This window comes from Salmo trutta, chromosome 28 (genome assembly GCF_901001165.1).
Source record: "Salmo trutta chromosome 28, fSalTru1.1, whole genome shotgun sequence".
Taxonomy (NCBI): Eukaryota; Metazoa; Chordata; class Actinopteri; order Salmoniformes; family Salmonidae; genus Salmo; species Salmo trutta.
In genome coordinates, this window is record NC_042984.1 from 33259108 (window position 1) to 33547465 (window position 288358).

Here is a 288358-nt window from a genome sequence, read left to right on the forward strand (position 1 = left end):
GACATTCGTCGCTAGTTCATCCCATGATGATTGTGTTTTCAGCCACCGGTAGCTTGTGGGTGCTTTATATGTGCTACAGTCAATTATGATTGCATGTCTACTTACGTTAAATATATAATTATTAATATATGCCTACTGTTTGATAGCTAGCAAATTAATTAGCCAAATAACGTTAGCCTGCCTAGCTGGAACTTCTGAAGAAGGTTCATGTTTTATTTCTACAATTTCCAAAAGATAACACAACAAAAACATATTTACTTTTTACGAGACGTGTTTGTGCTGTCATGTGTATTAGTAGCACATTTTCTAACTTAATTGCATTCGTTTTTACTTACACTTCAATGTTGACTTCTCCATTAATGTTGTTTTTAAGTTTTCGCAGACTTTTCTTTGCGGATATACTATCGTCGCAAATTGAATTATGGGGAGTTTCAGGCCCCGGAGTGAACATAATTGTACACTCTCAAACTCGACTAAAAACGATGACTGAGGGGCTTACGTTGCAAAATTCCCTTGCTTGGCTAATCATTTGGACTGCCCTCCAAGATGGCGACGGGGATTCCCCCAAGGGAAAACTCTCCAGAATTCAATTCGCTACTAAGAAAAGTCAGCCAAAAATTAAAACCCCAACATAAATATATGGAGTCAACATACAAGTGTAAGTAAAAACCAATGTAGATAAGTTAGAAATTGTGCTACTAATGCACATGACGGTGCTAACACGAATCATAAAGGTCATGGTGTTTTTGTTTGGTTAGCTTTTGGAAATTGTTGAAAAAAAAACATTTTCCTTCTTCAGAAGTTCCAGCTGGGCAGGCTAAAGTTATTTAGCTAATTCATTTGCTAGCTATCATACAGTAGGCATATACTAATAATTATATATTTAATGTAAGTAGACATGCAATCATAATTGACTGTAGCACATATAAAGCACCCACAAGCTACCGGTGGCTGAAAACACAATCATCGCGGGATGAGCGAGTGACGAATTTCCAGGCAAGGGTGGTCCATTTAAAAATCATTCCTTCCTCCCTCGCCCCTTTTTTTACATTATTTACATTTTTTTTAACAACAAATCAATACAGGAAGTACATGTGGGAACACAAGTATATATGAATAATATACAATTGGGCTAGGGGGTACAATATCACATTACATAAGGACCTTTTAGGGACATACATACACTTATAATTCTAACAGCTTTTTTGTTAGTAGAGTATTTACTTGTCTTAAAATACAGTTCAATTTATTTTTGTAAGGTAAGAAAATGTGTTTTTTTGTTTGTAAATTTACATTTGTGAATATGAAATTTGGCCAAAAGAATAATGAAAATAATTACATAATGTTTCATCTTATTTCTATCCTAGGTAAAGAATCCAAGCAGTACATCTCTCCACAATAGTGTAAGATCTTCATAAATGTGTTCAATTATAAATCTACTGATATCTTGGCACAGTTTTCTTACATGAATACATTGCCAAAAAAGATGCAACACTGTTTCTGGGTCGTCATTACAAAAGGAGCAATTTGAGTTGATGTTTTCCTTAAACTTCTTCATATAGTGGTTGGCAGGATAATATTTATGAATAATTTTAAAGGAAACGTCCTTAATTTTGTTAACAAGTAGGTATGTGTTTGGCAACATTCAAACTTTTTTCCAACAGATATTATCAAGAAATCTATTCCAATAAGGCATGACATAAGGTATAGATACAACATCCTGCTGAAACAAGGTTCATATCGCTCTGTTGTTGAATGGACCAAAAGAGAAACACATTTTTCCTACTGATGAGTCAACTGGGTCAATGGAAAGTAGGCTCTGAGGGTCAGGTCTTGACATGTTCCTGAATAATAAAGCAACACCTGAGGGAATGGCATCTAAAACAATTGCAAAAACTTTAGGTGTTACAGGAACCTTGTCCTCCCTCCTCCCTCCCTCGCCCCTTGCCCTACAAGTGTATACTCGTCAGACGTAATAATGCGTCATCAGAAGTGTCCACTTAATTTGAGGGCTGAGGGGATAGGGTGTGTCTTTTAAGTGTTTGGACTGCAGTCATTCTTCTCTGTGGTTTCTTGGTAGCTGTCATCTGCTTTTGAGAGCTAATAACGCCCAACTAGGAGAGGTAGGTTACTGTAGTTGAAGCAGCGAATTGTGTGTGAATAATGCAAAAATATGTGTTTTTAATACAATAGGTAGGCTAACGCATACAAAGCAGAAAAAGGACCGTTTCCAAATAGTCTGTGGGACAACAAAAATATTTTCAACCCAAAGTCATCTGTCTGACTGCCCGCTCCCACACCCATCATGAAAAATTATCTGTCGGGACCCGCAGGTCCAGCAGGCATCCCACGGGAATGCAGCTCTCTAGTGCAGTCAGTACACAACACTATACTCATCATGTTTTAGAAGAATCAGATGGTGACAGGAGTCCCAGCAGGGTCAGACAGCCAGGGAAGACCAGTCTATGGAGCTCAGGAGAATTTTGCAGTACATTAGCAATATCAGTGAATGATACAACGCTCCATCTTGAATAGATTGATACACCTACAGTAGCTACGGGACAGCAGCTTAAGCTTAACGCTACAGTCTGGGATCTGGGAATAACGGTCATTTCAATTATTGAACCATTGATTGTATTCTTGGATAATATAATGTATAAATGTACACCAAGGTAATTATTTGTCATGCCTCATTTAACCTCTCTGGGGTATGTGGGACGGTAGCGTCCCACCTCGCCAACAGCCAGTGAAATAGCAGAGCGCCAAATTCAAAACAACAAAAATCTCATAATTCAAATTTCTCACACATACAAGTATTATACACTATTTTAAAGATAATCTTCTTGTTAATCCAACCACAGTGTCTGATTTCAAAAAGGCTTTACGGCGAAAGCATAGCATTAGATTATGTTAGGACAGCACCTAGACAAGAAAAACCACACAGCCATTTTTCAAGCAAGGAGAGGCGTCACAAAAACTACAGCTAAAATTAATCACTAACCTTTGATTATCTTCATCAGATGGCACTCATAGGACTTCATGTTACACAATACATGTATGTTTTGCTCGATAAAGTTCATATTTATATCCAAAAAAACCATTTTACATTGGCGTGTAATGTTCAGAAATGTTTTGCCTCCAAAACGTCCGGTGAATGAGCACATCAATTTACAGAAATACTCATCATAAATTTTGATAAAAGATACAAGTGTTATGCACAGAATTATAGATAAACATCTCCTTAATGCAACCGCTGTGTCAGATTTCAAAAAAGCTTTACGGTGAAAGCAAACTTTTCAATAATCTGAGTACAGCGCTCAGACATCAAAACAAGCCATACAGATACCCACCATTTTGGAGTCAACAGAAGTCAAAAATAACATTATAAATATTCACTTACCTTTGATGATCTTCATCGGAATGCACTCCCAGGAATCCCAGTTCCACAATAAATGTTTGTTTTGTTTCGATGAAGTCCATATTTATGTCCAAATACCTCCTTTTTGTTCGCGTGTTCAGTTCACTATTCCAAATGCAGTAAGCGCATGCACTGGGTACAGACGAAAAGTCAAAAAAGTTGCATTACAGTTTGTAGAAACATGTCAAACGATGTATAGAATCAATCTTTAGGATGTTTTTATTATAAATCTGCAATAATATTCCAACCGGACAATTCCATTGTCTTCATAAATGAAAAGGAACTCAGCTCGCTCTCTCGGCCACGCGCGTAACTGAGCTCATGCCTTATTTTGGGACACCTGACTCCTAGAGCTCTTATTCTCACCCCATTCACAGTAGAAGCATGAAACAAGGTTCTAAAGACTGCTGACATCTAGTGGAAGCATTAGGAAGTGCAATATGACCCCACAGACACTGTATACTGGATAGGCAATCACTTGAAAAACTAAAAACCTCAAATTTCCCACTTCCTGGTTGGATTTTTCTAAGGTTTTTGGCTGCCATATGAGTTCTGTTATACTCACAGACATCAAACAGTTTTAGAAACTTCAGAGTGTTTTCTATCCAGATCTACTGATAATATGCATATCCTAGCTTCTGGGCCTGAGTAGCAGGCAGTTTACTCTGGGCACGCTTTTCATCCTGACGTGAAAATACTGCCCCCTACCTAAGAGAGGTAAGGAGGACCAGATGGTGACAGGGGTCTCAGCAGGGTCAGGCAGCCAGGGAAGACCAGTCTATGATGGAGGTGAAGGGAATTTTTGCAGATACAACAATTTATTATCTCTGCACAGAAAATACTGGACAAGCCACATGCTCTTTTAAGGCAGTCTGACAAAAACCTCCAAAGTTAACTTCCAAACTGTATCAAGGGTTGAAAGAGGCTATTCCCGATGACACAAAACATGTCAAACAAAAATGTGAGGAAGACCTGGTAGAAGCTATTGATGATGATGATGAGTGGATACAGATATGTTTGAATGCCCAGTCATGTTCATATCAATATCATCTCAGACACAAATTACTGGAGTTATAGACAATCTATAGAACGTACTATATGCCAGTGAAATTGGTCTGCCGTCCTGTTGGTTATCACTCTAGCCTTGGCCTAATACACCCGAAACCAATAATGAATGTTACACTAAGATCCTAAAGCTGAGTGAGGTGTGTTGGGTTGGGGCACTGCAGGGTGGTGGACCCCTAGGGACAGGATGGGGCGACCCAGCTATATTATGTGCAAGTAAAAAGAGCTCTACAATACTATTAGTCCTATGAGATTAATTATATGGAGGATTTGCTGTTTCTGTGTGTTAATGTATATTTGAGGTCATTTTTTTCTAGCCTTTAAAACAATTTAAGGTGTAAACTGGGAAGGAAATTGTTTTGGGAGAGTTGAGTAGACTGGTGGGGGTCGGGCATGCAGACGGCTCAGGCTTGCTGGTCGGTCTGGCTGAAATTTGATATAGAGGATCACTTAATAAAGACAATCAAAAGTCTGCATTATTTCGAGAGTTGTTCATTTGTTAGGCTATTGGTGCAACACAATATGTATTATTGAATTACCTTTGATATAGTTCAGTCTTATGAATCACATAAAATAAATCTTCTTAGGGATAGACATACCCAAATCTAACTGCCTGTAGCTCAGGCCCTGAAGGAAGGATATGCATATTCTTGGTACCATTTGAAAGGAAACACTTTGAAGTTTGTGGAAATGTGAATTGAATGTATGAGAATATAACACAATAGATCTGGTAGAAGAAAATACAAAGAAAAAACCAACCATTCTTTTCTACCACCATCTTTGAAATGCAACAGAAAGGTTCCAAATCTAGCCATCACTCTGGTTGTAATTCACAAGTGTCCACAAGAGGGCAGCAGTGTATGTGCAAAGTTTCAGACTGATAACTTGAAGTATGACCAAGCTACATGACATTTAGTGTGAAGTCACCCAGGTACATTTGGGAAAATCGTGAAGGAGACATTTACATTTACATTGCATTTTTCTGCAAGAATATCGTCAAATCTGTATACTTGGACTTTGATTTAGCTTTTCCAGTATTAGTAGCCATATTGTAAGTTCAACATTTGCAAAACACCCAGTTTTCATAACTTCATAACTCTCCACGTTCTTGCAATTTTTGTTCAGAAGGAAAAGGCTTGCTGTCGCAAAATTGTGCGACAGATACGGGGTTCCGCATACACCCGTAAAGCCCAGCTCATTGGCTATCTAGCTAGCTTTGTTTGACCCCGATTGGTGCTTATTTTACAAAGTTACAGTCAATCAAGTGAAGACCGCCCGTGTCATCGGCGCGCCATGAAGGCATCGCTCTCTGCCCACATTTGGTGTCCTATAGGATATACTACACTCCTAATGATATAGTGAAGTCTGGTTACGTTCTAGGATCTCTGAGGAATAAATACGAATGTAATTTGACTGGTTGAAACAACGTTTAGAGTTAGATTTTCACAGATTCCTTTCTTGCAAATTGAACGAGTGGAAATACAAAATCGATCGTGCATGCTATATGGAGCTTTTTAGGATATGAAAAAGGATGTTATCTAACTAAACGACACTTCATGTTATCTCTGGGACCCTTGGGATGATAAATCAGAGCAAGATTTCAGAATGTAAGTACACATTTCACCTTCAGAGGTGAATTTATCAAACCTATCGCGGTGAAAACGGTGTTTTGTTGTTAGGAGCTCTCCTCAAACAATAGCATGGCATTTTTTCTCAGTAATAGCTACTGTAAATTGGACAGTGCAGTTATATTAACAAGAATTTAAGCTTTCAGCTTATAAGACACTTATATGTCCCGGCATTTGTTGTTTCTCTAAAATATGCGATCCTGACACACGACGCTGCAGCTACCCTGTTGACAGGACACCTATCCCTAAGTTAGCATATTTAATATTGATCTCTTGATCTCTTGATGACTGTGGCCATTTTTGCTTACTTTTTGTTTTAAATAGAGATGGCATATTGGATTGTGTAAAAATGCAGGAAATGAGCTTTAGATACCCCGAAAACTTCTGGGGGAGGACCCTGACCTGATTATGCCCCCCCACTTTGAAAATCAAGGTGGCGCCCCTGACTTAATTTAAACTGCAGTACCAAAAGTGCCTTCTAAGCACAGTGGAAAGCATGCTTCCAGACCGGAACCCTGGCCCCATGACTAGGACAAGGCTAAAACATTTTGGCTCATTTCAACAAAATGTTTGGTTTATAAAAGGGCTAGTGTTTCAATATATTTGAGGAATATTGTTCTGCTGCATGTCACATAAATTGAAGAAAAATAGGCCACCTCTTTAAAATTGGGGAATTTGCCCTGGAAGATTCAAAGATCCCACAGATTGAATGCCCCCAAAATACAGAAAATATGTTGATCGATTCACCCTATCAGACATCCTATAGCCTAATAAAATAACTATATATGTCCTAACACACTGCTAGTGCTACCCTGTAGGCTATTTGCTTCCTGCAAACAATGAAAACCCAGCCCTGCAAGCTTATAGGGGAGGGGGAGGGGTACAATTAAATAACTGAACATAACATGAGCAGTTGCTTCTGCAACGCTTCATCAAACGGCCCGAAGATGTCTCCAAATCACACCGGAAATTGTATATTGTCCCCGGAAGTTATGTTTTATTATTGTAGCCGTCTCAAGTGGGGATTCAAGATCGTCGATGTTTTATGAACGTTGTTTTGGTCTGTTCGCCCTCTGGGTTGAATGGAGATGAGAGAAATATACTGATGTATTGATTTCTACAGTTTGATTCAAATACTGGTCTCAATTGAGTCTTGAAAACAGCCTTTTATACGCGGATTCTGATGCTGTTGATGAACTTGAATTATTCAATTTCTTGAACGTGCACCCTGGTAACGTTTCACGGAAGTGTAACGCAAAAAAAAGGATATCTACGGAAATTGATTGACGACAGCTATATGTTATTTAGTCAGCTGGATAACGTTAGTTTTGGAAAGTGACATTATTTTCCAGGAGAAAGTAGTGCCTACCAGTCATTTAATGTAAATTAGACGAGTTAGCTATTTAGACAGTCCTTTATACAAAAGCAACGTAACGAGCGTTACCCTGGCCTGAGCTGTTTTAATCACTGAGACCGACAGCTCTAGGCTAGCTAGCTAACGTTAGATGGCGCAGCCGTCAACAAACGACGTTACCAGACATTAGATAACCTACGACGTTACCAGATTTTTCTGTTAGGCATGCATGTATCTTGATATAAACTACAAGGGGTTCGCGCTGCTTTTTGGCGCTTCACACTGACGACTTTGTCTGGTTCGATAGACAAGTTAGCTAGCTACCTAGCTAGCTACCTTGGATAGCATGAGTAATTTGAATATCTCATACAGTAATCAAGGCAAAACGATGGCATCTCAAGGCGCGTGTCGCAGGTAAGATTAAACAGTTAATCCGTGTATCAAAACATGTAATTTCAGGATTGGGGTCTCAATCTTTTTTGAAATGGGTGAATTCAATTGAATTTAAGAAAGGATTACATTGGAATTTAAGGAAGTAGCCTAGCCCTGCCTAAACTATTCAAATGCAATACATTTAATTTAAGGGACAATTTGACACCTACATCTATTTTTGGATTTATAAATTAATATGTACCCAATGATTATTGACTATAACTTGTATAATTTAAATACCTCATGAGTTTAGTTCAACTATCCCATCAGAACCCATAATATAACCTTGTTTTACTCCAAAGTAAATGTAACAAACACGAATAAAGCCTCAAAACATGGTTAAAACTAGAATGTTAATATCATGGGCAGTCTTTGTATTCATAACTCTATGAATTTGAGTGGTTTGTTATTGTTTCAACTGCTGATTCCTGCTTTAAAATTTGATAGATTTAAGACAATGAGATTAGACCTAGCTATTGTTAAGGATCCGCCCCTTTTTTCCTAACTGCCTGTAGCTCAGGCCCTGAACCAAGGATATGCATATTCTTGGTACCATTTGAAAAGAAACACTTTGAAGTTTGGAAATGTGAAAGGAATGTAGGAGAAAAACACAATACATCTGGTAAAAGATAATACAAGGGCAAAAAACAACTGTTCTTTTGTAGTTTTTTGTACCATCTTTGAAATGCAAGAGAAAGGCCATAATGTATTATTCCAGCCCAGGTGCAATATACATGTTGGCCACTAGATGGCAGCAATGTATGTGCAGTTTGACTGATCCAATGAACCATTGCATTTATTTTCAAAATGTATCAAGACTAAACAAATTAGGCATATTTGGGCATATATAACTTTTTATGTTTAAAATTGTGCACTCTCCTCAAATAATAGCATGGCATTCTTTCACTGCAATAGCTACTGTAAATTGGACAGTGCGGTTAGATTAACAAGAATTTAAGCTTTCTGCCAATATCAGATATGTCAATGTCCTGGAAAATTGTCTTGTTACTTACAACTTCATGCTAATCGCATTAGCCTACGTTAGCTCAACTGTTTCGTGCAGGGGCCACCGAAGACGTTTTAAAGACCCAGTCCTGTGCAATCAAAATAAACAAATGTACAGTCTGGAATTTGGGGAGCTGTTTGATGTTCATTTAAGTTCTTGATATTAAGCCATTGATTCTGGAAGACTAACCTCAATCCCTCTTTTTTTTTTAATCATAACCCAAAATATACAAGGTTTTATTACTCCATTGTTTACAAACAGCAAGAATGAAAACAATGTACAGTTTCAACATATGGTTAAAATGTGGCCTATCTCTTGGATGTAATGGACTGTCAGTCCTTGGCATTTAGAACACTTTCTATGAGAGAGGGATTCCCCAACCTCATCCCTCAGCTGTAGCCTATACCAAAAACAGTTGGTGGGGATGCGGTAGCTTTATTCCACAGTGCCCAGTTTACATTTGGCTTTACTGGACAACTTAATGATTTGAAATGAAATAATACATTGGCAATTTATTATTTATTGGCTACCAATATTTATTCTACAGGATTAGGGCAACATACTGTAATCAATGTCCCACAAGGGTTTGCCTACATCAGGAGTTTAAACTACACTGAAAGTAGACTGAACTGAAACTACTCCCCAACAATGAAAGGAAATATTAGGCTATACAAGGCTAGCCATCATATTGTACACATCTATTGAACTATAACAGAGACTATAACAATGGACTACTGCTCTATAACAATATTGCTCTTCTACTACTGATTGAAGCAATGAGTTTATAAAATCAATCATCATGCTACAAATTCAAGTTGTAAATATAGCTGCAAGTAGCAACGAAGGCTCCTAGACACAACTGTTTTATTTTATTTGAATACCACACACACACTTGATTCAGGGAACATTTTACTGGCAGTGTTCAAATTTTAGCACAATGGCAAAGATGTTTGCAACAGCGCCACCATGTGAATTTATTCATGTCATTAACACTAGCTACAATCCTTCCTTAGTGCACGCATAACAATTCAAATTAATCTGTTCAGTAAATTTACTGGTAAAGGTTTTATAGCGCCATCAACTGGTTTGGAGTAGCTATGTTTGACGTTGCCACTATTCCTTCACAAACGTGGTCGGGAATAATAGCAGGGCATAAAATGCCAAATGCGGGTGGATTTAGATATTGGTGGGTAAGATTGTCAATTTTCAGGGCTTTACGGTGTGAGCATTACATTTGCAAATAAATAGTCAAAAGTCAAGTATGAGTACGTGTGAGTTAGGGTTAGAAAAATGCTGCAGTAGCTGTTTTCAAGGTATTTCTACTATTTCGTTTCATAGCTGCTAATCGCACAAAGAAATAGGAAACCTATATCCCACCTCGCAAAGTAACACTGCCTGGCAAGGGATAACTTTTTGACAATCTGGGCTTGAGATATTGAGAGAGTGTTTCTCAAAAGAACATTGTACAAGTGGCAGCAACATGCTGAATTGTGAGTACAACAAACATTTGAATATTAAAACGATATACAACGGCTGCAGACAATAGAACATGGAAATTGAAAAAATTGTTTCATTGTCAACAATTGAGGCGAACCATGGCTGGGATGGCACTAAAACGGAAACGCTCAGTGCTGCAATGATTCAGTTCCAGTTTAGTTGAGGAGTGGGTCTCAACTAAACTGTGGTGGCAGGGATCAGATTTTAGATAAGCTCTTGCGAAGGATCTTTAGAGACTTTCCCTGTGTTTGTGGAGTGATGGTAGGTCCAGATTGGTGCATGCATCTGAGTAGGAGGTGTAGTCTGTGCCCATGAAGATGCATACTGCTCTTCTCTGGACCCTCTTGATGGTGTCAGACTCTTGGTTAGCCCTGCATGCCACACTGGGGCAGCATATTCCACCGCTTGTCGGACGTAGGTGGAGAATACCATTACCAGGTCCTTCTTAGGGATGTGGAAGTGTTTAAGGCGTCGGAAGAGGAACAGACGTCGGCTGGCCTTTTCACAGATGTGCTCTACCTGTGTTGTCCATCTTAGATTGCCTTGAATGAAAATTCCTAGGATCTTGATAACCTCTACCTTCTGGAGTTCTGTGTTGTTGATTGACAGGTGGTATTGTGGGTGGTGACTTAGTGAAGTGCGCATGGAGCATGTGTCTCCCCACTGACCACTTCTCCAGGTCAGCCAGGTCTTCTTGGATGGTGGAAGTGGATTTTGGTGTTCTTTGTTTCTAATAAATTAAGGTAATCCACAAATGTCCATTTCTTGACTGCTGATTGCCTTGCTGCACTGATGTATGCAATAACATTCAACGGACCAAGCAGAGTTCCTTGAGGTAGGCCACTAGATTACTGACACTCAGACCGCATACAATGATACCTCACCACATTTTTCAACTTCCGGCGCCGACAGAGATGGCCGCCTCGCTTCGCGTTCCTAGGAAACTATGCAGTATTTAGTTTTTTATGTGTTATTTCTTACATTGTTACCCCAGGTAACCTTAGGTTTTATTACATACAGTCGGAAGGAACTATTGGATATAAGAGCAACGTCAACTCACCAACATTACGACCAGAAATACGACTTTCCCGAAGCGGATCCTCTGTTTGGCCCACCACCCAGGACAATGGATCGGATCCCAGCCGGCGACCCAAAACAACGACGTCGTAGAAGAAGGGGCAGATGGAGCGGTCTTCTGGTCAGGCTCCGAAGACGGGCACATCGCGCACCGTTCCCGAGCATACTACTCGCCAATGTCCAGTCTCTTGACAACAAGGTAGACGAAATCCGAGCAAGGGTTGCATTCCAGAGAGACATCCGAGACTGTAACGTTCTTTGTTTCACGGAAATATGGCTCACTCGAGACACGCTATCTGAGTCGGTACAGCCACCTGGTTTCTTCACGCATCGCGCCGACAGAAACAAGCATCTCTCTGGTAAGAAGAAGGGCGGGGGTGTATGCCTTATGATTAACGAGACGTGGTGTGATCATAACAACATACAGGAACTCAAGTCCTTTTGTTCACCTGACTTAGAATTCCTCACAATGAAATGCCGACCGCATTATCTACCAAGAGAATTCTCTTCGATCATAATCACAGTCATGTACAACCCCCCCCCCACCCCCCACCCCAGGCAGATACATCGACGGCCCTGAAAGAACTTCATTGGACTCTATGTAAACTGGAAACCACATATCCTGAGGCTGCATTTATTGTAGCCGGGGATTTTAACAAGGCTAATCTGAAAACAAGGCTCCCCAAATTCTATCAGCATATCGATTGTGCTACCAGGGCTGGCAAAACACAAGACCACTGTTATTCTAACTTCCGCGAAGCATATAAGGCCCTCCCCCGCCCTCCCTTCGGAAAAGCTGACCACGACTCTATTTTCAAGATTGCTTCGTTCACGTGGACTGGGATATGTTCCGCATTGCGGCGAACAACAACATTGATGAATACGCTGACTCGGTGTGCAAGTTCATTAACAAGTGCATCGGTGATGTTGTACCCACAGCGTCTATTAAAACATTCCCCAACCAGAAACCGTGGATTAATGGCAGCATTCGCGCAAAACTGAATGTGCAAACCACTGCTTTTAATCAGGGCAAAGTGACCGGAAACATGATCGAATACAAACAGTGTAGCTATTCCCTCCGCAAGGCAATCAAACAAGCTAAGCTTCAGTACAGAGACAAAGTGGAGTTGCAATTCAACGGCTCAGACACGAGAGGTATGTGGCAGGGTCTACAGTCAATCACGGACTACAAAAGAAAAACCAGCCCCGTCGCGGATCACGATGCCTTGCTCCCAGACAGACTAAACAACTTTTTTGCTCGCTTTGAGGACAATACAGTGCCACTGACACGGCCCGCTACCAAAACCTGCGGGCTCTCCTTCACTGCAGCCAACGTGAGTAAAACATTTAAATGTGTTAACCCTCGCAAGGCTGCAGGCCCAGACGGCATCCGCGTCCTCAGAGCATGCGCAGACCAGCTGGCTGGTGTGTTTACAGACATATTCAATTAATCCCAGTCTGCTGTCCCCACATGCTTCAAGAGGGCCACCATTGTTCCTGTTCCCAAGAAAGCTAAGGTAACTGAGCTAAATGACTACCGCCCTGTAACACTCACTTCCGTCATCATGAAGTGTTTTGAGAGACTAGTCAAGGACCATATCACCTCCACCCTACCTGACACCCTAGACCCACTCCAATTTACTTACCGACCCAATAGGTCCACAGACGACGCAATCGCCATCACACTGCACACTGCCCTAACCCATCTGGACAAGAGGAATACCTATGTAAGAATGCTGTTCATCGATTACAGCTCAGCATTTGACACCCTCCAAACTCGTCATTAAGCTTGAGACCCTGGGTCTCGACCCCGCCCTGTGCAACTGGGTCCTGGACTTCCTGACGGGCCACCCAGGGGGTGAGGGTAGGTAACAACATCTCCACCCCGCTGATTCTCAACACTGGGTCCCCACAAGGGTGCGTTCTCAGCCCTCTCCTGTACTCCCTGTTCACCCACGACTGCGTGGCCATGCACGCCTCCAACTCAATCATCAAGTTTGCAGACGACACTACAGTGGTAGGCTTGATTACCAACAACGACGAGACGGCCTACAGGGAGGAGGTGAGGGCCCTCGGAGTGTGGTGTCAGGAAAATAACCTCACACTCAATGTCAACAAAAGAGATGATCGTGGACTTCAGGAAACAGCAGAGGGAGCAGCCCCCTATCTACATTGACGGGACAGTAGTGGAGAGGGTGGAGAGTTTTAAATTCCTCGGCGTACACATCACGGACAACTGAAATGGTCCACCCACACAGACAGCGTGCTGAAGAAATTCGGCTTGGCACCAAAAACACTCACAAACCTTTACAGATGCACAATCGAGAGCATCCTGTCGGGCTGTATCATCGCCTGGTACGGCAGCTGCTCCGTCCATAACCGGAAGGCTCTCCAGAGGGTAGTGAGGTCTGCACAACGCATCACCGGGTGCAAACTGCCTGCCCTCCAGGACACCTACACCACCCTATGTCACAGGAAGGCCAAAAATATCATCAGGGACAGCAACCACCCGAGCCACTGCCTGTTCACCCCGCTAGCATCCAGAAGGCAAGGTCAGTACAGATGCATCAGAGCTGGAAACGAGAGACTGAAAAACAGCTTCTATCTCAAGGCCATCAGACTGTTAAACAGCCATCACTAACATTGAGTGGCTGCTGCCAACATACTGACTCAACTCAAGCCACTTTAATAATGGGAAAATTGATGTAATCAATTTATCACTAGCCACTTTATATTATATAATGTTTACATAACCTACATTATTAATCTCATATGTATATACTGTACGCTATACCATCTACTGCATCTTGCCATCTTGATGTAATTAGATGTATCACTAGCCACTTTAAACAATGCCACTTTATATAATGTTTACATACCCTACATTACTCATCTCATATGTATATACTGTACTCCATACCATCTACTGTATCTTGCCTATGCCGTTCGGCCATCACTCATTTATATATTTTTATGTACATATTCGTATTCATTCCTTTACATTTGTGTGTACAAGGTAGTTGTTGTGGAATTGTTAGGTTATATTACTTGTTAGATATTACTGCATGGTCGGAACTAGAAGCACAAGCATTTCGCTACACTTGCATTAACACCTGCTAACCATGTGTATGTGACAAATACATTTGATTTGACCTGGTGTCTATTAGAGAGGAAGTTGCATATCTGTCTGGCGAGCGATTGTTGGAGCCCGAGCTCTAACATCTTGGTGATGGCGAGGTTGTGGCAGACACGGCTAAAGGCTTTGCCAAAGTAAGTGGTCACCAGGGAGCAGGTGGAACTATGCTTATCCTGGGACTTGAAGAGCTTGTTGGTTAGACCCACCAGACAGTGTGCTGTTGATCAGCCTTGTAGACATCTGTACTGCTGGGTGTCTATCTGGGGTAGGATGTTGGTCAGAGCCCATTCTGTGATAAAGCTCTCAGCTACTTTGCTTAGTGAGATAGTGAGCCGTATTTCACTGATGGGGGGTGGTTTGGTTTTAGGAATGGGGACCGCTATAGCTTCTTTCCATTAGTCAGGTATGATGCCTTCTTGTAGAGAGAGGTTAAGAATGTCAGCCAATGTTCTGCTCAGTTCGTATGCAAACTCCTTTATTAGTCTGCCTTGGATTTCATCTGGGTCCGCTGCCTTTTTAGGTTTTCACCTGTAGCTTTCTGTAGACTTCCCAGGGTTGGACTGTTGGAGCAGGGCTTGCTGGTAAAATGGAGGGCAGCAGTGCTGGGTTGATGGGTGGTAGGGACTGTTACTTTTGATCAGGGGTTGGAACCAGAATTATTTTCCATTTATTTCGTTCTGAACAGAACCCCTTTTTTTCGTTTCGTCCCACTGTTCCGACCAGCAAGAGTTTTTAACCAGTTTGAACCCCAAAAAAGTACCAGTTTATATTGTTCCTTTTTTAACCTGTGAAATCAACTGGTTTTTACATTTAGCTCATTCAATTACTTCACCAATCAGTGCGGATAGAGCAGGCAAGCTAGTTGTTTACATGCATGATGGACAGACAAATGTAGCCTGTGGCGCAAGATGCGACTGAAATTTTGCAGGTGGGGAGAGAGCAAGAAAGGGTTGAGGAGGAGGCTTGACGTGCTGGGCTAGCTCGCTAACAAGCTTGTGTGTGCAGAGTGGCACCAGAATTAAAAACATATCTTACCTTGTTTGCAGTTAATAAATCCAATGTGAAACATAATAACTAGGCCTATAGAATCCTTAGCTAGCATTGAGGGGCAGGTAGACGAAACACAGGTAGCCTAAAGTTTTTCAGCATGCAGGTAGACATGCGTTTCTGAGTGACCGAGTAAGGGCTTTGCATAGGTTGCATTTTGTTGTGGGACAAGAAAAAAATGCCTGGCCTGTAAAATAATGTTATTAACTGGTTCCCATGCTTTTAAAATAAGTTTTTTTCCGAAAAAGTATGGAGCACTTTCATTCCAGGTTCCGTTCCTTGAAGAAAAAAACGTATTTTTCCGGTTTTTGGTTCTGTTCCCTGAACCGGTTACAATCCCTGCTTTTGATAGTGCTTTATTAATTTAATTTGCTGTACCATGTCTATTGTCAGGTTGCCTCAGTTTGGGAGAGGTTGGCTAAGTCTTTGATGTTCTTATGCCACTGGGCGGGATCTTGCTGTTTCAGTTAAAAATGTTCCCTTGCACCTTATTCCTTAATTCCTTCCATAGGGTTGTGATTTGGTTATGGAATGCTCTCTGGTGGTCTCTGACCATTGCCTTTATCTCTGGGGTTATCCATGGCTTATCATGGAAATGTAGCCAAGCAGATTTTGCTGTCCGCTTCCATGTATGCTTCCCTTCTCTTTTGGCATCTGACTTCGAGGTGGTGGGAGGTGATCCACTGCCCAAATGAACGCGTGCTTGAGTCTCGCAGTGGCCTGAATACCTTTCTGGCAGTATGACTTTTGGACCTCTTCAGTTTAAGTTGTATTGTAACAGCAATGGTCATTTGTGGGTCAGAAATAGCAGGTTCAGAGTAGACAGATGATAGGTGGATGATCATCAGTTCAAGAATATTTTGCCGCCTTATGGTTTTATGGATCTGCTCAAGATTGTGGCCTTAACACAGCTTGTCCATGCTCACTTGATTAACTTCTCTGGGCTAGGTGGGAGGCGACCGTCCCACACTATTCAACAGCCAGTGAAATAGCATGGCGCAAAAATCTCAAATTTATTTTCTCAAACAATCAACTATTTTACACCATTTTAAAGATAAGACTCTCATTAATCTAACCACATTGTCCGATTTCAAAAAGGCTTTACAGCGAAAGCATAAAATTAGATTGTTAGGACATAAACTTCACAAGAAAATCCACACAGCCATTTTCCAAGCATGGACCTGCATCATAAAAACCAAAAGTACAGCTAAAATATTCACTAACCTTTGATCTTCATCAGATGGCACTCATAGGACTTCATGTTATACAATACATGTATGTTTTGCTCGATAAAGTTCATAATTATATCCAAAAACAGCATTTTACATTGGCGCGTGATGTTCAGAAAATGTATTCCCACCAAAACTTTCAGTGAATGTGCACATCAATTTACAAAAATAAACGTTGATAAAATTTACAACAGTTATTGAAAGAATTATAGATACACTACTCCTTGACGCAACCGCTTTGTCAGATTTCAAAATAACTACGGAGAAAGCACATTGTTCAATATTTTGAGTACATAGCTCAGCCGTCGAAGCAAGCAATACAGCTACCCGCCAAGTTCTGGCATCAACAAAACTCTGAATTAGTATTATAAATATTCTCTTACCTTTGCTGATCTTCGTCAGAATGCACTCCGAGGACTCCTACTTCCACAAGAAATGTTCTTTTTGTTTGAAATACTCCATATTTATATCCAAATACCTCCGTTTTGTTCGTGCGTTCAGATCACTATCCAAAGGCATAACGCACGAGCGCAGTACCAGAGACGAAAAGTCAAATAGTTCCATTACCGTTCGTAGAAACATGTCAAACGTTGTTTACAATCAATCTTTAGGGTATTTTTAACATAAATGCGATAATATTCCAACCGGACAATAGCGTATTCATTCCAGGAGAAAAAGGAGGGGCGCGCCAAACGTGCCCGCGCAGTAAACAACTCACTGGTCCCAGGCAGTCCACTCATTGACTGAGCTACTATTTTCTGCCCAGTAACAGGAGAAGGATGAAAAAACTTTCTGAAGGCTGTTGACAGCCAATGGAAGCCTTAGGAAGTGCAACGTGACCCCACAGACACTGTAGTTTCAATAGGGATTCAAAAGAACTACAATTCTCAATCTCCCACTTCCTGGTTGGATTTTTCTCAGGTTTTTGCCTGCCATATGAGTTTTGTTATACTCACAGACATCATTCAATCAGTTTTAGAAACTTCAGAGTGTTTTCTATCCAAATCTACTAATAATATGCAAATATTTCACTCTGAACCCGAGTATTAGGCAGTTTACTCTGGGCACGCTTTTCATCTGAAATCGAAAATACTGCCCCCTATACCTTGACAGGTTAAAGTCACCACCAATGATAACTTCAATAGCAGGGTGTTTTACCCGCAGGGAGTCAACAGGCTACCAGCTGGGCAATGAGTTGTTCAGCATAGGGTGAGTCAGGTGGAGAGTACACTGCACATACTGCAACACTTGTGAACATCTGGGCAGTCTGTATGGTCTTGTATGAATTAGGCTTTAGCGATATACCGTATACCGGGGTATTCTTAAATATAGACTGTATGATTTTCAATACCGTCCCTGGGCCCCCTAAAGCTCTAAGCCCCCCGTGTCGCAGGGGCTTTTGTGTTGCATGCAATCTCACTGCTTATAACTTAAGTTAACCATCTAAGATGCGGCAAATAAATTATATCTGTCTCAGGGCTCCAGTATTTGAGAGAGCAGTCTATTCTTGCAATTAGTTTGTTGACTTGCGCTTGTTAGCATTTAGCTAGCGACCGCTATGGGAATTTGATAGTAATTTGTTGGGACCCTAACGCCCCAAAAATAATAAATATTTATTTATCATTTTTACGTTTGAAAAGAAATAGCGTTGGTATGGTACAGGAACATTATGAACATCTGGATACTGCCCACCCCCAGTATGAATCCTTATGCACTGAAGATGCAGGGATGCTGTTGTTTACATAATGGCCACTCCCCCTCATTCCTTTCCTCAGGAGCGCGGGAGAAAGTTGTAAAGCCCTAAATGTCAAACATTTCAGTGGGTGAGTTGCCACTAAACCACATCTCAGGAATAATTTCCATGTCAGATTTTGATTCACTCATTCTCCACTCAAACGTTTCCAACTTGTTTAATAGAGACTGTGCATTTGATAAAAACACTGAGTGTAGGCAATATTTACTTTCCTTGGGCATGTGCTTTTGCAAAACTGGTTGAATGGTCCGAAGGTTTGATTTAGTGGTATTTAGGATCAGATCAGAGGAGGGTCTATATCCAACAGTTTGAATATAGCCGGAGTTATGACCTGCTCTCTGGCCTCCTCTCTGGCGAAGTATATCCAGAGCCTTGAGGAAATCCTTGAAGTCCAAAGTAATGGGTGTCTGCTTCTTTTGAAAACTTCTTAAGAATGTCAATGAGTAGCTCTGGGATGCTGAGCAGGTTTATGAAGTCTGATTAATCATCCAGTTTAGCATTTTGGGATAGAATTTCTATATATTTACCATCTATACTTGATAAGCTACCATAAAATAGAAGTTGACGTAAAATGTGTACATAGAAAACAATTAACTATTCATTATAGATTAAATTAGCAGGAGTAAACCGTCAACGCTGCCATACGAAGCCATGGCAGCCACAGAACCGTATGGACATTCCATACGGTGCCATGGCAACCATGGAACCATATGGATATTGGCCCCATGCAAAGAGAATCCCACCCTGGCTACCCATCCACATCGCCCCGGCCAACTGACGTTTCTTCTCCACGATTATTCTGGATTTGCCTCCCTCCCCTTAAGATTTCTAGAATGAGAACACATTCTGATTGGTCCCAGAAACCGATGGGTTTGGCCAGAGCTGGCGTACATGATGATTCTTTGATACTCTGGTTCGATTTGTTAGAGACGATCCAATCGCTAATGAACACCCCTCACACAAATTACTTCAAACATGGCAGTTTCAGACTAAATGTATGTAAGAAACTATAGAGCAGGGGAATTAAATTCAGGATGTCATCAGGCAAGCTTCCAGCCACCACTATAAATAATAATAATACGCTTTTCAAAGATCCAAAGATGCTTTAGAGGGTATTAAAGAAACACAAGAAACAAAAACCTATACAATAACGTCAGACTAAAGACAAAGGAAAAATATAAAACAAATAAGTAGGAAGTGAGATTTAACAAAAGGAAAGTGTGTGATGTGTCAGTGCATGATTAAGCGAGCAGCTGTTCTATACAAGCAAATCTAACTGCGTTGATTTGATCTCAATTAAGAGGTGGCCTGTATTGTTTGTGTATTGTATCGAACAAAGGCCTATTTCTTTTTCTTTTTTTATAGGGACAGATGATCAAAACGCTCAAGAAATTGATTTTAATTGCCCGAACTGTCTTGCTGTGAAATGCTTATGTATTACATTTTTCCTTTTCAGTGGGACAGGTGTCTTTTACCAAGCGATGCCAGCTGTGGGAACTGATGGGAGAAATGTTATGAAACTGATCCCTGTTCAAAAAGTAAACGGACAGTTTGTTCGATCACCAACAAGCACTATGAAGGACATGGCTGAATCTCAACGAGATCTTACCTTGGACGTGCCATCAATTTCGAAGATTAACATGTCTACTTTGGGACCCACAACTAAAGGACAATCGGTGAATAAAAGGCCATTTTACATGAGTACCTCTCAAAATCCAACCAATCTGACAGGAATATATAAATCAGTGAGCATCCAGACTCCTATAGTAACAACAAAAGTAGCCCAAAGTGCGTTATCCTTGACATCACCCGAGCTAACACTTTTGAATAAGGATCAGCTGCCAGTCACTGTGAAATCTCCAGCGCTTCCAAATGGACAATACCTTCAAATTCCTCCTAATGCTCAAGTGAAAACCCTTCCAGCATCCGCACTCCCCCCAGCCATAAAGAGACAGATATTTACTTCATCAACGAGCTGTGCCTCAAATTCGAATTTGCCAATGGTTCTTTATGTGTCCCCTGTCCAAACCATGAAACCGGGTGGTACTCCATTATGTCCAACATCTCAGAAGGCACCCCTCTCCCTCAGCCGATTTTCAAGGTCATCTGGCCAGACACATTCTACATGCTCTTCATCAGGCTCAACACCGTCTTCTACTACTGCTAAGGATGGCAAAAGACCAGTCACTCCTATTAAGTGGGTGATTGAGGAGGCAGATGGCTCACCTGCTCCATGCCTTGTTCCTGTGAATTCCTCTTCTATGACCTCAGATATTTTGAAAACTCTGGCAGAGATGGAAAAAGCCACCAAACCCTGTGAAAACACAGCAAAAAAGTATTCACCTTCCCAAGAGAGTCAGACAAAAATTGGCCAAGAGAAGGACAATGCCTTAGTGATGTACAATGGGAAGGTGTATTTTGTGGCCAAGAAAACCCCTGAGCTTTGTAACCGACCATCAAAGCCCTTGGAGGCCAGTAGGAACACTGGTGACTCCACCACACAGGCAGCAGAAAGTGTTGGATTCAATCAGAGAATCAGCTTACCGCCCTCCCTACCCTTAAGCTCCTCACTTGGATCACAATTGTCAAATAAAACCAGACCAAATCCTAAACACATTGTTATACCAGATGACATCATTGACCTCTGTGACGATGATCCCCAAGATGACCTTACATACCAGGCAATATCAACAAGGGACGTAACAAGGCAACCTTTCAGACAGTCTGAAGTCGATGAGGACGAAGACTCCAATGTAATATTTGTCTCATACCTTCCACCCAAAACAGTGTCTAAAGTAGCTGAAGAAGACAAAGAAATGGCTCATATGTTGAATGACTTGGAAGCTGAACAAGAAGTGTTATGCGGTCAAGATCATTTGAATGGCCAGATAGTGGATAGTCAGAACAAAGTATCTGGCCTGTCAATAGAAAAGTGTCAGAGCGTTGCCACTGCCCAAGACATGGCAGGTTGTCAAGGTAGTGCAACAGGCCAAGAGTTGAACTCCCGCCAGCATAACATTACTGGTCAGTATAGGAAAATTCTGCAAAGATTTCATGGCCGTGCAACTGGAATCCGAATAGAGAACATTCAGGGTAATGCCACTAGCAAGGAAATGGGAAGCAGTCATCCCAGTGCCTCAACCCAAGAAATGGGGAATGTCCAGGATGATGCCACTGACCAGGGAATTGGAAACAGCCAGCACCATCCTGCCATGCAAGAAATGGACAACATTACTGGAAGTACCTCTCTCCAAACAGAAATGGAGACTTACAAAGAAAAGGTAAGACAACCCACTACTCAGATTACTACATGATCGGTAGGATAGCTACACTGAACAAAAATATAAACGCAACATGTAAAGTGTTAGTCCCATGTTTCCCAGAAATGTTCCATGTGCCCAAAAGGGGCACAAATTTGTTTACATCCCTGTTAGTGAACATTTCTCATTTGCCAGAATTATCCATCCACCTGACAGGTGTGGCATATCAAGAAGCTGATTAAACAGCATGATCATTAAACAGGTGCACCTTGTGCTGGGGACAATAAAAGGCCACTCTAAAATATGAAGTTTTGTCACACAACACAATGCCACAGATGTCTCGAGTTTCCAGGGAGCAAAGAGTATTTCTGTTTGCAATAAAGCCCTTTTGTGGGCAAAAACGCATTCTGATTTGCTGGGCCTGGCTCCCCAGTGGATGGACCTCTACCCAGTCATGTGAAATCCATAGATTAGGGCCTAATACATTTATTTCAATAGACTGATTTCCTTATATAAACTGTAACTCAGTACTATCTCTGAAATTGTTGCACGTTGTGTTTATATTTTTGTTCAGTATAATAAAGTAAACTCACCAAGGCTTTTAATCTTGATCATTCCCCAATTTTAGAGCTCATCAGATCCCATCCCTGAGCAGCGGACTTCTGTGTTGGACATGGAATCTTTGGAAACTTGTGATCGCCTGCTGAAACAGATGTTTGGGATCACATCTGATGTGAAAATATGTTTGGAGAGGATTGACGCTAAACCCAAGGCTGTCCCTAAGGTGTTTCCTCGGATTGGGACCACAAACAAACGTACCATAGAGGCTATTCGCAAATTGTTACAGGGATCAAACATTTTGATAAAAAAGAGGGAACACAAGGAAACAGAGGTAACTGATGATTTTCTACTTTTCTAAAGCTTACTAATGCATGAGGTACTGTTGGTCTACCTTAGCCTATTAGATTGTCATGGTTGAATTTCGAGACAAAATGTATATTGTTTTACCATTAATTTCCCCACTCTAATTAAGCACCTTGTTGTTTCACAGGTCTCTGCAACTAGGAAGGATGGTAGTTACCCAATAGATGCTAAAAGACTGAAAATAGAAAAGGTTAAAAATGCATCTGAAAGTTCAGAAAACACAGAGCCCCTCACCAGTCCAAGTCCTCAGTTGAAAATGCAGCCCCTCACCAGTCCAACTCCTCAGCTGGAAATGCAGCCCCTCACCAGTCCAAGTCCTCAGTTGAAAATGCAGCCCCTCACCAGTCCAACTCCTCAGCTGGAAATGCAGCCCCTCACCAGTCCAAGTCCTCAGTTGAAAATGCAGCCCCTCACCAGTCCAAGTCCTCAGCTGGAAATGCAGCCCCTCACCAGTCCAAATCCTCAACTAGAAATGCAGCCCCTCACCAGTCCAAGTCCTCAGCTGGAAATGCAGCCCCTCACCGGTCCAAGTCCTCAGCTGGAAATGCAGCCCCTCACCGGTCCAAGTCCTCAGTTGGAAATGCAGCCCCTCACCGGTCCAAGTCCTCAGTTGAAAATGCAGCCCCTCACCGGTCCAAGTCCTCAGTTGAAAATGCAGCCCCTCACCGGTCCAAGTCCTCAGTTGAAAATGCAGCCCCTCACCGGTCCAAGTCCTCAGTTGAAAATGCAGCCCCTCACCGGTCCAAGTCCTCAGTTGAAAATGCAGCCCCTCACCAGTCCAAGTCCTCAGTTGAAAATGCAGCCCCTCACCGGTCCAAGTCCTCAGTTGAAAATGCAGCCCCTCACCGGTCCAAGTCCTCAGTTGAAAATGCAGCCCCTCACCGGTCCAAGTCCTCAGTTGAAAATGCAGCCCTTCACCAGTCCAAGTCCTCAGTTGGAAATGCAGCCTCTCACCAGTCCAAGTCCTCAGTTGGAAATGCAGCCCCTCACCAGTCCAAGTCCTCAGCTAGACATCTTATCTGATGCTGAACATATATTTGGCTATGAGGATCCGACTGTCAATCTAATTTCCACCGCAGTTGAAACAGGAGTCCCTTCCAAACCTCTGCCAGAAATCAATCCAGTATATATTTCAAAAAGAAGCTCAAACTTACCCGTTCCATCTGTCCACCCACAAACAAACGCTGAAGGTATGGATTGCGCTCCTGGGCCCTTCTGTGGCACAGCAAGCAACATAAAGCCGAACTCTAGAAGAAGGGGAAAAGGGAAAAGATGCACAGCATGTCCATGTGGGGTGACTGGAACACCAGTGCAAGAGAAAGCAATGAGCTCATCATCCACTTCACAAGAGGAGCCTAGTTCATCTAAACCACCAAACACCAGGTTCTCAGGGAGCAGTACCAGTGCAATTGCAAAATCAGCTAAACGAAAGGGTAGAAAGTCCACAAAGGCTCAAATGGAAGATAAAGAGCTAACATCTGTGGAGATCCAATGTCCTTCAACTGTGAGTGAGCAGGGAAGTAGTACAGCTGGAGAGATCCCAACCAGTTATCTCTGCTCTACAGCGCTCATGGACCCTGAAGAAATCAAGCGTCATGAGAGAATCAAACGACTGAAAGAACTCTTGAAGGAGAAGGAGGCTGCTCTTGCAATGATTAGAAAGAACATGGGCTGAGTTGGACTAAATCGCTTTCCAAATTCCAATGAATTGCATTGCATAACTTCAGCCTTGTAGAACTCTTATTTGAATTGTCATATTTACAGTTCATTCAGAAAGTATTCAGACCCGTTTACTTTTTCCACATTTTGTTATGTTTCAGCCTTATTCTAAAATCGATTAAATAAATAAAAATCCTCATCAATCTACACACAGTACCCAATAATGACAAAGCGAAAAATGTTTTGTAGAAATGTTTGGAAATATAAAATGAAAAGTATTCAGACTCTTTGCTATGAGACTCGAAATAGAGTTCAGATGCATCCTGGTTCCATTGATCATCCTTGAGATGTTTCTACAACTTGATTGGAGTCCACCTGTGGTAAATTCAATTGATTGGACATGATTTGGAAAGGCACACACCTGTCTATATAAGGTCACACAGTTGTCAGATCTGTGGAAGGGTACCAAAAATGTCTGCAGCATTGAAGGTCCCCAAGAACATAGTGGCCTCCAAGAACATAGTGCCCTCCATCATTCTTAAGTGGAAGGAGTTTGGAACCAACAAGACTGTTCTTAGAGCTGGCCAAACTGGGTAGAAGAGCCTTGGTCAGGGAGGTTTACATTAATGTTACTACAAATGTATTATTTAGTTGAATATATCCAACGATTTTGTGCAATAGGACTTGTCATTATACAACTTAGTATAAAATTAGTGTGTTTGGCTTTTTGTGATGACTACATTTGTAAGCACTTGTACGCTATCAAAATAATGAAGTCAAGTACTAGTAACATTACGCGTTAACACATTAACTTTGGCAGCCCTAGTCTGAATACTTATGTAAATGTAATTACGTTTTTTTAAGTTTAATACATTGGCTAACATTTCTAAGTCTGTTTTTGCTTTGTCATTATGGGGTATTGTGTGTAGATTGATGAGGGTAAAAAATCTATTTAATCAATTTTAGAATAAGGCTGTAATGTATCAAAATGTGGAAAAAGTCAAGGGGTCTGAATAGTTTCCAAATGTAATGTTTTATTACCTGCAGGAAATGCATTTATTTTCTGTATTGAATGTTTAATTCCAAAATACAATAATTCCAGTGATAACATGTAATTTACATTTTTATGACAATGTTCCTAGGTTTTCCTGTTTTGTCCTAGAGGGGTAGGTATTGAGTATGTTGATGCATTGACTAAGCATCTTAAGATATGTTTTCTGAAAATATTTCAGTTTTACTGATTAGCATTTTTACAATGTTTGTATTTCTGCCTTATCAGCTTTTGCACCTAGGTTTTCTATTTGTTCTGCAAAGATTGATCACAATTCTATCCACAAAATGCATGCAGATACTTGTTGGCTCCCTTTAGAGTAATTTATTTTATAATGGACTAATGTGATGTTAACATTTGGTTAGGTAGGCATAAGTGTTTTTCTGTCTACGAATAAAAATATTGTTAACTAAAAAATATGTAATAAATAATATTGTCAGTAGATGGCAGTGTTGTTGGATTCTATGGAGCTGCAAGAGGAACTGCCCCTCTTTACCTTCAGGCTCTGCTCTCCTCTACACCCCAACCCAAGTACTTTGATCTGCCACTTCTGGTCTCTTGGCCATCCCACCCCTACAGGATGGCAGCTCCCGCTCAGCTCAGTCCAAGCTCTTCTCTGTCCTGGCACCCCAATGGTGGAACCAGCTTCCCCCTGAAGCTAGGTTAGCAGAGTCCCTGCCCATTTTTTTGAAAATTAACTTTTAAAATAATATTTTAAATAATCCCACCGCAGCCCCCTGTCCCCTCCATCCAAGAAAAGCCTTTCCTGACCTAAGACTCGCACTTCACTCTTCCCTCTTACTAATCAAATTTATTTATATAGCCCATCTTACATCAGCTGATATCTCAAAGTGCTGTATAGAAACTAGCTCTGACTTTGCTGATAGCTTTGAGTAAAAATGGACTTACAGTGATATGTGGTTGTCCCAACTAGCTATCTTAAGATGAATGCACTAACTGTAAGTCGTTCTGGATAAGGGCGTCTGCTAAATGACTAAAATGTGTAGTTCTGGACTCACTCAAAGGAACATGGAACAGAAGGGTGGTTGGAGAATGACTATTTTATTGAAGTTTTCTACATTTAGACTCAAGGACTGTTTTTAAAGGCTTGAGTATATTGTACAGAACCTGGCGCACATAGATATTCTGAAAATCCTCAGTTTAACATAAAGTACTTTTTTGCTTTATTTGTTTTGTATTAAATAACATGTTTACATGTTACTACAAATGCATTATTTAGTTGAATATATCCAACGATTTTGTGCAATAGGACTTGTATAATGACAACTTAGTATAAAATGTGTGTATTTGGCTTTTTGTAATGACTGCATTTGTAAGAACTTGTGCACTATCAAAATAATGTACAGAGCTTGCTAAAACGAAGTGATACACCCAAGTGTAGGGCTAGAGTAGACTATACCAAATATGTTTTTTTAAACTAACCCAAGATAGACAACAGCCTGTCACAATGGACAAAACAAGCAAGGAGGTGGGCAGAGCCAAGCACGAGCTAGCGAGAGCCTAACTACAAGTATTTGCATATTTCCGTTAGGGAACACCTACCCTGCAGTAACTCAATACGCCCTTGTACTCATTCTAAACAATGCTTTTTTGAAACATTGGCAAAGGGTAAAGTCTACAAAACTAAGTCCACTCTGTTCATAACAGATTCTAGTTTTGGAAACAGAAAACTTTATTGAGATCAAATGTTTCATCAAAAGGAAAAGTAGAATCTCGGCCAGAATCCATCTCGCTCCATCAAGCCGGCCACTGGGCTTCTTCTCACCACCATATTTGATAGTGTATGGAAACTCCAACCGGATACTTCACATTTATTCATCCGGTGAAATATCTGTCTCATGACTGTGACTATACTGTACATTTTCACTGGCTCTGAAAACAGCCCTCCTAGTGGACACAGGAAGTGACTGCAGTGAAAAGTCAGTGATACTCCCACACCCTTTAACAATAACCCTTAACCTTTTACATTTCAACCAATTGGAGGGGGAGGGGGGGGTGGATGTGGTAATGTTGGAAGGTTAGTGTACATAAAATTATAATAGGGAGAATAGTGTACAATAGTAGGCTATACCCTCGTCTATTGCCTGCAGTAACCATGGAACTGTGTGATGACAGCCAAGTATTGCGCCATGCGTCTTTTTAAAACTGTTATGGCTTGGTCTGCGCTGCGCTCCATAACGATTCAATTAGCCTACATTTTTATATTAACTGTTACTAATGATCCTCAGCAACAACCACATGGCCGTGACAGCATTTACAGAGGAAGCAAATGAATGTAAATTAAACAATGTAATTTAATGGAATGATAATGTAGGCTATACCAACCGAAGGGAATTGACGCTAAATTGGCGGTTGAATATGTGTGGTTATTAGGCCTACTGAAGGTCGATACTGATAGTGGCTAATATTTAACATGATAGAAATAGGAAACAGAGAAAGCCGGGGTAGCCTATAATTAAGTCATTCGAGAGTATCATGTAGTAGCCTAAACCTATCGCAGTTACATTGAGCTGGGTGAATGGAATATGAATGACAGTCACCCAATATGCTAAAATCCAAATTAGGCCATGCTCATAAAAAAAAATTGGCCTCCTTCATCTTAAACGTCACTGATCACTGAGTTTTAAGCTTTTCTTTTAGGCTATTTACAGAAAAGGAAGTCCTGGATGCTTAGCTAGCAATAGACAACAAGAAATCCACAGGGGCCGACCAATTGCATCCTGGTCTGCTTAAGTGTGTAGCACCCATCATTGTTGGCTCAATAATTCACATGTTTTATTTAACATTGTTATCAGGAAATATTCCAACATTAGGGAAATAGGCTTTTGTGCTGCCACTCCATACAGGTGGGGATAGTAGTGATCTTAAACATGATCACCCCATTTCAAGACTTCCTTGTCTAGCTAAGATTCTTGAATCCTTGGTAAATGTACAGCTTTGCTCTTTTTTAATCTGAGAAATGTATTTTGAATATAAATCAATCAGGGTTTAAGCCTGGGTATAGTACTATTACAACAACCACTTTAGTTGTTCATGATCTTGTCAATACTTTAGACACTAAAATAAAATGTGATGCTTTGTTTGTGTACATGTCAAAAGCTTTTGATAATGTTGATCATACTATTTTATTGAATAAGTTGTCCTAGATAGACCTGAGCTCTGAGCCTGTTCTTGGTTTCATGATTATCTTAGTAACAGAACTCAGGCTATCGTGATGGATGGGGTTAAATCAGAATTTCTTGAAGTGCATAAAGGTGTACCAAAGGGGTTGATTTTGGGACCTGTTCTCGTCACTATTTATATAAACACCATTGGTCAATCAGTAAAAAATGGTAAACCTCATCTATATGTGGATGATCCTATTATGTATGCTATTTCCCCGACTGTTGATCTCGCTGTGTCCAAACTACAGTCAGATTTTATAGCTACACTACTGGTCAAAAGTTTTTGTCTTTATTTTCACTATTTTCTACATTGTAGAAAAATAGTGAAGACATCAAAACTATTAAATAACACATATGGAATCCTGTAGTAACCAAAAAAGCGTTAGACAAATGAAAATATATTTTATATTTGAGATTCTTCAAAGTAGCCACCCTTTGCCTTGATGCCAGCTTTGCACACTCTTGGCATTCTCTCAACCAGCTTCATGAGTAATGCTTTTCCAACAGTCTTGAAGAAGTTCCCACATATGCTGAGCACTTTTATTAAAAATAAAAAACTGAAATATTACATTTACATAAGTATTCAGACCCTTTACTCAGTACTTTGAAGCACCTTTGACAGTGATCACAGCCTCGAGTCTTCTTGTGTATGATGCTGCAAGCTTGGCACACCTGTATTAGGGGAGTTTATCCCATTCTTCTCTGCAGATCCTCTCAAGCTCTGGCAGGTTGGATGGGGAGCGTTGCTGCACGGCTATTTTCAGGCCTCTCGAGATGTTCGATCAGGTTCAAGTCCGGGCTCTGATGGGCCACTCAAGGACATTCAGAGAATTGTCCCGAAGCCACTCCTGCGCTGTCTTGACTGTGTGCACCAGTCTGAGGTCCTGAGCGCTCTAGAGCAGGTTTTCATCAAGGATCTCTCTGTAGTTCGCTCTGTTCATCTTTCCCTCGACCCTGACTAGTCTCCCAGTCCCTGCCACTGAAAAACCTCCCCACAGCATGATGCTGCCACCACCATGCTTCACCATAGGGATGGTACCATGGTTCCTTCAGATGTGTCGCTTGGCATTCAGGCCAAAGAGTTACATTTTTCATCAGACCAGAGAATCTTGTTACTCATGGTCTGAGAGTCTTTAGGTGCCCATTTGGCTAACTCCAAGCGGGCTGTTCTGTGCCTTTTACTGAGGAGTGGCTTCCGCCCACATGCAGGAATTGTGGGCCACAATTGCACCTTCTCTGCTGGCTTCCCTTGTATTTAATGCTACGGGCAGCAACATTGTCATACTCTTTTTGACCAGACAGCATCAGATAGATACACCACACATACTGAGACAGGGCACTGTTTCGCTCGCTTGGATGCTTTCTCCAGTGAGATACATTCAGCCTCTTGCAAATTGAAGAAACATTCTGAAACACAGAGAGACTAAAGCAAAAAAATGTGGGGAAGCCTGGCTTCCCTTGGCATCCATGAATACACGCCACTGATAATTAATATACTGTAGGCCTACAGTTTGCCATACAATGTGTGACTATTTTTTGAAGACCATTAAAAAACGTTACCCGGAAGTGGTTCGTAACTAGTTTCACACAGGTTTGTTTGTAACAATTTTGATTTATACAGTTCGATATATACAATATATCATTCACTGTGCACATTTTCCATACTTTTCGCCGTAATTGTTCATTTACAAAATACACAGGACGGGACTCTGAAGGAGTGCAAAAATCCGTGACCCGGAAGTACATCGTTAGCTGCTGGAAACATGTTAGGTACTTGTTCGTTTTTTCAAGTTTAGTCAAGCTTCTGCTTATCTAACCATTTGTATCGGGTCCACGCTAAGCTCAGGTAATATGCAAAACAACTATAAACTACTGGCTATTCTATTGTCACCTAGCTAACTACTGTAGTTAGCAGGTGCGTCGCATTATAAATAGTTTGCATAGCTAACAGTTAGCTACGTAATGAGTCAACTAGCTACAGCTGGGCTGGCTGCAGTGCATCAACTATCAAGTAGTTTTTATTCGTGTACATTTATGCCGCTTTCACAAGCTAGTTGGAACTATGAAACTCGGAAATGTCCGACTTGCTTATTAGTGTGAACGCGGCATATATTAATTGGCGCACTTTCTCTAAACATTAACACGCATCGCTTATTGTACGGTTTTGGAAACATACGGAACGTGTGTTCCATATCAGCGAGAAATCGTTTAAAAAACAAAAGGTTACATTTACTACACCTTTTTATAGGGTTAGTGTTCACACATGGCCATATCTCAGTGTTACTTCGCTTGTTTACAGAAGAAATAAGCAGCCAACCTGTGCTAATTAGTTATCTGACGTGCTCCGATCCCTTTCTGCCTTCTCCCTACAGTTTTCAGTCATTAACTTCGCCAACGATTACTGTGTGAACTACAATCCCGACTCTCTGTTAACGCTTTATAAAAAGTCAATAATCATCGCAGTGATTCGTCTTTCGAAACATATGACCCTTTCATCAGCGAGAAAGAATCCTTCAAATAAAGTGATTTACTCTAGCAGTTTTACATAGTCGAGGTACAGCTTCATCAATCTAAGTGGTGCCCCCTGCATATAGCCTCGCTATTGTTATTTTACTGCTGCTCTTTAATTATTTGTTACTTTTATTTATTTTTATTTTGGTATTTTTCTTAACAGCGTTGTTGGTTAAGGGCTTGTAAGTAAGCATTTCACTGTAGGGTCTACACCTATTGTATTCGGCGCATCAGACAAATTACATTTGATTTGTAGGTGCCTCCATCTGACTAAACTACACTTTCTCTACACTTCCCGAGTTACACTTACATTCAGGTGTTTGGAACATGCTAGATAGCTAATTAGCACAGGTGGACCCCTTGTCTTCCGTAAACAAGTTCCGGAACATGGAGATATGGCCATGTAGGAACACTAACCCTATCAAGGCATGTATCAGTTTAAACTTTTGTTACATTTATAATTATTTTTTTGCTGATACTAAAGAAAAGGTCCTTATGCTTCCCGAAACTGTAGTTTTTGTGTCTTTTACATTTGGTTTTGTACACCAACTTCAAACAGTTGAAAATACTGTTAATGAAAATATATTTCACAGTGGTTTAATAGTCCAATGATTGCTTGTTTTGTCACATATACTGAAATTAGACAGACTTAGAATTTTAGCAACCATGAAATGGAGGAGCGGTTTCTGTATGTTGCACCTTTTAATGGTAAAGTCAATCTCAGGAACTAGCCAGGAATATTACATTTACATTTTAGTCATTTAGCAGACGCTCTTATCCAGAGCGACTTACAGTAGTGAATGCATACATTTCATACATGGCCCCCCGTGGGAATCGAACCCACAACCCTGGCATTGCAAACACTTCGCGTTGCAAACACCATGCTCTACCAACTGAGCTACAGGGAAGCATGCATACCATCAAATAGTGGATCATAAAACATAAACAATGGAGCAAATCCCTTCATTACATTTTCACATGGCTACTATGGGTTATAATATTTGCACCTATTTCAGTCCAAGTTGAGCACTGCCAATAACTGTATGCAATGTTCTACTATATGCAGCATAAGTGTAAACCATCTTTGCTATAGCTTTCAGCCAGCTGTAGACGTGGAAAGATGCGGGGCATGGACATCCTGGAGAACTTTGAGATCTACATCCCCAAAGAGGCAGAGGTGAAAATCACCTCTATTCAGACTCTGCCAACCTCCATCTTGAGAAGGATGGGGGTGCCCTGCTCTCGGGGTGGCAGTGCAAAGAGAGGGTCCTCGCCTTCGGCCACGTGGATCTCGCCAGTGGTCATCCGAGAGAGAGGCTGTTCACCGGCCAGCCCCACAGTGGACACAGCCAAGATTAACCTGACCTCACTGGTGACCACAGAACCCAAGGCAGTCCAGGGTCCCTTCTTGATGCCATTCGTCTCCTCCAGCAGCATGGCCTTCAATGTCCTCAGGGAGTTCTTGCCCTCCAGACAGAACTTCCAGCAGGGTACTGCCCCCCTCCCCCATGGCCTGCCCCCTGTCCCCCACCAGGATGCCATCATCATCCACAAGGGGAGGATCTTCCTGTCACTCAAGAAAGCAAAGACTGGCAGAGGAAAGAGGCAGCACAGCCCTGACCTGAATAACTCGCTGTCTTCCGAGGCCCCTCAGACCACACAGCGAAAACTGATCTTCCTCTCACCTGCCAGGAAGAGCCAGAAGAAGGTAAGCCCCTGCCATCTCCTGCTATCCTTACTGTTGCTCCCTCCTGACTGTATCCCATGCTCTTGAGAAATGTCTGCTTATGTATGTTAATGAGACTTGAAACTGTTTGTGATATCAACATGATCAACTTGCTTGAAACTAGACGTCCTTGTGAGGTGTATATTTTTACAGAAAGCTGAATTCCTGTATTTTGACCTCTTCCCCACCCCCTTGTCTTACCACCACCTTGTCTTACCACCTCAGTCCTGCCCCGCATCTCCAAAGCCGTCTCCTAAAAAGCCCCAGGGGAAGTGGGCATTGCTGCAGGGGTTCGGCCTGACCCACCAAGTCCAGGTGAAGTTGTCCAGAATCCCCCAGGGGGACATTGAGCCACAGCAGACTGCTGAACAGGGTCACTCAGCGGAAGAGGATCATAACACAGAGCAAGTGGGTACTATTGTCTCAGCTGTGCCATAGCATGTCAATACCAGATGTGTATGTGATATGAATCTCCTTGGCAATGCATTATTTATTTTGCTGATCAATTAATATCTTATAACTTGGCAAATAAATAATTAGAAAATGGACAACCTTTTTCCACATTGTGGTATGTGTGCTGTAGTTTATAAAGGCTAGGTTGAGATTAATATATGCTGATGATAAACCCCACAAAGGTAGTCACTTATCAGACTTCAAATATAGCTATTGTTGTTTGCTTTTTTAGTCTGTTAGTGGAGTTTCCAGGGAGCTGTCCTTTAACACACATGTACAATTATACAATTCTCACATCTCCTCTCATAGAGAACAAGAAAACTGGTCTGTCAATTTTAAATCCTGTCTACCTATTTTCTTATTTTTTCTTTTCCACCATAGGATCAAGTCATACGGAAGTTATTGAACGCCAACAGGTTGTTGAAGGAGACACCTGGCAGATGTCCTGAACAGGAGATGGAGTTGGTGACTCAAGAGGAAGACAAGCCTTTGAATGAGGAGACCCAAGAATCATTACCAAAGACAGCAAATCGTCACCCTTGCTCAAGCGAAGGCTTTCAGGGCAGAGATAGGATTACCAGTAAGACAGATGATGATGCTCAGGAGGAGGAGGAGGAGCCTGAGGAAGAGGGATGTCACAATTTGGGTAGTGTCAAACAACGACGAGTTGAGGACAAAGGTAAGAGTGGGGCAGAGGGCCAAGCCACCAATGGGGATGAGTCTGAGGTGGAAGATCTCTCTGTTACGGCTGTTGCTTTGAGTGACAGCTCACCTCCACCAGAGGCCCTGAATGCAGACCAAAGCAGTGATACGGTTATGCAAGTTGACTTCATGGGGGACAGTGTTCAGAGTTGGACGGCGGAGTGCCCAATCATACCCGCTCTAGCTCCCACCCCCAAACAGCACCATGGTTTTGACTTTGAGCATTCGGCCCGTGAGGAGAGGATCAACCGTATCAGGGCCAAACTGAGAGAGAGAGAGGCTGCCCTCAACAACCTGCGCTCTCCAAGTTGACTGTCTCCAAAGTGGGAAACAATTATTTCTAAGGGCCCTCACAGATGTTGAATGCCATGAACGATTATTCCACACACTTTCATTTCTAAGCGCTGCTAGAACATCCATTCTGTAACTGGTAAAGTATTATTATTAGACATTTTTTTCAAACCCATAAACTTCTCCACTCCTTATCTTCCAAGACCTGTGATCCATCATCTTATGATGGGCAAAAATATTTTACGTTAGAAATAACTCAAATCTAAATTATATAATTTATTCGAAAATTCAGAAGGACTTTTTACTTTTCGTTTGATTATATCTGATGTGAAAGCAGCGTTTGTTTGATCAAGCTTGCCCAGCTATCAAATTTGAAGATTAGTTATTAGAGTTGCAGTTATTCTTTTAGGGCCCGATTCAGACTTTTTTTTTTTATACACGTTTTGATTTACGTACTTCTCAGTTGTTGGTATTCAGAATTGAAGGGCTTTGCAGAAAACCCTCCCACTTGCTGGCCAACAGATTTTCTTGTTGAGGATTCATTTAAATACGGTGTACCTTTTTAAAGCTACAATATGTACATTTTTGGGGCGACCAGACCAAATTCACATAGAAATTTGTTTTATAGATCTGTCATTCTCATTGAAAGTAGGTCTAAGAAGTAGTTCTATGTGTGCCATTTCTATGCTTCCTGTTCGTAAGTTTAGATTTTGCGTCTTTCGGTTTTGTACACCAGATTCAAACAGCTGACAGCTGGTTTAGATGGTACAATGATTCTCTACACCAAACATTGCTTGTTTTGTCACAATCATAAATAAGGCAAACTTCGAATTTTAGTAACCAGAAGATGGCAGAGCGGTTTCTAAATATTGCACCTTTAATTCAAATTTTCTCAACATACTCATTAGAATATATTGAGAGGACGAGTTCAGAATATGGATCAATGAAATACACAAATACTGCGTTGTCTTGGCTGTGTGCTTAGGGTTGTTGTGCTGTTGGAAGGGGTCTGAACATTCCGAATACAATGTATGTAAGCCTATTGCTAGTGACCCTCTGGATCAACCACACTTATGTGACAGAGGAAAGACAGGTAAACTAACCATGTAATGGAATGATGCAAAATGTAGGCTACAAATTTAAAGAGAACTAACTAAAGTGATAGTTATTTATGTGGGTATTACTGACGGTGGCTAATATTTAATCCAATAGAAATGGTCAAAACAAACTGAAAAGTCAGGGCATATAATTGAAACATTCTAGAGTGCATAAATCATCTCGGTAGGTTCGGAATTACTGTCAGTGTGCACAGGTTACCATAGGCTACAGCCTCGGCTTGGATCTCCAAATTTCAGCCCCTCAAATGATGAAGCCATAGGCCTACAATTACAATTCTGAATAACATCACTGCTGTTTATACTTCATTGTGGAAATACCTGACAAGTTGACATGCTTTTCAGTTTGCTGAAATATGACTGGTTTCACATTTTGTATCCAGTGATCATAAGGTAAAATGTATCTAAAGCAATTAAATAATATTTACAATCCCCTTATCCAAATGGATTACTCATTTACCTAGCTCTTATCAATGTATAAATGACCGCGCATGGAGATTAGTGTTATTTTTATCGGGGGGGGGGGGGGGGGGGATTATTAGCTTTTCCACTTGGAACTGACAGGTTGCTCGACCATCACAGTTTCCTCGTGAGTAACGGTGGTGGATTTATGAGAGAATTCAGTCAAGTTCAGAACACAGCATACCTGTAAGACACACCTCCACCACACCTTCATTTCTTTGATCGCCACATTAAATGCTTACCTTAGCTGGCACTGGCATTTCCCCTAGCACAAGTTCAAGGTCAGAATACGCATAGAGAGAAGTGCCTAAAAACAGAATAAAGTTCCATTCATGCGTGTGTAACTCTGGTCTGAATTCTCCCTTTAGAGAAACAATTAGTCACATTTTTTTTCTTCAAATTTTGAACATTGTCACTCACTTGTGTTAAAAGTTCAAGTTGTATCCTATTCTCCCTCCAATTGGAACAGTATTTATACTGAGGGTTGAATATTGTTTTGTTTTCAAGATGTTTGTTAGATGATACTACATAAGTTATTACTAGATGTTGAAAATGAGTTTCTCTCAAGTTGTTACATTTATAAGTGGAGGAATCCTTCAGGAAGCACAACACCCATGTCGCCACCTGTGGCAGCAAAGTCTTACAATGATAGACTAGTCAATGGGAAGTCTGAGTTCTGCCAAATAACTTTGTTTTGTGTTCTCATAACATCGTTCTTGTGCAATAAAGCAACCAATGTTTGTACGAAGGCATCATTTTGTTATCTTTTTGGTTGTGTATCACACACGATCTGCATTTCCTCACCAGTAACATCTCTCCTGAACGCCACATGCTATGTGTTCACTCTTACTCCCAGACAGTGTGCTGTAATGACGAACGTACAGTGTTGTCAGTTTACTATTTGGACGGTTGCCTATAAGGGCCATGGGTCGACGGTCATGACAGCAGTCAATGGGGTCGTAATTTTTTGGGCTGTTGTGTGACGGAGAATTTCCCTGGAAGTGTCTAACTTCTGAGGAACCACATTTATATGTTACAATCCTCTGAGTTGCACAGTTTGACAGTAAAAAAGAAGACCTGGCTCGACCAAAATGATAGCAGTGGTAAACATGTAATGTAAATCCATTTCTTTCTCTTGTAACACCAAATTTGGCCCTTGAGGCCAGCCGCTTCTATTGGGCTTTTAATCAGCAAATTTAGACTTGGGATACCAGGGTCATGTTCGGTATGGCCCACTGAATCAAACTATTCTGTTTGGCAATGGGAAAATAGAACTTCAGGTAGTACCTTGTTTTCAAAGAATTTTCTCCTACTGAACATGGCCAGATGTGTGGACTCTGGCCAATTAACTAATAGAGGAAAATAAGACACGGGCTGGATTCAATCCATATCACCGAAAATCTGCATTAAAATGTGAAGGTAATTAACGATGTGGCGTGAATGCAGTCTCCGCGACCATGAGAACATTGCCTTTTAAAAGTGGATAGTGGATCTTCAGCGCTGCAAATTGAATAGAGCCAGCCCTTAGTGTCTAATACTTTTCTCTAATCAATCATAGTGTGCAAAGTAAAGGCTTACCTTGGCCTATACAGTGTAACAGGCATTGTAAGCACTGGAGGTCATCCTGGGTTACAGTATTTTACAACCTGCAAAACCTTTTCAATTATCCTGGTCCCAGATTTGATCTGATCTTGTTTGGCATGACAATGAGAGGCAGGAAGTTGGCATGATAGTACTTTTGATTTGGACACGATCCAATAGATTACACCCTTTCTCTTTCGGCCAGGGAGGATGCCTAGAATGGAGGGAGGGAGCTACTGAGCTACTGGTCCTTCCCCCTCTGGTTGTGAGTATAAGACTGCAGTTCCAAGGCCTACGACTGGACAGAAAGACAGACCGACCGACAAGATGCACTCCTCTGAGCCCTCACTTCACTGGTCGTCTGCCAGAGGATGCACACTGAAGGTATGTACGGTCACCCAGGAGAACATTGAACTAATTCTGGAACAGTGGTTATTGACATTTATTTGTACTGTGAAGTTTTACCAGGAGGTTGGATTTGGAGATGGTCTATTGAGCATGCTTTAGTCCAGGAATAGATTTATGCTAATCTGTCCAAGAAACCGGCCCAAAGTAGAAGTTGCATCAAGCTATTGGTCCCTAGTGACAATGTATTTTCTTTACAGATATTAAAAACAGTTTTTAGTTTACAAACAGTATAATATGCATGCTCTTATGTGGAGTTATGTGGCTTTGCGGAAATTGAAATGTGATATTTTCACTACATAGCATTTAAATATCCACCTACATGGTGGCAAATTTAGGGATGCACAGTTTAGCAAGTTCACATGATGCATCTTTGGCTGTGTGGGATGCAGTGGAATATCTACCCAGTGCTTTTGAGGCTGCAAAGTGTTGTATTTGTCTGAATGTCATGAGCTGGAGGCCCTTCACCTCCAGCTCATGACATTCCTATCAGCAGACTGCACCATAAAAATATAATATTTATGTTCTGCACTGCAACTCTCATTTGCCCAGTGGGTTCATTGTTGTTGTATTGCAATAATTACCTGCATGGACAATTTTGACATCAGTGCAGCTCAAAATTAGTAGGTGATTCTTGTCACCCTTAATAATGTACTTTCTATGAGCAATGTATACACTTCATTATGATGCCATATCTAATCTACATGCATATTTGCTGCTTTTTCTGCAAGGAAGAACTTGGTATTGAAGGAGCAATTATGTCCTCAGTTGTAAAGCATCAGAGGATTGGATGCAAAGTTGTCTACTTTTGGGTCCCTGAGATGTACATGGGAATGGAAGTGTACAGGTGAAATGTAGGCCTCAGTAGAAATGGAGCATCCTCCTTTCTACGGTATCTTTCTAGAGGGGAGGGCAGAGTAGCCTTGCCAGAGTGAAGGAGGAGGTGGTTGTATTTTAAGGCTGCTATCATCCATAATTCTATCCTAGCTGAATTATGAATCTTTATTTTGTAACTCGCTGTACTAAAACAAGCATCAAGGTTAATACGGGGTAACCGCTATGTGCTCTTTGCTTGATAAGGATAATATTTGGGGGGTAGTGTTTGTTGCCATGCGTTGGTTTGAAATAGCTGTTTTGATAGTGTGCATGGAGACTCTCCTCCTACTTTGTTGGTTGGATGTCTTTGTCTTGAATATTTATGAGTTTCCTTGCTTATCAACTGAATAGTAATCTATAATTACTAACTGCCAAGTGTTAAGCTTTATTACAGTGAAAGTTATAACCAGCAAATAAATTATTATTTGTAGGTTTTATGCCACCTGTGGAAATGTATGATTAAGCCTACGCAAACATTTTTTTTATCTTCAACTCATGTTTTTGCATGTGTTAATCTGCTGGTGTTAATAATGTAGTGGCAGCTTGGACAAGACCGTTGTGCTCAGTCAGATGAGTGGTGCTAAATATTGATTATTACAGTGTATTCTTTCTTAGGTGCTATGTTGGCGGAGCGTTGGTGTGCTGTACTCCATCTTGTGCCTTGCAGCTCTACCAGACCATGCAGAGTCAAGAGCACGCTGTGGATCTGAACTTGTTGCCCACCTAGAGTTTGTGTGCGGAGACCGTGGATTTTACAGAGGTAAGGTTCCCTGTTGTCACCTTTTGTGCTGCTACTTGCCATTTAATGTCCCGCTGTTTAGATGGTATGCTCCCTCTTTCTGTCAGAGAAACACCACATGGTCACTGAATTCCACTGCTGACACCAGTGTTACAACTCAATGCTCAGAAGAAAATGTATACTGGGACATTTCTTACAGGCAAATAGCCATTAATTTGAAGGGGGAAAAAAGTATCCCATGCTGAGACTTTAGCAGTATGACCAGACATACTACCCGTAAGCCCTCTCACCTAATCACCTTTACCCTTATTCCACCAAGGCCACTTTCACAGCCTGATATCATGCTTCTTTCTCATCCAACAAGATGACAGAGTGCTAACAAGAACATTTTGCCTACATTAGAGCGATAGCCGTAGCTATAACAATAAATAATACAACTGACTATGTGCAATTTTATGTAAAGGCAAGTGTATTAAACAGGGAAGAAAAGCATAGAGAACTGCAGTAGGGGAGAGTGGGGTAAGTTGAGCCACGCTGGTTTCTAGGAAACCATACACAAAATGTATCATTTGACCAAATATTTAGGAAGGGGTCATCATTTTATGTAGTCTGTGAAGAAAGAAACCACATGGTCCAAAAAACATATTTTTACCAAGTCAAATGAATTTGTGTTAGGAGTTTCATGCTTGCATCTACACCAAAGTAGATACTTTTAAGATTGTTCTATACTTCAATATGAGGTCCTACACCTAGCAAGAAAGTGCATCCTACTGTATACTGAACAAAAATATAAATGCAACATGCAACAATTTCAAAGAGTTTGCTGAGTTAGTTCATAAGGAAATCAGTCAATTTAAATTCATATGGACTTCACATCACTGGGCAGGGCGCAGCCATGGGTGGGCCTGGGAGGGCATTAGCCCACCACTTGGGAGCCAGGCTCACCCACTGGGGAGCCGGGCCCTGCCAATCAGAAATGTTTTCTTTATTGCAGACAGAAATAGTCTTCAGCTGGATGTGGATGTCCTGGGCTGGTGTGGTTACACGTGGTTGTGAGGCCGGTTGGATTTACAGCCAAATTTTCAAAACGATGTAGGCGGCTTATAGTTGATGATAAATTAACACTCAATTCTCTGGCAACAGCTCTGGTGGATATTCCTGCAGTCAGCATGCCAATTGTATGCTCCCTCAACTTGAGACATCTGTGGCGTTGTGACAAAACTGCACATTTTAGAGTGGCCTATTGTCCCCAGCATAAGGTGCATCTGTGTAATGATCATGCTGTGATATGCCACACCTGTCAGATGGATAGATTTATCTTGAAAAATTATAAAATGCTCACTAACAGGGATGTAAACAAATTTGTGCTCAACATTTTAGAGAAATAAGCTTTTGGTGCGTACAGAAAATGTCTGTCTTATATTTCAGCTCATGAAACATGGGACCAACACTTTACATGTTGCATTTTATATTTTTGTTCAGTATAGCTGTGTGGGCTAATATAGTCAAAATGTTTGCTTGGGGTAAGTTGAGCTAATGGTTGAGTGAATTTAAGTGTTTTCTTCCCAGGCGTAATGCAAGCAAGGCATTAACACTTGGGTATGAGGTAAGAACCGGGCCTGGCCTATGTTGTGTTAAAAACAAAAAGCAGAGATAAAGATATAGATTGTTTTAAAAGGGCAGTGGTAATATTTAATTCAACACAGAAATGTATATCCTGCTTAAGTTACCCTGGGTATGGGGTAAGTTGAGCCACGGGACAGGTTATGTTGTGCCAAAAGACCACTTTTGGACAAGCTATGTTTTCAAAACTGTGATGTTTTGGGCAGCAGGTAGCCTAGTGGTTAGAGTGTTGGACTAGTGAAAGGAAGGTTGCAAGATCGAATCCCAGAGCTGACAAGGTAAACATCTGTCGTTCTGCCCCTGAACAAGGCAGTTAACCGACTCTTCCTAGGCCGTCATTGAAAATAAGAATTTGTTCTTAACTGACTTGCCTAGTTAAATAAAGGTAAATAAAATTAATCTGATTATTTCCAGGTATACACAACATCCTGAAATATTCACTACTGTTCAAAAAGTTTGGGGTCACTTAGAAATCTCCTTGTTTTTGAAAGGAAAGCACATTTTCTGTCCATTAAAATAACATCAAATGTATCAGAAATACAGTGTAGACATTGTTAATGTTGTAAATGACTATTGTAGCTGGAAACCGCAGATCTTTTAATGGAATATCTTCATAGGTGTACAGAGGCCCATTATTGGCAACATCACTCCTGTGTTCCAATGGCACGTTGTTAGCTAATCCAAGTTTATCATTTTCAAAGGCTAATTGATCATTAGAAAACCCTTTTGCTGAAAATTGTTGTCCTGATTTAAAGAAGGAATAAAAGTTGAGTATCTGGAGCATCAGCATTTGTGGGTTCGATTACAGGCTCAAAATGGCCAAAAACAATTAACTTTCTTCTGAAATTCATCAGTCTATTCTTGTTCTGAGAAATGAAGGCAATTCCATGCGAGAAAATGCCAAGAAACTGAAGATCTCGTACAACGCTGTGTACTACTCCCTTCATAGAACAGCGCAAACTGGCTCTAACCAGAATAGAAAGAGGAGTGGGAGGCCCCGGTGCACAAGTGAGCATAAGGAAAAGTACATTAGATGTCAACAGTGAAGTGGCAACTCCGGGATGCTGGCCTTGCAAAGAAGAAAAAGCCAAATTAGCTTTTATTTCAAAAACAAGGACATTCTAAGTGACCTAAAACTTTTTAACAGTAGTGTATGTATATACTGAACTAAAATATAAACGCAACAATTAAAACAATTTTACTGAGTTCATAAAAGGAAATCAGTCAATTTAAATAAATTCATTAAGCCCTAACCTACGGATTTCACATGACTGGGCAGGGGTGCAGCCATGGGTGGGCCTTGGAGGGCAAGTAGGAGTTGCCACTACTCTGACATCTCAACCTGTTATATAAAACAGGTTGAGAATTATAGCCTGTGGATGGAGGAAATTCTGTTTTTCAATATTTATTTGTTTATTTGGATCCCCACTTTTTTTAGCTTTTGCAGAAGCAGCAGCTACTCTTCCTGAGGTCCACAAAAAACACAAAACATGAGAAGTAACAAAACACTGATAGACAAAGACATGCACACAAATGTGAAATACTACTATGCAAACATCCATCTCTGTTGAAGGAGGAGCTGGTTTTTACATATTGTGTATATTTACTATTTCTGAACACATTTCCGTTTGTTGGCAATGTCAATTATTGAACATTTTCAAAATAACGTACTTTTATCAAGATAAACTCTGCTTTTATCTTCACTAGCTGGACAGGCAAACGCAGCCCAGTACTAAACTGTAAACCAATCAAAATTCATGTACTATCTCTGCAAGCACACGTTTGCCATTCACGTGATCCATATTTTTAGTAGTAGAAAGCGGGTTACAGCTAGAGATCTGTTTGACTCCTGTATGGTAAGTATTTTTTTATTTGTTTGTAATTTAGCTAACTAGTTATAGAAACGTGATGGCATCGCATCAGTGCAAGCTGTAAAATGACTCCCGACTTAGAACGCCGCAACCTTAGTAATGTAGCTAGCAAGTTACTATAAGTAGATCATTTCTAACTAGCAGGAGCAGATAACTTTATCACTAGCAAGCATGTCATTCTGGGACAAGGAGCGGTTTAGCTATGTTTATTCCAAGTAATAATTTAAAGCTGCAAAAATCTATAGGACAAGTCGTGTAAAGCTAATATCATGGCAGGACCCACTAATTTTATTCAAACTGACAAATAAGAAATGCTACATATCCCTTTCAATACTTGGAGTCGGTGATTGCAGAGCACCCTGCCTCAGACTGTCACACGGAACCCAAACCGGCTGCGCGTGTGCGCTATCGTGCATACATTTATTTTGTCCCCCTACACCAAACGCGATCACGACACGCAGGTTAAAATATCAAAACAAACTCTAAACCAATTACATTCATTTAGGGACAGATCGAAAAGCATTAAACATGTATTGCAATTTAGCTAGTAAGCTTGCACTTGCTAGCTAATTTGTCCTATTTAGCTCTCCTCTTTCCAGGCTTTTTTATCGTTTAACTTATATGGCGATTGGCATCTAAACGTTCATAGTTTTACCACGACAACCGTCAACAGTTCGTCTTTCAAACCAATGAGGAGATGGGAGAGGCAGGACTTTCAGCGAGATCTGGGTCAGAAATAGAAAGGAGTTCTATTTTAGCCTATCAATGGGTGGTTCGAAAACTGGGTGGTTCGAGTCTTAAATGCTGATTGGCTGACAGCCGTGGTATATCAGTATACCACGGGTATGACAAACATTTCTTTTTACTTCTCTAATTACATTGGTAACCAGTTTATACGTTGCGTCGTGCCTAAGAACAGCCCTTAGCCGTTGTATATTGTCCATATACCAAAACCTTCTCAGGTATTATTTCTTAAGTAAACCCTGTTTGTGAATGTGCATAACTACAGATATATCCGACAGGAGCGTTTGAGTGATGAAAAAAAACACTTAGACGAACTTCAAAAAACAAATGATGTGCCAGATTTTAAGAATAGGAACTGTTAAAAATTGCCTATTTGCGAGATTGACTTATTTCAATAGGCATAGGCTACTGACTAAATTCTGAGTTTAGAATTGCAATTCAATTTTGCCATGGTTTGCTGAGCTAGCCTATAGTCCCTGATAGGCCAATATGCCAACATCTCATTTCAGGGAAAAGTCCACAATGAAACTGGCATTAAAGGTGGCAAATGATACATTTGCATTAGAGCAGTGACCATGATCACAATTGATAACTTCCAATTTAATTAGGCCACACAAGCTCACAGAACGGGACCACTGATGCGAATTAAAATGCTGTCCTCGGTTGCAGCACTCACTACTGAGTTCCAAACTGCCTTTGGAAGCAATGTCAGCACAAGAACTGTTTGTTGGGAGCTTCATGAAATGGGTTTCCATGGCCGAGCAGTCGCACACAAGCCTAAGATCACCATGCGCATTGCCAAGTGTCGGCTGGAGTGGTGTAAAGCTCGCCGCCTTTGGACTCTGGAGAAATGGAAATGCGTTCTCTGGAGTGATGAATCACACTTCACCATCTGACAGTCCAACGGACAAATCTGGGTTTGGCAGATGCCAGGAGAACGCTATCTGTCCAAATGCGTAGTGCCAACTGTAAAGTTTGGTGGAGGAGGAATAATGGTCTGGGGCTGTTTTTCATGATTTGGGCTAGGCCCCTTAGATCCAGTGAAGGGAAATCTTAATTCTACAGCATACTATGACATTCAGACGATTCCGTGCATCGAGCTTTGTGGCAACAGTTTGGGGAAGGCCCTTTCCTGTTTCAGCATGACAGTTCCCCCATGCACAAAGCGAGGTCCATACAGAAATGGTTTGTCGAGATCTGTGTGGAAGAACTTGACTGGCCTGCACAGAGCCCTGACCTCAACCCAATCAAACAACTTTGGGATGATTTGGAACGCCGACTGCGAGCCAGGCCTAATTGCCTAACATCAGTGCCCAACCTCACTAATGCTCTTGTAGCTGAATGGAAGCAAGTCCCTGCAGCAATATTCCAACATCTAGTGGAAAGCCTTCCCAGAATAGTGGAGGCAGTTATAGCAGCAAAGGGGGGACCAACTCCATATTAATGCCCATGATTTTGGAATGAGATGTTGACGAGTAGGTGTCCACATACTTTTGGTCATGTTGTGTAGGTTGTAATATGGCTTTTTTTTACTGGCTTGGCTTGGCTTCCGCAGTGATTTTTATCTATGCACCGCTACTGGACGTTTACAGCTGGCTAGGCTAGTTTACTGTAACATTGGCTAGCTTTCAATAAGTTAGCTAAATGGCAGTGGGGGGGAAAGTACACAATTTATCTTGAGTAAAAGTGAAGATATCTTTTTTTATAGAAAATGACACCTGTAAAAGTGAGTCACCCAGTAATTTTTTTTTTTTTTTTTTCATATACTTCGAATCAAAAGTAAAAGTATAAATCATTTCACCTTCCTTATATTAAGCCAACCAGATGGCACAAATATTTTTTTTTTGTTTTTTTTATTTTTATTTTTTTAACTTTACACAGATAGCCGGGGGCACACTCCCACACTCAGACATAATTTACAAACTAAGTATTTGTGTTTAGTGAGTCAGATCAGAGGCCGTAGGGATGACCAGGGAAGTTCTCTTGATAAGTGTGTGAATTGGACCGTTTTCCTGTCCTGCTAGTATTCGAAATGTAACGAGTACCTTTGGGTGTCATGGAAAATGTATGCCTGGACACAGCCCTTAGCCTTATTGCTATTATAAACTGGTTACCAATGTAATTAGAACAGTAAAAATAAATGTTTGTCATACCCTTGGTATACGGTCTGATATACCACAGCTGTCAGCCAATCAGCATTTAGGGCTCGAACCACTCAATTTATAATTACAATTACATACAAAAACATACTTTTTACTGTTCTAATTACATTGGTAACCAGTACATTTTCTTTATGATTTTGTCAAAGATATAAAGTATAGATGGCCAAAAAAACTTACAATTGAAGTCGGAAGTTTACATACAGCTTAGCCAAATACATTTAAACTATTTTTCACAATTCCTGACATTTAATCCTAGTAAAAATGCCCTGTATTAGGTCAGTTAGGATCACCACTTTATTTTAAGAATGTGAAATGTCAGAATAATAGTGGCGAGAATGATTTCTTTCAGCTTTTATTTCTTTCATCTCATTCCCAGTGGGTCAGAAGTTTACATACACTCAATTACTATTTGGTAACATTGTCTTTAAATTGTTTAACTTGAGTCAAACGTTTCGGGTAGCCTTCCACAAGCTTCCCAAAATAAGTTGGGTGAATTTTGGCCCATTCCTCCTGACAGAGCTGGTGTAACTGAGTCAGGTTTGTAGGCCTCCTTGCTCCACACACTTTTTCAGTTCTGCCCACAGGATTGAGGTCAGGGCTTTGTGATGGCCACTCCAATACCTTGACTTTGTTGTCCTTAAGCCATTTTGCCACAACTTTGGAAGTATGCTTGGGGTCATTGTCCATTTTGAAGACCCATTTGCGACCAAGCTTTAACTTCCTGACTGATGTCTTGAGATGTTGCTTCAATATATCCACATCATTTTCCTGCCTCATGATGCCATCTTATTTTGTGAAGTGCACCAGTCCCTCCTGCAGCAAAGCACCCCCACGACATGATGCTGCCACCCCCGTGCTTCACGGTTGGGATGGAGTTCTTCGGCTTGCAAGCCTCCCCCTTTTTCCTCCAAACATAGTGATGGTTATTATGGACAAACAGTTCTTTTTTTGTTTCATTTCTCCAAAAAGTATGATATTTGTCCCCATGTGCAGTTACAAACTGTAGTCTGGCTTTTTTTATGGCGGTTTTGGAGCAGTGGTTTCTGCCTTGCTGAGCGGCCTTTCGGGTTATGTCGATATAGGAATCGTTTTACTGTGGATATAGATACTTTTGTACGTGTTTCATCCAGCATCTTCACAAGGTCCTTTGCTGTTGTTCTGGGATTGATTTGCACTTTTCGCACCAAAGAACGTTCATCTCTAGGAGACAGAATGCATCTCCTTCCTGAGTGGTATGATGGCTGTGCGGTCCCTTGATGTTTATACCTGTGTAGTATTGTTTGTACAGATCAACGTGGTACCTTCAGGCGTTTGGAAATTGCTCCCAAGGATGAACCAGACTTGTGGAGGTCTACCATTTTTTTCTGAGGTATTGGCTGATTTCTTTTGATTTTCCCATGATGTCAAGCAAAGAGGCACTGAGTTTGAAGGTAGGCCTTGAAATACATCCATAGGTACACCTCCAATTGACTCAAATGATGTCAATTAGCCTATCAGAAGTTTCTAAAGCCATGACATCATTTTCTGGAATTTTCTAAGCTGTTTAAAGGCACAGTCAACTTAGTGTATGTAAACTTCTGACCCACTGGAATTGTGATACAGTGAATTACACGTTAAATAATCTGTCAAACAATTGTTCGATTACTTGTCATGCACAAAGTAGATGTCCTAACTGACTTGCTAAAACTATAAATTGTTAACAAGAAATTTGTGGAGTGGTTAAAAAACAAGTTTTGATGACTCCAACCTAAGTGTATGTAAACTTTTGACTTCAACTGTAAGTACTTTTTAAATATTTGTAATTAAAAGTACTTCATGCTACTGCTAATTGGTCAATGGAGTTAGTATTTCATATGATCAAGACCATTCGTATTGTATGCTACATATTTCAGGTGCACTCAAACAGATATTTATCTTATTTGTCTTTGGGAGCTAATGTTAGTTCCTCTTAACACACTGACAGCAGATCACAATTTCATGGTAGGCTGTGTTTAAATTTTAGATAGAAGCTGGCCATTGGCTGCCTTTATCACGAGGGGTATATACGGGAGTTCTGATTGGTTCCAAGTTTAGCAGTTTGCACATTTGCCTGAGCAGACAGTTGAAATATACGTTTTCTGGGGGAATTTGCAAGACTTGAAGGTGCCAACAAACTTAAAGTAATTATAATAATATTTAATTGTCATATACAAAAAAACAGCTGCTCCCTCGACGTATATCGATCAACTTCCTGATTTTTCAGTTTCAGCCCCCCACCTGCTAGATGTGTATGCAACTCTTCAAGACAGCGCAGTGTTTCATGATCTGATCCAAATACTTTTTTTCTTGTTACAGCACCGAACGGACTTCGATCCACCCGAGGGAATGGTCCTCGCCTCAGAGGGAATGGGACTCGGATGAGAGGGAAGGGAATTGTGGAGCAGTGTTGCTTAAAGGCCTGCGACCTGCAGCATTTGGAGAGCTACTGCGCAAAGCCAAAGCGGACCCGACGTCACGCTCCCCTCACGTCTCAGCAGGTTATGGTAAGAGACCTCACTTGGGTATCAACTAGTGGTGGATTTAGGTATAGGCGGCATCTTGCCCGGGGCGGCACGGGGCGCCCGCACAACAAAAGTAGTAATGGTGTCATTTGGGCGGTCGGTTTTCTATCGCTCATTTGCGCATCACGTCAATGATATCATGTCACCGTGTGGGACTGTGGGTCAATTAACCTTGTCGGAGTGGGCGCCCTGATTGTAGTTTGTGAGCTAGGCAGGCTACTGCCTGAAAGGTCTCCCACTCAGAAGTACGAGATGGGGAGGGGGACAGGGGTAGGTTGACCTCAGGTCTCCCCACTGGAAGCCCGAGGTAGAGGGAGCGGGGGAATCTATCAAATAGCGCACCTCTAACTTTGTACAGTACTAATGCAATTAGTAAAATCAGTCACACTACCAAATGCTACCAAATAAACCCCAATTCATTCATAATACTGTGAATATATAGTTTCACAGACACATTGTTGACTTTTTTGTTGTTGTGCGAAATTGTTATAAAAGAATAATATAAAACCAGTCTGCACACCACCAAGGTGAATTGGTTTAGTCTTGACTCTTGGTTGACAGTGTTGGGGGATGGGTAATGTATTGATGCTCCAGTGGCAAATCATCACAAATTTGTTTCTATTTGTCTTTGTTACTACTTTTTGATATTTCTGAGTCTTATTTATGTATAGATTTTTATTTGTGGTGTTCCAAATGTCTGAATAAAAATTAGTTAGTGCAGAATGGTGCTCTTTTTTTGGGGTGGGGTTTGCTGAAGGGGATGGGGGTTCGCCCAGGGTGCCATACAAGCTAGAACCGCCACTGGTATCAGTCCCATAGAAATGTTAAAAGTCAACCTCATTCTAAAGCTCTTACTTGGAAGGCCTTGGAATTGGTGTTTGAAAAGTTGAACACATCCAACCATCCGTCTAACACATCCATAAAGTTTAACACATGCACACACATACTAGAGGGGACAGCACATCCACAGGGTGTGACTACTATTTGAAACTAGTAGCTCCCTCAATCTTGAATTTAAAACAACCTGTATTTACTTTGTCATTTCTAGGAGGAGCAATTTCAGACTGTTTTTCGGAGGAGAATAATGAACCACTGGAAACTTGAGTCAAGTCATGATGAAGAGAGGCAGACCCACAGTGTGCATCATCAAAATAAAGTGCATTATGTACACCAGAGACCTCAAAGGGTTAGTGCTGAGGGGAACACAGCAAAAACACCAGACAAGGATTCCCTCAGACTCAAGAAATCCCTTCAAAGCAGCAGCAACAACAACACGGCCATTGTGATCTTTGACCTTTTTTGAGTCCAGCATTTCAAGAAACTGAGATGAACAGTCTGAACTGGGCACAAAATATCTCTGATCTTTTTATTCTTGGCTGTGAGACTGACAAGTCAATCCAGTACACCCAATGCACTTTAAAACACTAGGCAGAGGAACTATGAAAAAAATACAATGATCTAGTTCTGCTTTGTCATGTTATAAATTTAACATTGATATTTTGGGTATATAATAAATTATGCCTAAGTTGCAGGACTTGTCCTGGAATCGTTCTGTACCCCTGATGTTCTTTAGCAGCATGCCAAATAGTGTACATTTGTTTCAATTCTTCTTGCGTTCTAACAATAGCACAATTATGTGAATGCATTATAAATAAAGGGGAAGAAGTTATCAAAAAGAATTTGCATTCCAGAAGTAAAAGGTATTTACAATAAAATTGTGGTATCATACCTAGAATAATTAAACCCAATCGGTAATTACAATATATAGTTCCTTATGAAAGAAGCAAGTAATTTACAGGTTATTATGACAATTTCACCATGTAAGCCAAATAGCCCCATAACATCAAAGATCCACCACCATATTTGACAGTAGGTATGGGGTTATTTTCTGCTCCTGCGTTCTCATTTCGACGATAAACCCACCATTATTTATGTCATCTGACCAAAGCACTGGTTCCAATCCAAGTGCCATTTAGCATGCTCCAGGCGTTTCCATTTGTTGTATGATGTGAAAATAGAACTCTTTGGCCACTCACACCAGTGGTGGGTTTGACATGTATGAGAATCAATGAGCATAAAATAACCCCATACCTACTGTCAAATATGTTGTTGGATCTTTGATGTTTTGGGGCCATTTTGCTTCCACTGGTCCCGGGGCTCAACGGCATCATGAACTTTACCCAGGACATTTTTGCCAAAAACCTGGTTGCCTCTGCCAGGAGGCTGAAACTTGGCTGCAAATGGATCTTCCAGCAAGACCATGACCCCAAGCACACATCAAAATCCACAGAGAAATGGTTAATTGGCTGCAAAATCAACATTTTACAATGGCCATCTCATTCTCTGGACTTGAAACCAGTTGAAAATGTGTGGTTTGGATTGAAGAGGGCAGTCTATAAGCACAGATGAATATCAAGGATCTGGAAGGATTTTGTATGGAGGAATGGTCCAAGATCCCTCCCAATGTGTTCTCCAATCTCAAACATTTTAGATAAGGCTCAGTGTCGTTATCCTCGCAAGGTGCAGTATTGAAAACGGGTGTCAAGTTTTACCCCTAACTTTGAGAAAAATAAGTATTACTTGTTAAACAAAGTCTTTCTCTGGACAATTGTATTATAAAATAATGTAAATGTACAATATACAGTAAGTAGCTCAGTATTTAAATTATTTATTTTATACAATCATTTTTGCTCATCTTTTAAGGGTGTCAATCATTTCAGACCCCACTATATATCAAATTAAAGCACTACCATTATATTTCATATGCATATAACTTATTTTGTATTGATAACCTCACTTTATACTATTATCACCACAAGCACTGCAAATAGCAGCACTGGGTTCCAATTTAAACAGCATCAGTACACTTGATTTGCATTTTACCTGTATTTTGTCTCACCATGTCTTTATCTTTGAATATGAATCGTATGTGCCTTATGTACAGGCCTCTTCTGTGACTTGATGACTTACTATAATTATTTACTGTTGCCATGCCTCAGGCCAGGGCTAATGTTTATGAATGGAGACAATCTTTTTTTAAACTATTTATTACAATGTATCTGCTTTAAAGCCAAAGTGTTTATTGGATGAATGAAGAGAACCATTATGCTGCCATTTATTTGAATGCTTTTTTTGTTATTTTTTACACCCCTTTTTCTCCCCAATTCTGTGGTTTCCAATTGGTAGTTTTGTCTCATCGCTGCAACTCCCGTACAGACTCGGGAGAGGCGAAGGTCGAGAGCCGTACGTCCTCCGAAACAACCCATCCAAGCCGCATTTGAGTGCTTGACGTATACAAAAAGTGTAGATTGCAATTTGTTCAACGCTTCTTGTTTTGTACTTTGACTACGTTGGAAGTGTTCACAATATTTGATGTAATACAATGTATGCCACCACCTGACTTCTGGCTATTTGTGTCTTGACATTTAAGTCCTATTTGATATAATTTGCCATAGGCTAGTACAATTCACAAGTTGCCACAATAACTACATTCATTATTAATCTTTCCATTACCTTCCTCTTGTCTGAAGGCTGCGCATGGCAGCAAACTGTAATTTGCTACAGTCAAGAGCCCGAACTCCATTGTACCATAACTCCAAATGTTACTTTGAGTCAATTAGAATATAATCTTTCCAAGAAGCATCAATAAGTGTCGAGTGGAATGTAGAGTAAATGTCCAAAACAGGTTTCTAAGGATCACAGGCCACCACACAGACAAGGTTTAAATGTTTAGAGTTTTTTACTTAATCTCAGAAGTACACAATCACAAACCAAAATCAAAGGTCTGTGCTGCTGGAGGGGTGTCCAGGATGGCCACAGCCAACTCTCGTCGGTTGCTCGTCTGCCGTTGGTTAGTTTCATTGTTGGTAGTTTGGCAGTCGCTCCCTGTCGTCTGTTGTCATCAAGCGTCTATGGGACCCAGCCCATGGCCTGGTCCATTGCAGGAGGGAGAGGAAAACATGCATGACATTTAACATTTACATTTAAGTCATTTAGCAGACGCTCTTATCCAGAGCGACTTACAAATTGGTGCATTCACCTATAGTATCCAGTAGAACAAACACTTTACAATAGTGCATCTAAATCCTTTAAAGGGGGGGGGGGGGGGGTTAGAAGGATGACTTTATCCTATCCCAGGTATTCCTTAAAGAGGTGGGGTTTCAGGTGTCTCCGGAAGGTGGTGATTGACTCCGCTGTCCTGGCATCGTGAGGGAGATTGTTCCACCATTGGGGTGCCAGAGCGGCGAACAGTTTTGACTGGGCTGAGCGGGAACTGTGCTTCCTCAGAGGTAGGGAGGCGAGCAGGCCAGAGGTGGATGAACGCAGTGCCCTTGTTTGGGTGTAGGGCCTGATCAGAGCCTGAAGGTACGGAGGTGCCGTTCCCCTCACAGCTCCGTAGGCAAGCACCATGGTCTTGTAGCGGATGCGAGCTTCAACTGGAAGCCAGTGGAGAGAGCGGAGGAGCGGGGTGACGTGAGAGAACTTGGGAAGGTTGAACACCAGACGGGCTGCGGCGTTCTGGATGAGTTGTAGGGGTTTGATGGCACAGGCAGGGAGCCCAGCCAACAGCGAGTTGCAGTAATCCAGACGGGAGATGACAAGTGCCTGGATTAGGACCTGCGCCGCTTCCTGTGTGAGGCAGGGTCGTACTCTGCGAATGTTGTAGAGCATGAACCTACAGGATCGGGTCACCGCCTTGATGTTAGTGGAGAACGACAGGGTGTTGTCCAGGATCACGCCAAGGTTCTTAGCACTCTGGGAGGAGGACACAAGGGAGTTGTCAACCGTGATGGCGAGATCATGGAACGGGCAGTCCTTCCCCGGGAGGAAGAGCAGCTCCGTCTTGCCGAGGTTCAGCTTGAGGTGGTGACAAGGGAGCCATTCTGAACAGATGTATTCGACCACACTCACACGTTTGGTCCCCCTCTGGCTGCAAGGTCATTGGTAGCTGGGTATGAGCCTGCTTTCAGCCTGGAAACTTCAACCGGTCTCACTCGCACAGGACATTTCTGGTCCCCAGCAACATGGTCAATTGAAACACTTTCCCCACTGAAACTACACATTCCTTTGTTCCATGCCCTCCTACACACGTCTCACACCTCAGAATCTCCCTCTAACATACTGCTGCAACAAAACTGTAAACTTGGCACCTGAAACACCATAGTGGGTTTGGTTACCACAGGATAACTTTTATTTATTTAACCATTATTTAACTAGGCAAGTCAGTTAAGAACAAATTCTTATTCACAATGATGGCCTACACAACTTATATACCCTAGCATGACTTTATCCGGCAAACACTCTGCATCAAAACTCAGACAGACCAGGTCAGTCTCATCGAACCAAACGACATGCATCAGACACAGAATCCTCAACTTCAGTCAATCCACCTCAGCGCCACCCCAGTTATCACTCCTTTCAGTGGCGCTCTGCTCTGGAGAGCGGAACACAGCTCTCATCCCGAGTCACGTAGCGCCTTCTCCCTCTGGGCAGCATACACACAAAAAATGTAATTAACACAAGTCCACTTCCGGATACTTTGCCCAAATTGACAGAACCAAAATCCTTCTTCACCCAGCCCGATACCACAAATGGATCCACTTTCTCCACAAATCATACTCCCACTGGGCCAAAGTCATCTCGGGCATTTTCCTGATAATTGGGGTGAGGCTCGGAAGCCTTCACCTCACCTGTTGGCGGAGGTTCTTCCTCTTCATTTCTGTCATGTTCAATTTCTGAGAGTTCACTGTCTGTCAACTGCTCAGGGTTTTCAGGAGCGGAACATGTAATTATCTGTCCTGTACTTGACTCAAAGGAGAAAGTACTCAGCTTGTATTTCACAGATTAACCTTTGAACCTTGCACCCTTCTTTCTGCCTTGTGTCATCTCACCATCTGCCATCTTGCCCACTGGTACCTCCTCCAGCAGCAGCCCCAGAACTGGAAGTTAGTTGATCAGGCCCAGGTGTGACAGGCCTGAGCCAACTCCGGTCTCCAAGGAGACAAGCCAAGGGGGAGGAGTCTACAATAAATCAATTAGAAAGTTCATAAGGAGGGACGGACACAGCAAACCGTAGACATTCATGCAAATTAGAATAAGGCACGCAAACTATGTTAAATAAAAGGTCACTGCAAACTCAAAATACTGACTGTCCAAACAGTAAGTTACAACTGACCAAATCGGATGTGTGTGTTCAGACAGCAGTTATTTGCCGACATGTCTACGCTAATTGTCATAGTAACGACGGGTGTGCACAGTGGTGCATGCTGATTGGTGGTGGTGCTCATGCTTCCTATCACTCAGCAGTTATGAGGCAAGCTAAGGTTCATACATTTTTGTAGAGCTCGTCCCCTAATTCTTATTAACAGCTGTTGTCAAACACGTGAGTGTGACAAGACAATTCTCTTCCTCAATAGTGTGCAGCGAATCCTACTAGATGAAAAGTCTAAATCAGAGGATGCATGTCAGCAAAGGATGCATGTCAGCACCAGATATAAACGGGGCTTATAAGACCTCTGCACCATGCTGGGTAGCATTGCGCCCTTTCTCCTCAGGAGGTTGTTGGTAATCTCAGTTGTTTCTGAGTTTCGGTTAGGAGTGCAAAGGCAGTGAAACATTTCTCTAAGAATTTATGGTGCTTCTACAAGATGCGCCTAGTGTGGAGAGTGGATTTTCTGCAGGATATTAGTAGGATTTTATGGGAATATTGTATGGGCTGGAGGGCAACATGTTGCACCTTAAAAGGCTGAAAGCAACAACAGCAGCCTGCAAAATATTTGGTTTATTTCAGAACTGCAGGTGCAGAGCAAGTTGAAATTATATGTTAAACACGTTCAATTCAACAGTGTTAACTTTATTGTTGAGCACCCAAGTATAGCTTCCTTCTTTTACATAACTGTGACTACTGCATTTCACATGCTGTTGCAAACGTAAACTGTCTGTAGTCTCACATAATATTCACTGAATCCCCCTCTCCTCACACCGACAAGACACATCAACAAGACTGGTACAAACCAGACTTCACCCTTTCATTCAGTTTGAAACATCCATTTTCCAGCACAAGGAGATGGAACTGGCCTTTTTAATTTAGCGACTGAGTAACAGCTGCTCAGGCACTTGATAACCGCCTAAGTAAAGAGCCTGTTTCCCTGCGCCTGCCTGCGTCATTAGGCTACTCCAGATAGGGCCGTTCACTCCCCTATTTCACTTCGGTCCTCTTCTCTGATAATGCCCACAGTCATATTTGATCTCCATAGCCAGGAATGAACCCAGGTTCCCAGGGCAAAAACAAGAAGGGAAAGTGTGCACTGTCACTGACGGCTACATAGTAATAACTCTCGCTCAGTAACCTGTTGCACAACAGACAGTTGTGTTTTGCCAAGCTCAGCAAATCTAAGATCTGACATTTAGCAGTGAGGCAGAGTTTGTGAGACAGTGGGCTTGTGCAATGGAATAAGTCAGTGCATGACTTTGATGGTGACATACCGTGCCTTGCAAAAGTATTTATCCTCCTTGGTGTTTTTCCTATTTTGTTGCTTTACAACCTGTAATTTAAATGGGTTTTTTATTTGGATTTTATGTAATGGACATACACAAAATATTCAAAATTGGTGAAGTGAAATTAAAAAAAGAACTTGTTTAAAAAAATTAAAAACTGAAAAGTGGTGCGTGCATGTGAATTCACCCCCTTTGCTATGAAGCCCCTAAACAAGATCTAGTGCAACCAATTACCTTCAGAAGTCACATAATTAGTTAAATAAAGTCCACCTGTGTGCAATCTAAGTGTCACATGATCTCAGTATATATACACCTGTTCTGAAAGGCCCCAGAGTCTGCAACACCACTAAGCAAGGGGCATCACCAAGTAAGCGGCACCATGAAGACCAAGGAGCTCTCCAAACAGGTCAGGGACAAAGTTGTGGAGAAGTACAGAAGAAGTACAAAAAATACCAAAACTTTGAACATCCCACGGAGCACCATTAAATCCATTATTATGGAAAATATGGAAAGAATATGGCACCACAATCAAAACTCACGGACCAGGCAAGGAGGGCATTAATCAGAGAGGCAACAAAGAGACCAAAGATAACCCTGAAGGAGCTGCAAAGCTCCTCAGTGGAGATTGGAGTATCTGTCCATTGGACCACTTTAAGCTGTACACTCCACAGAGCTGGGCTTTACGGAAGAGTGTCCAGAAAAAAGCCATTGCTTAAAGAAAAAAATAAGCAAACACGTTTGGTGTTCAACAAAGGCATGTGGGAGACTCCCCAAACATATGGAAGAAGGCACTCTGGTCAGAAGAGACAAAAATTGAGCTTTTTGCCATTAAGGAAAACGCTATGTCTGACGCAAAGACAACACCTCTCATCACCCCGAGAACACCATCCCCACAGTGAAGGATGGTAGTGGCAGCATCATGCTAAGGGGATGTTTTTAGTCGGCAGGGACTGGGAAACTGGTCAGAATTGAAGGAATGATGGATGCCGCAAAATACAGGGAAATTCTTGAAGGAAACCTGTTTCAGTCTTCCAGAGATTTGACACTGGGACAGAGGTTCACCTTCCAGCAGGACAATGACCCTAAGCATACTGCTAAAGCAACACTCGAGTGGTTGAAGGGGAAACATTTAAATGTCTTGGAATGGCCTAGTCAAAGCCCAGACCTCAATCCAATTGAGAATCTGTGGTATGACTTAAAGACTGCTGTACACCAGCGGAACCCATCCAACTTGAAGGAGCTGGAGCAGTTTTGCCTTGAATGGGCAAAAATCTCAGTGGCTAGATGTGCAAAGCTTATAGAGACATAGCCCAAGAGACATGCAGCTGTAATTACTGCAAAAGGTTACTACAAAGTATTGACTTTACGAGGGTGAATAGTTATGCACGCTCAAGTTCTGTTTTTTTGTCTTATTTCTTGTATGTTTCACAAAAAATATTTTACATTTTCAAAGTGGTAGGCATGTTGTGTAAATCAAATGATACAAACCCCCCCAAAAATCTATTTTAATTCCAGGTTGTAAGGTAACAAAATAGGAAAAATGCCTAGGGGGGTGAATACTTTCGCATGCCACTGTAGCTCCGTTGGGCTGCAAAGAGTCTTTCAATGTGGTTGGAAAGAATCCTTTGGAAAAATTAAAAACAGAGGCACTGAGGACATGCCGCTCTCCCCTTCCTGCTACAATCTCAGCCTCACCTCAGTTATCAACCTGCAGACCAGCTGCACAATGCACACACAGTCCGAATGGCCATGGGCCCTGCCTGCCAGTGCTGCCTTCAACAGATCATTTGTTCCTTACCCCTCTCCCTTAGTCCTAACCATTTGATGTTTACATACTTTGTGTGTGTGTGTGTATATATATATATTAGTCTATGTGGACGCCCCTTCAAATGAGTGGATTCGGCTATTTCAGCCACAGCCGTTTCTGACAGGTGTATAAAATAGAGCACACAGCCATGCAATATCCATAGACAAACATTGGCAGTAGAAAGACCTTACTGAAGAGCTCAGAGACTTTCAACGTGGCACCGTCATGGCACCTTTCCAACAAGTCAGTTTGTCAAATTTCTGCTCTGCTAGAGCTGCCCCGGTCAACTGTAAGTGCTGTTATTGTGAAGTGGAAACGTCTAGGAGCAACAATGGCTTAGCCGCGAAGTGGTAGGCCACAACCTCACATGACCGCCGACTGCTGAAGCGCGTACCGCGTAAAAATCGTCTATTCTTCGGTAGCAACACTCACTATCGAGTTCCAAACTGCCTCTGGAAGCAACGTCAGCACAAGAACTGTTCGTCTGGAGCTTCAGGAAGTGGGTTTCCATGGCCGAGCAGTCGTACACAGCCTAAGATCACCATGCACAATGCCAAGGTTCGGCTTTAGTGGTGAATCACCCTTCACCATCTGGCACTCTGAGCAACGAATCTGGGTTTGGCGGCTGCCAGGAGAACACTACCTGCCCAATGCATAGTGCCAACTGTAAAGTTTGGTGGAGGAGGAATAATGGTCTGGGGCTGTTTTTCATGGTTTGGGCTAGGCCCCTTACTTCCAATAAAAGGAAATCTCAATGCTACAGCATACAATGACATTCTAGACGATTCTGTGCTTCCAACTTAGTGGCTACAGTTTGGGGAAGGCCCTTTCCTGTTTCAGCATGACACTGCCCCCATTCTTCCACACTGAAATGGTGTGGAAGAACTTGACTGGCCTGCACAGAGCCCTGACCTCAACTCCATCAAACACCTTTGGGAGGAATTGGAATGCCGACTGTGAACCAGGACTAATCGCCCAACATGAGTGCCCGTCCTCACTATGCTCTTGTGGCTGAATGGAAGCAAGTCCCTGCTGTAATGTTCTAACATCTAGTGGACAGCCTTCCCAGAAGAGTGGAGGCTGTTATATCAGCAAAGAGGGGACCAACTCCATATTAATACCCATGATTTTGGAAGGAGATGTTTGATGAGTGGGTGTCCAAATACACTACATTACCAAAAGTATCTTTAAGGTGGAAGAAAGATGGTGTAAGCTCCACCACTACACTGATTTTACCTGACTGCTTCGATCTGCCAACATCTAAGGGTTTGAGCCAATGGAAAGGGCTAAAGAGCGATTTGGGACCAGCTGACAGAATCCTCAAAGTTAATGGGCACGTTTAAGTACAACAAGTCCTGTGTCTGGTGTCAGTGCTGCTCCTGTACCACACATCATTTATCTCGAAGACTTTTGTTTTTAACATGTTTTTTTTTCTTCAATATAATGAAGTATTGTTTTAACATATCACTGTATTTCACCTATTCTAAGATGCGCACATAAAATGAATGTCCAATGTATTTGTCAATATGCAAGTTCTGAGATATCAGGATGTAAAGGTAAAAAACATTTTCTTTATCTGGAAATTCCTGCGGAGGACAAGTTCAAAAACCCCATTCACTCGCACATCAAACGCATTCCCAGAGAATACTGCCCATGCTGCTGGTGGGTCATCAAGATGGCCACTGCCACCACTTGACGATCGCTCCATTGGTTGGTTGGTTGGTTGGTTCGTTCATTCGTTCGTCAGTAGTCGGTTGCCAGTCGTTCCGCATCGTCTGTTGTCATCAAGTGTATATGGCACTCAGACCATGAGCCGGTCCCATGCAGGTGAAAGAGATGGGAGAGAAAAAAATGCATGAGCAGGGAGTTACTCTGAATACAAGTATTCAGCCACACGTTTGGTCCCCCTCTGGCTGCAGGTCATCGGCAGCTGTGGTTCTGCATTGGTGTTATCCCTCCAGCAGCAACCCGAGAATAAACTGTAAGCTCCATTTTAAGGAGCACAGGTAGCTCGTTAGTTGATCAATTCCCATCAGGAGTCAACAATAAATCAATTAAGAAAACAATGAAGACAAACACAGCAAACCAAGGTAAATCATGGAAAGTAACAAGGTACTCAATTTCTAAAAGAAAAGTCACTGCAAATTCTCAATACATATGAAATTCACACAAAAAAGGTCTGGCCTCCAATTGGGGATAACACTAGGGAGGGATGGGACATATCATTCTACTGACTTCAAGGAAATAGGCCTACATGCTACAAACCATTATTTTTGCTAAAGGATGGTACTATTTCACAGAGGAATTCAATTCTACCCATATGAATAATGCTTACTTGAGTCCACACAGGCACAATATAACATGAGTCTGAAATCGGATTTGAACAACATGAGTGTGAACACAGCCATGGTCAACTGAAACACACCTGGTCCTGATAAACGCACCTGCTGTGTCACACAGCTGTGCTTGTTGCAATGGGAGTTTTTGTCAACAACTTTCTAATTGAGCCAGGACAGTGGGAAAAGCTGGCCATTCAAAACGACAGACCAAGGGCTCTATTCAATCTGTAAAGTGTTACAGATTCCGCTATATACATTTTAAGGTAATTTCCGATTGAGCCGACATATGCAGCATTTACTGTGAACGCAGTCTCTGCTAAAGCTGAAACATTGCCTTTAAATTCCAATCATGCTGTAAAGCTGAACTTCCACTTTGTCGATTGAGTAGAACCCCTAATCATCTTTGTATAGTGTGACAGGGCAAAACCACTAAATGTCCTGAATAGGAACATACTGTATGAATTCTTCAGGGGCATCTGATTTAAACATATTTGTTTGTTTTTCTGTCAGTCTGACTGTTGATATGTTTGTTTAGCATCAAGTCCAAAACAAAACGTCTTGGTTGGTTTACCGGAGAAACATGACGAAACGCTTAAAAGAAGGACAAGGACCATTCGCTGTTGATTAGATGGCGGTGAAATTCCAAGTCTAGACATTGACCTTTTCTGGGGGGAGTGACCAGACTTAGTGGCATTTGCAGAACTCACAGTGACTGACGTGGTAAATAAATATCTCTGTTATCTCAAACAGGGCCTGAAGGGTAAGAATGATATGAGTGACAGGATGAGCAAGACCATTGAGATGAATTAAAGGAGAGTGAATGACATGAAGATCCTAAGGACAGGACAGACATGACTGGTCCTAAATGTGTTTTCACCAGTCAATCTTGTGCATGTGTCAGCCATTGTGCGTTTTATGCAATTTTGGTGCCACTAGTTTTTGCGGGATGTATGATTAAAGCTTGTTTATGAAGAGCAATCTCGATCTCCTTGAACAAGTAGAAAAGACAAACATGTCTGAGGTATTATCAGACATGGACTAGGGGTGTGTGTGTGTGCGTGTGTGTGTGTGTGTGTAAGGATGTTGATGTCATTATATATCTACATTTCTGATTATTTCAAAACATTCATGCTGCAAAAGATTTACCCTGGGCATCCGAGTGATGCACTTTGAAATTGTTGCATGTTGCGTTTATATTTTTGTTCAGTATATTTTATTTTTATCAGAGTGGTGGCTGTTTCCCTTTACATTGGTCTAAGATTTTACTGAGTTACAGTTCATAGAAGCAAATCAGTCAATTGAAATTAATTCATTAGGTCCTAATCTATGGATTTCACATGACTGGGCAGGGGCACAGCCATGGGTGGACCTGGGAGGGCATAAGCCCACCCACTTGGGAGCCAGGTCCACCCACTTCACATGTTGCGTTTATATTTTTGTTCAGGATATATGGAACAGGTTAAGGGTTTATGGATGCTTTTTTCCTCTGTATGGATTTTATGGATTTATGCTGCAGTTGAGAAGAAAATGTAATGTTTTAATGTTTCTTTACTTCTAACAGGATGTAAGTTATATTCTATTCTGTTCTAATCTACTGATGAACTAGAATGAAATTAATGGCCTGGTTGCTTAATGGCCTGTTTGCGTCAGTTATCAGATGATACCATGAAAGACACATTGATAGGCTAGACTGAGACCATGCATCATGTACTGCAGCTTTTCCCGTTAGAGAACGTGCCACACATGTCCACTAGATGGGGGTCCTTGGCCATTAACTCCTGTTCATACTCCAGAGTCGTTCATGAACTGTGGTGGCATTTGCATCTCTTGCCTTTGCAATCATGAAAAACACTTTAAAATAACAAAAATGTCCATATTTTTGTTTATATTGAACTGTTTATCAATGATAAAACATAATGCAAGTCCTTTATACTGCAAAACTTTGTACTAAAGTTGTAGAGACATTTAGAGATCTATTATTTTGAATGCTAGAAAGTGAACAAAAGTATTTGATATATTGCATAGTTCAATAAAAACAAAGACTATTAAAATAAATAAAAAGTACTGGTATGTCGCTCATTGAAAACCACTCACTACAAACATATACAACGACCTTGAGCATTTCCTCCAGTGGCAAATCTGGGAAGAGGTCTATATTAAAGAAAATTGTATTATTAGCTCATCACACCTGTCATAAATTTGAGGATGCCATTGATAATTTGCTGTTACTCAATTTAAGTGAAGGGAAATTATATTGTGAGCAAAATTCTAATCATTGTCACGCCTGCTCCCACTCTTCCTCCTCCGGCGCTCGGGGGCGCTAGGATCCCCAGCATTATGCACTCAAGCCATCATCAGTACGCACACCTGCCTTCCCCCCGTCACACGCATCAGCGATCATTGGACTCACGTGGACTCAATTACTTGTGTCATTACCTTCCCTATATCTGTCTGTTCCCAAGCTCTGTTCCCTCCTTCAGGATTAATTGTCTCATGTCCGTGTTACCCGTGTTCCGACGCTGTTCCGGTCTTGTTTCCTTGTCTGTTCCCGAATAAATGTCTGACTCCCCGTACCTGCTTCTCCTATCCGTCGTCAGTCCTTACAATCATATCACTTTAGTAAATTATTTTAAAAGGGTTAATGACCTTAGATTTGAGCATCTGTGACCTCCGTTTAAGAAAATCATCACCAACTAAAAAGTCTCATTAGTGTTACCATCACTGGTGTTACTATTCCTGCTGGTGGCACAATATTTTCATAATGGTAAGAAAGGCGTAATCAATAGTTTCTACAGCCATTTTTGGACTTATAAATTAATGATATGTACCTATTGGTTCTTGAAAAATATAACTTAGAAATGCCTCATGACCTTAGTTGAACTGTCGTACCCCATCAGAACCCAAAATATGTGACCGGTTTCAGGAAACTAGGCCTATGTCACACGTCACTACCTCACAGGAGAGATATTTGAAGATAAAAAAATTTTTAAATCAAAATGCGTCTTTTGGCGAAAATTCCTTCTGGAACATGTGAACTTTCATGTGCCTTAATAACAAACTTGTATACTATCTGTAAATATGAATAAAATAAAAAAGGTCTAAGAAGAGTCTTGGTGGTTCCAAACTTCTTCCATTTAAGAATGATTGAGGCCACTGTGTTCTTGGGGACCTTCAATGCTGCAGACATTTTTTGGTACCCTTCCCCAGATCTGTGCCTCGACACAATCCTGTCTCAGATTTCTACGGACAATTCCTTCGTCCTCATGGCTTGGTTTTTGCTCTGACATGCACTGTCAGCAGTGGGACCTTATATAGATAGGTGTGTGCCATTCCAAATCATGTCCAATTAATATAATTTACCACACGTGGACTCCAATCAAGTTGTAGAAACATCTCAAGGATGATCAATGGAAACAGGATGCACCTGAGCTAAATTTCGAGTCTCATAGGAAAGGGTCCGAATACTTATGTAAATAAGGTATTTCTGTTTTTTATTTTTTATAAATGTACAGAAATTTCTAAAAAACGGTTTTCGCTTTGTCATTATGGGCTATTGTGTGTAGATTGATGAGTGGAAAAAATTATTTAGAATAAAGCTGTAACGTAGCAAAATGTGGGAAAAGTCAAGGGGTCTGAATACTTTACTAAGGCACTGTAATCCTTTCTACCGCAGCGTTTTTTGAAAGATATCACGAAGAACTGAAAAATGGTTGCTACTGCTCTCAACATTGCGGCTCTGAATTTAACAGGCACTATCGACAAAGATCAGTGAGAAAAAGTTGTGATGGACTACTTTCTGGAGGACGATCTTGCATGAAAATAAATCAGACGATGAGGAAATCCCTGGTTTAGGTCAAAACATAATTGAACCAGACATTGTAGAGTCTTCTGTTGACAATGATGGGGAAGAAATGGCAATCAACAGTGTTGTTGTCACAGAAGAAATTGACTGAGTTTTGAAATCAGTGGAATACCCGGTGGAAGCAGAGATATGATTGCCAAATGTGTAGAGAGTCGAAAAGAGAACAGAAGGCATTTTCATTGGTATTTATATTTAAATGGGTCCCCATTAGCTGCTGCTAAGGCAGCACATACTCTTCCTGGGGTCCAGCAAAAACGAAGGCAGTAATATACATTATAATTTAAAAAAATAACATTAAAATACATTTTACAACAGATTTCCCAATACATTGTTTGCCTTCCAGCCACTACTCTACTACAACACACAATCCATGTGTGTATAGTGTGTAGGTTGTGTGTTTTTGTACCTGTGTGTGTGAGACTCTCCACAGTCCTCGCTGTTACATACAGTGGTTCTTCCTTTAAAAGTTTTGAGCTTATGCCGAGACCGTTTGTGGTAGATGGTGGTAGATTGTGGCAAATTGAGCAATTCTGGCAACAATGGCTGACACATGAGTCTCACTAGTGTTGAGTAATGTGCTGTTATTTATTTAAAGAGCATATTGAAGTTAAAAGCAATAGGATTTGAAGCAATAGCCTAGAACTCTTTCAGCACCATTTTGCGCTACTCTGAGACAAGCATGGGGACTGGTCTTGATAAATCAATAAGATTGTTATTTTCACTGAATCTCCGTTTGGATATTGATTAGACTACAATTATACAATTATGGTGTAGAAATGTTATGCTCTTAGTGTAATCTTTATTTAACTGGGCAAGTCAGTTAAGAACAAATTCTTATTTACATGGACAGCCTACTCCTTCCTCCCCGTCGGGGAGCGGGCACCCCGGTCTCCCGCGTGCCCGCATGACACGGGGATTCTTTAGCTAAATAGCCAATTCCCGACCGTCACGTTGTACAGCGCCATATTTTCCGTTCCATCCTAATGGAAACCCAGAGGGTTTTTTGTTTTTATTGGAATAGAAACACCATAATATGAATCAAATTTATTAAGCAAAATTTCTTAAAATCAGTCCCATATACTATGTTCGTACAAAAAAAGGTTTTAAATTCTCTAGTACAGCCACTATCGAAGGCTATCAAATGCTTCTCAAAGATGCCCACCTCTGCAAGGTGCATGGTGGTATGAGTTGGAATTATGGTTAATTGTTTAGCCAGCTAGCTACATGTCTAAACAAAAGACTCCACTATGCAAGTAACCATTTCGCTGTACTGTTTACACTTTCTGTATCCTGTGCATGTGACAAATAAACTTAGATTTTACTTGATATAGTGTGTGTTTACCAGAGACGGTAATGTGAAGAACAACATGACCTGCACCAAAGTCAGATTAGGATATAGGCCAAATCCTAGATAAAGTGTATTTTTACGACTACTTTTTGCTACTACTTTCACCACTTTTAGTTTTGAAATCTTTGGTGGTTTATTACACTACCTCAGTGGTGACCCGTCATTCAGTCTTGAGCGCTACCTGTTTTGCATCTTATTTTGGCATTAATACGTGTCAGTTTGCAAACAATGTAATACATTTTTTATTTTTTATTTAGTTAATAAAGCCGCATACAAACATGATCTGTCTTTTGCTTTCTTGAGTAAGGCAGCTCCAAAATGCAGGTGTTTCAGCCTAGCTCAGTGCTTTCTATGGTCGTGTGGCAGCCACTGGAAAATACGGAGCAGAGGGGTTGGTAATGTTCTTTAGTTGCACCGTGATTGGTTCAGTGTTCTGTCACTCATGGGGACACTACATCACTGCAAAATCTATGGGTAGAGCTAAAAAATTCAAGCCCCTTGTGTGCTGCCATAGAGTTACATTACAAGTGCCCATCCAAGAAGGCTCAAGGTCATTGGCCACAGATAAAATTACATCAAATCATGTTATAGCTACAGTAGCTTTGATTGGATTGATCATGTCAACATCATACTTTCAAAATCTTAGCTAGCAAGCTAGCAGTCATCATCATGAATCAAGTCAACAATCTACTGACAAATAATTTTCAATCCTTGTCATATAAAGAGAAATTGTAGATTAAACAAATTGGTGCTCATCGGCCATTGGACATATACAATACACAACAAGTTGTAAATCACAAATTCAACAATGAGTGGTTTGGAAGGAATCATATTATATATATCGTAAGAGCTTTCATTGTCTGCTTATATGCCCCCTTTATTTATCCTACGGTTCTGACTTGGTGTACAGGGAGAATACTGTAAGAACGGCCCATGTTCTGAATTCTGTCACTGTACATTTAAAAAATGCTGAACAAATAGTTAAATTGACTACGTCCTTCCTAGCCCGCTCAATAATGTCTTCATCGAAATTACGGATTGCCTCTTATCCGCTTGTCATCCCCTTATGCCATAGTTTGTACATCTCAATTGTCAATAGAAACCACATTTATTTAAGCAAGTCAGCCATATCAGCTATGCTTTTTTTTAAAGTAGTAAATTAAACTGAATTAACTTTTTCGCTGAGAGCCAGGTGTCGCAGTGGTAAGGTGTTAGGACTCTGCTGTTGGGACAGCTTTATGTAGGCCCTAACAGTTTGTGGGCACAGTTTGTCACCGTTATAGTGCAATTAATGTATTGTTTAGTGTTGTGTTGTGGCTTTGCTGGCAAGCATCTAAAATATTTAATTTTTCAGCTAGCTTCCGCCCTCTGGGTACATTGACTTCAATACAAATCCTAGGAGGCTCATCGTTCTCACCCCCTTCCATAGACTTACACAGTAATTATAACTTCCGGAGGACGTCCTCCAACCTATCAGTCCTCTTGACATGTTGTCCACCCAATCAAAGGATCTAAATATATTCACGTCACCAAATAATTGATTAAAACACACTGCATCAGATAATTAATATTGTACTGAAAGCATAAGCTACAGCTAGATAGCACTGCAGTGCATAACATTTTGTGAGTAGTTGACTCAAAGAGAGAGAAAGACAATAGTTTAACAGTTTTGAACAAATTAATTTAAAATTAAGGAGAAGCAAGAGACAGTGAGATATTTTGTCATTTATTTTCACTTTCACTTACTTAGCTAGCAAACGCAGCTAGCTAGTTTAGCCTGCTCAAACACCCGGCTCAAACAGAGGGATGCTATGTTAGCTAGCTGGCTATGACTATCCAACACAACACTGGAACTCTTCCAAGGTAAGCTTTTGGTTTTACTCATTTATTGCCACCAGGGCCCATTGGTGTAACTGCTAAACTGCTTACTGACTGTACACTGTACTGCATGATTGTAGCGGGTTTACTAATGCGTTTGTTCTATTAGCTATATTGACTATGACGTTACCTTAGCTAATATTGTGACAACGATGTAGGCTGTGTGTAGCGGTTATGATATGTTTTGGCTTGGAAAGGTTTTTTCATCTGGTCATATACAGCTGGTGTGTTACGCATTGAAGTCCACAAGTGAAGGGAAAAGGTGAGGGGAGAGTGTACAGATGCGAGAAGGAATACAACGTGGCTGCTATGACAGTGAACAGTGTTTACATATAATCAGGGGTGTATTCATTCCGCCGATTCTGTTGAAAAACGTTTCTTAAACAGAAGCAAACGGAACAATACAGGGATAAACATATCTGATTTTGTCCAATAGAAACTCATGTTTGCAACTGTTGAACTTATGATTACACCCTAGAGCAGCTAGATGCAGGCAAGAGTGTGCAAAGTGGTATTGAATGTGCCACTGTCTGTCACCTCAACATTTTCTCTCGACCTGTGTGCGCCTACGTTGTAAACTTTCATTCATAGGCTAGGTTCTAGCAACCTCATGATGGGTATAGGGCATATTCGAGTATCATGTAGTAGCCTAAACCTATCGATGTTACATTGAAGTGGGTGAATGGAATATGAATGACAGTCATCCAATATGCTCTATTAGAAATAAGGCCATGCTCATGAAAAAAAAGTATCGTCCTCCATCTTAAAACATCAGCGACCATCACTGGTGTAGACAAATAAGAGCTCTCCAGTAGGTGCAATCTTCGCTCTCTCTCCCACTACTCTCTCCAATCCTATCATCTCTCCGTTCTGCTAAATCCTTTCCCTCCTGTCTCTTCGATCCCACTCTCCTCCCTATCTGCATCCTTTGACTCTCACTGTCCCCTTTCCTCTCAGCCAGCTCAACCCTCCCTTCCCGCTCCGTGGCTGAGTGACTCACTGCGAGCTCACAGAATAAGGCTGTGGGCAGCTAAGCAAAAATGGAGGAAAACTAAACTTCCGGGGACCCATCATCCTTCCACTCCCTCTTCTCTACCTTCTCTTCGTCTGTATCCGCTGTTAAACCCACTTTCTATCACTCTAAATGTCAAGCTTTTGCCTCTAACCCTAGCAAATTCTTTTCCACCTTCTCCTCCCTTCTTAATCCTCTACCCCTCCCCCCCCCCCGCGGACGACTTTGTCAACCACTGAAAAAAAGGTTGACGACAACCCCTCTGACATCAAAAACTACAGACCGCTATCCATTCTTTCTTTTCTTTCCAAAACACCTGAGCGTGCTGTCTATGAGCAACTCTCGTTATCTCTCCCAGAATGATCTTCTTGACCTTAACCAGTCAGGCTTCAAGACGGCTCACTCAACTAAAACTCTTCTGTGTCACGGAGGCTCTCCGATCTGCCAAAGCTGCCTCTCTCTTCTGTTCTCATCCTCCTAGATCTATTCGCTGCCTTCGACACCGTGAACCATCAGATCCTCCTCTCCACCCTCTCAGGGGCTGGGCATCTAAGAGCTCTGCACAGGTCGCTCCTATTAGGTGATGTGGAAAGGCTCTGTGTCTGCACCACGTGCTCTCACTACTGGTGTCCCCCAGGGCTCGGTTCTAGGCCATCTCCTCTTTTCTCTATACACCCAGTCGCTCAGCTCCCTCATATCCTCACATGGTCTCTCTTATCATTGCTATGACACTGAACTACTTTTCTCCTTCCCCCCTTCTGACACCCAGGTGGCGACATGTATCTCTGCGTATCTGGTGGACATCTCAGCATGTATGTTGGCCCACAACCTCAACTTTGACAAGATGGAGCTGCTCTTCCTCCAGGGGAAGACTTGCCCACGCCAAGACCTCTCCATCACGGTTGACAACTCCACAGTGTCCCCCTCCCAAAGTGTAAAGAACCTTGGCATGGCCCTGGACAACACCCTGTTGTTCTCTGCAAACATAAAAGCAGTGACTTGCTCCCACAGGTTCATGCTCTACAACATCCGTAGAGTATGACCTTTCTTCACACAGGGAGTGGTGCATGTCCCGTGTGGCTCAGTTGGTAGAGCATGGTGTTTGCAACGCCAGGGTTGTGGGTTCGATTCCCACGGGGGACCAGTACGGAGAAAAAAATGTATGAAATGTATGCATTCACTACTGTAAGTCGCTCTGGATAAGAGCGTCTGCTAAATGACTAAAAATGTAAAATGTAAATGTCGTAATCCAGGCACTTGTCATCTCCTGTCTGGACTACTGCAACTATCTGTTGGCTGGGCTCCCAGCTTGTGCCATCAAACCCCTGCAACTTATCCAGAATGCCGCAGCCCACTTGGTGTTCAACCTCCCCAGGTTCTCCCATGTCACCCTGCACCTCCAGACTTTCCACTGGCTTCCAGCTCGCATCCACTTCAAGTCCCTGGTGATTGTCTACGGAGCAGCAAGGGGAACTGCCCCTCCCAACATCCAGGCTATGCTCAATCCCTACACCCCAACCTGAGTACTCTGTTCTGCCACCTCTGGTCTCTTTGCCCTCTCGCCCCTATGGGGGTCAGCTTCCGCTCAGCCCAGTCAAAACTCTTCTCTGTCCTGGCACCCCAATGGTGGAACGAGCTTCCCCCCCAATGCCAAAAAAACCTGAAACCCTACCTCTTCAAAGAGTATCTTAAGTAAAGACATCTTAATCTTAAAAATGTACTTACTATGACTTTGATGTGGTTGTGTCACTTAGCTACAGTGGGGGAAAAAAGTATTTGATCCCCTGCTGATTTTGTATGTTTGCCCACTGACAAAGAAATGATCAGTCTATAATTTTAATGGTAGGTTTATTTGAACAGTGAGAGACAGAATAACAACAAAAATATTGAGAAAAATGCACGTCAAAAATGTTATGAATTGATTTGCATTTTAATGAGGGAAATAAGTATTTGACCCCCTCTCAATCAGAAAGATTTCTGGCTCCCAGGTGTCTTTTATACAGGTAACGAGCTGAGATTAGGAGCACACTCTTAAAGGGAGTGCTCCTAATCTCAGTTTGTTACCTGTATAAAAGACACCTGTCCACAGAAGCAATCAATCAATCAGATTCCAAACTCTCCACCATGGCCAAGACCAAAGAGCTCTCCAAGGATGTCAGGGATAAAATCGTAGACCTACACAAGACTGGAATTGGCTACAAGACCATCGCCAAGCAGCTTGGTGAGAAGGTGACAACATTTGGTGCGATTATTCGCAAATGGAAGAAACACAAAAGAACTGTCAATATCCCTCGGCCTGGGGCTCCATGCAAGATCTCACCTCGTGGAGTTGCAATGATCATGAGAACGGTGAGGAATCAGCCCAGAACTACACGGGAGGATCTTGTCAATGATCTCAAGGCAGCTGGGACCATAGTCACCAAGAAAACAATTGGTAAACCACTACGCCGTGAAGGACTGAAATCCTGCAGCGCCCGCAAGGTCCCCCTGCTGAAGAATACATATACATGCCCGTCTGAAGTTTGCCAATGAACATCTGAATGATTCAGAGGACAACTGGTGAAAGTGTGGTGGTCAGATGAGACCAAAATGGAGCTCTTTTGCATCAACTCAACTCGCCGTGTTTGGAGGAGGAGGAATGCTGCCTATGACCCCAAGAACACCATCTCCACCGTCAAACATGGAGGTGGAAACATGCTTTGGGGGTGTTTTTCTGCTAAGGGGACAGGACAACTTCACCGCATCATTTGACGGGGTCATGTACTTTCAAATCTTGGGTGAGAACCTCCTTCCCTCAGCCAAGGCACTGAAAATGGGTCGTGGATGGGTATTCCAGCATGACAATGACCCAAAACACACGGCCAAGGCAACAAAGGAGTGGCTCAAGAAGAAGCACATTAACCTGTTATGGCTAGGGGGCAGTATTTTCACGGCCGAATAAAAAACATACCCCATTTAATCTGATTATTATTCCTGCCCAGAAACTAGAATATGCATATAATTATTGGCTTTGGATAGAAAACACCCTAAAGTTTCTAAAACTGTTTGAATGGTGTCTGTGAGTATAACAGAACTCATATGGCAGGCAAAAACCTGAGAAGATTCCAAACAGGAAGTACCCTCTCTGACCATTCCTTGAGCTTCTTGGCTCTGTTTAAAGAAAATGTAGGATCTTTGCTGTAACGTGACACTTCCTACGGCTCCCATAGGCTCTCAGAACCCGGGAAAAAAGCTGAATGATGTAATTCCAGCCGCTGGCTAAAAAACTTTAGCGCGTTTGGATGGTGGTCGATCAGAGGGCCATCAGACTGAGGCTCGTGCACGAGGGGATCCCATGCTTTTACTTTCTCTCTCTTGGAATATTATCGCTTTTTTACGAGAAAAATGGCATAAAAATTGATTTTAAACAGCGGTTGACATGCTTCGAAGTACGGTAATGGAATATTTAGAAATTTTTTGTCACGAAACGCGGCGGGCGTGTAACCCTTATTTACCCTTTCGGATAGTGTCTTGAACGCACGAACAAAACGCCGCTGTTTGGATATAACTATGGATTATTTGGGACCAAACCAACATTTGTTATTGAAGTAGAAGTCCTGGGAGTGCATTCTGACGAAGAACAGCAAAGGTAATAAAAATGTTCTTATAGTAAATCTGACTTTGGTGAGTGCTAAACTTGGTGGGTGTCTAAATAGCTAGCCGTGATGGCTGGGCTATCTACTGAGAATATTGCAAAATGTGTTTTCACCAAAAAGTTATTTTAAAATCGGACATAGCGAGTGCATAGAGGAGTTCTGTATCTATAATTCTTAAAATAATTGTTATGTTTTTTGTGAACGTTTATCGTGAGTAATTTAGTAAATTCACCGGAAGTTTGCGGGGGGTATGCTAGTTCTGAACATCACATGCTAATGTAAAAAGCTGGTTTTTGATATAAATATGAACTTGATTGAACAAAACATGCATGTATTGTATAACATAATGTCCTAGGGGTGTCATCTGATGAAGATCATCAAAGGTTAGTGCTGCATTTAGCTGTGGTTTGGATTTATGTGACATTATATGCTAGCTTGAAAAATGGGTGTCTGATTATTTCTGGCTGGGTACTCTGCTGACATAATCTAATGTTTTGCTTTCGTTGTAAAGCCTTTTTGAAATCGGACAGTGTGGTTAGATAAAGGAGAGTCTTGTCTTTAAAATTGTGTAAAATAGTCATATGTTTGAAAAATTGACGTTTTTGTATTTTTGAGGAATTTGTAATTCACGCCACGCCCATCATTGGCTATTGGAGCAGGTGTTCCGCTAGCGGAACATCTAGATGTAAGAGGTTTTAAGGTCCTGGAGTGGCCTAGCCAGTCTCCAGACCTTAATCCCATAGAAAGTCTGTGGAGGGAGCTGAAGGTTCGAGTTGCCAAACGTCAGCCTCGAAACCTTAATGACTTGGAGAAGATCTGCAAAGATGAGTGGGACAAAATCCCTCCTGAGATGTGTGCAAACCTGGTGGCCAACTACAAGAAACGTCTGACCTCTGTGATTGCCAACAAGGGTTTTGCCACCAAGTACTAAGTCATGTTTTGCAGAGGGGTCAAATACTTATTTACCTCATTAAAATGCTAATCAATTTATAACATTTTTGACATGCGTTTTTCTGGATTTATTTGTTGTTATTCTGTCTCTCCCTGTTCATATAAACCTACCATTAAAATTATATACCGATCATTTCTTTGTAAGTGGGCAAACGTACAAAATCAAATACTTTTTTCCCCCACTGTATATTAAAAAGGGACTTTTCACCCTGGCTCTGCCATGACATACAGTCATTAATATATTAAAACACTATGCTTTTTTCATAAACATCAAAATTATCAAAACCACAAGCTAGAATGAGCCCATTTTCATTTCACTGGTAGAATCGGGAAGTTTCGACCTGTGTATTCGGCTGCTCATAGTGAACCACAAAGTCCAGCATTCATAGCGAATGCAGATGCCACCCGCTAGGTGGATGGTGCGTGCCCACAAACACAGTAATCTCAGAACTTCTCTAGGCAAGATTTTATTTTTGAATGTTTGTTTTTTACTTATGTTTGTCATCATGCCCATGTGATGTTCTGTGTCTGGTTGTGTTAATTACAAACAAGAGCAAAAAATCTTTCACCGTTCTACCTACCAGAGATTTATCCCGATGCTGCCAGTGGCTTGCGGCTATCAAGAATGATGCTTACGGTGACCAAAGATTACAGAGTGATTTTCAGGCTGAACATTTAGACACCACCTGAGAAGTGATGGGATACCATTGTTTTTTTCCTTCACAACAAAACATAAGATTAGCTAGCATGCTAACCTAGCTGGACTAGGTAAATTAGCTAGCTAGCTAACGTTTAAGTCTTGTATTAAGCTCTGAAAGCCATCAGCTAAATCATATAGCTAGCTAGCTATCTTTTCGATACACACTGTCAATCAATGTCCACTATGCCATGGTAGTCACTGCTAGACTGGTACCTTCAGCAGAGTGAACATTTTTGTTTGTTCATTCTATCTTTGACTAATGTTAGCTAACGTAAGCTAGCTAACATTAGAGTAGCTCAATCTGGTAGCAATCTATTCCACCCTTATATGCAAAACACCCTGTTCCTAAAAATGGAATTGTCACTAGCTAACTCACTCTCTGTTTATGTGTTGGTAGCAATGATGCATTTGTATAAATTGTCTATGGTTGGTTAGTTGGTTCTCAGCTGGCTAGCAATCTTGCTGTCAATTTAGTGATGCTAGCTAACAGCAAGCTGAAAATATTGAAATGTCCATGTTAGGTGTGCTAAGCTAGCCAGTCTAATAAAGATCGATACAATTAGTGGGATGGTTAAATTGTGTATTGTTGTGAGTTTTGTTGTAGGTGGTACAGCATCTGATTACACCAGCATGTGCTTCTAACTCTTGGCTCTGAAGGTGAAGTTGGCAAAAATATTTACAAGCTGATGGCTAAGATAGCAACATTTACAGTAAGCATGGCATAAACATGAATTGGGTAGTGTTTGTATGGGTTTGTGTTATGGAGTTACAGGTGGCTAGATGTAGCCTGAGGAAACACAGAGTACTTTCCAGACCATGTAATAGATTTAGTTTGCCTTTTCTCTTTGTAAAACTCAGGTTATCTGGAGTCCTTCCACAGTGCCCTGCTGAAAAATACCCCAACGCGGCAAAATTTTGGGTACACGAGCATGAGGGAGGGGATACGCACCTTGTGGTTATGGGACAAAAATCAAGATTGTGGGACAAAAATCAGCAAGGGACACTGAAAAGTATAAAATCAAGACTACAACAGTAATGACACAACCACCTCATTCTTCTCTGCAGATTCTCAAAATGTAATATAAAGATACGTCTACAAAAATCCCCTGCTAAGGGCTACTATTGACAGGAATGACCTGTCAAAGTCAATGGGCTAGGAAGGATTTCAGATAGGCATTTGAAATGAGGAGTGGGGTTTTGATTGTGCAGGGTTGTGCTTAGAGACAGTAAATGTATTGTTGTGTCTGAGAATGATTGAAATGTGCCATTTCTCCTCAATCTCCCATACACAACAACATATGATGAAGATAGCATCGCCAAGCTGTTGGTCGAAAATTCTCTGCGCTACATCAAACAGTACCTATCCTATAACTCTCAGTAATGGTTACCAAAAATATTTGGTTAAATCACATTATCTGGTGTAATAATCTGTAGCTATGAGAACTGGTGATCAGCAGATGATGGGAGAGGTGGTCATGATGAAATTGCCATCCACAAAGAAAACAGAGTAAGAAAATGCAGTATGATCAGTGTAGTAAAGTTCAGGGAATGCTTGTACAGCTGTGGCAGGAGTGTTGTCATGATCAAACTGTCATTCAGCTCCTCGAGTCATCTTCTGCCTGAAATCTAGAATAATGTCCAATCCATCGAGAGGGATACAGTTCATGGAATACAGCTACAATGACACACGCAGGCAAAGGAATTCTGTTTCTCTCCATCTAGAACCCACTCCAGGAAAAAATCCAGGCACCAAACAGTATTGTCTGCAAGACCAAAAAATATAATAAATTATACTCTATTGTACAGTTTGAACGACAGTTGAACTGTGCCAGCATAACATCAACATTAGGGTAGAACAATATCTAGCCTAATAAAAATAAATATGGCGTAACCCTCAACCTTTGCACAGTGACCAGACCGTACAAATGTACCTAGGTACACTACATGCTTGTTGAACATCTCATTCCAAAATCATGGGCATTAATATGGAATTGGTCCCCCCTTTGCTGCTATAACAGCCTCCACTCTTCTGGGAAGGCTTTCCACAAGATGTTGGAACATTGATGAGTGTAGTTGCTTCCATTCAGCCACAAGAGCATTAGTGAGGTTGGGCACTGATGTTAGACGATTAGGCCTGGCTTGAAGTCAGCGTTTCAATACAACCAAAGGTGTTCGATGGGGTTGAGGTCAAATGTATTCATTTATTTACAAAGCCCTACAGTCAAGCTCAAGGCTCTGTGCAGGCCAGTCAAATTCCTCCGCACCGATCTCGACAAACCTTTCTGTATGGACCTCGCTTTGTGCATGGGGCATTGTCATGCTGAAACAGGAAAAGGCCTTCCCCAAACTGTTGCCACAGATGGAAGCACAGAATCTTCTAGAATGTCATTGTAGCATTAAGATTTCCCTTCACTGGAACTAAGGGGCCTTGCCCGAACCATGAATGATCCTCCTATTCCTCCTCCACCAAACCTTACAGTTGCACTATGCATTGGAGCAGGTAGTGTTCTCTTGGCATCTGCCAAACTCAGATTTGTCCGTCGGACTGCCAGATGGTGAAGCGTGATTCATCACTACAGAGAGTCCAATTGCGGCGAGCTTTACACCACTCCAGCCGACGCTTGGCATTGCGCATGGTGATCTTAGGCTTGTGTGCGGCTGCTCAGCCATGGAAACCCATTTCATGAAGCTCCCGACGAACAGTCTTGTGCTGACGTTGCTTCCAGAGGCAGTTTGGAACTCGGTAATGAGTGTTGCAATCTAAGACAGACTATTTTTATGCGCTTCAGCAGTCCCGTTTTGTGAGCTTGTGTGGCCTACCACTTTGTGGCTGAGCCGTTGTTGCTCCTATATGTTTCCACTTCACAATAACAGCACTTACAGTTGACCGGTGCAGAAATTTGACGAATTGACTTGTTGGAAAGGTGGCATAGGATGCCATGTTGAAAGTAACTGAGCTCTTCAGTAAGGCCATTCTACTGCCAATGTGTGTCTATGGAGATTGCATGACTGTGTGATTTTATACACCTGTCAGCAACGTGTGTGGCTGAAATAGCTGAATCCACTCATTTGAAGGCGTGTCCACATACTTTTGTATATATACTTTAGGTCCATAGAGGTGTGCTCAGGTTTTCCGCAAAGTTCTATTTTGGGCCCACTTTTGTTCAATTTGTATATCAACAACATTGGGGATCAGCGGATGTTAATTTTTATGCAGATGATACTGTTCTTTATTCAAGTGGTAGTAGTTTATCTTCAGCTTTTGAAAATGCCCAAAGAGCATTTAACATCATACAACAGAATCTGTATGATTTAAAGCTGGTTCTAAATTCAGGTAAAATAAAATGCATGGTATTTTCAAATGCCAGACATGTTACTAATCATGTCATTGCTACATTGGCTGGACATACTATAGAGCAAGTTAATGTGTACAAATATTTGGGTGTGTGGGTTGATGATAAGCTGAGCTTCACTGTGCATGTAGAGAACTTGATAAGGAAGCTCAAGCTGATAATAGGTTTTTATTACCGGCATAAGACTTTTTTATTTTGAGGTCAGGAAGGAGCTGATACGATGTACATTACTGGTGGTTTTAGATTTTAGTGATGTTATATATATGTAGGCCTCAGCCACTACCCTGAGAGCACTTGATTCAGTGTATCATGCAGCCCTCAGAAACGTCTAAGACATCATTGGGATCTCTACAGAGCTGTTGGCTGGTTGTCATTGAATCTCTGTTCTTTTTTAGTCAGGTCGGTAAATTATATTCAATTACGGTCCCATTCTCATTTGCTTCTAACAGTACCAAAAATTAGAACAGGTCATGGTAGAAGTAGTTTTAGTTACTTAGCTCCGTGGTCCTGGAATTCTCTCCTGAACATTTTAAAATTTGATGATCTAGTTTCGTTGGTGGAGTTTAAACACTTGATCGATGTACATATCATAGAAGAGTATAATTGTCTTTAGGCCAGCTGTATTTAGTCAAGACTTTTGTGTTTTTAACGTAAAATGTTTTTGTTGTACTGTAGGTGTGTTTATAGTTGTGTTTAATGTTGTGTTAGTGTATGTAAGTTGTTTTGTCTGAAACGTTGTTCCCCCTGCTGCTATTGGACCAGGTCTTCATTGGAAAAGAGATGTTATCTCAATGAGAAAAACCTGTATAAATAAAGGTTAAAAAACATAATAATAAAAAAGGTAGCCAGACTATCTAGCTACTGTCTATCAGGCATGCTTAGGCAAATATTTTTTTAGTTAAACTTGCTTATCAGTTTCAGATTTACAACAGTAAATTGTTGTATTATTGTTTCTCATCACTGTTACCTAGTAAGCCAATAATTGTTATTTACATCTGTTTGGAATCCTAGCTAGCGTAATGCCTATAATTATGTGAGATTGAAATGCATTCACGGTCATAATCATAACCAATGTCAACCCTCGTCAATTATGTTACACATTTTCTAACAAGTTACAAACACGAGGCGTGGCGCATACGTTACCCTGGCGCCTGCTAACTAGCTAGCCAACTCCAGTCACGTGCTAATGTTTGCTGGTAAACCTAGCTTTAGGTGGCTGGTTGTAATGTTGTAGCTTGCTGTTTAGTAGTCATATCTAAAAAGAGAGTTTTTTTTAATCAACATTCAATAGATCTCAGATTGTAAAACCTCTTCTATTTTAGTCATAGATATGGCTACCTGTAGTTGTTTCGCTAACTTAGCTAGCAAGTTAGCTACCTAAGTTGCAAACAGAAAAAAAGAATTGGATTCCCCCCCCCCACTGTAACACAGTAGTATGTTAGCCAGCAATACACAATGTGGGGTTCAGTAAATAAACTAAAGTCAGCTAGCTAGGTGGCTTGCAGGAAAAACAACAAAAACAACATATTTTTCATACAGCAAAGGATTGTTATTAGTGTCCGCCTTGCTTTCAAAAAAGCCTGCCTTTGGGTAGAGACGGGGGCCAGAGCACGAAGCACCGCCCCACGCCAGTTGTAGCCTTTCAGAGACTGGAAAAAATTTGTCAGCTTGTATATTTAGAAATTAATCCGCTGATAGGAACATCACTGAAAGACATTCAATGGCTCTATCGAACAACAACAACCATATCGACACGCACCAAAAAATGTATAGTGCGATCAGTATCATCACATAGAGCCTTTTCTAAATGCCAGAAAGAAGGACTACATTTCTTTTCAGATCCCACCCCGTCAATACACTAGAAGCAGTCATAGGGTGTATCATTCAGTGCATGAAGCCCAGACCTGCCTACAGTATAGTTATTGCACACACACCTGTTTGATACTCTATCAGAATTGTCATGTGTCATTCCAACATACAACAGCTGAATGTTAAGAGATGTGCTTAGCTGAGATGCTTAGTTGATGTTGGCACGGGTTATGTAATATGAAGACACTTGGGCGAAAAGGATGCATTGTTTATGCATAGTGAAGCATACTTTGCTTGGAGTACTTCGGGCCAGTTTGCACCAGGTCACAGACCAATATTGTAGAGCCGCTCTCCTCCTCCCCACCACACCTTTGGGTTAGATTGGTGCCAGGAAACTGCTTCTTGGGAGTTGGTGGACATTGATCTTGTCATATACAGTAGAAGGAACACAACAACATGCAGATGACTGAGATAACAAATCGTAACACACTCTCATATAGAAGAGAACCAGTACGCGGTGCAGTTTAGTTTGTCTACAGCTACTTCCTGTAGCTTACCATTGACCTAAATGTTCATGAAGGACATTCTGCATTCATGTTGTAATCCATTTCACATTCATGTTGTAGCCCATTTTGCAAAAATAAAGTAACCCTATTTAGCTGGCCGACATAACGTCCCATAAAGTAGAGTGCTATGTGTAAAATGGATAGGGAAAGGTGTGTCAGAAATTATTAGGTTAGAGAAAGGGATAGCAACTTTCAGCACCATTACTTGGTTGTCGACGATATCCTGCGAAGGGAGGATAAGGGGTGAAATTGAAAGATTGGTGATACATCATACACATCTATGTATTATGCATACAGATGCATGTGCAATAGTCACAACTCATATTGAAAGAGGAAATTCCCCTGGGCCTGGGTTAAAGTGTAAAGTCTGTTTCTGCTAACTGACGCGTGCATTGTACACACTGTCAACATGCACACTTCCTCATAGTGTAGGGCACCAGCAACCTTTGGAACGGCTAAACATACAGAGACAAGGAGAGTACGAACAAAAGACTTAAGTGAAATAAAAATAAAGGAAATAAAAAATATAGGTTGAAAGTAAAGAGGTAAGGAAGGACAGAATTGAGAGAGAGTGAGAGAAAGTTATGGGGACTTCAACTTGACATTTCCTCTAGCAGTGGTGTCTGCCTGGGTAGAGGTGAATGGAGTAGTTGACCTACAAACCGAACCAAGCAGTGGATTGTTCTATCAACCACAATTTGAAGACACGATCAGTGGATATACCTACAGATTGATTCTGATTGGGCAAGAGATTGCACCTTGGTGAGTACCGGTATGTTAGTCGGTCTGACCCATTTCAACTGTGTTCTACATGTGTTGAGTTCAAGGTTGCACTACGCAGCATTACCTGTGGGATTCTGGTCTAGGCCTATGATTAGAGGCACAGAAATTTGTTGCACCAGCCAAAGTAAAGCTAAATGGATATTGGTAAATACACTGTAAATGTAAGATAAATACCTGATAGAGAAAGAGAACAAAAACCTGAAAATAATCACTAAGTGTATAAACTATTGCACAGTTTGTGGGGTGTTACTAGATCAAGAGAAAGTGTATAGTGCATTCTGTTTTTAACAAATCTTGATCATTTTTGCCATAGCAGATTTCTTTAGAAACATCTCAATAGTTGTGTAAGAGGCACATTTAAAATATTTTGATATCTCACAATTTCCCGTCAATAAACATCACATGATGGGAAGGGAGAAGAAATGTGTGATCTACTTGACAGGATGCTGGTGCTATCAAACAAACCCAATTTTACTTTTACTTCCTGTGGTTAGTGGTAACAGCACAACCACCATGTTTGGTGACTTCCTCTTGTTATAACGAAATCAAGACATCAGACTTGCCATAAATACAGTCTTATTTGAGTACATTTTATCCATATGCTTTATTCAAAAATAACTATTTGTGCCACAGGTGGTTGTGACTGAAACACAAGGCTGTGCCTCCATAGGTTTGGGTTACACTCTGCAATGCTGATGGGAAAGGGAAAGGGGGATACCTAGTCAGTTGTACAACTGAATGTATTCAACTGAAAAGTGCCTTCCGCATTTAACCCAATCCCTCTGAATCAGAAAGGTGCGGAGGGCTGCCTTAATCAACTTCCACGTCTTCGGCGCAGGGAACAACTCACTATATACAGCAAAGAGCAATACTTTACTACATTGCAGCCACTGTAAAAGCCCAATATATAGCCTTAATTAATTGTTAGCTCAACTGAGTTAGCTTGTTGCATGTAAGCTTTTTATGAACACATATGATCAAATAATACAATAAAAAGGTAGGTAATAATAAAATAATACATGACAGAACTGTAAAGGTCATCGTATGTAATGGACCAAGGCACAGCAGGTTGAGTGCTCATTTTAACGTTTATTAGAACACTGAAAACTAAAACAAGAAAACGAACGAACAGTAATGCAGGCTACACAACTTCCCACCAATCCCATGACAAAAACACCCCTCTTAAATAAGACCTTCAATTAGAAGCAATGAAGAGCAGCTGCTTCCAATTGAAAGTCAACCCCATCAACTAAACATAGAAATAGAAAGACTAGAACATAGAAATATACTAACAAAACATTAACCAAAACCCTGGAACACTCTAAACAAACTCCCCTCTACATAAACACATATCCCAACAAACTCCGAACCACATAAAACAAACACCCCCTGCCACGTCCTGACCAAACTACAATAACAAATAACCCCTTTACTGGTCAGAATGTGACACAGAACAATATCGTGTTAGATGTGTGTCTTCTTTCCTAGTGTCCTAACATTACACAACCACGAGTTGCAGCATACAGCAAGCGCACAATATGTCAGGTTTGTTTAGATAAGCTTTGAACCTAATCTTCAGTCAGATTACCAGCAACTACCATTATTTAGGAGATGAGGTAAAAGAGAGAGAGCGAGAGAGTTAACACCAAGTCAGATATTTTATTTGCCCTAATACACTTCAGTGGGTGAAAAAGCAGGTGTTCATGATACTTAGAAACCTGTTATTGGGATAGTGAATGACATCGACACTGGGACTAGTAGGGGCTTGTCAGTTGGTGAACTCTGGTTAACTCTGCTTTTAGAAGGAGGGTAGTGTGTATGAGAACAGGACACAGAATCTGACCTAAGTTAATTTCACACAATCTGGAATCGACCCAAATGTTGAGTCTGGGAATAGGTGCAGTACCTACAGTAGGCTACTGGTTAGATTCAAAGTGAGCAGTGGACAGAGAGCCCCAGGGTGGGCGAATGTGTACAGGCCAATCCAGTCACTGAGAGTTCAGACACACAATGTCCAGCCCCCGAGTTCCCAGAGGCTTAAAATACCCCCTCAGTGTTTGCTCTTGCGAAGAGGGGTGGTCCTTGTCTTACACACAGTTACATTTCACTGGACAGGGGATCCCAAGAGGACAGCATGACCCAAATGTAGAATGTACGGTTAGGAGCAATTCCCTCTATACTCAGAAAAACACAGATGCAGATTCTATACTGAACAAAAATGTAAACGCAACATGTAAAGTGTTGGTCCCATGTTTTATGAACTGAAATATGCACAAAAAGCTTAAATGTGTGCACAAATTTGTTTACATCCTTGTTAGTGAGCATTTATCCTTTGCCAAGCTAATCCATCCACTTGACAGGTGTGACATATCAAGAAGCTGATTAAACAGCATGATCATTACACATGTGCACCTTGTGCTGGGGGCAATAAAGGCCACTCTAAAATGTGTAGTTTTGTCACACAACACAATGCCAGAGATGTCTCAAGTTGTGAGGGAGCATTCAATTGGCATGCTGACTGCAGGAATGTCCACCAGAGCTGTTGCCAGAAAATGTAATTTAATTTCTCTACCGTAAGCCACCTCCAACATACTTTTTGTGAATTTGGCAGTACGTCCTACCGGCCTCACAACCACAGGCCACGTGTTACCACGCCAGCCCAGAAACTCCACATTTGGCTTCTTCACCTACGGGATCGTCTGAAACTGACCACCCAGACAGCCGATGAAACTGAGGAGTATTTCTGTCTGTAATAAAGCCAGTTTGTGGGGAAAAACTATATAAACTGTAACTCAGTAAAAAATTTGACATTTTTTATTTATATTTTTGTTCAGTATAGTTATTGTTTTGACTTAGGTGTCAGTAGAAATAGACCTGGATCTATCATTGAAGTGAAGGGTTTGTGTGTTGGCATTCACACTCTATTAGCGTCCGATTTAGCACACAATTCAGAACCATCATATTATCACATTATGACAAAGATTAGGAAAAGACACTGAAGACTCTGTCCACTTGTTTATGATGTTATATAGGCCTACTGGGCCACTAAATATTCCATTACCATCACAGGGCATGCTACACCCTGTTCGATTAAAAAAGTGGTAGTGGAACCCAAACTGTCATTCTTAAGCTACAGCACACAACATTCCTACAATGTTTCCACAACCACGCTAGTTTTGGAAATCCCAGACCTTGGACCAATGTAAGCTAGACAATGGCACAAGGTCTTGGGACGATGTCAGATTCTCATTTCAAAAGGAGAAAACATTTTGCAGGGAGGGTCCTCTTCAGACAACTCTCAACAGATCACGAGTTTGGTTGAAACGGGTTTAAAATGCGGTGCTCATGTTTAGCTAGGGCAACAAGCGGATACGGCAGTGACGTCACCGGTGACGCACATCCCATTTCCGACTCGTCCTCTCTCTCCCAATTGACCCCGGAACTTAAACAGACATGTAAGTCGGAACATTGGGGGAGGCAACCCGTCTGTCTAGAGAATAGAACCAGGCCATAACGTTAGCGTCCCCTCCCAACGCTGTGGGGTTGTATCACCAGGGAGATTTCCCATGGGGCATTCCGTGTCCTGTCATTTTGGTCAGCTATAAATAGTATAGCTAGATGCATTCCCATCCAGACCCATGATGTGCACATACAGTCTGTGTCTCTTGTACAGTACGGAAACTGACAGGCAGACTGATGGGAGAGCATGAATACTGGATAGTAGTGACACAGGGATGACCTTCACGAGACAGGGAATCAGGTGCTTGAGGTCCAGGAGTGATGCTGCTATGACATTCAGGGACGGTATCCCGGACTAAAATCAACAACCAAAAAAGTATCAATGCAAACAATCTTAAGTAGTTGAAGTTGGATGTTGACATTTGAGTCATTCCTTTCAATTAATTGTATTTCTTTTAAAAAAAAATCGAAACTATTTCTCCCCCTCTCTTCCAGACAAAGAGAGCTAGGATGGAGGGAGAGAGGCCTCATAGAAGAAGCTGGAGCTTTTCCTCTTTTTATCCCAAACGTGAGCATCCATGTCATCCTTCTATTCACTGGGCCAGGTGTTCAAAACAGGCAGATGGCACTTCCCTTGACAAAAATCATTTTTAACTGTCTTGACGGTGTGTCATTGTAATCATTTATTAAATAATATTTATTAATTTATTATAATATTATTTTAGCCAAGTTTATACATACAGTACTTCATCATTACTGTCCATTTTTCGAAACTGTGATTAAACATTCCTTCATATACATGTACATCACAGAAGTTTGGTGTAATTCCAAAAGAGGTTGAAGTAAAACTTCTTGATGCTTAATGTCAATCCAAGGTAAACAGCTAACAGATGGCCAAGACACTGGATTTAGACGGAGAGGGCTGCAGTTCTACTCCTCGGTGCGCGAGGCCTCAAGAAACGGTGAGTGGCCATCACCTAAACATCTACCATCGCTCTCTCTTTCTCCTTCTCTCTCTGAACATGAACAGTGTTATACCGAACATGCAAGTAAAGGATGAATTGTTGTTGTTCTTCTTCTAGAGAGGGTTCTAGAGGAGAGGGAGGAGGTTGATGCTCCTGTGACGGGCGCCTCAGGAGGACCCACCCATCTGGTCCAGCTGAGGCCGATGGCTGACCGGTTAAAGAGTAAACATACCTTACTATTCACCTAACTATTCTCAACATCATGGATGCTATGATCAAATCAAAGCAAATGTTATCTGTCACATGCTTCATAAACAACAGGTATAGACTAACAGTGAAATGCTTACTTCCTGGCCCTTCCCAACAATGCAGAGAGAGAAAAAAATAAATAATAGAAAAACATAATAACACTATATACACAGGGTACCACTACCGAGTTGATCTGTAGGGATACGAGGTAATTGATGTAGATATGGACATATTGGTAGGGATAAAGTGATAGGCAACCGGATAGATAACAAACAGTAACAGCAGCGTATGTGATGAGTCAAAAGAGTTAGTGCTTAAAGGGTCAATGCAAATAGTTAAATAGTTAACCAATAGCTACGCGGGCAAACTATTTAGCAGTCTTATGGCTTGGGTGTAGAAGCTGGTCAGGGTCCTGTTGGTTCCAGACTGCATCGGTACCGCTTGCCGTGCAGTAGCAGAGGGAACAGTCTATGACTTGGGTGGCTGGAGACTTTGACCATTTTTAAGGCCTTCGTCTGACACCGCCTGGTATAGCAGTTGTGGATTGCAGGGAGTACAGCCCTAGTGATGTACTGGGCCGTACGTACTACCCTCTGTAGCGCTTTGCGGTCGGATGCTAAGCAGTTGCCATACCAAGCGGTGATGCAGCCAGTCAAGATGCTCTCAATGGTGCAGCTGTAGAACGTTTTGAGGATTTGAAAGCCCATGCCAAATCTTTGCAGCCTCCTGATGGGGAAGATCTTGTGTTAAAAATAGGAGATAGAGAGAGGGCAATTCATGGTGAGAACCATCATTATGGAACTATTAGTGGCATTTGATCATGTAGGCTACTACCAAAATACAAGCTACTACCAAAATAATAGTTCAAAATACAAGTTGGTAACATCTAGGAATGAGTTTGGAGACCTCATGTTGGTGTGTTCTTCAACTTCCTCTCACTTGCAATTCAGTCATATATCATTGTTTTTATGTGCACTAGTAGGCCTACATAACTGTACTGAAAACAAGAAGTGTCACTTTATTTATGGCTGTGAACCAGTAATATTAGGCTATTCAAGGAAGAAAACTTAAAGAATAGGGGTGAAATATGTTTTGTCTACTTTTCTTTAAAAGAAAACAACAGTGTAATTACTTGAATTATGAATAATTTGCACCTAAGGTCATGTGCTTGATGATTAGTCATTGTTTACCTGAGTAGGAGAAGCACACCTGTAAAAGTATAGAGTGGATTCGATTAAACTGGCCCGGGTTGCACTGGGTTATGGCCCATCACGTGACTGGGGCGAAACCGGTGAGGGAGGAGCGCCCTGCTCAAATCGAACAGTAATCTCTTTTCCATAAAATATATGTTAGAATTTCAAAATAGTGAATCCCCTCATAAAAAGGCATGTGCAAGACAAACAGCTAACATGATGAGGGTCACATTCCCCTACTCAGACGTTGCATGCATCAACCAATGCCACGTCATCGACTGTGCCATCGAGCACCAGATTGCTATAACATATGGGTCGTGCTCCCCTGCTGACACATACCATATCTTACAACGTCTGAATAAGTATTTTATGTAACAGCTAACCACATATGTTATAGCAATCTGGTGCCCAACGGCACAGTCAATGACGTGGCACGCAACCATTGGTTGATGCATTCCACATCAAAGCAGGGGAACGGGACCAAGACGTGGTTAGCTGAAACGTAAAATACCTATCCAGGCGTTGTAAGATTTGGCATGTTTCAGCAACGCCTGGAAAGAGAAACGCGCCCGAAATCTTGAGGCTCCGTATATACCCATTTTATTAGGGCTTCACATGAAACCTATTTTTATTCTTAGAATATTTTTTTCTTGACAATGTCAACTACCTCATTACGCTACCCAAGAATAGTAAAGCCCCTTTTACTGGCTCAAATAGCCGACCAGCCAGCCTGTTACCAACCCTTAGTAAACTTCTGGAAAGAATTGTGTTTGACCAGATACAATGCTATTTTACAGTAAACAAATTGACAACAGAATTTCAGCATGCTTATAGGGAAGGACACTCAACAAGCACAGCACTTACACAAATGACTGATGATTGGCTGAGAGAAATTGATGATAAAATGATTGTGGGGGCTGTCTTTTTAGACTTCAGTGCACCTTTTGACATTATTGATCATAGTCTACTGCTGGAAAAATGTATGCGTTATGGCTTTACACCCCCTGCTATAATGTGGATAAAGAGTTACTTGTCTAACAGAACACAGAGGGTTTTCTTTAATGGAACCCTGTCAAATATAATCCAGTTAGTCAGGAATTCCCCAGGTTAGCTGTTTAGGCCCCTTGCTTTTTTCAATTTTTACTAACGACATGCCACTGACTGAGTAAAGCCAGAGTTTCTATGTATGCGAATGACTCAACACTATATACGTCAACTACTACAGCGACTGAAATGACTGCAACACTCAACAAAGAGCTGCAGTTAGTTTCAGAGTGGGTGGCAAGGAATAAGTTAGCCCTAACTATTTCTAAAACTACAAGCATTGTATTTGGAACAAAACCCTAAACCTCAACTAAATTTTGTAATAAATAATGTGGAAATTGAGCAAGTTGAGGTGACTAAACTGCTTGGAGTAACACTAGATTTCAAACTGTCATGGTCAAAACATATTGATGCAGTAGTATCTAAGATGGGGAGAAGTCTGTCTCTAATAAAGCGGGTCTCTGCCTTCTTAACAACACTATCAACAAGGCAGGTCCTACAGGCCCTAGTTTTGTCGCACCTTGACTACTGTTCAGTCGTGTGGTCAGGTGCAACAAAAAAGGACTTAGGACAATTGCAATTGGCTCAGAAAAGGGCAGCACGGCTGGCCCTTGGATGTACACAAAGAGCTAATATTAATAATATGCATGTCAATCTCTCCTGGCTGAAAGTGGAGGAGAGATTGACTTCATCACTACTTGTATTTATGAGAGGTATTGACATGTTGAATGCAGCGAGCTGTCTGTCTGAACTACTGGCACACAGCTCGGACACCTATGCATACCCCAAAATACATGCCACAAGAGGTCTCTTCACAGTCCCCAAGTCCAGAACAGACTATGGGAGACACACAGTACTACATAGAGCAATGACTACATGGAACTCTATTTCCACATCAAGTAACTGACGCAAGCAGTAAAATTTGATTTAAAAAACAGATAAAAAACACCTTATCGAACAGCGGGGACTGTGAAGCAACACAAACATTGGCACAGACACATGCACACACACACACACACACGATAACATACGCACTATACATACACATGGATAGATATGTGGTAGTAGTGGAGTAGGAGCCTGAGAACACACAGTGTGTTGTGAAATCTGTGAATGTATTGTAATGTTTTAAAATGGTATAAACTGCCTTAATTTTGCTGGACCCCAGGGAGAGTAGCTGCTGCTTTGGCAGCAGCTAATGGGGATCCATAATAAATACAAATACAAACTCAAGCATAGATTGGTAACTTTTGTTCTAATTTGGCACACAAAAACTAGAGGCCATGCGTAACTTGGTCAAAAATAATGTCACTGGTCGTCCTATAGGTGGCGCTGTTATAAGCAGTCTCACTTAAACCCTCATATCCACGCCCCGTTTGACCTAGAGACTTCAAACTTTGTTTGTAGGTATCTTTCCTCATGCTGGCCAAATTTGCCTTAATGGGACTTAATGAGGTCTGTCAGGATAGATTTTCGTCTTTATTGAAAAAATATATATATTTTTGAAAAATGTATTTTCATGGACCATATGTCCAAATATCTCCAAGTGGATTGGTTAAAAGATGGCTGAGTTATTTATAAATCAGGAAATCAGATTTTACGTGTCCATTTAATTCCTTTGTAATTCCACTGCATAATGGCCTATCAATTTGAAACTGTTTAGGGTCATCAAAGACATTACCATGATGAACCATGTTAAGTTTGGCATTGATGTCTTATAAAATAAGGAAACTATTAACAATTCACTTTTTTGATTATGCAATACTAATGCTTAAAATAATCATAAAAAATCTTCTCATGAACTAAAAGTCAGATTCACTCCAAATGTTGTATCATCACAATAGTCCCTAAAGAGTTTGAGAAAATAGTGTTACTGCATTCAAAGATGGCCACACTATATCAGTAGATTCATATTAGCACATACACTAATATGAAGAAAAAAAATACTTTAAAAAATCTTCTTCTCATGAACCATAGGACCAAATTACAGCATGGTACATGTCTTAACTTAGTTTGAGAAAATCTAAGTGTTGGCTGAGTTATTGACAAATCCAAAATCTGATTTTATGTGTCCATTTAAACCACTGTAAATCCACTCCACAGTGGCCTATCAACTTGAAACTTGTCATTGCTATCATGGATGTCCTTAAGATACATTTGGTATTGTGTCAAAAAACAAGGAAACTATTAACAACTCATTCTTCATCTGCAATCATCTTCTCCTCGTGAACCATAAGTCAGATTCACTTCAGATTTTGGATTTAGACTTATTACATCGTCTTTAATGGTTTTGAGAAAAAATTGTTGCAGCATTCAAATATGGCCACACTGTACCTATAGATGCACGTTAGCACATATGCTAATGCTAAAAAATACTTTAATCTTCTTATAATGCCATCACTGATTGCACATAATGTAGGATAGTTCTTACAAGAGAGTGCTTGCTGTTATCCAACTGATCTTGTGTCCTTTCTGTCATCCTGTGAACCCCGCTCATTGCTGCTCGCAGCTATATTTTTACTATTGTCTTCTTGACTCACGAGATGCAATAACCTGCAATTCTACAGTTACTATCAAATTAATAGTTATACAAATTTTAGCGCGTAATTGTATCCGATGAAGCACATCCACGTGAAGGGAAAAGGGTGACAATTGCTAAAACATAGGCGCGCGCATGCGCACAGTTACAGTGCAGATCGACTTCCAGCGACGCCAACACGTGAACGTGTACTCTCCTTACGCTACAAACGGAATGAGGTCGATAAAACAAATAGTCTGAGGAAACGATCCAGGGAAATAAGATAACATTGAGTGTTAAGCCTGTGAGAGCTATGAGTGGAGATGAGGTGAAGAGGAGGATTCGAAAAACACATGGACAAAAACATATGAAGCAGAGATGGAGTGAGTAGACTGTCATTACATCAGCCTAATTTATAGTCTTAAAAATGTAAGTAGTTTTCATCAACTGTAAAAGCTGTTTCAATGAAGTCACAACTCGCGGTCCGACTCCACCAGTGCTATCACAACATTGTAGCTGTGTCATTTTCGGCTTAAAAGTTTATTTGCCGTGGGAAAATGCTTTTCAATGACAAAACTCTTGTTGAGCGAAGTAAATAACCTGAACAGTTTTTCAATGACAAGACTCTTGAGCGAAGCAAATAACCTGAACAGCTTTTCTATTGATTTAACATGGTGTGGCCACTACGCATGAAGCTGGACTGAGTAGTCTATGATGCCGCGTTCAAAACAACTGGGACCTCGGAAATCTTTGACTTGAGTACGTTCAAGACAACTGAGAACTTGGGAAAAATCACTTTGAACGGTCATCCAACTATGAATTTCAAGTCGGGAACTCGGGCATCTTTCTAGGGCTCCGACTTTCAAACCTGAACATCACTGACGTCATGATTTGACATCGTTTTTTCCCCGAGCCGAGTTCCCAATTGGATTGAAAGCACCATTATTGCACCTTTCCACATGATCAGGACACTGCAAGAGCTGGCATGAAAAGGCCTTGGGAAATGTACCTCTATCCATTGATGTGTGAGGGCCCTGTACTCCTCTAATTATACCATTATCCAAAATTATACATGGAGAAGATTGAAATACTGCTAGTTTTTAATTCAACTGCTGTTTTTGTCATTAGGCTAGCTAATGTTAAAACAACCCATTGGATTCAACAACACTTCCTGTAGCTACTCACCCCAACATTAGGCCGTCGCTTTGAATCCAATGGGCTGTTATAGCATTAGCTAGCCTAGCATGCTGATGGAAACGTCCAGTTTTAATACAAAAAAACGAGCATTATTCCAATCATCTCGATTTACCATTCATCATTTCGGGATAATTAGGAGAGGAGTGACATATTCCATTCCTGGATTAAGGCATGTTTCCCAGCCAGTGGAATTATATGTATATGTATCTAACAGCACTATATTTGTTGGGGGGTTTTCTTCTTTCTAACATTGTAAATCACTTCCTTGTTGAAACATACATTCCATATGTTTCCACCTCACTTGTGATATGTCTTTACTATATTGTTCTATTTGTAGCCCAACTGTCTGCTAGTTTATTTCCTTGATTTAGTAACCCATGTTCAGTGGTGTAAAGTACTGAAGTAAAAATACTTGAAAGTACTAATTAAGTAGATTTTTGGGGTATCCGTACTTTTATATTTTTTACAACTTTTACTTTTACTCCACTACATTCCTGAAGAAAATAAGGAACTTTTTACTCCATACATTTTCCCTGATACCAAAAAGTACTCTTTACATTTCGAATGCTTAGCAGGACAGGAAAATGGTCCAATTCACACACTTATCAAGAGAACATCCCTGCTCATCCCTACTGCCTGATCTGACTGACTCACCAAACACAAATGCTTTGTTTGTAAATTATGTTGGAGTGTGCCCCTGGCTATCCATAAATTAAAAAATCAAGAAAATGGTGCCGTCTGGTTTGCTTAATATAAGGAATGTGAAAGGATATATACTTTTTATTTTGATACTTAAGTATATTTTAGCAATTACATTTACTTTTGATATTTAAAACCAAATACTATTAGACTTTTACTCAAGTAGTATGTTACTGGGTGACAATTGGGTACTTTTTCCACCACTGCCCGTGCTACAGATGATCCCTCCCTTTGAAGGCCATTGCACCTTTCAAATAAGTTGCAGTTGGTCGACTAGTATGGCATTACGGGGACCTTTCACAGCTGACTGCACATATTAGGGACTGGAATGTGGCTGTTGACACAAAAATGAATTAGGGACGAGTGAGACTGGTTTGGTGTACATTTTTGAAGCCGCAGGACCAAAACCATGAAGCATGGACTTTAGCGAACTATTATGGTCATATCTCAAGTGTAATAATACTTTAATAGATTACATTCAGGTAAAGGTTTAGGGAAGCAGAGAGGGAGTTTGAGAGCGAGAGAAAGAGGGAGTGAGTCATGCCAGAATAAAGTTACCTATCCCTCTTTGGATGGAGTTGCGGCTTGCTGGCTGCCAGAGATGTTGTTGTAACATGTTATATAGCCTGAGGGGCAGGGAGCACGCCCTGTGATGGAGAATGGCTGTTACACCTACGCAGTATGGAAGCCTTGCTGTTCTTATATTCTTCTAATGCAATTTTCCCAAGCCTCTTTTCGAGTAACCCAGCCAGTTCCACTTATTTTATGAGTTCCAGAACTAGCCCATCTGATTCAAATACTGAAGGGCTTGGTGATTAGTTGACTAATTGAGTTAGGTGTGCAATTTTAGTAAAAAAAAAAAAACTAAAGTCAGTATTTGTTCAGTGTTTTAGGTCTGAACGAAAAACCTCATTGGCGGTTCAAGTGTGTTTCCTGTATTGCACTTTGAAATTGGTGGTAAATAAATGTGTAGAAAAAGGTGGTTGGACCACATCCAATTGCTGGACAGAAAAAAAGCTAAAGTAATTTCCCAACTGTCGTGTTTCCCAGCAATTTATTTAGACCCACACAGAGCTTATCATACTGTGTCAGGTCCAAATGATGTGCCTAGTAAATGTGTCTGCAGTGCAGCTAACAAGAGAGCCATTTGAATAACTGTGAGAGGAGGCGTAAATTTGGCGAGAAACGGTCGGTGTTCTGGTAAAAATCTGTTGAGTAGGTATGTGATAATGATTAGGTAATGTTTCATCTCTTTCTGCGTGTTCAAACAATTGTGATCATACTGACACTGTTGAACTTAGATCAGTATGGATTAAACGTAGGAGCTGTGGTAGGTTTAGGAATTAGAGGACTAGTCTCTAAAAGACAGCGTTTGTTTACATCTTTCTTTTGGCAGCTCAGGAACTAGTGGTTGGAAAAGCAGTGGCATGTATTCGTGGATGCCAAGGGAAGCCAGGCTTCCCTAAAATAATGACCAAGGAAAAAAACATGAAAAAAACATACAAAATAACTTATCTTTCATCTCTGTGTTTCATAAATGTCCTTCAATAGGCTGAATGTATCTCACCGGAGAAAGCATCCAAGCAAACAAAACAACTGTCACGAATCCCACCGAAGGTGGCTCCCCTGCCTGCTCGAGCGGTGCTCGGCGGTCGTCGTCGCCGGCCTACTAGCCACCGCTGATCCCTTTTTCCTTTTCTGTTTGTATGGTCTTATTGGTTGCACCTGTTCCCTATTGTGTTTCTTGATTTGTGTTTATTTAAGCCTGCTTAGCCCGCCCAGGTTTGTGCGGGATTACTTTTGCTGTCGTTGTATTTTTTGGATGTGCTGGCTTACGCCGTGTATTCTCTCTCCGGACTGTGTGCCCGTTGTTCTGGGTTGGTCGTTTGTTTACGCGTCCGTTTGTTTTGGCGTTGACCGTTTTGTGCCGGAAAGAATAAAGGACATATTACCTTACCTCTGCTCTCTGCGCCTGACTCCTACCACCACTCCTAGTATCCCGTGACAACAACACCCCTCTGTCTTTGTGTTGCCCATCTATGCTGTCTGGTCAAAAAGTGTATGACATTGTTGTCACCCATAGCATTGAATGCAAAGGAAGCCAGCGAGCATTTGGCCTCGCTTGATAAAAAAAATCTAAAATAATAGCTCAACTGAGTGAGCTCACCTGTGAATGGTCCTTGCGCACCAAAAAAAAAGTGTCACGGGAAGGCAGTTTGGATTTGGCATCACACCAATCACATCACATTTGAATCCAAACGTAATTTACAGAATTTGAATTGTTACATCTCGTGTCATTGTCCTCCTGTGGCTAGCTAGCTAAATTGTCCCTTTCCTAAATTTGCCATGGATAGGGATTTGGACTTGTGTTATTACTTCTCCGTACTGGCCAATAATTATAATAGCGATACTGATCCAACCACCCTGAGGAAGGCACAGTGATGCCGAAATGTTGGTGTTTTACCCAATAAATTACTGGAAGTTTATTCATATGGCCTGAGAGGATGGAAATTCAACATGTAGCTAGATGTAGTAACCTTAGGCTAATGTTAACTAGCTGGCCTGGCGCATTGTTGCCCATGAAAGGAAGTTAGGCTAGCAAGCAAGCATTTTAGCCAGGTAGCCTAGGACAACACAAATTTAAAGCGTATATAACAGAGTCATAGACTGTTTAGGCAACATGAAATAGGCTGACATTGGCGTTTCTCTACAAATAGGGTGAGTCAACATGTTTTTTCTACTTGCACGCATGCACACACACACACACACAGTTAAATCAGTACCATGGACAGCCACATAATATTTAGCTTACGCTAAATGGACTAAATCGTTTTTGGTATCTTTTAGTTGTCACTGTATTAGACTAAGAATAGGTGATTAGATGATGAAATGGTGCTGGAATAGTGGAGGCAGCGGCTATTTTCTTTGACTTGTGGTAACTCGTGGTTCTAAATCAATAGTCCGAAAAATGTTTTGCTTGACCAAATTAACTTGCTTGACTGTTTGTTACATGCAGTATGTTTTATGGACTTCACCGGACAGATGTTGCTCTCCGGTTTTGTGATGAAACAAAGATGTGGTTGAATTTATTCTTCCACTGTGTCTTATTATATTGGCCTAAGGCTGAGACATCAGTCTCAAGTCATATGAACAGGTTATAGAGAAAACGACGTAATTATCACAACACATAGGTTGTGATACAGTGCATTTGGAAAGTATTCAGACCCCTTGACTTTTTCCACATTTTGTTATCCTTATTCTACAATTGATTTTTAAAAATCGTCATCAATCTACACACAATACCCCATAATGACAAAGCGAAAACAGGTTTTTAGAAAATGTTGCTAATTTATATAAACCAGAAATATCACATTTGACATAATTCAGACCCCTTACTCAGTACTTTGTTGAAGCACCTTGGGCAGCAATTACAGCCTCGAGTCTTCTTCGGTATGACACGACAAGCTTGTCACACTTGTGTTTGGGGAGTTTCTCCCATTCTTCTCTGAAGATCCTCTCATGCTTTGTCAGGTTGGATGGGGAGCGTTTTTCAGGTCTCTCTAGAGATGTTCGATCGGGTTCAAGTCCAGGCTCTGGCTAGGCCACTCATGGACATTCAGAGACTTGTGCCGAAGCCACTCCTGCGTTGTCTTGGCTGTGTGCTTAGGGTCGTTGTCATGTTGGAAGGTGAACCTTCAACCCAGTCTGAGGTCCTAACCTGCTCCAGAGCGCTTTTCATGAAGGATCTCTCTGTACTTTGCTCTGTTCATCTTTACCTCGATCCTGACTAGTCTCCCAGTCCCAGCCGCTGAAAAACATCACCACAGCATGATGCTGCCACCATGCTTCACCGTAGGGATTGTACAGGTTTCCTCCACACGTGACCCTTGGCATTCAGGCCAAAGAGTTCAATCTTGGTTTCATCAAACCAAATAATATTTTTTCTCATGGTCAGTCCTTTTGGTGCCCTTTGGCAAACTCCAAGCTGGCTGTCATATGCCTTTTACTGAGGAGTGGCTTCCGTCTACCATAAAGGCCTGATTGGGGGAGTGCTGCAGAGATGGTTGTCTTTCTAGAAGGTTCTCCCATCTCCACAGAGGAACTCTGGTGCTCTGTCAGTGACCTATCAGTTTCTTGATCACCTTCCTGACCAAGGCCCTTCTCCCCCGATTTCTCAGTTTGACCAGGCGGTCAGCACTAGGAAGAGTCTTGGTGGTTCCAAGACTTTTGCTCTGACATGTACTGTCAACTGTAGGACCTTTATATAGACAGGTGTGTGCCTTTCCAAATCATGTCCAATCAATTGAATTTACCACAGGTGGACTCCAATCAAGTTGTAGAAACATCTCAATGATGATCAATGGAAACAGGATGCACGTGAGCTCAACTTTGAGTCTCATGGCAAAGGGTCTGAATACTTATGTAAATAAGGTATTTCTGTTATATTTGTAGTAAAATTGCAAAAAACCTGTTCAGTTTTTCATTATGGGGTATTGTGTATAGATTACTGAGGAATTATTATTTTTTAAATCCATTTTAGAATAAGGCTGTAAAGTGGAAAAAGTCAAAGGCACTGTATGGCTTTTCTTTCCTGGCTTGGCTTCCCCAGTGATTTTACCCAAGCACCACTACTGTGGAAAAGTAGGCCAAGTCGCTGACGAGAGCAAACGCATAACTGAAAGCTACTTAGCTACTTATTATATAGCTGAGGTGTGCGTGTATTTGACCTTGTGCTTCCACAGTGCATAACGATGAGCAAGCATGGAAGTGAAATTTGGCACTTGTTCAGTCAGTTGGCTGGCTATGGCACTAGTGTCCATTACTGGTTTAGCTGTTACACACACATAGACACTAGTTAATGCCTATTGTGTGACTCGACACATGAAATGGCAAACCATATGGTAATTTTGGCAGTAAGCCAACATCCATTACTTCCTAAGGTAGTGGTGTTGGATCAGTATGTATGATCCGTATTGAAATAACGTAGAACCTCTGCTGTTGTGGAAACGTTATGACAACCCAGTTTCACAGCATTCACAGAACTACCTGCGTGAGTTGTGTTTTGACCTGCGTGTCTTTTCTCCTGTCCAGGTGAGCAACCTCAAAGCGCCGCCAATGGGAAAGAGAAAGACGCCCTGTCATTTGACCTCAGTGAGTAGCCCCATTGGGCACAGTACACCTTTTTAATTGTGAATTTACCTTTAGCTCTAGCAGTGTGTTCAAAAGTGGGACGTCAGGGGAAAATACACACATTAGAGATGACATAATAATAACTCTGGAGGAACCCGTGGAGAGAAGCATCTAGCTGCAGATTATGCGGATCTATACCGCCTGGTCTGCGAATCTCAAAGTGGATGTTTGTGTGTCTCAGATGGTATCTTTGTATTTCATATGGTATGTGGGTGCTTAGCCTGAACTCGACATACCAGTCTGTGCCCTAGCTCTGGTCCAGGGCATTATGTTAGTGCGTTAGTATTGTAGTGATTAAAGTTGGGAGAGTTAGTGTTCAGGATGAATTTAGTTTTGCTAATTTGGATGCAATGTTAATGCCAAATCACTGGGCTCAGACCCTATTGTCCATGAGGAGTTTGGCTATTTGAGCCTAGATTAGTTAGCTGATGACTAAGCTATTAGGTCAGAGGAGCACAGTCCATATCGTTCCATTTGGTGCCTAATGAACACGATCCTTGTGTAGGAGGTACTAATGATCTGTTGGTCCTGTGGTCCCTTCTAGGCACCGTTCAACCCAGCGAGCATGAGAAGGGTGAGAGAGGTGCCATCAAGAGGCTAAGCACCATGTGGTCCTCATTCCGGGGCAAACACGACAAAGACCGTGAGTATAAGGCTAGGGATGAAAAAATGCATTACATTTTGCTGCCGACTAACCGACCTTTATTAAATGGTCAACAAAAAGCAAAACAAATTCTAAACAGTCAAATGACCTGCCCAACAGAAAATACTATACAAGGAATTTACATTTTTCATTGGGAGCTTCATGGAAACGTGCAACAATAGCAAGCCCATAGAACAACATTTTAAATTTAGGGAAGCTATCTTTTCACTGAAAACATCACCTTTAGCCAATGAGCATTGGATGCATCTATCATCACATTTGCAGACTAATGTAAAAAAAAAAAAAAAAAAACTAATATTCCTAACGTGATAAACAGATTGGATAGTCATAAATTAGGATTAGCCTATAATATAACTCAATCACTGTTTGCAAAACAAATGTGTTCTGAACAATGCGTTTTTTTCCCTTTGCACAGCCCCAGCTAGAGGAACATATTTTAGCAAGATCTGCCTTTTTAAAAACACGTTTCATGCAATTCTACGACACCTTGCATGACAGGGTAGCCTACTCTGCTGACAATGACGAAGTGACATCAATAAAAACGACCTTGTCTTGAATGCAACCATCTAATCTAGGCACACGAAAAGGTGAGATACACATTGTTCAATATGACGTCCAAATTATATTGTCCTAAAATAACTTTCCAGTGGCATTGACTCACCGGGAATGGGGATGTATATGCGCAATGCTCTCCGATAGTGCCAATAACATAGGCCGCTATTGTTCACTTTGGGAGTTGAGAATTTAAATAACTAAATACCTCTTAGACTTGTTTCTTTGTCTTTTCTCGTATGTGTTTTTCCAGCGATTGTATTTAGAAATATTTCGATAGGCCTAGCACTATTTTAGATGCGTTTCACTGCCTGCTGCAACGCAACACTCAGCTCTGGTATTTTCTGCTTCCAATATTGCGCACTTACATTTTACATTTTAGTCATTTAGCAGACGCTCTTATCCAGAGCGAGTGCATACATTTCATTAAAAAAAAATTTCTTCCCCCCCAGTACTGGTCCCCCGTGGGAATCGAACCCACAACCCTGGCGTTGCAAACACCATGCTCTACCGACACGGGACACTTCCCAACTAAAGTCTATGGGCTTGTGATTTAAAACAAACCACAGCTATTTCTTAAAATAAGTGAATGATCCTCTATGCCTAAATCATGTTCTCTGGTGTAATAATTTCAATGATTTCATTTATTTCTGTATAGACTAATAGAGTAGCTTAATTATATCATTCTGGCAAATTCAATTTACTTTTGGGGAAGCTAATCTTCCCCTAGACAATTGGATGTGCCACATATTAACAATCTTATTATTGAAAATAAAACTCCAGTAAAGAAGAAGCTAATAAAACGTAATTTTTGCCAAAATGCAATTCGCGGGAAAACACTGTTCTAAACAGCGCACCTAATACGAGCAGATTCCTATGTGACAGAGAAGAAAAATCTCTGAAATGTAGAAAGAGGGGGGATCATATAGCAACAACTAGGACGGGTTGCTAATATGACTAGGACTGTGCCTTTGGCTTCTAGACAACGAAAAAGTTGATATGAAAACCAATATAACAATAGAGAAATGCTGCTTAATGGCATGAGGAAGTTAATTGAAAATAATTGCCACCACGTTTCTATGGTTGGATTTTGGCTAGACTACTTTGAAGCAAGGTAAGACATGCTTCATTATTTGAAGGAAGGTAAAAGGTTCAGGTTTCAGACAATTATACTGCCTCAAACTCACATTGCAAAGTGGTGGGTGGCGCGCTGATCGCCTGCCTACGGTTGACTATGCACTCGAATGGCGAATGGGAGGCGCGCTTTAATTACGAGTTGAGATTGAGAAATAAAAATAGTAGCACTTTTTAATCATGGCCATGAAAACAGTTTAACACACGATTGCATTTAGGTTATTTGTTGTGCAATGTCTAGGTTTACAAAAGCACGTTTCACTCCAGTACCGGCTTTTTGAGGAACTGCTCTCACGCTGTCTAACAGGTGATAGCATATTCCGCTCCTCAAACTAGGCTCTGTATGCTGTGCGAGTGTGATAAATAAAATCCATGAGGACTAATGACTAATACACACGCGGCAATTTTAATTTGACCAAATTATGCAAATGAACCTATAGACTGATAAGCATGACTGGTCAAATGTATTTTCAGTGGCTAACCGATTCATGGTTAATCATTAACATCCCTATATAAGGCTCCACAGAAACACTTTGTTACTTAGAAACACTTCTTGTTTTCTATTAAGTACTTCCTATTTCACACACAATACTTCCTAATTTACCAAAATCAAGGCCCCGTCCAGAAATAACCCCTACCCACCTAGGGCATAGGCATTTGTGTACAGTAGATCTGAAATGATTGGATGGATGTGGGCTAAGCAGAGGTAATGGCCTCACCTTACACTCTGTGTAGCTAGGTGTTATTTTTTTGTTAGACAGGACCAACAGGTTTGCCTAACTCCAAAGTAAATTAGATCTTGACAAGTGTGACACTGAATGAGAATGGATAGGTGCAAGTCTGGTGTTGACCGCAGTCAAATTCCGTTTGACCGCAGTCAAATTCCGTTTGACCGTTTAGTTACGGTAACTAAACTTGCTTAATTGCCTTGTACTCTATTGTCCCTCTGATCACTCTGACATCAATGCAAATGTTTTGGAAAATCAAATCAAACACTTCATGAGAGTTGTGTGAGAATATCTCTATTAAAAAGGAGGATCCCATCAGCTTTCTATAGGCTAGGACTACTTTATTTATCAACTTTCCTAATAATAAGCACATTGCTGCGCTTTACAACAGGTGTATAGCCTACCTGGCTGGCATGAAAATGAACCACGGGAAAAGTGTCCTCGATTCGCTATTTAAGTGCGCAGATTTTTTTTCCAATGCCCCTGTTCCTAGACAGGTGCATGATAATGGTCCATTCTTAATCAAAACTAATTTCACACATATATTATTTAGTATATGTGAAGACATTCAATTTAAGAGTAGTCTGATGGGTGACAATATTAGCCTATCACTTGTGAATACAAACACGCTGGGCATCATTCAGAACTAAAGTGTCCAAATAACTTCTTAAAATAAGCACATGAATCCGCTTTACAACCAGTGTAGAGCCTAACTGGCATACATAGGCAGCACGTGAGTTTCAAGTTTGGGGAAGATAAAAAAAAAAAAAAGGCACCTTTTTATAATAATCGCATTTGCGGTCACTTTTGAGAACAGTGTATTCCCTCTAATTGATTCCATTTTGGAACATTTGCGCTTATAGCTTACAGCCGTGTGCGCATTGCTGCACTTATAATGTGAAGAAATAGGCTAATAGTTTATCAACATTTTAAGCTAAACGTTCTGATCTAGTACATCAGCCTCATTGCTTTAAAAAACAAAATTGATGTGAGTGGTTGTATTAATTTGGGATCTATCGCATCCCACAACTGTCCCAGAGTACGTTTGGAATATATATTTATTGCACAGAAGGACAAGTTGTCCAATAGAATAGGTAAACCTTTTAACTATGGGGGGTAGTCATTGACACAGACTAGTGCTTTTGCTGTTCATTAGGCCTACTCATCTTGTTGGCTGACAAAAAGTAGGCTAAATGTGGACAGTCCATCTAACATCTTCAATATGCACCTCGGAATTTGATAAGAGGGATGCACGCAGTTGCGTCCCAGATGTCTTTGTCTTCACTTGTAGCCTATTTCTTAGCTGAGATGCCTGTGAGAAGGACCTGGTCACGTGACAGACATTGGCTAATAAGAATTGAGATATCTGAGAGAGCCATGAGAGTGTTAGGTTCTTCGGTGCATGGCAGCCAGGAGAAGGGAATTATAATTATTATATTCAGCCCAAGGGCACAACGTCCACTTTGGCCGCAAAAGGCATGGATTCTTTTGGGGGCATTACGGCCACACAAGGGGGATGCCACCGGGAAATTCGAGGGCTGGTGAGAATATTATCAAGTGCTTGTCAAATTGGGAATGAGAGACTGAAGTGTGTGCAGCCTGCACAAGAAACAAATCAGAGCTCATGCCTTTCATGCACATTTTTTCAAATCATCATTAGTCGCATCATGCAGACTGTATTAATGTATTAAAAATCAACTAAAGTTGCATAAATAACTCTAAATGAAGCATATAGGAGAACCTGTTTCTTTGTTAACCGCTCAACACAGAGTAGCCACGTGCACTACCTTGGAAATCGTTTGGAGAAAATATCCTTTCGATTTTATTCAGCTATGTTCAATTGTATTCTTTATACTCTAAAATAATAAAAAATAATGCCACAGAATTTTAAGCATATCTTGTCTGCTAAATGAACTAATGTAGCCCACAGCCATATGGCATGGCCAGATCAGGGCCTAACGTAAGGACAACTCAGAGTATGCTATTCTGTTCTTCTGAAATAGACTACATTTTCTTCACATCATGTTTCTTTAGACCTGTCTAAAATAATGGGTTCATTGTGATGATGTAGGCTACAGTATATTCAATGAATTTGTTAAACTTTTTAAGGTCTGCGTCAGTGGCGAGTAGACTATGCGTGGAAGCCAAAAGATGCTAAATGTGTTTGTTAATTAACGGTCAATTACCATGAGACTGGCAGTTATTTGCTTGTTAATCACCGGCTGACAATTTCATAACCGCCACAGCCCTAGTTATGATTGATTCGGTTTTCCAGTTGTGCCAATTACCTGTAAGTTATTGCAGACCCAGTAATGCATTTGTTTAGCTTAGCTTTATTACTGGACTGCAGAGTGAAGGAAAAGCAGCCAACAAGTGCTCAGCATATGTGGGAACTTTTTCAAGACTGTTGGAAAAGCATTCCTCATGAAGCTGATTGAGAGAATGCCAAGAATGCGCAAAGCTGTCATCAAGGCAAAGGGTGCCTACTTTGAAAAATGTAAAATATATTTGATTTGTTTAATACTTTTTTGGTTACTACATGATTCCATATGTGTATTTTATAGTTTGGATGTCTTCACTATTATTCTACAATGTATAATTGTAAAAATAAAGAAAAACCCTTGAATGAGTAGGTGTCTAAACTTTTGACTGGTACTGTATATTAAATGTGGAGTGTAATGGGTTAGTCATGCCTTACACAGGGACTGTTGCCATGGTAAAAGCAGTTGGAGGTTAAACCTGTCACAGTAGGCTGAGTCACAGAACGGTTCTTTTGTGTGTGTGTCCGTGCGAGAGACAGACTGAGTTTGTGAGTGTGTGTGCGGCAGTGCAGCACAAAGAACTTGTCTGGGCAGCCCGGCTCTACTATTATTTCTAAGGAGCAATGGAGAAAAAAAAAGCAAGAGACCCGTAACATTTTCACAAAACCCTGAGGAGAGAAAAGATTAGCCAATATTTATCTTTGGTGTTGTTTGCTGTTCAGCAGGTCCTCTGTCAAACTGCTGCAGGGTTTACCCAACTGTAAACACACCATGTGGCAGAGGTTGGTGGAGGATGGGCTTGTTCTTTAGTTTCTAGACAATAAGTAGATTAAGAACTAAATGCGTCATCATTTCACATCTCAAAAACCCCTTGATAAGAATCTTTTAAAACAGGCTGGTGCTCATATACTTAGAAACCTCGCAAAACATGTTTTATTTTTTATTTTAGCATGGTGTCTGTTGCGCCTGTTTTCACTTTGCTGGTATGTGGTTGTTCTCATTAATAATGCATAAATAACATGCATGTATTATAAGTATCTCAGAATAATAAGTGTCTTCTGGCTAGTGATGAGTATTTTCAATTCATAGTGGTAATAAATGTAATATACATTTTTAATATACTTGTATAAGTTGTTGGAAAAACATTCACCTATCATAGCTGTTATATTCACACAAATCCTTATGGCTGGAATCACATTGTATGGTGCAGATTGTATGGTGCAACGGCAGCACAGGTATTTGTCAGTCGACCTGTATTGAGTTTTGCAAATCTCAGCCATTGTGTTTTTTGATTTGAGGTTGTCAGCACCAGCACATGAGTTGAGTTCAATTCAATATTCCGTGTTGGAAAAGTAACAAACAAACCGGATACCATTTTTATTGGCCACATTCCTGGGATTCTCCCTCAGGCAATGAGCAGCAATACTTTTTCTATTGTAACTGATACTGTATATCTGTTGCTGCCTAGGAAGCACAGTGGAAGAGATAGAAAGCAAGATGGGAACGGGAGAGAAATTCAAAAGGGTTGTTTTGTTTCCACCCTCAAGTGGATATTGTATTTTCAAATATTTCTTACAACAGAAATGTATTGAAAAGTACTGAAATGTTATGATCAGTAAGATGTAATGTGTCCGGTACGGGGATAGAACCTGCTGCCTTGTTGCTGCTGGCACCATGGTCTAATCAGCTGAGCTACCCAGACCATAAGCCTTTGATTTTACTATATGTTATTAGTAAGCCTCTGGCTCAACACACTGTTGTCCCAACAGGGGTGATGAAGGAGCCACCCCTTCAGGAGTCTTTGGAGCCAGCTCCGGTGGACACCCCAGCCAAGGAGCAGCGCTACATGAGTGGGCAGTACTTCTTTGAGTACTTGGTTGTGGTCAGCCTCAAGAAATCCAAAGAGGGGGCCTACGAGCCACAGATCACCTACCAGTTCCCCAAAGTGAGTCCGCTAATTAGTATAAACGCTGCATGCCTCCCAAAAGGGATAAGGAAGAAAAATGTGGGTAAGAAATGAAAAGCGCAAGGGAAGTCATTGAATAGTCAGAGGGAGGTAGGAGAGAAGAATTCAGGTAGGCCTTCAACACGGAAGATTATTACGATTTTTTTTAATTCCAGGCTTTATTCCATTAGATATACTGGCGTTTCAACGTCACATGATGTCTTCCTGTAAAGGGGGAGATCTTTGTCAGAGGGATGTAATTGGGCTCTATTTAAATGTGTCTTTACGCGATTCCTCGCTTCCCATCTCCTCGCCTCCTCCTCAACTGTATTGGAGGAGAAGGTCTAAGGTCTCTCCCCTAGGACCTTCTTGCGTTTTGAGGCAAGGAGAGAGGAATTGAATAAAGATTAATTGAGAAAGAGCCCAAGTTATATCCCTCTGACAAATATATTGGTCTTTCTCTCCATTTCTCTGTTGCCCTCTTTCCCTCTCTCCCTCTGTTAATCTCTCTCTCTCTCACACTCTCTTTCTCAGAGGGATGGGATGGTGAGATTCCAAAGAGAGGAGGAGGAAAAGACCCTGAAGGCCATCACACTCTTCTGTTTCCCTGAGGGCATCAACTGGGCCCCCCTAACAGAGTACCACAGGTAACACTGCACCCAATATGAAGGATCACCATCAATTTGGAAAGATGGGTGTATTGTTGAGTCATTCCAATGTTGATGTCTTAAAGCTACCAATAGACTTACTTTCTCTCTCACTTGTTCCCTCTAGTGAGACATTCTCATTTGTCTTGACTGAGATCGACGGCAGCAGAAGGAACGGATACTGTAGGAGGCTACTGGTATGTTTCACTTTGGGTTTTCACTTGAGATTATTTATAGTGCAGTGAATGCCATGCCCATTATCTGTCTCTCTCTCTCTCTCTGTTTCTCCATTGTTCTCGTCTAGCCCCATGGCAACGGCGCTCGCCCACCTGAGGCCTACTGCATCATTAGCAGGTTGGCTTGTTTCGGACTGTTCTCCAAGGTAACACGCCTCAAAGGTCATTGGCTTTCGGCTGTCAGAAATGAGTGTTTTACCCAGACGTAAGCCTGGATGAGTTGAACTGGGAGGATCCCTGGCTGTAACGATGCTTCATACTTCTGAGTAAATCTCTCCCTGGACCTTCAGTTAGGAATCATGCTGACAACATTGTGCACGTGGTAAAAAAGGAATTAAGCCAACATTGGATAACACCACACGTGCTCAGATTTTAAAGAGATACTAGCCATTTCCACTAGCATTGCTACATGCTTCAAAATTGTTAGCCAGGATTTTCTGGACATTCTTAATTAACCAGCTAATAAACTTAACATTCTAGATTAAATGGCAACTCTTATCTTTCATGAAGTGTACTTTCTCTTTAAAGAGAAAAGGTAGTCCTCACTTCTCCCAGTTCTCCCTTGAAAATGTCAACAGCACATAACTTCTCTACAATCTCCCCTATCGGGGGAAAAAAACGAAAAGAAGAAGACACTCCTCCACTGATGTGGAACTGAAAGTGATGGGGACCTCTTGTAAATCGGACAGCCGTTCATAACGCTAATCGGTGTGAAATTGGATTGAATTTCTCATAACTACTGTGTTTATGTAAGAGTGTGTTATGGTACTAGCAAATTACTCTGCATCGAGTATGAGCCTCTTAGACTGGTCTTTGGGTTTTGAAATGCCCTATTTGCAGCACAGTTCATACCTTCTCTCCCTTAGTGGCCCTTTATCATTAGCCCCTGTCTGTGATCCAAGTCGCTGTATTTGTTTTGTTCATAATTTGCTGCCTTTCAGTGGTGCCCCAAGTCTTGTGAAGTGAATATTGACACGCATCACCACCACCAAACTGTCCCTTAGGCTACTGGAAATACTAAGCCCCACAGTTCATCATATACTTATTACTGCTACACCATTTATTGGGGTTTGTCAGTCTCTGTCTTGAAAAAGGTCACCCAGGAAATTGTGTAGGCTAATTATTTTATTCCAGTGGTGCAAAATCACATGATGATATCAGAGTTGGATTATTCCTGTCTTTTCTAACGCAGATCTTTGACGAGGTGGAGAAGCGGCGCCAGATCTCCATGGCGATGATCTACCCGTTCATGCAAAGCCTGAGGGAGGCGGCGTTCCCCGCCCCAGGCAACACAGTCAAGATCAAGAGCTTCATCCCCGACAAAGGCACTGAGGTTAGCACCCTGATGTGTCCGATGTAGCCACATGGCTAAGTTGGCATAGCACAATGACATGCTGTTCCTTGAGACCTGGGTCATATTCATTTGGGAACACTGTAGCAAAATGCTAGGATTGGAATAATTGGTTATAATTAGATGTCATGAAAACCAGCACACAGTTCCAAGAGTTGAGAAACATCCACGTTGATAGCAGTAGCGGTCGGTTTCATTTAAGATGAGGGAGGACGATAATTTTTTTATTATGAGCATGGCCTTATTTCTGTTACAGCATGTTGGATGACTGTTATTCATATTCCATTCACCCAGTTCAATGTAACATCGATAGGTTTAAGCAAGTACATGATGCTCTAATTTTCCCTATATCCATCATGAGGTTGCTACAACCTAGCCTATGAATGAAAGTTTAGAACGTACAGTAGGTGCACACAAGTCCAGAGAGAGATTTGAGGTGACCGACAGTGACACATGGACAGTGACACATTCAATACCGCCTTTCACACTCTTGCCTGCATCTAGCTGATCTAGGGTGTAATCATTAGTCCAACAGTTGCAAACGAGAGTTTCTATTGGACAAATTTGGGTATGTTTATCCCAGTTTCATTTTATTTGCTTACGTTTAAGAAACGTTATAACAAAATCAACAGAATGAATACACCCCTGATTACACGTAAACACAGTTCACTTTCATAGCAGCCACGTTGTATTACTTCTCGCATCTACACGCTCTCCTCCTCACCTTATTCCTTCGCTTGTCGACTTCAATGCACAGCATGTTAGTAAACCCGGTACAATCATTCATTACAGTGAGTCAGTAAGCAGTTTAGCAGTTAGACCGGTGGGCCCCAGTGGCAATAAATTAGTAAAACCAAAAGCTAACCTTGACCGGTGTTGGATAGTTATAGCCAGCTAGCTAACATGGCAACCCTCTGTTTGAGACGGTTGTTTTGAGTAGGCTAAACTAGCTAGCATTCACAGAGACAAACTGATATCTTTCTGACAGGTAAGACCTAAACCAGGCCAGAACTTGTCCATGTAGACCGATTTGGGTTTCCAATCTCTCCAAAAGAATGTGGTGATCGATGGTATCAAAAGCAGCACTAAGATCTAGGAGCATGAGGACAGACGCAGAACCTCGGTCTGACGTCATTAAAAGGTCATTTACCACCTTCATAAGTGCAGTCTCAGTGCTATGATGGGGTCTAAAACCAGACTGAAGCGTTTTGTGTACATTGTTTGTCTTCAGGAAGGCAGTGAGTTGCTGCGCAACAGCTTTTTCTAAAATGTTTGAGAGGAATGGAAGTATCGATATAGGCCGATAGTTTTTTATAATTTCTGGGTCAAGATTTGGCTTTTTCAAGAGGCTTTATTACTGCCACTTTTAGTGAGTTTGGTACACATCCGGTGGATAGAGAGCCGTTTATTATGTTCAACATAGGAGGGCCAAGCACAGAAAGCAGCTCTTTCAGTAGTTTAGTTGGAATAGGGTCCAGTATGCAGCTTGAAGGTTTAGAGGCCATGATTATTTTCATCATTGTGTCAAGAGATATAGTACTAAAACACTTTAGTGTCTCCCTTGATCCTAGGTCCTGGCAGAGTTGTGCAGACTCAGGACAACGGAGCTTTGGAGGAATACGCAGATTTAAAGAGGAGTCCGTAATTTGCTTTCTAATGATCATGATCTTTTCCTCAAAGAAGTTCATGAATTCATCACTGCTGAAGTGAGAGCCATCCTCTCTTGGGGAATGCTGCTTTTTAGTTAACTTTGCGACAGTATCAAAAATAAATTTCGGATTGTTCTTATTTTCCTCAATTAAGTTGGAAAAATAGGATGATCGAGCAGCAGTGAGGGCTCTTCGATACTGCACGGTACTGTCTTTCCAAGCTAGTCGGAAGACTTCCAGTTTGGTGTGGCGCCATTTCCATTCCAATTTTCTGGAAGCTTGCTTCAGAGCTCGTGTATTTTCTGTATACCAGGGAGCTAGTTTCTTATGACAAATGTTTTTAGTTTTTAGGGGTGCAACTGCATCTAGGGTATTGCGCAAGGTTAAATTGAGTTCCTCGGTTAGGTGGTTAACTGATTTTTGTCCTCTGACGTCCTTGGGTAGGCAGAGGGAGTCTGGAAGGGCATCAAGGAATCTTTGGGTTGTCTGAGAATTTATAGCACGACTTTTAATACTTCTTGGTCGGGGTCTAAGCAGATTATTTGTTGCGATTGCGAACGTAATAAAATGGTGGTCCGATAGTCCAGGATTATGAGGAAAAACAGTAAGATCCACAACATTTATTCCATGGGACAAAACTAGGTCCAGAGTATGACTGTGGCAGTGAGTAGGTCCAGAGACATGTTGGACAAAACCCACTGAGTCGATGATGGCTCCGAAAGCCTTTTGGAATGGGTCTGTGGACTTTTCCATGTGAATATTAAAGTCACCAAAAATGTGAGTATTATCTGCGATGACTACAAGGTCCGATAGGAATTCAGGGAACTCAGTGAGGAACGCTGCATATGGCCCAGGAGGCCTGTAAACAGTAGCTATAAAAAGTGATTGAGTAGGCTGCATAGATTTCATGACTAGAAGCTCAAAAGACGAAAACGTTGTTTGTTTTTTTTATTGGTAAATTTAAATTTGCTATCATAAATGTTAGCAACACCTCCGCCTTTGCGGGATGCGCGGGGGATATGGTCACTAGTATAACCAGGGGGTGAGGCCTCATTTAACACAGTAAATTCATCAGGCTTAAGCCATGTTTCAGTCAGGCCAATGACATCAAAATTATGATCAGTGATTAGTTCATTGACAATAACTGCCTTTGAAGTGAGGGATCTAACATTAAGTAGTCCTATTTTGAGATGTGAGGTATCACAATCTCTCAATAATGGCAGGGATGGAGGAGGTCTTTATACTAGTGAGATTGCTAAAGCGAACACCGCCATCTTTAATTTTGCCCAACCTAGATCGAGGCACAGACACGTTCTCAATGGGGATAGCTGAGCTGACTACACTGACTGTGCTAGTGGCAGACTCCACTAAGCTGGCAGGCTGGCTAACAGCCTGCTGCCTGGCCTGCACCCTATTTCATTATGGAGCTAAGGGAGTTAGAGCCCTGTCTATGTTCGTAGATAAGATGAGAGCACCCCTCCAGCTAGGATGGAGTCCGTCACTCCTCAACAGGCCAGGCTTGGTCCTGTTTGTGGGTGAGTCCCAGAAAGAGGGCCAATTATCTACAAATTCTATCTTTTGGGAGGGGCAGAAAACAGTTTTCAACCAGCGATTGAGTTGTGAGACTCTGCTGTAGAGCTCATCACTCCCCCTAACTGGGAGGGGGCCAGAGACAATTAATCGATGCCGACACATCTTTCGAGCTGATTTACACGCTGAAGCTATGTTGACTGTTTCATCCTAACATCGTTGCAAGAGCTCTGATAGGTTGGAGGATGTCCTCCGGAAGTTGTCATAATTACTGTGTAAGTCTATGGAAGGGGGTGAGAACTATGAGCCTCCTAGGTTTTGTATTGAAGTCAATGTGCCCAGAAGAGGACAGAAGCTAGTTGTCCTCCTGCTACACCTTGATGCTACCCTACAGAGTGCTGTTGAGGCTACTGTAGACCTTCATTGCAAAACAGTTTGTTTTTGAAATAAATTATTTGGTGACATGAATAGAATTATCTCAAAAGGATAACTTTTTAAATGATTCACTATTTTTATGAAATTCACTGAGGATGGTCCCCGACCATGACATGTGGGGGGGGGGGGGGGAGCAACTTGCCAGGTGAAAAGCACTATGGTGGAAACCTACCCAGACCCTGTCACTAATGTGATCATCCAGGCCAGGAGAAGAGAAGAGCTGGGTGTATTCAGTAGGAACCGAACGGGAAGGATCCTACCAAAAATGGTTTCTGTTGCAAAAAGTAAAAGGTTTTGCTATGGTGTGTGACTAATGAATACACCCCTGGGTGAAGGGTACTCACCTTCCAAGCTACAGAAAAGTAACGATAAGCACACCGCTAGAGAGGGAGGGAGACATTAAAGGGAGGAGACAACACTAACAAGATGCACAAAGCTAGTCGGACACAGAGCAAGACAAGGAACACACACAGCTAGTGAAAAAGAAGACACAATGCCATCAGTTGAAGATGCATTTACTGAAATGAAAAGGAAACATCCTATTTTCCTGGAATAAAGCTGGTGACACACAGAGCCAACATGAAAAGAGGAACATCAATGCTAAGCTGGGAAGACAAGGGTCTTCATAGAGCAGGGTTCCCCAACTTTGGGTTTTCACTTGAAATTATTTATAGTGTGGTGAATGCCATGCCCATTTTGTCTCCATCCTCTCGCTCTCTGTTCATGCTGCAAGAGCTCTGATAGGTTGAAGGACGTCCTCCGGAAGTTGTCATAATTACACACACACACACACTGCATTGAAATAGGAGGTATTACTGAGGTGAGATGTTCCAATCCTATCCTGCAACATTCCATTTTTCAGGCCCCTTTTTTCCCCAGTTAACCCCCACGCACACTATTTGTTTAGTGGTTGCTGTATATTATCTGTATGTTTAGGTCTGATTACTTTAGTTTAACTGCTATATATTTTAGCAAGCACACACATTCTGAAAAATATAGGCTGAACTATGCCTCTGAAAAATAAACTGTCTCAAATACTTTCAATGGCGCTATCCCACTTCTGATGCTGTTGTAGTTAATTAGGGTGCAATGCCGACCGGGACTCATACCCTGGTCCCTGTGTCTGCCATTCCAAAACCTTAGCCATTATACCAAGAGTTAAGCCAACCTTATTAAGAGGCTAAAATATCCATGGGGTCAATTATTTTCCCTGCTCGCTTGCCTCAATTTTCAGGAAATTAAATCCGTTAGTAAATCAACTTTGTATTGCTTTAGTGTATATAACAAGTTGGTGACGGTGGTATCATTTACTGTACATAACATGTTCTTGACATGTTGGGGACATGTACATAACATCTTGGTAACAATGGTGACGTGTAGATAAGAATTGACTCTCTCCCATCCAGATCATCAGTCTGACGCGGCCGTTGGACTCATGGCTAGAGCATGTGGACTTCCGCACACTCTTTCGCTGCTTGACGGACGAGGAGGTTCTGCTCGTGTTCGCTGCCGCTGTTATGGAGCGACGCATCGTCTTCATAGCGGAGGAGCTCAGGTACTGCACGCACAGACACGCAGGCTATTACTTACTAGTCAAATCAACATAGTCGTCTGAGACGAAAGCATCAACTCTGTCAATGGGAGCCTATTATAAAAACGTCATTGCATATGAATATGAAACGAGATGCTGATTACACGTTGAGGACCACTCAGAAATAAAAACCTAAAATCACAATGAGAAGCTTCAAGGGGGTATCAGAAGTTCATTGTTCACACAGTGACACACATACCAGGGGTTTGAAAAATAATTTTGGTTTCATTTTAAACAGAACCTCAATTTTTGTCGTTCCGTTGCACTGTTCCGACCAGCGAAATAAAGTAGTGAACCGGTTCAAACCCTCAAAGTACTGGTTTATATCGTTCATTTTTTAAACCTGTGATAAAGCTTTTTGTTTTACATTTAGCTCATTAAATTACTTCACCAATCAGTGAATTCTACATAGGAGGAGAGGCTTTTATGGAGGAACTTTGAATGTCCTTTGAGCTAGCTAGCTAACAAGCGTGCTTGTCTTACATTTTTTTTGTTTCCAACGTGAAACGCGATATCTAGGCCTATGGTATCCTTAACTTATCTAGGCCTATGGTATCCTTAACTAGCTTTGAAAAAGTTAATCCATTCATCTCAAGCTAATCAAAAAATCTATCTTCTGAATCATGCTCTTAACGTCAGTATAGTAGCCTATGCTTTGGATGGGGAGGGGCAGGTAGCCTAAGAGCACACAGGCAGACACTGGAATACATTTCTGAGTGACAGAGGGCTCTGCATAAGTGCTTTGTTGTGTTTTTTTTTTGTGGGACTAGAAAAAAATGCTTGGAACTTTAAAATAACGTTAACCGGTTCTCATGCTTTTTAAATGACAGTTTGGTTCTGGAACAGTATGGGTGACTTTTGTTTTCGGTTCTGGTCCTTGAACTGGTTCCCCTGACACATAGACGCACTGAATACGTCTAACTTCTGTCTCTCCTCAGCACCCTGTCCCAGGTGATCCACGCCGTGGTCGCCCTGCTCTACCCCTTCACCTGGCAGCACACCTTCATCTCCATCGTCCCCGAGATCCTCATTGACGTGGTCATGGCCCCCACCCCCTACCTGCTGGGAGTACAGAAGCGGCTCCTGGAACAGGTCACAGACCAGAGCGACGTGAGTCACCCCCACCTGTGATAATGTTACAGAAAGGTTGGCTTCGACACACAGGCTTCGCTCACGTTTGTTACGAAAGCCTTGGGAAGTTGTCGGCAGGAAAACTCTAAAAAAATAAATAAAAAATAAATAAAAAAGGGGTGGAATCGAGATGAACTCTAATGATGATTTCCCACTTTTCAAACCAATCACATATTTTTGCATGGGTCAAACTCCAAACAGAGGTGGTTTCTGAACATTTGACTGACTTGCAACAAGATGCCTAACATAAGATACAAAAAACCCAAAGCAACAGTAAACATGTCGTCCCCCACGAATGATGCAGCCCCCCCCTTAGGCCAGTTGAGTTATGTGACTAGCACATTTCAGTTCATTACTATAGCCCCTGCCTTAGGCCAATCCGTGTCATTTTGTTAATGCCGGATTTCTATGGCATCATTCACCCAAGTTTCGCCAAAATCGTGCAAGTGCTGTCTAGAGATATCGCGTGGGACTAAGATATGAATGGACGGAGACAGATCCACAGTCCCCTCCCCGATTTCATCGTGGGGGACAATAACACTGCATAGGCTACTAAAACATTTGTCCTAGATGGTAGGAAAAGAGGCACGGACAAAACAATAAAAGTTAAATGCCTCTACTGAGGGGATATGGCATGTCTTCTCGGACCCAATCAAATGTGAGTGTTAACAGCCAGACATTAAAACACAAAAATCCAATAGTGACTTCTAATAGTTGCGTCGACGAGATTTGGAAGGATGGCCTTTTGATTTATTTTTGATTTGATTTATTTAATTTCCTTACAGTTAAATGCATACTTAAATCATAACAAAATACGGTTTTCACCTTGTCACACTACACAAACAATACACTTCTTCTCCCCTAGGCTTTGAAAATAAATAGTGAGACTACAACAAAGTTAGCACATTACCAGTTAAATGTCAAACATAGAACTAATGACATGGGGCCCTGTCCAGAAACAACACCTAAACCCCATGTATATATCTGAAAAGACTGGATAGAAGTCTGCTATCCTATTTGACTGAAAGCACAGGAAGAGTCGGGGGGGTAGGGCAAAGGGGTTGTTCCTGGATCAGACCTTGGCTTTATCTCAATTTATTTCCTTGATTCCTCGCCTCCTTCACAATGTATTGGAGGAGATGGTCCAAGGTCCCTAGCCTCAGACCTCCAATGCATTTTGAGGAAGATGTGAGGAATCAAGGAAAGATTGAGAAAGCCCCTGAATGACTGGATGGGAAGTTTGAGAGTCTTGGTAGTGATGGATTGGTGTTGGAATAATGACTGTAGGCTCTGTTTTTCCCAACACAGCTGCTTGTTGTGGACTTGTCAGAGGATAAGGGGGACACTTTCCTAGTTCAAGTAAGTGTGTAGTCTCGAGAGTGGAGCAATGGCCTAAATGTGCATTAAAAAAATGCTCTTTTTAATTAATTCAGTTTATTATTTGTACTGTTTTGCACTTAATACTATGAGGGAAACGGGAGTTTTGCTTTGTCATACCATTGACTACTGTAACTGTTTTATAGAGCGGAGATGAGAAGTATATTCTGCCCCCTAAGCTCCAAGATGAAATACTGCAGGCACTAAGAAATAGGAAAGAAAAAGCCAGTGAGTATATTTTGATATCAGCCTTTGAAACCAATGCCTGAACAAACGGAAAACAGCTTTATAAGATGTGCATTTTAGCTTTGTTGATTTCACAATTGGAAAATAGGTTTATCAGATGTTTTTGCAAGAGGAAAAAGAGCTGTTGCATGGGATATTTTCTTTCTTTATTCTAGAGATTGCATTGCTCAGGTGTGCAGATGGCCATACTGATGAATTAACTGTAACCTTTGAATATAGATTGTTTTATGCTCTCTTTGATCCTTTCAAAGTAATGTGAGGTTTAGGAAAATTAGCATGTCATTATAAGAGACTGGTTGTTCGCACACAAGGTGAAAGGTCAACGTTATGGCTCACGAGCACAGCCAAATAACACACCTTGGTTGAAACCACCTGGACTGTGGCTAAACGTGTGTGTACCATTTCCCACGCAGCTGTGGAGGAGCTGAACACGGTGGTCTCGGAAGCCTTCCTGCCCTTCTTCGTGAAGACTGTCGGCCATTTTGCATCATACGTGACGCGGAAAGGAAGCGGGCAACCGGGGGTGTTTCAGAGCAGGGCCTTCTACAAGGCTATCGAGTCCAAGACCACGCGGCACTTTGTCAAGAAGTTCCTCCAGACCCAGATGTTTGACCTGTTTATCCAAGAGTTGGAGCAGCAGCAGCCAGCGAGCCTCCAGCAAGGTGAGAAGGCCCACTCGCCTCGAGGCGTGAGAGCTTTAATACATACTTGCATAACATGAGAATTTGAACGCTATATAACATGTTAGAAAACATATCTAAAGTTTAATAATGAAGCCGGGTTGTTCTTGGGGGATAACATGCCTCTTTTTCGCTTATCATTCATTTACTCATTTATCGTCACCCCCTCGTCTTTTCAGGAATTTTCCACAAAAAGATTGTTGAATACCAGGAAAAGAAGAAAAGAGAGAAGGCAAAGAAGAGATAGTATCTTGTGAATACACTGTAAACGAGGCTATGGTTGTGTATATAAGGGATTTACTGTAGATGTGATAAAATAGATTTGAGATGTAAATATTGGAAGTGAATAATTTGTATTTATAGTTTTTTTAATGTGTTGGGGTAACAGTGGGTATTTTATGTGTTGCTACTGTGTATGATAGACGGTTGACAAGACCACTGGTTAGAATGAGTGTTGGATTCAAAAATGTCACCATCTGAACTTGCTATGATTAAGCAGAAAAAAATTCTAATAAAGACTAAAGATCTTTTTATGTGAACCTTTACGCCTACTTTCCTGTGTTTTTTCAGTCAGGTTCAAGAATGATGTTGCCAAATAAGCACGTGTGTGCATACATGCACAAGAGGTCAGACAGGGAAAGATTGCTATTTTGACAAGTCATTAAAAACAGATTTATTTGTAGAAAAGTAAAATGCCAGAAATGTTTTCAGCAAGCTGTACAATACAGATATAGAAAAAGCTAACTCATGGACCGTAAGTCAAAGCTGATGCATCACACTTTCAATTAACATTTTGACCCACTAAATATCTTTACTCGTGTTCATTAGGACTGCCTGGACTGGTCCAATAAGGAAACAAATTTTCCATTGTGTGACCTAATGAACACAACACAGTTGTTCGGTCGATGAAGTGCTGAGTCTCCAATGGCATCCTCTTACCTCCTTTCCTTAAATTACAGACTCCAAATCACGTGGGCAAATGCATTATTGTTCCGAACCTATTCAATCCTTCCATTTAGCAAGAGATGAAGGGAAGTAATTTCCGGGCAAAGAGATGCTTTTCCTGGGGTGGGACTGCAGTGTGGCCACAGAAGGGGGCAGTGTAGTCAGATGCTCCCAGCCAGCAGTGGCGAGTGCTCTCCATGGTGGGCATGCTCTCTCACGTCGTAATGGGCGTAGTCGTACAAGTGATTACTCTGCATGACAACTTGTACCCGCAACTGGATTTTCTGGGGAGCAAAGAACATGAATACACCTGAGACGCCATTCAACCCATCTTCCTTAGTTGATGAAACAACTGAGAATGAGCTGTAACATATTAAATGTATCACATTCAGCTCTACTCATACAAATGTATTTTGTAATTTGTTATACAAAACAGATCTGAGAATGAAATATTGCAATGGTAGTGTTTATTTTGCTTTGCCATTGGTTGTGAGCAGAGAGAAGGGATAGCAGGAAGACCGTACCTGGAAATCACGGATGTAAGTGAGGAAGAAGCAGATAAAGGAGAAGGCCAGACACCACTCAGCCACAGCACTAACCAGATGGGCTGTGTAACCCTGCAAGGTATGGCATCATTGACCCCAGAGGAAACCATTAGAAACAAACTCAAACATTTGACATAAAGGTAATAGAGACTATGATTTAAGTTCAATTTGTAAAATACCAACCAACATAGTAGCATTGTTATGGAAATTATATGGGACAAAGGGATATTATGGTCTCTTGCTGAGCCATATTAGACAATATATTAACAAGGAAAGGATCTCCATGTTCTAGTATTTTAGTAGGAAGTAGCATTCCTATGTGCTTCATATGTATTTGTACGTACTTCACATTGTACTTGGGTGCTGCTGGACAACAATCTCTACATAGAAGAAACTAGTAGCCACTATTTCCAATCTTAGTATTTAGTAGGATCACAGTGTAGAGGACCCTGATGTTTGCCCACCATTTCTTCTGGTCTCCAGCGTATTTTTCTGTCCACGCCTGGTAGGTCATCAAACAGAATGGTTGACGACACAAACACTGAGAGAGGGGAAAGGGTCAAGGGCTAGAACTGCAGCAGTGGAAGATGTAGTCATATTATTGAGGGACAGACGTAACACTTCAATACAGTATCAGATTTTAAACTAGGACTGAGTCGGTTTCCCCAAACCAATGAGCATGCTTTTTAGTCCAGGTGTAACTGGTCCTACAGGTGGTCCAAGTGTCCCCAAAATGCAATGCTTTCCCACAGCTGTTTTCAACAGAAATCCATTCAGTTCCCCACTGTTGTATCCCCTTCTAATGTGTCAATGTCTGCAACTTTCCTTTGTACACGGCTCTGTGTGTGCTCCAGAGTCAGGCTAGTATGGTGAAAGATACAGATGATGACGCTGGCCATTGTCCACAGCCCCATGGCGGTGCGCGCCCACAGGATGTCTCGGCCATGGAAGCGAGGCTGCATGTGGTATGACACCCCCGTCTGAACCAGGATGTAGAGCGCCCCGCAGCCAAAGGTCAGCCCCGCCCCCAGCAGGTGCACTGACATGATGGTGGTTTTCTGCAAAAGGGCAAAGGTGGCAATGGATTTCATACCTGACCCAAGCTTTCACACTTTCCAGAAGGAAGAAAATCCAGGGACTTTGACTCAAGAGGTGAGAAAGAGAGGGGAGGGGGGTGATATGCCCATCATCATTCGGAGAACAGTGAAGAGTTGAGGACACTGAAATGTGTGTTCCTTCTCAACACTGACAGCTGTATCTTTCGTCAAATTCCAAATCGACCAGTCCTTACCCCCATGCTAGATCTGAGAGGGTTTGATAAGTGTAAGCAATATTGCCAAATTATTGCTTATAGGTGGTAGGGGTTGATTTGGAATTGGGTATTTATATAAGAGGATAGTTATAATGGAAAAGTGGGGTAGGCAATGCTGTATGTACCTGGAAGTTGGCGACGACGCACATGCCCACTGAGCTCATGATACCCAGGACCATGCCAGCACAGTTAAGTCGATGCAGTTTAAGCTCGCCCCCTAGTGCCAGAGCCTGGACATGCTTGTATCGCACATAGACAGTGGCTACACCTACAGGGTCAACCAAATATAGAGGGATGGACACAAGATTAATGGGAAGTGTGTGTTTTAAAGTAACTGTCCAGTGTTTCCAGATTGTAATTGGTAATATTTTATCAATGAAAGGTTTCCTTCCCAAAAATGGCAATTAAAGCTGAAATAAGTAACTTTTTGGGTGACCTGACCTATAACATGTGAATTTGATCTCATTAATTGAAAGCAAGTCTAAGAAGCAATATATCTGTTCTGTGTGCTATTTCTATGCTTCCTGTTCTTAAGTTTCGTTTTTGCGTAATTTACTTTCGGCTTTGTACACCAGCTCAGACAGCTGGTTATGGAAAATATATTTCACAGCGTGTTAATGGTAAAATGATTTCTACACTCTACTTGCTTGCTTTGTCACAAAGTAAAATTTTTGCAACCAGGAAATGGCGGAGCGATTTCAACATCGTCATCTTTAAGTATGTTCAAAAGCAGATTGTGTTGGAATGGTGTGGGCGTATGAGTCATGAATAAAATGTATGCGAGTAGTCCACTGATTGGCCAGCTCATGAGGAAATGGCAAGCATTTTTTAAACTGTCTGAGGTGGAGTTTATTTTTTTACAATTTAATTTTTACCACAAATACGACCAGAGGATGATTCAACAACATTATTTGGGTAGGAGTTAACAGAATATGAACTTAAGTGATTCTTACTTGGTCTTTAATGTGTGAACCACTGACAAACCCCCCCCCCCCCTTAACTGATTTAACAACGAAGCCACATCGATCACACTAATTCCTCCACAATCCCCTGCTAGGTCTGACAGGGCCAACACATACTTTTTGCTTCACAAATAACATCCATGAAACTAGATTTGTATGCAGCAGTCATTTCATTGGCTGACATTCAAAGGCACTCTTTCTCCATGACAATTCCCTGGAATACAATCAAGTCTGTGTTTGAGCGGTCACAGAGGAGACATATCCCTCCTGCAAACTGTCACCCACTTTAGAATTTAGTGGCTGAAAATATTAGTGAAAGGAGTTTGCATTCCCCTTTTATTTTGGGACCACTTAACTGTTATACCTGATATGGTGTGTCCATTTTGTTTTACCTAAAAAGGAAGAGATGCTCAGCATGAACCCAAAGACACAGCGTTCGGGAACCACGGCGCTGGCATCACTGTAAGGAAACACACCACAATCATCTCTGTTATACACAGGGCCAAAAGGGCAACATTTTTTACATTTTAGTCATTTAGCAGAGACTCTTATCCAGAGTGATTTACTGGAGCAATTAGGGTCAAGTGCCTTGTTCAAGAGCACCTTGTCAGAATTATCACCTAGGTCGGCTCGGGGATTCGAACCAGCAACTTTTCATTACTGGGCAAACGTTTTTTTTGCGTTGTTCAAACCTTTTGGTATTGAAAGCTATTGGAATCATCCTGTAATTATTTATAGCACAAACCAGAAGTTGTCTCGACTGTGGTGCACTGTCCAAAAGCATCATCTTCCTCTCATAGGAGCGAATCCCAACTTCAATTGACATCAATGCATGACTAAGTGGAAGTTAAGATTTGCCCTACACACACACACACACACAGGTTGGCAGGCCCTGGTCCAGTACCTGATGTAGGGCACTAGTAGGTCGACGTGGCCCAGCAGCACAGCGGTGACATAACTGACAACGAAGGTGGCTAAGGACCAGGTGACCAGGGCTGCAGGGAGGGCACATACCCCCCTCTGGAACCACCACATACTCCCTGGGACAGGGGAGGAAGGGGTCCTGTCAGAGCAGTCCCTAACACATGCACAAGTGAATACACAGATCACATAATCATGTGCAAACTCCAAATTCCACTATTAATCACTAAGTCAACCTCCTGTTCAAAAGGCCACACACACAATCACAACCGCTATACAAATCACATCGTCTTAAAAACCCACGCTTTCTCAACCGAACCGATTTCTACATCCTACTACATGCACTAACCCAATACTGACACCATACAACCATTCAGTCCCACTGTTTTCATACAATCACAGCACATAATCTCAATGGTGGTATCACTCACAGTAGTAGGCAGAGCGAGACTCAGGACGCCATTCAACGCAGCAAGAGCAGTATAGCTCTAGATAGACACGGGGTTTCAAGCGTGAGAAAAGTTGGTCGGTCTCTGTGAAACCCTGCTTTTATTAGTCAGTTGGGAAACTGCTTTGATGGGAGATGAAGAGAACAGAACTGTGTGTGTGAGAGAGCGAGAAAATGTGTTTGTCTGTTCCATACAGACAGTCTAAGAACTCAGACACACCCCTCCCCTCAAACAGGACTTGTGACTAGTCTGCTGTTCTTTGCGCAGCCTAAAACCAGCTGACTCCCAGACGGTATGACTTTCATTTAACTTAATGCTGGCTGACCCCACACGCACACGTGCCAAAGAGGCATACACATTATGACAAAAAAATACTCAATAACAATTATCCCTAAGAGTTAAAATATTGGGGCAGTTTCCCAGATCCAGATTAAGCGTAGCATCTCATTAGTGCTTTTTAGTCCAGGACTTGGCTTAATCTGTGTCAGGGAAACCGCCCCATTATGGCACTTATACATATGTTAAAACACAAGCTGAATATCACAAAGCTACACATCAAACCCCAAGTCTGTTTCCAATTTTGCAGAGTCTGCCAAAAGGTCAAAGGACCGCATAGGATCATTAGTCACTTTGTCCATCTTCATCCCACTAATACATTTGTACTGGAGAACAATATTGCAGAATACTAAAGAAAAGGTCATGATAGACACAAAAGGCTGCTAGCAATAGCCTAGATCCCCTGTTATAAATATAGCAATCTTTATTTTACATAAGCTTATTTATTCAAAAATTAATGATTTTCTTTAACAGAAAAGTAACAATTTTGACCAAACAACAAATTAAAAACCATTGAACACTAAAAAGCTTTTTTTTTTTTTTTTTTTACACCGACCAATGATGCACCCTTTGCAAGTCATCTTAAATCTCTGCATTGCACAGAAAATAAACAATCCAAAGGAAAATGAGTTACGCTTGAGGCGGTGTTTCAATTGGTTGAACACTATCAGTTACATATATCCATGTGGCTATTGACTGACCATTACAGTGGGTTGTAATGCCCATCCCATGCATCGGATACAAACATTGACAAGCTCTTCTCTTGTTATGAAGAGACATTAAAACGGTAGACATTTTAATACTCTGTGCATCACTGTTTGATATTAGCTAAATTGGTAGGGTAGACATTCCTTAATTTTTGCTTTAAAAAAAACCCATTCCTTATGTTTGACCATGGACGGTACTGCGTCCCTACGGATATAGTTAAATACTTGGTTAATGATAAGACCCCATACAAAATGGGTGGATTGAACTGTTCCACACAGAGAGATAACTGATGGGCTATTGTTTAACAGACCAAAGTACACTAAATATGAACAGAGAGAGATGCAGCTGCCATGACACCAGTGTTGCTGTGGGGGAGTTGGAGTGGAAGAGTAGGGGTAACATCAGGGAGTGGAAGAGAACATCTAAACATACCCTTCATTGTATTCATCAGTTACTAATGAAGCATTCATAGCACAACACTTAGGTCTAACACTAGCCTTTTCAGGCAGTAATTTTGAAACCTTCCCATCTAATGCAAATACTTAGCATTTAAGGCAACTGCTGCATACCGACTGTATTGCATTTTTCACATACAATCAGTTCCTCCAAGTGGTGATGTAACACTGGTGCCAGCCTGACCGACTCCTATTTCATCAATGCTACAGTATAACTAAAGCTCAACTAAAAAGCAACACAGTTGAATGAATCTTTTTTTAAATATATATATATATATATATATAAAAAAAAATTAAAGAGAAAAAAAACAGATGAATATTGTAAAAGAAGTGTGAGGAGGTTGGAGTAACACCTATCACTAAAACATTCCAAACATATTTTTTTGTCATCCATGGTGACAAAAATGACTTGCGGTGGACAGAACACATACTCATAACTGTTGCTTGAATATCATAAATGATGAGCTAGATTCCTAACAGTTAAGAGTCTGAACGCATGTAACAGATAACGAGAAGTGCTCCATTGACTTGCATCACATATGGCACAAGTTAACTGGAAGCATACAGCAGGAACTGTGATCCATCTCTCAGAAACAGTAGTATAATGCAGGTCCATTTGTACTGCAATCACATGGGACAAAATGAAGTACGTAGCCATATCATGTAAACATGATGAGACAATGGTCCCCTTGTTTGGGGCTTATTGAACATAATACAATTCATAGATCATGCATGACCCTCAAACTCAATCCTGGACCTTGTAGCCACTGCCTTTTTTCCATTGTTCCCCTCTAATCAGGGACTGATTTAAACCTGGAACACCAGATGTGTACAATTCATTATCAGGTAGAACAGAAAACCAGCAGGCTCTAGACCTCATAGGGTAAGAGTTGAATACCCCTGATGTAGGCTATACAGGACAAGGATGGCATAGGATCAATAACAGAAATGCAAGGCAGTCTTCGCTCATGACCATGTGTTCTTCCACTGAATGCAATCCGCAATCTATGATGACAGCTTTTCAGATGGTTCATACGGAATGCAGAAATACTATGAAGAAATACTCTGCGCTACACCTTAAAACAGAGAACTAGCATTTTTCTCTGGAGTGGAATACAGGTGGGAATTGTACGTAGATGTGCTGAACAAGTACCAATACTGAAAGAACAGACAGGCATTTAAGTCATTCATATTGCTCAGACAGAAACACGTGAATACACAGTACGCGTTTTTCCTCATAGCTAAGTATATCATTTGGTTAGGTATAACCTGCTCCTTCCTATGGATAACATTTTATTTTTTGTGCATTTGGATAGTGGTAGCATGGTTATAGTAAGCAACATTAACCCCTATCCATAACCTTTGGTTAGATAACTTCTACATCTCAAATAGTTTGTTACCAAATAACCAAATTCTTCTTTAATGACAAACTAAACCTCAACAGAAAACGTATTCCTCATTCTCCTCTTCGGCTAGGAACCTTTTACACCACACATCTGCAAAAACGGATCACTATTGCACACCAGACAAATAAATGATCTTCATTAAAAAAAATCTAATATTTTCCCCGCCCTCAATGTATTCATAATTTAATTGGCTAATACTGCGTTCATAACCAATTGGGAAAGTAGTAATTATCAGTTGAAAAGTCACAAATATGAGTTGGGTGTATTCACGTTTTGAACTGGGAAATATTATCAAACATGGAGGTCATTAGAAGGCTTGTGATTGTTTCGCTATTTTTTGCCCATAAAAAGTATATCCAGAGCTCCTTTCACTTTCTAAATCTAAAGGAAGATTAACAGAATCAATCTTGTATTAACAATTTGTATTTTGTTCTTACCATAAACAACAACTGCTGAAAATACCGCCAAGCTTGCTGTCTTGTTTGTTGACAAATGATGTCAGAGAGGTGCAAGTGGGAAACTGAGAACAGGGATGATAGTTTCCCACTAGTAATTACCAGTTGGAGGGGTGTTCAAGTGGATTTTTCCCAGTTGTATGCTGGTATTTACGAAATGACGAGATGTTGTGAACGCAGCATTATACATTCGTAGAAAGACTGCCTCCAATTCATCTCATCCAATGGGAACCCTGTAGAGACAAGGGGGAGGCGGTTGAGGTAATTCCACCAGCTCCAGCCGGACGGTGTCACCACCTGTCAGTAGTGTCACCAGACCAGTTACACCAGACGTCTTTGCCTGACCGGGAGGCAGAGGCGGACCGCAGATTGGGGGGTTTGATCTTGAACACGAAGATGTGCAGGTGAGAGGCGATCTGGTTGCAGACGCTAACGCAGTAGCGCACTAGATCAAAGATGGACAGGAACTGGAGATAAAACAAGACAGACAGGATGGATGTCAAATAAAGTACATTTAAAGGCTCTTTATTTACAGAATTGGTTGCGTTATTTGTTGTATGTCAATCATCTTTTGCCCCTGAAAAGAATTGCGTGAATATACGCTAGGCAATCTACATTGCACTGCAAAATACACAACAGTGATGGACTTTGGTATACTACTTTACCACTCAACTAAGGGGTTTTGACATCTTACTTTGGCTAGAATCAGTCTGTGAAGTCAAATGTTTATCTGCAATATGACAATTTCCTTGTCACGGTCATAAAATTCCACATGAAATTCTATTGTGTGGTATGACCGATAGGGGGCAATGAAGTTCTCTCGCAGTCCTACAGTAGGCTTAGGCTTCTGGAATCTGCCAGGCAACAGTGTGATTGCGAGGCGTCCCTGATTGTCTATGCAATTTAAAATGTGGGTCAAAAGGGAAATAAAAGCATTATCAGAGTTTTTCAGGGGCGAAGGACACCGGTGTCCTAGCTAGCTAGCTAGCTACCGGTGTCACTCCCACCTCCCCTGCTATGTACCGGAGTCTTCCTAGCTACTGAACAAAAATATAAACACACCATGTAGTGTTATTGGTCCCATGTTTCATGAGCTGAAATAAAAGATCCCAGAAATGTTCCATACACACAAAAAGCTTTCTCTTGTTTATCTCTGTTAGTGAGCATTTCTCCTTTGCCAAGATAATCCATCCACCTGACAGGTGTGGCATATCAAGAAGCTGATTAAACAGCATGATCATTACACAGGTGCACCTTGTGTTGGGGACAGAAAGTCACTAAAATGTGCAGTTGTGTCACAACACAATGCCACAGATGTCTCTAGTTGATGGAGCGTGCAATTGAAATACTGACTACAGGAATGTCCATCAAAGTTGTTTCCAGAGAAGTGAAAGTCTAAAGAAATTAGCCCTGGAACATTTAATAGTGCTATAGAACAAGACAAAACAAAAATAAGTTTGGAGATTTGCATAACATATTTGAATAATCGAATATTATACTAAGCTAAGATATGGAATTGTTTTATGATGTTCATACCATGGATCATTTGGCTATTTGATTTTGAATTTTAGGACCCCTGTAGGTATTCCCCCCAAGCATGTTTTATATTATTTGATTTAATTTGGCCTTTACTACTATAGCCCATAGAAACACATTGAATAAAACATTCATAAATGGTGAAACAGGCAGTCAAAATAAATAATAAGGAATAAGGTTGATGTGTCTGTACCTATATCTACACTAAACAAAAATATGAACACAACATGCAACAATTTAAATGATTTTGCTGAGTTAAAGTTCCTATAAGAAAATCAGTCAATTGACAGAAATTCATTAGGCCCTAATCTATGGATTTCACATGACTGGGAATACAGATTTGTATCTTTAAATACCTTTAAAAAAAAAAAAGTAGGGGCGTGGATCAGAAAACCTATCTGGTGTGACAACTATTTGCCTCATGCAGTGCGACATGTCCTTCGCATAGAGTTGATCAGGCTGTTGATATGGCCTGCCTCTTCAATGGCTGTGCAAAGTCGCTGGATATTGGCGGGAACTGGAACGCGCTGTCGTACACATCGATCCAGAGCATCCCAAATACACTCAATGGGTGACATGTCTGGTGAGTATGCAGGCTATGGAAGAACTGGGAAATGTTCAGCTTCCAGGAATTGTGTACAGATCTTTGCGACATGTGGCTATGACAACCGTTCATCGTGTTGAAACATGAGGTGATGGCGTCGGATGAATGGCATGACAATCGGTATCTCTGTGCATTCAAATTTCCATCGATAAAAGGCAATTGTGTTCGTTCTCCATAGCTTATGTTTGCCCATGCCATTACCCCACCATTGGGCACTCTGTTCACAACTTTGACATCAGCAAACCACTCGCACACACAACGCCATACACGATGTCTGCCATCTGCCCGGTAAAGTTGAAACCAGAATTAATCCGTGAAGAGCACACTTCTTCAAGATGCCAGTGGCCATCGAAGAGCATTTGCCCACTGAAGTCCGTTATGACGCCAAACTGCAGTCAGGTCAAGACCCTGGTGAGGACGACGAGCACACAGATGAGCTCCTCAGACGGTTTCTGACAGTTTGTGCAGAAATTCTTTGGTTGTGCAAACGCATAGTTTCATCGGCTGTCAGGGTGGCTGGTCTCAGACCCACAGGTGAAAAAGCCGGATCTGGAGGTCCTGGGCTTATGGTAGAGAAAATAACATTCAATTCTCTGGCAACAGCTCTGGTGGACAATCCTGCAGTCAGACTGTCAATTACACTGTCTCTCAAAACCTGAGACATCTGTGGCATTGTGTTGTGTGAAAAAGAGAAATGCTTACTAACAGGGATGTAAAGAAATTTGTGCACAAAACCTGAGAAAAAAGCATTTTGTGCGTATGGAACGTTTCTGTGATCTTTAATTTTAGCTCATGAAACATAGGACCAACACTTTACATGTTGCGAGTCATCTTTCCATAGAGTGGTCATACTAGTTAGTAAGACAAATATTTGTGGGAAAAAAGTTGATTGTCCCGTCTTTTAAGAATCTCTGAGCTCTAAAAACAGCAACATTTTGTCTCAGCCTCATGGCAAAATGTGTAAAATAGCTAGCTACCTATCCCACTGTGTACTGGAGTCCTAGCTTGCTAACTAGCTAGCACCCAGTGTATTAAACGCCTGCCTTACAACTGCCCTTGTTAACAGAACTGTGGGAAAACAGTACCCGACCGTTGTCCTAGCAAGCTAGCTACCGTTGTCACCCCTCCCTCTTCTTCTGTCGGTTGACCTCCAACGTTATGGTGCATTACCGCCACCTACTGTACAGGAGCACCACTGCCTCCCGCCTGTGTACTGGCTTAAAAATGTACCAATGAAAGTATGAAGAGGGGCTCCTGCAGATGCAGGAATGCCAACATGCAGGAACGCGCTGAATTGTGGGCCACAATTGCACCCGTCCTCCAGGCAGGTGGAATTTTGTCTCAAATTCACTTTGACTCTAGTGTTCTTTCCATCTGTTATGTACATTAGCGACTCACAACACAAAATAAACCGAGCCAAGTTATCACTGTTCTTCTCCGTTATGCGTTTCTTACCTCAATTCCAATCCGACCGCTCCCTCTACACACACACACACGGGTGCTGCGAACCCAAGCTCCCATTAGGCCTATAGAAATTAGGGCCTATAAAAACGTACCCAACTGATGGGCTACACAAACACTGTAGACAAGCTACATTCCTTGCTAAATCATGACAGCCTCATCACAAATAAAAAACGGACTGGTTGATTAAAGTAGGGAAACGTGTTCCAACTATGAGCTACAGTTTAGGAATAATATATTTGTCTCGTTTATTTTCAGTTTTTTTTGCGAACTGCTATAGTGTCACATTTAGAAAATGGAGTAAATGGTGAACAGTGATATTGACGAGAACGACGCAACATTTTCAGTAGCGCGAGTCGCGGCTCAAATGGCGCTTGCAGTCTTTCATTTAGGAAATTACCTCACAACTCAAGTAGGCCATTGACAATGACTGCATATCAACTGCAGCAATTTCTGTATTTAGTGTTTTTTATACCCTAACTGTTAACAACGATGACGTGCGGAGTACTTCATATCCGTGGCAAATAACTTGAAAGATGCATATCCCCCCTTAATAACGTTACAGCATTGATGCGTTAGGTAGGCCTATTTGTTACCTTTTTCCCTTGATGATGATCGGGACCTGTTAGTGGTAAGTTTTGTGATGACTGCGCTGTGATTTAAATTCTGTGGAGAAAATAGTTTTTTGGTTCGAGTTTTTTTCTTAACCTTAACAATAAAATGTTGTTTAAAAACATTCACACCCCTACTTGGAACGTACAGTACCAGTCAAAAGTTTGGACACGCCTACTCATTCAAGGGTTTTTCTTTATTTTGACTATTTTCTACATTGTAGAATAATAGTGAAGACATCAAAACTATGAAATTACACATATGGAATCGTGTAGTAACCAAAAAAAGTTAAACAAATCTAAATATATTTTATATATTTGAGATTCTTCAAAGCAGCCACCCTTTGCCTTGATGACAGCTTTGCACACTCTTGGCATTCTCTCAACCAGCTTCACGAGGTAGTCTTCACTATTATTCTACAATGTAGAAAATAGTAAAAAAAAAATTGAATGAGTAGGTGTCCAAACTTTTGACTGGTACTATACGTGCACATGGATAAAGCTATTAAGGGCTATGGTGACTTACCAGTGCCACCCAGAGGACCAAGTACTCGTCTATGAAGCTGTTAAAATACTGGTCCAAGAAGAGCAGCCCTGGCCCCAGGTAAGCCAAGTCATGGAGATACATCTCACTTTTTGTCATATGAGCTACCTGTAAAACAAACAAAAAACGAGAGAGATGCGGCAACGTATAATAGAGTAAAGACCAAATAACTATATTGAGTCCAATTAAAAACATTGGACTAGAGCTGAAAATCAATGCAAGGTACGTTATAGAGCAGCGCACTATAACAGACTTAAAAGTAATTTATCCTTGAGCCGACAGCTATACCAAAACAAGTGGCGGGTGTGGATATTGGAATGTAGACTGGCTTTTTCAGCATTTCATGTTTCACAGTCATGTTCAGTAGGCACAGAACGGAAGAAATCTATGCGAAACAGAGGTACTATCTGAACTTGTCCAATCAAAAAACGCTTGTGTTCCGTTACACAACACTTCGCTACAGTGTGCCCTAACGGACACGATCCAGGTCACCTCACCACTAGCTTGTTGGTGATCTTGGCCGACACAAACCCAAAGGCCAGGACATAGAGACAGGGGTGCTTCTCAAACAGCTGGGACGCAGACTTCTTGTAGATCATGACGGCCAGAACGATGACTGACCCTATGTGGAAAAACGGCGACAGGACACTCGTTCCCTGAGGAAGAAGAAGGGACATGGCTGTCACAATCACTGTACTTAGCTGAAAATTCCACTATCCTTATCCATCTCTAAAGTGATAAATAAACCGCAAGGTAAAGTTCTGACTAGTAGCTTGGCTGATATCAATGAAAAGGGCATGATAGGCATCCATGTCACTATTTGATGGAGGCCTAGAAATGAAGCATGCCAAGTGCTGTGGTATTTAAGCATTAGAAAAGACTGGCTACTTCACCCAAAACATTTTCTGTTGACGTTTTTAAATTAAGCTTGATACACTGTATCATAGCTATATATAGTAATTGTAATATGGATCATATTACTACCAAAGTTGAAATAACCAATGCAACGAGCCGCAGTAAATCGAACGGTTTGCGACAAATTCCCCACACACTGTATACTTCCACACACCAAGTCATCTTTTAAAATCAGCCATACAATTCAATTGGATCCTCGTTAGCCAGGACGGATCACGTCATGCTTACCGCAATGGTGGATCCGTTCTTTCCTACTCCTCCCGTGAATATGACCCGGAAGTAGTTGGTGCAGGAGAAAATGGCTCCCGCCACAGTGAGGATGGCTGGAATGATCTTAATCTGGATGTTCACCACAGGGATCTGTGTGTTTGGGGGATTAGTAATAGCATAGCCCTGTTTCAATATTTTAGAAACACATCCATCTTTCCTACCTTCCTTAAAGTAAACACAGATCTGAATTGGTTGGATTGGTGGAAGTAATAGGGCGGCAACTGAGCTTTCACCTATCCAATACCTTATAGATCTGTGCTTACCTCCAGGAAACAAGGAAAGGATGCATTCAGCAAAATCGCCAACAAGGATGCGAGTCTTAACACGTCAACCAACATGCCATAACTTCCCTACATTACTTTCATAAGTCTTGACATTCTTGAGGCTATAAATGTTTAATTGCATGTACAACAGTGTATTACACTAGATTCAATACAAGGACAAAAAAAGGATAAAAAAATGCATCAAACTACAACTACAATGCATGTAACAATTAGCATTAAGGTAATTTCTTTCATTTCCAAGCAGTAGAAACAGGCCTTAATTTGCTGAATCAAATGGGTTAAATGCATTACCAAGAACTGCCAAAAAGCTGGTCCTCCGATGGCAGCCAGCAAATACATGATTATAATGAAGAATTGCACTTCAGTCACATCAATGCTGCACAGGCAGAGAGACAGAGGAATCATATGCAAACGGTTAAGTGATTTCACATTTCACACAGTATTATCAAAATCAACATGCACATAGCACCCCCTAGCAGGTCCTGCACAAACGCCATCCATTCCTCTGGGTTGTGGGTTAGTTGTGAGTGTATGTGGGGATGTAGAGAACATTTCCATCGAAAGGCTGAGAAGAACCTGATCTGATAATGTCGATTTTTTTCTGGCCGACAACCTATTTAACTCGTAAAAGGGCTTACATCATTTCAAATTATATTGATAAATCAAATCAACCATACTCCCAGGACATTCGTCCCTTGTCCTTGTTGTGGCTGTTCCCGAAAGCCAAACATATAAGCCAATGTTGATACACTATTGGTCAAAGGTTTTAGAACACCTACTCATTCAAGGGATTTTCTTAATTTTTACTATTTTCTACATTGTAGAATAATAGTGAAGACATAAAAACTATGAAATAACACATATGGAATCATGTAGTAACCCCCCAAAAAATATATATTTCATATTTGAGATTCTTCAAAGTAGCCATCCTTTGCCTTGATGACATCTTTGCACACTCATGGAATTCTCTCAACCAGCTTCATGAGGTAGTCACCTGGAATGCATTTCAATTAACAGGTGTACCTTGTTAAAAGTTCCTTTGTGGAATTTCTTTCCTTCTTAATGCATTTGAGCCAATCAGTTGTTCTGACAGGGTAGGGGTGGTATACAGAAGATAGCCCTATTTGGTAAAAGACCAAGTCTATATTATAACAAGAATAGCTCAAATAAGCAAAGAGAAACGACAGTCCATCATTACTTTAAGACATGAAGGTCAGTCTATCGAGAAAACGTCAATAACTTTGAAAGTTTCTTCAAGTCCAGTCGCAAAAACCATCAAGCGCTATGATGAAAAAGGCTCTTATGAGGACTGCCACAGGAAAGGAAGACCCAGAGTTACCTCTGCTGCAGAGGATACAGTGAGGGAAAAAAGTATTTGATCCCCTGCTGATTTTGTATGTTTGCCCACTGACAAAGAAATGATCAGTCTATAATTTTAATGGTAGGTTTATTTGAACAGTGAGAGACAGAATAACAAAAAAAATCCAGAAAAAAAACGCATGTCAAAAATGTTAGAAATTGATTTGCATTTTAATGAGGGAAATAAGTATTTGACCCCCTCTCAATCAGAAAGATTTCTGGCTCCCAGGTGTCTTTTATACAGGTAACGAGCTAAGATTAGGAGCACACTCTAAAAGGGAGTGCTCCTAATCTCAGTTTGTTACCTGTATAAAAGACACCTGTCCACAGAAGCAATCAATCAATCAGATTCCAAACTCTCCACCATGGCCAAGACCAAAGAGCTCTCCAAGAATGTCAGGGACAAGATTGTAGACCTACACAAGGCTGGAATGGGCTACAAGACCATCGCCAAGCAGCTTGGTGAGAAGGTGACAACAGTTGGTGCGATTATTCGCAAATGGAAGAAACACAAAAGAACTGTCAATATCCCTCGGCCTGGGGCTCCATGCAAGATCTCACCTCATGGAGTTGCAATGATCATGAAAACGGTGAGGAATCAGCCCAGAACTACACGGGAGGATCTTGTCAATGATCTCAAGGCAGCTGGGACCATAGTCACCAAGAAAACAATTGGTAACACACTACGCCGTGAAGGACTGAAATCCTGCAGCTCCCACAAGGTCCCCCTGTTCAAGAAAGCACATATACATCCTCGTCTGAAGTTTGCCAATGAACATCTGAATGATTCAGAGGACAACTGGGTGAAAGTGTTGTGGTCAGATAAGATCAAAATGGAGCTCTTTGGCATCAACTCAACTCGCCGTGTTTGGAGGAGGAGGAATGCTGCCTATGACCCCAAGAACACCATGCCCACCGTCAAACATGGAGGTGGAAACATTATGCTTTGGGGGTGTTTTTGTGCTAAGGGGACAGGACAACTTCACCGCATCAAAGGGACGATGGACGGGGCCATGTACCGTCAAATCTTGGGTGAGAACCTCCTTCCCTCAGCTAGGGCATTGAAATTGGGTCGTGGATGGGTATTCCAGCATGACAATGACCCAAAACACACAGCCAAGGCAACAAAGGAGTGTCTCTAGAAGAAGCACATTAAGGTCCTGGAGTGGCCTAGCCAGTCTCCAGACCTTAATCCCATAGAAAATCTGTGGAGGGAGCTGAAGGTTCGAGTTGCCAAACGTCAGCCTCCAAACCTTAATGACTTGGAGAAGATCTGCAAAGAGGAGTGGGACAAAATCCCTCCTGAGATGTGTGCAAACCTGGTGGCCAACTACAAGAAATGTCTGACCTCTGTGATTGCCAATAAGGGTTTTGCCACCAAGTACTAAGTTATGTTTTGCAGAGGGGTCAAATACTTATTTCCCTCATTAAAATGCAAATCATTTTATAACATTTTTGACATGTGGTTTTCTGGATTTTTTTGTTGTTACTCTGTCTCTCTGTTCAAATAAACCTACCATTAAAATTATAGACTGATCATTTCTTTGTCAGTGGGCAAACGTACAAAATCAGCAGGGGATCAAATACTTTTTTCCTTCACTCTACGTTCATTAGAGTTACCAGCCTCCCAAATAAATGCTTCACAGAGTTCAAGCAACAAACATCAACTGTTCAGAGGAGACTGCATGAATCAGGCCATCATGGTTGAATTGCTGCAAAGAAACACTTACTAAAAGGACACCAATAATAAGAAGATACTTGCTTGGGCCAAGAAACACAAGCAATGGACATTAGACCGGTGGAAATCTGTCCTTTGGTCTGATGAGTCAAAATGTTAGATTTCTGGTTCCAACCGGCATGTCTATGTGAGATGCAGAGCAGGTGAACGGATGGATGATCTTCGCATGTGTGGTTCCCACCGTGAAGCATGGAGGAGTGATAGTGTGCGGGTGCTTTACTGGTGACACTGTCTGTGATTTATTTATAATTCAAGGCGCACTTAACCAGCATTCTGCAGCGACATGCCCTCCTATCTGGTCCGCGCTTAGTCCCACTATCATTTGTTTTTCAACAGGACAATGACCCAACACACCTCTAGGCTGTGTAAGGGCTATTTGACCAAGGAGAGTGATGGAGTGCTGCATCAGATGACCTGGTCTCCACAATCACCCGACCTCAACCCAATTGAGATGGTTTGGGATGAGTTGAGCCACAGAGTGAAGGAAAAGCAGCCAACAAGTGCTCAGCATATGTGGGAAGTCCTTCAAGACTGTTGGAAAAGCATTCCAGGTGAAGCAGGTTGAGAGAATATCAAGAGTGTGCAAAGCTGTCATCAAGGCAAAGGGTGCCTACTTTGAAGAATCTAAAATATATTTGGATTTGTTTAACATTTTTTGGGGTTACTACATGATTCCATGTGTTATTTCATAGTTTTGATGTCTTCACTATTATTCTACAATGTAGAAAATAGTATAAAAAAATAAACAAAATAAAAAAATAAACCCTTGAATGAGTAGGTGTGTCCAAACTCTTGACTAGACTGTAGTTTAAAGGAAACCTCAGACGGGGTGCCCACCCACTCACATGCCAAAGCGCAGGGTTCCTGACACGTAGGTCTGCCAGTGAGCACAGTAGAACATGAACATGCCGGCGAAGCAGCAGAAGAACATCCAGTCGGGGTTAGTTCCAAGTTGGACGGCGATACAGGTGCCCAAGACCACAAACACTAAGAAAGGGGAGAGAAAGTAGTCAGAGAGAGAATGAGTGAGTGAGTGAGTGAGTGAGTGAGTGAGTGAGTGAGTGAGTGAGTGAGTGAGTGAGTGAGTGAGTGAGTGAGAAAGAGAGCAAGGGTGGGTGATAGAAAGTAAGAGTCAAAGAGGCAGGTATATTCTGATTCCTCACTTTGTCTTAATTGTGTGTGGAAATGAAAAAAATATTAGTACCAGTGACATCAATGCATGCAGAGAGGGAGAGAGAGGGTGACAGAGTGATAGAGAGAAAGTTCAATTACACAACATGATGTTTCTCAGTCTTAAATCATTATGTTGTTTACATCTGTAAGTGTGTTGTGTACATTTATGGGTATATTGTGTCTGTCTTTAAGTGCATATTTGTTGTGTCCGTCTTCCATGTAATTTGTAGTCTGTGAGTGTGTTGTTTATGGTAGTTTGAGACGGTATACACACGATCCAGCACACACACCTGTTGAAAGGGAGTCACAGCCATGGTCAAAGAGCTCTCCCAGTGGGGTGCTGCTATTGGTGCGCCGTGCCTGTTTCCCATCGATGGCGTCCAGTGATTGGTAGATGAAGAGGCCCACTGCACAAGACAGGTACACCCACAGCGGTGCCTGAAAGGTAAAGGGAACAAACATTCAACATTTACAATAGATGGTCTACTAGTGCTCTTCGACTTCCACAGAAAAGTATGGGTTTCGGCCTTTATGAACACAATTTCTATGTTTGAGTTATAGGATGTTATGTCCAATCCATAGGTCAAATTGGCTTTTCATTTTTAGGAGAACGACAGGTCAGTTCAAGTGACTTTTTAAAAAGGACATTCTACTCCAAAATGAATTAAAAGAAAATTATACTGACATCTAAAATATAATTTCCCCCTCAAGAAATAAGTCCTATGGGGCTCCGCTCCACTCATAGAACTGGAGTTACAACCGAAATGTACTCCCTGCCGAGCCTAACACTTCCCACTTAACGAAAAGGTCGGGCTCAGCCATGGCTGCGATTAAGTCCCGCAGTATTGTAACACACTGTCACAATATACTGCGTCCTCAGTCCAATCCACCCTACTCAGTCTAAAGACATTGCCAATGACTAGTGGGCAGATAAAACAGAATATGAGCCATACTAATCTGTACAAGCAGATTGATGATACTTCAATATTAAACAATTGGTCTAATAGTACTGTAATACCAGTTACAGGAACTATATCCCTCATCCTTCTGCCCAAACACAGTCATAGACTTGTGGGCAGGTTAGAATACATGACTCTACTGTACTACACCTTCAGCCAGGAGTCATGCTAAGTAGTCATTCTAACAGGAAAAAGCAGACCTGATGGAACCCCGTCCATTGGTCCTCTCCCTTTAGTTCTAGTCCTCCCATCAGCAATGCTGAGTGCAGGCTGAACCAAGTTAGAAGACATACTCACTGATTCCTCAGTATAACCCGCTACACTCAATCCATTAGCCAAAGCCAATAATCATTGGCTTTGGCTAATGGATTGAGTGTGGCGGGTTATACTGAGGAATCAGCGAGTGGGCAGATAACAGAATATGGGCCATACTAACCTGGCTCAGCAGATAGATGATACCTCAATATTCTAATAACATTGTGTGACCGGTCTAATAGTTATGTACTACCAATTACAGAACTATTTCCTTCATCACCCCGCCCTAATCAAATTGTATTTGTCACGTACACATGGTTAGCAGATATTAATGCAAAACACAGTGATACACTGGTGGGCAGTCAAAATACATGTTCTCTACTGTACTAACAATATCAGACAGGAGTCATATCACACGTCTCCCTCTTGGAAAAAGAGTGGACATAATGGGAACCAAGCCCAACACCTCTTTCCCTTTAACTCAAGTTCTCCCATCAGCCACGCTGAGTACAGAACGAGCTAGAGAGTTAGAAGACATGTCTAGAAGGTAGAACCGGATAAAAGGAGACTGACGACCACAACGCCGCTGCACAAATATCCTCTACCACTGTTCCTCTGAAAAGGGCCGTAGACGCCGCTACCCCACGAGTGGAGGGGCTCTTACACCCAGAGGCAGTGGCCTCCCTGCCACATCATCAATGCCTTCACAAAGCCAGTGAGACAGCCACTGCTTATATAGCGGTCTACCAAGTGTACTAGCACCGTGATACACAAACAGCTGACCTAATCATCACCGTGAGCTTCAAGTAGCACGCCAAAGCGCGCACTGGGCACAGGCGATGAAGCCTCTCCGCATGGGGAGGGGGGAGAAGGCCCACAGCTCAATGGCCTGTGACCTATATGAGCTCTTAATAACCTTCGGCATAAATGCCAGGTTAGGACGCAACACGGCCCTGCTCAGATCGCCATTAATGGCCAGGCAGTCGGGTCTCGTTGACAGAGCACACAAATCACTGACACACTTAGCCGTAGTCAAAGTGAGCAACATTGCCGTCTTCAGAGATAACATCTTCAGGGGTATTGATTCAATGGTTCGAACGGCATCTTGCAGAGCGCCTCGAGTACCAAAGCCAAATCCCACCGAGGAAGCGTGGCTCTAAGCATCTGCCTAAGCCGACTGACTTGCCTAGTTAAATAAAGGTTCATTTAAAATGTAATTTAAGCCGCCGCGTTCCCAATAGGAACCATTTCATCAGAGGGTGGCTGAAGACTGTCTCTGCCAAACCCCTCATGACAAGCTGAGATCGCTGCCGCAAAACACCTTGATGGTGGCGGGTGAGCGCTGCTTATCAAACATGAACTGTAGGAATGAAAGCATACTCTCAACCTGACAGCACACGGGGTCCACATTCTCTGTGGCACACCATTGTGAAAACATATTCCTTCTGCTGGCATACATCCTGGATGTGGAACTGGCACGTGAGCCTTGTATGGTTCTGATTACTGAATCAGATAACCTATGGCGCTCTAACCTGTCCCTTTCAGGAGCCAGACCATCAGTGGTTGGCCGATTAAAAGGCAATTGCCTTATCATGCCTCCCACCTGAGACATCGCGTTCTCTCGATGTGGAACAGACCAGGGTGGCGCAACCAGCATCTGAGTCATCTCCGCGAACCATGGAGCCCCTGGGCGATCGGGGGCTATCAATATGATTGACAGACCTCCTGTTCTCACACAGGCTAACAGTGGGATAATGCAGGACAGCGGTGGAAATGCGTACAGGAGACAACCGGCCACGACTGGTATGCAAAAGTGTCTATCCCTAGTGGCAGTTCGTCCTGGGCTCGTAGAGAGAACCATAGGGTACACTGTGCGTTCATACGTGACTGCGAACAGGTCTACCGCGGCTCTCCCGAACCGTTCCCATATTTGGAGAACAATGTCGGGGTGCAGATGCCACTCGTCGTCTCGGGGACCCCCTCAAGACATGAGGTCTGCTCCGACGTTCTGATAGCCTGGAATGTGTGCTGCTGTCAACGAGCGAAGGTGCTCGTGAGCCCACAGCCACAATTCCTCTGCTAGCCGGTGGAGTGCAGGAGACCTGACTCCTCCTTGGTGATTTATGTAGGCTACTGTGGTTCGGATGTTTTTCCAGACCAACACGTCGCAACCCCGTAGGGTAGACACGAAGTGGGTCAGAACCAGTAGAACTGTCTCCAACTCCAGGAGGTTGATGTGGTGTCCCGAGGGAGGCCACACACCTCCGATTGCTTGAGCCTAACATGTTCCTCCCCATCCAGTCAGACAAGCGTAAACACTGGAATATATGAGGACACTACCTATTGGGACCCCTTGCGTCTGAATGCACGGGTCTCTCCAATAGTTCAAGTCCGCTCTGAGTGAGGGGAACCACCAACAACCGTTTACAATGCCACACTGGGTCTAGTCGTAGTTGGGTGAACCATCGCTGTGTTCTGCGCATGTGCAGCGGAACTACAGAGTGGGCAGACAACATGAGACCCAAGAGTGTCATGACGGAATGCGCCGTCACCGTGTGATTCGGATTAAACCTTCGTAGGGCTAGCAACAGGGCAGCCCGTCGAGGATCCGAAATTCAAGCCTTCATAGTCAGTGTCTAGCTGCAGTCCCAGGTAGACAATCCGATGACTGGGCCAGGGTGCGCTCTTTTCCCTATTCACAGCGAACCCCAGAAGCGTGAGATGAATCACTGTCTGTGTGTGTGATTGCCAGCTCTGCTGACGGAGCGAGAACCAGTAGGTCATCTACGTAGGCCAAGACCCTTATCCCTTGACGATGCAATGGTTCCTCCACGCATTTGGAAAAGGTGCGAGGTGCCAGGGTGTACTCGAATGGTATTCTCGCATACTCGTACGCCACCCCTTGGAAGTTAAAATGCAGACTTCCTGTGACATGGATGAACCGGCACACGGAAGAACACGTTCTTTAGGTCTATGCTTATACAAAAGTCTTTGTTGTGGACACATTCCAGCAGACGTTTTATCGTAAGCATTCAAAAGGGCCGTTTGGCTACGTCCTCGTTGAGAATGCGTAGATCCAATAATGGCCTCATACCCCCCGTCTTTTTTGGCACTAGTTAGTAGAGCGAATATAGCCTGCTGTTCCGTTGCTCTTGGGGCAATACTGTGACCGCCTCCTTCGACAAAAGTTCCGTAATCTCTTCCACAAGAGCGGCTACTTTCTCTGGCGATTTCATCACCGTTTCCACCACGGTCGAAAACGGGGGAGGAGTCCGGTAACCCTTCTCCAGCGTCCGGCTAAACCAGTGGGAGAGGGTGCAACTTCGCTGCCACTCCCAATAATACTCTGAGAGCGGGAGAGTGAAGTTGTGGTGCATTCAGTGGGAAGGACCTGTATTCCTCTATGGCCCATGCCGCCGCTGTCCTCTGACATAGAAGTGGTGGCACAGCCCAGGGTGGGCCCCCCTTCGAAAGGGGGAGGAAATATTAACGTGTTCTGTGAGAAAACGGGGGCGACGACACGGGTATACTCGTAACCTTGTGGTTCCAGCCCTCCGTGAACGCAGCACGGGTCTGAACTGCACTGAGGCTATTGACTGAGTTAGTGCGCAGTCTCCCAACAGCGATTGCGTCAGTGACCCAACATGGGGTTGTGTACGGAGGCTGTTCTTTAAACCCTGAGCCATATTGCTCCTAGGAGCCTGGGGTCTCGGGTTTTTATGAGGTATAGCACGGCGGCTCATCAAGAGCGTCCGCGTTGCTGCCCTCTTATTATTGCCATTCACAGCGTTCTCATGTGTGTGCTCAGCTACGCACCTATGGTGGGCTGTACTACACTCAGAGTGGAGAGAGAGAGAAATAACCTGAACGGTCTCTGGTTTGTTATGGAAAATAGTTTCTCGTGACAAATACAATTGGAATCCAGTCTTTATTCAACAAACAACACGTTGGCTCCCCCATCTCTTTGTAGGGGAGCGGGGGGGGATAGTAGGCGCTGTTGCACAGGGCGTTGCACTCTTCCCTCTCCTCTCCCTCTCGTCCTGTCATGGTTGCTTCTGGCTGCCCTTAGTGTGCCCCGCACACACAGCCGACACCTGGGTGAGATGAAGTACAGCGCCGGAAATTCGACGCCTCTTATCTCCTCTCACGACAGCTCAGTCTTGCCCGTGGTGAGACGGGATAGAGAGGCTGCCAGGATATTGTTGGCAATATTGTTCACTGCTGCTACAGCCTGGACACCTAATGCAAAGGACTTCTCTACCAGCTGAGCTGTGAGCCTGTCCTTTGTCGTAGGTAGAGTGGGCTTTTTGGGTGACTGCCAGGAGCTCAAACCAGGACGAGGTACGCACCCATGGCGTGCTCGAGCCTGGGGATCGCCTGGGGTCATCTGCAGTCCCTCTGGTGAATAGGGTGTAAGCTTTTACAAGCACTCTCACCCTCAAAGGTGACCCCAATGAACCTTCCACATATTTTCTGAGCAAGGGCATGGCTGGTGCCAGTGGCACCGCCGCCCTTCTTGGCCGAGAGTAGGGGCCGCCCTCCATCATGTCCACTTCCGGGTTGGAGGGAATGGGGGACAGCATGATCTCAAGCCGACTTGCAGCCCACTCAACGAGCCCTGGAAAATCAGAGCGCAAAGAGGCGGTTGCATAGGAGGGGGCTGCTGAAAATTCAGAGCCCGTCTCATCCTTGCCCAAAGATGAGAAAAACCCAGCACTCTCCATAGAGTTTTTAAAAAATGTTTTAATCAAAATCGGTCAGTGGACTGTTCCGGAGAAACATCCACACACTTCCCAATATCCTTTTCTTCTCTAGAGGCGGCATCATCATATGATACCTCAGAACCTGAGGCTAGCACAGACATGGCGTCCTCGAGGGATATCCTCCCTAAAGAACGGCCATCACCGTTTCCTCTCCTTTAAAGATAGGAGGGCGCAGCTTGGGCATTCCGGGGGTCTGTGAGGCCTCCCCTAGCGTGCTGTGATCCTAGACACACGAAACATAAGTCGTGTGAGTCCACAGCCGCCATGGTGGAGCAGCGACACTGAGCTCTTAAGAGCTTTTGAGTTAGGTGGAAAACCTGGAGTGCTCATTCTAGAGGGAAGACGTCGAGACTTGGATATCGACGGCGGGTTCATCCTGAGACTCATCTTCCCTTCTCGGCTTCTTCAGTCTAGTCCAAGTCACTGAAAATAATGGGAGGCTGACTGAGGGGGGAGCATCCCCTTATATAGGGACACCTGTACTCCCATTGGCTGCAGGTGTCTGCATAGTTCCCTCTCAGGCTATTCGCGGCCTAGGCAGTGGGGTAAACCACTAGGAGCAGAGCTCCACGATATAGAACATAATTACAAATAATGTTTTTTACTGCAAATTGACCGCAAGAGGCCAAAACACTGAGGTAAATCTTCAGTGAAAATGGGATATATTTGACTAAGCGCAATGTTGTGAATGAATTCCACGATCCGGACATGAGCGAGTGCTCGGTTCGGACTCGATACTGTGTGCACCCGTACGCACGCTGAAATCTAAGCCCACCGTGATGTATAGTACCTCCCACTGGGCGAAATGCTGTGAAAAGTGTGTCCCGGTCTGTTTTTTTTGGGGGGGGGGGGGGGGGGTTCTCCAATGTCCAACGCTAGAAAGCTCTCAGGTCCTACAGTGCTGCTATCAGAAGGTGTGTTCTCTTATGACTGCATTAACAATGTTGTGCAATGACTGGGCATGCATGTTTCTCTCCCTATGCGCTGTGCAGCACTCACTGTTTGAAAGCACCGGAGAGAAACTTCTCGCATAGAATGTGACAAGCTGGCCAATTGAATAGGTAAACTATTCTAATATGGGGTTGTCTGATTTTGCTGTTGCTTATTTGTGTTGTTGGCTGAGGAAAATTAAAATGACAACAATTTGAAAGCCACCAGGCTTTCATTTGACCCGGCCCAATTTAACCCCTGGCAACAACAGATCCATTCAAAATATATTTCAACTGATTGGGTTGAAAGTAACCGAAACCTTCCCAAGTGTCAGCATACAGTATTGACAAAAGTGCACTTAATATCAGACTAAGAGGGCCAGTTTGTTTGAACAGCTGCCCCTTAACTACGTGGGAGGAGGAATACATGGAGGGATCTAGTAACCGTTGTGCAAGCTTCCCTGATAAACTGTAGCTGATAATATTTGAATGCAACATACGGTAGACTAAGAAATGTAACACTATGGAGGGGAGGTTGGGTCAATTGCAGATTAAACAATATCCTCAAGTGATCTTGTCTGAAAATGAGAACTTAACCTTGCCTATATTACAGTCAAGCCTCCAGCTCCAAAGCTTTAGGCGATCAAAACAAACCCATGAACTTGATTTCTCCACTGATCCTATGTGGCTCAGTCAGTAGAGAAAGTGTTTTGGGCTCGATTCCCAATGGGGCCACCCATATGAAAAATGTCCACTCATGACTAAGTCGCTTTGGATGAAAGTGTCTGATAAATGGCATACAGTGCCTTCTGAAAGTATTCAGACCCCTTGACTTTCACCACATTGTTACAGCTCTATTCTAAAAAAATTAAATCCTCCGCAATCTACACACAATACCCATAATGACAAAGCAAAAACAGGTTTTTAGAAATGTTGCACATTTATAAAAAATCAAAAACATATACCTTATTTACGTAAGTATTCAGACCCTTTGCTATGAGACTCAAAATTGAGCTCAGGTGCATCCTGTTTCCATTGATCATCCTTGAGATGTTTCTACAACTTGGAGTCCACCTGTGGTAAATTCAATTTATTGGACATGATTTGGAAAGGCACACACCTGTCTATATAAAATGGTCCCACAGTTGACAGTGTATGTCAGAACTTAAACCAAGCCATGAAATCGAAGGAATTGTCCGTAGAGCGCCGAAACATGATTGTGTTGAGGCACAGATCTGGGGAAGGGTACAAAAACATTTCTGCAGTATTGAAGGTCCCCAAGAACACAGTGGCCTCCATCCTTCTTAAATGGAAGAAGTTTGGAACCACCAAGACTCTTACTAGAGCTGGCCGCCCAGCCAAACTGAGAAATCGGGGGAGAAGGGCCTTGGTCAGGAAAGTGGTCAAGAACCCGATGGTCACTCTGACAGAGCCCTAGAGTTCCTCTGAGGAGAATCTTCCAGAAGGACAACCATCTCTGCAGCACTCAACCAATCATGCCTTTATGGTAGAGTGGCTAGACGGAAGCCATTCCTCAGTAAAAAGCACATGGCAGCCCGCTTGGTGTTTGCCATACAGTACCATGAGAAACAATATTCTCTGGTCTGATGAAACCAAGATTCAACTCTTCGGCCTGAATGCCAAGAGTCACGTCGGACCTGGCACTATCCCTACGGCGAAGCATGATGCTGCCACCACCATGCTGAGGGGATGTTTTTCAGCTGCAGGGATTGGGAGACTAGTCAGGATCGAAGAAAAGATGAACGGAGCAAAGTACAGAGAGATTTTTGTTGAAAACCTGCTCCAGAGCAGAACTGGGAGGAAGGTTCAACGACCCTAAGCACACAGCCAAGACAACGCAGGAGTGGCTTTGGGACAAGTGTCTGAATGTCCTTGAGTGGTCCAGCCAGAGCCTGGACTTGAACCCGATCTAACATCTCTGGAAAGACCTGAAAATAGCTGTGCAGCAATGCTCCCCATCCAACCTAAGAACTTGAGAGGATCTGCAGAGAATGGGAGAAACTCCCAAAATACAGGCGCCAAGCTTGTAGCATCATACCCGAGAAGACTCGAGGCTGTAATTGCTGCCAAAGGGGCTTCAACAAATTACTGAGTAAAGGGTCTGAATACTTACGTAAAATGTGATATTTCAGTTTATTATAAATTAGCAAACATTTATTTTAACCCGTTTTTGCTTTGTCATTATGGGGTATTGTGTGTAGATTGAATCCATTTTAGAATAAGGCTGTAACGTAACATAATGTGGAAAAGGTCAAGGGGTCTGAATAATTTCTGAATGTACTGTATGTATATGACTCAGACTTAAGAGGACTCAAATACTAAAGACCATGCAACTGTGTAGCTAAAAATACATAACCCACATCCGATTCTAATCGATTCACAATTAAGCCAGCTTGAGTAAGCTAGTCTGAGGGAGACCGTTCTAAATGCCTATTCCTACCCTCTACGGCTCGGGAGGCGGGAGATGGGGCCTGAGGCTAGATGTGTAACCTGAGAGGACGGGGACACGGGGTGCCTGTCCCCAAGAGACTCTTGGGGACAGGCACCCCGTGTCCCCGTCCCTACGCACCTCAGCAAAACAAACACACATGACATGGAGCATTGCGCAAGCCTGACCCCAGTGACCAAGAGAAAGGAAAAGCAAAACGTGTCTAATGTTAAATATTGATAAACTAACAATAATTGGTCAACCTTTTTCCATTCAAAGTCATAGCCTAGTCATATCTACTTTGTTAAAATTGACAGCCTTAAAATGCCCTTGATCATTTTTATTCTACAATGTTGCACAACACTTTTGTGGTGACACACACTTCCTGCTGTATCACATCTTCTAAGCAAAAGCATTAAGGCAAGCTAACTGGTTTCGCATTGACAGGCAACATTCCTAAACAGAAAGGAAAACGCAGCACGCTGCTAGTTTCAATATGTCCAAATTGTGTTTTTTAGTGGGTTTTTTTTAATCCTAATTGAATATTGTATGTATATTACTGTAAATATTGATCACATTCCTTGTGTATGATCATATATTTTGATACACTGAATGTTAATATTGTGAACTTATGTTATACATTTTTTACCTCCTGTTTCAGGAAGAGATGTCATGGAGTACTGCCCCTATATATAGGACCTTCCACCACCACCTGGGATATGGATGCCTGATGAAGACTTTAGGGCCAAAATGTTGTCATAAATAAATATCACCTGGGAGCATGAGCAGCAGTGTTCGGCGCTTTCCTTTCTGTTTTCCATGAGTTTGCCTACAACTCCAGCACCTACGGAAAGTACCTGAATGTGTGCATGTTCTTCAGCTTTGTACATTCATAACACACACATCATTTCATGAACCGGTTGATAATCTACAATCACTCGTAGTTGAAATGTCAATCTTCAGACATTCATGAGGCCAACACAACATGTTACGTAGGGGCAATTCCACGATAACAGAGTGATGCTGAAACTCAGATTTTTCACTTGAAAATGTCAAACAAAAACCAATGATTGGCAAGCTAAACAAACCATAACTCTATGCACAATGACTAATTTTAACAATTTCCACAGAACTTTTACAAAAACACATGTTGTTGAAGAACAGTGCAAATGCTAAGTTTGGTAACAGAATTACAGTTTGCTGTTGGTGCCATCATTCTGTTACCAACACTTGCCTCTGCACTGTTCGAGTACATGTGTTTGAGTGAAAAATCATAGTCTTAGCATCACTCTTCAACAGGTCAGATTCCAAAAACATGTCACCAGTACTAACTCACACACTTGACATTAGACCTGCACATGGAAGGTCACAGGTCCAAGACTGCATAGCGGCCAAAACACCTACACCTGTTCTGTGTCTGAAAACATTAGCTGGTGTCAAATCCTTGCATCCTGGTTTCCTCAATTCCTCTCAAAGCGCATTTAGAGGTGAGGATCCAAATCCTTTCGACCTCCTCCAATGGGCTTTGAGAGGAATTGTGGAAACTAGGATGGAGGGAGGGAAGATTTGACAGCAGGTAACGTTTTCAGACAGCCAAGGAAGTGGCATTCAAATTCAGTGAGTTGGTCCTGTGTAGCTCAGTTGGAGCATGGCACTGGCAACGCCAGGGTTGTGGGTTCAATTCCCACGGGGGGCCAGTACAAAAAAAAAGTATGAAAATGTATGCACTCACTACTGTAAGTCGATCTGGATAAGAGCATCTGCTAAATTACTAAATTGTAAATGTAAAGTGTCACTCTTTGTGGCATTCTGGTATTTTACCATAACACCATGTTCATCAAATACTGTAAGATGGTTTAGAATAGTTTGATTCTCACAGAGACAACAAGGACAGTAGGTATAGTGTAGCATTCCTATCTACAACAAACTGCACCCAACACTGACAAAAGAGAGACAGACATTTTGATAAACCTTGCTTGGAAAGGGTAGGCTATATATGACAATTACCCAATCAATACTTTTCAATCAAGAAATTCTGAAAGAAATACTTAAGGCCTCGTCTTCTCTCCATGTCCTGTCTGTAGTGTATATTATTACAGCCATTACAACATAAACATTGACCTAACAATCCATGGTTATTACTTAGTAGGAATACCTGCTGATTAATTCATTTAAAATATGCATACTCAGTGGGAGGGAGGGCCATATGAGTGACAGTGTGTGAAAGGGATCCAACATCAAATTCTTTCCAGGGCCTAGAATTCCCAGTGATGCCCCTGCATGGACCTACCTGTTCAGTGGCAGTGGGGCAGTAGTACACCAGCACCAATGTGGTGAGAATGTTGATGGCCAGGCCCACAATGGTGATGAGGTTGGGGGCTATCCATGCCGGCACACATGCCACTAGCCACTCCCAGTAGTGCTGCATAAAGGGCTCCAGAAGTGAGCGGCCTGCACTGCTGTATCTGTGCTCCTCTAACTTCTTCAGCTGGTGGCGCGACAGCGGCGGGGCCGGCAGTTGGATCAGCTTACTCAGGACACAGGAACTCTCCCCACCACTGCAGGCTGACGTTGGGCCTGCAGTGGTAGTAGGCCTGTATGAAGGGTCCACACTCTGGTCCTGAGGGGTCCATGTCGTTGTCCCCCCTGCCCCCTGGCCTGCCTTCGCCGCCCGGGTCCGTGGTGCTCTCTGACCGGTGCTGCTACTCATAAGGGAAGTCGAAACCGCACTTCACGTGGCGCCTGCTCTGCCTACGACTGCCTCCTCCCCGGTCTAATCCAGGGAATCCACAGTGGGGCCACAACCGTTTTACTGGGTTGAAGCCTAATGAGGAGAAAGAAAGATTTATCTTTTATTTGACTAATGTTAAGCATAATTTGACTGTGGCAGCATACTGAGCACAAGCTGCAGCGGGAGGGCTGGTAAAACAGGAACTCGACCATACATGCTTATCATATGTTTCCTGATAAATTCTGCTAATACTGCAAACAGCAGTCAGTGAGACAAAATAAATAAATAAATGCAAGACTTGCATAGTTAAAGCATTGAATTACAAGGGTATATACCCTGGGTAGACATTTGTATGCTTACCTATAGTAAATAACCAAATCATGTCTACGAAAAATACATTTAAAAAAACAATGTTGAATAATTAGTTAGGAGGTTCATGTCATGTTGCCCTACAGTACTTGTTAGGTAACGTCGTTAGCTAGCTACCAGCAAAATCAACTGGCTAGCTAGCTAACGTTACCTTGCTAGGCTAGCTATCTATCAATATCAGCTGTAGCTAACTAAAGGTAACTGTCACAACATATTTTATCATATTACCATATGTGTAAAATAGGTTGTCGACACAATAATGTCATGATTATGAAGAGCTTAGTTGACATGCAGTTGTCCTTCGGAAATCTCTTACCTAGCTTGATTCCGTTATACGGAAGCGGTGGCCTCTATCGTTGTCTGGCTAACAGCTAGTGCTTACTACACTACGGCAACCTCGGCCTCTTCTGTCAGCTTATATGTAGCTAACAAGCAAACAAGTGCAGCGACAGCAGTCGAGTTCCCAACGAGTTAGAGCCGTTTTTGGGACGACTAGAATCAGCTGATGCAGGTGAATATCGCGAAACTCAACCGCGGCTTTGAGAAAGAGCGGAAAGATTTTTGACAGGCAGGCGTAGGGATTTCCCACTTCCGTCGCACAATTTAAAAAGACCGGCTCCTTGACTGCATTCAATAGCTTTATATGATAATTTAGTATGATATACAATATATTAGAATAATATATTAATAAACCATTGCATTAGTTTGATATCAAAATAACTTAAATGAACTGTAAATGGAATGAACAGTGGTATGTCAAATGAAGGCCTTGTGGTATTATGGACTCTTATTTTGAAATACCCAAAGTCAACTACTTTGTACCATAATCGAAATTGCTTTTGCTTTTGGATTGAGACACATCTTTCTATAGATACACTACAAGATCAAAAATATGTGGACACCTGCCGAACATCTCATTCCAAAATCATGGGTATTAATATGGAGTTGGTCCCCCTTTTGCTGCTATAACAGCCTCCACTCTTCTGGGAAGGCTTTCCACTAGATGTTGGAACATTGTTGCAGGGACTTACTTCCATTCAGCCACAAAAGCATTAGTGAGGTCGGGCACTGATGTTGGGGGATTAGGCCTGGCTATCAGTCGCCGTTCCAATTAATCCCAAATGTGTTCGATGGGGACGAGGTCAGGTCTCTGAGCAGGCCAGTCAAGTTCTTCCACACCGATCTGGACAAATAATTTCTGTATGGACATCGCTTGCTGCACGGGGGCATTGTCATGCTAAAACAGGAAAGGGCCTTCCCCAAACTGTTGCCACAAAGTTGGAAGCACAGAATTGTCTAGAATGTAATTTTATGTTGTAGCGTTAGGATTTCCCTTCATAAGGGCCTACCCCTTCTTTGGACACTGTGCTAACAAACCTCCAACTGAGCTTCAACGCCATACAATACTCCTTCCGTGGCCTCCAACTGCTTTTAAATGCTAGTAAAACTAAGTGCATGCTCTTCAACCGATCGCCCCGCACTCGCCCGCCTGACTAGCATCACTACTCTGGACGGTTATGACTTAGAATATGTGGACAACCACAAATGCCTAGGTGTCTGGTTAGACTGTAAACTCTCCTTCCAGACTTACATTAAGCATCTCCAATCCCAAATGAAATCTAGAATCAGCTTCCTATTTCGCAACAAAGCCTCCTTCACTAATGCTGCCAAACATACCCTCGTAAAACTGACTATCCTACCAATCCTTGAGTTTGGCGATGTCATTTACAAAATAGCCTCCAACACTCTACTCAGCAAACTGGATGTAGTCTATCACAGTGCCATCCGTTTTGTCACCAAAGCCCAATATATTACCCACCACTGCGACCTGTATGCTCTTGTTGGCTGGCCCTCAAAACATATTCGTCGCCAAACCCACTGGCTCCAGGTCGTCTATAAGTCGTTGCTAGGTAAAGCCCTGCATTATCTCAGCTCACTGGTCACCATAGAAACACCCACCCATAGCACGCGCACCAGCATTTCACTGGTCATCCCCAAAGCCAACACTTCCTTTGGTCACCTTTCCTTCCAGTTCTCTGCTGCCAATGACTGGAACGAATTGCAAAAAAATCACTGAAGCTGCAGTCTTATATCTCCCTCTCTAAATTTAAGCATCAGCTGTCAGAGCAGTTTACTGATCACTGTACGCAGCCAATCTGTAAATAGCACACCCAACTACCTCATCCCCATATTATTACTTACCCTCTTGCTCTTTTGCACCCCAGTATCTCTACATCATCTGCACATCCAGTGATAATACTAAATAATAATTATTTTGCCTCTATGGCCTATTTATTTCCTTACCTCCCTACTCTTCTACATTTGCACACACTGTACATATATTTTTCTATTGTGTTATTGACTGTACGTTTGTTGATGTATTATTCTGTGTTGTTGTTTTTGTCGCACTGCTTTGCTTTATCTTGGCCAGGTTGCAGTCTTTAATGAGAACTTGTTCTCAACTGGCCTACCTGGTTAAATAAAGGTGAAATAAAAATTTTACAAAATTATTTTAAAAACCCGAACCATGAAAAACAGCCCCAGACCATTATTCCTCCTCCACCAAACTTTACAGTTGGCACTATGCATTGGTGCAGGTAGTGTTCTCCAGGCATCCGCCAAACCCAGATTCGTCAGTTGGACTGCCAGATGGTGAACGTGTTTCCACTGCTCCAGAGTCCAATGGCAGCGAGCATTACACCCCTCCAGCCGATGCTTGGCATTGTGCATAGTGATCTTAGGCTTGTCTGCTGCTGCTCGGCCATGGAAACCCATTTCATGAAGCTTCCGATGAACAATTATTTTGCTGACGTTGCTTCCAGAGGCAGTTTGGAACTCGGTAGTGAGTGTTGCAACTGAGGACAGACAATTTTTACATGCTACATGCTTCAGCACCTGGTGGTCCTTTTCTGTGAGCTTGTGTGGCCTACTACTTCACGGCTGAGCCGTTGTTGCTCTTAGACATTTCCACTTCACAATAACACCACTTATAGTTGACCAGGGCAGCTCTTACAGGGCAGAAATTTGAAGAACTGACTTGTTGGACATTTGGCATCCTATGACGTGCCAAGTTGAAAGTCACTGAGCTCTTCAGTAAGGCCATTCTATTGCCAATGTTTGTGTATAGAGATTACATGGCTGTGTGCTGGATTTTATACATCTGTCAGCAACGGGTGTGGCTGAAATATCCGAATCCACTAATTTGAAGGGGTGTCCACATACTTTTGTATATATAGTGTATATCGAAATGAAAGGTTAACTTACAAATGTGTGTGTAATGGCACGGTGTTTAATGTAGGCTACACTTTCAATGAAGTAGCCTCGTAGGTCTATGCTTATTATCTTGTGAATGTAGGTCACTGATTGCATGGAGAAGAATTGCGCTTCCTGTCGGGCTCAAGGGCTGCCCCCAAACCCCTGTCATGGACCTTGTCACTGAGCAGAGGGCAGGGGTTTAGGTAAAGCCCTGTCTGAGACAGTAATTTTAATTTCCATTATTGTAACCTAAAAGCCAACAGGTCTAGCCACTAGTCTCTATAAGGGGAACAAGTGGTGGACTAAATTAACGTTATAACTGACACAAATAGCCTATAACGTAGACGATGCCCCTGTTTTGGGATAACCTATGAATCCTTCATTCCTCCCATCCATAAAGACCGATAGATGGATAGTGAAATGAGAAATTACGCTAGGCCACGAACCAAGACATGTCCGATCAGTTATTATTTATTTATAACCGATCATAATTTATCTAATAGGCTTACAGTATATTTAGATCAATGATTATTTCAAGAAAGGGAGAATGCAGCCATGAATATATTGTAATGAAACAATCAAACAGCGCCTCATATTAGTTGATTTGCGCATGCAGGAGTGGTCGTTGAGTTGCCTCTCCTCCCACAGACACATGCGTAAAACCCCTGCTTAATTGTTCATTTCTCCCGCAACCGTTGGATAGGCTTATAATTTACTTTCACTTTCCCACTGTAATTTACGATTAGTTTACAGGTTAAGGTACTCCATCTAGTGGACCACTATAGTTTTATAATGGGCTGCAAAATAGTGGTGTTGTAGCGAATTTGGAGAGCTGCTTGACATGGAACGTACACACGGTTTCCAGGATCGTGTTTTATTTGGTGTGCTCACGTAGCCTACTAGCTTATAGTTGTTAGAAGGATAGTTTCCATAAGGGGGAAATACTACTGTCAGTAAAGCACCATGGATAAGATCGTTAATAGTTTCCATTATGCAAGGTGTTGGCCTAGGCTACACAGCAGAACGTTGTAGCGAATTCGGAGGGCAGACTGACAGAGACTGAACCCCAGTTTTCTTAGCATTCAGTGACAGTGCCAAGCACGTGTTTTGTTTGTTCTCTTAACGCACCATGAAGGTTAGAATAGTGTATGCGTATAGTCTGAAATTGCCAGTAATTAGATTATTCGATTGATAAACGTGAGTGAGCAGTAACGCCTGTTTGAACGAGTGTATTAGATCATTAGATTGATGGGAAATACTTGCTCTTTTAGAACATAATAACCATATTATTAAAAAGTAGGGGCAAAACAATAATATGGTTATTACTACCGAGTTTCCTTAATAAAGCCAATTCTAAATTATATTTTCACCAGGTCATCTAACTCAGGCATTTCAACGTTGACGCACACAGCAACAGCGAAACAGATTCCCGTTGTCTGTGACAGTCGCTGTTTGGTGCGACGCAGATTTGTTGGAGAGCTTGGGGAAACGGAGATGTCTGTTCTGTTGAGTTTTGATGTAGAGTCTTTGTCATATAAGGTTAAGGTAGGTGTGTAAGTTATCCCTTGTGAGCGTTTGTTCCTAAAATACTTCAGCGTTGTAGGTGTCAAGTTTATGGGCATGTTTGCAGCAGTATGTACACGGGAAAGAGTCCAAGATATGAGACGTGTGCATGAGGGCATGATACGAAGGAATGTGTAGTTTCGGTGGAGAAGTTGTGTGTTAGTTGTGGGGATGCCCATGGGGCTGGAGATCAGAGGTGTACGGTGAGAGAAAGGCATGTTGAGGTTGCTAGGGTCAGGTAGTACAGAAAGTGTCGTATGCTGAAGCAGTGTAGAGAGAGGTAGAGGAAGATGGGTACAGGGTGAGGATTCCTGTGAGTAGGCAGAGACTAATGGAGAGAGTGACCGGAAGAAGAAGCGGTGTGGCAAATATCAAATCGTTGCGCATCGCCTTGTTGGCCACCAAGCGTCATGATGAGTTTAAAGCGAAAGGGAAACACAGAGTTGAGCCACACACAGCCGAGCAGAGAGAGAGCGAGAGAGAGTCGTTCCTGCGAAGGTAAGATAACAGAAGACAAACTTGCTGAGAAACCGATTATATTTTTTATACGATAACACGTCTACTAGTTTTGTGAAATGAAATGTTATGGTCAATATGCCCCCTCCCGTCTTATCTTCTAGTTGTCTCTTGGGCTAGTTACGTTACAGTAGTGCCAGCCAGGCATCAATGATTAACTAGCAGTAGTAGTGTAGTCAGTTATCTAAGTTATATTTTCCCACTTTTAAGCTAACTGTGCTATTTTAGCTAGCTAGCTACCTTTGTTGAAGCTATGCCATCTAACCTTAGCTAGATTAAGCAAGCTACCTGGCTGTGGTTAGACCGTTTTGAAATGCATATACAATGTACTTTGGTATGGAATTTAGTACGTTTTGCTTGCTAGCTAACATTACTATAGCTAGCTATGTATGTTACGTTCTGATTGGGTTTGCGGAACTAGTTAACGTTACCTGGCAGCAGTAAACAGCTAGGCTAGCTAGCAATCTGTCTTTTAATGCCACAACAACACAGGCTAGTTATATACTGCTAACTATCCAAGTGTGTTCCCTCAACTCCACGATGTAGATAGCTACATCAATAGACATACAAACGTGTGCAAAGTCAAATATATGGGATTTTATGGCTTGGTCAAAGATACTGATAGCTAGCCGGGTGGACTGGTTGTTGGCTGGTCTCTTAGCTAGCTACCTAGCTAGACACGCTTGCCTTGTGACAAGTTTGATAGTGTTGGGAAACTTGGATGGTATTTTACTTTAACTATTTAGCCAATTGTCATTCATATGTGATGAAACTCTCCACTTTGTACTTGTCATTGAGCTAGCCAATAACTCTACACGGCTTGCTGTTACCTAGCTAGCTATTTACATGCGGCTAAAGTTAACGAATGCATCTTTCCAGGGCAGACAGTCAACCTAAACCAGACTGAATGTACTAGTTAGCTAGCTATAGCTATTTCTGGCTTAGCTAGCTACATGCCAGATTTGCAGCTAGCTAGCCTATTTTATTTGTATATATTAAGTAGCTATTTGTGAGTAAGGCATGCTTGAATTGTTTGCATGTCTTGTAGGGTTTTCTTAACAGCTTGGACAGACGAGGTGACGTATGCTTTCTGCACAGTTTACACTCCACGATTGTGCACACAGCCTACCCGTCTCTGATTCACAGTAATGCGCACCAGCACTGGGTGCACGAAGTTGATTTACACACCATCATTTTAACTGCTCTGTCACAATATTATTGACCAGGCTTTATTGTAATACAATACACATGGCGACTTTAATTCTCGTTTTATAGGACACCAGTCATTCCTTTTAATGACCTTATTCAGTGCCAAACGGAATGTCTGACAGATAATTGAATTACCCTGACCTTCTAGCATCGGCAAGACACAAATCAAGGGCTTTGTATATGCTTGGAGCTCATAGCCAAACGGCAGACTCTCTCCACGTGCCCATCTTCATGCTACCTCAAGGGTACAGTGTCCCTGTTGCTCAGCCATGTAGTGGACATTGAGTTGCAGTACAACGACTGAAAGAGACCAATTGTCTTAACTCTTCTTGGCACCTTGTTTTAGAAAGAGCTGGTCTCAGCACTTTGACAATGTTGTAGTGAAAGTTTAAAAGCAATGTAATGACCCAGTGAAAGTGTTTGCAAGGGTATGTCTATAGGCTGGTGTGTGTGACAGAAAACCAGCACAATTACAGGGACTATGAAGAATACAACTTCCTTTGGACTTGAAGTTAATCATGCTAGTGTACGCCTATTTGCAGTTCTTTCTGTCTATCATGGTTGGCAACAGGTGGCCCACGGGCTGAAACCTGCCTGCGAGTGAGCCTTTGGTTTTTAAAAAACTGTAAAATCACCAGGAATTCAGCAAAAATGACTTTAATTTAGGATTTCTTTTCCCAAATATTATCACAAATAAAATTGTCTCATTGTAAAAGGTAATCAAAAAAAGACATCAGGATATTATTTTTGACAATATAGGTATAGTTTTGACAAGATCACAGTATTGTTTTTGCGCTAGTTGACTACCTGCACTAAAACTCCAGTACTTTTTTTTTTTTCTTCATAGCTTGTTTTCAATCTTTTTTAAGTAGGGAGCCAATTTGTTTTCAGCACTTATTTCCCTGACTGATCAAAATTCATTTTCTCATGTTCTCTCATCCTTCTGCAGCAGACATATGGTGATCAATATGTTTGGAACATCGAATCGCAATAAAATCACAGTATCAAATCGCAATAGATATAGAATCGTGATACATTTAGTATCGGCACCTAAGTATTCTGACTATCGTATCGTGAGGTCCCTGGCAATTCCCAACCCTATCAAATACAGTCTGTTTTTAAGCTCTTTTAGGTCAATTTGCAATGTAATTATGTTCTGGCCCCCTGACCATCCACTTCGACAAAAATAGGCCCGTGGCTGAATCTAATTGCCTACTCCTGGTCTAGAACAGTGGTTCTCAATCCTGGTCCTGGGAACCCGTTTTTGCCTTTGCACTAAAATCATCTCAGCTTGACGAGGAGTTGCTCATTTGAATCAACTGTGTAGTGTTAACGCAAAAACAAACATTTGCACACCTTTGGGGCTCCAGGACCAGGATTGAGAACCACTGGTCTACAGGATAAAGGCTGCTTAATTGCAAAACAAATCAAGTTTTATGTCACATGCGCTGAATACAACATGCGTAAACCTTACTGTGAAATGCTTACTTACAAGCCCTTAACCAACAATGCAATTAAGAAAAATATTGACTAAATAAACTAAAGTCAAAAATAAAAGAGCAACAATACAATAACGAGGCTATGTACAAAGGGTACTGGTACCGAGTCAATGTACAGGTTAGTTGAGGTAATACATGTAGGTAGGGGTAAAGTCCCCCCTTTTCTGTACATCCCTCAGGTAACCATGGCAATGATGGGCCAGAGTTCCTGCTCCTCGATGAGTAACCACACCAAGGAGCGTGTGACCATGGCCAAAGTAACCCTGGAGAACTTCTACAGTAACCTTATCGCCCAACACGAGGAGAGAGAGATGAGGTAGGCCTCCGACTGCACACGCATGCACCCGTCTGGGCTAAGCCAATGGGCAGCGTTCTACCAATGCTTTCCACCGACAGCCATCTTTTCCAATTTCTCTATTGCTACATTCTTCTTATGTGTTATGACATTCAAGGTGGCGGTTGCTAACTTTGGTATTTGTGCTTTATGAATGTGTTGGCTGACGATTTAGACTAAGAAATGGTGGCCACTGCATTATATCTGTAGAAGATATTCACATTTTAACAGTAGCTTTTCCCTCCCCTGTTTTAAAAAAATATTGGGCTGATGACACTTGTCTGTCTTGCTTGGTAGGCCTCTATGCTCTTTCTAATGCAAATTGTCTGCGGTCTTTCATGTTACCTCCCTGGCTCTCTTTGATGGAAACCACACCCTGTCTGTGTGCTCTAGCACACTGAGGTCATTTCAGTTTTGAGATAAAAACAACTGATGTGTGAATAATGAATGTGTGTGGCACTGACTGGGGGCTTTTTTTAACTTGTGATCTTGGAAAAAGTAGGCAGAGGTTGAGTGCAATAAACCAGAATGTTTCACAAATTCTTGACATGATTTCAAAGTGTGTGTGTGTGTGTGTAAGTAAATTACCATTTTTCTTCAAAAACTGTCACCTGAGTAATGATTTAAACAAGCAGCTGATGGTGGAGACACGACAGTTGGCTGTTGTGGTCTGAGTCGGTTTCGCCCTCATGGCCACATGAGGACCTTGTTTGTGTCGACTTCAAGAGGAAACTGATAAAAAGTGAACATGACACACAGTGGCACCAATCCAACCCCTACTAGCACATAGCCCTATTAATATCACTGGCAACCAAAGGTTACGCGGCGGTCTCTTATCTCAGCGGCTTCAGAGCAGAGAAGGAAATGACACTACTAATATGTAAGTCCCTGGGTCGCATTCATTAGTGCACACCGTAGCAAATCATTTTGCAATGAGAACACGAAAACAAGCAATTCTTATGTTCTGTGTTGTTCCTAGTGAATACGAGCCTAATGTTGTGGTGATGGGGTTGATCCATAGAAAGCATGTGGGCATAAGGACTGAACAACACCAGTCTGTGTTTTTCTGGAAGGGTACTGCTCAATGATGCAATAAAACTCTTAGTCCCTTCCACATTTTGCTAGACAAGTGAAGGTTACTCTTTCTTTCAAGGTAGAGATGTGTGGCTGTGTTTACATGGTGCACTTAATTGGTGTTAAAGGAGAATAATTATGTGGCTCAGCTGGAACTCTCCCCTCTCAAAGCAGTGTCAGTTCTTGAACAAAGTATCAACCCAACACCATATACATTAGTTGGATGAAAGTGAATTATTTTTGCATTTCTGTTCCAGGCAGCAAAAGTTGGAAAAGGTGATGGACCAAGAGGGCTTGGTTGATGAAGAGGTGAGGTTGTGTACTCACGCGCGCGCCCGGCGTTTCCGTTATGAAAATGTGTTGCCGGACGTTTGACTGGCAACATTTAAAAAAAATAAAAATACCGTACATTTAAAACATTTACTGGACCGATATGCTTTGAGTGCATTACTTTTTATTAGGGTATCCACCCACGGTGCTCTGAATGACAAATCATATTTAGGATATGGGAATTCATATTAACAGAACATGCAAGTCTAGATTGCAACGGTGTGCCGTCCTTACTGAATTCTGATGTGCACTTTGAACATGTTAGAATTGACTTTTCCTCAGCCAACAAGATGAGTAACTAACAGTAAAATCGCTAGCCAATGTCAATCTACTATAGTACAAAGGTTTAGGCTACCTATTGTATTGGGCAGCTTATCGAGAAATGGTCTATTCCAAACACACTGGGACAGTCGTGGGACGATAGATCCTAAATTCATACAACAAGTAGACCTAGGCTACATAAAAAATAAATAACTTAAAAAGCTATGAGTCTGATGCAGCAGATCGGGACATTTAGCTTAATGTTGAATAACTATTTCTTCACATAAGCGCAGCGAGGCAGTAGACTCCAGTCGAATGGTAGTTCCATAATGCAATTAGCGGGAAAACAATTAAGTATATGTTTTCAAAATGCATACTGCCTCCAGCTCATTGCAAAGTGGTGTGTGACGTGCTGATGAAGCCTGCCTCCCATTGCCATTTGATGCTGTGTTCAAAACGGCTAACAGAAACCCTGACACAGACACACACAAGCTTTTGACACATGCACACTAACCATTGCCCCCTTTACCTGTGCAGAAGTGTATCCGGCGTTCTCAGCACGCCAGGAAAGAGACAGACTTCCTGCGTCTCAAACGAACCCGCCTGGGCCTGGAGGACTTTGAGTCCCTCAAGGTGATTGGCCGAGGAGCTTTTGGAGAGGTAGGCATCATCCCTTTTGTATAACCGTATTTTATGTAGCCTTGCAGACTTTCAGCTTATCATTCAATACATTATTGACACGTTTTGGTCCTCTTTGTCCCCAGGTGCGTCTGGTGCAGAAGAAGGACACAGGCCATGTGTACGCTATGAAGATCCTCCGTAAGGCTGACATGCTGGAGAAGGAACAGGTGAGGAGGAGGAAGGAGTAGGGGAGGTATACATTGATGGCCAGTAATTTCTCTCAAATATCCAAAGCAGTGTCTTTGATACTAACATGATTGCCTGTCATGCAATTGAGAAGAAAACATTTTTTGGTGCCGTGCGTGTATTCCTAGGTGGGTCACATCCGTGCCGAGCGAGACATTCTGGTGGAGGCGGACAGCCTGTGGGTGGTCAAGATGTTCTACAGCTTCCAGGATAAGATGAACCTCTACCTCATCATGGAGTTCCTGCCTGGCGGTACGACCTCCCCCGAAAACCTGAACAGTCTCCTACACTAAGGCACTATTGTCCAGTGAGCAACTCCCAGATTAGCTAGTCTGGCATGTGTATTTAGACCTCGGGGCTTGTATTCATAGTGTTTCGGAGTAGGCATGCCTACTCCACTCGACTCACCCAAACTGATCCAAACTCGGCACTTCTAATCTGAGACACTTTATGAATACAATCCCAGTATTGAGAAGCAATGTTGCAGAAAGACACATTTTGTATAGAACAAGCAACATGCCATTGTCCAAAATCAACAATTCTATGCAACACATTTCTATCTGTAATTCCACCAAAACAAACTAATGCCTCACTGAATACGCCTCAAAGTCCAGTTGCAATGTGGTGATTTAACATGCTGCTGCCCCCTACAGGTGACATGATGACCCTGCTCATGAAGAAGGATACTCTGACTGAGGAGGCCACTCAGTTCTACATCGCTGAGACAGTGCTAGCCATCGACTCCATCCACCAACTAGGCTTCATCCACAGAGACATCAAACCTGACAACCTGCTACTAGACTCCAGGGTGAGTTTGAGCACGGACTTAGAGACACATAAATATGAGCTCAGACTGGTGGTTTGGATAAATTGCACAACTGGGTCGAATTCACAAGGCACCAAACTGAAGAAAACGGACTGAACTTGTCCAATAAGAAATGCTTGTTTTTATTTTGTGGCGCAGAAAGTTTTGCTTTGGTGTGCAATAATGAATATGATCCTGTACTGAAGGTGCCTTTTGATTGTTTCAGGGCCATGTGAAGCTGTCTGACTTTGGTCTATGCACGGGTCTGAAGAGGGCCCACCGTACGGAGTTCTACAAGAACCTCAACCACAGCCTCCCCAGTGACTTCAGTAAGCAAAGTCAGGCATCTCCAATCAATCCATTACTTTACATACTAACACCCTGTATCAACGTTAAAGCCACAATCTGGAGCTTGTGTCTGAGCCCTTATAGTTGTTGAGATTGACATGATATTTGGAAGCATATTTTGGAGCTACATTGTTTGCGAACATTCAAATGACAATGACGTAATATTTGGGTTATGATAGAGTAAAACGGATGCACTAAGCTCAAAAGGAATTTATAAATTCTATTAATTGGAAATGTATTTGAACAGTAGGAAATGTCCCAGATTGAGCCTTTTTAATGTTTCTCTACAAACCTGGTTCTGATTTCAAATGTGATTTAAAAAAAAAAAAAAATTAAGATAACAACTTACATTTGTTTTTATATAAAGTATTGTTGCATTTACCAGTGTACATATTTTTGTTGTTGCATGTTACAATCCTTACTAACAAAGTCATTGAATATATCCTGACTGTAAATCACTGGATTAGAGCTGATAAATGACAAGGCAAAAACAGGTTTTTAGAAATGTTTGCAAATATATAAAAAAAATAGTATCACGTTTTACGCAAGTATTCAGACCCTTTACTCAGTATTTTGTTGAAACACCTTTGGCAGCGATTACAGCCTCGTCTTCTTTGGAATGGTGTTACAAGCTTGCCACATCTGTATTTGGGGAGTTTCTCCCATTCCTCTCTGTAGATCCTCTCAAGCTCTTTCAGGTTGGATGGGGAGTGTTACTGCACAGCTATTTTCAGGTCTCTCCAGAGATGTTTGATCGGGTTCAAGTCCGGTCTCTGGCTGGGCCACTCAAGGACATTCAGAGACTTGTCCCGAAGCCACTCCTGCTTTGTCTTGGCTGTGTGCTTAGGGTTGTTGTCCTGTTGGAAGGTGACCCTTCACCCCAGTCTGAGAGCTCTGAAGCAGGTTTTCTGTACTTTGCTCCGTTCATCTTTGCTTCAATCCTGACTAGTCTCCCAGTCCCTGCCGCTGAAAAACATCCCCTCAGCATGATGCTAGCACAAGGTTTCCTCCAGACATGATGCTTGGCATTCAAGCCAAAGAGTTCAATCTTGGTTTCATCAGACCAGAGAATCTTGTTTTTCATGGTCTAAGAATCCTTTTGGAGCTTTTTGGCAAACTCCAAGTGGGCTGTCATGGCTACCGTCTGGCCACTCTACCTCAAACAAACTCTGGAGCTCGGTCAGTGACCATTGGGTTCTTGGTCACCTCCCTGACCAATGCCCTTGTCCTCGATTGCTCAGTTTTGCCGGGCGGCCAGCTCTAGGAAGAGTCTTGGTGGTTCCAAACTTCCATTTAAGAATGATGGAGGCAGCTGTGATTTTTGGGGACCTTCAATGCTGCAGAAATGTTTTGGTACGCTTCCTCCAATCTGTGCCTCAACGCAATCCTGTCTCGGAGCTCTACGGACAATCACTTCGACCTCATAGCTTGGTTTTTGCTCTGACATGCGCTGTGAACTGTGGGACCTTATATAGACAGGTGTGTGCCTTTACAAAGCATATCCAATCAATTGAATTCACCACAGGTGGACTCCAAACAAGTTGTATAAACATCTTAAGGATGATCAATGGAAACAGGATGCACCTGAGCTTAATTTCGAGTCTCATAGCAAAGGGTCTGAATACTTATGTAAATAAGGTATTTCTGTTGCGGAAATGTTTTATGCATTTAAAAAAAAAACAGTTTGCTTTGTCATTATGGGGTATTGTGTGTAGATTGAGGACGTTTCAAAAAAATTATAATGAAGTTATCCATTTTAGAAAAAGACTAATGTAACAAAATGCTGAAAGTGTAGTGGTCTGAATACTTTCTGAATGCACCGTATCTTAACCTGCAGGTGAGTTAAACCGGTTTAACCAGTATGTAAGTTGCATCATTTTATAGAACTGTTAATTTTTCTTTACAGCATTCAATAACATGAACTCAAAGAGGAAAGCAGAGACATGGAAGAGGAACAGGAGACAGCTGGTGAGAAAATAAAGCTAGATGGGAAGGTAGCATATTCTACAGACACACTTGTATTGGTGTGGTCTTGTAGTCACATTTATACAATACTATGAAGCCTTGAATCAAGTTAAAAAAATATATATTTTTTTTAAAATACTGTCTTTGCTCTCTCCATTTAGGCCTTCTCCACTGTGGGCACCCCTGACTACATCGCCCCAGAAGTTTTCATGCAGAACGGATACAACAAGCTCTGTGATTGGTGGAGCCTGGGAGTCATCATGTATGAGATGCTGATAGGTGAGATCTCATTGACGTTCTACTTGGAGCCTCCTCAAAGCCATTGATGGTCGTTTTTGGAAATTGTCTATCAAACATACACTACATGACCAAAAATCTGTGTACACCTGCTCGTCGAACATCTCATTCCAAAATCATGGGCATTCATATGGAGTCGGTCCCCACCCTTTGCTGCTATAACAGCCTCCACTCTTCTGGGAAGGCTTTCCACTAGATGTTGGAACATTGTTGCAGGGGCTTGCTTCTATTCAGGTACAACAGCATTAGGGAGGTTGGGCACTGATGTTGGGCGATTAGGCCTGTCTCGCAGTCGGTGTTCCATTTCATCCCAAAGGTGTTCGATGGGGTTGAGGTCAGGGCTCTGTGCAGGCCAGTCAAGTTCTCCACACTGATCTCGACAAACCATTTCTGTATGGACCTCGCTTGCTGCACGGGTGCATTGTCATGCTGTAACAGGAAAGGGCCTTCCCCAAACTGTTGCCACAAAGTTGGAAGCACAGAATGTCATTGTAGCGTTAAGATTTCCCTTCACTGGAACTAAGGGGCCTAGCCTGAACCATGGAAAAACAGCTCCAGACCATTATTCCTCCTCCACCAAACTTTACAGTTGGCACTATCCATTGGGGCAGGTAGCGTTCTCCTCACATCTGCCAAACCCTGATTCGTCTGTTGGACTGCCAGATGGTGACGCGTGATTCATCACTCCTGAGAATGTGTTTTCACTGCTCCAGAGTCCAGTGGCGGTGAGCTTTACACTACTCCAGCCGCCGCTTGGCATTGCACATGATGATCTTAGGCTTGTGTTCGGCTATTCAGCCATGGAAAGCCACTTCATGATGCTCCCGACGAACACTTATTGTGCTGACGTTGCTTCCAGAGGCAGTTTGGAACTCAGTAGTGAGTGTTGCAACCGAGGACAGGCTATTTTTACACGCTTCAACACTTGGCGGTCCCATTCTGTGGGCTTGTGTGGCCTACCACTTTGCGGCTGAGCTGTTGTTGCTCCTTGATGTTTCTACTTCACAATAACAGCACTCACAGTTGACCGGAGCAGCTCTAGCACAGCAGAAATTTGACCAACTGACTTGTTGGAAAGGTGGCATCCTATGACTGTGCCACGTTAAAAGTCACTGAGCACTTCAGTAAGTCCATTCTACTGCCAATGATTGTCTATGGAGATTGCATGGCTATGTGCTTGATTTTATACACCTGTCAGCAACAGGTGTGGCAGAAACAGCCGAAGGGGTGTCCACATACTTTGTGTCTAATATAGTGCATATTATGAATGTCACAAAATGCCATTCGGCCATGTTTGGCTTATGTGTTGATCCCTTGTGTGTATTATGCTCCAGGCTATCCCCCGTTCTGCTCGGAGACCCCCCAGGAGACCTACAGAAAGGTGATGAACTGGCGGGAAACGCTGACCTTTCCCCCGGAAGTGCCCATCTCCGAGAAGGCCAAGGACCTCATCCTCAGGTTTTGCTGTGAAGAGGAGCAGAGGATTGGAGCGACGGGGGTGGAGGAAATCAAGGGCAACGCCTTCTTCGAAGGGGTGGACTACGACCACATCAGGTAGGTCTTAAAATAATAGTTCACTTTATTTTATTTTTTTGGTGTGTGCAGACCTGCCAACGTGCATGCATTTTGTATACCATGCATGCAATTTGAGGTCAAAGTACTCTGGTATGAAAAACTACTCTATAATATAATATGTAAAAATTGGCATGTTGTGTTTTTTGACTCAACTGTCTGAAGTTGGAGTGGAGTCAGGACTTGGGCGAGAACATGGAGATCTGAAACAAGCTCATATAGGCCTAGTTCAGTTGTTTCATATTCCAAATAGCCTACTGTAAGCTAGACTACTACATTGCATCCAGTAATTGAATTATTCAAAAATGTCTCCCCAAACGAAATTAGAGTTTACATTTTTCTATTTAATTAGAATAATCATTACCCCTAAGTTTTACCTAGAAAAATGAAAGATTCATTGAGACCAACTCAATTTAATTTAGGATCAAACCCAAAACTTCTGTGTTGGCTACATTTTAAAAAAAATATCATTTATGACTATGTTTCAGGAAATGGCAGTTACATGTTTTTCAAATGCAAAATTCTCCAACTTTAAGTTGACTGCCCCCCCTCTGGACCTCCCCATATCTGTCCAAAAAAAGCCCTGATTGTACATAAAAAAAGTATATCTTGTTAGCTACTGAAGAGCAGCCAAGTACCCATAAGTTGATCTGTATAGCCTACTATTCCTATGGAGGCAGTCTTCTGCCAACATCATTATTAGGCAAAACATGAATTAGCATGTTCCTATTATTTGAGCAGTGTAGGTGTTGCGTGTGCTGTGACGTAGTATTCGAATGATGATTCAAGGTTGGCAGGTCTGTGTATTTTCATCCAAACCATCTTTTAAAAAGTTTATTAGCTGGTTATTTACCAACCTCCATAATCTCCTGGCTAGCATTTTCTGACAATGTAGCGGTGCATTTAAAAAACGGGTGGGAAGAGTCCCGTTGTAAAACCAGGGTTCCGTGTTGTCCCTACAGAGAGAGGCCCGCTGCCATTCCCATCCAGATCAAAAGCATCGACGACACGTCCAACTTTGACGAGTTCCCAGACTCCGATATCCTCCAGCCAACGGGTACGTTGATTGTCACAAACCAGTGGCTGTCAGTAGTCATCGATCGACAGGATCATGTTCATTAGGTCCCTCCCTGTTTTTTTGGTTCCGTTAGGTTCCTAGAGTAAACTGTAAACATTTTCCCTGGCAAAATGTTTTGCAATGGTCTGCGACTAATGAATACACCCCTGGTAGTCCCTCCCAGGTTGTCAGTTTTCTTTCATTTGGTACCTAATGAACACAGCGCTGGTCAACCATCTTGAAACAAGGCTGTCTTTAAAAAAAAAAAAATGTATCCTTTGTTTTCCTCCATTGCCCTGTGTGAAATAATCCCTTGACTTTTCCTCCTCAGCTGCCCCTGTGGTGTCCAACCATTCTGAGGCAGACCTGAAGAACAAGGACTGGGTCTTCATCAACTACACCTACAAGCGCTTCGAGGGCCTCACAGCCCGAGGGACCATCCCCTCCTACATGAAGACAGGGAAGAGATGAATCATTTCTTTGTTCACTCACTCACTCACTCTACTTGCCCCTCGGACTGGCATTCAAAAGGAATACACCATGGAACCCAGCAACCGCTCCAAACTCCAAAATAAACTAAATTAGCCTTGTTTTGGGCCCTTCCTGCTGAAGTGACGTTCCTCCTTCCCTTGCATGGGACTTGTTGAAGGGCTCTGTGTAGAGAAGTGTGGCCTACTCCAACTCTAGTCTGTGTCGATCTAAAAAAAAAAAAAGCCAGTATAGTGCTGGATGATATGGACGGTGTTCCCATTACACTGTCTGCAAGCTCAATTCTTCATGGAATAATAGTTTTTCTATATGTAAACTCACATGCTGTTCCACCCCAATATTTAATTTCCCATAGCTTTTTTTAAAGTGGGATCCACCAAAGAGCAGTCTTGGAGATGTTATCGCCTTAGTTTGGGGAACATCTCTCATAGATCTCCACTAGCATCGGTCCAACTCGGCCAAGACTGATTCTTTATGCTTCATTATTCCACAGGAACAAACCAAGATACCAGCATAACCGGTCACCCTAGGGGCCAGAGCCCGTTGTCACACCAGCGGACCACACTCAACCGGCTATACCCACACTCCTTCACTTCCCCCGTCATAAACGGGCTTTGAAGTCTTAGCGGAGCGGCCAATTATCAAGGGACTGGGATCCAATATGCCTCGCTTTTCTGTCAAAGGGCTAGCTTTACTCTCTTCAGTCCTTTTTTTCAATGAGAGAAAAATGTTTCTCCACACACAATCGAATTCTCCATCTTTAGAAATGAGTTCCCCCTATTAAAACCATTAGAAATGGAGTGTCATTTGACAGGAACTAATGAGTTTTTAGTGAGCTCTCTGAAGCATCTTGGGTGCTAGTGCTTCCGACAGGTTGCCTGTTGCAACTCTTAACCAAAGACGCTGAGATGATTATTTTAGGGTTTCAATGTAATTGCTTTGTCCCCATGTAATTGTCACTTCAATACCATCAATGGTAGAGCTGTTTTTATACATGGATTTATGCAAGTTCGGCTCATTCACGTCACCTTTCACTTCCTGTCTTGTCTATAGTTTCCTCTTGCGGTCGCTTGTTTTTTTCTTAGCAACTGAGCTTTGAGTAACATTTTAAACATTGCATTTGTCTGAAGTTTTGTCAAGGATATGTCATCTGGAAGTTCCTTACTTTTCAAGAGGTGTGAGGGAGAAACTCTGACCTTAACTCTACCCAGGGCTATATGTGACTGTCCTTAAAACAAAATCCCAAATGCTGTGTCATTTGAATCGAATGTAATCCCAAGGTGTAGTGGCAGATTAATTCCAAAATGCTGAATGGAATGTAGCCTAAGCCACCATTAGTGGTAGGTTTCTGTCACCCAGGGAAGATGTCATCTGGTCTTTTCTTAAATCCCTGTACGGTGTTCTGGGTAGTTTAGAGTACTTGCTGAATTTGAAAAGCCAGATTATTATTTATTTTTTACAACTGAGCGACAGCTGATTTTTTTTTTTTGAGACTGTCTAATGTTTTATTGATGCTTGATGTCCAAATGATTCTGTAATGCCGGGTTTAAAAACTATTTGGGCGGATGAGGTGGGAATGTGCATATGACTTTTTAAAAATAATTGTATTGTTAATTTATGCTGCTTGGTGTGTGTGATTTGCTTGTCTTCAGAGGAATGGTTGATATGCTCAGTAAAAATGAAATGTTTGATTAACCCACACTGATAACCTCAAGTTATTTTGTAGATGTCACCCAACGGTGTGTATGCTGTTCTTTTCCCCCAGGCATACATGGTGTGTGTGTGTGTGTGTGTGTGTGTGTGTGTGTGTGTGTGTGTGTGTGTGTGTCAGTCAAAAGTTTGGCCATCTACTCATTCAAGGGTTTTTATTTTATTTTTTACAATTTTCTACAATGTAGAATAGTAGTGAAGGCATCAAAACTATGAAATAACACACATGGAATGATGTAGTAACCAAAATATATATTTGAGATTCTTCAAAGTAGCCATTCTTTGCCTTGATGACAGCTTTGCAGTCTTGGCATTCTCAACCAGCGTCACCTGTAATGCTTTTCCAACAGTCTTGAAAGAGTTCCCACATGCTGAGCACCGTTTGGCTGCTTTTCCTTCACTCTGCGGTCCAACTCATCCCAAACCATCTCAATTGGATTGAATTCAGCTGATTTGTGGAGGCCAGGTCATCTGACGCAGCACTCCACACTCCTTGGTCCATTGTCCTGTTGAAAAACAAATTATAGTCCCACTAAGCCCAAACCAGATGGGATGGTGTATTGCTGCAGAATGCTGTGGTAGCCATGCTGGTTAAGTGTGCCTTGCATTCTAAATAAATTAGTGTCGCCAGCAAAGCACCATGACATCTCCTCCATGCTTCACGGTGGGAACCACACATGCAGAAATCATCCGTTCACCTACTCTGCGTATCACAAAGGCACTGCGGTTGGAACCAAAAATCTCACATTTGGACTCATACCGAAGGACAGATTTCCACCGGTCTAATGTCTATTGCTCGTGTTTCTTGTCCCAAGCAAGTCTTCTTATTGGTGTCCTTTAGTGGTTTCTTTGCAGCAATTTGACCATGAAGGCCTGATTCACGTAGTTGGTGTTGAGATGTGTCTTACTTAAACTCTGACGCATTTATTTGGGCTGCAATCTGAGTGATTGGTGAAGCTGGTAACTCTAATGAACTTATCCTCTACAGCAGAGGTAACTCTGGGTCTTCCTTTCCTGTTGCGTTCCTCATGAGAGACAGTTTCATCATAACCCATCAAGCGCTTTTTTTCAACTGCACTTGAAGAAACTTTCAAAGTTCTTGGTGTTCCGTATTGACTGACCTTCATGTCTTGAAATAATTCTGGACTGTTTCTCTTTGCTTTTTTGAGCTGTTCTTGCCATAATATGGACTTGGTCTTTTACCAAATAGGGCTATCTTCTGTACACCACCCTACCTTGTCACAACAACTGATTGGTTCAAACGCATTAAGTAGGAAAGAAATTCCACAAATGAACTTTTAACAAGGTACACCTGTTAATTGAAATGCATTCCAGGTGAAGCTGTTTGAGAGAATGCCAAGAGTGCAACGCTGTCAAAGGCAAAGGGTGGCTACTTTGAAGAATCTAAAATATATTTTGATTTGTTTAACACTTTCTTTGGTTACTACAAGATTCCATATGTGTTATTTCATAGTTTTGATGTCTTCACTATTATTCTACAATGCAGAAAATGCTTGAATGAGTAGGTGTCAACTTGTGGTGTGTGAACATTTTAATCAAAAGTAGGGGGTTGTATTTAATGTGTGTGTATATTTGACAATGAATAACTAACCCTGCACTTAATGTCTGTCTGATTTGTACAGCAAAAGAATGGGCACCTCTGAAATCTGTAGTGAGCATTTCTACAGTGTTTGTTTTGATAGACCAGTGGAATTAATGCCATTTCACTGGTTGAACAAGCAAGCTAGCCATGTGCAGGACTTATACATTTTCTTCTGGAAATAGTTTTGACTATAAACTAACCACAACTTAAATTGGTACTTTTTTCTGTAGTTCAATGAGGTGGAATAATGGAAATGCAGTGAACTAACAGCTTGAGGCAAAGGGCTTGAATTTGAATTATTCCTAATTTGGCTTCCACATTTTGCTACTCAACCGATTCAGACTCTATTAAGTGGAACCAGTTTTTATTTAAAAAATTTTCCCATCCAAACAGAAGGGTGAAGTTATCCATGTTTGGCTTTTGTGCAAGGCTAACCTCCAAAACAAAGGAGGCTAGGGGGAAAGTTAGCAGGACCAACCAGTTTCTCAAGCCCCATGATGGAAAAGTCACCCAGTCATTGCTCTGTCATCACTCAATATTGTGAAGAATTTCTTACAGGGCTGAGTTGTCATGTATGCCACAGTTTTTAAACAGCAGAAACTAGTCTTGTAATAGAATTTACCTTCCAGCTGTGGAAACTGTAGTCCTCAATTCCAGCAGGGCTTTCAGAGAATTCCTTACCAATGTTCCACAAAGGCACTAGCTAAGCTAGTAATAGTCTACTTGAGGCTGAGGAACCGACAACGCTACATGTTTGAGGTGTGCAGGGTGTTCTGTTCATTTGATTCACACACCATACATCCTTTTGAATATGGTAGCCACTTAACATTGGGTTAAAAGTTGCTGTATGATCAATCTGACGTCTGCATTGGCCGTGCTGTATTTACGGGGATATGGTCTCTGCAGAAGTCAGGGAATTCATACTTCGCCGAGCAATGCAGAGCTTTTGTTAAGGAAGTGAGTTTGTTTGTTTATACAGAACCTCCCGCTCTCACCTACCGTCAACCAATCATGTAAATGTGGAGATATACGGAGCCCCTCTGCATTGTTACAACATTTGAGAGGCACAAGGTGATGCAGTACGGCGCACAATTTGGCCTCTGCATGCCTCGGGAGGCTCCGCAATTGTGTCACACCATCCATATGGCGCCTCCGACCACGTTTTTGAATCAGGCTTAAATTGGCTTTTAGTTTTATTGTTTCTCCCTTCAAAGAGCACATTTAGCCAGTCAATGGCAGTCCGCTTGTTTCACTGAAGGTAGCAATACTGACCTGCACTACGGTGGTAGATTTGAACAGCATTAAATAAAACCCCTATGTTGAACTTATTTTTTTTCATTCCTGTCTTTAGGGGTACAGTTGGTTTAGATTACTGAAGAAATATCGGTTTTAAGGTTTCCCCCTAGATTGCAGTTTTTGTATTTGACGCAGTAATTGCAGAATAACTGCAGTGTAAAGAGATTCCTCCTTTCCTTTCCTCATGAAGGATGCTCCGGTGTATCCTACCGTTTTGAAATCAGCCACAACCCCTCTGAAACAGCCCGTATTCCTCAAAGTATGTACAGATTAAATAATGATGCCACCTTTTTCTCTATAAAATGTCTAGCACATTAGTTAAATGTATTGTTACGACTTTACCCATGTATTTTTGGATTCCACCCCTCTAACCGTAATTTGTCTGATGCGCTACGGAGAAGGAGAGTTATTTCTTACAAGCCATTTGTTTCCACATTTCCTCTCCTAGTTTCTGTCCCTCTGAAGGTTTCAAAAGGGAGGGGGTGAAGTATTCAGACCCCTTCGCTTTTTCAACATTGTTACGTTACAGCCTTATTCTAAAATTGATTAAATAAATTTTCCCTCATCAATTGACACAATACCCCATAATGACAAGGCAAAAACAGGTTTTTAGAAATGCTTGCAAATGTATTAGGGAAAAAAAAGATGACATTTACATAAGTATTCAGACCCTTTACTATACTTTGTTGAAGCACCTTTGGCAGTGATTACAGCCTTGAGTCTTCTTGGGTAAGTAGCTACAAGCTTGGCACACCTGTATTTGAGAAGTTTCTCTCATTCCTCTCTGCAGATCCTCTCAAGCAGTCAGGTTGGATGGGGAGTGTTGCTGCACAACAATTTTTCAGGTCTCTCCAGAGGTTCAAGTCTGTGCTCTGGCTGGTCCACTCAAGGACATTGAGACTTGTTCGGAAGCCACTCCTGCATTGTCTTGGCTGCTTAGGGTCATTGTCCTGTTGGAAGGTGAACATTTGCCCCAGTCTGAGAACCTGCTCCAGAGCACTCAGGACTTCATCAAGGATCTCCCTGTACTTTGCGCCGTTCATCTTTGCCTCGATCCTGACTAGTCCCTGTCGCTGAAAAACATCCCCACAGCATGATGCTACCGCCGTCATGCTTCACCGTAGGGATGGTGCAAGGTTTCCTCCAGACATGACGCTTGGCATTCAGGCCAAAGAGTTCAATCTTAGTTTCATCAGACCAGAGAATATTGTTTCTCATGGTTTGAGTCTTCAGGTGCCTTTTGGCAAACTCCAAGCGGGCTGTTATGTTTATTTTACTGAGGAGTGTCTTCCATCTGGCCACTCTACCATAAAGGCCTGATTGATGGAGTGCTGTAGAGATGGTTGACCTTCTGGAAGTTCCTCCACATAGGAACTCTAGAGCTCTGTCAGAGTGACCATCGGGTTCTTGGTCACCTCTGACCAAGGCCCTTCTCCCCCGATTGCTCAGTTTGTCCGGGAGGCCAGCTCTGGAACCACCAAGACTCTTCCTAAACTTCTTCCATTTAAGAATGATTGAGTCCACTGTGTTCTTGGGGACCTTCAATGCTGCAAACCATTTTTTTGGTACCCTTCCCCAGATATGTGCCTCGACACAATCCTGTCTCTGAGCTCTAGACAATTCCTTCTACCTCATGGCTTGGTTTTTGCTCTGACATGCACTGTCAACTGCGGGACTTTACATAGACGTGTGCCTTTCCAAATCATATCCAATCAATTGAATTTACCACAGGTGGACTCCAAGTTGTAGGAACATCTCAAGGATGATCAATGGAAACAGGATGCACCTGAGCTCAATTTCGAGTCTCATAGCAAAGGGTCTGAATACTTATGTAAATAAGGTAGTATAGGTTTGATACATTTGCAAAAACATCTAAACCTGTTTTCACTTTGTCATTATGGGGTAGTTTGTGTGTATTGCTGAGGATTTTGTTTTATTTAATCTGTTTTAGAATAGAGCTGTAACATAATGTGGAAAAAGTCAAAGGGTCTGAATTATTTCCAAAGACTGTGTGTGTGTGTATATAAAGCTGTTCAGTCAGTCCGTCATTTAGAATGTCAGTAGATTAGAATATTGGCTAAGGTTGGAAAATAAATAAAAGCTGCATTGGGATTCGAACTGGCGATCTCACAACACTCTTTTTAACACCCTTCATCCACCTCCAACCTACCTCCCTGCGAGCAAATTTCTTTATTTGACTCTCACTTGGAAACTCCACCCACTAACCTGTCACTAAGCTCTGCCCACTGAGCTTTCATGCAACCAATCAATTAATCCCAGACTACCTCTGGTGATGGTCATGAAGATCTGATCACATTCAGATCTACACCACCTGTTTAAACATGTGGACAAGATCAGGACACATGTTAGCACCAGGTATAAAAGGGGCTAAAGAAAGAACTGCAGCATAGCTACTTCCCACATCACATTTGTCATGAAAAATATGTATAATGCTCTTTAATTACTCAAGGCACACATTCATCTAGCCTACAACTGATTATAGGATCTACAGGCTCAGGGAGACAGTGTAACATGGCAGACACATCAACATGTTGAACGTGGCACACATTCATAAGGTCATGTTGCCATGGGAACATGTCATTTGGAATGGAATGTAAAACAAATTGGCTTCATTCATAGGCCTACATCTCATTTGCATGCCTACAACAGTGACTAACACAGCAGGTATTTTAAATGCATACCATCACAGACGACACATAACGTCATACAATGTGCATATATTGCACATGTATGTGTATAAAAGCTATCTCTGAAATAGTCATATGACATTCAAAGCTATCCACCAAAATGACGATTTTGCATTCCAAACAATAAAAGTGCCTAGTTAGAACAGTAACATAGCCCTCTGTATGGGAGGACAGTCTTGCAGTTATCAGAGGTGCAATATATCCAACATGGCCAACAATACCTTAACTTTTAATGTGCACCCTGTTGAAGACAAGCACTGTGCTCTTGCCAATATGCTTGCTTCCAAGGGAATAACAACTTCCACTGGTTTGAAGGAAATAGTCCAAGAGCCTCGGGATGAGATGGGTAGCAGCAGATTTGAGGTGGGGGTGTGGTCCGAGAGTCTCAGCTTTCATTGGTTGCAGTCGGGGAGAGTTGGGGGAGTCGAGAGGGCGCTGGCCCGTTGAGCCTGTCCAGCTCATCCACCTGCGGGGTGGGCATGGTGCCCCCCCAGGCCGCCCCACCTCCGCCCTCCTCCCCTGGCACCGCAAGGTTGGGCACGCTCTTGCTGCGGACGCACTGGAAGTCCACGTGGCGGCTCTTCCCTTCCTCCTTCTCCCAGGACAGCTGAATGAAGGGCCGCTGCACATAGTTGTAGATGACCTCTGACCTTCCTCCCGGGCGCCGCTTCACTTTCTCCTTATAGGTTGGGTACCCTGGGACACAGAAACAGATCAGTGGAAATCAATGTGTAATGTATATCAATTCAAATTTTACCAGGGGTAGCTTGGGTAGAACAAGCCCAACTCACCCTCAATGCCTATCCGGATGTTCTTCAAACCTCTCTCCTTCAGCAGGGTTTTGGCAACGTCTCTGTTCTCGATGTACTTGAAGAAGCGGTAGAGTTTGGAGCTGTACAAGACTGGACAGAGGAGAGAGAAACATTCATTCACTCAACATTGAAATTGTTCCAGCGCACAGTTAGGTGGGATGGTTAGCTAGTACCTAAAGTTAACAGTTAACAAGCAACCACTCCTACATGCACTCTTGATAGAAGCCCTAACACTGCTGCGTCAAAAACATGCTTCCAAAAATGACGAGGTGTCTCCTGTTGCATAACCTTTTAAATGTGACCAATTTTGAATTGGCGTGGATTTTGGAAGTTGGTAATTTTTCAGAGTACTTTAGGATTTGTGATGTGTGTGTGTGTGTTGTGACTGGTGCCTTACTTTGGGAATACTCCTCTCCCATGGGTGGAGGGTGTTCCTCATCCCAGTCCACAATGTCATCGTCGGCCAAAACCACGATGTGGCACTCCCTCTCCCCTCCCTGGGCACATGACACCATGGCAGGCACCACCAGCTCCTCCAGGAAGCCCTCAAACTGCCTCCGTGCCCCATCGTTGGACAGCTCATGAAGCAGGGCACCTGGGAACAGAAAGAGACAGTGAGGTTGGTCAAGTGACTATCATGATAATCAAGTGAAGGATATGTCTTTGAGACTGCAAGGAGGTTTGAATGCTATGAAGTCATTTTGCAATTATTCTTAAACAAAATATTCACTCCAAAAACATTTAGTACCTCAACTTGCTCTTGTTAAGATTCATAGATGTGGGTATCCTTGCGACGTGTTGTGCTGTCATAAGAGTTGCTCATACTGGTGAAGATATATTTGTAATGCCTGCTATACTGCATATCCCATTCCTTTTGCCTGCCACTACCCCTACCTGGTGCAATCCCCTAATCTGGTCAGGTTACACATGGAGTACACATAATGGGAGGTTATACTCACTGAGGTCGCGACACTTGACTGTGCCGGCACTGAAGTTGATACAGAGGTAATCGCAAGCCTCTCTCAGCTCCGACACTGATACGCCATCGGGACACCTCATAACACCCGTCTGATAAAAGTTCTAGCAGAAAAATACACATTTGAATGAATGAACTGACTGTTTTTGGTACCTCTACAGCTGTGGCAATATCTGTCATTTCACTGAGATGAGAGACCGGCTTTAAAAATGCCAGCCCCATCACAAGTACTGGAAGAGAGCTTTTAAGTGTTGCACTTAAAAGGTCTCCAGAAGTTAGTTGAGTCGAGGCTATAAAGTATACACAGAGTATACAAAACTATAACAACAGTTGCTCTTTCCATGACATAGACTGACTAGGTTGAAGCCAGGTGAAAGCTATGATCCCTTATTGATGTCACTTGTTAAATCCCCTTCAATCAATGTAGGTGAAGGGGAAGAGACAGGTTGAAGAAGGATTTTAAGCCTTGAGAAAATTGAGACATGGATTGTGTATGTGTGCCATTCAGTGAATGAATGGGCAAGACAAAATATTTAAGTGCCTTTGAACGGGGTACATAGTAGGTGCCAGGCGCACAGGTCTGTGTCAAGCACTGCAACGCTGCTGGGGTTTTCGCGCTCAACAGTTTCCTGCAAAAGGTTGGGTTCCACTCAACATTAGGACAGTGTTCTTATATTCAAATTGTGCCAACTCACCAGTATGACCTGAAAGATGCTGGCACTGATGCCCTCTGTCAGTTCATACTCGCCCTTCCCATTGGGCCTGGTGAAGTTGTGCTGTCGCGCTGGGCCAAACATTCTGCAATGACAACTTGAAAAAATTTAACCCAAACCCTGATACCTTAACCAACTATGTTTTCTCTAAGTAACATATTCATGTCTGTATGTACTGTACATTCATAAGTAAGTGAAATAAAATATAATTATTTAAGTTAATTTTCCACTGTACCTTCCTAGCATGGTGTTGGGGTGTGCAGTGAAGGTGGCGGGGTCCACCACAAAATGGCTACCGTCCACAACCAGAGTGACCCTCTCACGGTGAACGGTACCCGGGTCCGTTCTTCCCTCTTTCAATCCACTCATCTTTCTGCGTCTCTTTTCCTCTAGCCGTCTCTCCCCCTACCGTGGGTGGACCTGGCCACTTGGAGATCACTGTAGGATTGGCTGTTTCTAAGATCTGTAAAAAAAAGATTACTGTGGAGGATGCCATTGGGAGCTGTTCTGAGGTCTGTTCCAAAATCAACAGGATTCTGATGATTTCAAGAGAGAATATTGAATGGGCTGCAACAATATTAGCATGAAAATGCTTTAGAATCCAGACTGTCAAAATTCATCTGACTGTCAAGATTCCCCTTAAAAATAATGACAGTGGTAGTCATCACCCCAAAAACCTTATAAAATGTAATACATCGTTCACTAAATCCCTAGAGTTTAAACCAACATTAGATGAAGAATGAGTTAATCATCGGTACATTACAGTAGCCTATTCACATGGCACTGCTGTTACAATGAGCAGCATACAGTGCCTTATTCCACATTTTGTTGTGCTACAGCCTGAATTAAAAATTGATTATATTGATTTTTTTTCTCACCCATCTACACACAATACCCCATAATACCCCACATGTTTTTAAACATTTTAGAAAACATTTTGAAAATCAAATACAGAAATATCTCATTTACATAAGTATTAACACCCCTGAGTCAATACTTTGCAGAAGCACCTTTGCCAGCGATTACAGCTGTGAGTCTTTCTGAGTAAGTCTGTATGTCTGGATTGTGCAACATTTGCCCATTATTCTTTACAAAATTCTTCAAGCTCTGTCAAATTGGTTGTTTGATCATTGCTAGACAACCATTTTCAGGTCTTGCCATAGATTTTCAAGTAGATTTAAGTCAAAACTGTAACTCGGCACTCAGGAACATTCACTGTCTTCTTGGTAAGCAACTCCAGTGTAGATTTGGCCTTGTGTTTTAGGTTATTTTCCTGCAGAAAAATGAATTAATCTCCCAGTGTCTGGTGGAAAGCAGACTGAGACAGGTTTTGCTCTAGGATTTTGCCTGTGCTTAGCTCCATTCCATAATTTTTTTTTATTCTGAAAAACTCCCCAGTCCTTAACGATAACAAGCATACCCATAACATGATGCAGCCACCACTATGCTTGAAAATATGGACATTCTGTAATACACTGTAAATTAGGTTATTATTGTGGAGTAACTACAATGTTGTTGATCAATCCTTAGTTTTGTCAAATCAATGCCATTCAACTCTGTAACTCTTTTAAAGTCACCGTTGGCCTCATGGTGAAATCCCGGAGCGATTTCCTTACTCTAAATCAAATCAAATTATATTGGTCACACACGTGTTTAGCAGATGATATTGCGGGTGCAGCTAAATGCTTGTACGGGTGTAGTGAAATGCTCTATGGCAACTGAGTTAGGAAGGACTCCTGTATTTTTGTAGTTACTGGGTGTATTGATACACCATCCAAAGTGTAATTAATGACTATCCCTTTGAGCATGGTGAATTTAATGCCCCCCCCCCCCATCTACCAATAGGTGCCCTTCTTTGCAATTCATTGGAAAACCTCCCTGGTCATCCGTGTTTGAAATTCACTGCTCGACTGAGGGACCTTACAATTATCTGTATGTGTAGGTTACAGAGATGAGGTAGTCATTCAAAAATCATGTTAAACACTATTATTGCACACAGAGTGAATCCATGCAATTTATTGTGACTTGTTAAGCACATTTTTACTGCTGAACATATTTAGGCTTGCCATAACAAAGGGGTTGAATACTTACTGACTTAAGACATTTCAGCTTTAATTTTTTATTTTGTAAACATTTTGAAAAACATAATTCCACTTTGACATTATGGGGTATTGTGTGTAGGGCAGTGACCCAAAAATATAAATGTAAGCCATTTGAAGATCAGGCTGTAACACAATTTTTTTTAAGTCAAATGGTGTGAATACTTTTTGAAGGCACTGTAAAAACAAAACATGCCCATTACAATTATGAAACATATTTTGTGAACAGCATAAATATTGAGTTTGTCCCGGCCCCTTTACCAACCAGAGCCAACTTGTACATTCCTGTTCTGCTAGACAGGTCAACATTACTGTCCTCTGAATCATCAAATGAGTCTAGCTGTCTAAAATAGAATTGAAAGTTAAATAGCCTAGACTCTCATAATTATTTGTTTAATAATTACCATAAATTGATATGTCATATCAAATGTGTTACCATAGAATTACGAATTAGAATACTAGAATGAACATAAACCTTCTTATGGTGGTATAAAAGGTCAGCCATTTTGGTAAGGGAGTTGGTCAACCATGGTCAGCCATTGCTGTGATAAGATAGTGTAAAGAAGATTATCTGCACTGTATGTTTGTTAGCTAGCTAGCCTGACAGTTTTAGAGGAATGATTCCATAAATTTTCTAAATAACTGCCAATATTCCAACATTCCATTCAAGCAATGCAGTCAATCCATAGCCATACACTGGCTGGAATCCGCCGAAATGTATGGTCAGTTTACATATTTTAGAGGCTATTTATACAGAAAATGTGTAAAAAAAAATATATATATATTTATATGACTATTTTACATTGACAATAATATTACACCATTTCTGATGTCTGCCTTACTTTTATTTTCCTGCATAAGTAAAATCAGGAAATGAATCACCTATGACTCTACTGCCATTCATTGCAACTGGACTGGGTTGGATTTCTCCCTGACCACAATGGCTGCCATTTTTGGACCATTCTGGAACGTTTAGGGTTTATGATAAGCCGCTCTAGTAATTAAATAGGATATCTATGTGTGTTATCGCCGGAGTTCTAGAACGTAGTGTGGAACCTGTATTGTGAGAACACCATGTGACTTTTACATTGAAGTCTTGTAATACAGTCGCATTGTCCCTGGTCATCATTCATAAATAGGTCTACATTAGTCGATAGGCACATACTTGTCCTGAAGGAAAGCCTTAATTCAGATAACTAGTTTAAAAACGGTCAGTCAGCTATCTTTCCGCGTTCGTCTCTTCGTCCAGCCATTCGTTAGTCAAATCATTGATACATTAGCTTCGTTGCTTACTCTGAGAAAATACAAATATTGCATAGTCACTTGGACTACCGCGACAAGTTGCTACATGTTGCATAGACTACTGTATCTAAAATATAAAAACTTACGCCAGTTTCATGCCCTCGGCGCTCCGGTCTTCGGTTCAGTATTTCAAATGTGCCATGGTGCCACCTCATGAGGTTTCAAGTAATTTGAAAAACCTTCGCCATGACTCAAATATGCTCCATTTAGGTTCTTTCCTTGTACTGTACAAACTGAACCAATGATGGCCAGAATACTGCGCCTGTCATAAGGGGAAGTCTTCTGGCCTCAGCTGCGCAAGAACCTGAATGCGGCATTGAACGTGTTTGTCAATACATTTGTATCTATATTGCCATAGGTTCATATTAATGTATTTGAGTTTATTTATTTTTTCCTAATCCAGGAATAAACACACGTTATAAACAATTATTAATAACCTCAGTGTAACAACAAAGTATAGTGCCTCTACCCTTTCAAATTTGTACATATACGAATTTTGGATAACTGCTTGGATAAACACATTGTTAAATGATATATTGCATCTATCAACTATATTATAGTTGTTACTCATGTAAAATATACAAAATCCTAGAGATGGAGCTGCCCAGAGATTTCGCCCTTGTCATCATTAGGCCAACAGTCCGGCAGATTGCTAACATGTTGCCCAGGGGGTCTTGAACTGTCTACAACTCTTCTATTCAATCCACCTTCTATTAAATCCTTGAATGAGCTCTGTTGGTCTGGCTATAAATTGTAAGTTCAGCATTCTCATTTTACTTTTTATTGGTGCTAGGATCAGAAACACACAACCTTTTTAGATTTGTTGCAAGGTGAGTGCCTTGTTCAAGTTATGTTATTTCATCAACAGGGACAACTAGTTCTTTTGGGGTTTTGAACATCATTCATGGCAAGACAGGTCACCTCTGTGACCCACTGGGTAAAAGAAAGACTGCTTTGTGCAGACTGGACATGTAGAACAACTCCTGGCATGCACAATGGATTTTAACTGGTCAGATAGATTTTATATTACAAATGGGTTTAATGAAAAGCTGATGAATGATTAACTATACAGGGAACAAAAAGTATGTGTGTGTCCCAACTAATACATTTACAGGAAATTACCACTCTTTGACCCTCTCATTCAAGCGGCTGCCTGGCACAAAAATAATGTGTGTGTATATGTGTGTGTGTGTCTGCCTAGTTGGTCCCAGAGAAATGACTACTTGTAGACCATCACATCATCCATGCCATTTCATTTTTTAAATATAAAACCAGATCAAAGGATAGGTTAAAACAAACACAGACACTGTAGAATAGACCAGAATGCCAGGTTTCATATTATTTCAGGAAAATAATAGACATCGGAAATGCAAGGTTGCAAAGCAACTGCCTCGCCCTTGCTTCTCCCTCTTTCGGAGATCAGTTTACAGGGAATGTTTGACTCTCACACACACGAGAGTGAATACTGATGACATTTTGAAGAAAAAAGATTACAGCACTGGACACAATATTCTCAATTACATGGTATAAAGATGCACACATTATAATAAACCCACTCACACACTTGGCAAAGCATGTCTCTTCTGCAAGCTTTTTTCCACACATTATTTCAAGTAGACATGATTAGAGCAATCCATCGCAAAAAAAATCTGGAATAAGGACACAAAAACAGCCCATACCAAACCCGGTCAAGATCATTTTGTGGTTAACACTGATCATAGGGGCAGGGGGAGACAATATGATTATGATAATGTTAACGAGGAGGTAAAGTGATTCCTTTTATTTATATGCTATTACAACTAAACGATCAGGTTAATTGGGATCTTCAACTGCAGTCAAAAAGGAACTCAATAAACAGCATGGTCGGTTCAAAGATCAGGCACATACATTTTGCATTCAGGCTAAGGGTATCATAATATGCATAATATGCTCAGCCATTGTCATCATATAATTTAGCATTTCTTTGTCATTGGTAACACAAACATATCCATAATTTTGCACCAGTTAGATATATCACTTATTTTATATATTATACATCAAGGACAGTTGTCAATATGGCCACAGAAAACCTTTTCTTGATGGAAGGCTAAGTTTTTTGACATCACTGAAAACCACTGGTTGCCCTCTGAATTCCTCCCGTTTCTTACTCCTCTCATGGCAGGCGAACACTGGAGCTGCAATTTGTAAGAATTTGTGAGAAACCGGTTGTCTAATTAGTCTTATGGTTGAAAGGAGAGTACTCCAGTTATTGTGGGCTTAGGATGTTTCTGAATAGGTATAATTCTCGGTTAAAGCACTTCTGATAGGAGGCAAAGGATCCCCTTTGAATGCAACCACACTTATCATGCTACTGGGAAGAAGCTCATTTGAAAAATAAACATTTGGCATATTTCAATAGATGACGTTATCAACTATCCCATTCCAAAGCTTACATATAACTTAAACTGTATATAAAAATAAATAAATGGCAAAATGAAGTGATAGATTTGAATAAATATTTTTTTTTTTGCAACTTTAGGCTGGGACAGTAAAAGGAGATTATACTCTCAGCATTCAACCAAGAGGACATCTATTGGATAGCAGTTTGATTTGCTCACATTAATTCTCCAACCTCTTACTTTTGAGTGGCTACACTAATACTTAAGATTAAAAACAAAATAACTTCATTTGTAAGTAACTTTGATTCAGTAGATCACCCAGCCCATTGATATCTTGCTGCTCCTGCTGTACCCACCAGGGTGTTTAAGGTGAGGGGAAGGTTTGACTTGGTGGGCTGTGCGTTGGTCTCACTGAGGTACCAGTTAGGAGGGAGAACAGTGGCACAGGTTGTGCGGTGGTTGATGACATCACTCCTCAGTCAAGGCCATCACTTTCACAGGTACGCGGCGGAAGAAGAAGCTGGATCCTCGGAAGAGATGGCCCTGACGGGTGAGGCACAAAAAGACAGGTTTCAGACATGCTCTACCAGAGAAAACAAAAATATACTCACACACAAATACAACACATATGAGTGGGTTCCATTTGCTCCACATAAGTGGACTGTACCTCATGGCTCAGGTGAGCCCAACAGCGCAACCAGGACTTGAAGATGGGAGAGTTAGGGGGAACACCAGCCACTAAGCTGTGAACACACAAGGCAGAGATCCATTAAAAGCTGAACAAGCTAAAGGATTGATCTAATGGACGTCAAACTTATCAATAGAAACCATATCCCATCAAGTCTATGTATTGACTTCATGTGAAAGTTGAGACAGATACAACATTATTACTATTTTCCAACTGGCACCAGCTATAGTACAGTTAAGTACAGGAAACGGACCGTAACAAGGGCATAATCACTGGTACTTTCTACTGTTGTTGTGCTCTTGACTTAAAGAAGATGGGCTTGCTTCAGTGAGAGAACACTGACTCGGGTATGCTTGGAACCCTTACAAACTGAATTGAATAATTACCTATGTAATAACAAATGATGTACAGTAATCTTGTCCTCCAGCAAATAATACTATGACACTTTGTGACAGTGACAGATGTTGTACACAGACAGTTGGGAATTGAACAGTGATAACTAATCAATTTATTATTCTTATTGCCTGCATTTAAAAATGTTCAGCTAAATATATCCACTCGAACAATGGTTTAGTTTTACCAACCACAACCAATCAACTATATGATAAAACCCAGACACTAACTCGCCCAGAGAGGCCAGAAACCCCCCACCCCACTACCCCTCATGCTGACATGCCAGCACCGCCACACCCAATTACCTCCCATGCTTACATGACAGCAGCCCCTCACACCACTACCCCTCATGCCGACAGGAGAGTACCCCATACCCCCGCCACTACCCCCCATACCGACAGGACAGTACCCCCCTGCACGATTTTGAATAACTTTCCAGCAAGACAGCTATGCTGAAGTGGCACGAAGAATAGAGCACCCTGCTGCAGCCGAGCTAAACCAGATAAGGCATCTGCTGAACATAATCTGCCAAAAATCAATTTTGTTATTATTAGAAATAGAATTATAAATACAACCTATAATATTATTACGAGTTAAGCTACCCAGGAAAGGTTTCAAATTTGCTCATATAAATATATGTAGCTTCAGAAACAAAGTTCATGATTAGAAATGTGCTCATTTCAGATATGAATATATCAGCCATTTCTGAGACTCATATAGACAGCGCCTTTGATGATACAGCAGTAGAAATACAAGGATGTAACATCTATAGAAAAGACAGGAATGTCAACGGGGGAGGGGTTGCTGAATATATTCAGAGACATTCCTGTAAAGCTCAGAGGATCTCATGACATTCATTGAATGTAGCCTACTGAGAAAAGTCAATACCTTGGAAGTATTCTATAACTTGGACCTCTTTGGTGTGTGTCCATGTAAAGGCAGCTGATTTCTTCGCCATTATTATACTAGCTAATAAATACTGATAAGTATTTAGAGCTAGCTAGCTAAACGTAGGGATGATAGTTAGCTGACGTTAGCTAGCTAGATAACGTTTCAACGGTCATTTATGACATGTTAGCTACTTTTTCTGCTCACCAACTGGACATTTCATACAATCAGTTGCGTGAAATAGAATTTAATTCTATGTCATGCAATGCAACCTAGTTGCAAGCAATTTTTGTAAAAAAAAAAATTGGGGGATGACACACGAAGCAACCGAAATGCAACTTTGTTGCAAGCAACAGAAATTGCGTCCAGACTGCTTCGTGTGACATCGGCTTAACGTCTATTTGGCTTCATTGCAATTCATTTAGAATCATTGTTCATTTAGAATCACTGCAATTCATTGTTGGCACAGGGAAGAGAATAAACATCTCCGGCCCCCTGCCGTGCTATAGAAGGGGTTTGGAACTTTACAACTTCCTCACTGCCCTAAACGAGTTCCAGAAGAAACTTTGCAAAGAAGGGAATGTCTCCTTTTGTGACAATTTTGACTTGCTGTAGGAGCAACCAACACTCTTTAAAAGAGACGGGATTCACCCATCAACATAGCGAACTGCTTAAGAGACTGACAGTCTGGGTTTGGTAGCGCTCCAGTCCTCCCTGTCATAATAAGCAACAGAGGTAATGGAAATCATATTATATCCCAGAGAAATATAAGTGATGTCAATGTAAGTAACCTAATCTATGTCCCTGTAAGTGTTAGCTCCGAGGGTATTGTCAGCAATAACCATAAGCCCATAGTATTGAATTACACCATTTGCAGTGAGTTTCACTGTCTGCCTTAGGAAGAAGCCCACTGTGGGCAGCCCACTCAGTACCATTGGCTCAAATGTAAATGTCTTCCTCGGATCAGCCTCTCAGAATAGCACTAAAACCAAGCAAGCAACCCAGAAATGGACAAAAAATTACCCAATTTAACATATGTAGCCTGACATGCTGACCACACCGCTCGCGTCGCGTAATAGATTTACACATACATGTCATTCAACCATTGCACCCACACTGCTCGCAAGTGTCTGCGTGGCCAGGTGCTAAAATATAAATTGGTTCTTTTTGTGATGCTCAACGCGCTGCAAGTCCGGCCTCACCCATCTCCTCGTTGGTGTTTAGGAGCATATACCCACAAGGGTGATTGAAAGATGAACTTAGGTCCACACTCCGGTAGGTTGTAGTAATGCTGTCAAGTTGGTTGCCAACTGCCATATAAAGTCCAAAGAAGAAAAAGAAGGCAGAAGGAAGGAGGGGAGATGACGAGAAACAAATTTGGTTTACAGTTTTATCTGTGGATTACATGTCGGAGTAGAGGACCTTGTGCATTTCAGGTAAAATAACAACCCAATGTTTATATACTAGGGCTGAGCGATATGGCCAAAATATTATATCATGGTATTTAAAAAAAATTGGACGGTAATGATGGTATTTGACGGTAATTTTAGTTTTTGAATAATAAAAGTTCAACATTTGCATTATGAGTAGTGAGTGATCCTACACTCAATTCCAGTGGTGGAAAAAGTACCCACTTGTCATACTTGAGTAAAAGTAAAGATACGTTAACAGAAAATTACTCAAGTAAAAGTCACCCAGTAAAATACTACTTGAGTAAAAGTCGAAAAGTTTTTGGTTTTAAATATACTTAAGTATCACAAGCAAATGTAATTGATCAAATGAACTTAAGTATCAAAAGTAAATGTATAAATCATTTCTAATTCCTTATATTAAGCAAACTTGTTTTTTTTTTAAATTTACAGATAGCCAGGGGCACACTCCAACCTCAGACATAATTTACAAACAAAGCATGTGTTTAGTGAGTCCTCCAGATCAGAGGTGGTAGATGACCAGGGATGTTCTCTTGACAAGTGAGTGAATTGGACCATTTTCCTGTCCTCCTAAGCATTCAAAATGTAACGATTACTTTTAGGTGTCAGGGAAAACGTATGGAGTAAAAAGTAGAGTATTTTCTTTAGGAATGTAGTAAAGTAAAATCACATTTTGTTATGTTACAGCCTCATCAATCTACACACAATACCCCATAGGGACAAAGTGAAAACAGGTTTTAAGAAATAAAAAAAACACAAATCCCTTATTTACATAAGTATTCAGACCCTTTGCTATGAGACTCGAAATTGAGCTCAGGTGCGTCCTGTTTCCATTGATCATCCTTGATGTTTTTACAACTTGATTGGAGTCACCTGTGGTCAATTCAATTGATTGGACATGATTTGGAAAGGCATTCAAGGTCCCACAGTTGACAGTGCATGTCAGAGCAAAAACGAAGGCAAGAGGTTGAAGGAATTGTCCTTAGAGGTCCGAGACAGGATTGTGGCGAGGCACAGATCTGAGGAAGGGTACCGAAAAATGTCTGCAGCATTGAAGGTCCCCAAGAAAACAGTGGCCTCCATTATTCTTAAATGGAAGAAGTTTGGAACCACCAAGACTCTTCCTAGAGCTGGCCACCCAGCCAAACTGAGCAATCGGGGGAGAAGGGCCTTGGTCAGGGAGGTGACCAAGAATCCGATGGTTACTCTGACAGAGCTCCAGAGTTCCTCTGTCCTTCCAAGGACAACTATCTCTGCAGCACTCCACCAATCAGTCCTGTATGGTGGAGCGGCCAGACGGAAACCACTCCTCAGTAAAATAAAAATGACAGGTCGCTTGGAGTTTTGGCAAAAGGCACCTAAAGAACTCTCAGACCATGAGAAACAAGATTCTCTGGTCTGATGAAACCAAGAGTGAACTCTTTGGCCTGAATGCCAAGCGTCACGTCTGGAGGAAACCTGTCACCATCCCTACGGTGAAGCATGGTGGTGGCAGTATCATGCCGTGGGGATGTTTTTCAGCGCCAGGGACTGGGAGACTAGTCAGGATCGAGGGAAAGATGAACAGAGCAGAGAGATCCTAGATGTAAACCTACTCCAGAGCGATCAGAACAACGACCCTAAGCACACAGCCAAGACAATGCTGGAGTGGCTTCGGGACAAGTCTATGAGTGGCCCAGCCAGAACCCAGACTTGAACATCTCTGGAGAGACCTGAAAAAAGCTGTGCAGAAGCGCTTCAGACAGAGCTTGAAAGGATTTGCAGAGAAGAATGGAAGAAACTCCCCAAATACAGGTGTGCCAAGCTTGCAGCATCATACTCAAGAAGACTCGAGGCTGTAATCGCTACCAAAGGTTCTTCAATAAAGTACTGAGTAAAGAGTCTGAATACTTATGTAAATGTGATATTTCCGTTTTCTAAAAACCTGTTTTTGCTTTGTCATTATGAGGTATTGCATGTAGATTTATGAGGGAAAAAAACTATTTAATCTATTTTAGAATAAGGCTGTAATGTATCAAAATGTGGAAAAAGTCAAGGGGTCTGAATACTTCCCGAAAGCACTGTATGTGATATCAACAGAGGTATATTTTCTGGGTGACCTAAATATTGACTCGTTGTCATCATGCTTCCCACTCAAAAATAAGCTTTAAACTGTAACCGACGCCTGCAATCTGGTTCAGGTTATCAGTCAACCTATCAAGGTGTTTACAAACAGAACAGGAATAAAATCATCCACGAGTATTGATTACATCTTTACTAATGCTTCCGAAATCTGTTCTAAAACAGTATCTACACCCATTCGATGTAGTGATCATAGTATAACAGTCATATCTGGAAAAAACAAAGTTCCAAAGACGGCCTAAAATTGTGTATAAGCAATCATACAAGAGGTTTTCCAATGACTTCTATGTTGAAGATGTGAGAAAATATTTGTTGGTCTGTATCATGTATGAAACTGCACCCATCAAGAAACAGACTGTTAGAACTGCCAAACCCTCATTGATAGATGATGAATTGCTGAGCGGCATAAGGCAAAAGGAATAGCAAAGAAGTCTGACAACACAGCAGACTGGCAAACATACAGTAAATTGAGAATTCACTTAAGTAAAGTAAACAAAAAGAAGAGGCTTTACTGAGCCAGACAAAGTTCTCTCTTCGATGAGATCGCAAGCACTTCCCAACAGGAGCATCATTTTGATCTCAACTGTGCTTCATCACAACTAATCTTGATGACCATGAAAACACCCCAAAAATCAACATTTCAGCCCAATCTTTTCAACAAGAGCAGCAGCATTTTGATCTTCATTATACCTACCAACAGAATATTTTAAGCAGACAATCAAAGCTCTATTTTTTTTAAACGAGAAGCTTGCACGTTTTTGCACTGTATTGCGAGTGCTCTGGTCATCTGGAGTTAAAAACATTTACACTTTTTTTAAACAGACAAAGAAACTGAGGTGTGATTCCCAGCCTTACTAATCCCTTACCCACAGTTGTTGACTGCCATCAGGTCTGCCACCAGCATAAATGGGTACGTCAACACACTCACTGCAATCTGGAGACAGAGGTAGGGAGATCAAACATGGGACAACAAGGTGAACACAACTGTCATAGGTGCAACACCATCTGATTAGCATTGTAAAACAAGGAGGCTTTTAGAACTGAGATAAACAAGGGAAACAGATAGTCAAAATAGCCCCGCCGCCACAGTTCATTCATAAAAAAATATAGTACAATGACATGCAGAGGTTGTGCAGCTGAACTTACGCCCATCACAAACTTAGTGTAGCTTCTCACTGCTGGGGCTTGGCTGAACTGTAAAAAGGCGTGAGAGGGAAGCATTTATAAAATAATGGTTAGGCATTTTCTGCGCACAAAACAGCTTGGAAATATGCCCAAAAAATACTGTATTATTCACATTTCTAGTGAGAATGTATCTTGTTGTTTATTTTACGGTGTCCATAAGCAAGCTGTGATTATTTAAGAGGATTTAAACTCAGTGAAAATGTATTGCATGCGATGCAATCACTAGATCCTGTATTCCATACTCTTGTCGTCACCTTTTGCATGATGCAAGGGATGTTTTGTGGACAGAAAATGTTCCTCTTTAGCTTCATCATGTTGGTTTTCTACTGTGCTCCGTCATGAACATACTGTATTCCAACACATGATGTCATGATCTCTTCTATCATCCCTGACTCTGGGGCATCTGCCCTGATCTATTAGATCTTGAACCAGTGTTAAGCAGGCCAGATGTCAACTGGTTACCCAGTCATTGCTGGATTGATCAGACCCTTCAGCCCAGTGTTCAGCTGCAAGGTATCACCCCCTACCCTGTACCCCATTGTCACTGGATTACCAGCCCCTGCCTCAGACAGGTTCAAGGAAGGCCTTGAACCCTGGACCATCACCCTCTGTGCACATTCACTTTAAACAGAATAGCATGATGATGATATTTTACGATTCCTATCCATTTGAGATCATTAAAAAGTAGAAAGGATACATTGCATCCCGACAGGGGATGGAACCGATTCAGGGAACAGAACCCGAAAATATATATATTTTTAAGGAATTATAACGGAACGAAAGTGATCCATACTGTCGTGGAACAGAAACTTTATTTTAAAAGCATGCGAACCAGTTAATAACGTTATTTTACGTTTCAAACATTTTTTTTATAGTCCCACAAAAAAACACAAAGCGCCTATGCAAAGCCCTTACTCTGTCACTCAGAAACATATTCCAGTGCCAGCTGAAAATCTTTGCCTGTGTGTGTGCGCGTGTTTAGGCTACCTGTCCCTCCCCCATCCGAAGCGTAGGCTACTATACTGACGTTACGTGTGTGATTCAGAAGATAGGGAGAGATATTTTTATTAGCTTGAGATGAATGGATAAACGTTTCACGTGGGATTTAATAACTACAAAAAGGTATAACGCGTTTTTAATTCTGGTGCCACTGTGCATACACACAAGCTTTCTAGCTAGCTCGTTACAATAAAAGTGACTTAATTGAAGCCGCTCCTCCGAGGTATAAATCTGTGGACGTAATTCAGATAATGCATGCCATAACAACATGTCCAGCAGACCAAGCCTCCTCATAAACCCTCTCTCACCACCTGCAAAATTTCAGTCGCATCTTGCGCCATAGGCTACACTTGTCTGTCCATCACGGATGTAAACAACTAGCTTGCCTGCTCTATCCGCACTGATTGGTGAAGTAAGTTAATGAGCTAAAAACTGTTGACTTCACAGGTTAAAAAGCTACAGAAAGGAATTATATAAACCAGTACTTTTCTTTGGTTCGAACCGGTTCAGAACTGTATTTTGCTGGTCAGAACAGTGGAACGGAACAAAAAAAAAAGTGTTTCTGTTCAGAATAAAAAGCTTATAAAATACATTTGGTTCCAACTCCTGATTGCATCTGATGAAAACTCATGTCCGTTACTGGACAATGGATGAAGTAGAATATGTTTTAAGAATTCTCTTCATGTTATTCAAGAGTGGGTAACAAGACAAGTAGGTTATTGTATTCTTCCTACCCATATTGCCTCGTAAAGTATCTACGATTTCAACAATTTCTCACTGGGGTTTACAACTGAGGTTATTTTAGTGACCACTGATCTTAGACCAGTGCTTAGAGGTGTCTGTACTGTGCTTACATTGTTGTCCACTGCGTAGGTGTTGATGAAGTGGGCCAGGAGGTTACAACACCACAGGAAGATGACCTCACCCAGGACATGGGGCACAACCCCCCTGCAAACACACCAATAATAGACAAGGCCGTAAATATAGTACAGGCCAAAACAATTTTAAAGGTTTTGAACCAGTAATATTGAGTCATACCATGATTTGAATTTGGTTTGCTGAGGTAGTATACATAGATAAAGGATAATGATGTCCTTTAACCTATAGTGCTACACAAACTAGGACACCCACACAAACATTGCAGTCATGTAGTCAGTGAGAATGATGGTTAATTCCAAGAAGAAAATGTGTCTCACTTCTCCCACTTGTCTGACTGCTAAGAAATGAAATTACTTTACAAAGTGGTATGAAAAAGCATGACTTACGCAAAGAATCCCCCAACGCCCTCCTCCTTGAAGATGTTGGCTATGCAGCTGAACAACCCCCTTCCAGAGTCAATCCCAGAGGAAATAAAGATGAAAAGTTTCAGCCAAATGTTAATAATTTACAACGTGTTTAAAACCTCTGAGTTCCTCGAATGCAACTAAGCTATCAATTCTACTACTTCAACCAATGTAGACCTCTAATATAGCATTTTTGCATAATAAGTAAACATTCTGTATTGCACCATGTCACTGTCAGTGGAATCATTAAGTTGCAGTAATGACATTCTTCCTAAATGTTTGATGAATTCAGGTAAGTCAAATAAATTCAAATTTTATTGGTCACATACACGTCATTAGCAGATGTTATTGCGGATGTAGCGAAATTCTTGTACTTCTAGCTCCGACAGTGAAGTAATATCTAAAAAATTACACTACATATACGCAATACACACAAATCTAAGTAGGAATGAATTAAGACTATATACATATGGACGAGCGATGTCAGAGCGGAATGGACTAAGATACAGTAGAATAGTATAGAAAACAGTATATACTTATGAGATGAGTAATGCAAGATACGTAAACATTAAGTGAATGAGATACCATAGAATAGTATAGAAAACTGTATATACATATGAGATGAGTAATGCCAGATATGTAAACATTATTAAAGTGACTAGTGTTCCATTCCTTAAAGTGGCCAGTGATTTCTAGTCTATGCCTATAGGCAGCAGCCTCTAAAGTGCTAGTGATGGCTGTTTAACAGTCTGATGGCCTTGAGATAGAAGCTGTTTTTAAGTCTCTCGGTCCCAGCTTTGATGCACCTCGCCTTCTGGATGATAGAGGCAGTGGCTCGGATGGTTGATGTCCTTGATCTGTTTGGCCTTCCTGTGACTTCGGGTGCTGTTGGTGTCCTGGAGGGCGGGTAGTTTGCCCCCGGTAATGCGTTGGGCAGACCGCACCACCCTCTGGAGAGCCTTGTGGTTGGTGCAGTTGCCGTACCAGGCGGTGATACAGCCCGACAGGATGCTTTTAATTGTGCATCTGTAAAAGTTTGTGAGGGTTTTAGGTGACAAGCCAAATTTCTTTAGCCTCCTGAGGTTGAAGAGGCTCTGTTGTGCCTTCTTCACCACACTGTCTGTGTGGGTGGTCCATTTCAGTTTGTCAGTGATGTGTACCCCAAGGAACTTGAAGCTTTCCACCTTGTCCACCGCGGTCCCGCCGATGTAGATAGGGGGAGTGCACCCTCTGCTGTTTCCTGAAGTCCACAATCATCTCCTATGTTTTGTTGACTTTGAGAGGTTGTTTTCCAGGCACCACACTCCCAGAGCCCTCACCTCCTCCCTGTATGAGTCAACTACTCCTTTTGTAAATTTGCATTAAAAATCTGAGGTATGCTGCATGTGTCACACCTTACCTGTACTTGATCTCTCTCCCCACAAACTGGGCCATGCAGCGCACTGAGATCACTAAAAACAGGACAACTGAACATCAGGGGAGCAAACATTGTTACAGTGCCTAGTGAAAGTCTACACACCCCTTACACAGTCTTCCCATTTTGCTGCCTTAAAATTAAACAAAAAAAAACCATTTGATTTTGACCGGTAGTGTACAGTATATCCATTGTTTTTGTAAAAATTGCTCAAGCTCAGTAAATGTGGTTTTTGGGTGGGGGGTGCCTGGACCATTCAGGAACACTCAACACCTATTGGAATGCCATTCTGGTGTGTCTTTGGCATTAACATTTGTGTAATTGTCCCGCTGAAAAATACAACTTTTGTAGGCTACAAGCAAACGAGAACACCAGTTGTCTGATCCTGACCGATCTAAGGGTGGCTGGCCCAGCGGCCGCTTGAGAACTCTCAGAGCACGTTATGACGTCTTGCCTGGGTTTGTTTTGTCGCCCCTAAAGTTTGATATTTCATAATCACAAATTATGTAATTGAGACTTACTGAGTCTGGCTTTAACGGTCTTGTTGAGTAAAGGTTAAATAAAAAAATAAATACAATTAAAAAACCAGAATGGATGATTTGGAGTGGATTTCTTTAACACATGCTTTCATCTTTTCACTTTGTCATACAGACCAGTAATGTGGCGTGAATGCAATGTTGTTGATCCTTTGTATTTTAAAATATTGTGATAGCAGCATCAAGTTATGGGTATTCTTGTCACCTGCAGGGATTTGGGAGTTTGTCAGGATCAAAATAAATATAAAAGGAGCAAAGCCCAGGTAAAAGATTAGAGGAAAACCCACCTCAGTCTTCTGAAAACTTAACCTACAATAGTTTCATTTTCAGCTAGACAGTTACACAGATGTTAACGCCAAAGACACACCAGAAAGGCTCTCCAAGAGGTATTGAGTGGTCCAGTCTCAATCATTACTTAAATTAGCTTGAAAATCAGAGACAATATTTGAATATTGCTGTCCATCAATGATTCCCAACCAAATTTACTGAGGTTGAGCTGTGCAAGAGTTGTGCAAAGTTGGTAAAATCTTATTCACAGCTGTAATGGCTGCCAAAGGTGCTTCCACCAAGTATTAACTCTGGGCGTGAAGACATACACAATCAAGACAAATATATATATTTTTTAAAATTATTATTATCAATTTCAAAAGTTTGACATTTTTCTTTCACTTTGAAAATGTGGAGTAGGTTGTGTAGATCGGTAGGAGGAAAAAAACATATATACTCCTTTTTAGATCAAATTTTAAGGCAGAAAAATGTGAAGACTGCAAGGGGTGTGTAGGATTTCACTAGCGACTGGATCTGCAGAACATCACAAGGAAACTAAACCTTAGAGCTAACAAATAAATAAGGCCAATCTGCAGTGTCCATTAAAATACAAAGCTGTGAACTCCTTGCCAACAGAGAAAATAAACAGACAGACAAAAACAGCAATAGCCTTAGCACTTACCATGGAAGGGATGAGTGGCTATCCTGGACAGGCACTGGATGACCATCTCATGTGAGGTCTTGAGAGAAAGAGGAAATCAAACAGTGCAGCGGGCATAGTTATGCAAAACTGCTACATCTAATTCGTTCAGAAATCACCAAGTAGGCTATACTGGAAGCTAGTGCAAACACAAAGATAAGACCAGCAAATTAAGAATTTCTCAACATAATGTTATACTTTATCAACTATAACGTAAGAGTGGATTTGTTAATTACTTGTTACAGGTATGCTGGCCATTCAAGTTATTTTATTTATGAGTTTATTTAAATAGGAATATACACACCCACACACAGATATCGTAATCATAATACTTAAACAATGTTTAGGAAAGGGAAAATGACATGATTCACAAAAGAATGATTCACAAAACTATTCCTCACAATTTCCTAAACTCAACTGGCTTTACATAGAACCACCTGACATTTGATACATTCATTTTATGTGCCCTATCGCACTTTGACCTCTCACCTCTTTGACCACTTTCCTGAGGGAGGTCTTCAAGTCATCTCTGTTCGATACATTCTCTACCTGCTCTGCTGGAATGGCCTGGAGAGAAAAAAGATGTCAGGCCTTCAATAACTACATAAATTAAGTACTTCCAGCATTCTGTCACAAAGGTATTATTTAATTACATCGGTCTCTCATTTGATAAGGATACTCTGACTGTACGTTAGCAAGCGCCAATGATTGGTTGGATTATAAGCTTTTGTGGCCAGAGTTGCGCATTTCAAAGACCGATTGAGAGCAGTTGCAATATGTTACTACTAAGTATGAACTACCTCTCGGTCTAGGATTCCTTCACCTGTTTGACTTTACTCCGGACCATGGTAGAGATGGCACTGGACATAATACGAGGGGACAGACCTCGGAAGAGTCCCCTCTTTCCATCCACCCTTATGATGTGCTGTGCTGTGGACAGATAGACATCACATTCCTGTCACCTCTTCTTCCCCATTCAGGGTGATGAATTAGGATGATAAGCCATTAAGACCCACTCACCATAGGAGAAGAATCCAGGGAGGTACAACACATTCCTCCCAAACATGGTGGTTCCGACAGTTGGGGTGAGGGGCTCATGTCCAATCTACATTTACATTTTAGTCATTTTTAGCAGACGCTCTTATCCAGAGCGACTTACAGTTAGTGCATTCATCTTAAGATAGGTTGGTGGGACAACCACATACAGTATCTCAGTCATAATAAGTACATCAGCAAAGTCAGTGCTAGTAAGAAGAAAAAAAAGTAAAGTGCGAGTGTTAGTTCATGAAAGGCAAGGGTGTATTTTTTTTTTTAAAGCACACGCAACTTACTGCAATCAAGCTGGCATACTGGAGGGAAAGCACTTCGATATTTTCTAGCTAGCTATTACTGTAACTACACTGAAGAAGAAAAAAAAAACGCAACATGTAAAGTGTTGGTCCCATGTTTCATGAGCTGAATGAAAAGATCCTAGAAATGTGTTTACATCCCTGTTAGTGAGCATTTCTCCTTTGCCAAGATAATCCATCGCCCTGACAGGTATGCCATATCAAGAAGCTGATTAAACAGCATGATCATTACCCAGGTGCACCTTGTGCTGGGGACAATAAAAGGCCACTCTAAAATGTGCAGTTTTGTCACACAACACATTGCCACTGATGTCTCGAGTTGAGGGAGCATACAATTAGCATGCTGAGTGGAGGAATGTCTACAAGAGCTGTTGCCAGATAATTGAATGTTCATTTCTCTACCATAAGCCGCCTCCAACGTCATTTTAGAGAATGTGGCAGTACATCCAACCGGCTTCACAACCACAGACCATATGTATGGCGTTGTGTGGGTGAGCGGTTTGCTAATGTCAACATTGTGAACAGAGTGCCCCATGGTGGCGGTGGGGTTATGGTATGAACAGGCATAAGCTACAGACCAAAAAACAAAACAGCATTTTATGAATGGCAATTTGAATGCACAGAGATATCGTGACGAGATCGTGAGGCCCATTGTCGTGCCATTCATCTGCCGCCATCACCTCATGTTTCAGCATGATAATGCACAGCCCCATATCGCAAGGATCTGTACACAATTCCTGGAAGCTGAAAATGCTCCAGTTCTTCCATGGCCCGCATACTCACCAGACATGTTTTGGATGCTCTGGATCTATGTTTATGACAGTGTGTTCCAGTTTCCACCACTATCCAGCAACTTCACACAGCCATTGAAGAGGAGTGGGACAACATTCCACAATCAACAGCCTGATCAATTCTATGCCAAGGAGATGTGTCACGCTGCATGAGGCAGATGGTGGTCACACCAGATAATGACTAGATTTCTGATCCACGCCCCAATTTGTTTTTTAAGGTATGTGAAATCCATGGATTAGGGCTTAATGAATTGATTTCAATTGACTGATTTCTGTAACTCAGTAAAATCTTTGAAATTATTGCGTTTATATGTTTGTTCGTATAGCTAGTTGTAGTGTTAGGACCTTGGCATGCACTTGCAGTTAGAAGAAGGGGCATCATCTTGACAAGTACAGTTATGAAAAGAGGGCAGGTCGGCAGGCAGGTTATTTTAGCATATATTTTTCGTTTTTTCATTGTATTTTGTGTATACATGGCAGCTAAAAGCTGAATTGTGTATACCAATAAACAAACAATAACAAATAAATCTAATTGTGACAGGAACTTGAAGGGATGATGATTTACATGAACATTTAATGTAAATAGTATGAAAATATTGCTTTCTGTCTTCCCCAGACACACTTATGTGAGATAGCATCGCGGTTTATTTGAGGTTAGGCAAAGGAGAGATGATGCCCTATGACACCCAGCTAGCCGGTGTTATGCCGAAAATCTCCCCCCTGCCAGAACACCCCCCCCCCCCTTCTAATGTTCTTAATTTTGTGGCTAGAGTCCATCAGAGTCAAATACTTTCTATAGAACAAACTTTACGTCAGGATAGGCGACCGAAATTAATAAGTTATGTATGTGTGTTATATTAAACATGGATGAGGGAGTAAAATGTTGGCAAGCAATAAACATTTCAGAACAACTATGGCTGAATTATTATCCTTACACTTTCAAAAATACTAGTCGAATAAGATAATGGGACAGATTACGAATTTTGGCAAAGATAATTATTTATAGACTAATACAAATCAGTAGAGGATTTAGGTACGGGACACATGGGCAGGGCGCAGTCCCGAAGAGGGGGTTCGCCCAGGGCGACATACAAGCTACAACCGCCACATACACTTGAAACAAATAGCCAAACCGAAAACTGCAGACAAAAATGCTTTCTGCTACTAAGATCAGTGAAATGTATGCTAAACTGACAACGGAGTGAAGAGCAGAAATCTCAACTAGCAAGCAAGTCGTAGAAGGGGGAGAGGATTGTCGGCACAACCAGCGTCAAGCAAACTCAAACACCCCAATGAGGTGGCACTTCAAAGTGATAGCTTTCGCGCTTGCTAGCTAAATAATTCATAACTCAAACGAATTATGTGGACTTAGCTAGATAAATTGAGTTTGCAAGTTTAGCTAGCTACCTGAATTAGCAGTTTGACGTAGAGCAGCGGGTGTGTGATCGCTGTCACCCCGGCTCCGAGAAGCACGATTGCTGTGTCCACGGCCGTCGTGGATGTATCCCGGTCAAATTTGGGCTCCCTTTGAGCACCTGTCTCGCCGGACAAGTTCTCCGGTGTCACCATTTTTACGGCGATATTGAGAATTTTGTAGACGGTGTAGGAAATGAGATGAGCAAAACAAGAATATAGGCATGTCACGTGATTCCTCGGCGCACCACAACACAGGAGGCGGGACTACTTTTCATCCATGTGGAGAGGGAATGAGCTGCATGACCTTTTCTATCCAGCAGATGGCAGTGTTTGTCAAAGACAAGTGACAGTGCAATACTCAGGTTGGCATTTAATGCGGTGACTCACGAGGAATCTCTGCAGAGTGGACAGTAGCTGGCACCGTCATAAAATCAGATTATTTTTTTTACCTAACCCTAACCACACTGCTAACCCTATCTACCTTACCCTAACCTTAAAATAAGATTTTTTTAAAAACTCAATTTTGGCGCTAGCAAATACCACGACCAGTTAGTTATCAACACTCAACTCCGCCTCGACATAAGAGAATGCAGTTGAGCGTTCCTCAGCCAACTACCATTTGTTGTGATCTGACTTATGGAAAAAGAGATCAATATATTTTAAGCATAATTGAAACCGTTGAAGAAAGTCCTGCACCTTGGAAAAACTGTAGGACTATTTATGCATTTGTGGAAGGAGGAATGTCAAGGTTTTTAAACTGCCAATTAAATAGGATCTATTTTTAAGTGTTTCCCTCCTATCTTGGTTATTAAATCAAGTGTTTCTTTAAACAATGCGATAGGCTACTCTTGTATAACAAATTGAATTAGCTGTTTAACAGATGCCTCTCACATTTCTCAAAAATAAAATACAAATCTGAAAAGTTTTAAGATTATAGCAAATAATGCCATCAAGCTTTCAGTAAAGAAATACAGGACAAACATCCTCTCAGATGATGAAAAATGAACTGTGCCTCAGAGCCTGGGACTCAAACCGTGATCCCTCTGACTGTCATTTCCAAACTTTAACCATTACATGAAAAGGCTCAGATCTGTTGGCGTGGTCGCTAGGTATAAGTTCGCTATAGTATTAAGGTCCCTTAGGTCGATATAGTATTTTTAACAAGGTGGTCCACTTGTATTTCTCTATTTTACTTGCTCCCTCACGTCACTTTGTAAAAAAAAATGATCTGTTAAGCAAGTTTGTATGGCCTTACCCTAGTACTAAGTGACATACACATAACACCAAATGATTACTTCATTAAATCCCAGACCATGAGTAATTCTCCATGTTCCACATGAAAGGTTATGGGAGATATAGGGAATATAGCTACTCTTAACAAAAGTGTAAATGTCAACAAGCCAATTGAGCAATCAACCAATCTGTTCAAACCAATATTCAAGTATTACACAATCAACACAGAATTCATGCAATATTGTTAAACGTTAGCACTTATTCAGCAATTAATGCTGAATCATCCCCCAACTGACCTCTTAGTAGAAAACAATGATTGTTCTGGGTTTTGAAGCTGAATTCCACATTGTTCATGTACAAGTGAGAATAAACAAGCTGATTGCCATGACAAAGGGAATGACACTTAAACTGTGCTTGCTTAGATACACAAATCAGTTAGGACATTATAGGATGAAAGTAAAACCTTTGGACTGCAATTATTTGTAGCCCAGTTGCTCATACACACTAACACAAATCTATCCCTTATGAGAGCGAGGAGGTTTGTGCTTTAACAACCAGACTATGGCTGGTGGGTGTTTGTCTGCAGGCCGCATCGGGGGTGAGCAGAGCGTTGATTTACAATCATCATGGCTTGCGCTCATCTCGTCATAACCCACCGGCTAGTTCCATTTGACTGGACAGAGGCAAGCTGCTGCTGTTCACTGATCGACACATCCATCATTTAAGCTGTCTGCTGATGCACAGCTGTTGAAACCAGGCAGCCACCACCACCACCACTACTACTACTACTACTACTACTACTACTACTACTACAGTTCTACATCAATATGTTATCTCCATTTTAGGAGAAATAAAATAAAAGTTTGTCAGATGTTTTCAGATTTCAAAAGTAGAATAATGTTGAGATATGTCCACATCCCAGGCCGTCTCTGTTGTGTAGATCCAGCTATTCCTCCAACCCAAATGAATGGAAAATATGAGCACCGTTTGATTTCCTGGTTGTATTCTGAGTTTATCTTTTCAGTTAATTTGGGATTGAGGCATATGAGCTGGATCTACACAACTAATGTCACGGGACATGAATTCATCTTGACATTAGCCTACTTTTGAGGTCTGAAAACTTATGACAAACGTTGGTTTGAAGGTGTAATGTCACTTTAAATAGGATGTAAACCGAGTGTAACAAAAATAAGGATTGCCCACCCCTGGCCTACCACGAGCACATTACAAAACACATTGTAAAGGTATATTTCAGTGATTGAAATACACAAAAACATCCTCAAATATATTTGTATTTATTATGGATTTTTATTAGCTGCTGCCAAGGCTACTCTTCCTGGGGTCCAGCAAAATTAAGGCAGTTTATGCAATTTTAAAAACGTTACAATACATTCACAGACAGTGTGCCCTCAGGCGCCTACTCCACCACTACCACATATATACAGTACACAATCCATGTGTACGTGTGTGTATAGTGCGTATGCTATCGTGTGTGTGTGTGTGTGTATGCATGTGTCTGTGCCTATGTTTGTGTTGCTTCACAGTGCCCACTGTTCCATAAGGTGTTTTTTTATCTGTTTTTTAAATCAAATTTTACTGCTTGCATGAGTTACTTGATGTGGAATAGAGTTCCATGTAGTCATGGCTCTATTTAGTACTGCGCGCCTTCCATAGTCTGTTCTGGACTCAGGGACTGTGAAGAGACCTCTTGTGGCATGTCTTGTGGGGTATGCATGTGTGTCCGAGCTGTGCGCCATTAGTTCAAACAGACAGCTCGGTGCCTTCAACATGTCAATACCTCTCATAAATACAGGCAGTGATGAAGTCAATCTCTCCCTCACTTTGAGCCAGGAGAGATTGACATACATATTATTGATATTAGCTCTCTGTGTACATCCAAGGGCCAGCCGTGCTGCCCTGTTCTGAACCAATTGCAATTTTTCGAAGTCCTTTTTTGTTGCACCTGATCACACGACTGAACAGTAGTCCAGGTGCAGCAAAACTAGGGCCTGTAGGACCTGCCTTGTTGACAGTGCTGTCAATAAGGTAGAAGAGCGCCTTATCATGGACATACTTCTCCCCATCTTAGCTACTGTTGTATCAATACGTTTTGACCATGACAGTTTACAATTCAGGGTAACTCCAAGCAGTTTAGTCACCTCAACTTGCTCAATTTCCACATTATTTATATCAAGATTTAGTTGAGGTTTAGGGTTTAGTGAATGATTTGTCCCAAATTTTAGTTTTAGAAATATTTAGGACTAACTTATTCCTTGCCACCCACTCTGAAACTTACTGCAGCTCTTTGTTAAGTGTTGCAGTCATTTCAGTCGCTGTAGTAGCTGACTTGTAAAGTGTTGAGTCATCCGCATACATATAGAGCATTCGAAAGAGCATTCAAAAGGTAGAAATAACATCAGATGTAGGGCCACATCGACTTCATTACAATTTAGCTATCCTCGCACACAGCCTTATCATAAATTGAAACAATGAAGTCGTTCTCATTTTTATTTGCTGAGGTTGTTCAAATGGAAAATCACCATTTGAATGAAATGGTGATTTTTTTTCACCACAGAACTCTATTTATCACAATACCATAATTTCTACAGCAGCTGAATTAGATGCCAAATTTGTGTATTTTATTGGGTAATGGTATTAGCTTGGCTGGGGAAGCCTGATGGTGTGGGGTCAGAGTTCATCTCGTCAGCAAAGGGTCAGTGGGGTCTACTGCTGGTTCAGGTTGAGGTCAAAAGCTGAGCAAGGTAAACAAAATGCAAATTATGAGATTGAATCTGTAAATCATGCCTTGGTCATCATTCTGGCTGGTGTCAACTTTTGAGTGCTATTTCATCAACATAATTCATGTGAAGGCACGTGTTGTGTAGAAAGTGACCCGGACACTCTTCATATCTGCCTGAGGAGGGAGGGATAGTAAATTGAAGTCTCTTACTGACTTCTGGACTGTGCTCCATGAAATTAAAAGAGTGCTGCAGGAAATGCTATAAAGCACACTCTAAAAACAAAAGGTTCCTGGAGGATCCTTCAGGATAATTTAAGGTTAAAAAATAACATTCAGGTTAATTTAAGAACCTACAGTGAGAATAAAAAGTATGTGAACCCTTTAGAATTATCTGGATTTCTGCATAAATTGGTCCTAAAATTGTATCTGATCTTCATCTAAGTCACAACTATAGACAAACACAGTCTGCTTAAACTTAAACTTTATTGAACACACCATGTAAACATTCACAGTGCAGGTTGGATTTGCGAACTGGATTTAATAACAGGTTGACCCTCCTTTGGTAGCAATAACCTCAACCAAACGTTTTCTGTAGTTGCGGATCAGACCTACACAACGGTCAGGAGGAATTTTGGACTATTCCTCTTTACAAAACTGTTTCAGTTCCACAATATTCTTGGGTGGTCTGGTGTGAACCGCTCTCTTGAGGTCATGCCACAGCATCTCAATCGGGTTGAGGTCAGGACTGACTGGACCACTCCAGAAGGCATATTTTCTTCTGTTCAAGCCATTCTGTTGTTGATTTACTTCTGTCTTTTGGGTTGTTGTTACTGTCACGATTCCTACCGACGGTGGCGCCCCCTCCTGCTCGGGTGGCGCGCGGCGGTCGTCATCACCGGCCTATTAGCTACCACCGATTCCCTTTTTGTTTTTCCCTTTTTTTGTTTTCTCACCTGCCCTGAGTTAGTCATTAGGAGGGCTATTTAGTTCAGCTGGCCCGCTTCCTATTGTGTGGGATTGTCTTTCTGTGTGTCGACTGTGCTTGTTAGTTGTATTTTTCCCTGTTGTTGGGAGCCCTTTATTTTGTACGCTGTGGTTTGATTAAAATTACCACACCGTGTTCGCTGCTTCCTGCGCTTCTTTCCGCCACACCACAGACAAGCCGTTACAGTTACCTAACTTCTGTTGAGCTTCAATTGGCGGACAGATAGCCTTACATTCTCCTGCAAAATGTCTTGATAAACTTGAGAATTCATTTTTCCGTCGATGATAGCAAGCTGGCAGCAAAGCAGCCCCAAACCATGATTCTCCCTTCATCATACTTTACAGTTGGGATGAGGTTTTGATGTTGGTGTGCTGTGCCTTTTTTTCTCCTCACACAGTGTTGTGTGTTTCTTCCAGACACCACAACTTTAGTTTCATCTGTCCACAGAATATTTTGCCAGTAGCGCTGTCGAACATCCAGGTGCTCTTTTGCAAACTTCATACGTGCAATGTTTTTTTTGGATAGCAGTGGCTTCTACCATGGTGTCCTCCCATGAACACCATTCTTGTTTAGTGTTTTATGTGTTGTAGACTTGTCAACAGAGATGTTAGCATCGAGATTTCTGAAAGTCTTTACCTGACACTCTAAGATTCTTCTTAACCTCATTGAGCATTCTGCGCTGTGCTCTTGCAGTCATCTTTACAGGATGGTCACTCCTAGGGAGAGTAGCAACAGTGCTGAAATTTCTCCATTTATAGACAATTTGTCTTACCGTGGACTGACTTTTAGAGATACTTTTGTAAACATTTTCAGCTTTATGCAAGGCAACAATTCTTAATCTTAGACTCCTGACTCCAATTAGCTTTTGGAGAAGTCATTAGCCTAGGGGTACATACTTTTTCCAACCTACACTGTGAATGTTTAAATGGTGTATTCAATATAGACAAGACAAATACAATAATTTGTGTGTTATTAGTTTAAGTACACTGTGTTTGTCTATTGTTGTGACTTAGATGAAGATCAGATCAAATTTATGCAGAAATCCAGGTAATTCCAAAGGGTTCTGTAGCGATGTATGCAGAGAGTCGGGAAGCAAGTTCAGGGAGTGAATACATTTAATAAATAAAAGAACAAACCACGAACAGCGTACCGACATCAAACAGGAACAATGACGACTGGGGAAGAAACCAAAGGGAGTGACATATATAGGGCAGGTAATCAAGGAGGTGATGGAGTCCAGGTGAATGTCATTATGCGTGTACCGCTGGTGACAGGTGTGTGCCATAACGAGCAACCTGGTGACCTAGAGGCCGGAGAGGGAGTACACGTGACAGGTTCACATACTTTTTCTTGCCACTGTATAATCTGCCATCAGTTCATTTTTCAACCTTTGTAGACTTAAGGGATGCTTTGAAGAACCCTTTTCAAAAGAGGGGTTCGTTTTGGAACCAGCAGTGCGCTCGCGCATAAAGGTATCTCGTGCATATAATTCAAATTGAGGAATTTGGTCTAAGGACAAGAAAGAGACGGGACAGATAAGAGATGACTTGCAACGGATCGACGTGAAAGGTGAGTGAACCTTAGCTATTAGCTAGCTAAGATAATAATTCATCAAACTACTGTCAAATAACTAATAAACAATACATAATGTAATGTACTCTTCGTTTTTCATCAGCTAGTCAAGCTACATAGCCTGTAATGTTAGTTGGTAATTGTTGTATAAGTGTTGATACGTTTTAGCTAACATTAGCCAGTTAGCGTTACAGTAAGTTAGCTAGTTAAAGTTACTGTAATGTTAGATTTAATATTGAGACATTTCTGTCCTCATTTACACCCATGATGCACTCTCCCCATCTCCTTCCATGCTCCTCCCTTTAGTCCCTCCTTTTAGTACCTGGTTTATCCTGCCCCTCCCTGTCCAGTTAAGTGGTGGAGAGTTTGGGAGCTGTGAGCTCTGATAGAGAAATGTATCAACCTCCACTAACAGGTAAGACACACACGACCCAATGTAGGTTATGTTAAACTTGACAAAAAGAAGAAAACATAAAACTGATCATATTAGTTAGATGCATTTGATATTGAATGTTCATGTTGTGCTTGTGTCTAATTGATGTCTTTCGTGTTGGTGTATTGGGGCGGCCTGTTCAAAGCAAGACGATGTTTAAACCTCACTATGGATCGACGAACAGGTTAGCTTCTATAAAGTCTTCGGCTGTATTTGCTGTGTGGTTATAGTGTGTTCTGTGTTATTTCTTTGTCTTTTCCAATACTAACTGAATGGTGAATTAATGTATTTACAGTGTGATTATTGTTTGTTCTGTAAGTCCGTTGTCTTTGTCTTTTGAAATACCAACTGAATAGTGAATTAATGTATTTACAATCAATCAATTAATACAGTGTGATTGTGTGTTCTGTGTAATTCCTTTGTCTTTTCCAATACTAACTGAATGGTGAATGTCTGGTGTCATTTTGTCTTTTTGTATGTGAGAAGAGAAGTTGTTTCTTAGGGTAAGGGAAATGTTTATTTTTGATTCTGTATATTTGAAAAAAAATCAACTCCAGTTTAAAAACTGGGATAAGTTACAAATCCCATTGTGGGGTAGGCCACATGTTATAAAGATGGTTAAAGCTCTTAAATTGAATTACGTCATCGGCATGTTTCCACTGTCCATACCTGCCTACACCTGTGAGAGCAAAATTGCAAGATTATATTATAATACTGTAATTGCATCAAATGGTTGTTTTATGCAACAGAATAGAGGGTTCTTATAACTCTGTCTGTGTGAACTGAAAGTGGGCCTCTGGGAGATTTAACACTGACAGGAGATTTACGATGTCTTTGGGTGATAAGCCTGACATTCCAGAGCATGAGTTAATGTTTCTATTCTATAAGGTACCAGGGAGAGATGGCTCATGGCCAGACCCTGGTTTCTACACAATGAGAACAGTTTTTACAGCAGATACTGTCTGCTGTGAATTATAAGTATCTTTCATACAAATCTTAACCTTGTGACCCATTCCATACATCTGTTGTTTGTCATGTAGACTGAAGCGGGTGTGTCTTGGCTATAAAATACCTTTGTACCTTTGTCTCGGGGCTCTCAACGAATCATCTGAGGGTGATTCGTCGACCAGCCATCATTATCGTAGAGCACTCAATCGATTCACTTTACATGTATGTGTTGTATTGACCTGCTCCCTTATTAATATTTAGTTTAAATATAACTCTGACTTGTGTGATAAGTTTGTCTCTCCTCATTTGATAGTAAAGAAATTAACCACCACACACCATAGACAAAATTATGACTCAGTTTATTTGGACTACTAAAATAGCAAGGATTAATCTAGCTAGATTACAGGCAAAGATTTAGAAGGGAGGATTAAAGCTCCCTAACATGTAATTATATCAAGAAGCCTTTATAACTGCCCAAATAGGCTCTCTTTATTGAGAACTCTAATAGGCCAATTTGGGTTGACATGGAAGAAGAACTTAATGCCCCATTTGGACCATCATATTTTCTGAGTCAGCACTTAAATGTGGGACTGCAGAATCTCATAATGTCCCATGCTAAGAAATATGGCGTCAGATAAATAAGAGCGACATCTTCACCTTTCCTGACAAGCTCTGCTTCTTTATGGAACAACCATGAATACAAAACAGGAGGACAGGTGGTTGTCTGGAAAGAGTGGTATAGTTTTTGTTTTATCCTCAACACTAATACATTTCACTTTTGCCTTTAGTGTCAACTTGAATTTGAGTGTGACTGTGGAAGACTGGTCCATTGATGATGTCTGCAAGTGGCTGAGTACCAATGATCTCCATGATTCCATCCCATCATTCCAAAGTTCACAGTCTGTCTGAAGAATGCCAACTCTATTCAGTTGTCCACTTTGCAACATACATTCTATGTGTCCAGACGACTCACACATATTGGCCTCTATCACAAGCATAAACCACATTTTCTTATTCCCTGTAGACTTAATGGTTGTGGGAAAACAAATACGTAGATGTTTCAGCGCCTATCGGTCACACATCTACCGAAACCACAGAGAGCCTTTAAGCTCCAACTTCGATGAAAATTGTCCTCATGATGAATTTGAGACTGGGACTGATCCCATTGAAGATGACGTGAGTGATGTAGAGTCTGCCAGAGCCTGAACATTTTCAAACCACAGAGATCAACACTGAGCAGCTAATTGAAGGTCTCAAAAATAATGTATTTTTATTTTGAAAATCATGGAAGAACACTGCATCCCAGCTACAGTAGAGAATAGCATTTTTGAGGACATCATAACAGTTTTGTTATGCATTTATGACATGCTACAGTGATGCCCTCAGGTTTCACCTTAAAAATAAGCAAATAAATGTGGATGAAGACGACGATCTCAGGGACTTTCTTAACAACTCTGCAGTATTTGAGGAATGCATTAGATGCATAAGCTCTGAGTGGATGCTGGAGCATTACTGTATGAAAGATTTGGGCATGGTCAGGCCAATTGAAGTACCCCTGAGCAACAAAGAAGGTTATAAAACAAGGTCATTTCAGTACATCCCATTGGTCAGCATACTGCAAAAAATAGCAAGTAATGAAGAGGTCTGGGCCACCTTGAATCAAGACCAAAAGCCACATAATGAGGAAATTCTAGAAGACTTTACTGACGATTAATTGTTCAAATCAAACCCCAACCTAACAAAGCAGAACATCCGTCTGCAGTTCTATATAGATTAATTTGAAGTTGTCTATCCACTGAGTTCTAAAAAAGGCAAACACAAATTGACCACAGTGTACTTTAGATTAGGATATCTTGACCACAAGGACGCTTCCCAACTCCAAAATGTATACCTCTCCACACTGGTTCATCACTGCCTCATTAAAAAACAAGTCACCACTTACGAAAAAGTATTCAAGCCTTTGAAACGTGACATCCAAGAATTGGAAACACAGGGTGTGAAGTTATCATGCAATGGTGAAAACAAAACCTTCTGAGGCAAAATCACAACAATCTCAGCAGATAATCTCTTCGCACATACAATTGCAGGGTTGAGCAAAAACTTTTTCTCTGGTCGCATTTGTCACTTCTGCTTGGTTTCCAAGAGACCAAGGGGGACATTTTCTCAAATCACTGAAGAGGAATTCTCCATGTGTGACCCAGAAAACTACAAGTACCATCTGCAGGCTGTGGAAGACAATCCGGACAATGCATTGACGTATAGCATCAAAAAAGCCTGTTGCTTCTCTCAGCTGAATCATGTGCCATCTCCAATTACCTGTCTGTTTCCACCAGATGTCATGCATGACCTTGATGAGGGCATCATACCCACAGTGCTTAGACTAGTACGGTAACAACTGGTTTAAGAGAGGCAAATTAGTCTTGCCCAGATTAACTATGAGATTGAGAATTTGTCTACAGCAAACGAGATGTCTTCTAAACCTGTGCCACTATCCGACAGTCCTAAGGAAGAATGGCCATCTATCCGGAAGTGCATCAGAAACATTTAGACTTTTCCATTTACTCCCCGGAATGGTTGGTAGTCAAATACAAAATGGCAGTGCTTGGGATCTCTACCTCCTGCTTTGAGAGATATCCGACATCATTTTGGTCCCAGTTTTAAGAAGATCCTGGATCCCATATATGGCTGAAAAAAAACACTGAATTTCAATCTCTCTTCCAGGAGCTGTTTCCAGGGAAGACAATCCCAAAGATGCACTACCTCGTCTACTACCCTAGCCTGCTATTTGCCTATGGACCTTTGATCCACCAGTCCACCATGCGATTTGAAGCGAAACATCAATATTTCAAAAGGCTCTCAGCAGTTGTGGGAAACTTTTAAAAAAATATAACAAAAAAACATCAGCCCAGACAATGCTGGGAGCAAACCAACAACAGCTGCCTTGGCAACACAGTGTGGACACAAGACATTCCGCTGCATGTAAACTCTGCCCGTGCAGTATTAAGTGCCAGATTTGAAGAAGCCATCAGAGTAAAATGTGTCACCAAGACAAAGTCCATTGCAGTAAACAACGCGCAATACAATGTGGGAGATTCTTCAGTTTCCCTACTCATATTAATTCACACTAATAACCTTTTTACACCATTGTGCTTACCCAGACCATCATTTGCTGGCTTGAATATTTCCTTCTCACATTGTAAACCATCACATTTCCAGCATCATAAGAAGACCATCTCTAGTCTGCTCCTCTGACCTCAGTCCCAATAATCCACCATGGCATTTCTCCTCTCCATATAAAATGTTTTAAGGGGTCATGGCAAGGCATGATAAGTAATAAATACAAATAAGAAAGGCAGCCACTTGCTCACGTTGCACAAGTGCAGGAAATGCAGAGGCTTGGGAGGCAAGGGAAAAAAATAAACCCAGATGACACCCAAAAATGAAGACCCGACTAAAATAGCCAAGGTAACTGCATACAAATAATGGCCGACATTTAGTGTTTCAAAGCCGAAACCGCTGATCCCGGATTAGTTTTTAAGATAATATGTAAGATTGTATGTAACAATGAGGACCTGATCCTAGATCAGCAAAATGCAAAATGTACCTTTAACAGAATGGAGCCGTTCTAATTCTATTCATTCTAATCCAGCCTTTTTATTACACACCCTCCAATTTAAGGTCTTAAGATCACTGCAGCCATTTTGCTCCTCCCCTATCTGTACATCACACACAGGGTATGTATTTCCCAGTAGAAAAATAAATACATGTAAAGTTAGTAGTACTGTGTAAGGTGTACTGTGCTCAGTTGTCAACTTACTGTTTGAAATATGACTTGAGTAACCTTCATTTGACATTTTTTTATTTAGTGTGTAAAGTTCCCATCGCCGACCATAAGAATAGAGGGGAATCCCTTTGCGGATGAGAGCCACATCCAACTCTTCCTGGATGGAGAGGAGCTACTCACTGAAGAGCCGGAGGACATCTCCATGGGATTGGGAGTGGCAATAGATGACACTCAAAAATATTTAGTTTGCAGCATCAGTGAAAAGCACTATGTTGTTCATTCAGAAATGTGTTCTGGGAATTGATAACGGGGGCAAATTACCAACAAATGTACGAATGACAAACTTTTTGCTGTAGATAGGGATACGGGAGAACAGAGATTTCTGGGATGTCTGCAAGTGAGATTTCTCTGACTTTTAAAGTCAACAAAATTAATTTGTGAATTTACAAGTTTGCCACTCAATGTTATTTGTATTATTGTTAATATTATTATTATTATTCAGAATAGAATACATGGGGCATAAAAGGTTCCTACAGTTCCTACCTTAACACCCTGAAAGATTCTTTGAGGAACCTTTTAAAAAGGTTCCTCAAGGAAAAGGTTCCTGGAAGTAACTTTAGGGGCTCCGTCAGTGTTGCCATCTGAGAATCCCCGAAAGGTGCCACCAGGAACCTTTTCTTTTTTAGAGTGCAGCTTGAAAGAAGTGCTCTATGTTCTCCATTGGCTTTTTCTGTTTAGTGTCTGAAAGCACATTTTTCAAAGGTTTATCGCTCTCTTCCCACTGGGCACACACTGGATGAATCAATGTTGTTTCCACGTCATTTCAATAAGATTACGTTGAACCAATGTGGAATAGACGTTGAATTGACATCTGTGCCCAGTGGGTACTCACTTGAATTTATGTATGTAATTATACCGATTTGGCATTCAACTTCAATACTAGATCTTCGGAGCTACCATGAATAAAATATGTCATTTTCAATAGAGGCCAAAATGCAGAGGATTTCCTACCATGAAATGATGTGTCAGGGGCGCCCCATTCTATTGAGTAGGGTCATAAAATCCCAGTGATTGCGTGCTTGAACAAGTACAGCATAGTCTAGCGAGCCTGTGACCATCAATGTTTTGGAACATCTAATGCATAGTCTCCACAGGTCTCGCTGAATAAATGATAGGGTTAGTTTATCTTGGATATTAAACTGGATGTTATATTGAATGCCTGCTGGGATGGCAAATGTCATGGGCACTAATGTTGAGTTAGGCCTATAAAAGTATATGCGCCATTGGTACAGGAACACATTAACTTCAGCCTCAGTCAAGTGTGTGCCATGGCCATAACTGTGCTTGAGTTTTCATATGTTTAGATGGCCATTTCAGTCAAGTAAAACTTTTATGAATGGTTAGAATTGTTGCCTTGTAACCTATGTTTTTCTCCTCAACATACGAAGCCTACTCATGAACAGTCATTGGTGACGTCAACGTCTTGCTCAACGTCTTTCAAACATCCTTTCAACAATGTACAGTAGCCATTAGCCAAGGGCCCATGGGGTTGCAGCCCTCAATGCCATTGATAACTTTGCATGCGTTAATTAGCAAAGACACCCTTATCTTTGGGATGAGGAACTCATTAGGAACAAAGAATCGTGTCGTGTTGTCAGTCCGTGGTCATAATTGAGAACCCGACACCAGGGACAGGGACCGCAGGGACCAATAGTTGCCATCCATGTGAATTAAACTGTCACTACAGTTAATGATCAGAAAAACAACTGTCACAAAACGTGGCATGGTGGGTGTGAATGCAATTAATATCATACGGAGCAATACAGGCCACTGACATAATTTACACAAAAACAAATAGTTGAAAAGCTTAAAGGGCTCTCTGGTTTATAAGCCAGCCAGATTGCTGTTGTTGCGGCATTGATCTGTAAAGGCTGTGTTATTGGTCTCTGCTAGCCTCTTCTACTCCTTTGTGTCCAGCACTAAAAAAATACTCCACCCTAGACATATCTTCCCCAAACAGAGGAATACAGGCCAGACCTGAGTTCAAATGTTATTTAAAATCTTTCAAATACTTTTAGCATTCGTTTTAGCCTGCCTGGAGTGCCAGGTGGGCAAGATTTGCAGTTTTGCTGCTATGCTATTGATTCATTGCGCTAGGCAAACTCAACTAATCCCAGCTAGAGTATCTAAAATGATTTCAAATAGTGTTTGAACCCAGGTCTGATATAGATAGTGTTGACATTTAGATGCTGAAGTTAGTGATAGAATCAGGGCTATGGGATCATATAGAGAGCCATTGTCCCATGGGGAATCCATTAATTCAACTCGAAAAATAGTGTATTGAGTGCAAGACATAGAACATGGGTAAAGCATGGTTGTAAAAATAACACTGCAAGCTGAAAAAAAGGTAGTATCCACCCCAAAAAGTATCCCCCAATCATCGCTCAATTTGTTGCATTGTTTTGTTGAACGCCAGAGCTGTTTTGGGACGAATTGTGAACTCAATATGAAGCAATTTGCTGTGGGTAATTTCTAAACTCTAAACCAAACAACTTTAGTCTATACAATATTTTTTGGGTGGTATTAATCTCTGGAACCCCAGGATTAATGGAGATCCGGTCCAGTAGCAAGCATCAGTATGGCTTTGGAGAAACCTGCCATATACTAAATCAAACAGGCTCATAATTTCACTAGACAAACCTAAACAGGCTTTTCATTTGCACTGGAGAGGAAAGACAATACTCCTACAGGATTAAGGCAAACCCAGCTCCGGCATATTTATACACAACTATAAAAATAAGCCTCTCGATTCGACAACTCCATCTAGTCTCTATAAATACAGACTATAAAGTGTCGTGTTGTGCAGAACCCTTCCAGACTCAAGATCTCATGAATTAATGGTCTCATAAAACATGAATTCTAATGTCTGAGCCAAGATGACATATCTGTGAATTTATATAATGACCTATTCATGGTGCTGCTCTATGACAGCTTGGTCTCGGTCTCTGTCTCTGTCTCTGTCTCACACATGTAAAAGAACTTCAAATAATATAATTAGTTCTTCAGGTTGGTGCTGTTTGGGTGAAGATTATATATTAGTAGGTTATAGAATAGCCTATAGAGATGACCAGACACTTATAAACAATACAACAATAACTATATTACAAACATACAGCTTGGTTAGTGTTAAAAAGAAAGTCTAGCTTAGGATCATCTGATAGCCACTAGGGGGAACTATTTATCTAATTCTATGGCAAACCCAATTACCTGGTACAGCAATGGGTAGTGTAGAGCATGGTTCCCCAACTGGCGGCCCACAGGCCGAATTTGGGCCACGGGTGGTTTTATTTGGTCTCCCAAGTTTTCTGAGAATAAATATATATACATTCCCAAGTATTCCCAAGCATAATAGAGAGAGACACATGATCGTATATAAATGTAAGCAAGGTTTGAAATTATTATATTTAGTCAAATATTATATCTGTTTGGCCTTTTTGCGGTCAATTTGCAGTCTAAAATTCGATGTAATTATGTTCCGTCCCCCTGACCATCCGCTCAAGAAAGAAATCGGCCCATGGCTGAATCTAGTTGATGATCCCTGGTGTAGAGGTTCCAGCCTTTCATAAAGTCTTGAACTGTATTCCTGGCACTCAGGGGTTGCTGTATTCAGAAAGTCAGAATCCGATTCTCAGTCATGTATAAATAAGACACTATGTCATCTCTACATATTACATGTCATTTTTTTCCCTCTTTTGCGGGGACATAGAATTGAATTCCACTGCATTGGGGGCCATGCTTGATTTGGCAGTGCTAACATTTGATCAGACTCAAGCAGACCGGCCAGAGTCAGGTCTGTCCTGAGGGTTGGGGTGAACATTCACGACAGCCACATTTTTAAAGATAATACAAAACTTTTACGTGAAGTTCCTTTACTGTCTTGACAGTTCGTCTGGCTTTGTCACATCGTCTGAGGTTTGTAGGTGATCCATCTGTATGTGTTCCTACCTGACCAGAAGGTGATAATACTGTCATAGTATCTAACATTCAAATCAGGGCTCACTATTAATCTACATTTCACACCCCTCAGATTTCAATACCCCATATTGGTATTGAACATAATGAATGTGGTCTCTTGTTTTCTACGCGATTGCAACACATTATGAGACAATTTAATTATATTTGTCACAACCTACTATGCGACCAATTATGTGTGAGCGAGGTTTGATCATCACCCTTCAACCTGTGGAATGAAATAAAATGTTCAGGGTGTGAAGTTCCCTATGCATACGGTACATATGCAAGTTCTAACACCAAGAACTTGGTGACAGGAGAACATTTGTAATCGTTTTCTGAAGATGTTGCTCTTTCATAAAAAATTCAAATAACATAATTGTCTAAATGCTATAGGGACGGCATGAAATACACAAACAGTGCCAAACTCCACTTCTAAGCTGACACTGATTCAGGAAGCTTTGTTTCAATGAATAGCTTCTCATTTCAACAATAGGAGGCGCTATTGTTTAGGTTGACGAATGGTCCATGCACTTTCCTAAGAAAAGATTGTGGGAAAAAAACGATTGAAAAAAAACAAAACAATGCTGGCTCGATGATGTAGCACTCATTAAATCAGCTGAAGGACACTCTCTTTGTAGTCCACTTGATAGACAGACATAGTTTATCTTCTGGCAATATAGCTGCTGCATAGGCCTATTCTTCACCCTAAAACTATGTTTTGTCCATCCTCCTACACCATGGAGCAGCAACCTTACAGTGATAATCCATGCCAAGGTCCGAGTCATGAGAAAACAATGACAAAACACACTTTGTTTCTCTATTACGCATCTGTCCGTCGGCTTCGATGTGGGCGATGTGTTTGGAGAGTCCTTGTCTTTTGAGCCACTGGCAGCTAACTCAGAGATTAGACAGACCAACTGGAGCTGTAAGGGAAGACAGACTAAAAGACGCCCACTCAACTGTATTTACATGGCAAGGTCATCCCTGTCTTTCTCTGTTGTGAATAAACCCTGTTTGTGGTCCAGGGTGGAGGTTAGGTTATATAACAAACCTATTGAACAGTACACGATGATGCTCAAACCTCCAGGTCTCTTAAGTAGACAGGTTAACGATAACTGGGAGATAATTGCACTTTTATTTTGGCACTAGGTATATTCATTTTAGACTCCAGTAATCTAACATAGCCCTTGAAGTTAATTGCTCTAAGGGGCAGCCGGTGAATTGATTGGAGGACACACAGGGGCTGTAATTAGTGGTCCGGCAATTAGAAACTAAAAGGTCAGGCCCTCTTTTTGCAGGCATGTTTGGAGGTGCTGCCAATCCCTCTTCCTGTTTTTACCACAGGGGTCTCAAACTCAAATTACTTGGTGGCCAATGTGATAGTTCTATTTACTGTTCACATAGGGGCCATTTCCAGTATCGCCAGCAATGCGCAAAATCGTATCATATACTGTGATGTCAGGGGCTCATTAACATTCCCTGTTAGTGATTGGAGTTGTTGCACAAGTTATTGTGATTGTTGTGCCGGTTTACGTGTGTAACGATGTGCGCTGAGAGTCGGAAAGCAAGTTCAGGGAGTGAGTGTTTTAATAAATGAAAACGTAATACAAAACAAGAAACACGAACAATGCACAGACATGAAACTGAAACAGAAACAATAATGCCTGGGGAAGGAACCAAAAGGAGTGACATATATAAGGAAGGTAATCAGGGAAGTGATGGGGTCCAGGTGAGTCTGATGATGCACAGGTGTGCGCCATAACAAGCAGCCTGGTGACCTAGAGGCCGGAGAGGGAGCACACGTGACAATGTGGTTTGTGGTTGCTTAAATATGGCCTGTAATATGCCATAGTACTAAATAAACCTATTTGTGTACATGGCTTGATTCCAAATAGTATAGAAATCAGTCTAGGGGCCACAAAAAATCTGCTTTTGGACCTGATATGGCTCACAGGCCTTGAGTTTAAGACTCCTATTTTGCTGTTTCCCCCAGTAAAGTTATGTTCTTTAAACCATTCAAGTCATTGAAATGAAATGTGCTCTCCTTCCCTTGACCCCAATTATAGAGCCCTGGTCCCTTTCAGTGTTCTCATTCCTTCCAATGGTGAGAGTCCATAGCACTGGACAGGCCCTATCCTATGGTATCTTATCTGGGCTAAGGCGCTGGCTGGTCTACCTCCTCTGGTCTACATTGGCCAGGCGATTAGCGTCCTCTGAGCTAAGGATTAGGAGGAGCTTCAGTTGTAGGATTTTAATTTGATCACCCTCTTGCAGGAGAACTTTCCTGCAATGCAGGACATTTACAACTTGTAGTGTATTTGAGGTTTGAAAAGGCTTCTGAAGTTTGTAATTTCCACTTTGAAATGTCTGAATTGATTTTCCCTTACGAAAAATATTTCAACCCATAAAAAAATCCCCATTAATTATAATCCAAATGATAATTCACATTTCCTATTGCTGCAGGATTATTTTCCTGCTGGAGCAAACTGGCTCAAATAAAGATCCTACATCTGTAGCTGTATGTGACAATAAAACATCATTCTTTTTTTATTTTACTCATAACATAAGCCAGTTAATTAAATTGTGCTAATCCTTCTTACAAACAATCTACTCCCCTTTCTTCTCTCAATGCAGGACCTTTTTGGTGACAGACGAACGTCACACCGGGCTTTTTTGACTCGCCATCAGATAAAGTGTGAATGGACACGTCACTGCAGGGCAAAGGACGCATGTGAGTCCCTTGCTGTGTGGTTTCAGGTTGGCCCGAGATTTGTACTCAGTTGTCAGGGCATAGAGTGGATTTACTTTAGGTAGGTTAACACGCCAGATAGCATTAGTTACTTTTTTTTATCTCTTTGGTGCATTTTTCACTAGTATGTGGTACATTTTCAGAACTGGTAGTACAAGTGTTTTCTAGAATCAAACTAAGTACATTTTCAATTGACTGAGTACAACAAACAAAGTCACTTGTTCACTGCACCAAATCACTCTTTCAATTTGTATACATTTTCATTTTAAGTATCTGCTTTTCAAAATGAAATATTCACATTACTTTTGATATGACTTTCTTGCTATTTGTTAACAATACATTTAACTATCCCTTAATAAAACTGCTCAAAACTGATGACTACTGAACCAAAATTGAATAGTGTTTAGTATAAAGTTTGAGAAATGCTGAATACTGTAAATTCAATATTTTTAAATCATGCATAAAACAACTGACATCAATTTAGTTTGGAAGGTTAACAACTATACCAAATACTATGTGGATGTGGCAGTAAATACACATCATCGTCCTCCATCAGCCAGTCTACTTCAATAGGACAAAGTGGAAAGAGTCAGTGTGTGCTGCTATTTGAAATGATGATGTAGTGCACAATGCAGTGGTGAAATACCTGGGTTGTATATAACAATATATTCCACTCATTATCTGAATTTCATTGATACACTTTAAGCTGATTAATTTCAAGCACAGAGACAGGCGATACTGTATCAGAAAAGGTCATCTTGTACAATGTTGCATTAGGCAGAAATGGAATACAACACTGTGCTACCTTTTTACAGTAGCCAACTGGTTAACACTTTACATTAAATTGCCCCTATTACTATGTAACAAACACAGTAATAACTATGTTATTAACATAGTAGGACTGTAAGGGATATTTAATGGGGGGGCAATGCGTTCCATAGAAAATAATGAACGACATGGAAGGTGTGTTCCACGATGCGCTAGAGTTGCATTATTTTCCAGAGAATGCAGAGCCCTGAGTTGATTATCCCTTTTATACCATGGCTATAATTTAACACATTTGCCGCTAGCAATGTGTTCATGAGCAGTTAAATGTGTTTACTAAATAGCTACAGTAGTTGCCTTGGTAACCAAACAAACAGACTTGCTAGTTTCTCTAACCAATTAGACTTTTCCTTTCAAAAGCAGCTCAAACATAGAACATGTAAGAATTAACTGTAGCCATTGCATTCTACAGTGCTGATTATATATATATACACACTACAGTTCAAAAGTTTGGGGTCACTTAGAAATGTCCTTGCTTTTGAAAGAAAGCACATTTTTTGTCCATTAAAATAACATCAAATTGATCAAAAATACAGTGTAGACATTGTTAATGTTGTAAATGACTATTGTAGCTGGAAACGGTTTATTTTTTTAATGGAATATCTACATAGGCGTACGGAGGCCCATTATCAGCATCCATCACTCCTGTGTTCCAATGGCACGTTGTGTTAGCTAATCCAAATTTAGCATTTTAAAAGGCTAATTGATCATTAGAAAACCCTTTTGCAATTAGGTTAGGACAGCTTGAAACTGTTGTTCTGATTAAAGAAGCAATAAAATTGGCCTTCTTTAGACTAGTTGAGTATCTGGAGCATCAGCATTTGTGGATTCGATTACAGGCTCAAAATGGCCAGAAACAAAGACCTTTCTTCTGAAACTCATCAGTCTATTCTTGTTCTGTGAAATGAAGGCTATTCCATGCGAGAAATTGCCAAGAAACTGAAGATCTCGTACAATCTGTGTACTACTCCCTTTACAGAACAGCGCAAACTGGCTCTAATCAGAATAGAAAGAGGAGTGGGAGGCACCGGTGCACAATTGAGCAAGAGGACAAGTACAGGGTTTTCTAATGATCAATTAGCCTTTTAAAACTTGGATTAGCTAAAACAACGTGCCATTGGAACACAGGAGTGATGATTGCTGATAATGGGCCTCTGTAAGCCTAAGTAGATATTCCCAAAAAATCAACCGTTTCCAGCTACAATAGTCATTCACAACATTAACAATGTCTACACTGTATTTTTGATCAAGTGGTCTTCAACAGAGCGGCCCGGGCTCTCTTCCAGGTACGGCGACAGCGGTGGATGAACATCTGGGCAGAGGGATTGCTGACTTCCTCCTCTTGCTCAGGGAAGAGCGGAGGCTGATATCACAAGGAACACTTGAAGGGCGAGAGACCCCTGGCAGAGCAAGGAAGGGTGATGCGGGTATACTCAACCCATACCAGTTGCTGACTCCAGGTGGTAGGATTGGCAGAGACTAGGCAGCGAAGAGTCATCTCTAAGTCCTGGTTGGCTCGCTCCGACTGGCCGTTGGACTGGGGGTGGAATCCGGAGGACAGGCTGGCCGACGACCCAATGAGTGTGCAGAAAGCCTTGCAGACCCCGGTCGGACATCATGTCCACCGGGAGTCCGTGGATTCAGAAGACGTGCTGCACCATAAGCTGGGCCATCTACTTGGCCGAGGGTAGTTTGGGGAGAGGAATGAAATGGGCGGCTTTGGAAAACGGGTCGACCACAGTCAGGATGGCAGTGTTGCCCTCAGATGGGGGGAGACCCATGACGAAATCCAGGGATATATAGGACCAGGGACGGTGAGGGACAGGCAGTGGTTGGAGAAGACCAGCCGGAGCTTGCCGAGGAGTCTTGTTCTGTGTGCAGACCATGCTGGCGGCAACATCAGGAACCATAGTAGGTCACCAAAAGCGTTGTCGCACGAAGGCCACGGTCCAACTAGAGCCCGGGTGACAGGCAAGCCTGGAGGAATGGGCACACAACAGGACCGCGGAGTGAACAGCACCAGGCACAAACATCTGGCCAGGCACAAACATCCGGTTATCTGGGCCCCCCCCAGGGTTCGGCTGGGACCGCCGCGCCAGGCATGTGGTGAAAGGGAGGTCTCGGGCTCCGGGGGGGGTAACCGTGGGGTTATAGCTGCGAGACAGGGCATCCGGCTTGACGGTCTTGGACCCCGGCTGGTAGGAGAGGGAAAAGTTGAACCGGGTAAACAGCAGGGCCTATCTCGCTTGCCTGGAGTTGAGGCGCTTGACAGTGATGAGATACTCCAGGTTTTGAGGTCGGCCTAGACAATGGACGGATGTTGTGCCCCTTCTAGCCAGTGACTCCATTCCTCCAACGCCATCTTCAACGCGAGAAGCTCCCAATTCCCCACATCGTAGTTCCTCTCCGTGTCGTTGTGGCGGTGGGAGAAGGCGCAGGGTTGCAGCTTAAGGTCCAGCGCAGAACGTTGGGACAGGACAGCCCCCACTCCAATATCCGAAGCATCGGATGTGATGGTGAAGCTGTGTTTAAGGTCTCGGAACGCCCGGTCAGTGACAGAGGACCATGTGAATGGAACCTTGGTAGACGTGAGTGCAGACAGGGGGGAGGCCAGGGTGCTGTAACCCCAGATAAAGTGGCGATAAAAGTTGTCGAACCCCAGGAAGTGTTGCAGCTGCACCCTGGACGTAGGCTGAGGCTAATCCACCACCCTCTCACTTTCTCGGGATCCATCTGGACACTCCCAGCAGAGATGATGTAGCCCAGAAAGGGAATGGTGGAGCGATGGAACTCACACTTTTCTGCACTGTTACTTGAACTCTGTGAAGCCTTTATTTGGGCTGCAATTTCTGAGGCTGGTAACTCTAATGAACTTACCCTCTGCCGCAGAGGTAACTCTGGGTCTTCCCACCCCTACTTTGTCACAACACAACTGATTGGCTCAAACACATTAAGAAGGAAAGAAATTCCACAAATTAACTTTTAACAAGGCACACTTGTTAATTGAAATGCATTCCAGGTGACTACCTCATGAAGCTGGTTGAGAGAATGCCAAGAGTGTGCAAAGCTGACATCAAGGTAAAGGGTGGCTACTTTGAGAAACTGTAAATATAAAATATACACTGCTCAAAAAAATAAAGGGAACACTTAAACAACACATCCTAGATCTGAATGAAAGAAATAATCTTATTAAATACTTTTTTCTTTAAATAGTTGAATGTGCTGACAACAAAATCACACAAAAATAATCAATGGAAATCCAATTTATCAACCCATGGAGGTCTGGATTTGGAGTCACACTCAAAATTAAAGTGGAAAACCGCACTACAGGCTGATCCAACTTTGATGTAATGTCCTTAAAACAAGTCAAAATGAGGCTCAGTAGTGTGTGTGGCCTCCACGTGCCTGTATGACCTCCCTACAATGCCTGGGCATGCTCCTGATGAGGTGGTGGATGGTCTCCTGAGGGATCTCCTCCCAGACCTGGACTAAAGCATCCGCCAACTCCTGGACAGTCTGTGGTGCAACGTGGCGTTGGTGGATGGAGTGAGACATGATGTCCCAGATGTGCTCAATTGGATTCAGGTCTAGGGAACGGGCGGGCCAGTCCATAGCATCAATGCCTTCCTCTTGCAGGAACTGCTGACACACTCCAGCCACATGAGGTCTAGCATTGTCTTCCATTAGGAGGAACCCAGGGCCAACCGCACCAGCATATGGTCTCACAAGGGGTCTGAGGATCTCATCTCGGTACCTAATGGCAGTCAGGCTACCTCTGGCGAGCACATGGAGGGCTGTGCGGACCCCAAAGAAATGTCACCCCACACCATGACTGACCCACTGCCAAACCGGTCATGCTGGAGGATGTTGCAGGCAGCAGAACGTTCTCCACGGCGTCTCCAGACTCTGTCACGTCTGTCACATGTGCTCAGTGTGAACCTGCTTTCATCTGTGAAGAGCACAGGGCGCCAGTGGCGAATTTGCCAATCTTGGTGTTCTCTGGCAAATGCCAAACGTCCTGCACGATGTTGGGCTGTAAGCACAACCCCCACCTGTGGACGTCGGGCCCTCATACCACCCTCATGGAGTCTGTTTCTGACCGTTTGAGCAGAAACATGCACATTTGTGGCCTGCTGGAGGTCATTTTGCAGGGCTATGGCAGTGCTCCTCCTGCTCCTCCTTGCACAAAGGCGGAGGTAGCGGTCCTGCTGCTGGGTTGTTGCCCTCCTACGGCCTCCTCCACGTCTCCTGATGTACTGGCCTGTCTCCTGGTAGCGCCTCCATGCTCTGGACACTACGCTGACAGACACAGCAAACCTTCTTGCCACAGCTCGCACTGATGTGCCATCCTGGATGAGCTGCACTACCTGAGCCACTTGTGTGGGTTGTAGACTCTCATGCTACCACTACAGTGAAAGCACCGCCAGCATTCAAAAGTGACCAAAACATCAGCCAGGAAGCATAGGAACTGAGAAGTGGTCTGTGGTCTCCACCTGCAGAAGCACTCCTTTATTGGGGGTGTCTTGCTTATTGCCTATAATTTCCACCTGTTGTCTATTCCATTTGCACAACAGCATGTGAAATTTATTTTCAATCAGTGTTGCTTCCTAAGTGGACAGTTTGATTTCACAGAAGTGTGATTGACTTGGAGTTACATTGTGTTGTTTAAGTGTTCCCTTTATTTTTTTGAGCAGTATATTTTGATTTGTTTAACACTGTTTTGGTTACCACATGATTCCATGTGTTATTTCATAGTTTGATGTGTTCACTATTATTCTACAATGCGTTAAATAGCAAATATTAAGAAAAACCCTTGAATGAGTAGGTGTGTCCAAACTTTTGACTTCTGCTGTATATATATACATTATTTGTCCAATTTGAAATACATTTTTTGGATACATGTGAAGTATCTAAAAATATATTTTAAATGTATTTTTTACCATATGGGAGTGAAGAGAAATAGTGATATTGCAAATAAATAGTAGAGTATGTTTGCGTGTGTGTGTACATAGCCACGAGAAATAGGGGTGCTGAGGGTGCTACAGCTCCCCATGAAAAAAAATCTGATTTTGTCAAAAAAAAAGATATATAAAAAAGTAATAATAATTGCACTGGGCCTTTACTAGTCCTGTATTAGCAGACCGATATAGCCATCTGTAGCGGGGGGTAAAAAAAAGTATTAATCATCTTAAGATAGCTATGTGGGACAACCACATATCACAGTCATAGTAAATACATAGTAAATACATTTTTCCTCATAGCTTTTAGCAAAGTCAGAGCTAGTAAGAGGGAAAGAGTAAAGTGTGAGAAACGAGTCAAGTGCAAATCTTAGTTCAGAAAAGGCTTCATTCTTTTATTGAGGGGGTGCTGTGGGTTTATTTAAGGTACTCTTTTAAGAGGTAGGGTTTCAGATGTGGGAGAATTTTAGGAAGGTTAAACACCAGGCGGGCTGCAGCGTTCTGGATAAGTTGCAACAGTTTGTTGCAGTAGTCCAGACGGGAGATGACAAGTGGCTGGATTAAGACCTGTGCCGCTTTCTGTGTGAGGTAGGGTCGGCCTTCCCCGGTAGGAAGAGCAGCTCTGTCTTGGCGAGGTTGAGCTTGAGGTGGTGGGCCGACATCCAAGCTTGAGATATCTGCCAGGCATGCAGAGATGCGTGTCGCTACCTGGGTGTAAGAAGGGGGGAAGGAGAAAAGTACTTGTGTTTCATCCGCATATCAATGATAGGAGAGACCATGTGAGGATATGACATAGCCAAGCATAGAGAGAAGAAGAGAGGACCTAGAACCGAGCCCTGCGGGACACCAGCAGTGAGAGTATGCGATGCAGACACAGATCCTCTCCACGTCACCTGGTAGGAGCGGCCTGCCAGGTAGGATGCAATTCGAGAGTGTGTAGAACCTAAAACACCCAGCCATGAGAGGATGGAGAGAAAGATCTGATGGTTCACGGTGTCAAAGACAGCGGATAGATCTAGGAGGATGGAAACAGAGGAGAGAGTCAGCTTTGGCAGTGCGGAGAGCCTCCATGACACAGAGAAGAGCAGTCTTCGTTTGAGTGACCCGTCTTGAAGCCTGACTGGTTAGGGTCAAGAAGATCGTTCTGAGTTCTGAGAGAGATAGCGAGACAGCACACTCACGTGTTTTGGAAAGAAAGAAAGAAGGGATAGCGGTCTGTAGATTTTGACAACAGGGGGTTGAGTGTTGCTTTCTTGAGGAGGGGAGCGACTCGGGCCATTTTGAAGTCAGTGGTCAGGGATGAGTTGATGGGGGAAGTTAGGAATGGGAGAAGGTCTCCAGAGTTGGTCTGGAGAAGGGAGGAGGGGGTGGAGTCGAGTGGGCATGTTGTCAGGCAGCCAGACCTCACTAGTCGCAGGATTTCATCTGGAGAGGGAGGTGAGAAAGAGGTCAAGGCATAGGGTAGTTATTTGTGAGCGGGACCAGTAGATTCAATAGGCTGAGTGAATGAGGAGCGGATGTTGTTAACCTTCTTTTCAAAGTGGTTGATGAAGTCATCCACAGAGAAGTAGGAGGGGGGTGGAGGATTAAGGAGGGAGGAGAAGGTGGAAAAGAGTTTCCTAGGGCAGAATCTTGAAATGTAGAGTGATAGAAAGTGGCTTTAGCAGCGGATAAATATTTGCTCAGCTGCCCGCAGCCCTGACCTGTAAGCTTGTAATGAGTCACTCAGCCACGGAGCAGGAGGGGAGGTCCGAGCCAACCGGGCGGAAAGGGGACAGTGCGAGTCATAGAATGTAGAAAGGGAGGATAGTAGGGTCAAAGAGGCAGAATCATGAGACAGGAGGGAGAAGGATTTAGCAGAATGAAGAGATGATAGGATAGAAGAGGAGAGAGTAGTGGGAGAGAGAGAGAACAAAGATTGAGATGGTGCATGACCATCTGGGTAGGGGCTGAATGGTTAGGTTTGGAGGAGAGGGAGACAGAATAGGAAACAAAGTAGTGATCAAAGACCTGGAGGGGGTTGCCGTGATATTAGTAGATGAACAGCCTCTAGTAAATTTGAGGTCACACATATTACCTGCCTTGTGAGGGTGAGGGGATTTGGAAAGTATTAGATCAAAAGAGGCAAGGGGGAAAGAAAGAGTTGGAAAGAAATTAATCGAAGGTAGATATTGGGAGGTTGAAGTTGAGATGTACGAAGAGCCATTGTCAGGAACTGATCTTATTAAGGTGTCAAGGTTATTGAGGATCTCTCTAAGGGCACCTTGTGGGCGATAGATGACAACAATGTTAATCTTTAGTGGACATGTGAAAGTGACACCATGGAATTCAAATGAGAAAATGGACAGATGAGTGAGAGAGAAAATTAAAAATCTCTATTTAGGAGAAATGAGCAGCCCTGTGCCACCACCGCGACGACCAGATGCTATCGGACAATGAGAGAAAATGTAGCCAGATAGAGGTAACATAGAGGCATATACAGTTTAAGTCGGAAGTTTACATACATTTAGGATGGAGTCATTAAAACTCGTTTTTCAACCACTCCACAAATTTCTTGTTAACAAACTATAGTTTTGGCAAGTCGGTTAGGACATCTACTTTATGCATGACACAAGTCATTTTTCCAACAATTGTTTACAGAAAGATTATTTCACTTATAATTCACTGTATCACAATTCCAGTGGGTCAGAAGTTTACATACACTAAGTTGACTGTGCCTTTAAACAGCTTGGAAAATTCCAGAAAATGATGTCATGGCTTTATAAGCTTCTGATAGGCTCATTTATATAATTTGAGTCAATTGGAGGTGTATCTGTGGATGTATTTCAAGGCCTACCTTCAAACTCACTGCCTCTTTGCTTGACATCATGGGAAAATCAAAAGAAATCAGCCAAGACCTAAAAAAAAAAAAAAATTGTAGACCTCCACAAGTCTGGTTCATCCTTGGGAGCAATTTCCAAACGCCTGAAGGTGCCACGTTCATCTGTACAAACAATAGTACGCAAGTATAAACACCATGGGACCACACAGCTGTCATACCGCTCAGGAAGGAGACGCGTTCTGTCTCCTAGAGATGAACGTACTTTGGTGCGAAAAGTGCAAATCAAACCCAGAACAACAGCAAAGGACCTGCTGGAGGAAACAGGTACAAAAGTATCTATGTCCACAGTAAAACGAGTCCTATATCGACATAACCTGAAAGGCCACTCAGCAAGGAAGAAGCCACTGCTCCAAAACCATCATAAAAAAGGCAGACTACGGTTTGTAACTGCACATGGGGACAAAGATCGTAGTTTTTGAAGAAATGGCCTTTGGTCTGATGAAACAAAAATAGAACTGTTTGGCCATAATGACCATCGTTATGTTTGGAGGAAAAAGGGGAACGCTTGCAAGCCGAAGAACACCATCCCAACCGCGAAGCACGGGGGTGGCAGCATCATGTTGTGGGGGTGCTTTCCTGCAGGAGGGACTGGTGCATTTCACAAAATAGATGGCTTCATGAGGAAGGAAAATTATGTGGATATATTGAAGCAACAGCTCAAGACATCAGTCCGGAAGTTAAAGCTTGGTCGCAAATGGGTCTTCCAAATGGACAATGACCCCAAGAATACTTCCAAAGTTGTGGCAAAATGGCTTAAGGAGAACAAAGTCAAGGTATTGGGGTGGCCATCACAAAGCCCTGACCTCAATCCTATAGAAAATGTGTGGGCAGAACTGAAAAAGCGTGTGCGAGCAAGGAGGCCTACAAACCTGACTCAGTTACACCAGCTCTGTCAGGAGGAATGGGCCAAAATTCACCCGTCTTATTGTGGGAAGCTTGTGGAAGGCTACCCGAAATGTTTGACTCAAGTTAAAAAAATGTAAGGCAATGCTACCAAATACTAATTGAGTGTATGTAAACTTCTGACCCACTGGGAATGTGATGAAATAAAAGCTGAAATCAATCATTCTCTCTACTATTATTCTGACATTTCACATTCTTAAAATAAAGTGGTGATCCTAACTGACCTAAGACAGGGAATGTTAGAATTGTGAAAAACTGAGTTTAAATGTATTTGGCTAAGGTGTATGTTAACTTCCGATTTCAACTGTAGCTTTTAGAGAATATGGTATGGCTCATTGTTGATGTGTGCAGAGGGTCCCTGGTTCGAGCCCAGGTAGGGGCGAGGAGAGGAACGGAAGCAATACTGTTACATTGATGCTGTTGACCCGGATCACTGGTTGCTGCGGAAAAGGAGGGTGAGCGGGGTGCGCGCTAATAGCGTTTCAATCGGTGACGTTACTCGCTCTGAGACCTTGAAGTAGTTGTTCCCTTTGCTCTGCAAGGGCCGCGGCTTTTGTGGCGCGATGGGTAACGATGTTTCATTTACACTTTAGTCATTTAGCAGACACTCTTATCCAGAGCGACGAGGGACGGAAGCAATACTGTTATAGGAGCATTGTGCTTAATGCTTTTATCTGTCCTCAAAAAGTTGCATGTGATCAAAGTGGCTGTGTGATTTGACTTATTGTCATATCACACTATCACACTAAGTGGAATGCGGGTGTTACAGATTTTAGAGAGCTAGTTGAGCAAGTTATGTGCTGATGCATGAAAAAGCCACCACTGTCTGTCTGTGTTTGGGTGCATGACTGTGTACTGCAGGAGGTTGGTGGCACGTTAATTGGGGAGGACAGGCTCTTAGTAACGGCTGGAACGGAATCAATGGAATCGAACTCAAACACATAGATTCCATGTGTGTGATACCATTCCATTTACTCCATTCCATCCATTATTATGATCCATCCTCCCCTCTGCAGCCTTCTGTGGTGTGTACTGTGCGTGTCAGTCTACAGTACATTCTGTCCTAACCATGATTTCCTGTCAAAGGCTTTCATGGCACGTGCCACTTTCAGACCGCAGAAGTCCCCTCGTCCTCAGTCTCTCTTACAAAACCTTTTTCAATTTCCACTCATCTGGGTCACGGAAGGCTGTAGAACAATGCTATTGACTCCCTGCCCACGTCTCAACATGTTACTGATACTCTAATGGCACAAGTGCCAGTGCCTTATCGCACAACAGCCCTTGAATACTACACAAGTGGTTCCACAGTGGAATATAGCAATCAAGAGGCAGGTAAAGGCCAACCTCTTAGGGGTGAATCCTAACTTTCACTTAAGTCAATGGGAGAGTAAGTGAAAATTTGACTTAACTGGAAGTAGGGATTTGCCCCTTAGGCCTTTACTGGTACACTAAACTCCCCTGTCTACAAATGAAGTCAGGGATCAGCTCTTGGCCCAATCAGTTATTAGTCAAAAGTTGCCATATTGTGATGACTGACATAAAACCTCTTTAACCCTTTTGATTGGCAAGACAGTGACAGGTGTTCTGTGACTTTTAGAACAGTGCAGTGTATCCTCTGTCAGGTGGCTGTACTGCAAGTTACATCACCTCATCTAATGTGCTTCTCCTGCAAGGTAGTTCACATGTGAGAACATATTTGGCTACAGCCCCAGTCCGTGTGAACGTGAAACGCCCTACTCTGCTTACATTACCTGGAGGTGAGTTATTGAGAAGTGAGAGACTGGTCTGACTGTATGTACGGCCTGTGTGTAGCCCATAAGAAATCATACGATGAGTAACCAATGCGTGCAGTGTGTGGATGTGGTCCGTGTGGGTTGTCCGCGTGTGTGTTATGCCAGCATATAAGTGTCTTTGTTTCCATGAGTATGTGGGTCGATGTCTACATTTACAAAACATTAAGAACACCTGCTCTTCCCATGACGGACTGACCAGGTGAAAGCTATAATCCCTTTTTGATATCACTTGTTAAATCCACTTCAATCAGTGTAGATGAGACAATTAAGACATGGATTGTGTGTGTGTACCATTCAGAGGGTGAATGGGCAAGACAAAATATATTTGAAGTGCCTTTGACTGGGATATGGTAGTCGGTAGGTGCCAGGAGCACCGGTTTGTGTCAAGAAATGCAACGCTGCTGGGCAATTCACGCTCAACAGTTCCCCGTGTGTATCAAAAATGGTCCACCACCAAAACAACATCCAGCCTACTTCACACAACCGTTGGAAGCATTGCAGTCAACATGGGCCAGCATTCCTTTGGAACGCTTTCGACACCTTGTAGCGTCCATGTCCCGACGAACTGAAGCTGTTCTGAGGGAAGGGGGGGTGGTGTATGTCCGTATGTCTATACATGCGTTTGTGTTTGCATTCCTATTGCGAGGAGGGGTGTGTGTGTGTGTGTGTGTGTGTGTGTGTGTGTGTGTGTGTGTGTGTGTGTGTGTGTGTGTGTGTGTGTGTATTCAACTACGTGTCACCGACCCCACTGCGACCCAGACAACCCCCTCAGCTGTCCCACAACTGCTTTTCCAACGTCGCTCACTCTCTCTTTCTTTCTTTCTCTCTTTCTTTCTTTCTTTCTTTCTTTCTTTCTTTCTCTCTTTCTTTCTTTCTTTCTTTCTTTCTTTCTTTCTTTCTTTGCCTCTGCAGCTCCATGGGCATAACAACACCCACTCCCCGCCTTACTCTCCTGTTCAAATATGGTTACTTATCTCCAGCACTCTCTCACTCTCCCAACCTATAGCCCATGTTAAAGTACACGCTGTACCATGGCACGTTCCCCTGTTAAAGGCCGCCCTTCTGTTCTATAGGCGACGCTAGCGTCGTGTTGTTTTCTCCCAGCTGTGCACAGTCCAAGACCAAATGTGTTGGATTGGAGAATGGGAGTCTTAAGTTTAAAAAAAAATATATATATATATTTTTTTTTACATATGCCGTATATAGGTGACACACGGTGAAGACATGTGAAGACATGCAAACCTGTGACACACAACTCCAGATGTCTGTGACTTCACCGTGGTCTAAACCGCAGTTGGTTTGTGACCACAATATTTATTTCATGTTGAACTCTTAGAAAGGTGTTAGATTATGTAGCAGAACATGAACAGGACAAAATGAACAGCAGCAGCTGTCTACATGATTCTAAAATGCCATTCCATTTTAAACATGAATTAAAAAAAACCTGTTTAACCCGTTGAAATGTAATCTTTATGTTTTCTAGGAAATTGTAATAAGACCACAATTGAAAGAAAATAGAATATGATTAGAATGATTATGCTATGTATACCACCATATCAATTGTAAAAATTGTAAATAATATTTTTGGAACTGTGTGATATTTATTGAAATACTAACAGACACTGCCCCATATAACACAACACTGTAGTCTGTAATATCCCTGACAGTGTCCCAGTTAGCATCAAGCAATCGGCAGGCAGGTGGCCCTACAAAGTGATAACGGCGCACCGTCAGTAACCTTGTACAGAGGCCTTACTGGTGGGCCGCCAGCTTTAGTGTGCAAATTAACCCATCAGAGATGCAAATCAACCCATAAGCGGCAAACTGCTCACCCGCTGGTGTTAGGACTTGATAGTCATCTGCTTTTGGAAGGCGTATGACAGCAAGCAGCACTTTTTTTGTTGCTTGCTGGGGTATTGGGGTATTGGGTGCTTTTGGACACTACGCTTGCTTGCCGGTATCCCTACTGGGTCATTACCTCCTATGTCAAAGCTGCCCTTCTCTGAACACCCCGCCCCCCCGCCCCCGCCCATTTCAACTTCCCCTCCCTCACTCCTCTTTAGCCCACACCGCCCCGCCTCCCAAACCTCCTCACCCCTCCATATACTCTCAGTACATTGTGTACCCAGCTGAAAATGGGAACATGAGCTACACATTGTCTGCAGAGCGTGTGCGCTCCTGTGTCTTTCACATACAGTATTAGAGACAGGGCGGGGCAATTAACATGTTCTGGTCTGACAGTGTGATGACAGCACTCTGTACCTATGGGGCCAATAAGGGGCACTCTGCAGGTTTCCCCAATACCCCACGTTCCTCTTCTATTGGAAAGAAATACAGGTCAGTCAGACAATAAGAGGAGAGACAGGGGTCCAAGTTCCTCTGGATGGCTTTCACTGAGTTTGGTTTTGGACCCTGATTGTGGGGGGGTGGAAGTGGCTATGATTGAAAAGAGTTGGTTTGGATAATAGCTTCAATTGTGATGAATGACTACTCTAATTCTTCCTTTCTCTCTGTCAGCTTTCTAATAAAGAGCAATTATCCTCATCTTATCATTAGCATACACATGCAGGATTATCCTCATTATCATTAGTATACACATGCAGGGGTAATATGGGCTAAATCTTTGTAATAATTGGTTAGAACCAGCTCAAGACTGGATGACATTGAAGACGTTACCCGTCACTGTGAATTTATTCTGGTTCAAGGAGCGTTGTGAACGGACATGGCCCTTGGCTGTTCCTAGACAAATGTAGCTCAATGGCACAGCTGTAAATATTGAGCTAAGCAATAGTCAAGAAGTCACATAATCTATCCCTACTGGAGACATCTCAGGCCAAAATGAGCCAAGTTTGTCACCATGCCTCAACACGACTGTATGCTTATCAGTTTGGGCTCTGCTTTATTGCAGCTTGGCTCCCCAATAAAGGTAGTCTCTATGGTCTTTAAAATGACTATATAAAAAAGTTATTTTTGAAAGTGGTTTATTAGTTTTCATTTTCAGGGATCCACCTCAATGGACAATATATAAAGCGTATAAACACCCAGTTATATAATACCAGTACAATCAGTAATGTTATTTTTCAGGAATACAATGGTGAGAGACAGGGTAATGTGTTGAGCTCATTAAAACCACAGTATTGCAATGAAGACACAGAACCTGCGGGTTAGCACTGGATTTCTTAACAGCTACTAACGGAGATTACAGGGAAATCCGAGCCCCCCCAAAAAACCTGGTTGCAACGAACAACTGTAGAATAAAACTAGCAGACCATCTGAACTAAATCAAAAACAGGAAAAATATGCATGGAAGACTGACATCTTACAACTGAAATAAAATGATCAGACTGGAAATGTAGCCTACGCCAATGAAGAATTTAGTTAGCACATTTATTTACAGACAAATACAGCACAGGACGCTGCTGAGGGGATGACGGCTCACAATAGTGGCTGGAATGGAGTGAATGGAATAGTATCAATGTTCAAAACCATTCCATTTATTCTGTTCCAGCCATTACTATGAGCCATCCTCCACTCAGCAGCCTCCTATGCTGTGTATTTAGTTGAGGCCCAAATGGACTAAGTTGTTTCCCACACCTTTGGATCAGAGCGGCTGTTTGCCCTACAGTGACTGGGTGGCAGGACTAAAACAAATATACAGGAATTCCAGTCTGCTGCAGATCAGATGACCACCAGACAGTAGGGGGGGGGGGGGGGGGGGGCAGACAGACAGAGATAACACAGCCTAGTCTGAGAGGTTGACGACTATAATTATAATAAATTACATTTGTAAAGACTAGGACCAAAATGGTCATACATTCTTAAATGTGGGAGTATAATTTGTTATAATGCAATCTGTCTATTCTAGTTGTGCCATGCACTTGGTGGTTAGATACTATAGGTGGTTCAACCAGTTCATAAAGGATTAGACTGCTAGCAGAGGTTTGTTTGAGCCCAATGTATATTGGACAATTAATTATAAAATGCAGTTGTCATGTGTAATGAAAGATTTGGTCTGATGATTTGGTCCTAATAAAAAAAAGAAGACTTGTTTTTTATAATTTATTTCAAGAGAAACTGAAGTTGTCAAACATTTACAGCAACAAAAAAAGATGCTTTACTAAAACATCTAATGGCTCAAGTTAGCTTCTTGAACAAAAAGTTCATAGTTGACATGATACATAATGTATACACACTTTGACATAGGTGCTGATAGTAGTAGTAGTTCAGGAGAACAAACACCACAAATGGTTTGGTTCCTTGTACAGTGAAAGAAGGTTGCATAGAGTGTGTTGGTTTTTAAGCATAATCATTACCGTAGCTATATGACTAGTGCTCCCCTTAAACCATGGCAATACACATGTAACCTACACACAAAGTCTTCACTACTCCCAACAAGATACAACATTATGTATGAACAATAGGTGGCGGAAAGAGCTTCAGTTCCCTTATCATATGCAGTTTATTTCAACGTAAAACATGAACGTAGAGTAGTCATGCAACAGTAGACGTTGCCATGACGTTAAAGGGAGTGCTCACTTACTTGTTAACACCGAAAGAGGTCAGAGGTTACAAGAGGTTTTCCAGGTAACAAACTGGTCTCTTAAGTAAAGCTGAGTGTCACTGGGTGTACAGTCTAACATTAAAATAGAGGTATCTGAGAAAGAGGTGTGTTAACTTCTGAGATTCTGTAAAAAAAAAAAAAAATCGAAAAAGGCAAAAGCTAAGTGTTATCTGCAGCGAAGGTTGAAGGTAAAGTATTCAAAATCTCAAACGGCGATCAGAGTAGCTAACGTAGCGAAACAAAAAACCCATCTAAAAGCGTCTTAGAGGAGTTTGACCAATGAGGTTGGTTGAGGTTAAAGAAAAACTGACTCAGGTCTAAAGCTATCACAATTAAAGAAATGGCCCTCTAAAAACGCAAATGAAACAGGTCTAGACCGAAACCAGTTTAAAAGTAATCTAGTGAGACGGTCTAGTGAAAGACAACGATCAGAGAAGGAGGAGAGTGAGGTAGGACCAGACTATCAAAACACAGATCGAGTGTTTGTCAATTGCCGTAAAAATTATTATTTTTTTTTAAAAACTGGAAACTAGACTGGACTAATAAAAAAGGAAAGAATGGGTTGCCTTGACACAAGATATGGTCCCAACTGAATCCTGGAAACACGTCTATGAATCAATCGTCAACTAACGTGCTCACTTAAAATAAAAGTGAATAGATAACAGGGAAAATGCCCAATATGCTGTGGTTCAACTGTTTGTTGGCTGGTGCTTGCTGAATAGTCCACATTCTGCAATCCAGGATTAGCTTTTTGGAATGATCCAGCCCTGGTTTAGACTGTCAACCATTACGTGAATGGGTATTGTCACTCGGACTTACTAAAATACTACAAGGAAGAGTCATTACAAGTCAGAAACATTGCAAAACGACACTTCACAATCTAGAAGGTAGACTTAAGTGGTAATGTTTGAAAAACGACGACGATGACTATGCGTTTTTGTGTGTGTACAATAGTATCTGTCCATTCAACTGTTATTCCCACACACATCTTGTTTATAGTGAAGTGAAACGACTAAATAGTGAGCGAGGAAAAGGTGATTTTTAACCACTTTTTTTAGTCATGGTGTTGCTTGGGGGAACCATTACCAATGCCAAACAATTGACATCATAAGCTGAAGAACCTCCAACATATATTCAAAAACCATTCAATTACAAAGATCAGACGTTATTGATCACAACTGTCCTTTTGATCCCATTCCATAGCATTATTTACATGATGTTATCAGCAAATGTTATGGTTACAATATCCAAAGTCAAAGAAGTAAATGAGAGTTTAAAAGGAATTTCAAAGCACTCAAAGTTGCCTGCTTTGCCCTTAATTGGCACTAGGCTTAAAGTGAGTCTAAAATCCCCTTTGGTGAGGGTCCTGAATCTTCATACACAAACCTCACATTGAAACCATAACATGCTCACAGTAGCCAACAGTTACATTTCATTATTCATTTCTGAATAAAAAAAAGACACTGTCAATGTCAAGTTATTGGTGAGTGACATACAATAATGTAAGACTTCATCGTAGTTACTAGCTCATCAGTCAATTTTTCGGTCTGAAATTAACTTGATTCCGGTTCATGCCAAATTTTTGGGATGTATAACAATTTAATATTGGGCTAAATATAAATTGATTATGCGACATCAGTGTCCACAACTCTGGTACAATTTGGTTTACGCAATAGGTAATTCCCCTAAAACCATTTTATGATCTTATATAGGGAGATGGCACCGTTTGGCTTCAAATGCACGACATAACAATATTATCATATTATATAGGCCTGCTAACAAGGGAAAATGATATGCTGCATGTAAAAAAACAATAAAAAAAATCAAACTACTGGGGAATCAAATTGGTTAACCCTCCATTTGATGAAAGTCTAATAAGGCACAAGGGTGTAGAGGGAGGGGAACAGGGGTGTTGTTGATGCTGCTTGGTTGATACTAGTGCAATGTGTCCACATTGAGGATGGGGGACATGGGGCGCTGTGTACTGAACTACCCAATATAATCCACCTTTCTAAATTGTCTATAAATAAAGTTGTATTGAACTGAATTCACATTTCCAATTCACAGTATACTAGTCCCTTTTTCTACATCATTGTCATCGGTCGTTTTAGGAATACTTTTTAAAACTCTGGTATAGAGGGTACACAGTGCAACATGTCATCCTCTCAGGTATATACATGAACGATTATCCATCCATACTAGCCTATGGCACACGTCAACATCCAACACACGTCAACATCAGAGAAGGATGAATCAGTCCATGTCCGGACCAATTAAAACAAAAAAACAACATTGAGAAATGTATTTTGAAGACCAGCTCATCAAATAACAAATCATTATAACTCCTTGTGGCCATTAAGATATACTTTATTAGTCCCTACAGGATGGACATTTTATCTAACCCCCCAGATATACACACACAAACACACATTAGGTTGGAGAAGTAGGTGGCACCTGCTGGCTCACTCCCGCCATATTTTTGCCCTCTTCAGCAGTGGGATTCGAACCGGCAACCCTCCAGATGCTGGCCTGCTTCTCCAACTTCAAGGCTACTGCCGCCCCCATTCCAAACCAGGTGTGCCAAGGAACACTTTGTGTTCTGGCATACCTGACCGTCATACATTGGTGAATGTCTTTCGGCTTTTTTAAAATAGAAGGTGCGGTGGGGGAAGGGGAGAGGACCTGACTTCTCATATGACTTATTGCATAGCTTTCCCGATAAAGGTGTCCTGATTTTAGAAGCGCTGACCGCAAACCCTCCATTTCTTTCACATTTGGGAGCAATTGTAGAGGTTTCACAGTTCAGAGTCCCTTTTTACACCTCTGTACAGATGTGGAATCCCACCTTCAGTTTGTATACCAATCTGTGGAGAAAGAGAGAAAACAAGATGATTGAATGTTCGTCAATATGAAATACAGGCCCACAGGTTATCATAATTCTTTAGGCAGTGCTAATAGTGTACTGTGGAACTCCAGTGCATTTCACTGCACTGTGTATACAAAATGTATAGCCTATAGAAATGTGCCATTATGCAAGGCCATTCGGATGTGCGAGATTGGTGGGATTTAGACCCTAATTGGTTGACACGTCCGAGATTTCCGATAGTGTCATGGTATAAATAAAACATTGAAACTATTGATGACGTAACCCAGATCTTTTAGTTTTCGCTTTAATCTCAATGATGCACACTATTAAGTACTGAAGTCCGTGCCATGGATAGGTTGCATAACTCATACCACATGGTACGTGCACAAGTGGGCCAGCTGGACTGATGCATAAAAAAGAAACCACTTGACATGAAAAAGGCAAACTGCTCGAATGTCATTAAAAAAAATGACAACAATGATAATTATATAGATATATTGATGATTTTTACAAGTTTAAAAAATTGCTTCTTTACAGTGGTCTCCACTGAGGCTGTAAAAAGTCCACACAACCCCATAAATCTCCCCCTTATGCAGCAACCACTGCAGCACTTGTGTTCCATGAGCAAAAAGGCCCCTTTCCTTCACTAACTGCTTGCAGCACTCTCAGTTGCTGTAACGGCCCTGCGGCAGCTGACACCGTCAGGCTAAAAGCCAGCCATTATGGATTGCTCTTAAGCCGAGGGGGATCGATCGGTGGTGGTAGCCGACTTCACCTCCCATTCATGTGCAGGCTTGTTGAGGAGGAAGACTGCGCCAGGGTCACTTTATAAGGGCAAGCAAAAGAAAATGCTTCAAATATTTTGCAAGGGAAAAATGGATATGAGCGGTTCTTATTGGAAGAGTCCAAATAATCATGGCCTCTAAACCTTCAAGCTGCATACTGGACCCTATTCCAACTAAACTACTGAAAGAGCTGCTTCCTGTGCTTGGCCCTCCTATGTTGAACGTAATAAACGGCTCTCTACCCACCGGATGTGTACCAAACTCACTAAAAGTGGCAGTAATAAAGCCTCTCTTGAAAAAGCCAAATCTTGACCCAGACAATATAAAAAAAAAACTAAAATCGGCCTATATCGAACCTTCCATTCCTCTCCAAAAAATTTGAAAAAGCTGTTGCGCAGCAACTCACTGCCTTCCTGAAGACAATGTATACGAAACGCTTCAGTCTGGTTTTAGACCCCATCATAGCACTGTGCTCCTAGATCTTAGTGCTGCTTTTGATACCATCGATCACCACATTCTTTTGGAGAGATTGAAACCCAAATTGGTCTACACGGACAAGTTCTGGTCTGGTTTAGATCTTATCTGTCAGAAAGATATCAGTTTGTCTCTGAATGGTTTGTCCTCTGACAAATTAACTGTAAATTTCGGTGTTCCTCAAGGTTCCGTTTTAGGACCTATTGTTTTCACTATATATTTTACCTCTTGGGGATGTCATTCGAAAACATAATGTTAAATTTCACTGCTATGCGGATGACACACAGCTGTACATTTCTATGAAACATGGTGAAGCCCCAAAATTGTCCTTGCTAGAAGCCTGTGTTTCAGACATAAGGAAGTGGATGGCTGCAAACTTTCTACTTTTAAACTCGGACAAAACAGAGATGCTTGTTCTAGGTCCCAAGAAACAAAGAGATCTTCTGTTGAATCTGACAATTAATCTTGGTTGTACAGTCGTCTCAAATAAAACTGAAGGACCTCGGCGTTACTCTGGACCCTGATCTCTCTTTTGAAGAACATATCAAGACTGTTTCAAGGACAGCTTTTTTTCATCTACGTAACATTGTAAAAATCAGAAACTTTGTCCAAAAATGAGGCAGAAAAATGTATCCATGCTTTTGTTACTTCTAGGTTGGACTACTGCAATGCTCTACTTTCTGGCTACCCGGATAAAGCACTAAATAAACTTCAGTTAGTGCTAAATACAGCTGCTAGGATCTTGACTAGAACCAAAAAATTTGATCATATTACTCCAGTGCTAGCCTCCCTACACTGGCTTCCTGTTAAGGCAAGGGCTGATTTCAAGGTTTTACTGCTAACCTACAAAGCATTACATGGGCATGCTCCTACCTATCTTTCCAATATGGTCCTGCCGTACATACCTACACGTACGCTACGGTCACAAGACGCAGGCCTCCTAATTGTCCCTAGAATTTCTAAGCAAACAGCTGGAGGCAGGGCTTTCTCCTATAGAGCTCCATTTTTATGGAATGGTCTGCCTACCCATGTGAGAGATGCAGACTTGGTCTCAACCTTTAAGTCTTTACTGAAGACTCATCTCTTCAGTAGGTCTTATGATTGAGTGTAGTCTGGCCCAGGAGTGTGAAGGTGAACGGAAAGGCTCTGGAGCAACAAACCGCCCTTGCTGTCTCTGCCTGGCCGGTTCCCCTCTCTCCACTGGGATTCTCTGCCTCTAACCCTATTACAGGGGCTGAGTCCCTGGCTTATTGGTGTTCTTCCATGCCGTCCCTAGGAGGGGTGCGTCTCTTGAGTGGGTTGAGTCACTGACGTGGTCTTCCTGTCTGGGTTGGCGCCCCCCCTTGGGTTATGCCGTGGTGGAGAGCTTTGGGGGCTATACTCAACCTTGTCTCAGGATAGTAAGTTGGTGGTTGAAGGTATCCCTCTAGTGGTGTGGGGACTGTGCTTTGGCAAAGTGGGCGGGGTTATATCCTGCCTGTTTGGCCCTGTCTGGGGGTATCATCGGATGGGGCCACAGTGTCTCCTGACCCCTCCTGTCTCAGCCTCCAGTATTTATGCTGCAGTAGTTTGTGTGTCGGGGGGCTAGGGTCGGTCTGTTATATCTGGAGTATTTCTCCCGTCTTATCCGGTGTCCTGTGTGAATTTAAATATGCTCTCTCTAATTCTCTCCTTCTTTCTCTCGGAGGACCTGAGCCCTAGGACCATGCCTCAGGACTACCTGGCATGATGACTCCTTGCTGTCCCCAGTCCACCTGGCCGTGCTGCTGCTCCAGTTTCAACTGTTCTGCCTGCGGCTATGGAACCCTGACCTGTTCACCGGATGCGCTACCTGTCCCAGACCTGCTGTTTTCAACTCTCTAGAGACAGCAGGAGCGGTAGAGATACTCTCAATGATCGGCTATGAAAAGACAACTGACATTTACTCGAGGTGCTGACTTGTTCCACCCTCGACAACTACTGTGATTATTATTATTTGACCATGCTGGTCATTTATGAACATTTGAACATCTTGGCCATATTCTGTTATAATCTCCACCCAGCACAACCAGAAGAGGACTGGCCACCCCTCATAGCCTGGTTCCTCTCTAGGTTTCTTCCTAGGTTTTGGCCTTTCTAGGGAGTTTTTCCTAGCCACCGTGCTTCTACACCTGCATTGCTTGCTGTTTGGGGTTTTAGGCTGGGTTTCTGTACAGCACTTTGAGATATCAGCTGATTAAAGAAGGGCTATATAAATACATTTGATGTAGTCCCTTCCTGTTGGTCTGTTAGTGCCTAATGAACACAACACAGCTAACGATCCCGTCAAGACTCGTGGGAGACACCTATTCTGAGCAGAGGGCCATTTAAATTGTGCTGAAACACAACTTTCCCCCATGCCACTAGCATGCAGAGCAATTTCTCAAGCAAGACTTTTGCTAGGACTGTCAGAGTGGTTTGAGGTGGGGGAGGGTAAAACTGAACATTTGCTGTTGGCAAAGAGGTTTGGAACTCTATTTTTGATCTATTAACTAAATTTACCGCATGGTGATGTCACCATGGAAGGCCAAAACTCCACCCCACCGAAAAAGGCTGACATTTCAAGCAGTCTTTTCAAACAGTTCTTATACTAAAATGGTTTCATCATAATTTCCACAGTATTATTCCAACCTCATAGCGTGGAAATATAGTTACAGTTCATATAAGGATATCAGTCAATTTAAATAAATAAATTAGGCCCTAATCTATGGATTTCCCATGACTGGGCAGGGGCACAGACATGGGTGGGCCTGGGGGGGAATAGGACTACCCACTTGGGAGCCAGGCCCACCCACTGGGAGCCAGACCCTCCCCTCTCAGATGATCATGCAGGTGAAGAAGCCGGATGTGGAGGTCCTGGGCTGGCGTGGTTACACGTGGTCTGCAGTTGTGGGACCAGTTGGATGTACTGACAAATTCTCTAAAACAATGGTGGAGGCGGGTTACGGTAGAGAAATTAACATTCAATTCTCTTGCAACAGCTCTGGTTGACATTCCTGCAGTCAGCATGCCAATTGCACGCTTCCTCAAAACTTGAGACATCTATTGCAATATATTGTGTGACAAAACTGCACATTTTAGGGTGGCCTTTTATTGTCCCCAGCACAAGGTGCACTTGTGTAATGATCATGCCGTTTAATCAGCTTCTTGATATGCCACACCTGTCAGGTGGATGGATTTTCTTTGCAAAGGAGAAATACACCTTAACGGGGATGTAAACACATTTTTGCACAAAATTGGAGAGAAATAAGCTTTTTGTGTTTTTGGAATATTTCAGGGATCATTTCAGCTCATGAAACCAACAGTTTACATGTTGCGTTTATATATAAAACACAGGGAAATCACATTTTTTTTACTGCACTGGGCCTTTAAGCTCCTCTTTAGATCTTCAATGTGCCATCATCTTATACTCAACTAACTATAATCATTTCTGCTCCTGCGTTTTAAAAAGGGCTGAAAAGCCTCAGTCCACCCACCACTGCCAGGCATGTTCTGTAACAGTGAGAGAGTGAGTGCAAGCAATTAAAACTAGCAGTGGAGTCTGGTCCTCACCCAAACTCAAAACCAGTTATAACATTCTCTGTACGACCACAACAGCACCACTGAAAACCATTAAAAGCGCTTAGGGAAAAGAAAGCTAAATAGAGAGACTGACAAACTTATGCAACGCAACTTACGCAATGCCCAAGCTCACACCGAGGTTGGCTGTGCCTGCCTGTTTGTTTTCAGGTTTGGGAGGAATTCACCGTCCAGCCTCAGGTAATTCACCCATCTTGAAGTGATTAGATATCAACGGCGGTTGAGTATTTGTGGGATAGTGGTGATTCATGGTTTCGGTCAGGGTTGGCAAACGTGTGTGGATCTTTGAGACACTCAGTGAAGCTATAGCAGCAGTGAGACTTATCTAAAAATCTGAGTTCATCACTAAAAATATCCCTGAGAGCAAGCTCCTAACTGCTTTTTGTAACAACACCAGCTGATCATGCCCGTCTTATCAATAAATGAAAGTTTAAAAAGGCTCCAACCAGAAGGCCACACTGAGGCTCAGAAGAACAATGCTCAAAGACACACTGTATAGCCTACTCCAGTGTGCCTGACAAAAGAAAGTGATTGAAACCAAACAGCACAGATATGGTTGACTCACAACTGTACATGCCAATGCAGAACCCCAGCACTGCCAGTCAGTAACGCAGGCAGTCGAAGGCAGGGTGAAACGAGACCGAGGGGTGCATACAGCAAACAAAGTTCAAAACACCCCGGTTACATAACTAAGCAAAAATGCTCTCGTTCTTGGACACCCGCCCTCCACTCCCCCCAAAATCATATATAAAAAGTGCCCCCCTGCTGGCATTTCTCAAATCAACTCTAATATTGTGTTTAGCTTTCACTGACTTCAGTCACCCCCCATGACAACAAGCCTCTATACATACGGTGAGACACACCCATAGAACACATTAAGTACATGCTGTACCATACAGCCAAACCACTGTCTAATCGACACCATTTCCATAGAGACTCATAGTAAAGAGCGAGAGAGAGAGAGAGAGTGGGACTTCCAAGTTTGAACATGCGTTCTTCTGCTCACCTAAAGTGCCGTGTGCCCTAGGATAGGGTTGAACTAGACCCAGTTTGGAACCTATACACTGTACATAGAAAGACTTGCGTAAGGCACCACAGTCAATGTTCCCTGTTGATGTTACTCATGTGCAGGGCACTCGAAATCCCTCAGTTCATACAAAATCATCTCAATAAAAAAACGATGGCCAACAAAACAGATGCTGAAAATAAAACAGAACCTCAGTTTAAGTAAAGGCGGGGGAAAAGCTAAAGCGCATTGGCCTGGTTTATCTGGGTAGAGGCACACAGATACACAGGCTGGCAGGCAGAGGACAAAATGTTCCAAACGTGAGCCTCAGTAAACCCTTGCATAGAAGGAGCTAACAGTAACCATGGACCGCTCTGAGAGTGCGCAAGTGTGTGTGTGTGTGTGAGTGAGAGACGGTAGACGACAACAACAGCGATGGAGGATGCCCACGGCAGTGGTGGTGGTACTGGACAGAGAAGATGTCACTTTCAGTTCAGCCTGATCCTTGCGCACTGAAAGGATTTGTATTTAACACAGGTTTAAAACCCCACCACCTCACTGTAAGCCCCCGATAACCCCCTCAACCTACCATATTCACCCACTCTGTGTTCTCAAGATCTAATCCCCCCCCGTGTGACAGATCATGGATTCTCCCATCAGACAGGGTACCAGGGGTGGGTTACATAACAGGCATAACAGCTATCCCGGCATCCTGCAGGAGAAAATGAGGCCACTCCACACCGGTCGAAAGACACGCAACACTACGCAGCTGGGCGATATGGCCTAAAAATCATTTCTTGATTCTTTTCAAATTTATAGGTGGATAATGATATATATGAGTAAGCTTTATTGTACAATTAACGTTCAAATACACTGCATTTCAAACAGTCAGCAATAATCTAATGAATTCAGGGCTTGTGAAGTTATACCTAGGCGAAATATAAGCCTTCCACAACCATAATACCCACTAATAATTGAATTATTTTATCAAAATAGTTTTACCTGCTTTTTTGCAATATTCACCGATATGGCTTTCAAGTCAGTCTATGAAAATGCCCTTTTTGTTACAAATTTAACCAGAACAGCTAGTATATCAGTCTTTGGCTAAAATGCTTCTAACAGTAAGTGGTACTACACTCCTGTTTTAGTAGTCTGCTCTGTGTGAAATTTGAGGAGTTGAAACATAAAAAGAGGATCAATAGAAAGGGTAACTTCTCTATCACAGTAATATAAAGTAAACGTCTTTCGGTGTTCATATGATTCTGTTGGGCCAAATCAGTGAGGAAGAAGTTATCTCTCATCTTTGATGTGGTGAGTGGCCGGGGGGAGGGGTTTGCTGGATGTGTGGAATTGAGAAGGTGCACAGTAACAGCAGTAGTGAAGCAAATGAGACCAAAAAGACAGCATGAGAACAAACATTTTTACAAAACCTTGATTCTTGCACCCAGCCCTACTTCACAGTTAACTCACTGACATTCACAGCTCACTGGTCAGCTGGGAGAGGAGTGGCGAGGGGGAAAAAAGTAAACGGCAGTCTGAAGCATTGGGGATTGGTCGGAGTGCCCCAAAAACTCTGACCATCTGGGTTCAAGTTCAGAGTGGCAGATTGGAACTTCGGATATCTAAACCGTCCAGTCCTCAATCTCATCTACGAGGGATTCGTGTTATTAGGAGGATCCTTAGAGATTGAGCTCAATCTAACACACTCAACCAATTCAATTAAAATGTGCATTAACGTAGCATGAGGCTACTGTCTTAATCCACAGAGGTTTTGAGTTGACACGTTTTTGACGAGATTCTTGACAAGATTGTCCCATTCCCCCGAGCTGTCTGCTGCTTGAAGTCTCAGTTGTATCCATGCGACCAAGCAGAGCGCTGCATTCCCGTGGGCCCCGACAGAGATCATTCCCGGCGAGATCAGCGTTTTTCATGCTGCGGGCGGGAGAGGGCGGTCAGACAGACAACTTTTTAAGTCCAGCAGATTTTCTAAAAGGTTGTCTTTCTGTTTTGAATGTGTTTTTTCTATCGTATTAAAAGCACATCTTTGTCGCACTATTCATAAACGCAAATTCTCGCTATTTCAAATTCAGTAGCTTAAATAACCTGAAGGCTGCATGGGCAGAAAATCACAGAGCAGTTCTCTTTTCAGGGAAATGTACTACCTAAATATGATAGGCTCAAGTTGAGGATCTGACATTGACTGGAAATAAATATTAATAAACACATTTATGCTAGACTATTTGTTTATGCCTGAAAATAGTCCTGCTCCTAAAACTTAACTTGCTGCTTCAAGTTCAGGGCAATAGAGTTGTATGGTTTGTTAAACTTTGAAATCAATGTTTTTTGTTTGGCATACATTTTAAAGTAAAAAAATGGAATTGCGCTTCAGTAGCCTACCTCTCCTCTCTTTTGCTGGGCGTGCAAGATTAAGGGAGCCTATCCTATGTCTGTTCTCAATAAAAATAGCCTGTAGGCTGCATGGGCAGAGAAGCCCTGTGCAATTGTCTTTCAACAACAGCCTTTCCCTCAACGTCAGCAAGACAAACGAGCTGATCGTGGACTAGAGGAAATGGAGGGCCGAGCACACCACCATCCACACCGACGGGGATGTAGTGGAGCGGGTCGAGAGCTTCAAGTTCCTCGGTGTCCACATCACTAAGGAATAAACATGGCTCCACTCACACCAACACAGTTTGTGAAGAGTGCACGACAACACCTCTTCCCCCTCAGGAGGCTGAAAAGATTTGTCATGGGCCCTCAGATCCTAAAAACGTTCTACAGATGCACCATTGAGAGCATATTGACTGGCTGCATCACCGCTTGCTATGGCAAGTTCTTGGAATCCGACCGCAAGGCGCTACAGAGGGTAGCGTGTATGGCCCAGTACATCACAGGGGCCGGGCTCCCTGACATTCAGGACCTCTATACCAGGCAGTGTCAGAGGAAGGCCCTAAAAACTATCAAAGACCACAGCCACCGAAGTCATAGACTGTTCTCTCTGCTGCCGCACAGCAAGCGGTACCGATGCACCAAGTCGGAACCAACATGTCCCTGAACAGCTTCTACCCCCAAGCCATAAGACTGCTAAATAGTTAACCAAATAGCTACAGGGCTCCACCCCTAAATAAAAATTCTAGGTAGCACAGAAAAATATTTAGGCGCATACATGAGTAAAGTGGTCGCACTGTAGAGCCCTGAGCTACCCAGACTATCTGCACTGATCCCGCTTTGTACTAACTCTTTTGACTCATCACATACGCTGCTGCTACTGCTTATTATCTATCCTGTTGCCTAGTCACTTTACTCCTACCCATACAGAGCCTTCAGAAAGTATTCATATCCCTTAACTTATTCCAGATTTTGTTGTGTTAAAGCCTGAATTAAATGGATTTCTCACCCATCTGCGCACAATACCCCATAATGACAAAATGAAAACATGTTTCCAGAAATGTTTGCAAATTTATTGAAAATTAAATATCTAATTGACATAAGTATTCACACCCTTTTGCTATGACACTTGAGCTCAGGTGCATCAAATTTCCTTCGATAATCCTTGAGATGTCACTACAGCTTCATTGGAGTCCACCTATATAGCCTAGTGGTTTGAGCGTTGGGCCAGTAACCGGACGGTTGCTGGATCGAATCCCCGAGCTGACAAGGTAAAAATCTGTCATTCTGCAAGGCAGGTATCCACTGTTCCCCGGGTGCCGAAGACGTGGATGTCGATTAAGGCAGCCCCCCGCACCTCTCTGATTCAGAGTGGTTGGGTTAAATGCGGAAGACACATTTCAGTTGAATACATTCAGTTGGACAACAGACTAGGTATCCCCCTTTCCTGTTGCCAATTCAATTGTTTGGACATGATTTAGAAAGAAACATATAGACAGGTATAAGGTCCCACAGTTGACAGTGTATGTCAGAGCAGAAACTATACCATGAAGTCCAAGGAACTATTTGTAGATCTCCTAGATAGAATTGCATATATGTGGGGAAGGGTATAAAAAATGTCTAGCATGTTGAAAGTTTTCAACAGCACAGTGGGAAACATTGGGAAATACGGAACTACCCAGACCCTGCCTAGAGCTGGCCGTCCGACCAAAATGAGCAACCGGGCAAGAAGGACCTTTGGTCAGGGAGGTGACCAAGAACCCAATGACCACTCTGGCAGAACTACAAAGTTCCTTGGCTGAGATGGGAGAACCTGCCAGAAGGAAAACAGTCTCTAAAGCACTTCACCAATCTAGGATTTATGGGAGAGTGGCCCGACGGAAGCCACTCCTGAGAAAAAGGAAAATGATGGCACGCTTGGAGTTTGCAAAAAGGCACATGAAAAGACAGTGTACACGGCAAAATATTCTATGGTCTGATGAGACAAAATGTCAACTCTTTGGCCTGAATGCAAAGTGCTATGTCTGGAGAAAACCACATTCATACAGGACAATGACCCCCAAGCACACAGACAAAACAACGCCGGAATGGCTTCAGAACAAGAATGTGAAAGTCCTTGAGTGGCCCAGCCAAAGCCCAGACATAAATCACATTGAAAATATGTGGAAAGACTTGAAGATTGCTGTTCACTGCCGCTCCCCATCTAATTTAAGAGCTTGAGAAAATCTGCATGGAAGAAAATCCCCAAATCCATATGTGCAAAGCAGATACAGACATACCAAAGACTGTAATCACCACCAAAGGTGCTTCTACAAAGCATTAATACATTTGCAAAGAATTCTAAAAACATGTTTTCACTTTGTCATTATATTTCATCCATTTTGAATTCAGGCTGTAACAACAACAACTTGGAATAAGTCAAGCGGTATGAATACTTTCTGAAGGGACTGTGTACATATCTAATTAAATTACCTCGTAACCAAGCACATCAACTTGCCACTGGCACCCCTTATCTTTACTCATTGTGTATTTATTCCTTATGTTATTATCTTTCTATTATATTTCAATGTTTATCTCAGCATTGTTGGGAAGGGCCAGTAAGTAAGCATTTCACTGTTAATCTACACCTGTTGTTTATGAAGCACGTGACAAAAAATTAGGATATGATAGGCTCCAACATCGACTAAATATGAATAACATTATTTATTTTACTCCCACTCCTAAATGTATGCAAAACATAGCTCAAGTCAAGTGTCTGCTCTCCTATTCCATTTCGCCCCAACTCTGCTCTCTTCCAAACTATGTTTAGCCTATTTGCTGTAATAGCCCAATAATGGGCCTACGCTATATATAAAAAATTAAATGTCCCATGTGAGAATCTCTGGTATTTTTAACACATTGTTTAGGCTATTTTTGTGAATTTTGATCTTGCCTATATGGCGTAAAATTGCTGGGACAGGGGCTGCCAAGCAAGCTGCGTCACATACGCCTAAAATAACATTTTCAGGACTGTGGTCGGGTTCGGGACCAGTTCTTGTGGGATGAACAAAATCAGTCCGGCACAGACTTAATTAAATCAACCCATGAAGAATGGAGCATGTGGCTCACCCAGTGTCTGACAGTAACTTTTTAAGGGTTTATCATAGTCCAAAATGTGTACGCTAAGCACAACAGCAGTGTTGTAGAATATTGGACCATTGGCTTTCAGTTGGGAACTGTGGGGAGGTCCGTGTTCGGGATTATTATCCACCGCGGATGGTGGTCTCAGAGCCTTGTAGCTATGTCACAATGGGTTGCAGAACTATTGTGTCTCAGCGTCTGTGGACTATGATTTACACTTTTTGTTCCGAGCTGCATTTCCCCCTGGCAATGAGTGTGCCGAAACCTGGGTTCAAAGTACTTGTTTTCTTTCAAATACTTTGAGTGCGCGCAGATCAAGTATTCAAAAGAAACGGGTGTCTTACAGCCAACCACAGAGGCACTGGGAGTAGTTTACTTAATAGTCTCCAAAAAACAAGGTGAGGACATCCACGGCCCAAAGACTGACATGGCACAATGTCCTTAGACGCCCTGAAAATCCAAATGGCTAAGACAACTGGAATTAAGCAGCCTGCCAAGAAATTCCAATAAGTCATGATCAAATGTGATGTGAGTGTACCTGAGAGGTAAGCAAAGGGCATCTGTTACTCAACTCAGCCCAAGAAGAATAGGGCTTGTTTGCAGAGCACTGATACCATCTCCCATACTCACGCAGAGGAGGACGAGCAGCAGGAAAGTGGAGGGCTGGGCCGGGTTTGGCTTGGGAAAGCGGACGAGCCCAGCTGATCTACTCATATACAGGCAAACATAGTGTTAAACTAAAGGCCCCTGGGGGATGATACGTCAGAGCAGGAGAGCGTTATGAAAGAACGAAAAGTGGGCTAGAGAGAGGGAGGGAGCGATGCAGTTTGGAATGGCACTGGCAACCGCGAGGGTACACTTTGCCCCTCAGGGCAGGTAGCATGGTTTTGATTAAAGCCAGAGAGAAAGAAGAAAGAGAAAAAAGAGGGGGAGGGAGGAGCGGTCAGATGAATAAGCAGAAAAACGAGTGAGTCGTAAGAGACCGAGTGAGGGATCTCTGGCATGCAGAATTGCTTGTCTGGACTCAGGACCAGCATGTTTGTACTTGAAACAGCAGACGGTGCATCAAGGCATTACCCGCCTTTCAGTTCTCTTGTGTAGCGGCACTGAGTGCGACTGAACAGAGAGGGGAACCCAAAGCCTCTGCTAAGTCAAGAACAGTTTATCTCAGATTAAAGTCAATGTGGCAGTGAGGAGAATAGCTTTCACTGATTTACATGGGTATTAATACAAGGCTCCCGAGTGGTGCAGCGGTCTAAGGCACTGCATCTCAGTGCTAGAGGCGTCACTACAGACCCTGGTTCGATTCCAGGCTGTATCACAATGGGCCGTAATTGGGAATCCCATAGGGCGGCGCACAATTGGCCCAGCGTTAGGGTTTGGCCGTCATTGTAAATAACATTGTAAATTTGTTCTTAACTGACTTGCCTAGTTAAATAAATAAAGAACTGACCCCCTACTCAGCAAAGGAATGCGATTCTTGAAAGTTAAGTGGACAGAACAAATACATGAGTGACATACTAACAAATCAGGGAGGGCACTGACAGGGCTGCTAAACAGCTGACTGATATAGGATCAAATGACCGTGAAATAGGATCAACATGCATTCAAATAGGATCAACTGCTATTATGTCACATTTAATAAGGGTCAACTCTTCAGTGAAGCTATATGAGTGAGTGAGCAGGTGAAATGTGTGTGTGTGTGTCTATGTGAGAAGGAACACAACCTACCTGGTAAAAGAGCAGTCCCTTCTGTGACTGACCAGGGGTTGGAAAGGGGAATGGGAGCGGTGTCACGCAGCACGCGTGACTTGGTCCACCCGCTCCTCCAGCTGGAAGGCGTCGGGCCGGTCCTGGGGGTTGACCGCCAGCATGTCCTGCAGCAGCTTCTTCACCCCCTCCGACATGGTGCTGCGCGTCTTCTGTGGGATGTGGAGCACCATCTTGGGGTTCCCCAGCAGCGCCTCGCCTACTGGCACGATCTCGCTGCCCTGCCGCACATAGGTGCCCAGCAGCTCGCGCTTCGACTCAGCGTCAATGAAGGTGATCCGCTCCAGCATGGCCCAGATGATAATGCCCAGGGCGAAGATGTCCGCCTTGGCCGTGTAATGGCCCTCCCACACCTCGGGTGCCATGAAGAAGTCCGAGCCGCAAGTCGACGACAGCCAGAACTTGTTTACGTTCTTGTTGTTGCTGCCGCCCCCGCCACCAGCTGTGGGGTGCTCATCGTCATCGTTGCCACCGGCGCCAAAGCCAGCGCAGACCTTGCTGAGGCCGAAGTCGGCCACTTTGAGTACAGGAAAGCCCGACTTCTGGGAGATGAGGATGTTGTCGGGCTTGAGGTCACGGTGCACAATGTTGTTCTTGTGCAGGAAGGCCACGGCGCTGGTCAGCTGACGCATGAAGCTCTTGTTGGTGCGCGGGTCAGGCCGCCGTGACAGGATGTACTGGTTGAGGTCCCCGCCCTCGCAGAACTCCATGATGAACCACAGGTAGCACGGCTCCTCTGGGTAGCCCAGAATCCGCTCACCTGGGGAAAGACAAAACGGCATTAAAGGGTAGCAAAAACACACACACACTTGACAGTGAGAGGCCTCATACACTAGGCTTAATTTATTGTAGCTCAGCAACATTGCGGAGGCCTCGGATACCCGCTTACACCCGCTATGCCTTGAGATGATTCTTGGATGAAGTAAAAAACAGTGTGAGACTCAGCGTTTTAAGCATACAACAAAGACTGAAGTGAACACAAAGCCAATCTGGTGGCAAGCACCATGGTGCTTTTCATCACTAACATTTGTGACAATGTGCCATGACAAAAACTTGGAAAAACAACAAATCACAGAGTGATGTAGGCTAATGAATGGGACTCTAACATGCTGACCACACCACTTGCGTTAGCTCGCGAGCGCTGAAAAATAAACGTACACATACATGTTATTCAATAATTTTATCCAAACTGCTCACGCGCGTTAACGAGCGTATGCGTAGCCAGTCGCTAAAATAGAACTTGGTTCTATTTTTGACGCGCTGCAAGCCCCACCGCTCCCATCTCCTCATTGGTTTTTAGGATCATATCCCCATGTGGGTGATTGAAAGATGAACTGAGGTCCACACTCCAGTCCAGTTGGTGGTGGTAATGCACCTTAAAGTTGGTTGAGAACCTACATATAAAGTCCGAAAAAGAAGCATGAACGATGAGAAATTACTAGAAACTAACTAGGTTTACCCTTTTATCTGTGGATTAATTGTCAGAGTAGAGGACCTCGTGCATTTCAGGTAAAATAACAACCTAATGTTTATATCCCAGGACAAATTAACAAGCAACAGCAAGCTAGCTAGCTAAATTGCCATGAATGTTTCATGCGTTTCAAACTGTCCCCAAATTAATATAGTTGGTTCAGAGTTTGTTTTGATATTTCAACCTGCGTGTCCTGATCACATCTTGTGTGGATGGACAAAATCAACATGCGCGTGCTCGGTCAGCATGTAAGGGTCTATGGTTTCATTCTAGTCCCCATCAACCAGTAGACTAACATTCTCAATGGGCAGCAAATAAAAATGGGTATAATTCCCCATTATCTTCTTTGACCAAGATCTGGGACTGCACTGTTTGTGTTTGTTTGTTTGTTTGTTTGTTTGTTTGTTTGTTTGTTTGTTTGTGTGTGTATATATATATAACATCGTTTGTTTTGGTTCAAGCATTTCTCTCCTCCACTGTTGCCTGAACATGTTGGATGCGTTGTAAGTTGGGGATAATGCTAAAAGTTAATTTACTTTCAGATTTATCCCCAACTTGCAACACGTCCAACATGTTCAGGCAACAGTGGAGGAGAGAAATGCTTGAACCAAAACAATGTCTCGCTAATTTGATCCAGATCTGAGGGAAATGACAGAGTGCTCAAGTAACATATGGTACGAGACGAGTGTTTCCGATGCCGAGTCATAGGTCAGTCTTTTTATGCTTGCTCATTATAAGTTAAATCAGGTTAGGCCGGTTTTAAACACCAAAGCGGGTTTAGCAAGGGTAGGCTGCCATCGTATTGAGCGGCTTTCCGCTTTGAAAACACTAACTACGCCCCGCCCCCCTTCCACATCATGTGCAACGATCTCTATTAAAACAAATGGGACTTGTTGCTTAGGCCTAAATAAACTGTCTCACACTATCTACACACATTAAGATAGGGCTGTGTGCAACGGTGCAATTAGCAATGCACTGATCTTGGCTAGGGTATGTGGGACTGTGTCCAAAGACGACAACTCAATGCAAACACAGGTAATCTGTCTGTGCCCCACAATGTTCGGGCTTAGTCAGCATATTTGAGAGCTGAGGGGGGTGAGTTGAACTAATGCAAGCTATAGGACTACAAATCCCTTCAGACAGTCAAGGCCAAGTCCCTCTAGTGTCGGCAACATGACGGGGTTGAACCTGGGATTTAAATGGGTATGTAAACAGTACCCCAATAACCCCCTTTATCCTGTTTGTTTTTCATCCCTGCACTGCCTTCAACAATGTCACACCCCCAGGATGTGAACAAAGTCTACAGTGGGACGAGGGTAGAGAGAAGTTGGGTGGAAAAAAATAATAGGTGCAACTACCTGTCTCATGAATTGTTTTAAACCACAATGTTTTGTTATTGGCTCTCTCATTAATTGACTTGCTGATATTGGTATGGTCCGAATGGGCAACATTTTTGCTCATGCAGCTTCTGAGTTCTGAAAATCTATGGGGAAATTTAAATAAAACTTGTTTCAAAATGTAGTATTTCAGTTTATAAAATGCAGGGAGTAACCTAATTGTGAAGATTGTGCAAGATACAATACAACAACTAGCTTACTTTATCAACTCGGACAGAAACTTGTTCCAAGATTATAATGTCCTGCCGGACAAGCCCTGAGCAACACAATGCAGCTTTGTGAGATGGCATTGCAGACAACACTATAGTGCCGTATCCCTGTAGCCTAGCCTACATATAAGACAGTGCTGAAGTGTGTTACCTGAGCACATATTGACCAACAATCTCTCATAAATATGATGATGATCCTATGTTCATTAGATTTCAGAACACTATGCTCTCAAATCTGTACAGAAAGTGGGTTAACCTGACCAATATTGATGATAATGTAACAAAAAAATTGCCAAAACATTTCTATTGACTTTTATACTATTTAGCCCAGAGAAGCTCCTTCTGTCTTTAAAATGAGGGCTATTGGCTAAAAAGAAGTCAAGATTAATATTTAATTTGTTGACAAGTGTAATGGCCCGAATGGTGACACTTACATAAGGGCATTTCCATGTAAAAGGACCCATGAGCACCAACATGTGAACTTTATAGGAGCATGTAAAATGAAAGCTAATAGTCATATATATATTATTATAATTTTTTGGAATTAAGGCATGTATACATTTTTCAACTATTACCTACACATATTTAGTTTCGATAATTGTTTTGCCTTCTGTTAGTTCAGGAAACATTGCCTTGTGCTTTGTAATTCTTTAAGATATTTTCTAATTTCTCTCCCTCACGAGGAGGGAGGATCATGACATTTCACAGAAGACAAATCTACTTACCAATTAGTTACAGTATTTTTACTGATATGTTTGTTTTAATAATTAAGTGATAAAAAACTCATAATTCTGTTACCAAACTTAGCATGTGCACAGTTCTTTCAGTAAATGTGTTTTTGTAAAATGTTAAGTGGAAATAGTTAAAATGTGTCTTTGTCTAGAGAGTTGTATGGTTTGATAAACTTTGAAATCAATGGTTTTTGTTTTGCAACATTTTAAAGTAAAAAAAAAAAAAAAGTCAGCCTAATTTAGTTACCGTGGAATTGCCCATAACCAACTATAAAAAGGGCAGCAAAGGCAGTACAGTGGCTAAAAGCTCTAAACTTTAAACCCATAGATTAAAAACAAGATTCAGAAGTATATTTTTCTCCAAATAATTATACTCCTATTTAATATACATTTTACATTTAGGTTAAACAAGCTTGATTAGGAAAAAATACAATTAAGTGGAGAGCATTTAATAATAAGAAATATGAGGAAATAGCATAGGTTAATATCATAAATTGCATGAAATATTGTTTGCTTAATTAAAAAATGTATGCAAATTTGCAACCAGGAGAGGGTTAACTGATGGCCAACGAGAACAATGTGTTCTCTCAAGTTCTGGAAATAGCAAACTGCCTATACAACAGTATGGCAGCGTGAACCTATAGGTGGGAACATTTTTGTTTACTAAAAACAGATGTATGACACTGAGCTACGTACAATGGGATGACTCAATCAATAATGATGGATAAACTATTCTAGATGTTTACATACTGCCCCTCCCATCTAACAAGTCTCCTAATAGAAACAATAGGTGACGTGTTACACAATGTTTTCAACACTTTTGGTTTATTTCCCTTATCCACCTCTTTTTTTTTATATGCTGATCAACACTTTTGCAAAATTAGCCTACTTTTGGAAAACAATGGGTAAAACACTGAGCTAGCAGCTAGCTTGCTAATGAAACCATTGTTTTGATTGGCCTGCTCTGTATTGACCACAGATCTAACTAGCAAGCTATCTTATCAGCTATCTTATCAAGAGTTACTGTCATTAAAAGGGTGACAAGACAACCAAACAGGCAGTGGATTTCGTCAACGTAAACATTAACTAGCTAACGTTAGTTACCTTTTAGTGAAGTCTCCACCAACCTCAGGTATTGTTTGGACCTTTTATTTCCATGACTCATTTTCTGGGCCATGCCATTCCTTTGTAGCACACATTCCTCGAGCTGCACCACATTCTCGTGTTTCGTCTCCAGGCTTGCCAAGGCCCAGAATTCGGCCAGAGCGAGTTCCACATTTTCGGGAGCGTTGCACTGCAGTTTTTTAACCGCAACCCTTGCTCCAGTCCTCATAGCAATTGCCTCGAACACTACCCCATAGCTGCCCCTTCCCACCTCCCGCAACAGATTGTATCGTGGTGCCATTACTATAGCATGCTCCAGGTTCTCGTTCTTGGAAAAGTTCATAGAGAAACAGTCCTCCTCCATAGGGACATCGATGTCTTCGTTGTTGTTCCCTACCACCAGCGCCCTCAAGACTTTGACCACCTCTTGTTTTACCTCCCGCTTCGTCTTCATTTTGGCGTTCTGTGCTTCAACCAGCCTTTTGAAAGCCCGCAGACTTCTTGGGGTTCTTATGTTTCGCCTTCTCCCGTTGCATATATCCATGACTTCTTTTTATTTGAAAACAAGTGTTTAGGAAAAATATGTGTATCTTTCATTACTTGAGTCAAAACGAATGATCAAACTTGTGACGTTTAATTGTAGATTAAACGTCAGATAGCCCTCTCTACTTATATGATGCCGCTCTTTGAACAAATTTGATTAATAAACAACTGTACAGCCCCCAATGTAAAAAAGGAGAGAGGAGGGAGTGGCTTGCTCTGACTTCTTCTTCTATGATATCATGGCGGTCGGCAAACAATAGTTTAAGTGCATGCCTCCACTTACTGTGCTGGAATGTATGATCAATCATGATCTGCCCAATTCTGTACTGCCATGAAAATACAATTCTAAACCAAAATAAATCACTAACTTCCACCACACCCTACTGCTTTACACAACCCGAGTCGTATTGATAACCTTACCAATAAAAGCAATGAAGTCAACTTTATTCATTATCAAAGTGTCCTTTGACATCGCACATTCATGAGCACAAGATTTCTGAACAGGCCTCGAAACCCTGCCAGGACCATCAGAAGCATCATCCCTGACAGTAGGTCCACTAACTACAGGTACATCATGTAAGCTCCATCAGTCTGCACTGTAGTTCTACCAATCTGTGTTACGGCCTCTGCATACGATACACCATGACTGATCCTATATCTTTGAGCCTCTAGACTCTCCCTGTACCTGGCATCCACCAAATGCTGCATTGTGTTCTCCCCCAAAATTACAGCACTTAACCTTCACATTGCTTCCACATTCACCGTAATCATGAGCCCCTCCACACCTGGCACATCTTTTCTTTCCTTTACACTGAGCAGCTACGTGTCCTATTCTTTGGCATTTAAAACACCGCAGTGCATATGGGACAAATTCTCTAACATTCAAACTAAGGAATCATATCTGTGCTTTTCCCGGCAAGACTTTCTCAAACCTCAGCATCACTGATAAGCTTTCACTTCTTTGACCCTCTTTCCTACTGATCAACCTTTTGGCCTCAATCACTCTGCCTCCCTTCACATTTTCTTTAATATCATCTGTGGACATATATATATATTCCAATCAAATAAAATGTTATTGGTCACATACACATGGTTAGCAGATGTTATTGCGAGTGTAGCGAAATGCTTGTGCTTCTAGTTCCGACAGTGCAGTAATATCTAAGTATTCTAACAGTAATCTAACAATTCCACAACAACTACCTAATACACACACATCTAAGTAAAGGGATGGAATAAGAATATATACATATAAATATATGGATGAGCGATGACCGAGCGGCATAGGCAAGATGCAATAGATGGTATAAAATACAGTATATACATATGAGATGAGTAATGCAAGATATGTAAACATTATTAAAAAGTGGAATTATTAAAGTGACCAATGATGTCAAGTGTGTATGTAAGCAGCACCCTCTCTGTGTTAGTGATGACTGTTTAACAGTCTGATGGCCTTGAGATAGAAGCTGTTTTTCAGTCTCTCGGTTCCAGTTTTGATGCACCTGTACTGACCTCACCTTCTGGATGGTAGCGGGTGAATAGGCAGTGGCTCGGGTGGTTGTTGTCCTTGATTATCTTTTTTGCCTTCCTGTGACATCGGGTGCTTTAGGTGTCCTGGAGGGCAGGTAGTTTGCCCCCAGTGATGCATTGTGCAGACCTCACCACCCCCTGGAGAGCCTTGCGGTTGTGGGCGGTGCAGTTGCTGTACCAGGCGGTGATACAGCCCAACAGGATGCTCTCAATTGTGCACCTGTAAGCGTTTGTGAGGGTTTTAGGTGACAAGACACATTTCTTCAGCCTCCTGAGGTTGAAGAGGCGCTGTTGCGCCTTCTTCACCACACTGTCTGTGTGGGTGGACCATTTCAGTTTGTCCGTGATGTGTACGCAGAGGAACTTGAAACTTTCTACCTTCTCCACTGCGGTCCCGTCGATGTGGATAGGTGGGTGCTCCCTCTGCTGTTTCCTGAAGTCCTCAATCATCTCCTTTGTTTTGTTGATGTTGAGTGAGAGGTTGTTTTCCTGACACGACACTCCGAGTGCCCTCACCTCCTCCCTGTAGGCTGTCTCGTCGTTGTTGGTAATCAAGCCTAATACTGTTGTGTCGTCTGCAAACTTGATGATTGAGTTGGAGGCGTGCATGGCCACACGGTCATGGGTGAACAGGGAGTACAGCAGGGGGCTGAGCACGCACACCTGTGGAGCCCCAGTGTTGAGGATCAGCGAAGTGGAGATGTTGTTTCCTACCTGGTCTGCATATGCTCTGAGGACATGGCTAGGGATGCCGTCTGGGCTGGCAGCCTTGCGAGGGTTAACACGTTTAGAAGTTTTACCCAAGTCGGCCACGGAGAAGGAGAGCCCACAGTCTTTGGTAGTGGTTCGTGTTGGTGACACTGTATTGTCCTCAAAACGCACAAAGAAGTTGTTTAATTTGTCTGAAAGCAAGACGTCAATGTCCGCGACTGGGCTAGTTTACTTTTTGTAATCCGTGATTGTCTGTAGACCGTGCCACATACGTCTCGTGTTTGAGCCTTTGAATTGCGACTACACTTTGTCTCTATACTGACACTTTGCTTGTTTGATTGCCTTGCGGAGGGAATAACTACACTGTTTGTATTCGGCCATATTCCCAGTTGCCTTGCCATGATTAAATGCGGTGGTACGTGCTTTCAGTTTTGCGCGAATGCCGCCATCTATCCAGGGTTTCTGGTTAGGGTAGGTTTTAATAGTCACAGTGGACTTCCTTATAAACTCACTCACAGAATCAGCGTATAAATCGATTATATTCTGAGGCTGCCCGGAACATTTCCCAGTTCGCGTAAGGGTGGATTCCGATTGGTCAGACCAGCATTGAATAGTTCTTGTCACGGGTACGTCCTGTTTGAGTTTCTGCCTATAGGACGGGAGGAGAAAAATGGAGTTGTGGTCAGATTTGCCGAAGGGAGGGCCTTGTATGCATCACAGAAGTTAGAGTAGCAGTGATCCAGTGTATTGCCCGCACGAATGCTACAATCAATATGCTGATAGAATTTAGGTAAACTTGTTCTCAAATTTGCTTTGTTAAAATCCAGAGATACAATAAATGCAGCCTCGGGTTATATGGTTTCCAGTTTGCATAGAGTCCAGTAAAGTTCCTTGAGGGCCGTCGTGGTATCGGCTTGAGGGGGGATATACACGGCTATGACAATAACCGACGAGAATTCTCTTGGGAGAAAATATGGTCGGCATTTGATTGTGAGGAATTATAGGTCATGTGAACAAAAGGACTTGAGTTCCTGTATGTTGTTACGATTACACCATGAGTCGTTAATCATGAAGCAGTGATGATTCCCCTCAATCTAGCATAAGCACCAGAGACATGGCTTTTAATCCTTTTCCCATTAAGCTTTTACATTTTCAAAATATTATCTTGCTGAGCCTGGCTACCACACAATGTTAACAATCTACCATTTCCAATGAACCAAGCTAATTTCACTTCACCTACCTCTTTCTCTACGGCATTAGTTACAGTAGTCTGATAGGCTGTAAGTGAGGCCCTGTGGTCTCATCAAGCACTATCACCACTTTCCATTCCAACACATAATTACTCTTGCTTCCTACCTCGGCCCTCTTTATGCTTTCTTTACTATACGCTCCACTGCTGTCTGTATCATGATCTCTCATGATATCCCTCCAGTGGTGTGGAGGCTGTGCTTTGGCAAAGTGGGTGGGGTTATATCCTACCTGTTTGGCCCTGTCCGGGGGTTTCATCGGATGGGGCTACAGTGTCTCCTGACCCCTCCTGTCTCAGCCTCCAGTATTTATGCTGCAGTAGTTTATGTGTCGGGGGGCTAGGGTCAGTCTGTCACATCTGGAGTATTTCTCGTCTTTTCCGGTGTCCTGTGTGAATTTAAATATGCTCTCTCTAATTCTCTCTTTTTCTTTTTCTTTCTCTCTCTCTGAAGACCTGAGCCCCAGGACCATGCCTCAGGACTACCTGGCTTGATGACTCCTTGCTGTCCCCAGTTCACCTGGCTGTGCTGCTGCTCAAGTTCCAACTGTTCTGCCTGCAGCTATGGAACCCTGACCTGTTCACCGGACGTGCTACCTGTCCCAGACCTGCTGTCCCAGACCTGCTGGAACCCTGACCTGTTCACCGGACGTGCAACCTGTCCCAGACCTGCTGTTTTCAACTCTCTAGAGACAGCAGGAGCGGTAGAGATACTCTCAAAGATCGGCTATGAAAAAGCCAACTGACACTTACTCTTGTGTTACTGACTTGTTGCACCCTCAACAACTACTATGATTATTATTATTTGATGAACATTTGAACATCTTGGCCATGTGCTGTTATAATCTCCACCCGGCACAGCCAGAAGAGGACTGGCCACCCCTCATAGCCTGGTTCCTCTCTAGGTTTCTTCCTAGGTTTTGGCCTTTCTAGGGAGTTTTTCCTAGCCATCGTGCTTCTACACCTGCATTGCTTGCTGTTTGGGGTTTTAGGCTGGGTTTCTGTACAGCACTTTGAGATATCAGCTGATGTAAGAAGGGCTATATAAATAAATTTGATTTGATCTCTCTTCTTCCTATGTCTTTCAACTAACGACCATTCCGGCCCTTGTAACAGAAGTAGCTAATACACATTGAATTGACGTTATGCTGCATTGAGTGTGTTCATAACCAAGTGTGAAGGTGGTAGCCTACCCCTCCAACTGGTAATTACTAGTGGGAAACTTGTGTCATCCCTGACAAAGGCACCATGCACATATGGGGGTACGTGCCATCTCAGATGTTTTTCTTCTATTTTTTCCTCTGTAATATTACTAGCCACTTAGCAATTTTATGAAGTTCGCTTTAGCTAGCCTAGATTGGGAACCTATCTCCCAACGTCATAACTACAGTAGCTACCAAGAAGCCGTTTCAGGCTATCAATCAAGTTAAAGTGTACTGAACACGATGGGAGACAGAGAGCTGGTTTCAAGCGCAGGGCGCAGCAGGTGTTTATTTGAAAAGGACCACACGAGGAGGCAGTTATCTGGGTCCAGGGGCAGGCAGATGGGGGGTCCAAAAAGGCAACAGCACAGGTAGGGAAAAGGCTAGTAACGTTGTCCTTGGAGATGCTGCAATAGTTTGACAACTGGAAATCCGATAGGCTAAAGTAGAGGTAGGGAATCGTCAAAAGGCGTAGTTAGTAAGGCAGGCCAAAACTATCATACACGGGAGGATTAAATCATGGGAAAAACAGAGCTCCGAATAGAAGTGTGTCACAAAGCAAACAATACCTCACAATGATGGGGTGCAAAGAACTGAACTAAATAGTGTGTGATAATGACATTCGGGTGTGTGAACAGGTGATCAGAATTCAGGTGATTCGGATCTGGAGAGTGAGCTGAGTTCTGGGGATTTATGTGTTTGAGAGTGTGAGCTAGAAAGTGTGCTGGAAAGTGAGCTGCGTTCAGAGGATCTATGTGTTTGAGAGTGTGAGTTGGAAGCAGACGTTACATAAAGTAGCTAGCTTGTCTAACTATCTTAGCTGGCATGCCTGCTGGCAAGGTTGGTATACTTTAGAAAAGCAACAAATAACTAAATGTACTGTATATTTTAGCAGAGATGCATATGTAGTATTTTTAAGAAAATAACCACCAGTCAGGACCATACAAACAGCTCAAGAGGTACGCTTAGATATGTAGAAAAATATACATATTTTTTAAGTTGAATTAAGCATAATGATTCTGGCTCTCGATTGCAGGAAAAAAGGCTTTTTCAGGTGTTTAAAAAATGCGAACTTATCCAAGCCTACCCCCCAAGCCATTCTCACGTACTTTGTGCCCCCTCAGAGTTTTGGGGTGCATGACTAGTGGTTTTTCAGCAGTTAAATGCAATAACCAAACATTATTTATAATGTAGGGGTTTGAGGTTATTGAGGTAGATGAGTACCACACAGAACGGCTCATAATAATGGACGGAACAAATCAAATGAAATGGCATTAAACACCTGGAAACCATGTGCTTGATGTATTTGATACCATTCCAGTAATTCTGCTCCAGTCATTACCACAAGCCCGTTTTCCCAATTAAGGTGCTACCAAGCTCCTGTGATATATACATATAGGTAACCTTGGTGTTCTTGGGCACAGGGACTATGGTGGTCTGCTTGAAACATGTAGGTATTACAGACTGGGTCGGAAAGAGGTTGAAAATGTCAGTGAAGACACTTGCCAGCTAGTCAGCGCGTGCTCAGAGTATGCGTCCTGGTAATCCGTTTGGGCCTTGTGAATGTTAACCTGTTTAAAGGTCTTACTCACATCAGCTACGGAGAGCGAGATCACACAGTGGTCCAGAACAGCTGGTGCTCTCATGCATGGCTCAGTGTTGCTTGCCTTGAAGTGAGCATAGAAGGCATTTAGCTTGTCTGGTAGGCTTGCGTCACTGGTCAGCTCGTGGCCTGGTTTCCCTTTGTAATCAGTGATAGTTTTCAAGCCCTGCCACATCCGACAAGCGTCAGAGCCGGCATAGTAAGATTCGATCTAAGTCCTGTATTGATGTTTTGCCGGTTTGATGAGTCGGAGGACGTAGCAGGATTTATTATTAGTGTCCAGATTAGAGACCCACTGCTTGAATGTGGCAGCTCTAGTCTTTAGCTCAGTGCGGATGTTGCCTGTAATCCATGGCTTCTGGTTGGGATATGTATGTACACTCACTGTGGGGGCGATATCGTCGATGTACTTATCAATGAAGTTGGTGATTGAGGTGGTAAACTCCTCAATGTTATCAGATGAATCCCGGAAAATATTTGTCTGTGCTATAGAAACAGTCCTGTATCTTGGCATCTGTTTCAATGGACCCCTTCCATTTTGAGCACATCACTGATACTTCCTGTTTAAGTTTTCCTTGTAAGCATATATCAGGAGGATAGAGTTAGGGCGAGATTTGCCAAAGGGAGGGCGAGGAACAGCCTTGTATGCGTTTTTGTTTTGTGGAGTAAAGGTGATCTAGAGTTTTGTTGCCTCTATTGGCACAGGTGACATGCTGTAAAAAATCTGGTTAAAATGATTTCAGTTTCCCTGCATTAAAATCACTTGCCATGAGAAGGCCGCCTCTGGATGTGCATTTTCTTGTTTGGTTATGGCCCTATACAGCTCTGAGTGTGGTCTTAGTGACAGCATCGGTTTCTGGTGGTAAGTAGACAGCTACGTATAGATGAAAACTCTTGCTAAATTGTATAGTCTGCAGCTTATAATGGGGTATTCTAACTCAGGTGAGCAAAAATTTGAGACTTCCTTAATATTAGAGATTGCGCTCCAGCTTCGTCTTACCCGAAGCAACCGACTGGTCTTGACGATGCATGGAAAAACCAATTAGATGTATATTATCCATGTCCTTGTTCAGCCACGACTCAGAGAATAATTATAGAGCTTCAGGTCCGGTTGATAAGATAGTCTTCAACGGACCTCATCCAGTTTGTTCTCTAGTGACTGTACTTCAAATCAAAAATCAAATCAAATGTTATTTGTCACATGCGCCAAATACAACAGGTGTAGACCTTGCCCCTGAATGACAGCTAGCCTTTCCAATGTGGTTCGGGCTGTGAACCATACGCTATACTGCCATTGTCTATTACAGATCGGATCAATGCAACATACATGGTCCTCAATGAGGAATGCCCAGAACCTGAATCCCCACATTAATGACCACCAATCTACCTCATCAATTGCTTCCTGTACCTTCCTGACTATGTAATGGCACATTTCTTCCCCTCTTCCATAAGGCCCCAATATCTGCAAATAACGACCTCCCAATGTCTGGCTGTACCTGAGAGTAAACATCATTGATCATGATTGAGAACAACAGAGGACTAATCACGCTCCCCTGCAATGTACCTTTATCCACCTGATAGAGACTTCCCCACCCTCACCTGGATAGAACTCCAAACAGGAAATCCTTTATCCAGTTGTACATTTTTCTCCTACCCCCATAATATCAAGCTTGATTAACAACCCCTCCTTCCACATCATATCATACGCCTTCTCCACATCAAAAAAGACAGCTACATGCGTCTCCTTGTTCACCTGAGCCTTCCTGACCTCTGCTTCTAAGCAGAGCACTGTGTCCATAGTTCCCCTACCTTCCTGAACCAACTCTGATGTGGCGATACTAGCCCCCTGCTCTCCAGGAAGTAAGTTAGCCTCTCCGTAATCATACATTCCATAATCTTACATACACGTGATGTTAAAGCTATTGGTCGATAGCTTGCTGGCCTCATCGGGTCCTTCCCTGGCTTCCGGATTGGTACCACTACTGCCTCCTTCCAGCCACCTGGTAGTTTACCCTCCTCCCACACTCTGTTGTACAACACCAATACCTTATCCAGTGCCTCATCACTAAGATGGGCCAACATAACACACCTCATCTTTCCCAGGTGAAGTAACCCAGCCTTACCTATTGCCCTTTTCATCTCTGCCATGGTAAATGGTGCATTCAACGCATCATTTACATCCTCCCTCCTATCCCTTCTGACCACACTCATCCTCTTAATCATCCCTCACATTTCTCCCACAGGTGTCGCCCTTCCAATGGTGTCACACAACTGACGCCATCATGACCTCTTTGCCTGACGGATAGTTCTCCTCACCAAGGCCAGGGCCTGCTTATGCTGAATCAGATGTTGGAAGTTATGCATCCTTTTCAGCACTCTAAATGCCCTGTTCCTACTCCTCACCATTGCCCCACACTCCTCCGTCCACCATTGGACTGCTGTTCTCACCCAGTTATTCATACTATCCCCATCCCTTCTTGGGGCGGCAGCGTAGCCTAGTGGTTGGACTAGTAACCGAAAGGTTGCAAGATCGAATCGCCGAGCTGACAAGGTACAAATCTGTCGTTCTGCCCCTGAACAAGGCAGTTAACCCATTGTTCCTAGACCGTCATTGAAAATAAGAATTTGTTCTTAACTGACTTGCCTAGTAAAATAAAAATCCACCCGAGCCATCACCTGCTCGCTCCTGAAACCATTTTGCCCTTCCAAACACCCACCTGCCTACTCCATTCACTGACACCTCCTCCCACCGGCTACTGTGCATACTATGACGTAATGATCACTCCCTACTGTCAACTCCTCCCATACCTCCCACCCACAGATTCCTGTCATCGTACTACAGTAGTTACCAGTGAGGTCCAAGGCACACTCTTTCCCTGTGGCTACATCAATCCTGGTCTCTCGGGCCATCATTCAGGCACATCAGATCTTTCATTTCTATCAGATTTTCCATCACTTGGCCATTTCCATCCATTCGTTTCCCCCTCCCCCCCAAGAGTGTGTTGTGGGCATTAAAATCCCCACAACACATTACCTTACTTCTATCCTGGCCCTCCACCCTCTCCAGCACTTCCAGGACCAATATCTGACAATGATTATAGTAGTTCACTACTTCAGAGGCGTTCAGAGACGCTTCCCCTGTTGTATCGAGCTCATTCGCATACGCATCAACAAAACTCTTGCGTACAACAGTTTGTTTTTGTGGTTCTACCAACGGCACTAAGAAGAAGGAGTACTGGATGTATTTGTTTACTCTGCTGCAAGCCGCAGTGAGTTTTGAGACTGTAGAGTGTACCAAACACTCAGATAATGCAGAGACCTTGATAACATACAGCCGGGATGCACTCCATGCCCTACAGCCAAGTGATGTTGGCCGACGACAGCTAGAGCTGCCGTCTGAAATGAAATGAAGTAAAAAGGGATGCAGAAATCAAATCAAACTTTATTTGTCACGTGCCGAATACAACAAGTGTAGACCTTACTGTGAAATACTTACTTGCAAGCCCTTAAACAACAGCGCAGTTCAAGAAGATATTTACCAAATAAACTAGTGTAAAAAATAAAATAAAAAGTATCACAAAATAACAATATAGAGGCTATATACATGATACCGATTGCGGTGCGGTAGCAGAGAGAACAGTCTATGGCTTTGGTGACAGGAGTCTTTGAAAACTTTGCCAATAGAACGGAGGGTAGAGGCAGTTTATTTGCTCACCAACGTAGTCTTGTCAGGATGGCGGCACGTCTGCTTTTCTTGCGCCGTTGCTTCCACTTTCAAGACCTGTGGATTAGGGCCTTGTTGAGCTGAATATCAGGAGTGAGTCAAAGAACTACACTTCCCAGAGTGCACCAGCAGTAGCAAACCGGCTGCTTGTCACCTGATCAATCATTTTCACTTATTTGGAGCACCTGTGAAGGCATGGAGGGCGTCAGTCATTCAGAAGAACAAACTTCAGAGGGAAAACTCCAAGTTCACTCACAGGTTCAGTCCAAAGACGCCAATGGTAAAAGGCTTAAATGGTTAATTCATCTTAGTTATTTAGAATGTTATTTAAATGTTTAAACTAATTTAAGTTCATTAAAATGTTTAATTAAGATGGTAACTTCGTTCTGTCTTTAAAGGTTTACTGGCTAATTTACTGGCTAATTTACTGGCTAATTTACTGGCTAATTTACTGGACAGACCAATCAACTGAAGGCAAACTAAAAATAAAAAAGATTGAGTTGGAAAATTGAGTTGTCCCTGTGTCCTTTGGATGGTGAACAAGAGGAGGACTTGACAGGCCTGGTCCGGAGTAAGCAGAACATCCAGAGCTGCCGATTTAATTGAAGTACAAATTGTAATCCAAATCGAGGTTAGTGATCACTGTTCTGATGTCCAGATGCTGTTTTCTGTCATAAGAAATACTGGCAGAGACATTATTTACAAAACAAGTTACGATCAGCGTAAAAAAACACACAAAATTGGTCAGGAGCCTGTAGAACAGCTGCTGTTCACTGCAGCACCATCTAATGTGGCCAACTGGTATGTACAACTTCACAACTGGTAAATACCACCTTCCCACTTGGTTATGAATGTAGCATTAGTGATGTCCCATTGATATGCAAATGAGGGAGAGCCAACTATGGTCGTAAGGGTAAAGCATAGTTAAACCTGAAGTGCTCTTTCTTTTTTGAAAATGGGAGTGAGTGCTGCGTTCACATGCTAGTCGGAACTCTAACTGTTTGTAGTTTTACACGTGCCACATTCAAACAGTTAGCAAGTTGGAAGCTTCATAGTTCCGAATAGCACGTGAATGCGGCAATATTCCCACAATAACACTGATTTTACACTGAACAAAAATATAAATGCAACATGTAAAGTGTTAATCCCATGTTTCATGAGCTGGAATAAAAGATCCCAGAAATGTTCCATACGCACAAAAAAAAGCTTATTTCTCTCAAGTTTTGTGTGCAAATTTGTTTACATCCCTGTTAGTGAGCATTTCTCCTTTGCCAAAATTATCCATCCACCTGACAGGTGTGGCATATCAAGAAGTTGATTAAACATTACACAGGTGCACCTTGTGCTGGGGACAATAAAAGGCCACTCTAAAATGTGCAATTGGCATGCTGACTGCAGTAATGTCCACCAGAGCTGTTGCCAGGGAATTGAATATTCATTTCTCTACCATAAGCTGCCTCCAACGTAAATTTAGAGAATTTGGCAGTACGTCCAATGGGCCTCACAGCCGCAGACCACGTCTATGGGTTGTGTGGGCGAGCAGTTTGCTGATGTCAATGTTGTGAACAAAGTGCCCCATGGTGGCAGTGGGGGTTATGGTATGGGCAGCCATAAGCTACGGACAACAAACACAATTGCATTTTATCAATGGCAATTTGAATGCCCAGAGATACCGTGACAAGATCCTGAGGCCCATTGTCTTGCCATTCATCCGTTGCTAACACCTCATGTTTCAGCATGATAATGCACAGCCCCATGACGCAAGGATCTGTACACAATTCCCTGAAGCTAAAAATGTCCCAGTTCTTTCATGGCCTGCATACTTACCAGACATGTCACCCATTAAGCATGTTTGGGAAGATCCGGATTGACGTGTACAACAGCGTGTTCCAGTTCCTTTCAATATCCAGCAAGTTCACACAGCCATTGAAGAGGAGTGGGAGAAGATGCCACAATCAACAGCCTTATCAACTCTATACAAAGGAGATGTGTCTCGCTGCATGAGGCAAATGGTGGTCACACCAGATACTGACTGGTTTTCTGAGCCCCTGACTTTTTTTTTTTATGGTATCTGTGACCAACAGATACATATGTTTTCCCAGTCATGTGAAACACATAGATTAGGGCCTAATTAATTTAATTCAAATGACTGATTTACTTATATAAACTGTAACTCAGTTAAATCTTTGAAATTGTTGCATTTTGCGTTTATTTTTGTTCAGTGTATATTCAAAATGCAAGTTTAAAATATGTTCTCAGAAATTCATAGTGGATAATGCATTTATCTTGTGCATTTGGTCATCTTTCTTTCTCAGCATCCCATCATGCTCATTGTAAACATGAATTTCATCCAGTGCAACATGTACTTTCACGTATGCTCAAGCCGGGTACTGAGGGCACGTGTATTAAGGCATGCAATTGGACTGAGATGGGCGTGGGGCCCAATCAATAATGCCATAAAAAATGTTGATTTATCAATTTCAGAGCTAAACCATTGAATAAACATCTTCAATATGCCTGCTTAAAACAGATTTATAGGTTATGAAATACAAACGTGTGGATAGATACATTGTTATTGTTAATAATGAACAATAAGTCAATTCAGCTATCCACATATCATATAATTATTGGTATTACTATTATTGTTGAAATATTATTAATGTTTTGTTTTTATTGTACTATTAACTGTACACCAGTAATAGCTCAAACATTTAGCAACATTAAGATGGACATTGAAAGTGTGTCAACCACATTCCAGATACAAAATGATCAAGTTTGCCAATCAACAAACTGATAGATCTTGCAGGAGAATGTGTCCAGTCTGCATCTTTGTACCACCCTGGAATTCAATACAGTGTACACCAAACACATAAACAAAGAGCTTACTGGGCATGTTGTCTGGCAGCTGGGCCATCGCCTATTGGTCAGTGCAGTGTTTTCTGCAACTGCAATCAAAAGGGGTATTCAGCGGGGCTTAGGAGAGTCCACTGTTGTCAGCAGGAATATAATTGGACTATCAAGACCGTGCTGAGCAGTTTTCATTGATATAAACATGTGTTCACAATCACAATGGATTTTGAATGGAGCAAACAGTTTTAAAAGGAATTGCCATGATTAGCTCTCAGTAGAGACCTCGACTGGCTAGAACACTGTAGTCAAGTTGGCACACCTGATAAATAAGATGCAAACAATTTTAAAATGTATTTTTTGGGGCTTTGAGCTACATTTTGGATTATTGCATTGCTCTCTCTTTTTAATATTCCTTGTCATTCAAATACCAAGACAACACTGGTGGCAGTAAATGCATAAATACATTTAATCTGATGGACCATCATAAATCATTGATATAAGGTAATATTGGCTCGGGCAATTGAAAGCAAAAGGCAAAGTGGTGGCATCATTTAGTTATTAGTGTGCCAGCGAAGCAACACACTACTGTTATTCGTTATACAATTACTTATTATTATTCCCACGGCTACTCCTCTTACAGCTTTCAAGCGAATTTCAACTTTACAGTGCATTCGGAAAGTATTTAGACCCCTTGACTTTTTCCACACTTTACTATGTTACAGCCTTATTCTAAAATGGATTAAATAGTTTTTCCATTCATCAATCAACACACAATACCCCATAATGACAAAGCAAAAACTTTTTTACATTGAATTTTAGCAAATGTATAAAACATTTTTTTTTTTAAATATCACATTTACATAAGTATTCAGACCCTTTACTCAGTACTTTATTAAAGCACCTTTGGCAGTGATTACAGCTTCGAGTCTTCTTGTGTATGACTCTACAAGCTTGGTACACCTGTATTTGTGGAGCTTCTTACATTCTTCTCTGCAGATCCTCTCAAGCTCTGTCAGGTTGGATGGGGAGCATAGCTGCACAGCTATTTTCAGGTCTCTCCAGAGATGTTCGATTGGGTTCAAGTCCGGGCTCTGGCTGGGCCACTCATGGACATTCAGAGACTTGTCCCGAAGCCACTCCTGCATTGTCTTGGCTGTTTCCTTAGGGTCGTTGTCCTGTTGGAAGGTGAACCTTCGTCCCAGTCTGAGTTCCTGAGGGCTCTGGAGCAGGTTTTCATCAAGGATCTCTCTGTACTTTGCTCCGTTCATCTTTCCCTTGATCCTGACTAGTCTCCCAGTCCCTGCCACCACCATGCTTCACTGTATGGATGGTGGCAGGTTTCCTCCAGACGTGACACTTGGCAATCAGGCCAAAGAGTTCAATCTTGGTTTCATCAGACCAGAGAATCTAGTTTATCGTGGTCTGAGAGTCCTTTAGGTGCCTTTTGGCAAACTCCAAGCGGGCTCATGTGCCTTTTTATTTCCCTTATTAAAATGCAAATCATTTTATAACATTTTTGACATGTGTTTTTCTGGATTTTTTTGTTATTCTGTCTCTCACTGTTCAAATAAACCTACTATTAAAATTATAGACTGATCATTTCTTTGTCAGTGGGCAAACGTACAAAATCAGCAGGGGATCAAATACTTTTTTCCCCCACTGTATGATGAACAGTAGCAGTAGCGTAAAAGAGTGGTTGGCGGGTGGTGGGTAGCGGGACACAATTCAGATAGCCCAGTTAGCCAATGTGTGGGAGCACTGGTTGGAAAGCCCAATTGAAGTAGTATGTACATGAATGTATAGTTAAAGTGACTATGCATATATGATAAGCAGAGAGTAGCAGCAGTGTAAAAAAAGGGGTTGGGGGGGGGGGGCACACAATGCAAATAATCCAAGTAGCCATTTGATTACCTGTTCAGGAGTCTTATGGCTTGGGGGCAAAAACTGTTGAAGCCTTTTTGTCCTAGACTTGGCACTCCGGTACCGCTTGCCATGCGGTAGTAGACAGAACAGTCTATGACTGGGGTCTTTGACAATTTTTAAGGCCTTCTTCTGACACCGCCTGGTGTAGAGGTCCTGGATGGCAGGCAGCTTAGCCCCAGTGATGTTGTGGGCTGTACGCACTACCCTCTGTAGTGCCTTGCGGTCAGAGGCCGAGCAATTGCCGTACCAGGCAGTGATGCAACCAGTCAGGATGCTCTCGATGTTGCAGCTGTAGAACCTTTTGAGGATCTCAGGACCCATGTCAAATCTTTTTAGTTTCCTTAGGGGGAATAGGCTTTGTCGTGTCCTCTTCACGACTGTCTTGGTGTGTTTGGACCATTCTAGTTTGTTGTTGATGTGGACACCGAGGAACTTGAAGCTCTCAACCTGCTCCACTACAGCCCCGTCGACGAGAATGGGGGCATGCTCGGTCCTCCTTTTCCTGTAGTCCACAAAATGGACAATCATCTCCTTAGTCTTGGTTACGTTGAGGGATAGGTTGTTATTCTGGCACCACACGGCCAGGTCAGGCCTACCACTGTGTCGTCTGCATCCATCACTAGCACATTCGAGGCTGCTGCCCTATACATAGACTTACTTGAAATCACTGGCCACTTTAATAATATGAACACTAGTCACTTTAATAATGTTTACATATTTTGCATTACTCATCTCATATGTATATACTGTATTCTGTTTTATTCTACTGTATCTTAGTCTATTCCGCTCTGACATTGCTCATCCAAATATTTATATATTCTTAATTTCATTCCTTTACTTTAGATTGTGTGTATTGTTAGATATTACTACTTCAATATTACTGCACTGTTGGGGCAAGAAACACAAACATTTCACTACACCCGCAATAACATCTGTTAAAGATGTTTATGTGACAATTACAATTTGACCTACATTTACATTTAAGTCATTTAGCAGACGCTCTTATCCAGAGCGACTTACAAATTACAACTTGACTTTGATTTGACCATCCGGATAGGTTTGACCAAGTAGTCGGCTAATGGTATGTGCTTGATACTGCAACACCACAGACACTACACTTCTACATTCACTGAAAAAATAAGAAAAAGGTACTTGTTAAGATGGTCCACATGTCAAATGGGAGAAGTGTTGCAACTGTGTGAGGGGGTCATAGTGCGGCATATAGTGAGTGTGAGGCAATAAAGCAGGCAGTGGAGGTGCAACAAGTGAGAGTGGAGAGAAGGGTGTCATATGCTGAGGCAGTGAGAGTGGTCCAGGTCCAGGGAGATACAGGTTCCAGGGAGAGATGGGTAGGAGCATCTAGACGGGGGATTACGGGGCAGGTGGGTGGTGATATGGTATGAAGAGAAAGATGGTGACGTTCATTGGAGGAGCTATCAATACCACTGCTAAAGTAGAGTCTAAAACAGAGAGGATTCAGCTAATAGCGAGACATCTGTGTATGAGAACGTTCACATGGGAAGAGGTTTGAGATTACCTCAATCAGCCGAGGGTGGAGTCATGTACAGTTGAAGTTGGAAGTTTACATACACTTCGGTTGGAGTCATTAAAACTAATTTTGCAACCACTCCACACATTTTTTGTTAACAAACTATAGGTTTTGCAGTTTCGGTTAGGACATCTACATTCTGCATGACACAAGTCATTTTTCCAATAATTGTTTACAGACAGATTATTTCACTTATAATTCACTGTATCACAATTCCAGTGGGTCAGACATTTACATACACTAAATTGACTGTGCCTTTAAACAGCTTGGAAAATTCCAGAAAATGATGTCATGGCTTTAGAAGCTTCTGGTAGGCTAAATGACATCATTTGAGTCAATTGGAGGTGTACCTGTGTATTTCAAGACCTACCTTCAAACTCAGTGCCTCTTTGCTTGACATCATGGGAAAATCAAAAGAAATCAGCCAAGACCTCAGAAAAAAATTGTAGACCTCCACAAGTCTGGCTCATCCTTCGGAGCAATTTCCAAACACCTGAAGGTACCATGTTCATCTGTACAAACAATAGTACGCAAGTATAAACACCATGGGACCACGCAGCCGTCATACCGCTCGTGAAGGAGACGCGTTCTGTCTCCTAGAGATGAACGCACTTTGGTGCGAAAAGTGCAAATCAATCCAAGAACAACCACAAAGGACCTTGTGAAGATGCTGGATGAAACAGGTACAAAAGTATCTATGTCCACAGTAAAACGAGTCCTATATCGACATAACCTGAAAGGCCGCTCTGCAAGGAAGAAGCCACTCCTCCAAAACCGCCATGAAAAAGCCAGACTACGGTTTGTAACTGCACATGGGGACAAAGATTGTACCTTTAGGAGAAATGTCCTCTGGTCTGATGAAACAAAAATAGAACTGTTTGGCCATAATGACCATCGTTATGTTTGGAGGAAAAAGGGGGACGCTTGCAAGCTGAAGAATACCATCCCAAACGTGAAGCACGGGGGTGGCAGCATCATGTTGTGGGGGTGCTTTGCTGCAGAAGGGACTGGTGCAATTCACAAAATAGATGGCATCATGAGGCAGGAGAATTAAGTGTATATATTGAAGCAACATCTCAAGACATCACTCAGGAAGTTAAAGCTTGGTCACAAATGGGTCTTCCAAATGGACAATGACCCCAAGCATACTTCCAAAGTTGTGGCAAAATGGCTGGAGGACAACAAAGTCAAGGTATTGGAGGGGCCATCACAAAGCCCTGACCTCAATCTGATAGAAAATTTGTGGGCAGAACTGAAAAAGCATGTGCAAGCAAGGAGGCCTACAAACCTGACTCAGTTAAACCAGCTCTGTCAGGAGTATTGGGCCAAAATTCACCCAACTTATTGTGAGAAGCTTGTGGAAGGCTGGCTACCTGAAACATTTGACTCAAGTTAAACAATTTAAAGGCAATGCTACCAAATACTAACTGAGTGTATGTAAACTTCTGACCCACTGGGAATGTGATGAAAGAAATAAAAGCTGAAATAAATAATTCTCTCAACTATTATTCTGACATTTTACATTCTTAAAGTAAAGTGGTGATCTTAACTGACCTAAGACAGGGAATTTTTACTAGGATGGATTAAATGTCAGGAATTGTGAACAACTGAGTTTTAATGTATTTGGCTAAGGTGTATGTAAACTTCAGACTTCAACTGTACGTCACTACAATCGCCACAGCACTGCTGTAGAACATACAGAGCCTTTTGTCATATATGTTAAAATATCTCAGCTTCCGTAAACAGTACAGTCTGGATTGGGCTTTTTTGTAGACACTGTGAGAAGGCTCCGTCCAGTTCAATATGTTGTCTACTATTACACCTAAGTACTTATAAGAGTCAACAGTGCCAATCTCTTCACAATTAATAGATGGGATTAAAAAAATATTTTTAAAAACATATTTTTTTCCTAAAATCTACCACTAGCTCCATGGTCTTCAGCACATTCAGGTCCAAGTAATTGTCCTCACACCATTTCACAAAGTACTCTGATATGTCCCAGTGATGAGCAGAGTCTCCTCTCATGACACAGCTTACTATAGCAGAGAGTCCTCTCATGACACAGTTTACTATAGCAGAGAGTCCTCTCATGACACAGCTTACTATAGCAGAGAGTCCTCTCATGACACACCTTACTATAGCAGAGAGTCCTCTCATGACACAGCTTACTATAGCAGAGAGTCCTCTCATGACACAGCTTACTATAGCAGAGAGTCCTCTCATGACACAGCTTACTATAGCAGAGAGTCCTCTCATGACACAGCTTACTATAGCAGAGAGTCCTCTCATGACACAGCTTACTATAGCAGAGAGTCCTCTCATGACACACCTTACTATAGCAGAGAGTCCTCTCATGACACAGTTTACTATAGCAGAGAGTCCTCTCATGACACACCTTACTATAGCAGAGAGTCCTCTCATGACACACCTTACTATAGCAGAGAGTCCTCTCATGACACACCTTACTATAGCAGAGAGTCCTCTCATGACACAGTTTACTATAGCAGAGAGTCCTCTCATGACACACCTTACTATAGCAGAGAGTCCTCTCATGACACACCTTACTATAGCAGAGAGTCCTCTCATGACACAGCTTACTATAGCAGAGAGTCCTCTCATGACACAGCTTACTATAGCAGTCTCCTCTCATGACACAGATTACTATAGCTGAGTCATTAGAGAATTTCTGTAAGTGGCTGAGTTCATTGTTGTGTGTGAAGTAATTTGTGTAAAGAGTAAACAGAAAAGGTGACAGGACCGTCCCCTGCAGTGCCCCCGTGTTTGTACATATCCGATCTGATACTACCTGGTTCATTCTTACGAACTGTGGTCTATTGGTCAGGTAGTTCACAATCCATTTGATTTTGTGTGGATTTACGTGAATGTCCTTTAGCTTTTGGGCCAGCAGGTGGGGTTGTATGCTACTGAAAGAACTTAAGTCAAAGAACATTATTTTCACCACACAGCTGGGTTTCTCCAGGTGCTCATTTACTCTGTGGAGGAAATAGAGCAGAGCATCTTCAACACCAGTTTTCGGTGGTAGGCAAATCTCAAAGGATCCAGACAGGCTGCCACCTCAACTCTTAATAAGGGTATTAAAACATGTCAAAGTCACTGGTCTAAAGTCTTTCAGTTCCTCCTGCTTTTTTTTAGATAGGCACTATGAAGGATGTTTTCCATTTAGTTGGAATATCTGATCGTATTTGGGACTGGTTGAAAATATACTGCAGAATGAAAGCCAGTTAATTAGCACGTACCTTGACCTCTGGGGTAGGTGGGACGCTAGCGTCCCACTCGCCAACAGCCAGTGAAATAGCAGGGCGCCAAGTTCAAAACAACAAACATTTCATCATTAAAATTTCTCAAACATACAACTATTATACACCATTTTAAAGATAAACTTCTCGTTAATCCAACCACAGTGTCCGATTTCAAAAAGGCTTTACGGCGAAAGCATAGCATTAGATTATGTTAGGACAGCACCTAGACAAGAAAAACCACACAGCCATTTTCCAAGCAAGGAGAGGCGTCACAAAAACCAGAAATACAGCTAAAATGAATCACTAACCTTTGATGATCTTCATCAGATGGCACTCATAGGACTTCATGTTACACAATACATGTATATTTATATCCAAAAACCCCATTTTACATTGGCGTGTAATGTTCAGAAATGTTTTGCCTCCAAAACTTCCTGTGAATGAGCACATCAATTTACAGAAATACTCATCATAAACGTTGATAAAATATACAACTGTCATTCAAAGAATTATAGATAAACTTCTCCTTAATGCAACCGCTGTGTCAGATTTCAAAACAGCTTTACAGCAAAAGCACACTTTGCAATAATCTGAGTACAGAGCTCAGACAACAACAACAAGCCATACAGATACCCGCCATGTTGGAGTCAACAAAATTCACAAATAGCATTATAAATATTCACTTATCTTTGATGATCTTCATTGGAATGCACTCCCAGGCATCCCAGGTCCACAATAAATGTTTGTTTTGTTTCGATAAAGTCCATATTTATGTCCAAATACCTCCTTTTTGTTTGCGCGTTTAGTCCAGCATTCCAAATTCACTAAGCGCGCGAGTTTAGTCCAGACAAAAAGTCAAAATAGTTACATTACAGTTTGTAGAAACATGTCAAACGATGTATAGAATCAATCTTTAGGATGTTTTTATCATAAATATTCAATAATATTCCAACTGGACAATTCCATTGTCTTCATAAATGAAAAGGAACTCAGCTCGCTCTCTCGGCCACGCACGTGACTGAGCTCATGCCTTATTTTGGGACACCTGACACAATCAGCTCTTATTCTCTCCCCATTCACAGTAGAAGCATGAAACAAGGTTCTAAAGACTGTTGACATCTAGTGGAAGCCTTAGGAAGTGCAATATGACCCCATTTACACTGTATGTTGGAAAGGCAATCACTTGAAAAACTACAAACCTCAGATTTCCACACTTCCTGGTTGGATTTTTTTCTCAGGTTTTTGCCTGCCATACTTAGCTTCTGGGCCTGAGTAGCAGGCAGTTTACTACGGGCACGCTTTTCATCCAGACGTCAAAATACTGCCCCCTACCCCAAAGAAGTAAACTCCATCAGGCCCTGCTGACTTAATGGGATTGATCCTCTTCAGCTGCTTCACTACTTGTTCCTCTGAGATGCTCATGGGCTCAGTGCTTCCCAGATCAGAATCCAGCACCTCCCCTATCTGTTGTTGCTCTGCTGAGAATTCATACTTATGGAATCTGGTAGAAAACTGGTTAAACTCTGTGACTCTGTCCCTTCCCTCATCACGCTGTAGCTGTGCTGTAGCCTGTTATCTTCTTCATACCATCCCAGACATCCTTCATGTTATTCGCTTGCAGCATGCATTCTAGCGTCAGTTTGTATTCCTGATCAGCCCTTTAATCTCCTTCTGTACCACTCTCAACTCATCCCTATTTCCAGTTTTAAAAGATGTCTTCTTCCTGTTCAGTGGGTCCTTGGTTTCCCTTGTGACCCATGGCTTATTATTTGCATTTCACAGTTTTGCTTGGCACCACATTGTCAGGACAGAAGTTAACATAGTCTGTTATACATTCAGAAAGACCATTAAGAGCCTCCTCCCAAATGTCTGTAAATAAATTCCAATCTGTACCTTCTGTTAGTTTTTATTTAGAACCCAAAGGACAACTAGTCAAAGTTCAAACCAAGTTTATAAGCACATATATTTATGCCTTCCTCCTATGCTGAGTATGCTCATGGCACACCGGGACAGCCAATACATCTCCGTTGCTAGACAGGATTTTAGTGATGCCTGTTCTTTCTCACTTCATCTGACCTGCCCTCAGCCCAAATCCCTCACTCCTCCCCAACTCACGGCTGTCCTACATTATCTGTTGACTGGAACCAGACTGTGGCCCTTCTCCTCTCCATAGGATACTTGAGATTTAACAATAACATGTTCTTCCTGCACTCCCCTTTCTCTCTCAGTAGATTTCCATACCCTCAGTTCTAATATGATAACATGAATAAGGATATTTCATATTTCAAGTTTAGAAGTTAGTACCCAACACTTCTAAGCAGCTTCGGGTGTCCATCTGTGAATCACCGCCTGAGTGACGAGTTGCCTCTGGACCAGTGGGTGGTGTTTTGGTAGCAGCTGGATGAGGTTGTGGTCTGACTGTTCCAGCGGAGGCAGAGCAGTCAAGCAGTAGGCATCATTCACATTGGCATAGAGAAGGTCAACGGTCTTTGAAGGTAGGAAGTGTCGCGGACAGCAAACAGTGGTTGAAATCTCCAGAGATAACAACAGCCGACTAGTGTGATCGATTGAGTATGCCTGTGGTGACTTTGTGGATAGAGTCTGTCGCCAGGTTAGCGTTTGTAGTCAGCGGGATGTAGACAGCAATCCCTATCACCCTAGGAAAGGTCTGCAGCCCACTACTAATAGCTCCACATGAGGGGAACAAACCCTCACCTTCACCTGGTTAGTGTGGCACCATTGATTGTTCACAAACAGACAGACACCTCCTCCCTACTTTTCCCTGAAAGTTCTGAGCTCCTATCAGCTCTGATGATTGTGAAACCATCCAGTTCCACATGGGAATCAGGTATGACCTCCGTTAGCAAACTTTCCTTAAAGCATACTAGACTTGTTTGCCGATGTAATCTCATAAATCTCTCACCAAGTACTAAGTCATGTTTTGCAGAGGGGTCAAATACTTATTTCCCTCATTAAAATGCAAATCCATTTGTAACATTTTTGACATGCGTTTTTCTGGATTTCTTTGTTGTTATTCTGTCTCTCACTGTTCAAATAAACCTACCATTAAAATGATAGACTGATCATTTCTTTGTCAGTGGGCAAATGTACAAAATCAGCAGGGGATCAAATACTTTTTTCCCTCACTGTATTAAAGTAAGTGAAATCAACACGTTGCACCAGACACTCCATCCTTACAAGCCCTTCACTCTGGGTTTTACAACCTGAAATGCACACACATACACAAGGGATCAGGACACTTAGACTTGACTAAATCTCTCAATGTTTAACCATTGTTTACATAGTTTTTACCACCATTGGGTTGCAGCGACATCTGTTCTGCACCAACTGTTCCTGAGACCACCGGATCTGGCGAAGCCCCATCTTCTCTAGGATCAGGAACTCGTCTGCAGTGCGTCATCGTGGATCCAGGTGTCTCTCTCAGCAACCTTCACATCAGTGGGGGTGGTCAGAAGACCTTGGTATGGCCCTCTCCAACAGGGGTCCTTCCAACTCTTTCTCCTGAAGTCTTTGACCACCACGAAATCACATGGGCTCAAACAGTGCTCAGCTCCATCAGCAAAGTTCGGCAAAGACACCTCACTTGAGGAAAGAGAGTCTTGAGAACACTGTTAAGGGTGACACAGTACTCAACCATGTCTTCCTTCATTCCTTGCAGGGACAACCTGTTCTGGGCGAAAGGTGCATTTGTCATTCGCATAGGACCGCCAGTCAGCACCTCGTATTGAGAGAGACCAGTGACAGTATGGGATCCGCCAAGGGAAAGCGTCAATCCATTTAGAAAACATGTCAACAATCACCAAACAATACTTGTTCCCCTCACAAGGGTTCAACTCAATGAAGGCCATCATTAAATGCTCAGAAGGTCCTTCAGGCCTTGGATGGGACGCAAGAGATACTGAAATGCCGTGTCCAATATTATTAGTCATGCAAATCCAACATTTCTTACATTTGTTAGCCCAGAAAATCTTAACCTGTTATGGATAGGGGGCAGTATTTTCACGGCTGGATAAAAAACGTACCCGATTTTAATCTGATTATTACCCCTGCCCAGAAACTAGAATATGCATATAATTATTAGCTTTGGATAGAAAACACTCCAAAGTTTCTAAAACTGTTTGAATGGTGTCTGTGAGTATAACAGAACTCATTTGGCAGGCCAAAACATGAGAAGATTCTGTTCAGGAAGTACCCTGTCTGACCATTTCTTCCCCTTGTTGATTCTCTCTATCCATTACAAAGGATCTCTGCTGTTACGTGACACTTCCTACGGCTTCCATGGGCCCTCAGAGCCCGGGAAAAAGCTGAATGACGTAATTCAAAGCCCTGGCTGAAACACACGAGCGCTTTTGCTAAGTGGTCTATCAGCAGACAAAAGGCTTAGGCGCGTGCCCGAGTCGACCCCGTGATGTATTTTCTTTCGGCTGTTTACCTAATTGCAGATTCCCGGTCGGAATATTATCGCTTTTTTACGAGAAAAATGGCATAAAAATTGATTTTAAACAGCGGTTGACATGCTTCGAAGTACGGTAATGAAATATTTAGAAATCTTTTGTCACGAAATGCGCTATGCGCGCGACCCTTATTTACCATTGGGATAGTGTCTAGAACGCACGAACAAAACGTCGCTGATGGAACATAACTATGGATTATTTTGGACCAAACCTACATTTGTTATTGAAGTAGAAGTCCTGGGAGTGCATTCTGACGAAGAACATCAAAGGTAATGAAACTTTTCTAATAGTAAATCTGATTTTGGTGAGTGCTAAACTTGGTGGGTGTCTAAATAGCTAGCCCTGTGATGCCGGGCTATCTACTGAGAATATTGTAAAATGTGCTTTCACCGAAAAGCTATTTTAAAATCGGACATATCGAGTGCATAGAGGAGTTCTGTATCTATAATTCTTAAAATAATTATGTTTTTTGTGAACGTTTATCGTGAGTAATTTAGTAAATTCACCGGAGGTTTGCGGGGGGTATGCTAGTTCTGAACGTCACATGCTAATGTAAAAAAGCTGTTTCTTGATATAAATATGAACTTGATTGAACAAAACATGCATGCATTGTATAACATAATGTCCTAGGGTTGTCATCTGATGAAGATCATCAAAGGTTAGTGCTGCATTTAGCTGTCTTCTGGGTTTTTGTGTCATTATATGCTAGCTTGAAAAATGGGTGTCTGATTATTTCTGGCTGGGTACTCTGCTGACATAATCTAATGTTTTGCTTTCGCTGTAAAGCCTTTTTGAAATCGGACAGTGTGGTTAGATTAACGAGAGTCTTGTCTTTAAAATAGTCATATTGTCACGTCCTGGCCAGTATAAGGGTTAATTGGTATTGTAGTTTGGTCAGGACGTGGCAGAGGGTATTTGTTTTATGTGGTTCAGGGTGGTGTTTTGGTAAAAGGGTGTTTGATTTAGTATTTCCGGGTTTTTGGTTTATGGTCTATGTTTATGTATTTCTATGTGTAGTCTAGTAAGTGTGTTTCTATGGTTGGTTAATTGGGATTGGGATTCTCAATTGAAGGCAGGTGTTTTCCCTTTTGCCTTTGATTGAGAGTCCCATATATGAGGGTGTGTTTGTGTTTGTCACTTGTGGGAGATTGTTCTGAGTTTAGCCTTGTGCCTTGCCAGACTGTCTGTAGTTCGTTTTGTTGTTTTGGAGAGTTCTTTTGATTTAATAAATGTTCAAAATGAACAACCGCATGCCTGCTGCGTTTTGGTCCTCCTTCACCGACGACAACCGTGACACATATGTTTGAAAAATGGAAGTTTTCGGATTTTAGAGGAATTTGTATTTCGCGCCACGCCCATCATTGGATATTGGAGCAGGTGTTCCGCTAGCGGAACATCTAGATGTAAGAGGTTTTAAGTGTTATTACATACAACCGGGATGAACTATTGGATATCAGAGCGACATCAACTTACCAATATTACGACCAGGAATACGACTTTCCTGAAGCGGATCCTTTGTCCGCTTCACCACCCAGGGCATTTGATCTGATTCCAGAGGCCGACCAAAAACAACGTCACCGCATAAGAGGTAGATGGAGCAACCTTCTGGTCAGACTTCGGAGGCATGCACACCACCCACCGCTTCCGAGTATATTACTCGCCAATGCTTAGTCTCTAGATAACAAGGTAGACGAAATTAGGGCAAGGGTTGCTTTCCAGAGAGTCATCAGGGATTGTGACATACACAGAAAAATGGCTCTCTCGGGATATGTTGTTGGAGTCGGTAGAGTCAACGGGATTCTTTATGCGTTGCGCCGACAGAAATAATAATCTATCTGGGAAGAAGAAGGACGGGGGTGTATGCGTCATGAATAACGACTCATGGTGTAATCGTAAAAACATACAGGAACTCAAGTCCTTTTGTTCACCTGACCTAGAATTCCTCACAATCAAATGCCAACCATATTATCTCCCAAGAGAATTCTCGTCGGTTATTGTCACAGCCGTGTATATCCCCCCTCAAGCAGATACCACGACGGCCCTCAAGGAACTTCACTGGACTCTATGCAAACTGGAAACCATATATTCTGAGGCTGCATTTATTGTAGCTGGGGATTTTAACAAAGCAAATTTGATAATAAAACTACCTACATTCTATCAGCATATTGATTGGAGCACTCGTGCGGGCAATACACTGGATCACTGCTACTCTAACTTCTGCGATGCATACAAGGCCCTCCCCCGCCCTCCCTTCGGCAAATCTGACCACGACTCTATTTTTTACCTCCCGTCATATAGGCAGAAACTCAAACAGGATGCACCTGTGACAAGAAATATTCAATGCTGGTCTGACCAATCGGAATCCACGCTTCAAGACTGTTTTGATCACGCGGACTGGGATATGTTCCGGGTAGCCTCAGAGAATAATATTGATTTATAAGCTGATTCGGTGAGTGAGTTTATAAGGAAGTGCATTGGGGATTTTGTACCCACTGTGACTATTAAAACCTACCCTAACCAGAAATCGTGGATAGATGGCGGCATTCGCGCAAAACTGATAGTGCGAACCACTGCATTTAACCATGGAAAGATGACTGGGAGAATGGCTGAATACAAACAGTGTAGTTATTCCCTCAGCAAGGCAATCAAAGAAGCGAAATGTCAGTATAGGGACAAAGTAGAGTCGCAATTCAACGGCTCAGACCCAAGACGCATGTGGCAGGGTCTACAGGCAATTACGGACTACAAAAAGAAAACCAGCCACATCAGACACCACGTCTTGCTTCCAGACAAACTAAACACCTTCTTTCCCGCTTTGAGGATAAGAGTGCCACCGACGCGGCACACTACCAAGGACTGCGAGCTCTCCCTCTCCTTCTCCATAGCTTACGTGAGTAAGATGTTTAAATGTGTTAACCCTCGCAAGGCTGCCTGCCCAGACAGCATCCCTAACCGCGTCCTCAGAGCATGCGCAGACCAGCTGGCTGGTGTGTTTACCGACATATTCAATCGCTCCATATCCTAGTCTGCTGTCCCCACACGCATCAAGATGGCCACCATTGTTCCTGTACCCAAGAAGGCAAAGGTAACTGAACTAAATGACTATCGCCCCGTAGCACTCACTTCTGTCATCATGAAGTACTTTGAGAGACTGGTCAAGGATCATATCACCTCCACCTTACCTGCCACCCTAGACTCACTTCAATTTGTAAACCGCACCAATAGGTGCACAGATGATGCAATCGCTATCACACTGCCCTATCCCATCTGGACAAGAGGAATACCTATGCAAGAATTCTGTTCATTGACTATAGCTCAGCATTCAACACCATAGTACCCTCCAAGCTCATCATTAAGCTTGAGGCCCTGGGTCTGAACCCCGCCCTGTGCAACTGGGTCCTGGACTTCCTGACGGGCCGCCCCCAGGTGGTGAAGGTAGGAAACAACATCTCCACTTCACTGATCCTCAACACTGGGGCCCCACAAGGGTGCATGCTTAGCCCCCTCCTGTACTCCCTGTTCACCCATGACTGCGTGGCCACGTACGCCTCCAACTCAATCATCAGGTTTGCAGACGACACAACAGCAGTAGGCTTGATCACCAACAATGACGAGACAGCCTATATGGAGGAGGTGAGGGCCCTCGGAGTGTGGTGTCAGGAAAACAACCTCTTGCTCAATGTCAACAAAACAAAGGAGATGATCGTGGACATCAGGAAACAGCAGAGGGAGCACCCCCCCATCCACATTGACGAGACAGCAGTGGAGAAGGTGGAAAGTTTTAAGTTCCTCGGCGTACACATCACGGACAAACTGAAAGGGTCTACCCACACCTCAGGAAGCTGAATAAATGTAGCTTGTCACCTAAAACCCTCACAAACTTTTACAGATGCACAATGAGAGCTTCTTGACAGGCTGCATCACCGCCTGGTATGGCAGCTGCACCGCCCACAACAGCAGGGCTCTCCAAAGGGTGGTGCAGTTTGCACAACACATCACTGGGGGCAAACTACCTTCCCTCCAGGACTATTACAGCACCCGATGTCACAGGAAGGCCAAAAAGCTCATCAAGGACAACAACCACCCGAGCCACTACCTGTTCACACCGTTACCATCCAGAAGGCGAGGTCAGTACAGGTGCATCAAAGCTGGGACAGAGAGACTGAAAAATAGCTTCTATCTCAAGGCCATCAGACTTTTATACAGCCGTCACTAACTCAGAGAGGCTGCTGCCTACATACAGACTTGAAATCATTGGTAACTTTAATAATGACACTTTAATAATGTTTACCTGTCTTGTATTACTCATCCCATATGTATATACTGTATTTTTATACCATCTATTGCATCTTACCTATGCTGCTTGGTCATCGCTCATCCATATATTTATAAGTATATATTGTTATTCCATCCCTTTACTTAGATTTGTGTGTATTGGGTAGTTGTTGTGGAATTGTTACATTACTGTTAGATATTACTGCACTGTCGGAACTAGAACCATAAGCATTTCTCTACACTTGCAATAATATCTGCTAACCATGTGTGTGACCAATGAAGTTTGATTTGATTTGGTTTGGATAGCCTGTAAGAGAGACAAAAAAGTTACTGTGCGCAATCTGTTTTCCAGACGAGGTCAAAAATCCTCTATTCTTCCACAATGTTCCAAAATCATTCACTACACCTAACACATTCCTGCTATCAGTGTAAATGTTAACAAAGCTGTCCTTTCCCAAAATACAAGCTCTAGTCAGGCCAAAAACTTCTGCCGCCTGGGCTGATAAGTGTGAAGGGAGTCGAGCACTCTCCACAGTTTCCAAAACAGTCACAATAGCATATCCAACTAATTGATCCCCTTTTTAATTTCTCTGGGCAGACCCATTTACAAAAAACTCAATGTCTGGATTGTCTAATGGGGTGTCTCAAGTCCAATTTGGGTTACAGTCAATTTCAATTGCTACGTCACAGTCATGATCTTCACCGGCATCTGCTGTAGGGAGAAGAGCTGAGTGGTTCAGAATTGTACATCATTTCAGAGTAACATGAGACATCGTCAACAGAATGAATCGTTCTTGCCTGTGTAATAATTGCTTGCACAGCATGGGGCACATGGACGGTTAGTGGAGACATAGCCAAAATATCAGAAAAGTCACCCAGTAAAATACTACTTGAGTAAAAGTGTTAAAGTATTTGGTTTTAATTGTACTTAAGTATCAAAAGTAAAAGTAAAAATAATTTATAATGTCATATTAAGCCAACCAAACAACACAATTTTCTTGTTTTTATTTTATTTACAGATAGCCAGGGGCACAGTTCAACACTCAGGTATAATTTACAAACAAAGCATTTATGTTCAGTGAGTCTGCCAGATCAGAGGCGATAGGGCTGACTAGGGATGTTCTCTTCTTAAGTGCGTGAATTAGACAAGTTTCCTGTCCTGCTAAGAATTGAAAATGTAACGAGTACTTTTGGGTGTCAGGAAAATGTAAGGAGTAAAAAGTACATTATTTTCTTTAGGAATGTAGTGGAGTAAAAGTAGTCAAAAATATAAATGGGAAAGTAAAGTCCAGATACCCCCAAAAATTACTTCAGTAGTACTTTAAAGTATTTTTACATAACTACTTTACACCACTGCGAATTGTTTAGAATAATATCCAACAGGTCTATATCCCACACCATGATATTGTGTCAAAACTGCTGACATAAACCCACACGTCTCTGAAACAAAAGAGATGGAAGGGTTTATTATGGTCTGGCAAACCCAAGCAAGGGGTAGACATCCATCCAGACCACAACTTCACTCGCATCCATCTTTCTCCCATAAATACAATCCTGCAGCGGTTTAACTATCTCTGCAGTCTTTCAACCATGGTCGACAGTAACCAGCCACACCCAACAAAGACATCATGTGCTGCTTGGTAACAGGTTTAGGCAAAGCTTTAATTGCCTCTAATCTATCTTTGGAGAGGGCACGACCCCCAGAAGTAATGTCATGACCCAAATATTTAATGGAGCTCTGGCATAATTGCATTTTACTTGGGGAAACTTTATGACCATTTTCGGCCCAAAAAAATCCACAATGCCCTAGTGTTCTCATCATATATCTTCTCTGATTTTGAGCAAAACAATAAATCGTCAACATACTGAACCTGTTTTACAAGGTGAATTCGGGAAGGGATCCAGAACGCCTCTTTCAACTAACACACTGTGGGAATTATATCCTTTTTGGTTTCCTTGCTGAGAGAATACTGAGCTTTATAAGGTCTGTGGGTGCTTTTTGGAATTACCACAACTGGTGCAGCTCCTTGTCATCCAAAGTCGGTCTTTGATTTAGCCCACAGTTCAGATATATCTTTTAGCCAATCAATGTGTGAATTATCTTGTAATACCACAGGCATGGTTTCAAAGGGAATTGGTCCTTTTCTTGGTGTTGTCATTGCAGTAGCCTAGCATGGGGAATAGAACGTTGTTGTAGAAGCTGACCACTGTCCTTCCCAGGTCACCCAATCAGTTGCTTCCATCACTTTCTTCATCCAAATACCCACATCTTTTCATTGCTTTCCTGGAGCTTTTGATAAGCTACAATGGGGAACAGAGCCAGGGACTCCATACAAACTCATCTGAGTATTCGTCAACAACACTCCAGCTGCAACGAAGTCTTCTCCTCTGTATATCCCTTTCACGGTTATCTCGACCTTCTCTTTTTGTTTTGACCATCTCTGTTGGTATTCAGGGTCCTCTTCGCATGATGGAACAGCAGCAGTACAATCTAGGTATTCAGACACTTTCCAGTTACCATGCAACGGGGAAGAGAGCAATTGCTCTCTCAGCTGACCCTTAACATGGTGATAATTCAGGTGCCAAGCATAGCAGCAGTTCATCAGGCATGGGAAGATTCAATTTTCTCTCAATCCCAATGACAATCCTTCTTCAGTACAGGCAACAGATAAATTCATTTTTCACATCAAATCTCTTCCTAATAAATTTACTGGGCTGGCAGAGGAGTACAGGAATCGGTGTCTCCATTTGCCCTCACCCCACTCCACGTCCAGGGGAAAAGTCAAACATTCTTCAGAGGGAATTCCAGACGCTCCCACCGTGTGCATTGTTTTCTTTGAGGGAGAGACAGACATTTTCAACACTGAGACCGCAGCCAAAATACAGTGTCCACCAACATTTTTATTTTATGTTTGTTAGCTAAGATATCAAAAAGGGGGTTTTGGGTTGACAAGGTGGTCAATTTTAGCATTTCACAGGTTTCTTCTGGTTCTTCATCTTTGTTCTTCATATGGTTGGTAGCCCCCTCGTCCACTACCTCTTCCAAATGGGTTGTTAACCTACACACCCACAGGTAGGGACGGCCACTCTCCTTGGCCTTCTTCAACTGGGCAGTGTGTTGAAAGGTGCCCTACCTTCCCACAGTTGTAGCAGCTCCAGTCTCTCCTTCCGTCAGCTCCAGGGTCCACTCCAGGACAATGATTGAAATATGCCCTTACTTCCCACAGGTGTAGCCAGTGGTGGTTCTAGCTTATATGGCTCCCTGGGCGAACCCCCGCCCCCAAAAAAGCACCATTCTGCACTAACTGTAATTTTTATTCAGACATTTGGAACAACACAAATAAATAATCATAACATATAAATATATATAAAAAATAAGACTCTTAAATATATTAAAGAAGTAACAAAGACAAATAGAAACAAATTTGTGTTGATTTGGCACTCGAGCATCATTACATTACCCATCCCCCCAACACTGTCAACAAAGAGTCAAGACTAAAACACTTCGCCTTGATGGTGTGCAGACTGGTTTTATGTTATTCTTAACGATTTCGCACAAACCGGAAAAAATGCAAGAATAAGTCTGTGAAACTATATACAGTTGAAGTTGGAAGTTTACAAACACTTAGGTTGGAGTAATTAAAACTAGTTTTTCAACCACTCCACAAATTTCATGTTAGCAAACTATAGTTTTGGCAAGTCGGTTAGGACATCTACTTTGTGCATGACCCAAGTAATTCTTCCAACAATTGTTTACAGACAGATTATTTCACTTATCATTTACTGTATCACAATTCCAGTGGGTCAGAAGTTTACATACACTAAGTTGACTGTGCCTTTAACAACTTGGAAAATTCCAGAAAATGTCATGGCTTTATAAGCTTCTGATAGCCTAATTGACATAATTTGAGTCAATTGGAGGTGTACCTGTGGATGTATTTCAAGGCCTACCTTCAAACTCTGTGCCTCTTTGATTAACATCATGGGAAAATCAAAAGAAATCAGCCAAGACCTTTGAAAAACAATTGTAGACCTCCACAAGTCTGGCTCATCCTTGGGAGCAATTTCCAAACGCCTGAAGGTACCACGTTCTCTCTGTACAAAAAACAGTACGCAAGTATAAACACCATGGGACCATGCAGCCATCATACTGCTCAGGAAGGAGATGCGTTCTGTCTCCTAGAGATGAACGTACTTTGGTGCGAAAAGTGCAAATCAATCCCAGAACAACAGCAAAGGACCTTGTGAAGATGCTGGAGGAAACAGGTACAAAAATATCTATATCCACAGTAAAATGAGTTCTAAATTGACATAACCTGAAAGGCTGCTCAGCAAGGAAGAAGCCACTGCTCCAAAACCACCATAAAAAAGCCAGACTACGGTTTGCAACTGCACATGGGGACAAAGATCATACTTTTTGGAAAAATGTCCTCTGTTCTGATGAATCAAAAATAGAACTGTTTGGCCATAATGACCATCGTTATGTTTGGAGGAAAAAGGGGGACGCTTGCAAGCAAAAGAACACCATCCTGACCGTGAAGCATGGGGGTGGCAGCATCATGTTGTGGGGGTGCTTTGCTGCAGGAGGGACTGGTGCACTTCACAAAATAGATGGCATCAAGAGGCAGGAAAATTACATGGATATATTGAAGCAACATCTCAAGACATCAGTCAGGAAGTTAAAGCTTGGTCACAAATGGGTCTTCCAAATGGACATTGACCCCAAGCATACTTCCAAAGTTGTGGCAAAATGGCTTAAGGATAACAAAGTCAAGGTATTGGAGTGGCCATCACAAAGCCCTGACCTCAATCCGATAGAACATTTGTGGGCAGAACTGAAAAAGCGTGTGCGAGCAAGGAGGCCTACAAACCTGACTCAATTACACCAGCTCTGTCAGGAGGAATGGGCCAAAATTCACCCAGCTTATTGTGGGAAGCTTGTGGAAGGCTACTCGAAATATTTGACCCAAGTTAAACAATTTAAAGGCAATGCTACCAAATACTAATTGAGTGTATGTAAACTTCTGACCCACCGGGAATGTGATGAAAGAAATAAAAGCTGAAATAAATGATTCTCTCTACTATTATTGTGACATTTCACATTGTTAAAATAAAGTGGTGATCCTAACTGACCTAAGACAAGGAATTTTTACTAGGACTAAATGTCAGGAATTGTGAAAACTGGGTTAAAATGTATTTGGCTAAGGTGTATGTAAACTTGCGACTTCAACTGTATACTCAGACATCTCAGAGAAAGAACTGGCAAATATGGTGCAGTCCATGAGGAGGAGATGCACTGCAGTACTTAATGCAGCTGGTGGCCACACCAGATACTGACTGTTACTTTTGATTTTGACCCCACCTTTGTTCAGGGACACATTATTCCATTTCTGTTTGTCAAATGTCTGTGGCAGGTGTGGCAGGTGTTTTCTGTTGCCTCTGATTGAGAGTCCTATATATAGGTTTGTGTTTTGGTTGTAGTTTGTGGGTAGTTGTTTTTGCATTGCGTTGTATATAGCCTGCAAAACTGTTCCTGTCGGTCATTGTTTCTTGTTTTTTCGTGGTGTTCACATTTAAATAAAATACACTGCTCAAAAAAATAAAGGGAACACTTAAACAACACAATGTAACTCCAAGTCAATCACACTTCTGTGAAATCAAACTGTCCACTTAGGAAGCAACACTGATTGACAATAAATTCCACATGCTGTTGTGCAAATGGAATAGACAACAGGTGGAAATTATAGGCAATTAGCAAGACACCCCCAATAAAGGAGTGGTTCTGCAGGTGGGGACCACAGACCACTCCTCAGTTCCTATGCTTCCTGGCTGATGTTTTGGTCACTTTTGAATGCTGGCGGTGCTTTCACTCTAGTGGTAGCATGAGGCGGAGTCTACAACCCACACAAGTGGCTCAGGTAGTGCAGCTCATCCAGGATGGCACATCAATGCGAGCTGTGGCAAGAAGGTTTGCTGTGTCTGTCAGCGTAGTGTCCAGAGCATGGAGGCGCTACCAGGAGACAGGCCAGTACATCAGGAGACGTGGAGGAGGCCGTAGGAGGGCAACAACCCAGCAGCAGGACCGCTACCTCCGCCTTTGTGCAAGGAGGAGCAGGAGAAGCACTGCCAGAGCCCTGCAAAATGACCTCCAGCAGGCCACAAATGTGCATGTGTCTGCTCAAATGGTCAGAAACAGACTCCATGAGGGTGGTATGAGGGCTCGACGTCCACAGGTGGGGGTTGTGCTTACAGCCCAACACCGTGCAGGACGTTTGGCATTTGCCAGAGAACACCAAGATTGGCAAATTCGCCACTGGCGCCCTGTGCTCTTCACAGATGAAAGCAGGTTCACACTGAGCACATGACAGACGTGACAGAGTCTGGAGACGCCGTGGAGAATGTTCTGCTGCCCGCAACATCCTCCAGCATGACCGGTTTGGCGGTGGGTCAGTCAGGGTGTGGGGTGGCATTTCTTTGGGGGGCTGCACAGCCCTCCAAGTGCTCGCCAGAGGTAGCCTGACTTCCATTAGGTACCGAGTTGAGATCCTCAGACCCCTTGTGAGACCATATGCTGGTGCGGTTGGCCCTGGGTTCCTCCTAATGCAAGACAATGCTAGACCTCATGTGGCTGGAGTGTGTCAGCAGTTCCTGCAAGAGGAAGGCATTGATGCTATGGACTGGCCCGCCCGTTCCCCAGACCTGAATCCAATTGAGCACATCTGGGACATCATGTCTCGCTCCATCCACCAACGCCACGTTGTACCACAGACTGTCCAGGAGTTGGCGGATGCTTTAGACCAGGTCTGGGAGGAGATCCCTCAGGAGACCATCCGCCACCTCATCAGGAGCATGCCCAGGCATTGTAGGGAGGTCATACAGGCACGTGGAGGCCACACACACTACTGAGCCTCATTTTGACTTGTTTTAAGGACATTACATTAAAGTTGGATCAGCCTGTAGTGTGGTTTTCCACTTTAATTTTGAGTGTGACTCCAAATCCAGACCTCCATGGGTTGATAAATTGGATTTCCATGGATTATTTTTGTGATTTTGTTGTCAGCACATTCAACTATGTAAAGAAAAAAGTATTTAATAAGAGTATTTCTTTCATTCAGATCTAGGATGTGTTGTTTAAGTGTTCCCTTTATTTTTTTGAGCAGTATATGATGAGCACGCAACCCGCTGCGTATTGGTCCACTTTTTCCGACAGCGATTTCTCCATATCTTCAGACGAAGAGGAGCGTGACAGAACTACCCACCACAAAAAGACCAAGCAGCGGAGGAAGTCTGAGGACCGAGGAACACGGCTGGTAAGGGAGCCCGAGAGGCAGCCCCAATAATATTTTTTGGGGGGGCACACGGGTAGTTTGGCTGGGCGAGGATTGAGCCCCAGGCCAAATCCCCGTACTGTTTTTGGGCGACATATGACTGGACAGGTCCCGTGCTTAGGGGTTCTGTGGCGAGGCCGGGTATTTTCAGGCCGGTATGCGCAGTACCAGCGCCCCGCATGTGCCAGGGGAAAGTGGGCATCCAGTAGGGGTGATGCCAGTCCTGCGCTCGAGACCGCAAGTTCGCCTCTACGGTCCAGTGTGTTCCGCTACACGCACTAGCCTTGAGGTGCGTGTCTCCAGGCTGGCACGTCCAGTACCAGCCCCACGCATCAGGCTTCTAGTGCGTCAGCCCAGCCTCGGCAGTCTGGAGCTGCCAGAGCCGCCCGCCAGTCAGGAGCCGGCAGAGCCGCCCGCCAGTCCGGAGCCACCAGAGCCGCCCGCCAGCCCGGAGCCGCCAGGGCCGCCCGCCAGCCCGGAGCCGCCAGGGCCGCCCGCCAGCCCGGAGCCGCCAGGGCCGCCCGCCAGCCCGGAGCCGCCAGGGCCATCAGCCAGCCCGGAGCTGACGGCAGCCACCCTCCCTTCCCTCCCTCTAGTTAGGGATTTCTTTTTTGGTTGTTTTGTTGTCTAGGTGCATTCGGGGTATGCACCTTTGGGGGGGGGGGGGGGGGGGGGGGGGGTACTGTCACGTCCTGACCAGCAAAGGGAGTAATTGTATTATAATTTGGTCAGGACATATTACGCTCACCAGCTCTATGAAGACACTCTGTCCGTTCCAATGGAAGACACAGGGGTTTCAATGCCTTGGGATCTTCGTAACACCAGATCTGAATTTCCTTTTCAAGGAAAATTATCTTCCACTCCTGGATCGAATAAAGAATGATCTCCAAACCTGGATTTCCCTCCCAATTAGCTTAGTCGGAAGAATGAATGTCATCCGTATGAACATCCTCCCTAGATTTAACTATTTATTTCAGATTCTCCCATGCTATCTCCCAGTTTCCTTTTTCAAAACAACTAACATAAAGCATCACCAAACGTATATGGGGCAATAAAAAACCTAGGACCAAGTTCTCCACTTAATGGAAACCTGAATCTAACGGTGGTCTTGCCCTTCCCTCCCTTCAATTGTACTACTGGCCTGCCCAAATCCACAACATGCTAACATGGATCACAGACAAGACTCAATGTGGATTCAGATAGAAGCCCAATCCTGTGTTTCATTGCCCCTAAGCTCAATTATATTAGTTAATAACTTTAGTGAAGTGGGCAACAGCCAAAACCTTTGTGATTTACAGCACCCTACTAGCGTGGAGGGACTGTAAGAAATACCTGGGCATTTCCTCCCAAATATGTTCTCACTCGCCTATAGTATGCAACCCAGACTTGCCAAAAGCCCTGAGTGATGCCAACTTTAATCTTTGGCAGGAATCAGGACCTTTTCAGACCTATTTCATCAGAAAACCACTACATCAGAAAACCACTACACTGAAATCCTTTCAAGAGCTCTGCAGTGTACCAAGTGTGCCAATATCTTTTTTTTTTTTATATCTTCAAATTAGACATGTCATTTCCTCATTTTCTTCCAAGAGGAGGTTTAGAGCTCAGCTGAATGAAGTTGAAAACCTTCTTGCTACAGCACAATCCATTAAAAGCAAAATCTTCTATATGTATAGATAGGCAGCCTGTTTTCCTTTGGGTTTTGTGGGTGGTTGTTTTCCGTTTTGTGTAAGTACCTGACGGAACTGTCGGTTGTCGGTTTTGTTATTTTTTTGTAAAAGTGTTCTCATTAAAATTAAAGAAGATGAGCACTATACCCGCTGCGCCTTGGTCTGTCCTTTACGACGCCCCTGACAGAACCACCCACCTAAAGAAGACCAAGCAGTGGGATAAGGAGCAGGAGAAGCGTGGAGACAGATGGACTTGAGAGGCGGAACGGCGATTCTGGGAGGAGAAGTTAAATGAGCTACTAAATATTTTGGGGGGGCACACGGGGAGTTGAGCAGAGTCAGGGTGGAGTGCTTACCGTGCTTACCGTGGGGAGCGGGTGACGAGGAGAGTACCGAGCTATGCAGAAATGCGCACGGTGTCGCCCATACGCACGCACAGTCCGGTGCGGTCAGTACGGGCTCCGCATCGGGGCGAGAGTTGGCCGGCAGCCAGGGAG

At 42.2% G+C, this 288358-nt stretch overlaps 11 protein-coding genes across 21 annotated transcripts; 5 read left to right on the plus strand and 6 right to left on the minus strand.

Moving 5' to 3' along the window:
- Window positions 1–7084: 7084 nt before the first annotated feature.
- Window positions 7085–24662, plus strand: LOC115166058 (uncharacterized). 2 transcript variants are annotated; one of them, XM_029719697.1, is made up of 5 exons: window positions 7085–7879; window positions 20099–21923; window positions 22531–22794; window positions 22954–23082; window positions 23155–24662. In XM_029719697.1, the coding sequence occupies exons 1-5, from the start codon at window positions 7812–7814 to the stop codon at window positions 24499–24501; spliced, it is 3633 nt and encodes a 1210-aa protein (XP_029575557.1). In that variant the 5' UTR covers window positions 7085–7811; the 3' UTR covers window positions 24502–24662. The 2 variants fall into 2 exon arrangements, with proteins under 2 accessions (XP_029575557.1, XP_029575556.1); XM_029719696.1 differs by having other exon boundaries at window positions 22954–24662.
- A 5806-nt stretch (window positions 24663–30468) lies between these two features.
- si:dkeyp-110g5.4 (uncharacterized) lies at window positions 30469–36733 on the plus strand. Its single transcript, XM_029719698.1, has 4 exons — window positions 30469–30567; window positions 32326–32940; window positions 33184–33366; window positions 33793–36733. Exons 2-4 carry the CDS (start codon window positions 32353–32355, stop codon window positions 34423–34425), a joined length of 1404 nt encoding a protein of 467 aa, XP_029575558.1. The 5' UTR covers window positions 30469–30567; window positions 32326–32352; the 3' UTR covers window positions 34426–36733.
- Window positions 36734–37873: 1140 nt separating this feature from the next.
- igf3 (insulin-like growth factor 3) lies at window positions 37874–51922 on the plus strand. Its single transcript, XM_029719699.1, has 4 exons — window positions 37874–37946; window positions 39459–39603; window positions 48317–48504; window positions 49571–51922. Exons 1-4 carry the CDS (start codon window positions 37890–37892, stop codon window positions 49823–49825), a joined length of 645 nt encoding a protein of 214 aa, XP_029575559.1. The 5' UTR covers window positions 37874–37889; the 3' UTR covers window positions 49826–51922.
- Window positions 51923–52650: 728 nt separating this feature from the next.
- On the minus strand, window positions 52651–54423 carry LOC115166373 (uncharacterized). The gene is made up of 2 exons (XM_029720282.1): window positions 54414–54423; window positions 52651–53405 (listed from the first exon to the last, which is right to left on the minus strand). The coding sequence occupies exons 1-2, from the start codon at window positions 54421–54423 to the stop codon at window positions 52651–52653; spliced, it is 765 nt and encodes a 254-aa protein (XP_029576142.1).
- Window positions 54424–79627: 25204 nt separating this feature from the next.
- LOC115166061 (DENN domain-containing protein 2D) lies at window positions 79628–115278 on the plus strand. 3 transcript variants are annotated; one of them, XM_029719701.1, is made up of 17 exons: window positions 79628–80051; window positions 84017–84089; window positions 84397–84483; window positions 84604–84708; window positions 96478–96537; window positions 97121–97219; window positions 103685–103860; window positions 104395–104507; window positions 104635–104704; window positions 104812–104889; window positions 105936–106076; window positions 111115–111263; window positions 112238–112409; window positions 113739–113789; window positions 113954–114035; window positions 114467–114715; window positions 114913–115278. In XM_029719701.1, exons 2-17 carry the CDS (start codon window positions 84032–84034, stop codon window positions 114978–114980), a joined length of 1758 nt encoding a protein of 585 aa, XP_029575561.1. In that variant the 5' UTR covers window positions 79628–80051; window positions 84017–84031; the 3' UTR covers window positions 114981–115278. The 3 variants fall into 3 exon arrangements, with proteins under 3 accessions (XP_029575561.1, XP_029575560.1, XP_029575563.1); XM_029719700.1 differs by having other exon boundaries at window positions 79629–80041; XM_029719703.1 differs by lacking the exons at window positions 79628–80051; window positions 84017–84089; window positions 84397–84483; window positions 84604–84708 and adding an exon at window positions 89645–89873.
- A 103-nt stretch (window positions 115279–115381) lies between these two features.
- Window positions 115382–119940, minus strand: dram2a (DNA-damage regulated autophagy modulator 2a). Of its 3 annotated transcripts, none has more exons than XM_029719708.1 (8): window positions 119850–119940; window positions 119402–119560; window positions 118890–118957; window positions 117661–117803; window positions 117104–117281; window positions 116688–116764; window positions 116203–116295; window positions 115382–115962 (listed from the first exon to the last, which is right to left on the minus strand). In XM_029719708.1, exons 2-8 carry the CDS (start codon window positions 119530–119532, stop codon window positions 115840–115842), a joined length of 813 nt encoding a protein of 270 aa, XP_029575568.1. In that variant the 5' UTR covers window positions 119533–119560; window positions 119850–119940; the 3' UTR covers window positions 115382–115839. The 3 variants fall into 3 exon arrangements, with proteins under 3 accessions (XP_029575568.1, XP_029575566.1, XP_029575567.1); XM_029719706.1 differs by having other exon boundaries at window positions 119402–119575; XM_029719707.1 differs by having other exon boundaries at window positions 119402–119537; window positions 119850–119932.
- Window positions 119941–120630: 690 nt separating this feature from the next.
- LOC115166062 (choline/ethanolaminephosphotransferase 1) lies at window positions 120631–146757 on the minus strand. 2 transcript variants are annotated; one of them, XM_029719705.1, is made up of 10 exons: window positions 146494–146757; window positions 145368–145901; window positions 134013–134160; window positions 133395–133536; window positions 129744–129828; window positions 129127–129258; window positions 128481–128639; window positions 127966–128091; window positions 127425–127494; window positions 123481–123694 (listed from the first exon to the last, which is right to left on the minus strand). In XM_029719705.1, exons 2-10 carry the CDS (start codon window positions 145785–145787, stop codon window positions 123678–123680), a joined length of 1299 nt encoding a protein of 432 aa, XP_029575565.1. In that variant the 5' UTR covers window positions 145788–145901; window positions 146494–146757; the 3' UTR covers window positions 123481–123677. The 2 variants fall into 2 exon arrangements, with proteins under 2 accessions (XP_029575564.1, XP_029575565.1); XM_029719704.1 differs by lacking the exon at window positions 127425–127494 and having other exon boundaries at window positions 120631–123694.
- Window positions 146758–150915: 4158 nt separating this feature from the next.
- Window positions 150916–165319, plus strand: LOC115166064 (serine/threonine-protein kinase 38). 2 transcript variants are annotated; one of them, XM_029719710.1, is made up of 13 exons: window positions 150916–151493; window positions 154399–154535; window positions 155885–155936; window positions 156756–156878; window positions 156983–157066; window positions 157214–157337; window positions 157739–157893; window positions 158117–158219; window positions 160145–160206; window positions 160365–160482; window positions 161835–162054; window positions 163035–163129; window positions 163461–165319. In XM_029719710.1, exons 2-13 carry the CDS (start codon window positions 154405–154407, stop codon window positions 163598–163600), a joined length of 1407 nt encoding a protein of 468 aa, XP_029575570.1. In that variant the 5' UTR covers window positions 150916–151493; window positions 154399–154404; the 3' UTR covers window positions 163601–165319. The 2 variants fall into 2 exon arrangements, with proteins under 2 accessions (XP_029575570.1, XP_029575569.1); XM_029719709.1 differs by having other exon boundaries at window positions 151245–151493; window positions 158117–158228.
- Window positions 165320–170655: 5336 nt separating this feature from the next.
- LOC115166065 (BTB/POZ domain-containing protein KCTD20) lies at window positions 170656–177140 on the minus strand. The gene is made up of 7 exons (XM_029719711.1): window positions 176924–177140; window positions 173672–173899; window positions 173419–173521; window positions 172707–172827; window positions 172145–172342; window positions 171727–171837; window positions 170656–171631 (listed from the first exon to the last, which is right to left on the minus strand). Exons 2-7 carry the CDS (start codon window positions 173803–173805, stop codon window positions 171321–171323), a joined length of 978 nt encoding a protein of 325 aa, XP_029575571.1. The 5' UTR covers window positions 173806–173899; window positions 176924–177140; the 3' UTR covers window positions 170656–171320.
- Window positions 177141–177856: 716 nt separating this feature from the next.
- On the minus strand, window positions 177857–194977 carry LOC115166067 (mitochondrial carrier homolog 1). 3 transcript variants are annotated; one of them, XR_003870266.1, is made up of 13 exons: window positions 194667–194976; window positions 192140–192224; window positions 191943–192049; window positions 191609–191686; window positions 191102–191159; window positions 189602–189653; window positions 188185–188244; window positions 187774–187867; window positions 185882–185929; window positions 185602–185669; window positions 179883–179958; window positions 179572–179758; window positions 177857–179011 (listed from the first exon to the last, which is right to left on the minus strand). XR_003870266.1 is itself a non-coding variant. In XM_029719712.1 (12 exons), the coding sequence occupies exons 1-12, from the start codon at window positions 194826–194828 to the stop codon at window positions 179684–179686; spliced, it is 963 nt and encodes a 320-aa protein (XP_029575572.1). In that variant the 5' UTR covers window positions 194829–194976; the 3' UTR covers window positions 177857–179683. The 3 variants fall into 3 exon arrangements, 2 of the variants coding, with proteins under 2 accessions (XP_029575572.1, XP_029575573.1); XM_029719712.1 differs by having other exon boundaries at window positions 177857–179758; XM_029719713.1 differs by lacking the exons at window positions 177857–179011; window positions 179572–179758 and having other exon boundaries at window positions 179902–179958; window positions 185606–185669; window positions 194667–194977.
- A 33561-nt stretch (window positions 194978–228538) lies between these two features.
- On the minus strand, window positions 228539–250714 carry LOC115166068 (serine/threonine-protein kinase 35). Of its 2 annotated transcripts, XM_029719716.1 has the most exons (4): window positions 249973–250714; window positions 245022–245820; window positions 236875–239714; window positions 228539–231918 (listed from the first exon to the last, which is right to left on the minus strand). In XM_029719716.1, the coding sequence occupies exons 1-2, from the start codon at window positions 250514–250516 to the stop codon at window positions 245084–245086; spliced, it is 1281 nt and encodes a 426-aa protein (XP_029575576.1). In that variant the 5' UTR covers window positions 250517–250714; the 3' UTR covers window positions 228539–231918; window positions 236875–239714; window positions 245022–245083. The 2 variants fall into 2 exon arrangements, with proteins under 2 accessions (XP_029575576.1, XP_029575574.1); XM_029719714.1 differs by lacking the exon at window positions 236875–239714.
- Between the last annotated feature and the right edge of the window lie 37644 nt (window positions 250715–288358).

What these genes read in the sequence shown, in the direction of transcription:
- LOC115166058 (XM_029719696.1), top strand. Translation starts at nt 7,812, where the DNA reads ATGAGTAATTTGAATATCTCATACAGTAATCAAGGCAAAACGATGGCA. An exon ending in TCTCAAGGCGCGTGTCGCAG is followed by an intron (nt 7,880 to 20,098) that starts GTAAGATTAAAC and finishes TTTCCTTTTCAG; the next exon opens with TGGGACAGGTGTCTTTTACC. An exon ending in TGGAGACTTACAAAGAAAAG is followed by an intron (nt 21,924 to 22,530) that starts GTAAGACAACCC and finishes CCCCAATTTTAG; the next exon opens with AGCTCATCAGATCCCATCCC.
- si:dkeyp-110g5.4 (XM_029719698.1), top strand. Translation starts at nt 32,353, where the DNA reads ATGCGGGGCATGGACATCCTGGAGAACTTTGAGATCTACATCCCCAAA. An exon ending in CCAGGAAGAGCCAGAAGAAG is followed by an intron (nt 32,941 to 33,183) that starts GTAAGCCCCTGC and finishes TTACCACCTCAG; the next exon opens with TCCTGCCCCGCATCTCCAAA. An exon ending in AGGATCATAACACAGAGCAA is followed by an intron (nt 33,367 to 33,792) that starts GTGGGTACTATT and finishes TTTCCACCATAG; the next exon opens with GATCAAGTCATACGGAAGTT.
- igf3 (XM_029719699.1), top strand. Translation starts at nt 37,890, where the DNA reads ATGCACTCCTCTGAGCCCTCACTTCACTGGTCGTCTGCCAGAGGATGC. An exon ending in CCAGAGGATGCACACTGAAG is followed by an intron (nt 37,947 to 39,458) that starts GTATGTACGGTC and finishes ATTCTTTCTTAG; the next exon opens with GTGCTATGTTGGCGGAGCGT. An exon ending in TCACGTCTCAGCAGGTTATG is followed by an intron (nt 48,505 to 49,570) that starts GTAAGAGACCTC and finishes TGTCATTTCTAG; the next exon opens with GAGGAGCAATTTCAGACTGT.
- LOC115166061 (XM_029719701.1), top strand. Translation starts at nt 84,032, where the DNA reads ATGGAGGGAGAGAGGCCTCATAGAAGAAGCTGGAGCTTTTCCTCTTTT. An exon ending in CGCCCTGTCATTTGACCTCA is followed by an intron (nt 96,538 to 97,120) that starts GTGAGTAGCCCC and finishes GGTCCCTTCTAG; the next exon opens with GCACCGTTCAACCCAGCGAG. An exon ending in GATACTGTAGGAGGCTACTG is followed by an intron (nt 104,705 to 104,811) that starts GTATGTTTCACT and finishes GTTCTCGTCTAG; the next exon opens with CCCCATGGCAACGGCGCTCG.
- dram2a (XM_029719708.1), bottom strand. Translation starts at nt 119,532, where the DNA reads ATGTGGTGGTTCCAGAGGGGGGTATGTGCCCTCCCTGCAGCCCTGGTC. An exon ending in AATGGCCAGCGTCATCATCT is followed by an intron (nt 116,765 to 117,103) that starts GTATCTTTCACC and finishes CCCCTCTCTCAG; the next exon opens with TGTTTGTGTCGTCAACCATT. An exon ending in CTTACATCCGTGATTTCCAG is followed by an intron (nt 115,963 to 116,202) that starts GTACGGTCTTCC and finishes TTTGCTCCCCAG; the next exon opens with AAAATCCAGTTGCGGGTACA.
- LOC115166062 (XM_029719704.1), bottom strand. Translation starts at nt 145,787, where the DNA reads ATGAGTAGCAGCACCGGTCAGAGAGCACCACGGACCCGGGCGGCGAAG. An exon ending in AGATCACCAACAAGCTAGTG is followed by an intron (nt 128,092 to 128,480) that starts GTGAGGTGACCT and finishes TTTGTTTTACAG; the next exon opens with GTAGCTCATATGACAAAAAG. An exon ending in TGGTCCTCTGGGTGGCACTG is followed by an intron (nt 123,695 to 127,965) that starts GTAAGTCACCAT and finishes TTTTATCTCCAG; the next exon opens with TTCCTGTCCATCTTTGATCT.
- LOC115166064 (XM_029719709.1), top strand. Translation starts at nt 154,405, where the DNA reads ATGGCAATGATGGGCCAGAGTTCCTGCTCCTCGATGAGTAACCACACC. An exon ending in ACCTGCTACTAGACTCCAGG is followed by an intron (nt 157,894 to 158,116) that starts GTGAGTTTGAGC and finishes TGATTGTTTCAG; the next exon opens with GGCCATGTGAAGCTGTCTGA. An exon ending in CATGTATGAGATGCTGATAG is followed by an intron (nt 160,483 to 161,834) that starts GTGAGATCTCAT and finishes ATTATGCTCCAG; the next exon opens with GCTATCCCCCGTTCTGCTCG.
- LOC115166065 (XM_029719711.1), bottom strand. Translation starts at nt 173,805, where the DNA reads ATGAGTGGATTGAAAGAGGGAAGAACGGACCCGGGTACCGTTCACCGT. An exon ending in CCCAACACCATGCTAGGAAG is followed by an intron (nt 173,522 to 173,671) that starts GTACAGTGGAAA and finishes TTGTCATTGCAG; the next exon opens with AATGTTTGGCCCAGCGCGAC. An exon ending in GCATCTTTCAGGTCATACTG is followed by an intron (nt 172,828 to 173,418) that starts GTGAGTTGGCAC and finishes TTTTTCTGCTAG; the next exon opens with AACTTTTATCAGACGGGTGT.
- LOC115166067 (XM_029719712.1), bottom strand. Translation starts at nt 194,828, where the DNA reads ATGGTGACACCGGAGAACTTGTCCGGCGAGACAGGTGCTCAAAGGGAG. An exon ending in CCCTGGATTCTTCTCCTATG is followed by an intron (nt 192,050 to 192,139) that starts GTGAGTGGGTCT and finishes ATCTGTCCACAG; the next exon opens with CACAGCACATCATAAGGGTG. An exon ending in AGCCACTCATCCCTTCCATG is followed by an intron (nt 189,654 to 191,101) that starts GTAAGTGCTAAG and finishes TCCTGTTTTTAG; the next exon opens with TGATCTCAGTGCGCTGCATG.
- LOC115166068 (XM_029719714.1), bottom strand. Translation starts at nt 250,516, where the DNA reads ATGGATATATGCAACGGGAGAAGGCGAAACATAAGAACCCCAAGAAGT. An exon ending in GGTGGAGACTTCACTAAAAG is followed by an intron (nt 245,821 to 249,972) that starts GTAACTAACGTT and finishes GTCTTTCCCCAG; the next exon opens with GTGAGCGGATTCTGGGCTAC.